The following is a 281756-nucleotide window of genomic DNA, read 5'->3' as shown; positions in this document are numbered from 1 at the left end:
TGATGCTTCAGATCCCTGGGTGTCAATGTCAACTTGAACTTTGTGTCCAACAGTTCTGAAAAAAGGTCCAGGTCGTCCTCTTTCCCCAGTGCATGACCACTAAAGTAATCACCCAAGGTCTTCCTGGGGAGGGGCTAGGGGAACCTCACTCCGCACATTTGCCAGGAGATGAGGGTCCTTCTTTGTTCAGCAGCGCCTAGGTCTTAGCTTAAGTTGGGAGCTGGACAAGGGATCATGGCTTTTTATTGGGGTGATTTAAAAAAAAATAAGGTAAACAATGTTCTTTCTGGCTATACGTCTATCTTGCCTCTAGGAATACCACGTCCTATTAACCATTTATATGGCTTTCTGAGAGTCAGGGTCTCCGGCTGCCTCTCTGACCTTGCTGCTCATTATGTGAATCACGGCCACTTCTGACAGGTAAGTACTACCGCCTGGCCTCTATTGTTCTAGATTCCTCTTATCCTCATTACTATCAGGGAGCCCCGATCTACAACAGCATCTCCCACCCTCAGCCCTGGCCTATGGAGGATACATCCAGCATGAACACAGTCAGTCGGGGAGTCTGCAGATCCCCGCAGGATAACCCTGTCAACAGGCCCTCTCCTCTGAGCCGTTTGACCCCTTGTTCTACCACCGGCCACAGCAGTTTGGGCTTTTTTACTTCACTTAGTGTGGGCCATTGCCGTTCACAGACTTCCAAGAGCTGGCTATCCTAGCACCTTCTCCTGGGGTTCTTGCCAGGGATTGAAATGCTGTATCACAGGAGACTGCTCCATATCAATAAATTCTCTCTAATCAAACTTTATATTCTGCCCCCTTGATCTTCATCCTCAGGATCCAGTCCCATATTTGCTCTCTGACTCTTGCTAGTACCTGTCGGCAAGTTCCTGTAACACTTCCCGGGCTGGATGTTGTCGTGACTTAACTCTAGTTCTTTGTGTTGTGGGCAGGAGGGGGATGTCTCCTGTCTTACAAAGCAGAGGATCCTGCATCACTTTCAAGCAAGAGGGAGCTTTAGCCCTTAACAGGGAGGAGGGGGCACTTCTGCAGGTCTAGAGGATTCAGTGGAATCTGGAGATTCAAGAATTTTGAGTGCATTGACCCAGATGTTCCCATTCCAAGTCTGAGTCCTGCTCCTTCTGTATCAGGGCATGACCTCGGCAGAGCAGACTTGTCTTGATTGAGAATTTGACCTCCTTCCCTCCATTCCTCTTATAGTTAAGAGGAATGGTCCTCATCCCAGCTTTTTCTGCCCTCCAGCTGCAGTAGATAAGAGTCTCTCTTTACATGCTGCCAAGGAGACTTTCACGCTTTGCCTTAAATTGGTGATTAAGCATCCTCAAACCTTCATTGTCTTTCTTCAAGCGTTGATAGCCCCAGCCATGTGATTCCACAGTCCTTTTTTTTTTTTTTGCAGTACGCGGACCTCTCCCTGTTGTGGCCTCTCCCGCTGCGGAGCACAGGCTCCAGACGCGCAGGCGCAGCGGCCATGGCTCACGGGCCCAGCCGCTTCGCGGCATGTGGGATCTTCCCGGACCAGGGCACGAACCCGTGTCCACTGCACCGGCAGGCGGACTCTCAACCACTGCGCCACCAGGGAAGCCCCACAGTCCTTTTATTACTGCTTCCCTTGAACCTCTCAAATACGAGTGAATTTGCTTCCACCAGTGCCTTCCCTTGCATCAGTCTCCCCATCCCAGCACGTCCCCAGTGAAAGTTTGACCAGTTGCACCACTTCAGCATGCCAGGGTCTCCTCGTGCTCCACTTCAAGCTTCAAACTCCTGTTTTTAGAATCCGCTCCCTAAAATCACTCCTAGCCCCGACCGTCTTAGGTCTGGGTCCCGGGAAATAGATTCTGTGGTGGGGACTTACACATGAGAAATTTATTGGGGCGTGGTCTCAGAAAGATGGTGGCCTCAGAAAATCGGTAAGAGGGTAAATGAAGCAGGATGGGGCAGAGGCAGGTGAACTGTGATGCAGTTACACCAGAGGCCGCAGCTTGTCCCACAGGGAGCTCAAGCTGACGTGTCCCTTCAGAGTCGTCTCTAACTTAGGCAAGAGGACTTGGCCTTTGTACCCCTGTACTAAGCAGTCACTGGGAGGCCATGTACCCTTGGGAGAGACAGAGGATAGTGTTCGGAGGGGAATAAACAGAGGCTGAGCATTTACTAATATGAGCTGATGCCTGAAGGACCCAGCTGCGAGCCATCAACAACCAATCCTCCCGACAGCTGGGGGAACGAAGTGCTTTGGTCCTGAAGAGGAGAGAAGGGTAGTGCCCTCCAGTATCCATCACCCCGAGGAAGAGGTTGATGCAGTAGAAGGCAGAGAGGAGAGGCAGAAAGATACCAGGTTTTTCGTGTTATGTTTTGAGCTGCTGGATGGAACCTTGCCTGCAGCGACATTCCTTTGTACTTTTCAGTTAAGCAAGTAGGCAGATTCTCCTTTTTGCTTAAGCCAGGTGGGTTGGGCTTTCTATCACTTGCAACATAAAGACTATCCATGATCTGTGAATCCAAGCACAAATATCAACGGTTTATTGCCTTTTTAAAAACCAGAAGCTAGGTTTAAATTTGTGAATTGGAAAATTTATTAATTAAAAAAAGGTTTCTGTATAAATTAATGATGATTCTTTTTTTTGAACTTCAATGCTACCTGAATATGGACTGGGAATTACTTACGGAAATATTTACAAGCTTATACTGCAGTTTAATTGGTGCTTGTTTGAGCACTTCATTAATATTTAATTTTGCATCATTTCTTGAACTAATTTATTGGCACATTTTCAGCTTTCCACTGAGACGCTTAACATAAATCACATTAATAATAAATGGCACGAGAGCTTTTTGTATTTCTTTTCTGAGCTATCATTTAAAGATAATTTTCTATGACAGGCATTCTAAATGTCCTATTGAAGATAAGACTTTCTAAATGTCTGCTTCAGCGACCAACAGGAAATACAATGTGATTTTAATTATATTCACGTCTTGGATTTTGACACAGTGCTTTCTGTTATTAACTCTTGTGAACGGTACCTCTTCATAGAGTGTTTTTAGTCATCTGTGAAAAAACAGGCTTGCTCAGACAAGTACTTGAAGCTAAAAAGAAACTATAGAAGCAAGGTCATCAGATGAAATGAGAAGTTTCCTTGTGGGAACCAGGCCAGGACGTGTTTGTCAGAGTGACAAGGACCTAAATTCTCCGGCTCTCTGTTGGCAGGCTGTCATGCCCCATCTACATCCTGAAAAACCACTAACTTAGCTCATTAAACAAGTCACATTTACCAATAGGTAATTCAAAAGATTTATGTGGAAGAGATAAAATATAAACCACTGAAAGCATCTATTTATTTTCATGTTTTTATTTTTTTGGCCGTACCTGGTGATGTGCAGGGTCTTATTTCCCCGACCAGGGATCGAACCCGTGCCCCCTGCATTGGGAGCGTGGAGTCTTAACCACTGGACCACCAGGGAAGTCCGAAAGCATCTCTTTAAATGCATGTCAAATTAAGAGTTAACCTGCAAAATTTCAAAACAAGTACCATCAACCGTCAGTATCTGTGGCGGGTTGGTTCCAGGACCTGTCCCCAAATGCCAAAATCCAGGGATGCTCAGGTCCCATAGTGGGCCCTGTAGCCGTGGTTCCACACCATGTGGTACTGTAGCGCATACTTATTGAAAAAAAAATCTGTGTATAAGTGGACCCACGCAGTTCAAATCCGTGTTGTTTAAGGGTCAACTTGAACAACCTTAAAATAGTTTAAAATTCTTAAAAACAGTTTTAGCAAAGCACATGGATATTAAAAATAAATGCCTTTTTCTGCAATGCTTCTATAACAGTCGGGATTCTTTTGATTGCATGTGATAGAAATCCAGCATAGAGGGCACTGCAGGATTAAAATAACCAAAAATGTTTGTTTTTGTACAAAATAAGAAGGGGAATTCTTCCCCCCTCCCCCATATCCTATTCCCACTTCCAAGGGGACCCTTGAGGGCTGGGGTAACTATTGATTTTGTGTGCCAATCGGTACCCCTTTCTTTTGGAGCAAATGTACCCTGTTCCCTGTAGTCCTGGTAGGAGTACTGTCAGTCACAGAGCCCATCCCGCTCCTGCAACGGGGTGGGCATGTGACTCAGGCTGCGCCCAACTTAACATTATATCCTCCTGGACCCAGTGATTGTTCCAAGAGGCGGATAAGTGAAAAAGACCGGCCAATCAGAGGCCTTCTTTCTGAAGGCCTAAGGGGTGGGTCCAAGGGCCAGTCTTGGTAGGTGGGGTTTCCTGAGCATTGCCATGGAAAGCAGAGGATTGTGGTCAGAAGCCCAGAGAGAAGCCAGACCATCCTACAGAAGGAAGACGAGCAATGGAGAGAGATGCAGCAAGAGTCAGGACCAAGGCAGCAGGGTCGGGGGGCTGAGCACTGCTGCGGGCTGCCTGAGGAGGCTCAGAAGAGAATCCTGGGGACCCACTGACGAGAGCCTGGGAAGAAGACATGGCAGAGGAAGAATCTGAAGAGTTTGCTATGGAGCGAGTGATGTGAAAACCTCCCGCTTGGTTTTCTCTGTGAAGTATTCAGGGAAATCCACGTTGCTCACTAATGCAAGAGAATGCAAGATTGGCATGGGGGCAACGACAGAGATCGCATAGGACAGCTGATGTGGATGCAGTAACCTCTAACAGTCACAAAATAAAGGGAATTCCCTGGCCTATCCAGTGGTTAGGACTCCATGCTCTCCCTGCCGAGGGCCCGGGTTCAATCCCTGGTTGGGGAACTAAAATCCCATAAGTGGTGTGGCCAAAAAAAAAAGAGCAGAAGGCCCCCTCCTCAATATTCTAAATCTCATCCCTTTGAAAACCTATTCAAAGGGGACATTTTCCCTGTTGTGATTTAACATGGTCCTGGAATTCCTATCCTTTGTCCTTAGGAGGGTGACACAGTTGGCAGGGTTAGAAAGCCTCATCAAGCCCCACGCCCCTCTAGGGAAGGTCTGCCTTTTCCCCCCATGCTTGTACCCACGAGGGAGACCGGTCAGAAGGTCACTGGTTGCCAAGTTATTCTGGACTTTGTTAGGCAAAATTATCACCAGCACTGGTTCCATCATCTGTGTCTTATTCTCCTTTTCTCCTTCCCTTAGGGGCTCAGAGGAGGGTATTGGAGATCAATAAAACCTGAACACTTATTAATATGAGACATTAGATGGAGCAGTCTGGTTCAGTCCAGAGGGGGTTAAAGTAGAAGGGCCTGGCCACTAAAGTTCTGCCTGCAAGTGGGGACCAGGAGGTAGATGCACTTGAGAGCCTTCCCCTCTGAGACGGGCCAGAGGCAGGAGGCGATGACACATGGCCAGCTTGGGGCAGAGCCATGGGGCAAGTGTTTATGTTCATCTCCTACTAACTGGAGCTCCAGAGGCACTTGGCTTGGGCAACATCGGTTATGTGGTGTCCCAGCATCTGGCCCAAGACTAATACAGAGAGATGCTCAGTAAATTAAGACCCATCGTATCTATCATGTATCTCCTGAGCAGACCACAAAGCCCCAGTGCCAGGCATCCATGCATAAGAAAATAGCCATGTGTGGGCTTCCCTGGTGGCACAGTGGTTAAGAATCCCCCTGCCAATGCAGGGGACACAGGTTCGAGCCCAGGTCCAGGAAGATCCCACATTCCACGGAGCAACTAAGCCCGTGCGCCACAATTACTGAGCCTGCGCTCTAGAGCCCACGAGCCACAGCTATTGAGCCCGTGTGCCACAACTACTGAAGCCTGCGCACCTAGAGCCCGTGCTCTGCAACAAGAGAAGCCACCAAATTGAGAAGCCTGTGCACTGCAACGAAGAGCGGCCCCCGCTCGCCACCGCTAGAGAAAGCCCACGCGCAGCAACAAAGACCCAATGCAGCCAAAAATAAATAAATAAATAAATAAATTTTTTAAAAAGGAAAGAAAATAGCCATGTGCTTCAACGATTTGCCTGGATGGGCCAACAATGGCTGAGCCAAAAGCTAATTCCGTCAGGAGCTGCCATACTGTGGATGTTAACTGAGCTATCCTTCAAGAAGGTCGAAGGTGAGAAGCAGAGAGACAAAAAGAGGGTGCTTGGGAAGACTATGAGGGACCCGGGAAGGGGAAGAAAAGCCGAGTTAGACCCCAGTGTCTACTTTAATATTCTGACAGTTGCCATTAACCCATCTTTCCCCAATATTACTTGAATTTGCAGTCACATCTTCTCCCTGCAGCCAGAAAGAGCGGAACCCACACATTGCCCAGTCCCTCAGCCACTCCCAAAGGAGGATGGCAGCTTAGCTTGGCAGGGCTCATCTTAGAGCCTCTGTAGCTCCGACGGCTCACCGGACTCATTTCTAAATGTGCACTCACCATCTGTTGGATGATTCACGCCCAGCTGGATGCAAAGTCTGGGCTTGGTTTGGGTCCTTGGACTTGAATTCATTCCAAAATCAAGTTTAGTGGCCTTAAAATTCTGGAATCCTTTTGGGAAATGAGGACCTTGTACATTCTTTTGACATATCTCTCATTTTCATAAAAATGTGAAGAGGATTCTGAGGAGCCCCCTGAGATGACTCCTTCCCGATCTGGGCTGGGCCCCTCTGGACCAGAGACTGGGCACTCTTGGGCAGCTCCCGCTCACACACAGCCTTGTTCCCTTCCTGGACCAGCTTTCTTCCTTCCTTGCCTCCTTCCTCCCTCCTTTGCTTTTGTTTTCCCCCGTTTTTAAACTTCAGGCGCAGAAATTTGAGTTAATCATATGCTATTGTTCATGGCACTCTATCATCATTAGTCAATGCCAGGCCCCTTTTCTGTTTTTAAGCATCTGTTTATTTCCTTTTATCCACATCCCCCTTTGCAATTTGCCACCGCCCACCCTGCCCTACCCCATTCACGCCATAGGCAAATAGTCTCATAAGTGAATTTTTATTTTGAGGTATAGCTGATTGACAATATTGTGTTAATTTCAAGTATACAGCAAAGTGATTCAGATATATTTTTAAAATTATTTTCCATTATAGGTTATTACAAGATATCGAGGGACTTCCCTGGTGGCGCAGTGGTTAAGAATCCACCTGCCAATGCAGGGGACACGGGTTTGAGCCCTGGTCCGGAAAGTTCCCACATGCCGCGGAGCAACTAAGCCCGTGCGACACAACTACTGAGCCTGCGCCCTAGAGTCTGCGAGCCACAACTACTAAACCCACGTGCCACAACTACTGAAGCCCGCGCGCCTAGAGCCCGTGCTCCGCAACAAGAGAAGCCATCGCAATGAGAAGCCTGCGCACCTCAACGAAAGAGTACCCCCTTCTCACCGCAACTAGGGAAAGCCCGCACGCAGCAACGAAGACCCGACACAGCCAAAAATAAATAAATTAAATTAAAAAAAAAAAAAAGAATCTGCCTTCCAATTCAGGGGACGCAGATTCAATCCCTGGTCGGGGAACTGAGATCCCACATGCCACGGGGCCACTAAGCCCACACACCACAACTACTGAGCATGCGAGCCACAACTAGAGAGAAGCACACACACTGAAATGAGGAACCTGCATGCCACAGCAGAGGATCCCGCGTGCCGCAACTAAGACCTAACACAGCCTAAAATAGAATTAATTTTTAAAAAGATATTGAATATAGTTCTTTGTGCTATATAGCAAATCCTTGTTGCTTTTCTAGTTTATAGTAGTTTGTATCTGTTAATCCCATACTCCTAATTTATCCCTCCCCACTCTCTTTCCCCTTTGGTAACCATAAGTTTGTTTTCTGTGTCTGTGAGTCTGTTCCTATTTTGTATACAGGTTCATTTGTATTGTCTTTTAGAGTCCACATATAAGTGATATCATATAATATTTGTCTTTCTCTGTCATCACTTAGTATGATATTCTCTAGGTCCATCCCTGTTGCTGTAAATGGTGATATTTCATTCTTTTTTATGGCTGAGTAATATTCTATCATATATATATATATATCTTAAACGAATCATCTGTTGATGGGCACTTGGGTCGTTTCCATGTCTTGGTTATTGCAAATAGCGCCACTATGAACACTGGGGTGCATGTATCTTCGAATTAGAGTTTTTGTCTTTTCCAGGTATATATCCAGGAGTGGGATTACTGGATCATATGGTAACTCTATTTCTAGTTTTTGTTTTAATTAATTAATTAATCTATTTATTTTGGCTGTGCTGGGTCTTTGTTGTGGTGCACGGGCTTCTCTAGTTCCAGTGTGCAGGCTCTCTAGTTGCGGCACGCGGGCTTCTCTAGTTGCGGTGTGTGGGCTCAGTTGCGGTATGTGGGATTTTTGTTCCCCAACCAGGGATCAAAGCCGGGCCCCCTGCGTTGGGAGCATGGAATCTTCACCACTGGACCACCAGGGAAGTCCCCTACTTATAGTTTTTTAAGGAACCTCCATACTGTTCTCCATCGTGGCTGCACCAATTTACATTCTCACCAACAGTGCAGGAGGGCTCCCTTTTCTCCACACCCTCTCCAGCATTTATTACTGAGGTGGAGTTTGGCCTACACCTGAATAAGGGAAGGGGAGGGAGCCAGAGTGGGCAGAGGGGCTGGGTGGGCGTGGTGCCTCTCAGCTGGCCCAGGGCCAGTCCTTCCAGCCCCAAGTCTACAGACATCAGGCGTGGGGGCTGCTCCTGGTGAGGCAGCGCTGGGCAGCGAGGCAAACACTGAGGGAGATGACAGGGCGCCAAGCAGCTGGGGCAGCGAGTCCTTGCTTGAAGGAGCAGAAGCCAGTGGCCCTGCTTCCCTCCTGACACAGATTTCACCCCAGCTTGGAGAGAAGTCTCATTAAAAGAAAGACTGATGTGTCCACTATTTTGTGACTTTTAGTGACTAAAGTGACAGTTTTGTGACTTGAAGGGACTGGAGAAAGGATGACAGAGTTGTCAGAGTTGGTTTTCAGCCAAGGCGGGCAGAGCTAGCCTGGGAGGATTGAGAGGCGGTGGGAAACCGCAGTAAAGCTGCTTTAGAAGGACTGTTCCTTGGGAGACCTGCTTATTCAGCTTAACAGGGACAGTTAAATGTATCTCTGTGGCAAGTATGAGGCCCTTGGGTCAAAAGCCACCACGGCTCTTGGAGATAGCATACTGAGCCAGCCCTTCCCTGCAAGACAACGCACCCGCCATTTAACAGAGATTAGGTAAGGGAACTGCACCTTCAACTAGAAAAGGTACAGAAAGAAGGAGGGACGTGAGAACCTGACTTTGCTACCTCAAGGCAAACCCGGCTAGAGAGACATGCAGCTCTCCTAGATTAAGACAAGCCCCCCAAATCATGAAAGATAAAAGGCAGCATCACCTCAGCTAGATCAAGGGGCCATTGGGAGATGGATCCCTAAGTGCCCGACACCACTGAGAGTTTACCCGGTGCAGGACCAGCTCTAAGTCCTGTCCATGACGTGGTACTTAAATTTCTTCCGCTGCTTAAGTTAGTCTGGGTTGGGTTTCTGTTGCTTTCAACCAAAAGCGACACCAGCATGTGGACGAGCTGAGTGGAGTCCGACCAGGAGCCCCCGAGCTGGGACTGTGGGTGACTATCTCCCATTACAACATCAGAGGACGACCGTGCGAATATCCTCTCAGTTCCTCAGGGGCCACCCTGTGGCCATACGGACTTAAGGGGCTGAGCATATCCTGGCCACCTCTTCTGAGGCTGTCAGTGAGAAACCAATTTGACCTGCTTCTTAGAATGGGGAGGGCATGGACATGGCGTGGGAAGGGACACAATATGACTTCTACTTTCTAGAAGAACGTGGGCGAGAAAATCACTTAAATCTAAAATCTTCCTTTAAAAATCTATGTACAGTAGGTGGAGCACAGGGGATTTTTAGGGCAGCGAAATTATTCTGTATAATACCATAATGTTGGATCCATTTGTCAAAACCCACAGAACGTACGACAAGAAGAGTGAACCCTAATGTAAATAATGTGAACCCTTCAGTGAATAATAATGCATCAAAGTTGGATCAATTGTAACAAGTACACCAGGACAATGCAAGATACAAACAACAGGGAAACTGTGGATGCAGGGGGTGAACCAGAGCATGTGAGAACTTCCAGTACTTTTCCTTGAATGTTACTATAAATCTAAAACTGCTCTAAAAAATAGTCTATTAATTAATTAAAATAAACAAATCTATTAATATGAATTCATATTTCTATTCTCTGCCAATTAAAAATTATACTGCATGACTACATCTGTGTTTGGCAAAGAAAACCATTCAACACACAGGAAAAAATGATGTGAGCCCCAATTTTATCACGTTTAAAATTAGTTATATATACACAAGCTTTAACTGACATAAGCCCCCAGACTTACACACTAGGATTCTTCCAAAGTTTACACAAGTGCTCATTTTCACAGTTTCAACAGTTCAGTTACTTATCTTAGAAAAATACCAGAGCCGTGGACAAATAAGCCATATCTAGAGCTCTGGGAAACGAATTCACCTACATGTTCCCGTCTCTGGGCAGTCTCCTTCCCGGAGACAGCATTCTTTGCCAAATAAGTCTTGATTCCAACTTGGAAGGGGGGACGTTTGTAAACACACACAAACGCTTCCGGGAATCGTTCAGTTCACCAACTCATGAATCCAGGATTCTTGTCGCAGTTCCCAGGTCTCTACCAAAGTTGCTTCACCTCACTCTTTTCCCCGTTTGTCTCCAGTCCTCATTCCAGGGCCCCCTCCTCCAGGCAGGCGGCCGGGCTCCTGCTGCAGGGGGAAGCAGCCTCTCTCCCGTCTTTGTCAGCATGCCTGTGCCTCTCACAGCCTGCCTTGGCACCTTGTCCTGTGTCCTCCTAGAAGATGGTCTCCTGCCAGCTGTCACACAGCTCAAACCCCATCAACCTTCCTCGTGTGTAACATTTTGTTCTAACAGCCCCGTTTCAGTGTTTCTCCAGCCTTGTCCATCCATGGCTTGCCGGCTCCCTGCAAGCCATTTGGGCCCCCACGGTTCTGCTGCTACTAAAATAGCCCTCTTCCAGCACTGCAACAGGGAAGAGGATGTACTTTTCTGAGAAAGGTCTGTGCAGCTGCATCCCCACGAATCTCATCCTTTTTGGAATCAAAGTCCCTGACATCAGGCTCCTCCCCCAGGTACCAGACACTGAGGTCCCAGGGCTGCCTCACGCGTGCCCACCCCTGGCCCACGGACACTCTTCCACCACCGTGGTCTGGGAGACCACAGGGCATCCCGGGTCCCCTCATGGGCTTCTGACCCTGGATCTCCTCAGGTGTAGCTGAATGACCTTGGACAAATCACAGAACCCCTCTGAGCCTCCAGTTCTTATCTGTAAGGTGAGGCTGAGTCATACCTACCACCTAAGATTGTACTTAGGGAAGCACGAGTGCGAGGCCGGGCCCCTGCCGACAACTGGGAGTCAGAGTATCATTGTTATATGCTGACTTGTCCCCTGAAGACAGTGAGAGACTCCCCTCTCAATGTCACCTTGCTGGGCTCAGGGCTGGGCAAGGCTGAGCTGTACCTGCCCCTGAACCACTGTAGTTTACAGGTGTTTTTCTAAAGGCTGCCCTTTCTCACAGCCAAGGATGGGACAGCCAGCTGGGGAGCCAAGGACCCCAGAGGACAAGGGCTTCACCTGGGACGACTGCTGTGTCGTGCGCACGGTTTTGCCCTTCATTCTCGTGGCAGATGTGGAGAAGCACTGCAGGACTAGAGTTGCCTGGTCTTGTCTTCTGTGGAAGCTGAAGTTGGGCTGAGACCTCAAGGGCATGGCCACACATCTGGGCAGTAACACCCTCTCCCTGCTCCATCGGTGGGTTGTGGATGAGGGAGCAGTGATTGCAGCCTCTTTGGAGATATAATGAAGGCCACCTCAACATATCCCACCTTGGGCTCTTCACAGATACTCTTCCCTCCGTCTGAACCCTCTTCCAGGCGCATTTATGCATACACACACACACACACACTGAGCCTGCACCTAATAAACTACTACCCCCTCCCTCAAGTCTTACCTAAAAAGTCAGTTTCCCAGGGCTTAACACAGCACCTGGCTAACTGCAGGCCTGGACATGATTTCCCTTGACCTGGGCTGGGTGTTAATACTGTCCCGACCTGTTAGGGGGGCTGTGAGCACGGAGGAAAATGGTAGGGCACAAATGCCACACCCAGGACACGCCTGACCACACCCATCCCAGCCGCCTTGTACCCGGCCCTGCCCACCTGCTTAGCTCCCTCGGTCAGGTTCCAACAACGTCATCAGTTCCTGTTTCTTCTAATCTGAATTCCTCAGACTTGGGCCCTTGCTCGGGCACCTGCTCTTCTTATAAAACTCTGGAACTTTTGTGCGTTAAACAACAGAGAAATCCCCAAAGAGAGACTGACTAATTTGACTACATCAAAACGTAAAACTTCTGAAGGTTAAAGAAACAATAAGCGAAGTTAAATGCAATCACAATCTGCAGAAAATATTTGCCACTAGTATAAGGCATAAAAGATAAGAGATACAAATGTTCAACAAATATTTATTGAGGGCCGACCATTTTCTGGGCACTGAGGAGTGGAAATGAAGGCTGGAGCAGCAGCTTAATAAGTGGCCTGTGTGTGCACTGCACTCCTGTGAGTGTGGTGGTGAATGGGCCTGGATGGAGGGCGGGTCAGAGGGAACCACATCCGGGGAGAATGCCAGGTGGGACAGAGCTTGGCACCCAGGAGGGGCTGCGAGAGGGATGGTGTGGCCGGACCACAGACAGCAAGGGCACAAGGCCAGGAGGCAAGGGTGGGGATGTCGGCAGGGCCAGACCACTTGGGCCTTATAGACCTTCCCTTGTTTAATTTTTAATACTTTATTCTAAGAGCCACGGGAAACCACGGATGGATTTTAAGTAGGGGCCACAATGTTGAATCTGCCTTTTCCAAGTTCACTCTGGCTGGTAAATGGAAGAAACGTTGAGAGGGGGGTAAGGATAGATGTGGGGAGAACTGACAAGACATGTGGCTATTATATGAGGTCAGGTGAGAGACAGTGAGGGCTTAGAATGGGAGGTGACACAGCCTTCAGGTGACCGTGCCCATCTACAGCTGGACATGATGGCGTGAGCCCAAGAGCCAGCATCACCCCTCCAAGCCACTCCCAGATCCCGGCCCTCAGAAACACCCTGACATAATCGATATTTGTTGTTTTCAACTGCTAAGCTTGGGGGTAATTTTTAATGCAGGAATAGATAACGAATACACCATGACTATTGCTTTACTCAATTTTTTCATTTAGCAAATATTCATTGAACAAGTACTCTTTCAAAAGAGAAATCATACTTAAGAATCTCAAGTAAAAAGCAAAGGCTACAAGATAGTATTTAGAATACCATCTGATTTTTGTAAAAGTGTGTGTGTATGTGCAAGTGGTAGATGTTTAGAAGGATATTTATACACCACAATGTTCATTCCTTTCCACTTTAAATAAATTTTCCTATATTGTGTGAATTTCATTACAGGAGCATGTAAAACCTTTATAAGCAGGGAAAAACAATGTGATTTCCGTTCTGGGAAATAAAAGCATCTTAATGTACCATCCTGGGAGAGTAGGAAGGCAGTGTGTTCAAAGTCAGTGTTTCACATGCTCTGACACACATACCAATTGCCTGTGGGATCTGTTAAAACGCTGAGCCTGATTCAGTAGGTTTCTGGTGGTGCCTGCGATGCTGCATTTTTGTAACAAGCTCCAGGTGATAGAGGCAGCTGGTCCAAGGACTTTAATCTGAGGAGCCAGGATCTAAACAACCCTCGATTTAGAGCTCAGCGTTCTGGGTTCGAATCCTGACTCTGCACTAAGGTGAAGTTCAGCCTTGGGACAAACACACAATTGACCTGGTCTTTGTTTCCTCTTTTGAGGAAGCAGGTGGACTAGATCTGTCATTGTTAGGACTCCCTTCCTTGACACTGAGCCCTCTCTGGGTGCTGAAATTGGTCTAGGAACCAGCTTTTCAAGCCATACCACCAGCCTCTTCATGTGAGATGCACTGCTGGCCTCTGTGGGGTATGCCCAGTCTCCTCCCCAGCAGGAAGGGTCCCTGTTAGGGCCCTCTCCATGTGTCTCTGTCCCTCTGCGTCCCTGCAGTCCCTCTTACTTCCAGGCGATGGCAGCAGAGGACAAGGAGTCCCAGAGGGCAGTGGCCGGCAACTGAGGAGTCAGGTGGGCGTCTGTCCATATCCTTTCAAACGGTCACAAGGTGAATTGTGCCAATTCTAATTCACATGCTTCATTTATTTAGGGTTTAGACTCCAGATTTTTTTTTTCCAGGAAGATTTGAAGCATTATTCTAAGTGGAAGAATTCAGGATTAAAAATAGAAGCCATGGGGCTTGCCTTGTGGGGCAGTGGTTAAGAATCCGCCTGCCAAAGCAGGGGACACAGGTTCAAGCCCTGGTCCAGGAAGATCCCGCAAGCCGCGGAGCAACTAAGCCCGTGCGCTACAACTACTGAGCCTGCGCTCTAGAGCCCACGAGCCACAACTACTGAAGCCCGTGCGCCTAGAGCCCGTGCTCCGCAACAAGAGAAGCCACTGCAATGAGAAGCCCCCGCACCGCAACGAAGAGTAGCCCCCACTCGCTGGAAAGAGAGAAAGCCCACGCACAGCAACGAAGACCCAACGCAAACAAAAATAAATAGAAGCCATGCAGAGATCTTACCTGGTACCTGAGCTACACGTGGGCATTGAGGGCCTGGGGAGGAGGGCGTGGCCCCCTGCTGAGCCAGCCTGAGCACCAGGCTCCAGCTGGGGGCCGAGGGGTTACTTTTGCATTCTGGCCTCATAATTGTGGGGGTTATCACCCCATTTTACATATGTGGAAGCAGGTTCAGTGAGGCTAGCACGGTGACTACTGTCTCTCAGCTTGAGTGGCAGAGCTGGGACCCTTCCCATACAACCCTGTGTCCCTTGGGTGACAGTTTTCATTTTATGGTCCATTTTCATTTTCTTTCCCCTTCTGCAGAGAAAAGGGTTTGTTTGTTTGTTTGTTTCCTTGAGATTAAACCCATCAGAATGTAGTAAAGTCAGCCGGGATCACAATGGGCCATGTTGTCCAGGACAGTTGTTCAGGCCCAGACTCTATGTCACAGACGGGGGTGTGCAAAACCACATCAAAGGTGAAGGTAGCAGGAAAACTTTGAATTCGCTGAGTCTGAGACACTTATTCAGTCCTGTTGTTTTCTGACACGTTCCTCCACAGCGGCCACACTGGCCACCTCAACGTTCCTCCAACACTCCAGACAAGCTCCTACCACAGGGCTTCAGCACCTGCTGTTCCCTCTGCCTACAATGTGTTTCCGTGATATCAGCTAAGCTCACTTAATTGTCTCCTTCAAGTCTTTGCTCAAATGACTCTTCAAGGGGCCACCCTGGCCTCCCTACTTGCAGCTGTATCCACTCTGCCCCACAGCCCATCCCCCTTACCTTGCCCTATTTTTTCCACGGCGCTCATCACCCTCTAGCACACTATATAATGGATTATGCAGTATGCTATTTATTTATTTATATGCCTACAACTATGCTGTCGTTGTTATATGTTGAATAATAATTTCCCATTGAATGTTGAAGGAGTTACCCTGATAGCTACATGTCAAACACATGCTGACCTATGAAGGAACTGTTACCCAATGGACAGGTGACTAACGTGGATATGCAGCTGACATATGGGGGGCATGTGACCCACCATGGGAGGCACTGGACCAAAATGTGACAGAGCCTTGAAAGGAGCGTGTAATGTACATATAGACACACGTAAACCAAGTGAGAAGATGTAAAAGACACGTGATGGGAAAGTGATGGCACAGGCTAAGTGAACTGAAGGACAGGTGAGACAGCGGGCGGTACAGGTGGCAAGCACGTGGAAGGAGAGGCTTGTCACAACCCTGTAGAAATGCCAGGGCCTGTAACTCTTGGGCCTTCCTCATTACAATGCAGAGATCTCTTTGCATAAACAGATGCTCCTCCCAAACAAACAACTTTTGCTTTCCCTACAAAAAGCAGAATTTCTCCCAGAAATATCCTTGTGCCTGGACTCTATCCCCAGAGTTCAGAGATACTTAATTTTTATTATTTATTTATTTATTTTATTTATTTTTTATTTTTTTTTAAATTTAAAAAAAAAATTTTTTTTAATTTTAATTTTTTATTTTTTGCCCTGGGCACCTTTGGCAAACCGGTGAAGTCTATGGACCCCTTCTCAGAATAATGCATAAATGCACTTTAAATGTATGAAATAAAAGACACTGGAACAAAGGAAACAAAATATCCCAAAAAACTGTGATAAAATAATACATGTACTTTTTAATAAAAATACGAAATAATGAGATAGTGAGTCTAACAACAAACCTAATTTTAAAGCACTTCTGAGTGTGAATGATGTTCCAAGATGCTTGGAAGATTACAGTCATGTTCCAATGACTGTAAGGTGATGTACAACTTCTGTGGTTTCTATGCGACGAATCCACAGGTACCGTGAATATTGCCATGGCTTGTTGCCTATCTTCATAATAAAGGAAATGCCAGATTTCAGTTAGATATTTGTGAAAATCAACTTATAATCCTTTTCCCACTTCAGTTCATAGACTCCCTGAATTCTATCCGGGAAACTACTGGGTGTCCACAGACCTCAAGTTTCAAACTTGCCTTCCAGCCACACTACAGAACTGCAGGCAGCTGATGAAAACAGTCTATCCTGGCTAAGAAATTCAGTTTTCAGACTGTTTTCCATCAAGGAGGTAAAATGTTTAAATTATAGTGAAGAAGAACAGCAGAGACCAGCAAAGATTGATTTGGGTTGATCTGGAAGGAGTAAGAAACAGGTCTCCTTCACCAGTCAGGTGTTTTACCACCTGCTCACAGGCTGTCTTGTCTGGACACTGCTCACTGGAGTACGCCAGAGCCGGGGGGGTGCCCTACCCTTCATGGCCGGGATTGGGAGGGGCCCCCAAAACGGAGACTGAGCTGGAGACCCTCCACAAGACTTGTGGGTCTATCCCAGGGGGCCTGGTGGAGCTGGCACCAAAGAGGAGCTAAAAAGGAGGAGAAGCCCTACTTTTTGGCTAAAAAGAGGAATGTGGTTGGTGGTCAGCATGCAGGTTGTGTCCAGGGCCCCTGAGGACCCTGGTGGAAATAGCTAGTTGTCACTGAGGAGTTCTGAGGGACTGCTAGGAACTCTTGAAGTTAAACCCATCTGATTCTCACAGCTTATTCTTGGGATTCTAAAGGCTCCCCAAGGCATTATTCTATGACTAAGACTCTGAGTACTCTGGGAGTCCTGACCAGATAGATTTAATTGATATTTATAGGACATTCCATCCAAAAACAGCAGATTACACTTTCTTCATAAGTGTGCACGGAACATTCTCCAGGATTGATTACACATTGGGTCACAAATGAAACCTCAGTAAATTTAAGAAAATTTAAATCATATCAAGCATCTTTTCTGACCACAACCCTATGAGATTAGAAATCAATTACAGGGAAAAAAATGTAAAAGACACAAACACATGGAGGCTAAACAATATGTTACTAAATAACAAAGAGATCACTGAAGAAATCAAAGAGGAAATCAAAAAATACCTAGAGACAAATGACACTGAAAACACAATGATCCAAAACTTATTCGATGCAGCAAAAGCAGTTCTAAGAGGGAAGCTTATAGCAATACAAGCCTACCTCAAGAAACAAGGAAAATCTCAAATAAACAATCTAACCTTACACCTAAAGGAACTAGAGAAAGAAGAACAAAAAAAACCCAAAGTTAGCAGAAGGAAAGAAATCATAAAGATCAGAGCAGATGTAAATGAAATAGAAACAAAGAAAACAATAGCAAAGATCAATAAAATTAAAAGCTGGTTCTCTGAGAAGATAAACCAAATTGATAAACCATTAACCAGACTCATCAAGAAAAAGAGGGACAGAACTCAAATCATTAAAATTACAAGTGAAAAAGGAGAAGTTACAACAGACACCGCAGAAATACAAAGCATCCTAAGAGACTGCTACAAGCAACTCTGTGCCCATAAAATGTACAACCTAGAAGAAATGGACAAATTCTTAGAAAGGTATAACCTTCCAAGACTGAACCAGGAAGAAATAGAAAACATGAACAGACCAATTACAAGTAATGAAATTGAAACTGTGATTAAAAAGCTTCCAACAAACAAAAGTCCAGCACCAGATGGCTTCACAGGTGAAGTCCATCAAACATTTAGAGAAGAGCTAACACCCATCCTTCTCAAACTCTTCCAAAAAATTGCAGAGGAGGGAACACTCCCAAACTCATTCTATGAGGCCACCATCGCCCTGATACCAAAACCAAACGAAGATACTACAAAAACCGAAAATTACAGACTAATATCACTGACGAATATAGATGCAAAAATCCTCAACAAAATACTAGCAAACAGAATCCAACAACACATTAAAAGAATCATACACCGTGATCAAGTGGGATTAATCCCAGGGATGCAAGGATTCTTCAGTATACGCAAATCAATCAGTGTGATAAACCATATTAACAAACTGAAGAAGAAAAACCATATGATCATCTCAATAGATGCAGAAAAAGCTTTTGACAAAATTCAACACCCATTTATGATAAAAAGTCTCCAGAAAGTGGGCATAGAGGGAACCTACCTCAACATAATAAAAGCCATTTATGACAAACCCACAGCAAACATTATTCTCAATGGTGAAAGACTGAAAGCATTTCCTCTAAGATCAGGAACAAAACAGCGATGTCCACTCTCACCACTACCATTCAACATAGTTTTGGAAGTCCTAGCCACGGCCATCAGAGAAGAAAAAGAAATAAAAGGAATACAAATTGGAAAAGAAGAAGTAAAACTGTCACTGTTTGCAGATGACATGATACTATACATAGAGAATCCTAAAGATGCCACCAGAAAACTACTAGAGCTAATCAATGAATTTGGTAAAGTTGCAGGATACAAAATTAATGCACAGAAATCTCTTGCTTTCCTATACACTAATGATGAAAAATCTGAAAGAGAAATTAAGGAAACGCTCCCATTTACCATTGCAACAAAAAGAATAAAATACCTAGGAATAAACCTACCTAGGGAGACAAAAGACCTGTATGCAGAAAGCTATAAGACACTGATGAAAGAAATTAAAGATGATACCAACAGATGGAGAGATATACCATGTTCTTGGATTGGAAGATTCAATATTGTGAAAATGACTATACTACCCACAGCAATCTACAGATTCAATGCAATCCCTATCAAATAACCAATGGCATTTTTCACAGAACCAGAACAAAACATCTTAAAATTTGTATGGAGACACCAAAGACCCCAAATAGCCAAAGCAGTCTTTTTTAAAATTTAATTATTTATTTTGGTTGCACTGGGTCTTTGTTGCTGCGTGCAGAATTTCTCTAGTTGTGTCGAGCGGGGGCTACTCTTTGTTGCAGTGCGTGGTCTTCTCATTGTGGTGGCTTCTCTTGTTGCAGAGCACAGGTACTAGGCATGCAGCCTTCAGTAGTTGTGGCAGGTGGGCTTGGTAGTTGTGGCGCACGGACTTAGTTGCTCCGCAGCACGTGGGATCTTCCCGGACCAGGGCTCGAACCCATGTCCCCTGCACTGGCAGGTGGATTCTTAACCACTGCACCACCAGGGAAGTCTGCCAAAGCAGTCTTGAAGGAGAAAAACAGAGCTGGAGGAATCAGGCTCCTGGACTTCAGGCTATACTACAAAGCTACAGTAATCAAGACAATATGATACTGGCACAAAAACATAAATATAGATCAATGGAATAGGATAGAAAGCCCAGAGATAAACTCACACACCTATGGTCAACTAATCTATGACAAAGGAGGCAAGGATATACAATGGTGAAAAGACCACCTCTTCAATACCATTGCTGGGAAAACTGTACAGCTACATGTAAAAGAATGAAATTAGAACACTCCTTAACACCATACACAAAAATAAACTCAAAATGGATTAGAGACCTAGATGTAAGACTGGACACTATAAAACTCTTAGAGGAAAACATAGGAAGAGCACTCTTTGACATAAATCACAGCAAGATCTTTTTTTTTTTTTTTTTTTTTTGCGGTACGCGGGCCTCTCACTGTTGTGGCCTCTCCGTTGCAGAGCACAGGCTCCGGACACGCAGGCTCTGCAGCCATGGCTCATGGGCTCAGCCGCTCCGTGGCATTTGGGATCTTCCTGGACCAGGGCACGATCCCATGTCCCCTGCATTGGCAGGTGGACTCTCAACTACTGCGCCACCAGGGAAGCCCCAGCAAAATCTTTTTTGATCCACCTCCTAGAGTAATGGAAATAAAAACAAAAGTAAACAAATGGGACCTAATGAAACTTAAAAAGCTTTTGCACAGCAAAGGAAACTGCAAACAAGACGAAAAGACAACCCTCAGAATGGGAGCAAAATTTGCAAACGAATCAACAGACGAAGGATTAAACTCCAAAATATAGAAACAGCTCATGCAGCTCAATATTAAAAAAACAAACAACCCAATCCAAAAATGTGCAGGAGACCTAAATAGACATTTCTCCAAAGAAGACATGCAGATGGCCAAGAAGCACATGGAAAGCTGCTCAACGTCACTAATTATTAGAGAAATGCAAATCAAAACTACAATGAGGTATCACCTCACACCAGTTAGAATGGGCATCATCAGAAAATCTACAATCAACAAATGCTAGAGAGGGTGTGGAGAAAAGGGAACCCTCTTGCACTGTTGGTGGGAATGTAAATTGATACAGCTACTATGGAGAACAGTACAGAGGTTCCTTAAAAAACTAAAAACAGAATTACCATATGACCCAGCAATCCCACTACTGGGCATATACGCAGAGAAAACCATAATCCAAAAAGACACATGCACCCCAATGTTCATTGCAGCACTATTTACAATAGCCAGGTCATGTAAGCAACCTAAATGCCCATCGACAGACGAATGGATAAAGAAGATGTGGTACATATATACAGTGGAATATTACTCAGCCATAAAAAGGAACGAAATTGGGTCATTTGTAGAGATGTGGATGGATCTAGAGACTGTCATACAGAGTGAAGTAAGTCAGAAAGAGAAAAACAAATATCGTATATTAACGCATAGATGTAGAACCTAGAAAAATGGTACAGATGAACCGGTTTGCAGGGCAGAAATTGAGACACAGATGCAGAGAACAAATGTATGGACACCAAGAGGGGAAAGTGGTGGCGAGGGGGGGTGGTGTGATGAACTGGGAGATTGCGATTGACATATATACACCAGTATGTATAAAGTGGATAACTAATAAGAACCTGCTGTATAAAAAAATAAATTAAATAAAATTCAAATAAAACCAACAATCCTCCCAAAAGGTTTCTGGGAAAATGATGGAGTAGGAAGCAACAGGAAGGTATCTCACCTGAACAACAGTTGCACTGGCAGAATCTGTCTGATGTACATATTTTGTAACTCTGGAATCTATTAAGGGATTGCAACTTCCAGGGGAAGGCTCAGACAGGAAATTGCAGTTAATTTCCATCAATTTCAGCTCTTAGCACAGTAGCAGGTACCCATCCCCCACCCTCAGCCAGGTTGCAGGAAGCTGTGCCCATGTTCCTGGAGCAGCTTGCAAAGAGCTTGCAGGAGCCAGAGGGGGCAAAAAGGGCCCTGTCCTCCAAATAGCAGGAATCCGTGCTCTGATTGCTGATTCCGCTTCTTATCTTAGAGGTACAAAGAGGAGGCCAGCCATTGTTGTTGCCCTCCTTCCTCCCCTCCTGGTAACACAAAACCTACAGAGACTAAATCATGAAGAAATAGAACATTTGAAACTATCTATGACTAATAAGGAGATTGAATCAGTAATCAAAAATCTTCCAAAAAAGAAAAGCCGTGGACCTGGTGGCTTCACTGGTGAATTCTACCAAATATTTAAGGAAAACTAATACCAATCCTTCTCAAACTTTTCCAAAGAATTGAAGAAGAGGGAAAACCTACTATGCTTAAATGACTATTCTATGAAGCCAGAATTGTGCTGATACCAAAGCCAGACAAAAAAACCCTACAATAAAACTACAGACCTAGAGGAAAACATAGGCAGAACACTCTATGACATAAATCACAGCAAGATCCTTTCTGACCCACCTCCTACAGTAATGGAAATAAAAACAAAAATAAACAAATGGGACCTAATGAAACTTAAAAAGCTTTTGCACAGCAAAGGAAACCATAATCAAGACCAAAAGACAACCCTCAGAATGGGAGAAAATATTTGCAGACGAAGCAACTGACAAAGGATTAATCTCCAAAATTTACAAGCAGCTCATGCAGCTCAATAACAAAAAAACAAACAACCTAATCCAAAAATGGGCAGAAGACCTAAACAGACATTTCTCCAAAGAAGATATACAGATTGCCAACAAACACATGAAAGAATGCTCAACATCACTAATCATTAGAGAAATGCAAATCAAAACTACAATGAGATATCATCTCACACCAGTCAGAATGCCATCATCAAAAAATCTAGAAACAATAAATGCTGGAGAGGGTGTGGAGAAAAGGGAACACTCTTGCACTGCTGGTGGGAATGTGAATTGGTTCAGCCACTATGGAGAACAGTATGGAGGTTCCCTAAAAAACTACAAATAGAACTACCATATGACCCAGCAATCCCACTACTGGGCATATACCCTGAGAAAACCAAAATTCAAAAAGAGTCATGTACCAAAATGTTCATTGCAGCTCTATTTACAATAGCCCGGAGATGGAAACAACCTAAGCACCAATCATCGGATGAATGGATAAAGAAGATGTGGCACATATATACAATGGGATATTACTCAGCCATAAAAAGAAACAAAATTGAGCTATTTGTAATGAGATGGATAGACCTAGAGTCTGTCATTCAGAGTGAAGTAAGTCAGAAAGAAAAAGACAAATACCGTATGTTAACACATATATATGGAATTTAAGGGAAAAAAAATGTCATGAAGAACCTAGGGGTAAGACAGGAATAAAGACGCAGACCTACTGGAGAACGGACTTGAGGATGTGGGGAGGGGGAAGGGTGAGCTTTGACAGGGTGAGAGAGAGTCATGGACATATACACACTAACGAACGTAGTAAGGTAGATAGCTAGGGGGAAGCAGCCGCAAGGCACAGGGAGATCAGCTCGGTGCTTTGTGACAGCCTGGAGGGGTGGGATAGGGAGAGTGGGAGGGAGGGAGACGCAAGAGGGAAGACATATGGGAACATATGTATATGTATAACTGATTCACTTTATTATGAAGCAGAAACTAACACACCATTGTAAAGCAATTATACCCCAATAAAGATGTTTAAAAAAAAAACAAAAAAAACTACAGACCAATATCTGGGCTTCCCTGGTGGCGCAGTGGTTGAGAGTCCGCCTGCCGATGCAGGGGACGCGAGTTCGTGCCCCGGTCCGGGACGATCCCACATGCCGCGGAGCGGCTGGGCCCGTGAGCCGTGGCCGCTGGGCCTGTGCGTCCGGAGCCTGTGCTCCGCAACGGGAGAGGCCACAACAGTGAGAGGCCCGCGTACCGGGGGAAAAAAAAAAAAAACAAAACACAGGGAACATCATATTCAATGGTTAAAGACTGAAAGCTTTTCCTCTAAGATCAGGAACAAGGCAAGGATGTCCACTTTTGCCCTTTCTGTTCAACATAGTACCGGAAGTTCTAACCAGAGCAGTTAGGCAAGAAAAAGAAATAAAATGTACCCAAACTGGAAAGGAAGAATTAAAATCATCCCTGTCCACAGATGACACGATGTTATATGTAGAAACCCCCATGATGTTATATGTAGAAAACACCAAAAAATGTTCAAATTAATAAACGAATTTGTTGTCAAACCCAAGTTCATGTGCCCAATGCACAGTGAAGCCAAAGAAATCAAAACTTCGGAGTTTGGAGTGGAGAAAGGTATTGAGAGGGCCAAGCAAGGACGCTCATGCTCTAAAGACCCAAAATCCCTGATGGTTTGGGGAAAGTTTTTACAGGCAAAATCTGGGGGGAGGTCTGCAGGGTGTGTGACCTTCCTCTGATTGGTTGGTGGTGAGGTAACAGAGTGGTGGTCCAGGAATCTTCCTTCTGTTTCCAACCAGTCTGGGGTCCATGTGCTTATGTTCAGCCTAAACCTACCATCCCCCACCTGGGTGGGGGCCTTAGTTCTGGTAGAAAAACTCAAGAGATATGTATCAGATTGTCATGCATATTCCTTGAGGGGGAACTGGGACTCTGCCCCATTGTTGTACTATTCCTTCTTTCTGCATTCCCTCATTCCTCTAATTAGTAACTGTTTGGATATGCCATTTGGAACTCAGGGAGGGTCTCGGAGGTTGAAACCTTTTTCCTACAGACAAGAATTGGGTGGGGGGTAGGGCACGGAAAGGCTTTTGTACCTGGGAGGCCCCATAGGGTCCTGCTTGGTTTCAAATTCAGCATAGTAGCAGGATACAATTCAACACACAAAAATCAGTTGCATTTCAATATATTAGCAGTGAACAATCTGAAAAGGAAATTATGAAAACAATTCCACTTACAATAGTATCAAAAAGATTAAAATTCTTAGGAATTAACTTAACGAAGGAGGGGAAAGACGTGTACAATGAAAACTACAAAACATTGCTGAGGGAAATTAAAGAGGACATGAATAAATGGAAACACAACCCTGTTTATAGATTGGAAGATTTAATAAAGTTAAGATGTCAATAGTGCCCAGAGCAATCTATAGATTCAATGTAATCCCTGTCAAAATCCCAACCGATTTTTTTTTTTTTACATCTTTATTGGAGTATAATTGCTTTACAATGGTGTGTTAGTTTCTGCCTCATAACAAACTGAATCAGTTATACATATACATATGTTCCCATATCTCTTCCCTCTTGCGTCTCCCTCCTTCCCACCCTCCCTATCCCACCCCTCTAGGTGGTCACAAAGCACCGAGCTGATCTCCCTGTGCTATGTGGCTGCTTCCCACTAGCTATTTTACGTTTGGTAGTGTATATATGTCTGTGCCACTCTCTCGCTTTGTCACAGCTTACCCTTCCCCCTCCCCATATCCTCAAGTCCATTCTCTAGTAGGTCTGTGTCTTTATTCCTGTCTTACCCCTAGTTTATTCATGCCTTTTTTTTTTTTCTTAAATTCCATATATATGTGTTAGCATACAGTATTTGTCTTTCTCTTTCTGACTTACTTCACTCTGTATGACAGACTCTAGGTCCATCCACCTCATTACAAATAGCTCAGTTTCGTTTCTTTTTATGGCTGAGTAATATTCCATTGTATATATGTGCCACATCTTCTTTATCCATTCATCCGATGATGGACACTTAGGTTGTTTCCATCTCCGGGCTATTGTAAATAGAGCTGCAATGAACATTTTTGTACATGACTCTTTTTGAATTATGGTTTTCTCAGGGTATATGCCCAGTAGTGGGATTGCTGGGTCATGTGGTAGTTCTATTTTTAAAAACTATGTAAAAACAATGTAATCCCTGTCAAAATCCCAACTTTTTTTTTTTTTCAAAAATAGAAAAACCCATCCTAAAATTCACTTGGAATCTCAAGGGACTCCAAATAGCCAAAACAATCTTGAAAAACACAAGTAAAGCTGGAGGACTGGGGCTTCCCTGGTGGCGCAGTTGTTAAGAGTCTGCCTGCCAACGCAGGGGACACAGGTTCGAGCCCTGGGCCGGGAAGATCCCACATGCCATGGAGCAACTAAGCCTGTGCACCACAACTACTGAGCGCAAGTTCTGCAACTACTGAAGCCTGCGTGCCTAGAGCCCGTGCTCCGCAACAAGAGAAGCCACCACAATGAGAAGCCCGCGCAACACAACAAAGAGTAGCCCCCACTCACTGCAACTAGAGAAAGCCCACGCACAGCAACAAAGACCCAATGCAGCCAAAAAAAAAAAAAGCTGGAGGACTCACACTTCCTGCTTTCAAAACTTACTACAAAACCACAGTAATCAAGGCAGTGTGTGATACTGGCATAAAGACAGATATATGGAATAGAATAGAGAGTCCAGAAATAAACCCTCCCATATATGATCAAATGATTTTTGACAAGGGAGCCAAGACTCTTCAGTGGAGGAAAGGACAGTCCTTTAATAAATGGTGCTGAGAAAACTGGATATTTACATACAGAAGGGTGAGAAGTTGGACCCTTAACTAACATCACGTACAAAAATGAACTCAAATGGATCAAAGACCTAAAAAATATAAAACTCTTAGAAGAAAACATAGGGCAAAAGCTTTATGACGTATTTGGTAATGATTTCTTGGATATAACACTAAAGATACAAACAATAAAAGAAAAAACAGACATATTGGACTTCATGAAACAAATATTTTGCCCATCAAAATACAATAGCAATAGAGTAACAAAGCAACCCACTGAATGGGAGAAAATATTTTAAGATCATATATCTGATAAGGGATTAATATCCAGAATGTATATTATGGAACTCCTAAAACTCAATAACAAAAGAGCAAAAAACCTGATTTTAAAATGGGCAAAGAACTTAGACATTTCTCCAAAGATGATATACAAATGGCCAATAAACTCATGAAAAGATGCTCAGCATTACTGATCATTAGGAAGATGGAAATCAAAGCTACAATGTTTTTAGCTCATTTCCATTAGGATAGCCACTATCAAAAAATCAGAAAATAAGTGTTGGTGAGGATATGGAGACATCGAAACTCTTGTGCACTGTTGATAGAAACATGAAATGGTGCAGCTGCCGTGGAAAACAGAATAGCAGTTCCTTAAAAAACTAAACATAGAATGATCCAGCAATCCAGCAGTATCTGATCCAGCAATTCCACTTGTGGGTATATACCCAAAAGGAGTAAAAGCAAGGTCTCGAAGAGCTTTGTGTACACCCATGTTCATAGCAGCATTATTCATGATAGCTAAAACATGGAAGCAATCCGTGTGTCTATAAACAGATGAATGGATAAGCAAAATGTGGTATGTACATGTGATGGATATTACTTTAAAAAGGAAGGAAAATCTGATATATGCTACAACACGAATGAACCTTGAGGATGTTATGCTAAGTAAAACAAGCCTGATCCAAAGGACAAATATTGTAGATCCCACTTGTATGAGATACTTAATCAAAATCATACAGACAGAAAGTAAAATGGTGGTTGCCAGGGGCTGGAGGGAAGGGAGAGGGAATGGAGAGTTGTTATTTAATGCCAGTTTTATAAGATGAAAGGAGTTATGGAGATGGGTGGTGGTGATGGTTGCGCGAAATCATGCATGTATTTGATACCACGGAACCGTACACTTCAAAATGGTTAAGATGGTAAATTTTATGTTGTGTATATTTTACCACGATGAAAAGACATTGGAAAAACAAACCAAGACAGCAACAAAAACAACCAACTGCACAAGCAAGCTGGGTGGAGGATAAGAGGGGAAAAATAAGACTTATTTATATGATATGTTTTAATTCAGAAGTCAGCAAACTACGGCTCATGAGACAAATCCAGCCAGTTGACTGTTTTTGTAAATAAAGTTTACATCTTTTCAATATACATATAAAATATATGCCAATATGTATATTATATACATGTGTGTATATAATATATATTTTTGCCCCAAGGAGGTATATCTAGATGGCTAAGAAATCCGGCTGACGTCTTCTTCCTCTTGTCTCTGTGTCTCTATGTAAGCAAGAGCCACACACTTGGCTGCAAGAAAGTCATGGTCAGGTGTGAAGGAGGGAGAAGATCTATACAACTTTGCATTCATCACCGCAGTGGAGTGTCTACAAATTACCCACCTCTACACCCAAATTACTGCAGTTTACATAAACTGCGAACTATAAAAAGCAGTAAAGGGACTTTCCTGGTGGTGCAGTTGTTAAGAATCTGCCTGCCAATGCAGGGGACTCGGGTTCGAGCCCTGGTCCAGGAAGATCTCACATGCTGCGGAGCAGCTAAGCCCGTGCACCACAACTACTGAGCCTGTGCTCTACAGCCCACAAGCCACAACTACTGAGCCTGTGTGCTACAACTACTGAAGCCCGCATGCCTAGAGCCTGTGCTCTGCAACAAGAGAAGCCACCACAATGAGAAGCCCACACACCGCAAGGAAGAGCAGACCCTGAAAGCCTGTGTGCAGCAACTAAGACCCAATGCAGCCAAGAAATTTATTTTTTTTAAAAAAGCAATAAAATGTGCTCTGTGTTGGGCCCTGGGTCTATAAACTGAAACTAAATTTGATCTGATAAACTTTAATAATATAAAAAGCTCTTGAACCTGGAGGTGGGAAACTGATTTTGTAAAATCTTTTTGTTTTTGAAATCATTATAGATGCATAGGAAGTTGCAAAGATAGTACAAAGAGGTCCCAAGTTTCTTTTGCCCAGTCTTCCCCAATGGTTGCAACTTATGTAATGCCCAGTGGTTACATCTTACATACAGTATCAAAATCAGGAAACTGACATTGGTACAATGTGTGTGTATAATTCTATGTCATTTCATCACCTGTGTAGATTTGTGTAACAACCACTGCAATCAAGATACAGAAGTATTCCTTCACCGCAAAGATCCCCTCCAGCTACTCCTTTATAATCACACCTACTCCCTCCCTCACATCACCCCTGACCCCTGGCCCTCAATAATTTGTCCTTCATCTCTTGAAGAGACTGAGTTTTAAATTCAGCTTCTGACCCTGCCAGCCGTGTGACCTTGGATAGGTCACTTCTCTTTTCTGGACTTTGATCATCACATAAGACAAGGTTGGGTTACATCAGCATTTCTCTCAAAATTCCACAGGGTTTATGAAAAGGAAAACAGGGTTTTATGGCGAAATAAACTAGGGACATTCTGCTTTAAATAATGATAAGGTGGCTTCTTTGTTGTCAATCCTCAGTCCTTTAATATGCTAAGGTGAATTGTGAATCATTCAGTGTGAGATGTGTTTGCAGCATTTTCCAAATTTATTTGAACACAGAATGCCACTCCCTCCTTTTAAAAATACCTTCTAGAACTACTTTTTGAGGGATTATACTTTGAGATATGTTGTTTCAGAGGATCTCTGAGGTGCCTTCCAGATGAGAATGTCTTCTATGACCTCTGTAGGGGGTTGAATTTTGCCCCCAAAAGACATCTCCACTCAGAAGCCCAGAATGTGACCTTATTTGGAATAAGGGCCTTTGCAGATGTAATTAAGGTAAGGATCTTGAAGTGAGATCACCCTGGATTAGCGTGAGCCCTAAATCCAATGAAAAATGTCTCTATGAGAGACGAGAAAGAAGGACACGCATAGACACAGAGGAAAAGGCCGTGTGAAGACAAGGGCAGAGGTCGCAGGCAGCCAGAAGCCAAGGACTGCCAAGGATCACCCGCAGCCCCCAGAAGCCACAAGAGGGCATGGAATGGATTCTTTCTCAGATCCTCCAGAAGGAACCAACCCTGTCCAAACTTTTTTTTTTGCGGGCCTCTCACTGCTGTGGCCTCTCCCGTTGCAGAGCACAGGCTCCGGATGCGCAGGCTCAGCGGCCATGGCTCATGGGCCCAGCCGCTCCGTGGCATGTGGGATCTTCCCGGACCGGGGCACGAACCCGTGTCCCCTGCATCGGCAGGCGGACTCTCAACCACTGCGCCACCAGGGAAGCCCCTGCCCAAACTTTGATTTCAGACTTTTGGCCTCCAGAACTGTGAGAGAATTAATTTTTGTTGTTTTAAGCCCTCCAGGTTGTGGTTATTTGTTCTGACAGCCCTAAGAAATGCATCTACCCATTGTTAAGAATCCTGGGGATTTTGAAGCCAAGAGGGGTCTCCTTTAAGTGTCTTGAGCCACCAAGCTCCTTCCCTACTTAGCGCCTTTGCACATGCTGGCCTCTCTGCCACGAGCACTCTTCTGCATGCTCTCTCATGTCAGTCTACCTCTCTTTCTTCTGGCATTCATTCAATGTCGTCTCCTTAGAGGGATCATGCCCAACCTCCCCATCTAAAGCAGCCCACCCCATCTTCTCTAACACTACATGCATACCTTTTCTTCCCAGCAGTTAGCCCACTGGGTAACCACAGGTTCATTTGTTGGTTTGTCTGACTAGCGTCTGTTCTCCATGAGGGCAGGAACAGTGTCTAGTTTGTGGGCCTCATTTACCCGGGCTCTGGGATCGTGCCTGACACGTGAGAGGTGCTCACTGAGTATTCAGTGAAAAAAAAGAAAGGGAGGAAGGGAGAGAGAGAAAGAACACAGCAACTCCTTGTGGATCAAGGGCCTGGCATCACACAGACAGCGCTGGGGGGGCACGTGCGAGGCCCGGCAGCTCCTCTCCTGGATGTTTCTCCTGCAGGACCTTTTGCGTGTTGCTTTGAGGCAGCTGCCGGCTGCTGGCATTGAGTCCACAGTGAGGCTGCCCCCTTGCCCGGCATTGTTCTACACTCTGGACGGGACCATGAACATGGCAGATCCCTGCTCTGAGGAGCTTTGCCCGGAGAGGTGAAAGAGACTATAAACACAGAAGCACATAAATAAGGTGATTTCCAGTATGAGGCCAAACTGTGAAGACAATAAAATAGGGTAGTGTAACAGAGTGGGCCTCGGGGGTCGGGGGGGGGGGGGGGCGCTACTTTCTGCAGGTGGTCAGGGGACGTTTCTTTAAGGAGGTGACAGCTGAACTGGAACCAGAATGATGAAAAGCTGGCAGCCTTGTGAAGTTCCCGAGAAGGACACCTCAGGCCCTGAGCCAGGCTGATCTGGGACAGTCAAAGCTGGGATGCCATGAGCAGGGAGGAGGTGGGAGGGGCCACACCTGGAAGTCCTGCAGGCCACAGCCAGGGGCTGGAGTTTATTCCAAGCACAGTGGGCAGCTGTCAGAAGCCTTTAAGCGGGGGAGTGACTTTTTTTTTTTAATATAAATTTATTTATTTATTTTTGCTGTGTTGGGTCTTCGTTTCTGTGCGTGGGCTTTCTCTGGTTGCGGCGAGCAGGGGCCACTCTTCATCGCGGTGCGCGGGCCTCTCACTGTCGCGAACTTCTCTTGTTGCGGAGCACAGGCTCCAGACGCGCAGGCTCAGTAGCTGTGGTGCACGGGCTTAGTTGCTCCGCGGCATGTGGGATCTTCCCAGACCAGGGCTCGAACCCGCGTCCCCTGCATTGGCAGGCAGATTCTCAACCACTGTGCCACCAGGGAAGCCCGGGAGTGACTTATTTATGCTTACTTATGCTTTAGAAAGATTTTGGCTGCAGTGAACAGGATGAACTGCAGGGGGTGAGATGGAGGCTAGTTAGGACATCAGTAGGACCGCCTAGGCTAGCCTTGACAGTGACTTTGTCTAGGGCTGTAGTGGTGAAATGGTGAGAAGGGGACATGGATCTGTTCTGGAGGCAAGATGAGCGGGTGAGGGAAAGAGGGAAATTAGAATAATTCAGTTCTTGGGCCTGAACAGCAGGCTGGCAGGTAGTACCATCTATTTATGATGGAACAACTTGGGGAGGACTGGATTTGGGGTGGGGTGGAGGGAAATTAGAACCTAGTTTGGACTGTGAAATGCATCCAAGTGGAGATGTTAGGTAGTTAAATATCTAAGTCTGGATCTCGGGGGAGAAGTCTCAGCCAGAGATAAAGATTTGTGATTTAGCAGACAATAGATGGTCTATGAAGCCACAGAACCGGCTAAGACCCACTACAGGAGTGAGTGAAGGTGAAGACGAGAGGCCCAAGGACACAGCCTCGAGTCAACTGTCATTCAAAGCTGGTGGAGGGGGAGGAAAGTGAAGGAGCCTGAAAAGGAACAGCAGTGCAGGACAAAAACCAGGGAAAGTGGCGTCAGAGAAGTACAGACAAGAAGCTTCTTCAAGAAGGAGGAAATGGCCAAATGTGTCAAATGCCCAGAGACCGAGTAAATGAGGCTTGAGAATTGACCTTTGACTTCAGCAAGATGTAGGTGACGTGGACAAGAGCCATTTCATGGGGACAAAGGGCTGACTGGAGCAGGGTAAAATGACAACGGGAGGGTTTCTCTAAGACAGGTCATGGGACACAGTGATGCACATGTGATAATGATAAAGGTCCAGTAATGAGGGAGAGATAGCTGATGCAGGAATAACTGCAGGAGTGAGGTCCTGAGAAGCTTGGAGAGGGGGAATCCAGCTGGAGGTGTGGAATGCAGTTTCCACTGTAGTCAGAGGTGGTGGGGGGGATGGGGGCAGAATTGGGTGGTTCTTGTGTGATGGCAACCAATTTTCCTCTGAAGTCTGTGGTGCCATCACCACCTGAAATTGAGGTTGGGAGATTAGAGTAGAATTAGTCATCTCAAGAGTGAGGAAGTAAATCTTCTAAGGCATCGAGGGTCCACTTGAGATTTTTTTTTTTTTTTTTTTTTTTGTGGTACGCGGGCCTCTCACTGTTGTGGCCTCTCCCATTGTGGAGCATAGGCTCCAGACACGCAGGCTCAGCGGCCACGGCTCATGGGCCCGGCCACTCCGCGACATGTGGGATCTTCCTGGACCGGGGCACGAACTCATGTCCCCTGCATCGGCAGGCGGACTCTCAACCACTGCGCCACCAGGGAAGCCCCGAGATTTTTTTTTTTGGAAATTTATTTATTTTATTTATTTCTTTTTGGCTGTGTTTGGTCTTCGTTGCTGCACCCGGGGCTACTCTTCATTGTGATGCGTGCTCTTCTCATTGCAGAGGCTTCTGTGGTTGTGGAGCATGGGTTCTAGGCGTGCAGGCTTCAGTAGTTGTGGCACGTGGGCTCAGTAGTTGTGGCTCGTGGGCTCTAGAGCGCAGGCTCAGTAGTTGCGGCGCTTGGGTGTAGTTGCTCTGCAGCATGTGGGATCCTCCCGGACCAGGGCTTGAACTCGTGTCCCCTGCATTGGCAGGCGGATTCTCAACCACTGCGCCACCAGGGAAGCCCCCTCGCTTGAGATTTGTAGTTTTGATTTGGAAGTGAGTCCAGTTGCACAGGTGTACTGGTTCTTGAGCAGAAGTTGGTTCCAACCAGTGTTTGGGATTTTCCCAGTCGAGTACAATGGACGCAGAAAAGGGTAAAGGAGTTGGATGCAGGGCAGTGATTATCAGGAGGGATCCAGGACTCCAAGCTGGGTAAGGGCAGTGAGGATGTAGCTGACGGCACGGCAGGAGGCAAAGGCCAATGGCTCGGAGGTTTCAGTGGGCTCAGAATCCATGGCGTGGGGCTAATAACAGTACCTGAGCTGGAGGAATGGAGGTGATGGTCAGGGGGTGGGAGGGTTGAAGTTACCAGGGATGACAAGATCAGGGGTGTCCACTTGAGGGTGCGGCCGAGGTGTGGCTGGGAAGAAGCTGTTGGAATCAAGGAGGGTCTCTGAATTCTCTGAGCTTCTCGGCCCCTCCCAACCTGCGAGTGAGAGAGCAACCTCCTACTGGGGTGGGCAGGGGTACACCTCTTCATTGTGCAAACGGGCTGAGGCCTGAGGATGCTGGATGCTGAAGCTAAAATGTCAGAGGCTGGAGTTCTGACTGAGTCCTGGGGTGAGGGAGGGTTCTTGGTGTCATCCTTCCTCCCAGCTTGCACAGCCGCAGGGCTCCTTTCTCCTCCCCCTTCCTCCCGCCTCCCGCCTGCTCCCTGCCTCACAGATTTTCCTGCACTGCCCAGTCCTCCGGAGAGCCCCTGCAGACAGAAGGGCACGTCCACAGCCACAAGGAGCGCCTTCTTGAAGGTAACCAGGCTGCATGTGGCATTGAAATGCCTGTGGCAGACTTTCACATTTGTTCCCTCACTCACTTAGGTAATCATTCATTCACTGGTTAAGTGATTTCACCTCTCGGTTGTTCTTCATTAGGTCCGAGCTGCTAAAGCAAGCTCAAGGGATGAATTCTCAGTCGCCATGAGACTGCGCATCCACCCAGTCCGCCAGCCAGACGTCCGACATGCACTGGGTGCCCGTCACTGTCCTGCATAAGTGTGACATACAGGCATCACGTGACCTCACACGTCTGGCAGGTCCCATGTCCATCGCTTATCTATTCCCTGGGTCCTATACATGTGTGTGTGCCACATCCGAATCTGAATTCTTTGAGCCTCTTCCTCATAGCAGGGCTGATACTACATGAATCGCCATCGATCAGAGTTCATGTGATGAATCTTCATTAACTTCTAAAGCCGCCTATATTTTCCATTAGAGAGATCTTTTACATATTTGTGAAAGTCATGCTGGCTCATTGTGGAAAATGTAAACAATGACAAAGCATACAAAGTAAAAAAACCACTTCCATCCCACAGTGCCAACCGCTGTTAAAAGGGTGGCAAATGTGGCTTAATTTATATCCTTCTAGATCTTTTCTATACATTTGCAAAGGGGGAAAACATATATATTATATGATGAAGTCTATGTTTACAGATTGAGATCATAGACGATTGTTCTGCAACTTGCTTTTTCTCTGCAGCAATAAATGATGGACAACGTGCCAGGTCAGTGCTTCAGATCCACTTATTCTCTTTAAGGGCTGCAGAGCATTCACTATATGGAAGGACCTGGTATATTTAACAGGCTATCAAGGACATTCAGGGTATTTTTCATTTACCGCCAGCTACAATGCTGCCATGGATATCTCTTTAAGCACTTTTTTTTTAAACATCTTTATTGGCGTATAATTGCTTTACAATGGTGTGTTAGTTTCTGCTTTACAACAGAGTCAGCTATACATATACATATATCCCCGTATCTCCTCCCTCTTGCGTGTCCCTCCCACCCTCCTTATCCCACCCCTCTAGATGGACACAAAGCACAGAGCTGATCTCCCTGTGCTATGCGACTGCTTCCCACTAGCTGTTTTACATTTGGTAGTGTATATATATATATATCCATGCCACTCTCTCACTTTGTCCCAGCTTACCCTTCCCCCTCCCAGTGTCCTCAAGTCTATTCTCTAGTAGGTCTGCATCTTTATTCCCATCCTGCCCCTAGGTTCTTCATGACTTTTTTTTTTTTTTTTTTAGATTCCATATATATGCGTTAGCATACGGTATTTGTTCTTCTCTTTCTGAGTCACTTCACTCTGTATGACAGACTCTAGGTCCATCCACCTCACTACATATAACTCAATTTCGTTTCTTTTTATGGCTGAGTAATATTCCATTGTATGTATCTTTAAGCTCTTTTGTATGAGCATTTCTGAAGGATTATTCCTAGAGATGGAATTGCTGGGTCACGTGCATTTAAAATTTTAATGGCTACCCAGGGCCAGGCATAGCGTCAGACACATAGTAGGGTCTTTGTAAGTATCTGTGGCATGAATGGATACTGCTGGATTGCCCTCCAGGAAAAACACACTATTTCCACTACCACCAACAGCAAACAGAGAGCCACAGAACTGACAATTTCTGCTACTGGGTCCCAGCCCCACTGGGCTTCACGACAACCACTTTCCTCCAAGCCACTCTGCTGCTGCTGGGAAGGATTTAAAGACCCTATGTCACCTTCGGTGAAAGGCAGGCAGCGTCCAGGCAGAGGGTGACCTCCTCTCCCAGGTCTGCAAAGGCCATGGCTTCACATCCTCCCACTGGGGTGGGTGTTTACCAGTGAGGGCAACGTCAGCTCTGGGACTTCTCCAATGGGAACTCGCCATGTTTACACAAGCACCCACATATCTTCCTTCTGCTCCCCCTTATCAACCTCTGAAACTGAAGGGAAACTTCCTATGGCTGGGCTCACTCCACTGCCAACTCTGGAACTCTATTGTCAGTAACTGCTGTTCTTCCTCTGGGGCCTCGTCTCCAGCAGGAACCCCCAGCCAGACAGCCCGTTTCTAGCATCTTTGGGGCTGGCCGTGCCATCTCCCTTCCCCTGGCCCTATCACCTGCCTGGGTCCTGAAAAATTATTGGAAGAGCCCCAGAGGCCAAGAAAATTATTGGAAGAGCCCCGGAGGAGGCCAGCACGCCGGAGCCAGTTCTACCTCTGACCCTCGTAGGAACTTTGGGCCGGCATTGCTCTGTGCCCTCTGCCTGGGGACAAAGGCTGGCATTCAGAGGCTGCCGGGAAGCAGTGCAAAGGCAAGGTCAGGTGGAGAGGCCCAGGCCTCCTGAGCCCCCAAGATACTGGCGTGGGGGTGTCTCTCCCGCTGTGTGTCCCACACCAGGCTTCCAGCTCCACGGGGCTGCAGGCCCCCGCAGGGATAACGCCCTGTGAAGACTCTGCCGTGCTGCAATGGTGAGCGCCTCTCCTCTTCGGGTGCTCAACCCCGCAGATGGGGCTGAGGCGGTGGTGCCCAGAACCACGCGGGACTGGAGAAGGGCAGACCTGCTCTCTCTCCTCCCTCCAGAGATTCCAGGGTGGGGCAGATCAAGGTTTTCCAGGCCCTGCCCCAGCTCGCCTCCCCACTGCCCCCTCCCCACCCCCGTGGTGAGAGAGTCAGAGAGCTGAGCTCTATGTGTCCCGAGGGAAAGCAGCGGGAGGGTAGGATGAGGAAGCACACAATGGTCACTCCCAGCCCATCCCCATTCCCCGTCCGGGCTCTGTGGCACCCAGAGACCTCAAGGAACCAGAGGTCAAAGCATCTGCCAAGATCCTCTCCCGGAGGGTGGCCCACAGAAGTACTGTCCTCCCAGGCTCATCAACGGTGGGATTTCAGGCACGGTGACCCCCCCGCCAGCTGTGTCCCCTAGCATTGCCTGGGCTCACCTCCCCACACAGTCAGAGGCAGACTCTCAGATTTAGTGAGAACTCATGTTGCAGGGGAGGGGAATGTACAATGGGGTCTTCTCTAGTCAGGTAGAATGGAAGGCAGAGCCCAGGTAGACCTCAGGCAGTCCTGTCTCCCAGAGTGCATCAGCGCCCTCCAAAACATCTCAGAGCTGGCTGTCCAGTCCACGCTCGTACCGCCAGAGCACAGCTCCCTCCACTCTCAGAACACCTTGTTCCACCGCTGGGCACCTCCAACTGTTCACGTTTTCCTCCAGGCAGCCTCTACCTTGCAATGGTGGGTGTGGGAGGGGTGGACATGTCACTCCAGACCAGCCCTTGGGACAAGAGAAGCAACTGGCATGGAACCGGGGTAGGAAAAGCAATAAGTTAAAGCCAAGAATGGCCAGAGGTCTGGCACGACGGGCGGGGGCGAGTCTCTGGCTTGATCCAGGAGGCCCTGGGGAGGAGGCGGCTGATGACAAGGTTCCAGGCAGGAGGTGGCTCAGAAGGTGGGGTTGTCGACGCCGCTGCGCACCCCGGCGTGTTCTTCGGGCCTGAAGCTGTAGGGAGGGGGTGGCTCCACGGGAGGCAGACCCACGACGGCCTTCAGGATAATCTGCAGGGAAAGGAGGGGACAGAGACTTCTTAGGACCTGCCACTGGCCACTGCCACCCATGTGCCGGTGGTGGCATGTTTACCAGGGAGAAGGGTGACCCGACGCTGGTTGCAGAGCCCTCCCTAGGGCCCAAAGGCTTGGCGTAAGGACACCCTCCACTGCCCCCGTTGCTCTAAAAATCTGAATGGGGAGGCACAGAGAGCCGAGGGACAGGGCAGGGGTTGGGGTGGATACCAACCTCGCTGTAGGGGGGTGGGGGCTCACAAATGGATGCTGTGACCCTCTCTGCGGGAGTAATGGGGGGCCGTTCTGGGGGCCCCTCATGATCCGTTGGGGGGTCCTGCTCCGACTTTCTGCAGTTGCGACAGAAGCGCTTAGCCAGGCCACAGAGGCACAAGAGGGGTACGATGATCAGAAACACGACGACAAAGATCCTGGGGTAAGGAACCACCAACGTCAGCCTGAGTCTCCAGCCATCCCCGCTGTACCTCCCTCCCTCCCCTGACCTACACCCACCCCTCAGCAGGAAGTCCAGTCCAGTCCTGGGTGGGCCAGAGGAACTGGCCCAAGGCTCACCTCAAGGGGCCAGAGAAGAGCTGGAACTGCTCTGGCTGGTACTCTTGGCAGCAGCTGTTACCACAGCAGTTGAACCCTTTAGGGCAGGTGCTGCGGACCGGGTCAGAGAGAGGCCATTGGTACCAAGGTGCGGAGGCCGAAGGATCCCAGCTTCCCTAAAACTCACCCATGCGCTCAGGGCACGAGCCACACCCCTAGCAGGGCGGAGGTACAGGCCCCCTGGGCTCAGTGGGAGGAACCTGGGGCTGGGATCATGACCTGGGTTTCAGGCTCAGCTCACTACTGGCCTGATGCACTCGTGCCAAGTCACAGTCCTTGCTGGGCCTCACTTTCCGCATCTATAAGATGGGTGTAACGAAGGTCCTGTCGACCTCACTGGGCGGGTGTGGGGACTGACTGTTGTAGTGGCTACAACATGGCTCTAAGGAGATGTAGACGAAGAGGGACAGTGGGGAGGGGCCGGGAGCTAATTCCAGGAAGAGTGAGCAGATGCTGGTGGCCACGGAGCAGGAGGTGGGAGGGACACGGTGTCCCTGGAACATTCAGGGCTGACTGCTGGAAACACTTGGCTGCCCAGAGGCCACCCCCCTCAGCCCCTCCTCATCGTGCTTGGGCTTCTCAGCGTTTATAGAGTGAGAGTGTTTGCCCTCGCTTCCAGGGGGACCCTCAGAGGGGAGGTGGCCTAAGGCTGGCGTCAGAAGGATGGGGATTGGCCCGCAAATGTGAAACTGCCCGTGGATAGGCTGCTGGAAGGAGTGAGGGGCGGAGTCTCCCTGTCGGGGTCGGGGTATGGCTTCTGGCTAGAAGGGGAGAGGGTGAGGATGATGAACACAGGCAGGGCAGGATCTGGGATGTCTCCTCCCCACAGTGGAAGTTACAGCCCAAATCCCAGACTTACAAGAAGAGACCACATGTGGCTGCAGCCTGTGGAAGAAAAGAGGCGGAGGTCTGGGTCATAAACTGGGGGCTGGGGTTTCCACCAGGTGCTGCCCAGGTACCTCACTGCTAGCAGGTCCCAGAGGATCAGCATCTTCCCCCACACCTGCTCTCCACCTCCCTCCACATGTTCCCCGGGTCGGTGGCTGCAGCCCCAGCGCCACCTCGTGGCCTCAGCTCTCCTTCCTCTCCTCACCACACCTCCTGCCACATTTGCTCACCCCCAGGTCTGTAAACTCACGCCTTCTGACACCCTTCCAACCCATCCCCACCACGGCCAGGACTCCAGCAACCCCCGCGCCCACCCCGTCACTCCCAACACTGCTGCAAGTTTCTATCCCACACATCTGAACACCTAAAACCTTGCTGGAAGCCTCCCTCAGTGGCTCCCTGGGGCCCAGACACCATGACCAGCCCTATCCCCCATTCCCACTCCCCCTGGCCCTCCTGCACACCCACCCACTGGGAGTTCTCTGAACACGTCTGGCTGTGTTACACATGCCTGCAGGAACAAGCTCCTCCCTCCCTCCCTCTTTTGCACTAGTTCTGTGCCACATGGAGGCTATCATTACGGAATTTAACCTGATTAATAGCAAATATGTGCGTAAGTCCTGCTTGGAAAGTTCTTTCCCCAGGTATCTGAGAGGCTGGCTCCAGCACCTTCTCTGACCATCTTACTTAAAATTACATCTACTCCCCCAAAGCACTCCCTTTCCCCTAACTGTGCTTACTTTATCTGCATAGCTCTTGTCCACATCTAACATACTATATATTTTACTTTATCTTGCTACTTGTTTGTCTCCTCAGTAGAATGTAAACCCCGCCAGGGGAGGGATTTTTGTCTATTGAAAACCAATACTCACGATTTTGGCAGACTGAATGAAAGAGCACTGACAACCTGGTTTCATTTCATCCTGGCTGCTCCCAGACCGTGGGGGAGGAATGCAGGTAGAGGAACACAGCAAACGGGAGGTTATCTGTCACCCCACCCCAGCCTCCAGGGAGATAAACAAGCATGGCTCAAGAATAAGAAGCCAACTTTGGTGAGACCACCATGTCTTTTTTTTTTTTTTTTTTTTGGCCGCGCCACCAACATGCAGGATCTTAGTTCCCTGACCAGGGATCAAACCCGTGCATCCTGCCGTGGAAGCGCGCAGTCTTAACCACTGTACTGCCAGGGAAGTCCGAAGACCACCATTTTTATATTTCAAGGTATATTTTATATTTCAAGGTATATTTTATACCTTGAAATAACAGTTCAACTGTTAACGACAATAACAGTAAAGCTAAGAATACCGATGGCAGCCAATAAGATTTGGGCTGATTCCCACAAGTCTTGGCCAGTGGGCTCAAGAGCAGGAATGAACCCCTGCAGGTTGGCCCAGAGAGGGTAAGGTGACTGCAGAGTTGGGGACAGCCCAAGGGGTCCAGGCACCCAGCGTACCCCCTTTCCCTCAGATCCCATCCCCTGTCCCTCGCCCTTCTCCTGGCCCCCAACTAAGAAAGACAAGCAATGAACGGGTTTATGGAATTAATCCTGAGCTCCTGTTTGGAGGAGTAGGGGATCCTCTTCCCCCACCCCCATTTTAAACAGGTGGTGGTCTCGACCGAGGTGGTGTCAAGCGTTGGGGTAACCTTGGGTAGTTTCAACTTACTTACATGCGGACTGGGGGCATTAACAGCCTGCCGCCTGGAGTTGCTGGGAGGAATCAACAAATGCTCAACCTAATGCTGGCACAAACCCACCGCTGATGATAGAGAAGGAGTAACAGGGCTTCTGGAGCAGAGCCGCTCAGCAGGCAGTGAATGTCGTGGGGGGCAGGCCTGGGCCTTCCCTCAGACTCTTACACAGAAGTTAAAAACCCATGTTCGAGACCTATGTCAGTTTCTAGGATAATCTCCCATCCCAAAACTGGATAGACTGCCCCCATCACTGGGGCAGGGAGGGATGAGGGGGTGTTGAAACCCTGCCTCATCCTCAGAAATCACAGGTTTCAGAGGTCACCCCAGCCTCGGGTCAGGCAGCCAGGTCAAATCCTATCACCAGCTGGAATCCTACCCCCACTCCTAGAAAGGGAAGGGGGAGCCTCCTTTCCTCTAGGGCACAAGCAGAGAAACACAGTCCCAGAGAGGGCTAGGACTTCCCCAAGGTCACCCAGCACTGTGAAGAATGGAGCTGGGGAGATAGGCTGACCAGGCATCCAGATCTCAGTCCAGACCTCAGGCCCTCCGCTAGTCCCCGCTTTCTGACGCAGCGAGAAGGAGCCAAGGCTAACGTGAGGGTCAAAGTCCCCAGTCACCAAGAGGAGCTAAGTGTCAGATGGCGGTGGGCGCGAGTAGTTCCCACGACACAGTCCCCCACGAGATGAAGGAACCCAGGCCTTCTCAGGGCCTCCCTCTGCTCTTAGCTCCCCGGCAAAAAGAGAAAGGAAGTTGCTAACTGCATGTGGTAACGCGGAAATCCTGACAGTGGAAGGTGGTGATCGGGACCCAGAAGCAGGCCCCTGACCCACAAGAGTAGGGCCCCGAAAGTTCCACAACTTTACCTCCCAAGCGCTCACCTGTTGGAGGCCGGCCAGCAGGCCGAGCAGCAAGGTGGGTACTAGGCCAGGCACCCAGGTGGCTGACATCCTGGCAGGGGGGCCACTGAGCTTCCGAGTGTAGGGGAAAGAGGGGAGAGGCGGGGCCGCGACCTCTCCCACGACTCTCCACCTATAGGGCCCCGCCTCGGGATGGGGGCGGAGCTGATGCACCGGGGTTGGGCCGGACCGGGAAGGGAGGGGGAGGGGAGGGGGGAGGGGAGGGGGAGGGGAGGGGGAGGAGGAGGGAGGGGGAGGGGAGGGGAGGGAAAGAAGTTTGGGTTGGGTTTTGGGAAATGGGAGGTAGAAGAGAGTACTGATTAAAAAATATTGTGGTGTCAGTTTAAGACTGCTGAGCTACCCCTTCCCAACCCTCAACTGCTCCACCCTCTAAGTGATCCCAAGCTTGAGAGGGACTGCTGCGCCTACCAGATGGACAGAGGATGCAGGCAGAGGGAGCTGGACCACTGGAAGTCCCTTCCCACATGGACTTCTGGGGGGCAGAGGTTGAGGGAGAGAGGAAGCGAAGGTCCTGGAGTGGATTGAGGGGATTACAACGGAGGGAGGTGTCACTTTTTCTTTTTAATTTTTTTGGCCAAGAAGGGAGGGAGGGGAGGCCTGATTGATTTCTGGGTCAGGAGAACCTAGAGTAGATCACTAGTACATTCGTACCCCGCCCCCACCCTCCCTGAAATCCTGGAAGGAGGTGTTGGTACACTTCCTCCACTTGACTACAGTGGAAATTAAGGCCACAGGATTCAGAGACTAGTGCCTGAGTCCGCAGCTGGGGCTGAGCGGCAGCCAGGCGAGCTGGGGCGCGTGCGAGCAGGTCCATCCAGATTTCTGGAGAGGCCCCGCGGACGCTGTCCCGGCCGCGTGGGGCTGGATTCAGACCAGCGGCGGCCGCGCCCCGCCCCGGAGGCGTGCTGTGCTTCCCGGATCCGGCCGGCAGGTGGCAGCATCGCTCAACGCGGGCTTCCGCCGGAGTCGGGCAGAGCTGGGCTGGGACCTGGGGCTGGGTCTCCCTGGGCTGCCTACGGGGGGACCCGGCTGGACTGTGCGGTGGGAGGCCGTCTCGGTGGGCGATACGCGAAGGGTGAGAGCCAGACGCCCAGACACAGATGAGACGTAAGGAGACCTCGTGGGAGTTGGAGAGATGGAGCCCGGACCCTTGAGGACGGGGGCGAAATGGAGATGGTGGGTGGGGTGCTGCTCCCAGACCTGGGGAAAGGGGGAGGGCTCCAGGAGAGGATCAGTTCTTTAGACGTCTCCTGCTGCGTCTCAAACCTGACTTTGCCACTGAAAGCTAGCCCCAACCTAGTAAGAAAGGACAACCGTCGTCCTTTGGCTTCTTTTTCTTTTTTCTCTCAGCGCTTTCTCCTTATCTCTGTTTCTCATCTCTCCCAGTCGTGTTTTCTCGGTCTTATGTTTAACCTCTCTTTGGTCCGCCCCATTTCTCCCAGTCTCTGTTTTCCTGTTTCAGTTCCTCCCCATCTCTATGTCCATGCATTTTCTCTTCATTTCTTCATGTTCCCTGTTTTCCCATCTCTGTTTCTCCTCTTTGTTAATCTCTGTCTGTCTCAGTGGAGGTGTCTGTTTTTCTGTCTCTGTTTCCATTTCCCTTGTCTCTGGTTTGGTCCTGTGTCTCCCTGTCTCTGTGTCTGTTTCTCACCAACTCTCCTGGTCTCTCTCTCTTTCTCTGTTTCTGTTTCTCATTATCTCTTGGCCCCTAAGGACAGAATCTTCCAGTTTCCTGGTCCAAGCTGAATTGGGGTCTGGCCCCAGAGAATGCCCTCTCTATTGGAAGTTCCTGGAGACTGATCTGAGAAAGGATGGGGGGCGGCGCACGGCATGTCTTTCCTCCTCCCCCAGCGGTTGGCTCTGGACTTAGCCCACCCCTCTGCCAAGGTGGACCTAGTCCAGAGAGTACTGGAGCTTTCTCCTAGCAGCACCCACGCTGCTGCTTCCTTAGTCTTGAATTTGTTGCTAACTTGGGCTTCCAGGGCCCTGCTACACCAACACCCAAGACCTGAGACACCCCTAACCTCCTGCCTCTCTGCCCAGGCCTGGAGCCCTGTGGAGGTGTGGCCCTTAGGGGAGAGGAAGATGGGTGAGCTTAGGGGAGGAGGGTATCCTAAGGAGTGGAATGAGGGTGCTGAGAAGGGCATGGAGGACCTTGAGGGGTAGATGTGGGAGGCTGAAGAGGTGAAGGGACGAGGCAGGTTGGTGCCCTGAGGAGGAGGGCAGGAGGATGGCCCTTCTTCCTTCAGGCATCCACCGACACAGATGTAGCATTGCCAGACAAAATACCGGATGCCCAGATAAATCTGAATTTCAGGTAAACAGTGAATAACTATTTAGTATAAATAAATATGTCCCATGCAATATTTGGGGCATACTTATACTAAAATGTATTTGTTGTTTATCTGAAATTCTAATTTAACTGGGTGTCCTGTATTTTTATTTGTTAAATCCTGCAACCCTACCCACATCCCTAAAATGTCATAAGAGAATAGCTACTCTATCCTCTGCCCCACATCTCCCCAGTGGGAAAATGAGGCTAGTGGGCAGAGTCCAGAGGGCCTCTGGAATCTGCCTCTGGATCCCCAGTTTTTTTTATGACATCAGACTTCCTTTCTGTGCTCCTTCCTGCAGATGGGAGGTGGGCAGTCCCAGCTCAGGCCAAGAACACCAAGCCCTGTTGCCAGTGTCACCATGGCTCCCAGGGCCCCAGCATTCCTGGTGGGTGAGGTCGGGTGGGGGTGAGGGCATAGTGGGGCCCCAGACTGAGCAGACCCGGGGCCTGTTCTTGTCTAGAGGCAGGAGGGTCCTGGACAAGGACAACATCCGTTCAACACTCAGTCAGGCAGTGGGTGGGCAGTGTGTGCTCACATGTACGTGTATGCTCAGACATCCAGGGACATATGGGCAGAGAGGCCCAGAGACCTCATGCAGTCAGTGGATCCTTCTAGATTCCACTCCAGATTCCATCCGGGGTTTCCCCGAAGCAGCAAACTTGAAATGTCTTCCTACTGGCTCCAGCCTCCCTGGCCCATTCCATAAAGAAGGAGCTGATTGTGTGCCCTACAAGGGCCCAGCTGCAAGGGCCTTGGAGGTCAGCTGGTCCACCCGCTCTCTTCTCAGAGAAGCCAGCTGGAGCCCAGAGGGGCAGAAAGGCCAAGTCACAGGGGACATTGGGGCTGAGTCAAAACCAAACCACGCAGGTCTTAAGACCCCACACCCAGTGGCAGCCTCAGAGGCGGCACACGTGTCGGGGCTGGGGAGCTGCTGCTTGGGATGGAGGAACTCCTCACTGGAGTGGGAGGCCTTGTGCAGCCTGGCTCAGCCCAGGCCCAGGGGCCGGGCCCTGGGGAAGGGGCAAGAGTCAGGCTGAGTTCTGTTCGTCTCAGCCCCCTCCCCGCCATACTGTGGTGGACCCTGATACCCATAAATGACTTATGGTGCTGGGCTGGGATCTTTCCTTCCAAAGTACCCAGAGTGTTCTGCCGTAAGCTGGCTGTCCGTCTGCAGGGACAGTGTTAGGGTGTGTTAGTAAGTGTGCCACTTGCTATGGTGTGCGGGGTGATCTTAGTCAAGAAAGCAAACTTCTTTGTGCCTTTCTAAACTCATCTGTGAAGGGGGTGCGGAGGTGGATAACAGTACCTCCCTTGTCACTTAGGGTCATCGTGAAGATGAAGGAAGTGGCTCAGTGTCTGGCATATAGTAAAATGGTAAATATTACCTCATTAAGAATAAGCTACAATAGCCAAGACATGGAAGTAACCTAAATGTCCACCAACAGATGAATGGATAAAGAGGTGGTGTACACACACACACACACACACACACACACACACACACACACACACAGTGGAATATTACTGAGCCATAAAAAAGAACGGACTAATGCCGTTTGCAGCAACATGGATGGACCAAATGTTATCGTATTAAGTCAGTCAGACAGAGAAATATAAATATCATATGATATCACTTATATGTGGAATCTAAAAAATTGATACAAATGAACTTATTTATAAAACAGAAATAGCCTCACAGACATAGAAAACAAATGTGGTTACCAAAGGGAATAGTGAGGGTGGGGGGGAGAGATAAATAGGAGTTTGGGATTAACACATACATGCTACTATATATAAACTAGGCAAACAACAAGGACCTACTGTACAGCACAGGGAACTACTCAATATCTGGTAATAGCCTATAATGGAAAAGAATCTGAAAAAGAATATATATGAATCACTTTGCTGTACACTTGAAACTAACACAAAATTGTAAATTAGCTGTACTTCAATAAAAGAAAAACACAGAAAATAATAATAAGCAGTAAATGTTTCAGTCCTGGCAGAGGAAAAGGGCCCAAAGCTTTTTCTCCTTATTCCACATGGAGGCTGAGGTGCCAAGGATGAACGGTCTTGCTTCCCTCTGAGAATTGTTCTCAGCCTTTCCGGATGGGCCACCCAAAGTCCAGCTCCAACTTCTCTCAGATGCCCTGCTCGCTAGACCCCTCTGCTGTCCATTAAGTGCTTTGGGCGCCACCCAAGGGCCAGGTCAGAGGCAGTGGGATGGGTGACCAACCTCAGAGGATGACCTTATGACTACTAGAGGGCCACAGGGGACCGGACATGGCAGTGGTGCTGGGTCCAGAGATTTGAGCAATTCCCTCTCTTCCTGGCTTGTCCCCCGCTTCTGCTCCACCAGCTGTCCGCTGAGCACTGCCTGGGCTGGCCTCACAGTGGCCGCCCCCGTCGCCCTCATGGGGGCGTGATGTGCTCATCACAGTTGTCCCCCTGCCACTGACTGCCCCCATCCAGTGTGGCTCCCCAGGGCCATCAGGGCTGTCCTCAAGGCCTCCAGCCTGGTCTCCTCCTTGCCTCTGTGGGGGCATGTCACCCTCTCATTCCCTAACTTCCAGAGGCTCCCCACTTCTGCCTGAATAAAGTTCCATCTCAGGGAGACCTTCACCTGAGATGGGACCTTGGGTCCTTCACCTGTCCTCATGGTGTGCTCGCTCTCCCTGTCCTATGTTCTCTCCAGCCACAGGCCCAGCCCTTGCTGCTTCCCTCCTTTCCTCTGTACCTCGCACACGTGCCCCATGCCCTCCTTGCAACCTAACAAATTCTGATCCATCCTTCAAGGCTCAGCTCAAATACCACCTCCTCCAGAAAGGCTTCCTAGACTTGGATCCTCCTGCAAGAAGTGATGGTCCCCTCCCTGCTCACCCCCACCCAAGCCTTTTCTCTGGGCCTCTCTGATGCCCTTGGCCATTCTCGCTGAAGATGTGTGTACAAGCCCTAATGTTCCCACCAGGCTGCAGGGGCCCGCCCAGTTCTGATTCAGCTTTCATTTCCCATGGTGCTTTGTTCCAAGTAAACACTGGCTGCTCAGGGGCCAGATTTCTCCCAGGGGATGAGGAATTAATTCTCAGAGTCATTGGTGGGGGGCCTTCGGTTAGGGGGGTTGTTCCAGACTTGACCGGGCTCCCCACTTCCATGGGCTGTGTGGTTTGGAGAATCCACCTCTTCTGCTTCCTGTTTCCTCCGCGAGTGTACACATACCCCCCGTGTGGGTGAGATGGCACCCCAGGGATTGAGCAACTCCTACGGGGCGGGGCGTGCTGCAAGGAATGCTTGGCTCTCTCTACACCTTCCAAGAGAGGCAGATGCATGCTAGGTCGCCAATAGGAATTCCTGGCCACGAGACCAGGGTCTGAGTCTCCTTCCCAGCATCTCTGAAAACTGAAGCCCACCGGCCTGTCACTCATTCTCGAGGTGATGGGTGTGGGTGTGGGGAGATAATGTCTTGAACTGAGCCCCGGGCTTAGCCACAAACCCGTGAGCCAGGAGGATGGAGGGGGTCATGCCACCTGAATTAACAGTGCAGGGAGCTTATTATCCTAATGAGTGGGTTGGAGGAGCTCAACTAGTGCTCACCTTCCCGGAGTCTTAGCAGAGACAAAAACGGCATTGGGGAGGCATTTTCCTTCCAAAGTGTAGGTTTCCGGGGCACAGCCAGGGGTGGGAGGGGAAACACCTCCAGCGAGTAGGTGGTGGGGAGTAGTCGGGGAAGGCTGAGCTAACGAGCTTCGGTTGTCTGGGGTGGCAGATGGAGCACAGCCACTAAGACTCAGGTGGGAGGGGCTCAACTCAGGTTAAGGGTCTTCAGAGCCCCCCAGCCCTGGTCCCCTGCTTCTGAGGCTCCTTCTCCCCAAGTCTTCCCTGCCCCTCGCCCCCTACAGCCCCTCTCCCACCCCCAACCTCGATGTTGACTCTTAAGAGATAGGACTCTGTAGTTAGAGAGAAAGGGGTTGAGGAACCCCTAGGGCCCCCACTTTGTAGCTCTGCTCTTGTTGGCCCCTTGAAAGCGGGCTCTTCTACACCCTGCTTGTGGGTGCCTCTGCTCAGATCCAAATGTTACAGGGGACCGTGGTTAGACTTCAGAAGAACTTCCCGGTCCGAAACAAGCTGGGGGTTCAGGGCTGCCATCGGAAAGGGTGGCCCCTCTGTGGGCGGGGCATATTGAGGGGAGGGCTTCTAAAGAGTCCGGGGACTGAGACTAAAATGCAGAGAAAGCACAGCTTGGGACATCCCTGAAACTGTTCACCGATTAGGGACCTGGGAGTTAGGCAAAGAGCGAGTGTGAGCAGAGGGGCGGGGAAGCGAGGTGGGCAGAGATCGCATCCTTCCGCAAATCACAGCTCCTCTAAGCAGCCACATCGTCTGGCCCCCAGCCGAGGACAGACTTGGCTGGAGTCGCGTGGATGCACGCGTGGGTGGGCGCATGCAGTGTGTGTCTGCATGTGTGTACGTACGTGTGTGCACACCACCCAGCTTTCTGTGAGGATGTGGCAGCCCTCTCACAGCACCCCCCAGCTTCCTTATCTCCAGGCCAGCCTTTAGTGGGCTGCCTCCAGGGTCCCCCTCACCCCAGTGGCCCTGTTAGCACTTCCTTCCTCCCTTGTTAGCACCTCACAGCCCCTCTTCCTCCTTGGCCCTGCTGCCCCTGGAGAGAGGCCCGTGGCTTGCAGCCCAGTTCTCCTCTTCCGACTCCGCTTCAGCTTCTATCTTCTGAAGCTTTGTTCTTCTCCCAACCGCTAAGCCCCCTGCCCTCTCCATCCTTGCTCATCTACCTGGAGAGGTCCTTTCCTGAACAAGCCAGGCTGGGGGGTGAAGTTGGTGCCCCTACAGTTCAGCACACACTCCTCCTCCAGGCTGAGGCACAGACAAAGTGAGCCCCTCCGTCAGCCTCTCCTGCCTAGAGGGTGGGAGGGGGCAAGTTGGAGAGGGAACCCTGTTCTAGGGACCAAAGCTAAGTCCCGGTGCCAGCTGTACCACCCTCACCAGGGCAAATCACCACCCTCTCTGCAGCGCTGAGGTGGGGAGGCGGGTTGGTAGCGGAGAGGGATGGGGTAGAAGGGTCCCCTTCTGCCCACCCCCTCCAGGGCTGCTGTGCGTAACCTGAGCCTGGGCTGCCGAGTGGGGCAGGGTGGTCCAGTGGGCAGAGCCAGGCTGTCGGGCTGCCAGGACTGCAGGTTTCCTCTACTGAAGGGCCCCTTCCCGGCCAGCTTTGATGTGTCTGCGAGGTTAGCGAAGGATGTTTGGCTTCAGGGCCGGGTGCCAGGATAAACTCCCTCTGCCTGTTCAGCGCTCGGTTAGCCTGCCTCCCCCAGACCAGGGCCTGGCCTCCCCCAAGGCCAGGGCTGCCCAGCCTGCTCAGGGGGTGGGCACCGAGTAGCTGTGGTTACTGCTACCGGGGAGAGGCCCCGAGGTCGTTGGACGTCCACCTCAGAGGCTGGCGCTGGTGTGCCCACCTGCCTGCTTGCTAGGTGACCAGGCACCTGGCCCAGGTGGGGTCGAGGGGCCGGAACCCAGCTGCTAGGAGGGGTGGGGATGAGTTGCAATATGGGGGAGGGGTGTCCACGTGGAGCTGCCTGCACAGGCTGTAGCTCTTCCAGATGTGCTGAGGCTCCAGATGTAGGGATGACTCAGCCTGGAACGGGGAGGGGTAGGCGATCCATTGTGGGGGGTGGTGAGCAGAGGGAAGGGAGGGCCCCCCCGAGCAGCTGCCTTCTTCTGGAGCCCCCAGCCCCCTGAAGCCTGCGGGCCGGTGGAGTGGTAGCTGCCCGGATGTGCAGCCCTCATTTCCAGAGGGGGAGAGGGGAGATGAGGCCTCAGAGCAAGGGGCCCAGCTAGGGGGTCGCCCGTCGCCTGGAGAGAGAGAAGCTGAAGGTGGGGGGCAGCAAGTGCGGAGGGGGGCTGACAGAGGGAGTCGGGGGGGGACGGAGATGCGAGCAGGGAGAAGCTCAGGACTGAAGCATTAGAACCCCTCAGTTTCGCTTGGTGTGGGTGTGTGGAGCTGGAAGGAGGGTACAGAGGATGCGTCTGTGTGCGTGTATCCTCATTTCGGGAGTGTGGGTTACACATGGGGAGGGGTATCTTGGGGTGAGCATCTTTGTGTCTGACTCCTATAAGCTGTGTTATGAGCTGGGTATTAGAAGGTTACGTGCATGCTGGGCGTGGCAGGCTGTGGGGACATGGTCCCTGTGGTCCGTCTGATAGAGAAAGAATGTGGAGACAGCATCTGTGTAGTATTGGCGGGGTGGGGGGGGTCGCGGAGCAGGGGGTTGTGATGGTACACACTTGAGTGAAGCCATGTGTGCCTTTCAGTGCTGAGGGTGGGTCCCTGGGACCTGGGGAGTCAAGAAGTGTCAGGCACACTCGACCAGGGCTCCAGAGTCCTGGGGCTTCCTTCACCTCTTCCAGCCTCCCCCACTTCCTGGGGGTGCTTTTGGGGAGTTTCCAGAACCCTCAGAGCTGCAGTTTCTCCTACTGGGCCTGGCCCGTGTGATCTCCTCTTCTCCTCTTGCAGGGCAGCTGAGAGGCCACTGGGTTTGGGATTGGGTGGGTGGGTGGGGGGAGTGGCTGGCACCTTGTGGGCTGCGGCGCGAGGACCAGGTGTGCAGCTGGGCTAGGTGCCTCTCCGCGCACCCCCTCCCTCTGCTCCACAGAGCAGCTGTCCCGGCCTCCTCTTTGGCCTCCAGGAAGGTCTGCTGGCTGGGCCTCTGGAGCTCCCTGGAGAGCCCCACCTGTGCCAGCTGCCCATGCCAGGGTAAACAGGGCACTAAGTGTCTGGGCTGGTGCCGGCGCGAGTTGGGCAATGCTTCTCCACTTAAGGCTCACTGTGGCTTGGGTTGCCTCCTCCAGCTAAATAACAGGTCTGAGCCTCAGGCCCCATAAACAGTGTTTTCTGGGCAGGTGGGGGTCATGGGGACCTGGTGCACAGACGGATAATCAAGTTTAATAGGGAGACACGTTGCCACCTCTAAGGAGGGCTGTTGGAGCCCCGGTCAGGTATGCCTGGGCACCTCTGGACCCCCTCAGGCAGCAACCCCAGCCCGCTGCTCCCGCAGGTTGTTGGCACCCACTTTCCTTGTGAATGAAAATATCCCTTCGGCGGTGACTGGGGCTCAGTCAGCTCATCGCGTGCTGTCCTGTCCCTCTTCACAACCTGTCGGTGAGCCCGGAGAGGGTGAGCCCTATCCCCTAAATCGCCCGCATGAGATGTGAACTTGGATGTGTCCATGGTCCTCCAGACAGCAAGACCACTCCGCTCTATCCCTGGGCCATCACGCTGCCTCCTCCTGAGACCCAGGCCTGAAGCCAGCTCCTTTCCGGGCTCTCCCAGCCTCTCCATTTCCTCCCCCTTCCCTCCCTCCTTGCTCTCAGCTCCTGTCCCCCCACCTCCTCTGGGGCTGAGTCCAAGTGAGAAGGGGACACTTATTTCTCTGCCCTCTCTCTGGACTCACCGCTGCCCACCTCCACAGGGCAACTGAGGCTAGAGGCGGTGGAGGGTGAGCCCCAGCTCAGCCCCAGCGATGCCTGCCCCGAGGGGCCGGTAAAGGCTGGGTCTCTGGGGGAGTGGAGCAGGCTCCCCGGGGCAGAGGAGAATCTCCGCTCCTCAGGCAGGCGGCAGGCCCTTCACCCATCCCCCTGGAGAGCAGGGAAGAGGGGCCGAGGAGCCGGGGGCAGTGGCCAGTGGGTAGACGTCCAGGCCCACGGGTGCCACGCGGTAGAGACGGGGCTCCGGAAGCTCCCCTCCCTTCCTCTGTCATTATCCATCTCGGTGTGCACGTCTCTCTCTCCTACTCTCTTCTTCTCTCTTGCCTCTTCCCTCCCCTCCCATCTCTACTGCTTGAGGGGAGCAGCCCCAGTGTCTGAAGCCAGGTTCCCAGTGAGGACGGTGGCTTTGTCCAGGGAAGTCCTTGTCCTAAGCCTGTGGTCTCCAAAGAGCCATGTCCAGCTCCCCCGTTTCTTGGCCCAGGCCCTCCCCCAGACCCCCTTTATGTCCGGGGTCCTCGGAGCCAGAACCACTCTTGCCCTTGTCAGGTGGTGTGTATGGGGGGGTGCCCTGTATTTAGAACTGCTCCCCTAGGCAACCAGGGTGTAAAGGCAGTGCTTGCTGTCTCTCTCTCTCTCTCTCTCTCTCTCTCTCTCAATCTCCCTATCTCTCTTAATCACTCTCTCGCTCTCCCTCTCTCTCTCTCTCTCTCATCCCTGGGAAGGCAGCGCTCTAAGAGGCTGGAGCCTGGGCTGCATTTCTGGGTGACCAGATGCCCGGTGTACACAGGACAGGACAGATCTATGCTGTTGCTTAGGTGTAGTTCTTAGCAGCGCCCCAAAGCACCCTGATTTGGACTACAAATTTTATCCCCATGGTCCTGTCAGGCCTGGAGAATCTCACAGCCTCCCTACTGGCTTCCACCCCCCGGGAGAGCAGTGTAGCCTGCTTGGGCCTCACCCAAGGACAAGGAGGCCAGACAGCAAAGCGGGGAGCTGTATAAATAGCCCATTGGGGGGAGGCCCCCCAGCATCGGGTAGGGCGGGTCTGCTTGCTGGAGAGGGAGGAAGGAGAGTTGTGGTTGCCCCCAGGCAGCATGTAATTTAGGATTTATTTTGGGGCACTCTTTCCAGCTCCGGGTGGGGCTGAGGTTAATTTAAGGGTTTAATGGGGTGGGGGTTGGATGGGGAGGAGGAGAGGGAAGCCCTCCCACTTGGGCCTGCCTGGTAAGAGGGTCCTTTCTGAGAATCCCCTGCCCTCTCTCCCTGGGTCCCCCGCGGAGGCCCTCACAGACCCCTCTGGACCCGCCTTGTCCAGCAGCAGGCAGTGGTCTGCCGTCTCCTCCAAGGCCTGGGGCTCCAGGTCACGGGTCCCAGCCCTCCTCACACCACCCCGCACCAGAAACAGCCGATGGTTGAGGGAAGTGATGATGGCCGGTCCCTGCTGGAGGGTCCTTGGGCTGGGGATGCAGCCATTCCTGGGAGGTTTCTGAGCCACGTCAGCTCTTGCTCCGAGATGCTCCATTCTCTGTCCTTCCCCAGGGTGCTGGGCTCCCAGTCTGCTGGCGGAGACACAGGCTCTGCCCTCGGGAGCCCTCAGTCTGAGGGGAGGCAGGACACAGGCTCTCCTTTCAGAGTGACCAGTCATTGTTTTCTTTTCAACCTTTATTTGTTTACAACTGTATAGTCTGTGTTTCTTCCTGGTACTTAAGCTCTGTGATGGCAGGGACTTTATCCTGTCCCTCAAAGTACCTTCAGTACTTGCTAAGCACAGAGTAGGAGCTCAGTAAATATTTCCCACATGAATGAATGAATGAACAGGGAAACTGTGTCTGATCGGAAAGCCCTGGATCAAGAGGCAGCAGTGGACAAAGTACGAGGTCTTTTCCCTTGGCTTTCTGGGCCCCTTCACCTTGCAGCCCCCTGCCCGCTCTGGGCCTACTGTTTGGGGCCACCAGCCACCCCGACCTATCGGCTGCCACCCGAATGTTGGGCACCCCTTACATTCCCTCCTCCTGCAATCCCTTTAGCTCCCATTGCCACTTGATCAAATCCTGCTAGACTTTCAAGGTCCTACCCAGAGTCACCTCCTCCATGAAACCCGCTTGGATCTCTCCGCTGGATTTAACGTAGCTGGTTCTCTGTACCTGTCCTGTCACTGTGTAAGTTGGCCAGGGTCATTGCTTCTCTCTGCCCTAGACCATAATAAGGCCTGCGGGTCAGGCTTGCCTGGAGCCGTTCTGGAGCCGTTCTGGAGCCTGGCACCCCATGGGGGCTCAATCAGAAGAGGCAGTGAGCTGCCCCAGCGGCCAGATGGAAGTGTGTGCTCCTCTCTGCCCCAGCTTCTAAGAGCTCTGGGTGATTCTCTGGTGAGAAGTATATGTGATGGTTGTTGTTCTTGGCGGTGGGGTGTGATTTCTGGAGCCAGGAAGGACAACAAAGACCCGAGGGGGGTTGGGGTGACACGAAGTTTCCCTTAGAAGGATGTTGGGCCTTCTTCTGGTCAGAGAGAAAGAGTGAGGTGAAGGAAGGCATGTGGGGAAGGGTTGAGGGGGCACTGAGGCTGGGGGAGGCTGGTGATCAGAGACGGGGGAGGCTGGGGGACAGAGAGAGGGGAGACAGGACAGAGATGGGTGAGGGACCAAAAGCCTCTTGGTCCCTAGACCACACGTCCCTTCTCAGGTCTCATCCCACCTCATCTCTGTGATTGCTGAAGCTGTTGGTCATGCTTCCTTTAGGAAGCCCCTTGGGGGCTTTGGCAACCCCTTACTCCCCTGATTTCCCTCCTACCTCTCTGGTTACTCCTTCTCCAGCTCCTTTGTAGGCTCTGCCTCCTGCATCTCCCCTCGGGTTTGGGCCTGCACACTTTCTCCAGGGGCCCTAGTGGGCGTTCCCCTTGGATCCCAACAGGTATTTCACGGTCACCACGTTCAACAGTAAACCACTCAGCCAGATGTGCGAACCAGCTCTCATCCTTCTGCCAGTTGGTCACCAAGTCCTGTGACTCCTGCTCTCAAATTTGGTCAATCCAGCCATCTCTTTCTGTGCCACTGCCACCGGCTACTGTCACTTCCCACCTGGACCTCTGTGGCAGCCTCTTATTCACCACCCCACCTCCAATCTGATCACTTTCCAACCAATCCTCCACACTTCGTCTGGAAATCTTCCTAAACCACAAGTTTGGTCATGTCATCCTACCCCGTCTTCACTCCAAGTACTCCGGCAGTTCCCCACCCATGACCTGACCCCTCGCAGTGTTTACACTCCTGTGGGCCCTGCACTCGACTTGCTCTCACGACTGGCCCCTTTGCAGGTGCTGTTCCCTCCGCTTGAAACTTGTAGTTACAACTTCCCTCCCATCCTGCTCATCACCGGACTCTGGGAAGTCTTCCCTGATGCCCTTCTCCTGAGCTTGGGTCAGAAATCCCCTTCCAGGGGCCGCCAGAGCCTTACTTTCCCCCGTCAAAGAACTCGTCGCATTGAATAGCGCATCTCTCTACTTCTGGAAGCTCCACTAGAGCGGAGACTGTAACTGCCCACAGGCCTTGCGCAGGCATAGTTCCATAGATGGAATATTCATTCAGGGGAGACTTACAGGCAAGAAAGAAGAAGACTGAGGGTTGCCTCCCTTCACCCGCCCCACCCCCACCCCCCACCCCCACCGGGCTGGGCCTCTGAAGGCCATGAGGTGGGAGAGGCTCCAGGACTTGGGGATGGAGCAGGAGGCCTTGGTTAAGGTTGCTGGGGTGCTGGCTCTGGGGTCAGAGTTGAGGCTGTCCCTGACCTGTGCTGCTTGCCTTGTGGAAGCTGCCCAGGAGACACACAGAATCAGCAGAGAGCTCCATCTCTGGGCCTGGAGATAGGAGAAGGCCTCTGCCTCCCAGGGTGGGCCAAGGCTGCCTACCTGCAGCCATCAGCAGCTTCAGTGGCAGCCTGGGGTCCAAACAAATGCCACTAATAGATATGACCAGCATCTCACCCCGGTTCATGGCCAGGCCCGGGGAGAAGATGCTGCTGCCTGGTGTCTACAGACAGCTTCAAGTGGAGATCTTTGAGAACTTGTTTTCTACCTTAAAAATTCATAAACATTTTACTTCTTACCCCATACTATGTCCTTGTATTTTTTTTTTAATGAATTAATGTATTTATTTTTGGCTGCATTGGGTCTTCGTTGATGCACACGGGCTTTCTGTAGTTGTGGTGAGCGGGGGCTACTCTTCGTTGTGGTGCACAGGCTTCTCACTGCGGTGGCTTCTCGTCGTGGAGCACGGGTTCTAGGCGCGCGGGCTTCAGTAGTTGTAGCACACAGGCTCAGTAGTTGTGGCTTGTGGGCTCTAGAGCGCAGGCTCAGTAGTTGTGGCACACGGGCTTAGCTGCTCTGCGGCATGTGGGATCTTCCCAGACCAGGGAATCGAGCCCATGTCCCCTGCATTGGCAGGTGGATTCTTTTTTTTTTTTAATTAATTTATTTAATTTATTGATTTTTGGCTGCGTTGGGTCCTCGCTGCTGCACGTGGGCTTTCTCCAGTTGCGGCGAGCGAGGGCCACTCTTTGTTGCAGTGCGCGGGCTTCTCATTGCTGTGGCTTCTCTTGTCGCAGAGCACGGGTTCTAGGTGCGCGGGCTTCAGTAGTTGTGGCACGTGGGCTCAGTAGTTGTGGCTCACGGGCTCTAGAGTTCAGGCTCAGTAGTGGCGTAGGAGCTTAGTTGCTCTGCGTTATGTGGGATCCTCCCGGGCCAGGGCTCGAACCCGCGTCCCCTGCACTGGCAGGCGGACCCCCAACCACTGCGCCACCAAGGAAGCCCGGCAGGCGGATTCTTAACCACTGGGCCACCAGGGAAGTCCCCCTTGTATGTTTTAATATCAAAATAATGCTTTAAATCACTTACCATTGGGGAAATTTGGACATTCTGGGAGATGAGGCAAATGATCAAGCCTGAGCTGTTCTTGCCCTTTCCCTGGGTTTGGAAAGAGTGCAGGACCAGGAGCCACCAGCCCAGGTCCTAGGCCCTGCTCTGTACACACTGAGCATGGCTGTGTGTGCTGAGCTGGTAACGCCGCAGCTTAAGACAGTGGCCACCATTAAATGGAGCAGTGGGTGTGAAGACTTAATGACTCACACATGGAACCTTAGGTGCCAGGCTGGCCGCCCCTTCAGGGACTGCAGAAGCAGGAGGGAGCAGCAAGCCTGGCCCCACCGAGCTTCCCGGGAGCAGCCTGAGGGTCCAGGCAGCAGCTGCCCCCTCTCAGGCTAGAGGAAAGGGTGAGCTCACCCTCTGGCCCAGGGAGAACAAGTGGGTAGGAGAATAATTAAAATGCCAGAGGTTAGGAGGTGAAGTTTCTATGGAAAGAATGAAGGCCCAGTGCCGTTAGCTGCTGCTTGTCCCAAGCCCGCGCTCTCTGCCAAGCCCACATTTGATTTTTATTTCGGGAGCCGCCAGCACAGCACTTGGAAGGGAGCGGAGAAACCTCACTCCTGCTCGCCCTGCCACGTCTGGAGCTGGGGCCCCGCTTGGGGGAGGGGGCTCCTGGGAGCCAGAGGAAGAGCCTAGAAGTCCAGACCCCAGGACCAGGCCCAGCCTCAAGGATCGGGTGCCATGTGGGGCAGGCGTGGGAAGGGAATGAAGACTCCAAAAGGATGAAGGGTATATCTTCCTGTTCTCATTGGCCTTTGCTCCTGTGCTTCACTCATTTGAAGCTGAGGAAGAGATAGGTCATCCAGCCTAGACCCTGCATCCTCGCTCCTACTTTTGTCCTCCACCCTGACACCGGGGACTTCTGATGTCCACTGCTGTGTGCATATATGTGGAAGTGTTCTAATTCCAATCTTTTCCCTCATGACTTGCTGTGTGACCCTGGGGAAGTCACTATCCCTCTCTGGACCTCGGTCTCATCTGTGAAATGGGAAGTGGATAAGATCAGCAGTTTCAAACTGGGCTCTACAGAGGCGTCTGGAGGCCTGGGCCCTGCCTTCCCCAGACCACCCTCTCCTGCACATCTCTTATCTGCCTCTTCCAGGGACTGGGGAGGTGGGGGCAGCCGCTGGCCCATCCCCTGAAGAGCACTGAGCCCCCTCTTCCTGCAGACAGGAGCCGCCGCTGGGGCCAACTCGCATTCTCCTGCTCTCAGCTTTCTCCACTGCCCATAATACACTCCAGATGGTTTCTCCATCTGAGAGCCGAGGCAGCAGATTCCAGAGGGAAAGTGGTTGGGCTCCTCTCTGGGCTCCCCTTTCCATCAGGCTGGAGAGAGGAGGCCGGGGCCAGGGACTAGGGCGGCAGGAAAAATGGAGTGGGGGTGGTGCTAGCTCTACAAGAGGACGGATGCGGGGAGATCCCCCCAGGCATCTCACAGCCAAATGAGGGGCGTGGGAGAGACCATGGGCTGTGTTGAGATGCAGGCATGGCCCAAAGCACCTCAGGGATGCCAGCATCCCTGAGCTCTTTCTCTGACTGGGCAGCCCACCAGGGAGCTGCTTGGGGGCTCCGGGCCCTGGGGAGGAAGGCTCTCCATTGTTCCCAGTGTTGGGGAAAAAGCGTCACCCAGTGAGCCACACACTCGGGTTCCAGTCCTGCCTTGGCTACCTCGAGACTCTGCAACTCTTGACTTCTTGGAGCCTCAGGCTCCTCGCTTGTAAAATGGGGACAGCTAATGCTGACCTTGGGGTGCTGGTGAAGGTGACATGGATAATGTACAGAAAGGCCGCCGTCACATCCTCAGGTGTTCAGGAAATGCCCTGAGCACGCAGCTTGCCTCTACCTTAGGAAAAACCCCTGTGAGGGGAGAAAGCCTGTCCCAGTCTGACTCAAATCCCTCCTGCTGCAGCTTCCCAGTGGTTCCCTCTAGAACTCCAGGGGGACTTTGAATCCCCTCTTTGGAGACCGTTCTGGGAACAGCCCTGGCAGAGAGGGTGCTCTGGGCCTGAGGCTGAGCCCAAGCCCAGAGCTTGTCTCCTCCCAGGCCCCAGCCCCCTACACCTCAGACTCAAGACTTAGCCCTGGGCCTGGAGAGCCACGTAGAAGCAGAGGGGGTTGAAGGGTGGGCAGTCTGTCCCCAGCCAGGCCCCTCCTGCCCCTCAACTTCCCTGCCAGGGCAGCCTCCCAGCCAGGCTCACCGTCTCCACCTCAGCTGTACAAAGGGGAGCGCTTCGGTTTTTCCACCAGAAGAGCCAAGAGCAAAATGAGAAACAAAGCCAGCCTGGGGCTGCCGTCCCCCTGCCTGCCCCGTGGTGCATGGAGGAAAGGGGAGAGCAAGCCCCCAGCCCCTTCCCTATGCCCACTGCCACCCTCCACCCAGGACACCGACCTGCTCTAGGACCCCAGGGGCAAAAGGTTTAGCTGGGAGGGAAAGGGAGGACCCTCGCTTCCCCACACGCACCATGAGGCAGACAGTCTGTGGTTCTCCAACCCAGCCCTGGAAAAGAAAGAGCAGAGAGGCCGCCTCGTCACTTCCCCACGCTGAAGGTGGTGATGGTGGTGGTGGCGGGGGTGGGGCAATGTCAGAAGGGAAGGGACAGAGTCCCTGCTCTCAGGTGCTCCCCGTCTAGACAAAGAAATGAGACCTCTGGGCCCCTCCTGCTTAAAAAGCCCCCCTCCCGGGGCTTCCCTGGTGGTGCAGTGGTTGAGAGTCCACCTGCCGATGCAGGGGACGCGGGTTGGTGCCCCGGGTCCCGGAAGATCCCACATGCCGGGGAGCGGCTGGGCCCGTGAGTCATGGCCGCTGAGCCTGCGCGTCCGGAGCCTGTGCTCCGCAACGGGAGAGGCCACAACAGTGAGAGGCCCGCGTACCGCAAAAAAAAAAAAAAAAAAGCCCCCCTCCCTACCCAGCCCCTTCCCTCTCATTGAGCTCCCTCCCCACTAAACTCCCTCCCCTTACTGAGTCCCAGTCTCCCCACTGTGTCCCATTCCTTCTCCACACCTCTCCCTACCACGGCTGCCCCCTCTGTAGAGACCTCATCTCCAGCTACTCCAGGAAACCGCAGCCCTGCAGAGATGCAGGTCGTGTCCCACTTGGCCTCCCGTACACCTGGCGGGCACCTGGCAGTGTCCCCTCGAGTCCAAAGCCCACCCTCCCCAAGCCAAGGGCCCACCCTCCTGCCCCTCCACCCCTTGTTCTCCTGGTGCTGCCCTCACCTGCCACTTGGCTGCCTCCTTCCCATCTGCCCGAAGATGCACCCTAGTGTCTCTCCCCCTCCTCCACTCCTGAAACTCCAGTCACCTTGACTCTCTCCTCTTCCCAGCTGCGCTTCTCGGAAGAGCTTCCGTCCCTCAGCCCGCTCAAACTGGCTTCCAGCTGAGACCCTGCAGAGGGCCACACCCAGAAATAAGGGCAAACTAGGCCAGCTTCATCGCATCGAGACGATTTACCTGTACTTTGGCTGCCAGAAGGAAGTGAAATTCTCTGAGGAAGAGACAATGGCCACGGGAACCTCTACAACCTGTCACATACAAGGTCCACCTTTCAACAAAATATTGCCAGGCAGCTCTCTTCCTCTTCCTCCCCCACCTCCCCTACTCGTTCTTTTTATTTTCTCTTCCCTTCCCTTCAAGAACAGTTCAGTGCAGAAGCCTTTAGATGGGCCAAGCAAGGTAGGCGTCCCCAGGGTCGGGGGTGGGGAGGGATGCAGTGGTCCAGCATATGGTTTGGGAGCTCAGGTGAAGTAAGGAGGGTGTCTCCAATGGAGGAGAGTCAGAGCAGACAGACAGAGAGAGACAGAGAGAGACACGAGACAGAGAGAATCAGTCAAAGCTCAGTCATATGGGCAGATAGGCTGGCCCAGTGTCCGAGCTACAGCAGAGAAACAAGAGCATCTAAGCAGGATGGCAGCCTGGTCAAGATAAGGAGGACGTCCATGTAGGGTAGAGCTCAGTAGGGCAGACTGCCCCCTGAGGGGGTGAAGACAGCATCTGACCAGGGTGGCCAGGCACCGGGAAGTAGAGTCACAGGGTGAGAAGGGCATCCCTAGAGGGGTGGGGCAGGGTGTCCACAGGGGAGCTTGGGAGGGTGTCAGAGCTTGGTGGGGTGAAAAGCGCATCCATGTGGGGGGAAGGGGTGGTGTGGGTGGCCTGAGGCAGGGTGTCAGAGCCCAGGAGGGCTGAGCGGGGGTCTGTGTGAGGTGGCGAGCGGTTGCAACAGAATATGGGTTACCCACAGTAGGACTGACCCAATAAGGGAATTTGTTGAGAGAATGGACTAGGTTTCTCACTGTTGGTGAAAACTGTTGTAAGCATGGAAAAGGAAAAACTAGAATGAACCCTGTGGATTGGAATTGGAGGTAGGCGTGAGCACTTACGATTTTCAAAATAAATAGATACAGAAATAAATGTTGCTGTGTGTGTATGTAGATGTTTATGTTGTGCATGTATGTGTCAATGCATGTACACTTATGTTTCTATTGAATACATACATATATCTCCCAGCTCCATTCACTGAGAGGGCCTGAAACAGTTACATCTTAATAATAATGAGCATAACTAGCACCCACGTCTGAATTTTAAAATATATTTATTTATTTAATTGCACCAGGTCTTAGTTGTGGCTCTCCGGCTCCTTTAGTTGTGGCATGCATGTGGGATCTAGTTCTCTGACCAGGGATTGAACCGTGGCCCCTGCGTTGGGAGCATGGAGTTTTATCCACTGTGCCACCAGGGAAGTCCCCACGTCTTAATTTCTGACTACCACTGTCCACTAAAAGGAACCGGGGCTCCTTGGAGAAATGGCTGATTACAGAATTGGAGTGGGGAACATACAAGATAAGCCTGGACCATCTTGTGCCAGAAAGTAAAGTACTCAGAAATGATTAAACCGAGTTACCATATGACCCAGCAATTCCATTAGGAAGTACACCCAAGAGAAACGAAAACATATGTCCACACAAAAACTTGTACCTGAATATTAAGAGCAATACTACTCACAAGAGCCAAAAGATGGAAACAACCCCATGCCCATCAACTGATGAACAGTTCGACAAAATGCGGTATATCCACACAATGAGGTATTAGTCAGCCATGAAAAGGAATGAAGTAATTATACATGCTACAACTCGGATGAGCCTCTAAAACATTACGCTAAGTAAAGGAAGCCAGTCGCAGAGACCACATATTGTATGATTGCATTCATATGAAAATGCAGAATACGCAAAAGTACAGAGACACAAAGTCGATTAATTAATGGTCGCCAAGGGCTGAAGTGGGGATGGGAGGATACGGGGACGATAGCTAAAGGTTATGAGGTTTACTTCTGAGATGATGAAAATGTTTTAAAATTGACTGTGGTGGTGGTGTAACATATCTGTGAATATGCTAAAACTCATTAAATTTTACACTTAAAATGAGTGAATTGTATGGTATGTAAATTATGCCTCAGTAAAGCTGTCTTTATTACTCAAAGGATGATGGAGACTTTTCAAAAGAATACAGAAGCCAGCTGGAAGGGACTTCCATTGGCTGGATATGGATAATTTGAGCATTAAAGTAAATTATATTAATGGATTATCACTGATTGAAAAAAATAGGAATCCGAGACTCCATACGGACATAAAAAAATAAATACACAGAAAGTTTGTGGAGGAATGGGATATTTACATATTTTCAAAGCATGTCACCACAAAATAATTATAAGGGGAAAAAAGAGTAACTTTACAGTGGGACAGTGGAGAAGCCTGGCAGACACCAATTTAATCAAATGATCAAAGGGAAGGTCAACAGTAATGAGACAAATTAAAATCATGTATCTCCTGATAGGATGAAATGAGAGAGACACAGCATCACTTCTGTGATATTCTTGCACAAACACATAACCTGAATCTAACCATGAGGAAACTTTGGACAAGCCCAAATTAAGATAGTCTACGAAGCAACTGGCCTATAACCTGCAAACGTGTCTTTAAAGTGCGGCTGGGCCTGTGAGCCATGGCCGCTGAGCCTGCGTGTCCGGAGCCTGTGCTCCGCAGCGGGGGAGACCACAACAGTGAGAGGCCTGCATACTGCAAAAAAAAAAAAAGACATAAAACAGACAGTGAGGTCCATTGTAATCAAATTGCTGAAAATGTGTGACAATGAGAAAATCTTTTAAAAAGCCAGATGGTAAAAGGGACATTACATACTGAGGCACAAAGATAAAATTATCATAGACTTATTGTGAGAGACTATACAAGCCAGAAGACAGTAGAATACATTGTTAAAGTTGTGGGGGTAAAGGGACTATCAACAGGTCTCTAAACTCAATGAAAATATCCTTAAAATGAAAGTGAAAATTTTCACACACCCACAAAAATGTGAGAGAATTCATCATCAGTCGACCTACACAATAAAAAATATCAAAGAGGGCTTCCCAGGTGGCGCAGTGGTGGAGAGTCCGCCTGCCGATGCAGGGGGCGCGGGTTTGTGCCCTGGTCCGGGACGATCCCACATGCCGCGGAGCGGCTGGGCTCGTGAGCCATGGCCGCTGAGCCTGCGCGTCCGGAGCCTGTGCTCCGCAACGGGAGAGGCCACAACAGTGAGAGGCCCAAGTACCGCAAAAAAAATAAAAAATAAAAATAAAAGTAAGTTTTTCAGGCAGAAGGAACATACTAGATGAAAATTTGGATCTACACAAAGGAATGAATAGAACTAGAAATGGAAAATAGATAAGTAAAAAAAATATTTTTCTCATTTAAAAATTGTTTAAACATAATTGACTAATTAAAGCAAAAAGGATAACAATGTACTGTGGGGTAGAAATAAAATGTATAACAACGACACAAAGAAGTGGAAGGGGAAATGGGACTACACTATCGGGTTGGCCAGAAAGTTCATTCAGGTTTTTCTGTAACATCTTATGGAAAAACCTGAACGAACTTTCTGGCCAACCCAATATTTTACATTTCTAACTTTTACATAAAGTGATATAATGTTACTATGTGAAGGAAAACTGATAGGTTAAAGATGCCTACTGTAAACCTTAGAGCATAGGTCAGCAAAATTTTTCTGGAAAGGGCCAGATACTAAATATTTTAGATGTTGAAGGCCACACAGTCTCTGTTGCAACTGATAACTCTGCAGTTGTAGCATGAAAGTAGCCTTGGACAATATGTAAATGAGTGAACACGACTGTGTTCCTATAAAATTTTATTTGTAGATTCTGAAATCTGAGTTTCAAACTATTTTCTTATATCCCAAAATCTTCTTTTGAAATTTTTCAAACTATAAAAAATGTAAAAACCATTCTTAACAAACCCCCCCAGGCAGAATAACCCCCAATAATTTACGTAGATACCTCTGAAGGAGGTGGACATAACTTCTTACTCCTTAAATGCAGACTGGGCATAGTGACTTCCGTCCAAGCAGTCCAGTATGGAAAGGGATGAGAAGGGTAATTTTAGAGAAACCTGACGAACACTGCCCCAGCCAGGTGGTCAAGGTCAACATCAACAGTGATAACTCATGTTGACTGTATGTACCCTTTATATGATGTGATACAAATGGCACTTTACCTCTGTGGTCTTCCTTCAGAAAACCTATAACTCTAGTCAAAGCATGAGGAAAACATCAGAAAAATCCTAATAGAGGGATATTATACAAAATATCTGACTGGTACTACTCAAAACTGTCAAGGTCCGTAAACAAAAAAAACAGTCCGAGAAAGTGTAATCACTAAGAGGAGGCTGAGAAAACATGTTGATGAAATACAGCGTGGTATCCTGGATTGGATCCTGGAACAGAAAAAGGACATTAGGTAAAATGTAGGTGACAGATGAATGGATAAACAAAAGTGTCCATTGACAGATGAATGGTTAAACAAAATGTGGTATATACATGTAATGGAATATTATTCAGCCTTAAAAAGGAAAGAAATTCTGACACATGCTGCAACATGGATGAACCTTCAGGTCATTATGCTAAGTGAAACAAACAGGTCACAAAAGGCAAATACTTTATTATTCCATTCATATGAGATGTCTAGAGTAGTCAAGTTCATTGAAACAGAAAGAAAAATGGTGGTTGACAGGGGCTGGGGGGAGGGGGAACTGGGGAATTGTTTAATGGGTAGAGCGTTTCAGTTTTGCAAGATGAAAAGAGTTCTGGAGATTGGTTGCATAATGATGTGAATATACTTAACACTACTGAACTGAACAGTTTATAATGGTTAAGATGGGGACTTCCCTGGTGGCACAGTGGTTAAGAATCTGCCTGCCAATGCAGGGGACATGGGTTCGATGCCTGGTCCGGGAAGATCCCACATGCCGCGGAACAACTAAGCCCGTGCATCACAGCTACTGAGCTGCTCTAGAACCCGTGTGCCACAACTGCTGAAGCCTGTGCACCCTAGAGCCCATGCTCCGCAACAAGAGAAGCCTCTGCAATGAGGAGCCCACGCCCCGCAACGAAGAGTAGGTCCTGCTCACCACAACGAGAGAAAGCCCACGCCCAGCAACAAAGACCCAATGCAGCCAAAAATAAATTAAAATCTAAAAAAAATTAAAAACAAAATGGTTAAGATGGTAAATTTTGTGTTATGTGTATTTTACCACAATTTTTAAAAATTAAGGAAATCTTAATAAAGCATGAACTTTAGTTAAGAAAAGTGTGTTATTAATTATTCATTAATATTAACAAATGAACCGTGTTATTAATACAAGATGCTAGTAATAGGGAAAGTTGGGCACAGGATAGATGGAAAATTGTACTCTGTACAATATTCTGTAAATCTAAAAGTATTCTAAAAAATAGCATTTGTTATTTTAAAAATTGTTACTTCAAGGGCCATAAAAAACAGGCCATGGACCATATGCTGACCCCTGCCCTAAAGCAACCACTAAAAATATGTGAAAGTAGTATAAGTATTAAGACTTTAGGGGAGATAAAAAGAATATTTTTAAACAGACAGTTAATTGAAAAGAAAGCAGGAAAAGAGGAAAAAAGAAATGAAGAATACATGGGACTAATAGAAAACAAATAGAAAAATGGTAGATTTAGACCCACCCATACTAGTAATTACATCAACTGTAAATGACCTAAATACTCCAAGACAGAGATTATCAGACTGGATTAAGAATAAACAAATGGAAGACCCAACTAGATGCTATCTTTAAGACTGACATTCTATATTTCCGCAGAAATGATGTGAACTAGAAGAGAATGAAATGACATATGTGAAGTACTGTAAAATAACTGGCAAACTGGCAAAAAAGTGAAAATATCCTTTATAAATATATTTATTTTATTTATTTTTATTTTTGGCTGCATTGGGTCTTTGTTGCTGCGCGGGGGCTTTTCTTTAGTTGCTGCGAGTGGGGGCTACTCTACGTTGCGGTGCGCGGGCTTCTCATTGGGTGGCTTCTCTTGTTGCAGAGCATGGGCTCTAGGCTTCAGTACTTGTGGCACTCGGGCTCAGTAGTTGTGGCTCACGGGCTCTAGAGCACAAGCTCAGTAGTTGTGGCGCATGGGCTTAGTTGCTCCGCGGCATGTGGGATCTTCCCAGACCAGGACTCGAACCCGTGTCCCCTGCACTGGCAGGCGGATTCCTAACCACTGTGCCACCAGGGAAGCTCTGACAGTATCCTTAAAACCTGAAGATGATTCTGGTCCAAAATCTAAGGAGCTTGGAAGTCATAACTCCATACTAATAACAATGAAAAAGCTAAACAAACCAAAAAATCAACGCTCCCCTTGGATCTATCACGGAGCAGACTACTCCCTCCCAAACTGGACAGCAGACAGGCAGGTACAGAAAATCACAACTTACCTAGCAGAAACCTCTGCAGGAACCAGTGCCAAGGTAGGACAATCTAAATTGTAGTTGATGAATTTCAAGAGACCTACTCATAGGACTATAGATATTTCCCTTCCCCCCACACCTCACCACCATACTAAAGGCCTATTTACTGCAGTTCCTTTTACCCAGCACATCACATCTGGTTATCAAGAAAAAATTTCAAGGCATAATAAAAGGCAGAAAACACAGTTTGAAGAGACAGACCAAGCATCAGACTCAGATATGGCAGAACTATTGGAATTAACAGAATAGGAATTTAAACAACTATGATTAATATGCTGTGATGGTTAATTTTATGTGTCAGTTAGATTGGGCTAAGGGATGACTACATAGTTGGTAAAACATTATTTTGGGGTGTGTCTGAGGGTATTTCTGGAAGAGATTAGCATTCGATTCAGTAGACTGAATAAAGAAGATTTGCTCTCACCAGAGTAGGCAGGCATCATCCAATCCATTGAGGGCATGAATAGGACAAGGAAGAAGGAAGGACAGATTCTGTCTCTTTCTTGTTGAGTTGGGATGTCCATCTTCTCCTGTCCTTGGACGCTGTAGGTCCTGGTTCTCAGGCCTTTGGACTCCAGGACTTTCACCTGTGGCCCCCCAGTTATCAGGCTTTCAGCCTCAGACTGGGAGTTACACCATTGGTTCCCCTGATTCTCAGGACTTTGGACTCAGACTGAATTATACCACTGGCTCTCTTGGTTCTCCAGATTACAGACAGTAGATTGTAGGACTTCTTGGCTTCCATGACCGTGTGAGCCAATTCCTATAATGTTTCCTCATATATCTGTATCTATATCTCTACCTATCTATCTATCTATTTATCTATCTATCTATCACATTGGTTCTGTTTTTTTCACAGAACTCTGACTATACTTATGCTAAGGGTTCTAATGGATAAAGTAGATAGCATGCAATAACTGATGGACAATGTAAGCAGAGGAATTCTGAGAAAGAATAAAAGAGAAATATTAGGAACCAAAAACACTGTAACAGGAATGAAGAATGCCTTTGATAGGCTCATTAGTAGACTGGACATGGCTGAGGAAAGAATCTCTAAGCTTGAAGATGTCAATAGAAACTTCCAAAATGAAAAAGCAAAGAGAAAAAAAAAACCCGGAAAAAAACCCCAGAATAGAATATCCAAGAACTATAGGACAACTACAAAGGGTATAACATACTCATAATGGGAATACTAGAAGGGTAAGAAAAGAGAAAGGAACAGAAGAAATATTTGAAGCAATAATAACTGAGAATTTCCCTAAGTTCGTGTGAGACACCAAACTGCAGATACAGGAAGCTCAGAGAAAAATAAGCAGAAGAAGTGCCAGAAAAAAAATATACCTGGGCATACTATATTCAACCTATGGAAAATCAAAGACAAAGAAAAAATCTTGAAAAAGAGCACTTTACCTATGGAGGAGCAAAGATAAGAATTACATCTGACTTCTCAGAAACCATACATGCGAGAAGAGAGTGGGGTGAGATATTTAAAGTGTTGAGAAAAAAACTCACCAGTCTAGAATTCTGTACCCTGAGAAATTATCATTCAAAAGCACAGAAGAAATACTTTCTCTAGCAAAATGAAAAATGAGGGAATTTATTGCCGGTAGATCTGCCTTGCAAGAAATGTTAAAAATTCTTCAGAGAGAATGAAAATAATATAGGTCAGAGCATTAGAGAAAGAATAAGTGATGGTAAAATAAAAACTTTTATTTTTCTTTCTTTTTTTTTTTTTTTGGCTGCACTGCACAGCATGCAGGATCTTAGTTCCCCAACCAGGGATTGAACCCGTGCCCCCTGTCTTGGGAGCACAGAGTCTTAACCACTGGACCACCAGGAAGGTCCCTTATTTTTCTTATTCTTAATTAATCTAATATATAGCAGTTTGTTAAAAACAATAATAGTAAAAATATATTTGATTATATATGCCTATGTGTATGTACATACCTTATATAAATATTTATGTGTAAGTGAAATGAATGACGCAATAATACAAGTGACATAAGGGAAGAATTAGGATTATTTTGTTTTTATAAGGTACTCACACTATTTGTGAAGCTGTATACTGTTATTTGAAAGTGGACTTGGGACTTCCCTGGTGGTCCAGTGGTTAAGAGTCTGCCTTCCAATGCAGAGGATGCAGGTTCAATCCCTGGTCAGAGAACTAAGATCCCACATGCCATGGGGCAACCAAGCCTGTATGCTCTAGAGCCCACGTGTCACAACTAGAGAATCTGTGTGCAACAACTACTGAGCCCGTGCGCTCTGGAGTCCACGTGCCACAACTATAGAGCCTGTGCACCACAACTGCTGAGCCTGCGTGCTCTGGAGCCTGTGCACCACAACTAGAGAGCCAGTGAGCCGCAACTACTGGACCCGCACGCCACAGCTAGAGAGCCCACACACTGCAACTAGAGAGAACCCCATGTGCTGCAACGAAGAAGCCCGCATGCCACAATGAAAGATCCTGTGTGCCACAACTGGGACCCAATGCAGCCAAATAAATAAAAGTACTTAGAATAATGTCTAGCACATAATAAAAAAAAAAAGAGAAAGTGGACTTGGATTAGCTATAAATGTATGTTGCAAACACTAAGGCAACCACTTTTTTAAAAAGTATTATTAGTATTCTAAGAAAGGAAAGAAAAATGGAACCATGTAAAATGTTCAGTTAAAAGTACAAAAGACTATATATAAAATAGATAACCAACAAGGACATACTGTATGGCACAGAGAACTCTACTCAATATTTTGTAATAACCCACATGGGAAAAGAAACTGAAAAAGAATGAATATATGTATAACTGAATCACTATGCTGTACACCTGCAATTAACACAACATTGGAAGTCAACTATACTCCAATAAAACTTTTTAAGTACAAAAAATTTTTTAAATCTTTTTAAATTAAAAAATGTACAGGGGGCTTCCCTGGTGGCGCAGTTGTTGAGAGTCCGCTTGCCGATGAAGGGGACACGGGTTCATGCCCCGGTGCGGGAAGATCCCACATGCCGCGGAGCGGCTGGGCCCGTGAGCCATGGCCGCTGAGCCTGCGCGTCCGGAGCCTGTGCTCCGTAACGGAAGAGGCCACAACAGTGAGAGGCCCGCGTACCGCAAAAAAAAAAAAAAAATGTACAGGGACTTCCCTGGTGGGACAGTGGTTAAGAGTCCCCCTGCCAATGCAGGGGGCACAGGTTCGATCCCTCACCTGGGAAGATCCCACATGCTGTGGAGCAACTAAGCCCATGCACCACATCTAGTGAGCCTGTGCTCTATAGCCCGCGAGCCACAACTACTGAGCCCGTGTGCTTCAACTACTGAAGCCCGTGCTCTGCAACAAGAGAAGCCACTGCAATGAGAAACCCACGCACCACAACGAAGAGTAGCCCCCGCTCGCCGCAACTAGAGAAAGCACGCATGCAGCAACAAAGACCCAGTGCACAAAAATAAAATAATAAATTAATTAATTTTAAAAAGTAAAAGAAGTACAAAAGGCAGAAAAATTGTGGAAGACAAAATTAGGAACAAAGAACAAGTGCAGTGAATATAAAACAGAAAGTACGGTAGATATTAATCCAAATATATCAATAATCATTTTAAACATCAATAATCTAAATACACCTATTAAAAGACAGAGATTATCAGAGTGGATCAAAAATCATGATCCAACTATATGTTGTCTACCAGAAGCCCACTTTAAATATAAAGACACATATAGATTAAAAGTAAATAGATGGAGGGGCTTCCCTGGTGACGCAGTGGTTGAGAGTCCACCTACCAATGCAGGGGACACGGGTTCGTGCCCCAGTCCGGGAAGATCCCACATGCCGTGGAGCGGCTGGGCCCGTGAGCCATGGCCACTGAGCCTGCGCGTCTGGAGTCTGTGCTTCACAACGGGAGAGGCCACGACAGTGAGAGGCCCGCGTACCGCAAAAAAAAAAAAAAAAGGAAATAGATGGAGAAAGATATATCATGTTAATGCTAATCAAAAGAAAGTAGGAGTAGCTATATTATTTTCAGAAAGCAGACTTCAGAACAATGAAAGTTATCAGGGATAAAGAGGGGCATTACATAATGATAACACAGTCAATTCTCCAAGAAGACATAACAATTCTTAATGTGTATGCACCTAACAACAGAGCATCAAAATTCATGTGACGAAGACTGATAGAACTGTAAGAAGAAATAGATGAACTACTATTATAGTTGGAGACTTCAACATCCCTCTATCAGAAATGGACAGATCCAGCAGGAAGAAACTCAATAAGGACATAGTTGAGCTCAACAGCACCATCAATCGACTGGATATAAGTGATATCTATTGACTACTTCACCTCATAGCAGCAGAATGCACATTCTTCTCAAGGTCACATTGAACATACATCAATACAGACCTCATTTTGGGTGATAAGACGCATCTTAACAAATTTAAAAGAAAAGAACTAATACCATATGTTCTCATTAGATCACAATGGAATTAAATTAGAAATCAGTAATAGAGAGATAGCTGGAAAATCCCAAACTAAACAACACACTTCTAAATAACACATGGGTCAAAGAAGAAATCACAAGAGATTTAAAAATATTTAAACTAAGTGACAATGAAAACACAACTTATCAAGATTTGTAGAATGAGGAGAAAGCAGTGCTTAGAGGTAAATTTATAACATTGAATTACATATATTAGAAAAGAAGAAAGATCTAAAATCAGTAACTAAGCTTTGGCCTTAAGAAACTAGAAAAAGAAGAACAAATTAATTCCAAAGTAAACAGATGAAAAGAAATAATAAAAATTAAAGCAGAAGTCAATAAAATCAAAAATAGAAGTCAGTAGGGAAATTCAACAAAACCAAAAGGCTGGTTCTTTGAAAAGATCAATAAAATCAATCAGCTTCTAGCCAGGTTAACTAAGAAAAAAGAGAGATACACAGATTACTAATATCAGAAATGAAAGAGGACATCACTACAGATTCCATGTACATTAAAATGTTAATAAAGAAATATGATGGACAACTCTATGCCAACAAATTTGATAACTTTGATGAAATGGACCAATTCCTTGAAAGACGCAATCTGCCAAAATTCACACAGGGAAAAATAGACTATTTGAATAAGTCTATATCTATTAAAGAAATTGAGTTAATAATTAATAACCTTCCCAAACAGAAAGCACCAGGGCCAGATGGGTTCACTGGGTTCTTGGTGAATTCTACCAAGAATTTAAGGCAGAAATTATATCCATTTTTTATAACCTCTTCCCAAAGATAGAAGCAGAAATACCCTCTATCTCATTCTATGAGACCAACATTACCCTAATAGCAAAACCAGACAAAAACATTACAAGAAAAATACAGATCATTATCTCTCATAAACATAGATGCAAAAATCCTCAGCGAAATAGTAGCAAATCTAATCTAACAATGTATAAAGAGAATTATACACCATGACCAAGTGGGATTTATTCCAGGTATGCAAAGCTGGTTCAATATTTGAAATCAAATTAATGTAATCCATCACATCAAAAGGCTAAAGAACAAAAATCACATGATCATATCAATATATATAGAAAAAGCATCTGACGAAATACAACACCAACCATGATAAATATTCTCAGCAAATTAGGAATAGAGGGGAACTTTCTCCTCTTGATAAAACACATCAACAAAAAACCTACAGCTAACATCATACTTAATGGTAAGAAATTTGAAGCTTTCCTGCTAAGATCAGGAACAAGGCAAGGATATCCCCTCTCACCACTCTCTTTCAGCTTGGCATTGGAAATCCGAGCCAATGCAATAAGGCAAGAAAAGGAAGTAAAATATATACTGATTGAGAAGAAAGAAATGAAATTTTGTTCACAGATGACATGATTGTCCATGTAGGAAATCTGAAAGAATCAACCAAAAAAACCTCCTGAAACTAATAAGAGATTATAGCAAGGTTGCAGGATACAATATTACTAAACAAAAGTTAATTGCTTTCCTATATACCAGCAATGAACAAGTGGAATTTGAAATTTTAAAAACACAGTGTCATTTATATTAGCACCCATAAAAATTAAATACTTATGTATAAGTCTAACAAAATATGTACAAAATCTATATGAGGAAAAAGACAAAACTCTGATGAAAGAAATCAAAGAAGAACTAAATAAATGGAGTGCTACTCCATGTTCATGTAAAGAAAGACTCAATATTGATGAGATCAGTTCTTCCCAACTTGACCTATAGATTCAAAGCAATTCCAATCAAAATCTCAGCAAGTTATTTGGGGGACATCAATGAACTAATTGTAAAGTTTAGGTGGAAAAGCAGAAGATCCAGAAATGGCAACACAATATTGAAGGAGAAGAACATAGAGGATTAACACTACCCACTCCAAGACTGACTATAAAGGTATAGTAATGAAGACAGTGTCACATCAGTGAAAGCATAGACAAATAGATCAACAAAACAGACTAGAGAGCCCAGAAATGATCCACATATATGTGGTCAACTGATCTTTAACAAAAGAATAAAGGCAACATAAGGGAGCAAAGATAATCTTTTCAACAAATGGTGCTAGGACAATTGGACATCCACATGAAATAGTGTTTCTACACACAGACCTAACACCTTTCACAAAAATTAACTAAAAGTTAATCATAGACTTAAATATAAGGTGCAAAACTCTAAAACTCCTAGAAGATAATATAACAACTTACCTTGGGTATGGTGATAAATTTTTAGGTATACCAAAGGCATGATCCATGAAAGAAAGACTTGATAAGCTGGACTTCAATAAAATTAAAATTTTCTGCTCTGCAAAAGATACTGTCAAGAGAGTGAGAAGGCAAGCAACAGACTGGGAAAAAATATTTACAAAAGACATATTTGATAAAGGACTGTTACTCAAAATATATAAAGGTTAAAACTCAACAATAAGAAAATGAACAATCTAATTTTAAGATGGACCAAAGAGCTGAACAGACATCTCACCAAAGAAGATATACAGATGGCAAAGCATACGAAAAGATGCTCAACATTATATGTCATTAAGGAATTGCAAATTAAAACAATGATGAGCTACCACTACACACCTATTAGAATGGCCAAAATCCAGAACACTGACAACACCAGTGACGACGTGGAAAACAAGAACATTTATCGTTAGTAGGAATGGAAAATGGCATAGCTAATATAAAAGACAATTTGGTGGTTTCTTCCAAATCTAAACATAGTCTTACCATATGATCCAGCAATTGTGCTCCTTGGTATTTACCTAAATGATTGAAAACTTATGTCTACACAAAAGCTTGAACATGAATATTTATAGCACCTTTATTCATAATTGCCAAAACTTGGAAGGAACCAAGATGTCCTTCAGTAGGTAAATAGAAAAACTGTGGTACATCTGAATAATGTACCACAGTTTATCTGTTATTCACTGCTAAAAAGAAGTCGAGCTATCGAGCCATGAGAGAACATGCAGGGACCTTAAATACATATTATTAAGTGAAAAACGTCAGTCTGAAAAAGCTACGTACTGATTCCAACTATATAACATCCTGGAAAAGGCAAAACTATTGAATCAGCAAAAAGATCAGTGGTTCCCAAGGGGAGAAAGGGAAATGGAACATGACATTTTTTTTTTTTGGCAGTTGAATTATTCTGTAGGATACTTTAATGGTGGATATAAGATATTTTTCATTTGCTAAAACATTAAAGAAAGATGTAATCCAAGTTTTACACAAACTCTTCCGGAGAATAAGTGAAAAAAAAAAAAACAAACTAGAAACACTTCCTAACTTTTTGGTTGAGGGCAGCATAAACTTGATATTAAGACCAAACTAGGACATGACAAGAAAGCATAGTTACAGAACAATTTCTATAAAAATATAAAAATGCTAAACAATATAATAGTGATCAAATAGTAATAATACATCATGACACATTTGAATTTATTCCAGGAATACAAGGTTGGCTTCACATTTGAAAACCAATTATATAATTCATCACATTAAAAGTATAGAAGAGTAAAGTCATATTTCAATAAACGTGAAAAAAGCATTTGATAAAAATTCAACATTTATTCATGATAAAAATTTTTTACCAAACTAGGAATAAAGGGGAATTTTCTTAATCTAATAATAGCCAACAGAAAACTCTATAGCAAATTTCACACTTAATGGTCAAGTATTGAAAAATATCTCCTTGAAATTGGAAAAAATTGAGGATATTTACCATCACCACTTCTATTTAATATTGTATGGGAAGTCCTAGCCAGTACAATAAGGCAAGAAAAAATAAAAGATGTAAGGCTGAATAAGGGAAAACAAAACAAAAAAACCCTGTGGCTAGGGGACTTCCCTGGTGGCGCAGTGGTTGAGCGTCTGCCTGCCGATACAGGGGACACGGGTTCGGGCCCTGGTCCGGGAAGATCCCATGTGCTGCTGAGCGGCTGGGCCCGTGAGCCATGGCCACTAAGCCTGCGCGTCCAGAACCTGTGCTCCGAAATCAGAGAGGCCACAACAGCGAGAGGCCCGCATACCGCAAAAAAAAAAAAAAAAAAAAAAAAAAGAATCCGCCTGCCAATGCAGGGGACACGGGTTTGAGCCCAGGTCCGGGAAGATCCCACATGCCGTGAAGCAACTAAGCCCGTGTGCCACAACTACTGAACCTGCATTCTAGAGCCCACAAGCAACAGCTACTGAGCCCACGTGCCTATGGCCCATGCTCTGCAACAAGAGAAGCCACCGCAAAGAGAAGCCCGCACACCAAAACGAAGAGTAGCCCCCACTCGCCGCGACTAGAGAAAGTGCCCAGTAACAAAGACCCAATGCAGCCAAAAATTAAACTAAATAAATTTATTTTTTAAAAAAAAACCTGTGGCTATTCACCAGTAGCATGATTATGTATGTTGGAAACTGAAAATAATCTACAGATATGCTATAAGAATAAATAAATTTAGCAAGGTTACTGGAAACAAGGTCAATATACAAAAATCAATTGTATTTCTATAAGCTGACAGTAAGCAATTAAAAATGAAAAAATTCATCAACAATGCATTTTTAAAAAATAAAAAAATAGAAATAAATCTGACAAAGTATAGTCATGACTCTACACATAAAACTACAGCACATTACTTAGAGGAAAAGAAGACAAAAAAATAGAAATACACTGTATTGATAGATCAGTTGTAACAATATTGTAAAGTGATTGGTTCTTTCCACATTTGATCTATAGATTCAATTCGCCCTCAATAAAACCTCATACACTGCTGGTGGGAATGTAAAATGGTGCAACCTCTTTGGAAAATAGTTTGGCAGTTCCTCCAAAGCATAAATATAATGTTACCATGTGACCCAGCAATTCTAATATTAGGTATATACCCAAGGGAAATGAAACCATAACCACACAAAAACTTACACCTGAATGTTCACAGTGGCATTATTCACGATAGCCCAAGTATTGAAATAACCCATAACTATCAACTCATAAATGGATAAATAAAATGGGTTCATCCATATAAAGAAATATCATTCATCCATAAAACAGAATGAAGTACTGATACATGCTACAACATGGATGAACTTTGCAAACATTATACTAAATGAAAGAAGCAAGTCACAAAAGACCACCCATTATGTGAAGTATCAGAATAGGCAAGTCTATAAAGACAGAATATAGAATTAATGATTTCCTAGGGTTGGGAGTGGGGGTTGGGGAGAGGAGTGACTGCCAATGGGCATGGGGTTTTACTTGGAGGGTGATGAAAATGTTCTAAAATTGATTGTGGCGATGGTTACACAACTCTGTGAATATACTGAAGTCCATTGAATTATACACTTATTTAAATGGGTGGTTTGTATGGTATGTGAATTAAATCTTAACTCTATTACTTTTTTAAAAAAATTTCTGAATTTTTTGGTTTTGATGGAAATTAACAAGCTGACTCTAAAATTTATATGAAAATGCAGAAGGCCAAGAATAACAAAGATAATCTTAAAGAAGTACAAGGACTTAATCTACCTTTTAAAAAAATTTATTTATTTATTTTTATTTTATTTTTGGCTGCGTTGGGCCTTCATTGCTGCACACGGACTTTCTTTAGTTGTGGTGCACGGGCTTCTCATTGCGGTGGCTTCTCTTGTCGCAGAGCACGGGCTCTAGGCATGCGGGCTTCAGTAGCTGCAACACACAGGCTCCGTAGTTGTGGCTCACAGGCTCTAGAGCGCAGGCTCAGTAGTTGTGGCGCACGGGCTTAGTTGCCCTGCAGCATGTGGGATCTTCCTGGACCAGGGCTCGAACCCAGTCCCCTGCATTGGCAGGCAGATTCTTAACCACTGCGCCACCAGGGAAGTCCCTAAACTACCTATTAATTAGACTTACTACAAAGTTACAATAATTAAAACAGTATTTTCAAACTTGTAGACAAATGGACCAATGGAACACAATGAAGATTCTAGAAACAGACCCACACCTATATGGTCCAGTGGTATGATGAGTGGAAAGAATGATCTTTTCAATAAGTGGTATCAGATAAATTTAATATCCCTGTGGGAACAAAAAGGAACTTTGACTCCTACCTCACACTATATAGAAAAATTAGTCCTAGATGGATCATTAATCCAAATATAAAGGACAGGGACTTCCCTGGTGGCGCAGTGGATAGGACTCTGTGCTCCCAGTGCAGGGGGCCCAGGTTTGGTCCCTGGTCAGGGGACTAGATCCCACATGCATGTCGCAACTAAGAAGACTTCTGCCTGCAACTAAGGGGCCCGTGTGCCACAACAAAGGAGCCCGCCTGATGCAGCTAAGACCCGGCACAACCAAATAAATAAATAAATTAAAAAAAAACACAAATATAAAGGACAATAGAAATATGCCTTTGAAATCCTAAAGGAAAACCACTTGTCACCTAGAATTCTATACCCAGCAAAATTATCAATCAGGTGTGAGAGTAAATTAAAGATATTTTCAATGTTAAAAGTTTCAGAAATTATCTCTCTTTTACATACCTTCTCAAGAACTTATTGGAGGATATGCTCCAAGAAACAAGAGAATAAAACAAGAAAGAAGACATGGGCTTTAGGAAATGAAGAAATCAGATGTAGGAAAGAGGCAAAGGGAATCCTAAGGAGGATGGTGAAAGGAGATTCCAACATGAGAGCTGTTCACTGGGGCTAGAGAGCAATTAGTCAGGTTTAGGGGGGATTAAAAGTCTGCAGAAGAGATTGCTTCATGAAGAGGGAACTGACAGAAGACCTGATGTGCCTGAATGTCTTGACAGGGAATATGGACAACTGGGGTTGAAACAGTGGTCATTACATAGAAAATTAAATGAACCTCAGCAACAACAAAACAAGATTAACTCCAGGAGAACGAAAAGAAGAGACCATAGTACATTACACAGCTCAGACACAAATAACAATTAGATAATCATAATAGGGTAAACACTGAGCCAAAATTAACATGTAACCTTACTGGGAAATGAGTGGGACTGGAAGTGTGACTGAGAATGGTAGAGGTGAGGAGTTGGAAAGCATTAAATCCTTATTTTCCACACAGGGAAGTCAAAAGAGAATGTCCAAAACTGAAAAATCAAGAATTGGTAAAAAAGTTTTTTATTTAGAGATATGGAGAATCTCTCTCAAAAATATCAGCCGACTGAGTTGAAAATCACTGGCTCTGGGGAGCAGGAAATTAAGTATGAAGAGGTACAGGACTGCTGCTTTTCTTTACATGCCCTGTAAATTCTTTGTGTCTTAAACCATGTACATAAACATATTTGTTAAGACTTAAAACTTCATCTAAAAAACTAAATGTAAACAGCAAAAGAAAAAGAAAGCTTCCAGAAGAAAACAGTGGAGAGTAACAAAAGAAAATAAGTTCACGACCTTGAAATTAGGCAAAGAATTCTTAAACAACACACACAACTAGCCATAAGGAAAATATTAATAATTGTATTTCAGTAAAATTAAAGACTTCTATTTAGCAAGAGGCACCACTGAGTGAAAAGGCAAGCCACAGAGTGAAAGATATCTTCAATATATGTACCTGACAGAGGTCTTATATCCAGACTATATTAAAATTATCCTACAAAATAAGAAAAAGGAACAGACAATCCATTTTTTAAAAAATGGATAAAGACTTCACAGGCTTTTCATAAAAGAAAATATCTAAATATTTAATAAATGCATGAAAAGATATTCAACATAGAGAAATTTAAATTAATACCACAATGAGGGACTTCCCTGGTGGTTAAAAATCTGCCTGCCAATGCAGGGGACACGGGTTTGATCCCTGGTCCAGGAAGATTCCAGATGCCGCAGAGCAACTAAGCCCATGCACCACAACTACTAAGCCCATGCTCTAGGGTCCATTGAGCCACAACTACTAAGCCCTCATGCCACGACTACTGAAGCCTGTGCACCCTAGAGCCCACACACCACAACTACTGAGCCCACGCACTGCAACTACTGAAGCCCATGCACTCTAGAGCCCGTGCTCCACAACAAGGGAAGCCACCAAAATGAGAAGACCGTGCACCACAATGAAGAGTAGCCCCCGCTCACTGCAACTCAAGAAAGCCCACGCGCAGCAACAAAGACCCAACGCAGCCAAAAATAATAAATTAAATTAAATTAAAAATACCACAGTGAGATACCACTACACATTTACCAGAATGTCTAAAATTAAAAAGACTGACAATACTAAGTGTTGCCAATGATGTGGCCACTGGAACTCTCATATTGCTGGGAGGAGTGTAAATTTGTACAATTACTTTAGAAAAAAACTGGCAATAACTACTAAAGCTAAACATATGCATCACCTGTAATACAGCTGTTCCACTCTTGAGTACATAGCGAACAGAAGTGCACATATATATGCACAAAAAGGGCATTGCCAGTTTGTTATTAGCTACATTACTAGAAACTAGAAAGAATCCAAATGACTGTCAGGAATAGAATGGGTAGCTAAATGGTGGTATATGCGTTCACTGGAATACTATACAGCAATGCCAAAGAGCAAACTATTTCTACTTGCAACAATAGGGATGGATCTCACAAACATAAATGAAGCCAGTCACAAACAAAATAGTATACTATATGTATCCAGTTACACAAACTTAAAAAATAAGCAAAGTTATTCTATAGTGACAGAAGTTGGTTTATCTTGGGGAGGACAATAAGTGGATGGGGTATGAGAGAACCTTATAAGGTACTGGTAATGTTTTGCTTTGTAAAAGTTCATTGAGGTGTGCACTTAGGATTTGTGCACCTTATATAGTAATTATGCTATATCTCAATTTTAAAAATTCCTCTTCCCCTCTCTTTCCCCTTCCCTCTTCCTTCCTTTCCCTTTCCTTTCCTTGTTTTCCTTTCCTGTCTTTTCCTTTCCTTCCATACCTGAACAATTCAGCCCTAAAGCCATTAGGTAGGCCAGAGCAAGGTAGGGGCCCATGGTGGTGATGATGGTGGGAGCCACAGTGGTCCAGAGCAAGAAATCAGAGCCAGAGTTGGGTGATGAGGGCGTTCGCCCCTGGGGGATGGGGCAGCTGGTATGGTCAGTCAGACTAATGGGGGTGAGGGCATCCATGCAGTGGAATGGCCCCATGCAGTTTATTAGAGCCTGGTTGAGGAGATTGTCCCTGCATGGAGATGACCTGGCATGGGAAGTCAGAACCACAGTGGGGTTAAGAAGGATTCCACGTATATAGGGTGGCCAGGTGTGGGGCATCAGCCTGAGAAGAGAAAGGGTGGCCCAGTGTGAGGAGTCAGGCTGAGGGGCATGGGAAGACATCCATACAGAGGGGTGGCCTGTAATGGGATCACAGAGCCCAAGCAGAAAGTGAACAGAATCTACACAAGGAGGAAGTGGTAGCAGAGATGGAGATGGGTTGTAAACAGGAGAATTGAACAAATAAATAAATTTATTAAGGATAATGGAAGTCAGGTTTCTTGCTATTGGAGAAGGACATTACAAGCAGGGAAAGGGAGAAAACTAGAATTAATCCTATCATATTGGGTTGAAATTGGAGGTATCTGTATGAACCCATAATTTTCAACATATACAGGTAAATAAAAAATAAATGTAGACGTGAATATGTGTAGGTGTATGCATTCCCTAGTTCTGTCCCTTAAGAAGTCTTGGGAGCACTGACATTGCAATAGCAATGGGCACCTAGCACCCACATTTTGGTTTGTTTATTTTTTATCTTTATTAGAGTATAATTGCTTTACAATGTGTGCTGTACAACAAAGTGAATCAGTTATAAGTATACATATGTCCCCATATCCCCTCCCTCTTGAGCCTCCCTCCCATCCTCCCTATCCCACCCCTCTAGGTCATCACAAAGCACCGAGCTGATCTCCCTGTGCTATGCAGCTGCTTCCCACTAGCCATCCATTTTACATTTGGTAGTGTATATATGTCAGTGCTACTCTCTCACTTTGTCCTAGCTTCCCCTTCCCCCTCTGTGTCCTCAAGTCCGTTCTCTATGTCTGCATCTTTATTCCTGCCCTGCCACTAGGTTCATCAGTACCGTTTTTTTAGATTCCATATATGTGTGTTAACATACGATATTTGTTTTTCTCTTTCTGACTTACTTCACTCTGTATGACAGACTCTAGGTCCATCCATCTCACTACAAATAACTCAAGTTTCGTTCCTTTTCATGGCTGAGTAATATTCCATTGTATATGTGTGCTACATCTTCTTTATCCATTCATCTGTTGATGGACATTTAGGTTGCTTCCATGTCCTGGCAACTGTAAATAGTAGCACCCACATTTTGGTTTCTAAGTACCACTTTTCACTAAAAGGAATTAGAACTCTCTGGAGAAATGACTTGCTCCAGAGCTGGGGCAGGTAAAATACAAAATGAGCCTGGAACATCTTATGCCAGAAAGTAAGGAATTGCTCAAAGAATGATAGGGACTATATTAGTTTGCTAGGGCCTCCACAACAATGTAACACAGACTGGGGAGCTTAAACTGCAGAAATTAATTTTCTCATGGCTCTGGAAGCTAGAAGTCCAAGATCAAGGTGTTGGCAGGTTTGGTTTCTCCTGAGGCCTCTTTTTTTTTGTTTTGTTTTTTTGTGGGTTTTTTTTGCGGTATGCGGGCCTCTCATTGTTGTGGCCTCTCCCGCTGCGGAGCACAGGCTCCGGACGCACAGGCTCAGTGGCCATGGCTCACAGGCCCAGCCGCTCTGCGGCATGTGGGATCTTCCTGGGCCAGGGCACGAACCCGCGTCCCCTGCATCGGCAGGCGGACTCTCAACCACTGCGCCACCAGGGAAGCCCACTCCTGAGGCCTCTTTACTTGGCTTGCACATGGCCACCTTCTGCCTGTGTCCTCGCAAGGTCTTTCCTCTGTCCACCCTGGTGCCTCTTCCTCCTCTTTTAAGAACACCAGTCATACTGGATTATGGTCCCAACTTCATGACCGCATTTAACCTTAATTACCTCTTTAAGCGCCCTATCTCCAAATGCGGTCACATTAGGGGTTAGGACTTCAAAATGAATTTGGAGGGGACATGATTCAGCCCATATCAGAGACAAATAAAAAAGATAGATGGCAGTTTGAAGAGCTCCCACTGGCAGAATATGGATGATTTGAGCATCAAAATAAATAATAATCTTAATACTGATTGTAAATAAAGAAAGAAAGATAGTTTTTCCATTGAGTAGAATGACAAAAGGAATGATGGGGGGCTTCCCTGGTGGCGCAGTGGTTGAGAGTCCGCCTGCCGATGCAGGGGATGCGGGTTCGTGCCCCGGTCTGGGAGGATCCCACATGCCGCGGAGCGGCTGGGCCTGTGACCCGTGGCCACTGGGCCTGCGCGTCTGGAGCCTGTGCTCCGCAACAGGAGAGGCCACAACAGTGAGAGGCCCGCGTACCACCAAAAAAAAAAAAAAAAAAAAGGAATGATGGAATTAGATCATCAACATTTGGCAACCATCATAATACAAAATGTTTCAACCAAGCAATATCAATGGATGCTAAAATTAATGGGTCCAAGTTGGATGAGGAATGGGACTTTATACAGTCCTTTACAAAGTACCTCCCATCAAAAAACATTAATTACAATGGGAAAAAGAAGTAACTTTAGGGCTTCCCTGGTGGCGCAGTGGTTGGGAGTCCGCCTGCCGATGCAGGGGGCGTGTGTTCGTGCCCCGGTCCGGGAAGATCCCACATGCCATGGAGCGGCTGGGCCCGTGAGCCATGGCCGCTGAGCCTGCGCGTCCGGAGCCTGTGCTCCGCAACGGGAGAGGCCACAGCAGTGAGGGGCCCGCGTACCGCAAAAAAAAAAAAAAAAAAGAAAGAAAAGAAGTAACCTTAAGTAGATAAATGTGGTAGACACTATCGACACTATCTTAATCAAAAGATCAAAATTAACACCATCAGTAATGGGACAAATTGAAATCATGCGTTACCTGATAAGATGCAGTGAGATCACAGCATCACTTCCGTGATATTTCTGCCCAAAATGCATAACTTGAATCTAATCATGACGAAACATCAGACAAACCCAAACTGAGGGATGCTCTACGAAATCACTGGCCTATAATCCTCAAAATTTACAAAGTCATGATCGTCAAGAAAAGACTACTTTTAATATGGTCTCTTTCCACACTGAAAGAAACGAAAGAGGCATGGCAACTAAATGCAATGCGTGACACTAAATTGGGTCTTTTTGCTACAATGAATTTTATTAGGACAAATGGTGAAACATGAATAACTTATAGTAATACATCTATAATTTTTATGGTTGCATTGTGGTTATTTAGTCGAATGTCATTGTTTGCAGGATTTATACTGAAGAATTCATGAATGGTGGGAAATCATGTCAGCAATTTACCCTCAAATGCTCCAGGAAAAAAAGTTGTTGGCGCTATTCTTGGAAATTTTCTGTAAGTTTGAAATGATTTGCAAGTAAGAAGAAAAAATGGTGACAAAAAGCTTATAAATATTATGTGTGTGGAAAAAGTATGTGCGTGTCTATATGCTACCAGCCAAGGGGTGGAATGTTTTGGACATCCATTGTTTCTGCCTTCCCTAGCATTCATCCCTCCTTCCTCCAAAAACAGCATTCAGATTTTATTTTGGGGAACTGCCCCTCCCCAGCTCTTGGTTTATGTGTCACTGGTGTGGGCATGTACCCAGGTCAATCAGCACATTTCATCGTTATGGCCACAGTCGTTGGTTTAGGGAAGGGCCAAGTTAGCTTAATATAGGTTAACACTGGGATAATTTTTTTCTAAAACTATCGTGCAAGAGGTTCTGTTTTTCTCCTGGGGTTGCTTAGCTTTTAGAAAATAAACCTGGAAGTGCCTGAGACCACCACATGGAACCAGACTGTCCAGAGGGAAAAAAAGCCATTTCAAAGAAAAGCAAAAGTGAGAGACAGAGAAACTGAGTCCTTCCGACATCATTTTAGCCCACAGATCCAGCTGTACTTTGACTTTTTGGTTAAATAACCCAAATGTATTTAACTTTCTGCATAAGCCACTTTGAGTTAGGCTGTTGGCACTTGCAACTGAAAGATCGATGACTAATGTTAGGAAATTCCTAATTCAGCTGGACTGGAGTCTGTGGGGATGCGGAGGGGGAAGAGAGTTGTGGCTGACAGACATGGCGGGGCCTCTGAGCGTCAGGATTCACTAGGAATCTTGGGGCCCTCAGGGGTGGGTACTTGAAGGTGCTTTTGAAAAAGTGGTGAGAACAGGTGGCAGGGACACAATGACCAAGCAGTAGTCACTAGGCTTGTCCCCAACCAACCCCACCTCGTAACAGCTTGCTCCCAACTCAGAGCCCAGTGGTCACACCCTTGGCACAGCCCTAACCAGAGGTGCCTACCGGTCTGGTTCTGATCCCCACTTCCAACGCCATGGTAACTGTGACTTGCATTGCTTCACTCTGCCTCTGTTTACAAAGCACCCTCTCTCCAGTGTGTGAAGTTGAGCACCAGGACAACTCTATGAGGGTGGCAGGTCTGGTATTAATCCCATTTCACAGGCGTGGAAAGTAAGGCTCAGAAATGTAAAGCAACCTGCCCAAAGTCACACAGCTGTTCAGTGGCAGAGCCAAGACTAGGGGACAGGGTTCTTCTCTCCAAGTTCAGAGCTCTCTGAGCTCTGAAATTTCTGAGAAGGGGCTGAGGGATGGGAGGTGTGGTAGAAGACAGAATCTCTCCCTTTGGATTTTGGGACTGCCCTTGAGTGAATGAGGAGGGGGCCAGGCTTTCAGGGGCACATGAGCCCTCAGGAGAGGGGAGTAGGATGAGAGCACTGTCAGGGGTCAAGATGTTGGTTGGGGTAGGGTAGGGGAGCTTCACAGAAGACATTCAATTCCCAGGGAGGAGCCAGGGGACAGCCTGACGCCATGCTTCGGGCAGGGCTCTGGGGAGTCAGGAAGTGAGGACTCGTCCCACACCCAAGGAGTGTGCTGTTAGTGGAAGAGACATACCTAGGAAACAGTAAACTAACAACACAAATACCGTTAATAGTAATTATATAGTACCTAATAATTACTTACTTATGCCGGTACTGCTTTAAGTTCTCACAAAATCCACGAAAAAGTTCTATTATTAGCCCCATTTTAGAACCGAGGAAACTGAAGCACATAGAAGGAAAGTAAGTTGTCCAGAGTCACACAGCTGGGAAAAGGAGGGGTTAGGATTTGAACTGGAAGTTGGAGCCCAGAGCCCAAACTCTCAAGAGCTCCACTTACTTGTAGCATTTTCACTGAGCACCCACTCTGGGCCAGACCCTGTGCTGGGAGCCAGAATGAAGATGACAGGCCAGGGCTCCGTTGCAGGGTGGGATGGGGGAGAGCAACCAGCCAGGCTGGGCTTGGGCTCTGGTAGGGGAAGTGTGGGTCCTGTGGGAGAACCCTGATGGGGGCAGGTACCCAAGGTGAGTCTGGGCAGGATGAGGCGTCCGAGACACATAAGGGAGAGTAGGAGTGAGACAGTAGGTGGAGGGGAGGATGCTCCAGGCAGAGAAGGAGTGGCCAGCACCAAGGTCTCCAAGCACCTCAGTGCCTCCGAAGCCCTGTAAGGGCATCAGAGTTAAAGGGCTCCTGCCCCCTGGGGTGGGTGCGGGCAGCTTGCCAGAGGGCCGGCCTGGAGGGCGGCGGGCGCCCGTTTCAGAACTGTACGCCAGAGAAAGGGGGCCTGGGGTCAGGCAGGAAAAGCCGGGGTTTTTAGACCCCGAGAAAAACGGGTCTGGGTAAGTGACTGAGCATAGTGACCGGCCGGGGAGGGGCGCACGTGGCGGAGGCGGGAGACGTCTACGTGGGAGAGTCACACCCTGGAAGAGTTGGCGGCGGGGGTGGGGGCTGACGGGGCTGGACTCGCGCGGAGCCCGACGCACTTAGCCCGGGGCCCAGGAAGGCGGCTCGGGGCTCGGGTCCTGCCCAGGCGAGGGTGCCACTGCGCCTGGGGCAGAGCGGGGTGGAAGGAGCCTGCACGAGTTCGGAAGGCCACTCTGGCCTTTTGGAGAAGCGGTGGACGTGGGCAGGGAGAGCAGTAGGGAGGCTGCTGCAGGGCTCCGCAGAGGTGGCGAGGCAGGCAAAGAGCCGGCGGCTCGAATCTGAGCCATGGATGGAGAGATTTTAGAGGGGGGAGAACTCCGAGCCCAGTGCGATGGCCGTTTGTGGTGGGGGTTAAAAGCCCCCTGCCTGTCGGAGGTTAGTTTGAGGCAGATGTTGCCACTCCCTAGCGATGAGACAGAGGGCAAGTTACTTAACCTCTCTGTATCTGTTTTCTCATCTGTAAAGTGGAGCTAATGATATAGCTCACATGGTATATTTCACAGGGCCGTTGTGAAGACTGAGGCAATGTGAACGCAGGGGCCTGGTATTCAGTAAGTCCCACGCAAACTGTAGCGGTTATTATTCCGTAGTTTAGGCTGTTTTGCAAACATTTAATTGTGAAAGAAAGAGCCTTTCGGAGGGGCATAAAAGATCTTGGGTTCTGGTCCTAGACGCTCCCTCACAAGCTGGGTGGCTTTGGAGAGAAGTTCCCTGGGCTTCTAGGTCCTGTGCCTATTATGGGAACGCTAATAACTCCCACACCGGACTTGGGGTCGAGCAGATGGGACAATGCGTGAGCAGGATCTGGGAGAGGCTGCGCTGGAGGGTCAGTCCAGCTGGCACATGGGCTTCCGCTGGACAGGCAGGGCTGCGAGATCTTAGTCCCTGCCCCCCACCATGGATTCCCTTTAGGGATTTCTTTATCTGCTGTGGAATGCAGCCATGTTAGGCCATAGGGAAAAATGTTTCTCACACTCTTAGTATCAGCAACCCCTTAATGGGTCTTGTGCTCACACACCAACCTCCAAGTTTAAGCAAATTTTAAAAGAACATTGTATTTCTAAAATAATACAAAATGTAACTTTGCAAAAGTAACATGAAGGATAGGACTTCCCTGGTGGCTCAGTGGTTAAGAATCCGCCTACCAATGCAGGGGACACAGGTTTGAGCCGGGAAGATCCCATGTGCCGCGAAGCAACTAAGCCCGTGAGCCACAACTACTGGGCCTGCGCTCTAGAGCCCCCTGCGTCACAACGACTGAAGCCCGCGCGCCTAGAGCCCGTGCTCCACAACAAAGAGAAGCCACCGCAATGAGAAGCCCGCGCACTGCAACGAGGTGTACCCACTGCTCACCGTTACTAGAGAAAAGCCCGTGCACAGCAGCAAAGACCCAACGCAGCCAAAATAAAATAAATAAATTAATTAATTTTTTAAAAAAAGGTAATATGAAGGATAAATGTTTCTTATCAGTGAGAGAGGATACTGTCTGAAGATTTCCACCAGTGTATCTATGCTCTGTGTGACAATAAGGTGGCATGAGTTCTCACATCCTGTCAATTTCTTTTCTAATTTAGAAATTAGAAAATCCTAAACCACAATTATAGGTCATTAAAAATGGCAGCAAATGTTTGGTGGCTGTCAGATGGTTGTGGATTCAAACCAAACAAGAATCTATAAATCACAGAGCTGTTTCTCCTTGAAGACTGTTTTCCACTCTCTTGGACACTAGGTCAACAGGTACAAAGTTTCCAAAAGTTAGAAGACAAGACTATATCACCTTGAGAAAGACAGAGGTTGACAAACGGAGCCATAATCCTCTCTTTGGTTGAATTTGACTCTGGAAAGAATTCTTTAAATTCTGATGTAATATTTGGATGTGGTTTTTAAATAATCTTAATAATATGTCACTGATTCCTTTCTCCTGCTCAGAAACAAAAATCACCAAGTGTTAAGAAAGAATCAGACTCTCATAATGGAGCAGTCACAATGCAGTTTGGTTTTCAGAAATTCTGTTAACTTGATACTCATCGGTAAATGTAATAATTTGGTGATTTCTGGGCAATACAGATGTTGAACACACTGCCATCTGAGCAGGACATATAAGATCTTAGAAGTGGTCTCGAGTGGCATTATCAATGCCATGAAAAATGGCTTTATCTCATCATTCTTTTCAAAACTCCTCGTGGGAACCCTTTCCTTCCACAGCTAGACTATCTTAGGGTGGAAAAGTGGGCTCTGGAACTTGCCGTCCTTGTCTTCGCATGGGTTGCTGAGAAGTATTCTCAGTGAATGAGATTGGATCATAGTCACAATTTTTAGTACTTCCCTCAACTCTATATTGGGTAGGACAGAGATCCAGAATAATAGTAATTTAAACAGGACAGAATTTATTTCTTTTCCATCTAAAAGTCCAGAGACAAGTAGTCCAGTGCTAGGAAGGTGGTTCTTCTGTATTAGCTTGTCCAGAAACCCAGGCTCTTTCTGTCTTGCTGTTCTGCCACCTTAAGACTTGCCCTCATCTGCATGCTCCAGGCTGGCTCACCAAGACATGAGGTTCCAGGCAGTAGCTGGAGGAAAGTGGGTGGAAAGGTATGTCCCTATAAGGACCTGAAAGTCACACTTCAGCTCACATCCCTTTGGCCAGACATTGTTGCATGACCACGTCTAGCTGAAAGAAAGGATGGGAAATGTAGTTTTTATTCTGAGGGGTCATGTATCCAGCTAAAAATTGGGAATACAATTACTGTGAGAGAGAAGTGGAAAGGGATATTGGGGGGCAATAGCTGGCATTGCCAAAATGCTGGTGAAAGTTCAGGAAACAGATAGGAATTGGCTTTCAAGAACAACTTCTTTCATCCTTGGAGGAGTGCCTTTCCTGATGCTCCCTCAGTGGTGATTGCCAAACAATCCTTTCAATGCATATCATGCTTCACAAAATGATCACTTGGACTTCCCTGGTGGCGCAGTGGTTAAGAATCCACCTGCCAATGCAGGGGACACGGGTTCGAGCCCTGGTCTGGGAAGATCCCACATGCTGCGGAGCAACTAAGTCCGTGTGCCACAGCTACTGAAGCCCGTGTGCCTAGAGTCCATGCTCCGCAACAAGAGAAGCCACCGCAATGAAAAGTCCACGCACCACAACACCACAAAGAGTAGCCCCTGCTCGCCGTGGCTAGCAAAAGCCCACGTGCAGTGACGAAGCCCCAAAGAACCAAAATTAAATAAATAAACATTTTTTTAAAAAAATGATCACTTAAGCAAGGAATCTTTTTTTCCTGAAGCACGGGCTTTAAGTGATAAAGCTAAAAGTTATCAAATGCTTTTCTCTGATATATGAACTACACATATGCTAAGAGTGTTTGGACTCTGCACATCATTGATTTTAACCAACTTCACACACATGGGTCACCTCTCTTTAGAAAAGAGAGATGAGATAAAACTATTTCTTCAAGTCATTGGTTATGCCACTTGAGACCAGTTCTAAGATCTCAAGCAGCTTGTTCAGATGCCAATACGTTCACTACCTGTGATAGTCCAAACCTCAACTTAGGAGAGCAAAAATTTATGATTTTATTGAAGAGTATAAGATAGAAGGATTGGGCTTCCCTGGTGGCACAGTGGTTAAGAATCCACCTGCTGCTGCAGGGGACACGGATTCGAGCCCTGGTCCAGGAAGATCCCACATGCCACGGAGCAACTAAGACCGTGCGCCATAACTACTGAGCCTGGGCTCTAGAGCCCGCGAGCCACAACTACTGAAGCCCACACGCCTACAGCCTGAGCTCCACAGCCAGAGAAGCCACAATGAGAAGCCCGCGCACTGCAACGAAGAGTAGCCCCTGCTCACCGCAACTAGAGAAAGCCGCGTGCAGCCGCAAAGACCCAGTGCGGCCAAAAATAAATAATAAAATAAATGAATAAATTTATTTTAAAAAATAGAGGGATTTATTAAAACCAAACTATTTTCTCATAATGCATGCCATTGATACTATGTGATGCCCAACACTGCCATTTGATGAAGGAAATTTGCCAAAAGCTAGCTCTGCATGCTCTCTGAGAAAAATGTGTGTCATTAATAACACAGCTGTTTTACAAGCTTCTCAGATAGTGTTACTTGTATCTGTGTTTTACTGAGAGGAATGCAATTTTCAATGCTGCCTACGTAGTTTTGTTTTTCTTCTTGCCTTTAGTGGGGAAAAAAATCCATCAGTTTTGTCCTGGAAAGCTTATTTTACTTCTGCTCCGGAAAAAAAAAAAAAAAAAAAAAGAAGGCTCTAATGGTTTACCAGAAAGGTCACTGTGCTTTGTTTGAAAATGATGTGAAAGGCTTCATGGCTTTATGCCACTATTTGACAAAGTTTCATAACACACAACGCGCTGGGGATTACAATGGGACGGATAGCCAGTCCGATGGAGTCCAGTGTTGGTAATTCAACATCATACTAGTTACACTTTTCTTTCTCAGTTGCTTGTGTGAAATCATCATACATGTCTGAGTTCTTAGAGATTTACATTTTTTTTGGAACCAGAATCTTCACTATTTACTTTTGTAACCCTGTTCTCAGTTGTAGTATTTGGGTTACTATTTTCATCACTTTTCTTCGGCTTTAATAAGCCACTTTTTTTTTTTACATCTTTATTGGAGTATAATTGCTTTACAATGGTGTGTTAGTTTCTGCTTTATAACAAAGTGAATCAGTTATACATATACATATGTTCCCATCTCTTCCCTCTTGCGTCTCCCTCCCTCCCACCCTCCCTATCCCACCCCTCTAGGTGGACACAAAGCACCGAGCTGATCTCCCTGTGCTATGCGGCTGAATAAGCCACTTTTGAACCGCTAACTTATTTGAGTTGAGGACACTACACATCACAAATTCGTAACCAAAAACCCATAAAGGGTATTAAAAACATATTGCCTGAGACAAACTGCCAAGATTGATCAACCGAATTCAAACCTTGTATCGTGTACAATGTTGAAGAATGTGACAGTTACTAAGAACATAATGGGACTGCAGTGAAAATCTTAATTTTGCAATTCAAATTTATGAGTAAAATAATTCCATCCTTTCTTCCTTGGAGACCTCCAACACCTATGGACCACTGATGGGGAAAACACAGGTTATATCCTCAAGGAACCCCAATCTTGTGGAGAGGCACAGTCCCTGTCCTCAGGGAGCCCTAAGTCTGAACAAGGAGACGTACTCCTACCTTTAATGGGAGGGATACTGCTTTCTCCCCCAGGGAGAAGAGGGAGGCAGGTCACATCTTAGACATGCAGACTGGTGATATCAAGACTGGTCTTCGGACAATGGACAGGAAGAGCCTAGAAGGCTTGAGCAAAAGAAGACTGTGGTCCTTTGCAGAGAGAAGACCACTAAGAAGGGTCCTGGGACAGAGCTGATGGGTGCCCTGGAAGTGGGCCCGGCTCAGACATGGATGTCCACTCTGATGATGGGTGCCCAAGTCCCTTATCTGTTGTCTCCACAGCGGCTGATAGCAGCTGACAAGCAGTGAAGGGACAGGGAAAGACAGGAGACAGAAAGATACACAAAGAGAGACGGATGTGGAGAGAATCAGCCAGAGATGTCAGGAGAAGACCTGAGCTAGAGAGATACAGAATAGATAGAAGCAGAGACATCCCTACCCTCGGCCATGCCCCCTCCCCGAGCTCCGGCGCCCCGCTGGCCTACTCCATTTCCATCTTCCTGTCTCTGAGCTCCCATCCAGACTTTGGCATCACCTCACTAGGTGTCAGATGCAAACCAGGACCAAGATTCACATGTCCTAGGTCACTGCGGGGGACGCTGTCTGGGAAGGAAGGAGAGCGAGAGTGGACATAGCCCCCATCTACCATGTGGTACTGGCAGGAGCAGGTGGGTGAGGCCGGGGGGACCTGGACTTTGTTCACCTCTGTGTGCCTAGGGCCTGGCACAGTGCTGGGCCCAACAGGTCTCTCAGTAGTGGCTGCTGACTGGCTGAATGGGTAGTACCCAGTCAGTATAGAGGATGGGCTGTAGCGTAGTGCTGAGAGCCTGGATTCAAATCTCTTCTGCAACTGCCTACCTGTGTGACCCTCAGCAAGTTACTTGACCTCTCTGAGCCTCAGGTTCCTCATGTGTAAATGAGGATGAGGATGTTAACAGAACCTACATCACAGGACTGTTGGAGGCATTCAGTGAGCTACTATCTGGCATACAGAAAATGCCAGGTAACTCTTAGCCTGTAACATGGGGGTGCATCGTGAGTAGCATTTTTCTGTGTCTGTTACATGCACGTGTGTGTGCTCGGCGGGGATGTGGTGTGTTCGGGGGGTTGCTTCTGGGCTGGGACAGTGTGGGAGGCGGGTAGTGTAGTGCGATGCGAAGAGGGCTACCTCTGTGGCCAGAGTCACAGCTTCCCCACTTCCTCACTGGGGGGGTCCCCAGCAAGGGGCTTCCCCTCACCTACAGGATGGGTATAAAACCTTCCTCGGGGGGTTGTCAGTGCCTCTTGAGACACGATTGAGGACTGTGATTCTTCCCGGTGTTGTACGTGGTCTAGTGGCTGTGTTGATTTGCAAGTAAGGGACACGGAAGGTGACGAAAAGAAGACTGCTCAGGCTGTTGGAGCACGTGGGTCCCTCTGAGCTTCAGGAAGGGAGTTTGGGGCAATGCCTTGACCCTTCTGGGTCTCAGGTCCTCCATCTTAATAGAGGCATTAAGACTGACCTCCCAGAGCTGTTATGAGGGTTAGATGGGATGATGTGTGTGGTGCTGTCAGCTCACAATAGTTCCTCGGCAGAGGGAGGGAGATGGCACCTCTAGAGTCCTTTCCAGCTGGTGCCTGTGGTCCATTTCCAGCCATGTGATGCTATGATTTTTAGCCTACATGCACACAGATGAAGCATATGTGTTTGTGCAAATAGCCACTTCTTCACACTGTGGGGAGTGCCCCTTGGCATCCATCCTGGGTCTCTAGGACCTGTCGAGAAGAGTGGTTAAGCCAGTGAGCTCTGGAGCCAGGCTGCCCGAGTCTGAATCCCAGCTCAGCCACGTCCTAGCTTTGTGACTTCAGGCAACTGACTTAGCCTCTCTGTGCCTCTCCTTCCTCTCCTGAAATTGGAGACAATAATAGCACCCACCTCAGAGGGTTTTGTGAGCAGAGCATTAGTTCAAACGTGTGCTTATGGCATAGCCTGGGACAGACGTTTGCCGTTATTGCCAAGTCGAGCTGGGCCCGAGGGCTGTGCTCTGCTACACGATTCCCACGCCTTTCCTGGCCAACAGATAGCTCATCCCCTGGAACAGTCTTTTCCAAGCTGTGACCAGTCTCCCTCAGGCAGGAGTTCCTAGAAGGGTGCAACCTGGGGCAACATGGCCAGTGCAAGCTGCGAAAATAATCATGCTTCCAGGGAGGCCCCAGGAGGGACAGACATTTTGGAAAGTGAATGTTTATGAAGCTCAGCTCCGGGGCGGGGGCGTGGCGCAGGGCGGGAGAAGAAGGAGCCTCTCTCTACTCCTCTCCCTTCTCATCCCCCCTCCCACGGAACCTCAGAACAGCCAAGGGACCTGAGGGGGTGGTGGGAGTGGTCTTTGGCAGGGTCAGAGGTCTGACATTCTGAGGTTCAAATCTCATATCTCACTGCTCCTTCCTGCCCTTGCCCTGCCAGTGACATCGGGAGGAGAGTGCAAAGGGGCAGGAAGGCTGGGGCGGTGTGATGGGAGTGAGAGAAGAAAGCAGCTGTCAGAGATGCAGGGGACTGCTGCACCCAAAGTAGGCAGGAGGCCACGTGCACGTGCAAAGGGGAGTGTATCTGAGTGTGTGAATGGGTGTGTGTGAGAGAGAGCCACGTGAGTTGGTGGGTACAGGTGAGTGCATGTGTGAGTGTCTGACTGGGAAGAGAACCGTAGACCAACCTCACCAGCAGGGACTTTTTCAGTCCAGACTCCGATTTTACAGATGAGGAAACTGAGGCTCAGCAGTGGGAAGTGAAAAAAGGCCCAAAGTCACTAGGCAAGTCCAGTCCTAGACCCTGGTCTCTAGACAATGAATCCAGGGCCGAGAGGGAGATGGTGGAAGGTGGGGGGCAGCAGACACATTCGAAAGGAAAGGATTGGAAACTTTTCTAACTCCAACCCTTCCCCTCCGGCTCCTCTCCACCCCCAGTTGTTTCTTCAGGCTGGAGAAGGAGGCAAGACAGGGCTGCCCAGGAGAATAAGGAGGGGAGGAGGGGGCCGGAGGCAGCTTTGCAGGGTGCGGGCGCACTGTGGGAAGGGTCCAGGCGCCGGCCCCCTCCTTTCCTGCAGACGCGGACTCCCCAGCTCAGCCGGGCCCTGTCGTCCTTGGGGCCCTCGGCAGCGGCAGCGGCCTCTCTCTAGCTCTCTTGCCAGACCCAGCCTCCAATGTGGGGAGGGCCTTCCAGAAAGAGCTTGGGGGGCTTCCCAGCTTGGCAAAGCGGAGCCCTAAAATGGAGGAGAGGATTAACCTAAGCCCACCAAAGTCCTGGCCTTCCCCTACCTGCCCCTCCTGTTTCCCCACCTGGGAAATGGGAGAAAGGACAAGAAATTCGATCTGTGTGTGATGTGCGAGGTGGCGTCTGGGGGAGTCCTTTAAGCCTCTCCTCCCAGCACTGGCGAAGCAGGGCCTCACTGCTGTCTTGCACAGGGCCTCCCTCCCCCTCCTCCAGAGCCCCCTGCCTGGGAGGGGCTACCTCTGCCCTTCGTTTGGGGGAGGATGGGAAAAAGGGTCCACGCCGGCGAGGAGACGCTACAGCCAGAGCAGGCACTCCCGATGACTCACAGGCCCGGAACGCCTTGGGGAGAGGCAGCCGCAGCGGGACAGCCCCCTGCTCAGCTGGGGCAGCTGGAGAGGACCCAGGACCTGGGGGGTGGGGAGGCGAGGGGAAGGCGGAAGGTCAAGAGGCAGAGCCCCCGGAGAGGCTGCAGCCAGGAGCCAGGATTGAAGGAAAGGTCACTGAGAGGTGCCTGAGGGAGGGGAGACAAGGTGCCCTCTCCACTGCCATCCTGGCCATAAATCCCACTCTCTACAAGCAGGAGCGATGAAGGCTCCATAGAACAGAAGACGCCCCCGCCTGGCCTTCAGGAAACTCCCTTTCTTGAGAACCGTCTGAGAAGAGGCGCATGTCCTGCGCCGTCCCTTCCTGGGTCTAAGAATGATGCTTCCAGTCCTGAGGAAGCAGGGGGGTGGCTTCAGTGGCCTCCCTTGCTTCTTGCCCGCTCCAACTTGCTTCACCGTCATGCTCCCCTCCATTTACGGGCCTCTTGTTTGGGAGGGGAAACTGAGGCCCAGAGTGGTCTGGGGACACAGGGAACAGCACTGCTTCCCCAGGTCTGCCTGACCTGGCAGAGTTCTGGGCTCAAGGGGCTGTGTCCTTCTGCTCTTCCTCTCCCCAGCAGAAGATGCAGCTAAAGACTTCAGTCTACGTGGCAGGCAGAGGGGGGCCTGCGAGGGAGAGGAGCTGGGAATGAGGTCAGCGGGTTGGACAGGACAGGCCGTGGCTGTGAAGGCATCTGGGCTGCAGCAGTCTGGAAGGTAGGGGCCTCTGGGCCAGGCCACTCCCAGACCCAACCCGCCGTCCACCCGCCCACCATGGCCTCTTTCCCGTCTGCTGCTCCTCCCCTCTCTGCAGCCCACACTCCGCCCAGGCCAGATGGTTCACATCAAGCATCTTCCATGTGGCAGTTCCACCCTGCCCACCATGCTCCCTTCCCCCTCTAGCCACATGGCTCAGTGTAGAGTTGGGAGCAACTCTCTTGCCCTGCGCCCCCACTCCAGGTCTGGGTGGGATCCCTGTATCATATCCCTGTATCATGTTAACCTACCCCCAAACCCCAGCTGCTTCCCTGGCCCCTCCAGCTCCTGCCCCCCATGCTTCCCCCCCCCACACCGCCTTCTTGAAGTACAGCAGAGATCTTACCTCTAATCCCTGAATCTCAGCTGTGTGACTTTAAGTAAGTCAATTCCCGTCTCTGGGCCTTGGTTTTCTCCTCTGTGCAAAGAAGGGAGGACAGGGCAGAATAAGCTCAAAGTTTCCTTCCAACTGAACATCTATTGTTCTATGATCTTCCCACCTTGGAACTATAAGGTTCTGGAACTAGTGGAAGTTGAACACCAACTTTGGAGGGGTCATCTGGTCTACCTCTTTGCCTGTGCCCAAGCCGTATTTTCTTGTTGAGCCGAGATCCACAAATCTCACTCACTTACCTTGTACCTCCTCCTCCTCCCACGGGCCCCAGCCTTCTAACTTGAGTTCGTCTGCTGTCAAGGTGTAGGTTCTCTGGACAAGTCCTTGGCAAAAGGCTCACTACCATACCTTACTCAAAAGTAGTAACTGGCTCTCTATGGCCACCAAATTGATTATGAATTTCTCTCCTTGAATTCCAAGCCTCTAGAAGTTGGCCCCAGCCTATCTCTTATAGCCTTCTCTTCCACATCTCCTCTGCCCCAGGTGCGTTCTCTCTGTCTCTGTATGTGTGTGTGTGTGTGTGTGTGTGTGTGTGTGTGTGTGTCAGCCTTCCCAGGTTTGGGGATGCCTTCCCTCCCATTCCAACCTTGCATTTCAAACCCTCCCAGGCCCAGCTCAAAAGCACACACTCCTCCAGAAAACCTCCCTTGTCTCCCATTGGCATCCTCGTCCTCCCTTGCAGCTCTCTGGAGGCTTCCATTTACCTTGCTGGATAAGGAGGTCTTATTACTACCCTATTTCACAGATTGGGAAATGAGGTTTAAAGAAATGAGGTGACTTACTCAAAATCACACAGCCAGTGCTGCCTCGGGTGAGAGGCATTTGGGGGTTTATTTTATTCCCCTTCCTGACTCTGCACCCTCTGAGGGCAGAAGTTGTCCCAGAGCTCTCCCCAAAGCAAGGCTGGCCCCAGGAGGTCTGCAGTAACCATTCACTGAATAGAATTGACTAGAGTGTCTGCAATAGGCGCCAATCTCAGAATCTTCTTCCCTAAACAGGGTCCCTGTCCAGCCTCCTCTCTTCCAGGGTACCATACCATTCAGTCTCTCTGGTCAGAAGAACAGGAGTCATCCCTGCTCTTCACCTCCACACTCCCTCATCCAATCTAATCCCAATGCCTATAAATTCTGCCTCCCAAACCCCTCTTGAATCCGCCCCCTTCTCTATCTTTATCCTCTTCCACTTGGTCCGGACTCTCATCAGCTCTCACCTGGGCACCTGCAGTAGCCACTTTCCATCACAGCCATCTTTCAGTACCTGCTCCCCTGAGTGACCATGATGACCTTTGACAAATGCAGACCTGATTGCGAGCCTCCCTGCTTCGGACCCTCTGTGGGGCCCAAAGCTGTAAGGACAAAGACTAAAACTCCTGATACGGCTTCCTTGGCCTGCCTGGCCTTTGCTTCCTGTGCTCCAGCCACACTATCCTTCTCCGGATTTTATTAGCATCTAGAACTTGCCATGCTCCCTCCTGCCTGAGATGCCTGACACTCAGAGCCCTGTGTTCCTTTCCTTCCTAACCTTTACAGTTGCAACTACATGTTTATTTACATGACTTCATTCGTGTCTGTCTCTACTAGACATAAGCTCCATGAGAACAGGCACTGAGGGCCCAGTGCCTAGCAAAGGATCCTATAAGGATGCTGAATGAATGATTCTGGATCCTTCCTGAGTCCAAGCCAGACTCTGTCCAAAGGGCTGCTCTGCCCAGAGCTGGTGCAACTGAGCAAAGTGGGATCCACCCCTGCTCACTTTCCCATCCAGGAAACTCCAGAATCCCAGGTTTGCCCAGAGGAAGAACTGGTGGCTGATGTAGACGAGGAAAGACACCAGATATCTGTGGCTGAGGATTACTTGTGGGAAGATGGGAGTGGAGGTGAAGTAAGAAGATTAGGATTTGGACAGGTGCCTCTGGCTCACACAGGCTGCCCCTTCATTCTTTTTTTTTCAAAGCCAAGCGTCAAAGAAACCTTTGCATCTAGCCCCTGAACACTTCAACCAGACAGCCGGTGGTGATGCAAGCCTTACCCCACCTTGATCCCCCCTCTCCTAGACTGCTGAAGCTCTCTCCTCTGGTGGAGTGCATGCACGCAGGAGACAGCCACCACCCCCCAGGAATGGATGGAGCACCAGAGATGCCAGAAGAGAATATGAGAGAAAAAAGAGGGAGGGAGAAGCAGTGTGTGGAAGAGGGGTGGGCCAATGGGACAGAGGCAGAGGAGAGGAAGAAAAGAACTAAGAAAAAGAAGAAACATATGTGAAGAGGAAAAAGGTTAAAAGGTGAGGGAAAATAAAGGAATAGAAAAAAGAAAAGAAGCAGGGGATGGGATAAAACAAGGGCAGAAGTGAACCAAGCCAGACAGGGGAAAATAACAATTCAATTGATTCACTCACAGCCTTTAACAAGAATTGACTCAGCCTTCAGACACTGCAAATGGGTCCGGTGATCTGATGATGACCTTGACAGGTCCCTGCCTGGGGAGCTCACACGTCAGCAGGAAAGACGGGCTTTGTGATCACAAGAGTGGACACTAGGACTGTGGCCCCCAAGCCTGACGACATCCCCATCCAGCACATTATTCTCAGTTGGGACCTGGCTGCAACCTGGTGGGGCTGGAGTGGGCCTGGGGAGTCCTAATGCCACCTAAGGACCATGCCCCATCCCTTCTCTCCCAGCTTGTCCCAGCTCCTTCCCTGGCTCCTCTGCCCCAGTTTCCCCCTCTTGGCCGGGGAGGTCCTGGAGAATGTGACGGGATCTGAAGGACTAGAAATGAAGCTTTCTCTTTAAGAGCATGGACTGAAGGTTCGCTCTAGAAGAAAATGAAATGAAGACAGGGACTGGATGTGGACATTTGAGAAGAGGAAGATCGAAAATGTCACCCTGAAAAAGAGCTGCAGAGAGAGAAGCAGAGTCCCGTGAGAAAGAAAGAGGAGGGAGGCCAGGGGCAAAACGACAGACAGGAGTGGGGTGGGGGAATGTAAGAAAAGAAAGAAAAAGAGAAGGAAGGAGGGAGGGAGGATAAGGCATCTTACAAGCTCTCCTCCCTTCAGAGCTAAACTCCTCCCCTGAGTTGTCTGCACTCTGACCCCATTTCCTGGCCTCCCACTCACTCCTCAGCTGGCTCCAGTCCAGGTTCCTCGTCCATCACTCCACCAAAGCAGCTCACACTTAGGGCACCAATCACTGCCATGTTGCTTAATCCAGGGACCATTTTACTCCCTATCATACTAAGTCTCTCTGCAACATATAACTCTCCCTCCTTCTAGATCAATCTTCCCCCCGCATACATGACACCCCCAATCCTCTCCTCCTTGCCCTCCTACTTCTCCCACTCTTGTCCTACCTCCTGTGCAGGCTCCTCCTTCCCTTCCCAACCCTTAAACCCTGAGGGTCCTGAAGGCTCAGTCCTAGCCCTTCATATCTCCTCCCTCCATACTTTCTCTGGAGATAACTCCGTCCACACCATCACCCTATGAGGCGGGGCTCCCACATTTGTCTCTCCTCTGGACTCCAGACTCAGACACCTAAGGGTTCCCTCCACGTGTCTGACTGGGTGTCTCATAGGCACCTAACACTCAACACGGACAAACTTAATTCATCATCTTCCCTCTAAACCTGGAAAGGATGAAGAGATGAAGGGAAATCTCAGGCCAAAGGACTTGGGTTGAGGCTGAGGCACTGAAAGCTGTGCCTGGAATCTAAGGACCAAAAGACCCAGAAAGTGCAATGGAAAGTGCGAATGAAAAGGAAGAAGAGAGAACCCCCCACTCCTGGGGTCTGTCCCCAGCTCTGTCTGCAGGGGTCCTCAATACAAACCGTGCAGGCTCCATGAATGGGGACACGTGGACACCAAGTTCTTTACTGCAGCCTCACTCTTACACCCCCTTCCCTTCTCTGTCCTCAACCCCTCTCCCAGGGACCCTCTCTCCATCACCAGTCTGGGGCGGAAGAGCATTCTGAAGGGTCAGATCAGGGAAGGAGGGCAACGGAACCTCAGCAGGGGGACCAGAGAGCTGGAAAGGGCTGACCAAACTGCTCACCAGGTACACCAACACCTGGGCTGCCTCTTCTCTTTTACCCCACACCGTGCAGGCCAGACCGGGACTTGAGGGGCTCCGGGGCAGGGGGAGTGGGGAGCACAGGCGCATTGAGGGAGGGCACTTGGGGAAATTTGGAGAAGGAGCGAACTCAGAGCTCAGCACTTTCTTCCTTCTGGTTTTCTGCTTGAGGAATTTTTTTTCCCTAAGTGCTGATGACTTTACCATTTCTTGGGGGTGGGGGGGAGGAGATTTTGGCTTTTGCTCCCCCCACTCCAAATGCCAGACAAAGTCTTACATTCCACAAGAAGCCAGAGCTTCAGAGTTTCCTAAAGATGAGGTGGCGTCTCCTCCCGCTCCGGCCTCAGCTCCTGCTCTCCTTCCTCCCCCCACAAGTCTCAAGCCCTCAGTTCTGGCCAAGGAGGCCCAGCCAGGCTGGGAGGAGACCCCAAGCACATTCTTCCTCTCACTGTCATGCTGCAGAAATTAAAGACACATCTTGGGGCTGGGCGCCCGCCAAGCGTTTCAAGTCGAAAAGTGGCAGAGGAGGCCCTGGGCCTCAGCTCTATGCCACGTGTAAAAGATGCTTGGAAACCTTCTGCCCACAACTCCTGGGACGGAGGTCTGAAACTGGACACGGGGGTGGTGGCTGTTGCACACCATACACACAAAGCCCACCCCCCAATCCTAGGGGTCCCTAAACATTCTTCAGGACCACAGGCCCACGATGTAGCACGTCCCAATCCACGTCTCTGAGTCTTAATCTCCTTTAAGGTGGTCAAGTGAGCACGGCCTGAACAGGGAGCATGTGGGGAGGGGGCTGTAGGTGGGAGTACTTCTGGCTGCAAAAACGCAGCAAGCAGGGAGGTGGGCAGGTCACAGCAATTCTCACCTCCAGCCTGTGACTCTCCACCCCAGACAGCCATTGCAAAGGGGTGACCGCTCTGAGGGGCAGGGCTCGTGTCCCCCATTAGGGAGGGGGCGCTCCTTGTCCCTGACCCACACTGGAGGGGGCAGGAACTGCCATCTCAGCCCCTCAGCCCCCAGTCCTGCCCTGCAGTAGCTGGCACCAGACGGGGGCAGATACTGGGCCGCAAGCTGCTGCCACATGGTGGGGATAATTGATGAAGGCCTGTCCCTCCATTGCTGTCTTCAGCCCTGCCTCTCTGGAAACTCTATATTTTCCCTTTAATTATAGCCCCTGCAGTCTCCCTCTGCTGCCCCACCCGCACGGCTCATCCTGGCTGCCCACGGCCAGCCGGCCAGCCGACGTGGCTCCCTCCCCTTCTGTTCTCTTGGTCTTTTTTTTCCTTTGCCTTCGTTGCACAAAAGCAGCTGGGGGAGGGCGTGGAGAGGGGCAGGGGGAGGCAATGGAATCTTGGATGGTTTGGGGGAGGCGGGACTCCCCACTTCCACGTTTGCAGCTCTGGAGCGGTGGGGGTGGGGATGGGGCTCTGCAAAGGGATCCTCATTGCCTTCTCTTGGGTCCACATATTTCGGCAGGATCAGCCGCCTGGATAGATTGGGGTTGGGGTCGAGCACTGTCAGGAGGCTGGGACATAGAGAAGGGAGGACACTGGCTTCTGGAGGCATCTCCTCCAAATATAGCCTGTTGTTTTTGGGGTCCCCACTGCCTTTCAGGGTGTAGATGATTCTCTCCTGGTTCCAGGGACAAAGAGCAATGCCCTGGGTTTTCAGGAAAGAGGTGAGGCAGTGGGAAACATCCTCTAAAATAAGGTCACTCACCTGCAATCCCATTTCATACTCCCAAGGCAAGTCTCCCCCAGACACCCAAATTCTCCCATATGTCCCCAACCCTGAGTCCAGGTACAGACAGAGACAGAGCTTTCTGCAGTCCCCAGAAGGAGAACCCTCTCTCTGGTCAAGTGCTCTCCAGCACAGTCCTCTCCAGTTTGGCTGTGCCGGGTAGAAGGGTCTCTAACCAGGGCCTGGCCACTGGCCATGACAGACCCTAACACAAGACCCTTTTCTAAGTTGCCAGTGACCACAGCCCTCCCCATGCAAACTCACCCCCCCCCCAGCGTGGAAGAGTTTTAGCGATTTCTCACTACCACCCTGCTGCCCCATCACTCAACACCAAAGCTTCCTTCTGGAGAGACCGCGTAGTCAAATTTCTCAGCCAGTGCCTCAGCCTTCCCACCCCATCTCTCTCAGTCACGCTGAGGTTTGGGGAGAGCGTTGTACTTCATCTTGGAGCCTCAGGCATGGCAGAAGAATTGACATCCTGAAATAAAAACCCTCTTGCTAGCACCCATCCCCACGTATTTGATCCTTAATGTCTACAAATGAGTCCTTAACTTGTTCCCCAAATATTCCTAAGTTCCATACCCCAGCCACACCAGATGACACCCCTAAACAGGCACATCTTTTTTTTTAGGTTCTCCTGCTTTAGAGGGGTGCCCAGCTGGCCTCTTCATACCCATCCCCTAGCTCTTGCCAACGATGTCAGGAGGGTGAACGAGGCATGGCCAGCAGAACTCTCTCCCAATCACCCCCACTCCTTCCATCTTTGAAAGGTTCCCTAACCAGCTCCCCAATTCCAGTTCTGCCCCCCAGGTCGGGGGTCCCAGTAAGAAAGCCGAAGAGGTGCCCCTACCCACTCTTTAGCCCACACTATATTGAGGACCTAGCCGCATCCCAGCGGCATCATCTCTGGCCCTGGCTGGGCTGGGGGGCTGGGGAGGCAGAGCTGCGAAGGGGGGAGATGTGCGGTGGACTCCCTTCCCTTCCCTTCCCTCCTCCTCCCCCTCTCCGTTCTCACTCCCAAATTGGGGGCCGGGCCAGGCAACTCTGATTGGCTGGGGGACGGGCAGCCTGCTCCTCCTTTCCCAGGGGCAGGGTTCCTCCCCGCTCTCCATCAAGATGGTATAAAAGGGGCCCGGGCCGGTGGTCGGAGCAGACGGGAGTTTCTCCTCGGGGTCGGAGCAGGAGGCACGCGGAGTGTGAGGCCACGCATGAGCGGACGCTAACCCCCACCCCAGCCGCAAAGAGTCTACATGTCTAGGGTCTAGACATGTTCAGCTTTGTGGACCTCCGGCTCCTGCTCCTCTTAGCGGCCACCGCTCTCCTGACGCACGGCCAAGAGGAGGGCCAAGAAGAAGGCCAAGAAGAAGACAGTAAGTCCCAAACTTTTGGGAGTCTAGGGCTGCTTGGTATCTTGCCCTGCGTTTGGTCCCAGGGGTCCGCGACTTAAACTGAGACTCGGGATGCTCCGGAGGCTCAGGAATGGAAGGAAGATGGTGAGGGCTTGTCCTCGGCGCCCTGGGATAGAAGGGACCGCACTCTGGGTCAGGGTGTAGATGAACGCCCCCCAGGAGTGAGAGGGGAGGATGCTGCACGGCGCGAGTTGGCACAGGAGGAGTTCTGAGCGCGCACTGCGAAGTACTGCGGGGCAAATGGGGTCTGGACGCCGGGTGGGGGGAAAGTACGTCGAAGATGGGATGGGGGCGCCGAGTTGGGAATTTGGAGCCCAAGCTATGAGTGATCAGAAAGGCTATGAGATGATTCATAAGGAAAGATTGTTTACCCTCTCTGCAGGCTAGACAATGTTCCTGGGACCGCGGAGGTGCTGGGCGGAGCGGGGGAGGGGGCGCGGAGCGTGGGCGGGTTGAAGGAAGAGATTCTTAGGCGCGGACTTGGTCAGGCAGAGTCCTTGCGCCCTCTGCTGATCTACACTGGGCAGTGCGCCTCCTTATCCAGCGCTTCCCCGCGCAGGAGCCGGAGCGGGAAGACCGGGATTGTTGCCCGGTGTAGACCCCACCTCTAGACCTGGAAAATAAAGTTGGAGATAGGGTAGCCCCGTCTCTAGAAGAAGTAGCCAGTCGAGGGAAATTGCTTAGTGTCGCCCGCCACCTAGTGGCCGTCTGGGTAGATGATCCGCGGTGGGCGTGGTTAACTAACTTCATTTACTGTTTGCGGACTTTCTGGTTCTTTGGCTAAGGAGTGACCCAGAGGCACTGGCTGGCTTTGGGAAACGGGGGTTGTCACTGTGAGAGGCCTTTTGAGATGTCTGGGCGCTGGAGGTTAGGGCATATCCTACTTTTACGGTACGCTTCAAGTCTCTGGGCGGGATCTCACGCCAATCAGCCCCTCCCCCATCCTCCTAGCCCCGCCCACTCCATCCCACCTGCCCCGGGAATGGGGCGGGATCCGGGCTAGACCTCTGGTCTCTCCTGCCGTCCCCTCCTTCTGTCTCCACCCAAACCACGCCCACAAGCCTGCCCTCTGGTTGGGGAGCTTCTCTTCCCACTCCTCCACCCCCTACTCTCCCACCGAATGGCTTTTTATTTCATTTGGCTTCAGCGCAAATGGTCTGGGGTTGGAGTTGGAAGCAACCCCGGCCTAAAACTTTGTTTAAATTCCTGAGAACTGGAAAGAGTTATAGCTTCCCTGGCCAGGCGCCTCGGCCCTGTCACTGGCGCTGATGAGGAGCAGATGAGCGTTTAAGGATTTGGGGAAAGGAAAAACAGAAAGACAAAAAAAGGAGAGGCGGGAAAGGGAAAATCTAAATGTGCGTCTAAGACCGAGGGGAAGGGACGGTGGGGTTGGGGTACCTGGAGCCCCGAGGTGGGGGACTTGCGCGCCGCTGACAGCCCCCACCTCCACCTCTTGCCCCAGTCCCACCAGTCACCTGCGTACAGAACGGCCTCAGGTACCATGACCGAGACGTGTGGAAACCCGTGCCCTGCCAGATCTGTGTCTGCGACAACGGCAACGTGTTGTGCGATGACGTGATCTGCGACGAAATCAAGAACTGTCCCAACGCCAAAGTCCCCGCGGGCGAGTGCTGCCCCGTCTGCCCGGAAGGCGAGGGTATAGCTCGGGGCCTGGGCCGGGGCGGGGGCGGGGGCTCTCCCTTGCCCAGCGCAGGGGAGGCGTCTGTTGCCGGAAGCACCTGGAGCAAACCTTGCCTCTAAGCCAAGTCTCTTCCCCCCCACCTTCCCACAGCGTCACCCACGGACCAAGAAACCACTGGAGTCGAGGTAATCCTCTGCCCTCGACTTTCGCCACCCCGCCCAAGACTCTTCGCGGTTCTCCTTCTCTAACCCGGCTTCTCTTGTTTCTTCTGCCCCAACCCCATAGGGACCCAAAGGAGACACTGGCCCCCGAGGCCCAAGGGTAAGCGGTGCCCTCTCCCGGCTGTTGGGGCTAGAGGTGGGCGTGGCTCCTGGCCTGCGCTCACCCGGCCCGCCCTCTCCCGCTGCAGGGACCCGCTGGCCCCCCTGGCCGAGATGGCATTCCTGGACAACCTGGACTTCCCGGACCCCCCGGACCCCCAGGACCTCCCGGACCCCCTGGCCTCGGAGGAGTAAGTGGAGAGTCGAGGCGTTCGTGGAAGGCCTTATGTCACCTCGCCCCCACCCCCCCCACCGCGGGGTTTTTAGTTTGTTGGGGTTGGTTTGTCTTGGCAGATGGCATACTTCATAGTATGAAATAACTTCAAACTTACGGGAAGAGAGAAAAGTTGCAAAAATAATGCAAAGAACTTTCACATATCCACGATTTGTCACATTTGCTTTATCAGTTTCTGTGTATAAATATAATTATCTGGGTTTGTTTTTTTTTTTTCTAAACCATTTGAGAGTAAGTTGCTGGTCTTATGTCCCTTGGCTCCTAGATACTTTAGCATGTATCTTCTGAGAGCAAGAACATTCTCGTAACGTGAGCGTCGCACAACACTGACACAGTACTGTTTATTATCTACTACGCAGTCCACACTCAAACTTCACCAATGTTCCCAATAATGGCCTTTAGAGCTTTTTTGCTGTTGTTCCTGTTCCAGGATCCAAGCCAGGATCATGCATTGCATTTAATTGTCATGTCTCTGGTTTCCTTTCACCTGGAACATTCCTCAGACTTTCTTTGTCTTTCATGACACTGACATTTTTTGAAGAGGCCCGTTGTTCTGCAGACTGTCCCTTAAATTGGGTTTGTTGGGTGTGTCTTCATGATTACATTCCTGTGATACGTCTCGGGCCGGGCTGTGCCCCAGGTCACGTTGTCCTGCATAGCGTGTCACGTCAGGAGGCACGTGGTATCGGTTTTTCCCGTTACTGGTGATATCTTCTGCCTTTCAACTCACTGCCCTGACCCTGCTTTCTCATGTACTCTCTCTTCTAGAACTTTGCTCCCCAGATGTCTTATGGCTACGATGAGAAATCAACAGGAATTTCTGTGCCTGGCCCCATGGTGAGTCACCAGCGAGGGATGTGGAGGACAGAAGAAGAGCAGATGAGGATCCAGACAGGATAGGCCAGGGAAGAGATAGGGGGTGGCATAGATGACTTAGGAGCTCAAGAAGACCTTTGGGACCTCAGAATCCAGAGAGGATGCCAGGCAACTGGGTGGTCTGAATGGGAACCGTGGGAGATAACCTTTCCTACAGAGGCTTCATTATGGCCTCCCTTTCTTTTTCTTCTGTAGGGTCCTTCTGGTCCTCGTGGTCTCCCTGGCCCCCCTGGCGCACCTGTGAGTATCCAGGATGTCTACACCACTTTGGGCTCTGGGCTTTTGGAAAGAGGATTGGCATGAGGGCAGGGAGGGTGCTCAGAGATCTCTTGGTGAGTTGGGGGACAGGTTGGCAGGGACCTACTCTTCTAACCCTACCCCTCTCTCCCTGTCTGCCAGGGTCCCCAAGGTTTCCAAGGCCCCCCTGGTGAGCCTGGCGAGCCTGGAGCCTCAGTAAGTGCTCCCCAACTTGTACTCTCTATGCAAATATACACTCCCTCTACAAATACATGGATTCTCCTATTGAAGGACCACCATCTGGGGTCTTTCTTACCTCCTTCTTCCAATCCTAGCCTTCCCCTTCTTTTTTCCTTATCCTGGCCATTCTAACATCCTCTCTTCCTGTCTCCTCTAGGGTCCCATGGGTCCCCGTGGTCCCCCTGGCCCCCCTGGCAAGAACGGAGATGATGTAAGTAGCCCTGGTAAAGAGATACCATCTGACCCCCACCACCTCTCCATGTGTTAGGTCCCTGTAATCTCTACCGCAGTGCCCCCACCACCTTTGGGGGTGATACCCAGAGAAAGGAGGGCATGTTCTCCTTGATTCATGGGACTGCCCTTGAACAAGGAGCCTCCTGGGATGTTTCCCCATCTTCCTAACAGAGGTGGCTCTCCCTCCCCTCACCCCAATCACCTTAAAGCAGTCCCCAACCCCATCCCCTGATGTGAATGGCTTCCCACAGGCTTAACCACCCTGGGTACCTCAGATTCTCACTCCACGTGGTGAGATTAAGATGCTGGTGACAGAAATAAACACAAATTCCTTTGGAGGGACGCAAAATTCAAGCAAGGGTTGCATGGTAGATTTAAACTGAGATAAGGTTCTGGGCCCCTAAGCCTGACCCTCAACGACCCCAGGAAGACCCAGGCCTTCCATACTTTTCCAACTCAGGGGGCACGGGCACGATGGCCTTTTCTCTTTCTCTCAGGGTGAAGCTGGAAAGCCTGGTCGTCCTGGTGAGCGCGGGCCTCCTGGACCTCAGGTGAGCAGGAGGATGGCGTGGCTGCCTCCGGGCTTTGCTGCATTTGGGCTTCATTTGGGAGCTGTGTCCACAGTGGTGTCTTCTAACAGCCCTGCCTTTGTCCTTTTCTTTTCTCTCCAGGGGGCCCGGGGATTGCCCGGAACAGCTGGCCTCCCTGGAATGAAGGGACACAGAGTGAGTCACCTTTGTGTCATCTAAGTTCCCAAAGTCCCAGCATTGCATTCCAGCCCTTTCCCCAAAGGATCCTGGTGTGCGTCGTGGTGGCTGGCAGCTGTATAAGTTCCAAGGAATAGAGAGTAGACATCAAAGAGAACTTCCCTCCATTGGGAAGGAAATCGCAATAAAGGCATGGAGTGAGATCTTGGGCCAGTTGGGGTTTAGTCTAGCTCAGACACAGGGAGATAGCTGTGATGACCTCCTGAGGTTCCTCCTGAGGTCTGGGTGGCTGTCAAGGTTGTCCACAGTCTCCACAAGGTCTCACTTTGGCCCTCTTCCTATCTTAGGGTTTCAGTGGTTTGGATGGTGCCAAGGGAGATGCTGGTCCTGCTGGTCCCAAGGTAAGAGGCTGTGTGACTGTCATGGTCCTCCACCTCCCCTGCAGTCCCACCATGAATGAATTTCTAACTCTATTCTCTGCTCTGTAGGGTGAGCCTGGTAGCCCTGGTGAAAATGGAGCTCCTGGTCAGATGGTGAGTGTGTCCAGTTGTAGAAGGAAGAGAGGGAACAGGACGTAGTGGCAAGATGGGGGCTTGGGGAGAGGGGTGTGTCTCCTGTCTCACTTGGCTTCTCTTGGTTTTGTTGTCAGGGCCCCCGTGGTCTGCCTGGTGAGAGAGGTCGCCCTGGAGCCCCTGGCCCTGCTGTAAGTACTCCTGGCCCCTTGGGGGACTCCAGGTTCTGGAAGGCGTTCCCTAGGAGCTAAAGGGACTGAGCAGTGCTCAGTGAATGTAACCGGGGCTTTCCCCTCTCTCCTGCAGGGTGCTCGTGGAAATGATGGTGCTACTGGTGCTGCTGGACCCCCTGTGAGTACAGCCCTTAGACCTCAGTGCCTGGGATTGCGGAGGGGTCTCAGTGTCAGCTCTTCGGTCTGATACCAGGGGCAGGACTGAACCCCAGGACCTTTTCTGTCCCAGAGTATGACTTGTGGCTGCCATCTTCCTTCTCACTAACATCTCCCTTTCATTCACAGGGTTCCACTGGCCCCGCTGGTCCTCCTGGTTTCCCTGGTGCTGTCGGTGCTAAGGTGAGACCCCCACCCTCCAATGAGCAGGGCTCCCACAGGCCAAGGGGTGGGCATCTCCCAGCTCCCCAAACCAGAGGGACCCAGAATCAAGAGAGAAGCCCAGTCCCCAACACCTTTGTCCTGGGGTCCCCTTCTCTGATCTTGGAGTCCTGACTCTTGGTCTCCTGTCATGGCCCTTCACCCCCTGCCATCCAGCCATGAGGCTGGACTCCCAGGGTGGCTCCTGACAGGTTCTTTCTTCCAATCCAGGGTGAAGCTGGTCCCCAAGGATCCCGAGGCTCTGAAGGTCCCCAGGGTGTGCGTGGCGAGCCCGGCCCCCCTGGCCCTGCTGGTGCCGCTGGCCCTGCTGTAAGTGTCACCTCCTCAGTACCCCCGTACCTCTCCCTAACTCAGAGTCCTTGCCTGTCACTCACCCGCCTCTCTCTGTGTCACAGGGAAACCCTGGTACTGATGGACAGCCTGGTGCTAAAGGTGCCAATGTAAGTATCCTGCAGGTTTCGGAGCCGCCCCTGGTGCCCACCTTCCGCCCACCCTGTGCCCTCCGCTCCTGGGCTTAACTTGTTCTGCCTCCCGCAGGGCGCTCCTGGTATCGCTGGTGCTCCTGGCTTCCCAGGTGCCCGAGGCCCCTCTGGACCCCAGGGTCCCAGCGGCCCCCCTGGTCCCAAGGGTAACAGCGTAAGTACTGCTCTCTCTCTTCTGCCCCATCCCATGAGCTGGCTCCCGTGGCCCTTGTCTGGGAAGCGTGAAGACCCAGACCAGCTGAGCATCCCCACTTTCCACTCATCTTCCTCTCCTCCCACTCAGGGTGAACCTGGTGCTCCTGGCAACAAAGGAGACACTGGCGCCAAGGGAGAGCCCGTGAGTCCCCCAGCAGCCCCTTGGGGGAGGTCCAAGGAGGAATGGGAGCCCCTGGTGCTGGACACCCAGCCTCAAGCCTGTTCTGGAGCTGGTACCAGGACAGTCCCTCACCACAGGCTGCCCCCTCCTCTCTGCCCTCTCCAGGGCCCCACTGGTATTCAAGGTCCCCCTGGCCCTGCTGGGGAAGAAGGAAAGCGAGGAGCCCGAGGTGAACCCGGACCTGCTGGCCTGCCTGGACCCCCTGGCGAGCGTGTAAGTGCCCCCTTCTCAGCCCCAGTGCCGGCCTGATGCCCACGTGTCTGAGCTCACTGACCTCCTCTCCTCCCACAGGGTGGACCCGGTAGCCGCGGTTTCCCTGGCGCAGATGGTCTTGCTGGTCCCAAGGTAACCTCTCTTCGTGGGTGGGAGGCTGACCCTGCCGCTCCCTGGACATTACCTTCCTCTCCCAGATGTAGTCAACCGTCTCCCACCCCCACCGCCCGGTCATTAGTGCCCATACTGGGGCTGCAGACCTCTCTTCACACTGAGCCTCACCTTGACCTTCCTACCACCACCAATGCCTCTCAAAGCACCACCCACAGCCCAGGAGGAAGAGGCCAGCCCATGATAAAGAGACCCTAATTGTTGCTGTGACTCCCCCAACCAGGGTCCCGCTGGTGAACGTGGTGCTCCTGGCCCTGCTGGCCCCAAAGGTTCTCCCGGTGAAGCTGGTCGCCCCGGTGAAGCTGGTCTGCCTGGTGCCAAGGTGAGACCCCAGCCCTCTGCCCGGCTTGGCCCATGACCCTGCCCATCCTATGAGGGTTCTGGAGCAGGACCACAGATCCACCTTCTAGAATGTCCTCCACCCCAGCCTCCACTCTCCTTCTCCCCCTCTTCCACCACCCTTATCCCCCACCCCACTCACACCTCTCTGACTCCCCCTAGGGTCTGACTGGAAGCCCTGGCAGCCCTGGTCCTGATGGCAAAACTGGCCCCCCTGTAAGTATCACTCCCCCAGGCCCACATCAGTCTCCTGACCTCTCACCCTCTGTCCTCACCTCCACTTTTGTACCTTCCATCCTCAGGGTCCTGCTGGTCAAGATGGCCGCCCCGGACCCCCAGGCCCTCCTGGTAGCCGTGGTCAGGCCGGTGTGATGGGTTTCCCTGGGCCTAAAGGTGCTGCTGTGAGTACTCAGTGAGGTGTATCACAGGGACAGACACACTTGGGGCGAGGGTGGGGGTGGGGGGAAGAGTCCTCGCTCTGAGGCCACCTCTGCCACTGACTTGCTATGTGGCCTCAAGCCACTCATTGCCCCTCTCTGGGCCTCAGTCTCCCTATTCCATAAAATGAGAGATCTCTCCTGGCTTTACTACCATTGCTCTATCCCTGGAAATAAGTATCGTTGGCCCCCAAACACACACACACACACACACACACACACACACACACACACACACACACGGGGATAGGATATCTTGGTGGGTTCTTTGAGGTTCAAAAGAAGATATCAGAAGAGATGAAAGCCCTTTGCAGCTCAGGTCACCAAAGGCTTACAATGGGGAGAAGAAAGAGAAGAGGGTGGAGAGAGGGGCCTCAGGGGCGGGTCGTCTGGGAGGAGAGGGCTCAGGGAGAGGCCAAGAGATGGAGCAGTGGAAGCCAGCAAAGGCCTTCCTCAGGGGCCAGAGCTGACTGACAGATTCAAAAGCTCCTTAAAAATTCCACTCAAAGTAAACGGGAGGGACCCAGGAGGCCCCGGTTTCCCACTTCAGCTCCCTCAACCCTAACTCTCTCTCCCCACAGGGAGAACCCGGCAAGGCTGGAGAACGAGGCGTTCCTGGACCCCCCGGCGCTGCTGTAAGTATCGCCTTTTGGTCCCTGTCCCCTCCCTGCCTCCGCCCACGTCACATCCCTACATCCTGCAGGAGGGATGCGGGAGGCTCCAGCCCATCCCCAGGGTGTCAGGACCCCCAGCCCCCAGGCCCCCTACCTGTGCTCTCTTCCTCAGCTGCCCGCCCACCTCACCACCCTGACCCCTTTTTCACTCTCTTCCCATAGGGTCCTGCTGGCAAAGACGGAGAAGCTGGAGCCCAGGGACCTCCCGGACCTGCTGTGAGTGTCCCTGACGGCGAGGCCTGGGGAGGGGGTGCTGTGGGGCAGGAAAGGGGAGATAGCTCCCGTCCCCCTTCTCCTGAGCTTTCCCATGACCGCAGTATTTCCTCCTTGCAGGGCCCTGCTGGTGAGAGAGGTGAACAAGGCCCTGCTGGCTCCCCCGGATTCCAGGTGAGGCCTCACGCCGTCAGGGTGTTGGAAGAGGGGCATGAGGAACACCTCTTCCAGATTCTAATCCCTCGCTTCCCTCCCCCATTTCCCACCTACAGGGTCTCCCTGGCCCTTCTGGTCCTCCTGGTGAAGCAGGCAAACCCGGTGAACAGGTAAGAGGTAGCAGGCAGCTGAAGAGATGGGGAGCGCAGGGAATACAGAGGGAGAGTCCAGCCCCCTAGCTAATCAGACAACCATCAACTAGAGGGATCAAGGTTAGACTCGAGGAAGGACTTCCCATCATGAAGGGTGCTACACAGAAGAGCTGCACCTCTGTGTGATAGGATCTGGAAGGAGCCGCCTGGCTGCTGGTCTGGATGACTTCTTTTTAGAGCTGCTGGAATACTCTGGCTTTCCCTCAACCCCAAGTCTGGGGAGGGTGACACATTCACGAGGAGGAGTAGAGGGATAAGCCCGGTTCAATGCTGAGAAGGGATTGGTCTCCCATCACAGACCCCAAGGGCTAGCCCCCAGGTGGACAAGAATGCTTTCTAGTTGGGAGGACCAAGGTGGGTTCTGCTCACTGTGTGTCCCCCCTCCCGCTCAGGGTGTTCCTGGAGACATTGGTGCCCCCGGCCCCTCTGGAGCAAGAGTAAGTAGAGCCCCTTGCTGCTTCTACCAACGTGCCCCGTGCTTGGCCCCGTCTCTGCAGCCACCTCGTGGGCCCTGTCCTTTCCTTCCAGGGCGAGAGAGGTTTCCCTGGCGAGCGTGGTGTGCAAGGGCCCTCCGGTCCTGCAGGTCCCCGTGGGTCCAACGGTGCCCCTGGCAATGATGGTGCTAAGGTAAGGGCAGCACAGGGACCAGGTCTCACCCTTCCTGTGATGGGGGATGCCTGGCTGTGACCAAAGCCGGCTGGATGTTGGGGAGGGATGGGGGGACAAGACTGGGGGGGGGTCCATGTGCAGCCTGAAGTTCTGGGCTGTGAGCCTTTCCTCTTAGCTAGTACCTGTCTTTGGCCTCAGAACCAAGCCCGGGAGAAATTAAGAGGGGGCTCAAAGCTGTGACCCACTTCTGAGACTCCAGTCTTCTTGGTTGTCATACAGGGCGATGCTGGTGCCCCTGGAGCCCCTGGTAACCAGGGCGCCCCTGGCCTTCAAGGAATGCCTGGTGAACGAGGTGCAGCAGGTCTCCCAGGCCCTAAGGGTGACAGAGTAAGTTGAACTCCCCCCTCCCTCGAACCCTGTGTGGTTCCCATCTCTCTCTGCTTCAGATCCCTCAGCATCTCTCTTTCTACTCCTTTGGGTCTTTCCCTGTTCTCCTTAATCCTCCTTCTTCTCTGGCCTCTTGGCTGATGAATCCTTACCTATAGTCCAGGCCCTACCCTTCCCATGTGTTACCATGGCAACAAGAGGTGGGAGGGGGGCTCCTGGACGAGGAATCCCTCTACACAAAGCAGGAGCTTCTTAATCTAAGTTCCCCGGAATCCCCACACAGACACCTTTCCCCTGAAAGATCTTGAGTCCTTGGCACACATGGGGGCAGGGCAGACACAAACTGAGGAGGGGTCCCAGACACAAGCAGGATGCCATAGGTCACCTCCTTGCCCCACACTGGAAATCTCAGACTTTCCTATGTCTTTAGGGCGATGCTGGTCCCAAAGGTGCTGATGGTGCTCCTGGCAAAGATGGCGTCCGTGGTCTGACTGGTCCCATTGGTCCTCCTGGCCCCGCTGGTGCCCCTGGTGACAAGGTGAGATGGCTGCCTCCCCACCTTCTTCCCTAACACACAGCTTCCCCAGCAAGCCTGGGCACAGCTCTGCAGGGGGAGGCAGCTCCTGCCATTCTAAGCTGGTGATCCAAAGGTGGGGGGCCAGGAGGGAGGATGACTCTCCTGGGTTATCCGCCAGGAGTATTCAGCGTGGGCCCCTGACCCTGCGCCTCTTGTCCCTCCCTCTCAGGGTGAAACTGGTCCTAGCGGCCCTGCTGGTCCCACTGGAGCTCGTGGTGCCCCCGTAAGTACAGAAGAGCCGGTTAAGGCTCCATACTCCAGCCTTCTCTCCCTTCATACTGCCCCTGGCCCTCTTTCTGGCCCTCCTCCACCTTGGCTCCCACCTGCTCTGGTCCCTGTGGAGTTCTCCTCAGGCCCTCCTTCCCCACCCTCCGGTCCATCCCATCCCACCTTCCCCCAGATCAGGGCATCTCTCCATTTGCCTCCTTTTCTTCTAGGGAGACCGTGGTGAGCCTGGTCCCCCCGGCCCTGCTGGCTTCGCTGGCCCCCCTGTGAGTACCAAGATCCCTTTCATCTTCCATCTCCAACTAGGCCCTGGGGCCTTGAGTGACTGGATGAGGAGAGAGGCATTGGCCTGATTCAGAGAAGGAGGGTGGAGAGGGAATTGTCTCCCATTCAAGCATCTTCCTGCCTGGAGTTCCTGTCCTTCCTCAGCTGACTTCCTAGGCCGGCACAGCCCTCTCCTCCACTCACCACACTCCCTCCTCCCCCAGGGTGCTGATGGCCAACCTGGTGCTAAAGGCGAACCTGGTGATGCTGGTGCTAAAGGCGATGCTGGTGCCCCTGGCGCTGCTGGACCCACTGGACCTCCTGGCCCCATTGTGAGTATCTCGCCATCTAGGCCCCGAGCTGCCGGCAGGCTGGATCCAGGACTGGCCCAGCCGTGACTCCTCTGTGCTCTCCTACAGGGTAACGTTGGTGCTCCCGGACCCAAAGGTGCTCGTGGCAGCGCTGGTCCCCCTGTGAGTACCTCACTGTGATTCTCTGCCAAGGCCCTCCCCAGCCCGCGTTTAGAGATGGGGCGGCTGGGCCAGGTGAGGGGCTGTCCTCCCTCTGATTGCTTCTTTGTCCTCTTCTCTAGGGTGCTACTGGTTTCCCTGGAGCTGCTGGCCGAGTCGGTCCCCCTGGGCCCTCTGTAAGTGTCTGTGGTGGAGACTTCACCGGTCTGGGAGGGTATGGGGCACAGGCCGTCAGGAGCCCGACTACGTAGTCGGGTGGGCCCGACTACGGCTTCCATAACGCTCCGGAATCCGATGGATTCTGACGGCCCCAATTCTCCCCAACCAGGGAAATGCTGGACCCCCTGGACCTTCTGGTCCTGCTGGCAAAGAAGGCAGCAAAGGCCCCCGCGGTGAGACTGGCCCCGCTGGGCGTGCTGGTGAAGTCGGTCCTCCCGGTCCCCCTGGCCCCGCTGGTGAGAAAGGAGCCCCTGGTGCTGATGGACCTGCTGTAAGTGCACTACGCTCCAGATGGGTCCAGAGTGGGGGCAGCGTCCCTGGCCACTGGAAGTCACCTCACCCCCACCCGTCCCCCACAGGGCGCTCCCGGCACTCCCGGACCTCAGGGCATTGCTGGACAGCGTGGCGTGGTCGGCCTGCCCGGTCAGCGAGGAGAAAGAGGCTTCCCTGGTCTTCCTGGCCCCTCTGTGAGTGCCCCCTCACCTTGCGGATCCCGACGAGAACAGTTGCAGGACTTGGAGGGCGCAGGGTGGGGGTGTTGGGGTCAGCGGGGACAGAGGTGGCGGATCCTAAGGCCCTCTCCCACCCCATCCCCGGCCTGACCCTTTCTTCTCCCTCAGGGTGAACCCGGCAAACAAGGTCCTTCTGGAGCAAGTGGTGAACGTGGCCCCCCTGGTCCCATGGGCCCCCCCGGATTGGCTGGACCCCCTGGCGAGTCTGGACGTGAGGTAAGCGGTTGCCGGCCCCACACCAGTGCCCTTGGTGTGGCCATCTCGGCCTTGGCCTGAGCCTCCCTCCCCTCGGCTGCCGTTCACCTTCCCCTGCTCTCTGCAGGGAGCCCCTGGTGCCGAAGGATCCCCTGGACGAGATGGTTCTCCGGGCCCCAAGGTAAGACGGCTGCACCCTGGGGCCACAGCCCCACCTGCCGCTCCACCTGGCCCTCTCAGCTGGGGCTGACCCGGATTCCCCTCCTCCCCCCCCTCCCCCTCTCAGGGTGACCGTGGTGAGACCGGCCCTGCTGGACCCCCTGGTGCTCCTGGTGCCCCTGGTGCCCCTGGCCCCGTCGGCCCTGCTGGCAAGAGCGGCGATCGTGGTGAGACTGTAAGTAGCTGCGCTCTGGCTTTACCGTTTCTGCTCAGGCCAGGGACTCTCCAGGCTTGCCGAGGGGTCTGCAGATGGACACCTGACTTCACCTAAGCAGGGGAGAAGAGGAGGCCTTGCAAGATGTCTGGGCCCTTGGCCTCCCTGAAAACACTGAGCCACAGCTCAGCCTTGAGACCCCTCCTCCCGACAGTCCCGTTTCCCCCGAGGAATGGGGTTTGTTCCCAGGTGCTCGCCCCAGCTTACAGGAGGCCTGAATTTACATGAAGATTCACCTGGGGTCAGGAGAGAATGGATGTGGTGGGAAAAGATGAGAGGAAAGAGGGATTTGGCCAAGGGGGGGCCTCACCTGCAGCTCAGGCCGTGCCAGCCCTCAGCTGGGCTCTCCCTGACCAGGATCTAATGCTCTCTTTGCTCTCCCCAGGGTCCTGCTGGTCCCGCTGGTCCCATTGGCCCCGTTGGTGCCCGCGGCCCCACCGTAAGTGCCCTGCTATGGCCCTTGTGTGCTCAGAACCCTTGTCCAGATGTGGACTGCACCCCCTCAGTGCTAACAGAACTTCCACCTGACAGCCTGTCCCCATCTCTCTTCTAGGGACCCCAAGGCCCCCGTGGTGACAAGGGTGAGACAGGCGAACAGGGCGACAGAGGCATTAAGGGTCACCGTGGCTTCTCTGGTCTCCAGGGTCCCCCTGGCCCTCCCGTGAGTATGCCCAGCCCCTCCCCAGCGCCCAGCTGCCATCTTACCTTCTTTTATCATCTCCCCAAGTCCTGCTGTGTGATGGGGGAGGACACTTTGCCTCGGTTTCCCTCTCTGGACCGCCCTTCTCCTCCCTAGTGGGAACTGGGGTCTGAAGACTAATGGGTATTTCCAAGTAGCCTCTGAGAGAGTGAGGGGTGCGCAACGAGGGATCGCGGGAGGGGTCTCAGCCTATGGACACCCTGGGGCTAGACTTCCAGAATAACAAGGTGGCTGGTGGGGGGCGGTTGCTGGCCACATTTGACCTACACTTGGCCTAAACTGTCTTCACATCTCTCCTTCAGGGCTCTCCTGGTGAGCAAGGTCCCTCCGGAGCTTCTGGTCCTGCTGGTCCCCGTGTGAGTTGTGTCTCCTATTTATCTGCTCTTCCTGGGTCCCTCGCCTCTCTGGAGAAGGGTCTGGGGCAGGGCATGAAAGGAGGGAAGGGGGTTCTAGACCACCTTATGCAGCCCTCGCCTCGCCCTCCCCACTGCTTCCTCCCACAAAATTTCCTGGCCCAGCTGTGGGAGTGAGCCGTAATGAGGCTGAGGAACCAGAGCCCAGGCAGAGTGGGTTGTGGGCTTCTCTGCCAGAGCTGGGGTGGGCCCGTGCTTTCTGGCAGGCTTTCTCCAACCAGCTTCCTCCCTGCAGGGTCCCCCTGGCTCCGCTGGTACTCCTGGCAAAGATGGACTCAACGGTCTCCCAGGCCCCATCGGTCCCCCTGGTCCTCGTGGTCGCACTGGTGATGCTGGTCCTGCTGTATGTGGTCCCCCACCTTGTCTGCCCATGGCCCTCCAGCCCCGAAAGCACTGAACCCCGGTAATCCCCCCTCTCCTCCCTCTCTGCGCAGGGTCCCCCCGGCCCTCCCGGACCCCCTGGTCCCCCTGGTCCTCCCAGCGGTGGTTACGACTTCAGCTTCCTGCCCCAGCCACCTCAAGAGAAGGCTCAGGATGGTGGCCGCTACTACCGGGCCGATGATGCCAATGTGGTCCGTGACCGTGACCTCGAGGTGGACACCACTCTCAAGAGCCTGAGCCAGCAGATCGAGAACATCCGGAGTCCTGAAGGCAGCCGCAAGAACCCTGCCCGCACCTGCCGTGACCTCAAGATGTGCCACTCCGACTGGAAGAGCGGTAAGGGCTGGCCCAGCTGTGCCTCCTCCCGCCGCGACGGGACTGAGCCCTGAGGTGCCCACATCCCGTACCTCCCCTGACGCCATCTCACCCTACCCCACTGCAGGAGAATACTGGATTGACCCCAACCAAGGCTGCAACCTGGATGCCATCAAGGTCTTCTGCAACATGGAGACAGGCGAGACCTGCGTGTATCCCACTCAGCCCAGCGTGGCCCAGAAGAACTGGTACATCAGCAAGAACTCCAAGGACAAGAGGCATGTCTGGTACGGCGAGAGCATGACCGGCGGATTCCAGGTGCGTGAGCTCGATCCCGTAGCCACTCTTAGGAGATGGGCCGGCCCAGGGCGCAGAAGGGCCTAAGGGTAGGTCCCGGGTGGACCAGACCTCTGCTAAGTGTGATCAGCTGGGAGGCAGGAGACCTGGGTCAGTGATACGGGGTCAAACACAGGGTGCCTGGGGGCAAGGGGTGCCGCCTCTGGACGTAGGGTTCACTAGGATGCTCTCAGGGGACTCCAGGGAGGGAAGCCAGGACCGGAGGCTCCAACACAGCCACTCACTCGTCGCTCTTCCGCTCCCACAGTTCGAGTACGGCGGCCAGGGCTCCGATCCTGCCGATGTGGCCATCCAGCTGACTTTCCTGCGGCTGATGTCCACTGAGGCCTCCCAGAACATCACCTACCACTGCAAGAACAGCGTGGCCTATATGGACCAGCAGACTGGCAACCTCAAGAAGGCCCTGCTCCTCCAGGGCTCCAACGAGATTGAGATCCGGGCCGAGGGCAACAGCCGCTTCACCTACAGCGTCACCTACGACGGCTGCACGGTGAGTCCAGCAGGGCCCCCGCTCTGGGCTTTGGCTTTCCGGGCAGGCTCAGTCCCCCCACCCCCTCACTGCCACTTGGTGACACACCCCTCTCCCATTGTCTCCCTTTCACCCCAGAGTCACACCGGAGCCTGGGGCAAGACAGTGATCGAATACAAAACCACCAAGACCTCCCGCTTGCCCATCATCGATGTGGCCCCCTTGGACGTTGGCGCCCCAGACCAGGAATTCGGCATCGACGTTGGCCCTGTCTGCTTCCTGTAAACTCCCTCCACCCCAACCTGGCTCCCTCCCACCCAACCCACTTGCCCCTGACTCTGGAAACAAAGAACCCAAACTGAACCCCCCAAAAAGCCAAAAAAATGGGAGACAATTTCACATGGACTTTGGAAAATATTTTTTCCTTTGCATTCATCTCTCAAACTTAGTTTTTATCTTTGACCAACTGAATATGACCAAAAACCAAAACTGCATTCAACCTTACCAAAAAAAAAAAAAAAGAATAAATAAATAACTTTTTAAAAAAGGAAGCTTGGTCCACTTGCTTGAAGACCCACGTGGGGGTAAGTCCTTTTCTGCCCGTTGGGCTTATGACACCCCAACGCTGCCCTTTCTGCTCCTTTCTCCATGCCTTCTTGGGGCCTCCCCTCCACTGCTCCCCGAATCTAAGTCTCCCCAAAAGACACAGGAAACGATGCATTGTCTGCCCAGCAACCAAAGGCAATGTTGAAACACCCAAGTGGCCCCCCACACTCCCAGCCTACTCCCTTCACCCAGAACCCCCGAGCCCTGGGGGAACCCGGAGTTCTCAGACTGCCAAAGAAGCCTTACCATCTGGCATCCCTGTTGCCCCGGCAACATACCCCTCTTTGTTTTTGAGGGGGAGCATGCCACGGGCACCACTGGCCCTTCACCACCGGGTTTGGAGAAAAGTCAGGAGGGGCCAAGACAGAGCAGAAACGTCGGATTTGAGAAACATGCCGATCCCCCCGTGCTCCCCAGCTGGGTGGGAGAGACTGCTCTGTTCCTTGTGTAATTGTGTCGCTGAAAGACTACCTCGTTCTCGTCTTTGTGTGTCACCGGGGCAACTGCATGGGGGGCGGGATGGGGGCAGGGTGGAAGGGGCTCCCGTTTTATATCAAAGGTGCTACATCTCTGTGATGGGGTGGGGTGGGGAGGGAATCACTGGTGCTATGGAAGTAGAAACGCACCCCCCCCTTAGGCCAGCAAATGTTCCTTTTTGTTCAAAGTCTTTTTTTATTCTTTGTTTTGTTTTTTTTTTTTCTTGTGGATGGGGACTCGTGAATTTTCTAAAGGTGCTATTTAATGTGGGGGAGAGAGTGCCGGCTCCAGACAGGGTCACTTGCTCTCCACCCTCTCTTCATCCCCCTCAGCGCCTCGCACCACCTCAGGCCTCTCTCCTCTCTCTCCCGACCTCTCCCTCCTCTGAAACCCTCTCCTCAGCTGCATCCCATCCTCACGGCCTCTCTTGTAGTCTGTTCTGCGTTCTCTCTCACTGGGTTTCAGAGCACAATTTCCCAAAGCACAAAGCAGTTTTTCCCCCTAGGGGTGGGAGGAAACAAGAGACTCTGTACCTATTTTGTATGTGTATAATAATTTGAGATGTTTTTAATTATTTTGATTGCTGGAATAAAGCATGTGGAAATGACCCAAACCTATCTGCAGTGGCCTCCTAATTTCCTTCCTTGGAGTTGGTGGAGGGGAGTCCTGGGGAGGGAGCTTTGGGAGGTGGGTGGGCTCTCCTTCAGCGTCTGCCCCTTCCCTTCCCCTCTCCCTCTAGCACCCTTGACGGACCCTCCCCCTCCCTCTTGCCTTTCTTACGCCTTTACCCTTTCTCTTAACTCTCTCCTCATCTTCCTTGCATGTCTCCCATACCCCCTTGTCCCTTACAGTGCCAGACAGGCAACCCACTTGTGCGTCAACACACACACACACACACCTCCCTGCAGATTCTGCCCTGCCCAAACCTCATGCCTATGCCTATCAATGCCATCAACTCTCGCTGCTCCCCCCTACTGCTGGGGGCACCCTGCAGGGTTGGGGGGCTGTGGTCAGGGCACTGGGAGGCCCGTGGTTGGTGGAGGGAGGTGGAGTCCCTGGGAGCCCCCCTGGGCAAATGCCTAGGGTCGTCTGGCCTCTTCTCCGTCCTAGCCCCCTCTGAGCTCCTCCAAGGGAGCAATCAGCAAGACAACATGAGACAGGGCTGCTGAGCCTGCCCTGAGGGCCAGAGGAGACCTGGAGAAAGCATTGCTTCCTCCTCCTTCTTCTGGTCTCCCCCAGGAGGGAAGGAGGGAACCACCAGCCCTCAGGAAAGCCTCCCCAGGGCCTCGGAGACCTGCAGTCCAGGTACTTACCAGCTGCTACCAGGAAGGTGACAGGCCTTCCTGACCATCTCTCTCGGCCTTCTAAGTCCCCAAAACATGACCCCTGGGTGTGTGGCGGCCTGGGGAGATCATTTTGCCCAGCCCCTGCCTCCTGCCCTTTCCTTCTCATTTTTAGAAATTCCTGCTTCCTCTTCCTACTTTCTCTCCCTCCCTTCCTTTTTCCCTCACCCTCTGCCTGCCCCTCCCTGCTGACCTGAGAGCCTGAGGCCCCCACAAGGAAGGTGACCGGTCAGCTCCCCAATCTCAGGGAAGAAGCACAGCCGTGTGCCGTCCGTGGGCACACAGAGGATCCAGGGAGTCAGAACTCCGGAGCAGACCGGGCGCCCAGAGACCTAGAGACGGGGAGAAGTTGACAGCTGTCCCATTCCTGCCCCCCTCCCAAGGTCTCAGGAACTAAACCTTCGGGCAGGAAAGGCCCTCATCCCTCCCTCAGGTCCACAGAGATGGACCAGTCCTCAGAGGCCGTTGTCTGCAATACTAATACCTTGGCTGTCATTCAGTAGTCGTGACGGTTAATTATGGCCCTTAATAATTCATCACTAGCGCTTCTACCACATCCAGGAAAGTGTAGTACTGGAATTAGCCTAAAGAGGGCAAGAAATTGTGGCTTGTAAACAAAATTTTATTCAATATGCAAATGACCCCAAGTTACCTCGTGATCCTTTGATCAATCCATTGAATGATTGCCTGCCTGACACCAGCCTAGGCAACTCCCATGCACCTGGACCTCCTGCCCCCGAGGCCCTTGGCTGTCTTGGTCCCATCCCTATCTGCCCCCACAGGGGACTCAGAAGCAAGCCAAGCCTGGTGTCCAAGCTTTACCTGCCACTAGCCCCCTGTTCGTTCTCAGTCTCTCCTCCCCTGCCCACACCTGTCGCACCGCAGGTGCACCACGCTTCTCAACTTCCAGGTCTTTTTTTTTTTTTTTTTTTTGCGGTACGCGGGCCTCCCACCGTTGTGGCCTCTCCCATTGCGGAGCACAGGCTCTGGATGCGCAGGCTCAGCGGCCATGCCTCACGGGCCCAGCTGCTCCGTGGCACGTGGGATCTTCCCAGACCGGGGCACGAACCCATGTCCCCTGCATCGGCAGGCAGACTCCCAACCACTGCGCCACCAGGGAAGCCCCAGGCCTTTCTTAGGTTTCAAATGTCTCATAGTCCCCTCATTCTCCTGGCCAACCCAGGCTGAGTTTGACTTGAGTTTCCAAAGCTCTCCACGTCTATGGAATTCATCTCAGCCTTAAGACCAGACATTGGTGCCACTGTCATGCTGTCATGTATTCACCCTGTTATTCTTTCCAAGCCAAGAGGAGCTGGCTGAGGCCGGAAGCCAGGGGCTGAGACGCAGGGCTGGGTGCAAGTCTGGGTGTAGATGCCCGGGAGACTAAAGAGAGAGACCATGAGGTCAAGAGGTGGCCTTTCTAGGTGAGCGTGTGGAGTGTGACATCGCTGTGAACAGGAGTGAGCAAGTGTGAGAGGAAGAGCACATACAGACCAGGCCCTGTGTGCGAGCAGCCAGCGGTGTGGAAGGCTCTAGGCTTGGGCTTGCTGCAATGATAAACTCGTTCTCTATCTGCTGTCCAGTACGGTAGCCACTAGCCACTGTGGCTGTAGAGCACATGACATGTGGACAGTGCCACCGAAGGACTCCATTTTAAATTTTATTGTAATTAATTTTAAAAGCTACCTGTGGCTCATGGCTCCCGTATTGGGCAGCACGGTAAAGGAGGGACTACACCTCTCACTGCACATGCACAACTCTCCACGTGGGTACGTGTGTGCACACGCACGTATGTGGGCACGCCAGGTGACGCCGAGTGTCAGGGCGGTGGTGGTGGTGGCAGAGCCCCGCTGTGCGGCCCCGCCTGTGTCATGTGGTTTGGGCCAGAATGTGGTTCAGGAGTGTGTGCAGGACAGGAGGGGAGGGGGACAAAGGGGCCATTGTGTCACATTCCCAACTTGAGCCCTCCTCCCCGCTGACATCACAGCTGCCCTAAATACAGCTGCCCAGACCCGCTGCCTGCACGGAGGCACAGCGTGGACTTCCCGCCCTGCTGCTCCGTGGGCTCACGCTTGCTCCTCTGTGAGGGAAGGGGTCATGCTCCTGCGGCTGATTTTTCAGTCAAATCCAGACCGAAAATTCTAGAAAGAGAGGAGGCTTCATTTGGATTTTTTACCTTTTTACTCTCTCTCTCTCGGAATCGTGGGTCCATTTCGGGCTCGACCCCATCTCCCGGCAGGATTCTCTATAACCGAAACGGGGCGGATTTTCCCTCTTTTTTCTCCAGCTCCTTAACTGTCAGCTCCCCAGGTGCCTCCAAGACATTCCTAGGCAGAGCTGGCTGAGGTTGAGAGGGGCTTCCCTGCTGAGCGTGGGCGCCTCAGGCCAGGGGCACACAAGGCCCGGTGGGGCTGAATGTGGGGCTCTCAAAGCCAAGACCCACAGGAGGAGGGAGAGCGAGGTGGGTTCCCCCGGCCTCCCCTGAGCGGATGAGAAGGCGCCCACCCACCTAGGAGGAAACTGCGTCGGTGTCCAAAGGGGCCCTGTACCCGTGGGGTGGGGGGACGGTGGGGGGGTCTGCGTACGTGCGGACTGCTTCCACACACAGATGGCGACCTGAGGGACGGGCCTAGGCACTTGAGACGTGTGTACATAGGCATGACAGAGGGCACGGGAGAGTCTGTGTGACGAGGATGAAAGGGGGACAGTAGAGCAGAGAGGAGTGTGGGGGAAATGAGGAGAGGCTGGAGGGGTGGGGCACCGTCCTCAAGTCCAGGGCCGCAGGGCTCTTAGTGCGGGTGAGCAGCTGTGTCTCTGTGTCTCCTCCCAGGTGTGTGCTCCAGAGGGTACCAAATAGGGCTGAGAGATGTCCATGGATCAGGAAGCAAGACCCTGGAAGAAGGATGGCTCTTGTCTCGGAGGGTAATCAGGCCCTTACACACACAGAGGTCCAGTGCTTTGCAGAGGATGTGCATGGCAAGGCCCGGAGGGAGGTGAGTTTGGTGCACATGGGTGCTGGAGAAAGTGGGGTTTTCTCTGCATAAGACAGTGGAGGAAAAGGAAAATGGGGCAGGGTGGGGACCAGAGCACATTTTAGAACAAGGAGGCCACATATTCAAGTGCTAGGTGACTTCACTGCTGTGAGGCAAAGGCCTGCCACTCCTCAAGGTTTCTGAAAACTCTGACACATGCAGAGGCCTGGTGTGAGGAGGTGTTCTGGAAAGTGCCTGAGTTCTGGGTTTGGGTCGATCTGAAGTGGAGATACAGGAAGGACCATGAAAACAGCACTGCGGTGGTGGGATGAATTGGGAGATTGGGATTGACATATATACACTAATATGTATAAAATATTAACTAATAAGAACCTGCTGTATAAAAAAATAAATTTAATTTAATTTAAAAATTAAAAAAAGAAGAAAAGCACTGCCCGATAAAAATACAAAGTGAGGCACACGCGTGATTTTTCATTTTCTAGCAGCCATATTAAAAATATAAAAAGAAACAGGGGATGTTAATTTTAATAAGATATTTTATTTAACCTAATATAACCCCAAATATTATCATTTCATCAGTACATTTGCAGCACATCTCAGTTTAGAAGCCACATTTCAAATGTTCAGTGGCCCCAGGTGGCCAGCAGCTGCCTTACCAGACAGAGCGGGATTGGACAGCAGGTCAGCAGCACCAATAAGGAGGCGAGTTTCAAGCTCCACCCTAATTCACAGGGAGAGCTTGAACTTTTCGTAGAATGGAAATTGAGTCCATTTAATCCGGATCTTAGGGGACAGGGAGATCTCACAGACCTCTGGTTTTGGGGTGACCATGTGCGTGTTTGTATGTCATAAAGTCTCCATTCTTGGGAGCTGCCAGATGACAGGCACTCACCTAGTTCTCCCAAATTCTCCCAAAAGCCTCAAGACAGTTACAATTAATATCTATGAGTAAAATGTCAGAGCTGTGATGGGAACCCTGCTCTCTCTGGCTCCAAATCCCAGCAGATACACCAACGGAGCTCTCTATAACACGGGGTTTAAGTGAAGAAGTGTGCCGGTGGGGGCTGAGGCCAGCTGTAGGGGTCCCTGTGTCCCCTGGTAGCAGAGGGCCTTCTCACCACTTTGAGAGGTGGTGAGCTACCATCTAGAGTCAGGCCATGCACGAGGGCTGTGTTTGGGATACAGGTGCAGACGCTGGGTCCTGTGGGCATCGTGGGCGTGGCACTGGAGGCGATCAAGTCTCAGGAGGGGAACACAACAGCTATTTGTCCTCGGCGGTGAGGGGCTGGGGTGTGACTGCCAGGTGGAATCTTGCCCCCTTGCCCTCCCCGCATGCCGCCAGCGTGGCCGGGAGCTGGGAGCCCAGGCACAGCTCTCTGTCCTCCGCAGTCACGCCATGCCCCCAGCCCCTGTCTGGGCCACTTCCTCCCGGCCAGCAGCCAGGCTCCCGTGTGCTCCTGGTAGCTGAGCCCGGAGGGAGGCGCTGCCAAGATCTCAAGGCAAAGTCACGCAGCAAAGGGAAGTGTGGCGCGGGCCTCGGACTCTCCCATCCTGGCCAGCACAGGAAGAGCGTATAGGCCCAGGGTGGGAGCATGAGACTCGGAGAGGGCGGTCCCCTGCTCACGGGGTGGGGGGCAGGGATCAGGGAGGAGCCACCCCAGACAGCCAGCTGACCGAGTGGAGCTTCCAATCTGAGCAGATTCTGTGCAGCTCCAGGTTTCAGCCAGATGAGGGGCCCCGGGGGAGGGAAATTGCACATAAGAAGTCGGAAAGCTCATGTGGTTGGGGGTTGTTACCCAAAGAGTTCTTCAGCCAACAAACGTTTATTGACCACATACGCTGTGCGAGCTCGGAGTCTCTTCCTGCCTCCACAGATGCTTCTGGGATTAACTAACTAATGGGTGTGGGGTGGCCAGCAGGGAAGGGGGAGGCACCCACAAGATAATGGTAGAAACTTTAGCAATGGCCTTGCTCACCTCACCCCCTTTGCCCAGAGAGGAGCAGCAACCCCCTTAAGAGCTCGGAGTGGCCCAAACCTGATGGCTTCCCTTCACATTCCTTCCGAGCAACCTTCCTGAGTGCCTACTGTGTGCGGGCGCTGCACCCCCTGGGGACACACAGAATCTTGCCCTCCTGGAGCTTACATTCTAGGGCCAAAGCGGACCCCAACAAGGCGCTCCTACAGGGCACATCCTATGGGAGAGCACGGAGGCTGGGCAGAGGGCTCTCTCTGAGCAGGGGAAAGGCCTCTGTAAAGACCTGCCATTTGGGCAGAGGTCAGAATGACTGCACTAAGGGGAAGTTGTGTGGACATGGGGGCTGGGGGTTCCCGGCAGAGGGAAGAGCGAGTCGAAGGCCCTGAAACAGGGTTGTGTTAGAAGGCAGCGCGGCTGGGGCACACAAGCAGTGGGAGGGGTGGTGATGTGGTCAGAGGGGTGGACGGGGTCTCTACGCCTGGCCAAGAGTGTGGATTTACTCTCGGTGTCACGGGAAGGTAGAGGAAAGTTGACAGCGGAGGGGTGAGACTCCCTGATTTTTCTTGTTAAAGGATGGGCCCAACTGGTGTTGGAGGCGAGACTGAAGGGGCAGGGAGGAGGCAGGGAGGCCACAGGGAGGCTGTTGTGGGGGTCCGGGGTGAGATCCTGGAGCTGGCCTGGGAAGGTCGTTGTGGAAGCCGTGAGATGTGGATGGATTCAGAACATTTTTTGAAGGTGGGGATTCTGGGAAGTGAGAGAAAGGAGAGGGGGGTCCAGGAGCAACTTGGAGTCCTCATGACCCCCTTGCCTATACATTTCTGAAGAGCGGGATGCAGTGTTCAGAAACTCGGCCCTCCTCTGGGGTCCTTGGCTCTGGGGGCACCACCATTAGACTGGGGGCTGCTCTGACTGTTTCAGCCTCCCCTCAGCCCCCAGGTTGGGCCCTTGCCTCCAGGTGAGAGAAAACTCCCATGCATCCCCCCTACCTTCCCCCTCCACACACACACACACACACACACACACACACACACACACACACACACACGGGAAAAAGGGGTGTGAGGGGCTTAGAAAGGGGTGGAGAGGCCTCAGGGTGGGCTTGTCTGTATTCTCTTGGAGCTGCCCCCGGCATCAGGGGCCGAGCCAAAAGGCCCTGCTTCTCCCTCCCCCTCCTTACCTGGGTCCCCTCCGGGGCCTAGTCCCTGGCCTGTCCTCCCCAGGGAGCATGAGATGTGAGACGGGATGTGCCCTGGATGGTAGGGGCAGGGGTGGAGCCGGCCTGCTTTGGTTGCAGCCACCTGAGAAGAGCAAGCTGCGGCTGCTTCCTGGTCAGCCAGTCTCTCCAGGGCTCACGTGGGGACCAAGCTAAGCTGGTGACACCAAGCGCAACAAGGGCTGTGCGGTGTCCTGCGGACCGCGACCCTGTCCCTGAGGAGCGCACCGGGAGGGGCCGCTGATCCGGGTCACTGATTCAGGGTCCTGCACCGCAACCCCCTCTCCATATCTAGGTTATGACTCCCAAAGGGGCCTCCCCCCAGGAGATCTGGATGGGTGAGAGCCTGGGTCTCCTGCTTCCAGAACCCCTCAACCCTCCAGAAGGCGGCGTGGAGGTGGACATGCCAGGTTTGAAACCAAGCTCTGCCACTTGCCTGCTCTGTGACCTTGGGTAAGTCACTCATTGTCTCTCGGACTCAGTGTCCTTGTCTATAAAATGGGGATGGTGATCCAGTTTTCCCTCGCCATTAGGTTCATGGGAGGATTAACATCAGGGCTGCATATGCAGGTCCTTCGCTCTTACTTTCAGAGAATTTGAGAAACGGCCAAGTGCCAAGAGTCCAGAGGGCAAGGCGGCAGCTCCTGGCTGCCTCGAAGGGCTCCCCCAAGGCAGAAAGGGAAGCAGAGGCAATGAGGGCTGGGGAGGAGGCTGCTGAGAGGAAGGTACAGCAATAGATGAGCAGAACAGCAGGTTTTATTCTGGGCGACCTGATCCCAGACACCCTCATCCCATCCCATCCCATCCTCATCTCTCTGCTTATTCCAAGCCTGGGGTCCGCTGGGACAGGAGCTGGAGTCAGAAGGAAGGATGTGGCCATGGGTCGTGGCTGCTCTGTGAGTGGGGAGAGAAGGGAGGATGAGGCCAGGGTTGGAACTGGAGCGGCAAAGAGAAGAGAGAGTGGGGGTCTGCGAGGACCAGGCCCCGGTTCTCCTGCCTTCCCCACCCTGACCCTCTGAGTCCAAGTGCTTGGCACTGGGGCCCACACACCTGGCACTGCTGAGCACCCCCCACCACTGCCTCGGAGGGGCAGACAGGTCTGTGTGCCCTTTCCCATCCGCCCCCCTCACCTGCCCCAGCCTTGAGATGGAGGCCACCTTACTCCCAGAAAAGAGACTGGCACTGCCCAGCCGGACCCACCTGTGTGGGCCCTCAGTGCTGGTCCAGGATGAGGGGCACCCGGGCGCTGTCCACTTGCGGCGGCAGCCGCTCGCCTGTGCGCGCATTGAACATGGGCAGGGTTGAGAGTGGCCGGGGCACCTCTCGGCTAGCTGCCATCTGTCGCAGCTCCTCTGTATTCCCGCGGATGGTGCAATGGTGGACCATCTGGATACTGGGGACACAGGGCCAACAGAATCATCAGCCCTGGGAGTCAGCACCCACTTTGGGGTCCAGCCTGGCATCATCTCTGAGCCACCCTGCAGTCTTCCCCACCTACAATGTGTGGGGAGACACACACGGGATAGGTGGGGGAGGACAAACAGGAAGTTCTATGGTGTCAGTTTAGTGTCCAGTGACTGAGGCATGGGGTCTGGGTGCAGACATCCTGGATTCAAAGCTCTGTGTCCTTTGCAAGTTGCTCAACCACTCTTTGCTTCAGTTTCCTCAGCTGTAAAATGGGGATAATAATAGAACCCACCTCCTAGGATCGTTATGGAGATTAAATGAGAAAATGCAGGCTGGGTGTTTAGAAAAGTGCCTGGCACATGGTAAGAGTTCCTGAGATACTAAGACATGAATAGATACCTACAGTGGTATTTATTACCAGAAGCCAGTGTTTGCTGGGCTCTATATTGTTTTTATATTCTGATGGTGATCCCCTGTGTCCCTTCTAGCAATCAGTTCCCTCTTCTAACATTCTCTCCCAGCACCGAACCTCCCTCCCCTCCCCATCATCCCCATCTTAGTCTGGCAAATCTACCTCCTCCACCTTTTCCTAGCTTTTGCCCAAGTTCTTTCCTGCTGGGCTTTGACTGCCTATACTTTGGACCCTCAGACCTGGGCTCCACTCCCTCTGTAACTTGACCCCCTCCCGCCCTGCCCCAGGCTGTCCCCGGCATTGCTTAGCTCCAGACACACACAGTCTTGCTTCCTGTGTTTCGGACCAAGGCTCCTTGAGGCTGGAGTGAGGTCCCACCCTCACCGGACTGGAAGCCCCAGCAGCGCCCAAAGGACTGACTACCACACCCTTTAGTAAGTCCTACCTGAGCTCTAACTCCAGTTTCCCCTAAGAAGGCTGAGCCTCGTTCTCATCTGACATTCTCATGGGCTTGCTTTCTGCTGTCCAGGAGCAACTTTAGTTCGTTCTGAGAAGTAGGGTAGCACAGTGGTTAAGCAGGAGAACCTGCTTTGGGTCTGAGTGTGAGTTCCACTGCTTACTGGCTGTGTTACCCTGTGTAAGTTACTTAACCTCTCTGTGTCACCATTTCCTCGACTGTAACGCAGTTGTTGTATGAATTAAGTGAGTCGAGGCAGAAAAAACATTTACATCTACTGGTCAGCATGCAGCAAAAGATAGCTATTATTGTGGGGAGACTTCCATTGCTATCATTATCACTGGTGTTGTTTTATTATAGTAGGCCCACTGATAAACGTGGCCTCCAGTGGAAGGATGTTTCCGAGCCCTTTTATATGAACCCACCCACATTTGTGGGCTCAGCCTGGAGACCTTTTCCCAGACTACCTGGTTGCTGGGTCAGACAAACAACAGGGACTTTTCAGTACGGACAATAAGAACTGGTTTTCTTAAAGGGGTGGGGGCCCCAGGCAGGGTGGAAGCAATCCTACTTACTGCTGGATTACTGATCAAATCCGGGAGGGGGAAATGATCCCTACCCATGCCCATGTCTCAAGTAGGGGACACAGACTCCAGCTAGAGCCTGAGAGATCAGACTACAGAAAAGTTTTTCTAGCTTCCTACTGACTGTGCCGGGGAGGGTCAAGATGAGCTATTGAGTCTGGAATTTGGCAAGGAGAGTTGTCCAAAACACAAGTTTCCATTAGCAGGCAAGGGGAGGCCGAGAGGGGACGGGAGCAGGAAGCGTGTGGCAACGGAGGCAGCCTGGCAGGTAATGATCCCTCCGGTGGGGGAGGCCTTAGTTGATGGGCCTCCTTCCCACTCCCAGCCCCACATCTGGGTCTCATTACTCTAGTAACACACACAGGTGGAAAAACGTTCTGCAGACAGTTTTCCAGAGCAGCAGCAGAAGTCAGACCCGCGGTGCCCTCCTCCGCAGTCCTTCCACATCAGCACTTGGGCAGAAAAACCAACTGGCAGGCATTCTCCCTCTCCACACACACACACACACACACACACACGCACGCACGCACGCACAGCCCCTTGAGCCCTGATCCTGACACACAGATCACAGGAGAGGGTCATTGGGCTGGAGGTTGGGCTAGAGGATGTTCTGACCAATAAAATCTGACGTAGGTGAAAAACAGGCAGCAGGATCACAATTTTGGATCATTTGAAAAATGAACCTGAACAGGCAGAAAGAAAAAAAATAGGATTTTGTAGAAATAAATCAACACAAAATCCAAACCAACAAGGGCTGACACCGCATGCTTGCACACACAGGGTAAAATTGGTTATTGACTCGAAATTGATGGAGGAAGCATAGTTTCCTGACACCAGCAGAACTAGAAAGTTGACCCAGGAAAGGCAGACCTGGTGGAAGTAACTGGCCAGAAGAGAATCCCTGCAGTGGCAGGAGACGACACTCATCAAATTTGGCACAGGCCCCCAAATTGAGAAATAAAATCCTCCTTGTAAAACTTACATAGAAAATCACTGATCCCAGTGGGGGAAAATTCTACCAAATAAAAATGAAAGCAGAAAAAAAAGCAAATCTTTTTCATTGCTTTGTGTAAAAAGTTGATCAAGGAACTAAATCGACTTAGATAGATCAAGGAATTACATTTATGTTCACTCGGGAACATTTATTCCCCATAAAAATTCAAAAATGTTGGTATAATTCTGATTCTAAAAATGTATCGTTTAACCCAATGGATTTATATGGTGGGGTCAAAATGGTGGGGTTAAGGCACCCTAAAATCAGCTGGCGAGAACATACACACCCCGTGGGTCCACCTGCTTGGCTCACTCGGCCACAGCCCTTCTTCCCAGGCTCCCTGGCACGTCGGATGCCCACACTACCTGGCGTCTGCCCCACCCAGGGGGGAACAGCGGGGCTACTGTGACCCTCACAAGATTCTGGTGACCTCACAATGCTCCCCTGAGGTCACCACAGGGATAACCTGACCACCCCCTGCACCTGAGGCACGAGTCTGCCAGCGTGGGTGATCGTCCTTAGCCCTCCTTCTGGCCGCCCAGGGCGGGCAAGGCTCCGGCCAGAGCCCTACAAGGAAGCCTCTGAGGGAACCAGGAACTGGGACGCACCGCCTCCACCGAGGAGTAACTCAAGGGAGACTTCTAGCCACCATCCTGGAGGCCCTCGCACCCAGTTCCCTTCACCGACCCCAGGAAGAGATGAAGAAAGACACTTCGCTGCTACCCACATCTGGGCCCTTGGCCTCAAACAGTGCCCTGGGTGCCGTCCAGCAGGCCAGCACGTCCGGACTCCCGAGCAAGAGAGGGACTGGGTGCCACGCCTCCTCCGAAACCCACCGGAAGCCCAGCATATCCAAAGTGATCCTGGAGGTCATGGCAAGCAAGGGGGCACGCAAGCGCGTGTCCCTGGCTACCCTAAGGAAGGCCGTCGCCGCCAGCGGCTACAACATGACCCGCAGCGCCTGGCGCTTCAAGCGAGCACTCAAGGGGCTGGTGGACAAGGGCATGCTCAAGCAGGTGACGGGCAAGGGGGCCACAGGCTCCATCTTCATGGCCAACAAGCATGCCTCCAAGTTCAAGCCCGAGGCAAAGAGACGGCAACAGCAGCAGCAGCGGCAGTCGGGGCAGCGCCGGCCTGGGCAGCGCCGGTTGCCCGTGGGCTCCAAGCAGGGGCACAAGAGGCTCCCCAAGGGGGTTCGCAGGGCGGCCAAATGCTGCCGCAGTTAACCAGGAAGGCTGGGCAAGCAAGGAGGGCTGCCAGCCCCGCCACAGGCTCAGTGCAGTGGGGATAAAAGGAGCCTAACACTTCACACCTGCCTCCTGGAATCTCTGGGGTTCAAGGGAGAGGGAGAGAAAGAGGTCTGGGGGCACAGAGGACAGGTAAGGCCATGGGTGGGGAAATCCTGGGCAAAATAAGAGTGAGATAGATTTGGGAAGGGCTGGAGGGATTGAAAGCACCCAGATATTAGCTGGTTCGACCGCATCATCTTGCAGGTGAAGAAACTGAGGCCAGAAAGAGTCACAGTAACTGTGTGGCAGAAAGCAGCCTAGAACCCGAGTGTCTGACTCACAGCGAATCGTGGTTGTGTGTGTGTGTGTGTGTGTGTGTGTGCGTGTGTGTGCGTGCACGCACTGGAAGCCTTTTAAGTTGCTTTCTAAAGCTGCTTCTCAAACCCTTTCTCCCAGGGTGGCATCAGATCCCTGAAGCTTGGCTAGGTCCCCTCTCCTGTCCCACTTTAGACTCCTCCATGGAGACCAGAAAATGAGAAAGCCAAGCCAGGCCAGGTTGGGCCCAGCGCCCAACCAGCCGAGGGCTGGAGCTCACAGGCCAAGGGTAGCTTCATCACCCCAGAGGAATTTGGTTTGTCTGCTGCTCATAGAGGTTGGAGGGTCCAGCCTGATAGTCTAGGAGACCTCCCACCCAGCCCCCAGATTTCCCCTACTCACTCAGAGGTGGCCAGGTCTCTCTTCAACCTGGAAAAACAAGGGAGGGGATTAGCTATTATCCACAACCCCTCCTGGTGCCAGGCCAGGCAAGGGGCCCTTCCTCCCTTCCTGGCTGAGGACTCTGCTCCCTGAGGGATCTGGGTCCCCACGTGGCACAAGTGCCACAAGGAATCCCACAACGTGAGCACCAGCCCCAGTGCCCTCCCTGCCCTCAGCCCCCACACTCACCGTCCCTCCCGCCGGCAGCACATAACGTAGGCCAGCAGCAGGGTGAGCAGCAGGGCCACCAGCAGGGGCACCAGGAGCGTGACCAGGGCGTCGGTCAGGAATTCTCGGGCTGTGGCCTCGGTGGGTGGGCAGAAGAACGGGTCGTGCTCCAGGATCCCATCACCTGGCGTGGGTACCTCGTCTGCCGGCTCTGGCACTGACTTGTCCACCTGCTCAGAGAGCCCAGGGCTGACCCAGGAGTGGATGGCCAGACACAGAGAACCTCAGGGCGCAGGGCAGGAGTTCTGGGGCCACCCTGCTCCATGCAACTGCGGGGATTCCTCCTGCCTGGCCTCCCCCAGCTCATGTGACCGAGCAGACACTGGTGTAGGTGCCAGGAAAGAAATTCTAGGAGAGGCAGGACCGCACGACGGTTAGAGCACAGCTCTCATGTCTGACTGCCTGGGGTTGAATCCTGTTTCAGACAAGTGCTATGCTGCAATGACTTACCTCTAGGCGCCTCAGTTTTCTCATCTGTAAAGTAGGGACGCTAATAGTGGTACCTGTCTCCTGGGTGGTTGTGAGGATAAAACATGTTGATTGCATGGTGCATTGCCCATGGCAAGTGCTCAAGAATGTTGATTACCAGTTCCTGCCTGTGCTGTCGGTCAAGTCACAGGAAGGGTTCCTAGCCCTGGGAATAAGATCTCTAGGGACCCTAGACCCCTCAGCTCACAGAGCAGTAGTGAGCATGTTTGGTTTATAACATGGGGGTGAGAGCTATCTGTCCCTTATTTTAGGCCAATTTGCTGTGACACCTTAGAGGAAAATAGAGCTGTCACACAGAGGCCCTAGGTGGAGAAAGGAGTTTGGAACCATCCTGTGGGAGTGATTGTTCTAGCTGTTCTGTTGGGCACAGCTGGGGCTCCAGGAGCTGGTGATCCCTTGTCTGGATTATGGGCTCTGTTGCCCTCTTGTGGGAGAAGGCAGAACACGTGCGCGCGAGTAGATAATTGAAGAAACAGGGAAATGGGATGGGATGGGGATGGAGGAGACCGTGATGGGGGTCATGCCCCGCCCCCACCCCTAGAACCAGGGTCCCTCCTCACCAACAACACGTTGCACCAGTCAACTCGGAAGTGAGGTGCCAAGGTGTCATAGCAGGACAGCAGTGGAGGCTGGCCCTGGGCACAGCGAGCTTGGCTGTCCGGGGATGCCACCATCTTCAGGCAGGTGGAGAAGGGTGAGGAAGAGCCCACCTTGATGTATACCCTGGGTCCAGACAGAAACCACTATCAGAAAATTGGGGGTATCACTGGGCACTGGAGATTTGAGGGTTATGGCCACCCTGAGATCTGGGGTTATGGTGAGAGTACACAGAGCACCCATCTTCTGGGGCCTTGGCCCCCAGGAATGTCCTTTGATGGATGGATCTATCATGTCCTTATGGGCACCAGGAAGTGCAGAGTTCAGGCTAACTAGGGTTTGGGCCCAGGAAGGGCAAGAGGGAGGAGATGAGGGGGTGGCCAGAAGGAAGTGGACAGTGATGTGATGCTGGGAAGTAAAGATGCGTACGGTGAGCGTGCAAGTGGTAAAGCCCCACTTGGAAGTTAGGGAGACCCATGTTCTATGCCCACCACCTAGACAAAAGGCAAGCTGCCCCCTCCTCCAGGAAGCCCTCCTGGGCTGCATGCCTACCCTTCCTTGCGGCCCTCGATAGGAAGGGGAACTCGGCCCCCACGGTCCAAGGCAGAGGTGATGTTGAGCAGCTGGAGTTCCCCTGGCTCCCAGAGCCCCCCCAAGGCTGTGAGGAAACGGCCGGCAGGTGTCGAGGGCAGCACCTCCTCTACATCATGGCTGCGCACCAGGAACTCAGCCTGGTATGGTAGCAGGGGGCCTGGGAGGGCCAGGTGGGCACCTTAGGCCGCACCCAGCCCCCAGCCCTGTGTGGATCCTTCCTAAGCCTCCCCCCATCCAAGCTGGTCCCCGTATCCCCTCAGCTCCCTTCTTTCCTCCCTAATACCCCCATATCACAGGCCTCAAACGCCCTTCGTCCACACCCACAGCCTCAATTACTTGCCCAAGCCTCCACCGTCTATCAGCAGAGCAGCCGAGAATACGACTCCAGAGTCTTTCCAGGGTGCCCTGCTCCCCACTACTCACTTCTACACCCGCCTTCCAGGGGAGATCCCCCAAGACTGGCATTGGTGGGGTAGGGGTGGGGCGGGGCTGGCGGTACCTTCTGGGTCTCCAATCAACAGCACCAGCCTCTGCCGGGTGGTGTCAAAGCTGTCCCGATTGTAGGCTGTGACCTGGAGGATGGGGTAGAGGGCTGAGAGGTGGGGTTAGGAGAGAACCTAACCCCTAAGCCCGGGTGGTGCGGCTGGGCCTGGCGGGAGAAGACTGAGATAGCCCACCAAATTAGAGGTATGTGAGCCATGTAAATGAGTGAACGCCGGGTCCCTGTTGCATGCGACACAGCCCACTGGGGCCCCTACTGGTACCTCGATGACCTGGCGTCCGCGATCTGCTGGGGTGGCAGTGCCATAGAGAAAGCCAGGCTGGTGGGGGCTGCGCTGGGCGTAGCGGAGCCACCTGGGCAGGTCTGGGTGTCCCTGGAGGTGGGCGTGGTAGGTGATAGGGACGGTGGCTGGGACAGCTGGTGGAAGGGAGGAGAGGGGATTGGAGACACAAGAGGAGCCTTCACCAGCCCTGGGCCAGGAGCCCGCAGCCCACCCCAGTGCCCCTCAGGCCCCTCTCACAGACGACGAGCTCAGGAAGGTGCAGGAAGTTTTCGCGATCCAGGGTGTGTACAAAGACGCGGCCCACGAGCGGGTGCAGGGTGGTCTGCGGGGCCTCGGTGTGCCCCAGCCCTGCCAGGAGACCTGTGGGGACCCACGACCCCCAGACACACGGCCCAGCCTCAGTCCTGGCCAGGGAATAAGTCCCCTTTTCCACCCAGCCCCTAGTGGCCCTGAGGGAGTGGAGAAATGTGTGCGAGGAGGCAGATGGATTTGCTGGCTCCCAGGCAGGATAGGTTGGGGCCCTGGCTGTGCCACACACTTTAATCAGTGACAAGACCCAGACCTTAGTTTGCTTTGGATTCACGGAAGCCCCTCACTCCTCATTTTAGGCCTCCATTGAGGGTCACAATGGGCAGGGACTGATGTCTGGCTGAAAGGGGTGTGGGGTGCGTGAGTGTGTGTCTGTGTGTGTGAGTGCGTGTGTGTGTTAAGAGCACTTGGAAAAGACCCCCAAGCTGACTGTGGGAGGCTGGGGGGGGGGGTAGGAGGGAGGGAGAGGTAAGGACCCCTTGGAGGAGGCAGGTAGCCATTCTGGGGCCCCCACCCGCCTCCCCTAACATACAGAGGGGAGAGGGCCCACACTAGAGGCCACTAGGAGCTGAGCAAAGGGGAGCCTGAGCCCAGAGTCCCAGGGAGAGGACCTGCCCCAGTGACCCTCACACTCTCCCAGAGCCAAATTTAGCCTGGACCCAGAAAGAAGCCAGCCCATTAAAGGGCCCATGGCGCTCTGGGCCTGTGCAGTTAGGCCCAGCCTAGCCTAGGACACCTTGCCCCTCAGAGTTCCCAGCCAGCCCCCCATATCCCAGCTCCCAGCCCCAGTTCCCTAGAGCCCCATCGGCTGTGGAATTTACACCCCAAAGTCCCTCTAGCCCTTGCCTCACCCCGACCCCCAACCCCTCCCCTGAGGAACTTCTCACCCCCCTCAACCTGGGCCTCTCCCCTGAAGAAGATCCCAACTTACCCAGAAGGAGAGAAATCCAGATTAGCACTGCTGCCATGGCTGTCCCAACCTGGCGCTGCCTGTGAGTGACAGAGACAGGAGCAGGGAGCAGGCAGGAGGGAGGAGGGAGGAGGGAGGGGGAAGGACGGGAAGATGTCCCAGAGCAGCTGGGCCCGGCTTCAGCCAGCGGGACCCTCCCCTTCCCCACCCAGAAAGGCACTAAATCTAGGGTGGACACCCTCCTCAGAGGATGAGGTCCCTCCAATAATCCCCTTCTTGGGGCCAGAGTATATTTTCTAAATCACCAACCTGACTGCCTGAGGCCCCCCTTAAAACGCTAATGGCTTCCATTGCCCTGAGCGTCGCAGCGGCTGATGGCTTTCAGACCCTGCCTGTACCTGGCCATCCTGTCCAGAATCCCCTCTCTTCCTTCTTACCCCCTCCCCGCACACACACACAACCCCAGGCTTCTACCCTGCCTCCCTCTGCTGTCCCACAACCTGATAATCTCTCCTGAGTATACACCCCTTTGCACGAGCTCTTCCCTCTGCCTGGAGCTCCCTTCCTGCCCTAATCCTACCTTTCATCCTACCTTCTACTCACCTTTCAAGACGCAGCACAGGCATCCTCTCCTCTCTGAAGGCTTTCTGTCCTCCCTCCTGTGTGGCACAGCCAACCACACAGTGTTGTGGGGTGGCCTGGGATCTTATGATCTTTGCATCCCTGGACCTAGCCCAGGGCCTGGCAACTAGTAGGTGTAGGGGGCGAGGTGACAGCTTCATGAACAGCACATGAGGGCACCCATTCACCCAGCCCTCTCCTCAGACTAGGCACCCCCAGCATGCCCCCCAGGTCCGGGAAGAGAGAGAGCCTTGGACAGAACCAACCACATAGGGACAGGGAGTAAAGGAGGCCTACAGGCCTGGACATGAATCCCACCTTGACCCATTCACTGGAGAATATGGCCTTGAAAAAGTCATCTGCCCTCTCTAGGCTCTGTTTCCACAACTACAAAGTGACAAGAACGGTGCTCTCCTCTAGGTGTCCTTGTGAGGACTCCACAAAATCATGAAATCAGCACATATTTACAGAGCACCTGCTATGTACCAGGCACTGAGGGGGCAGAGATGAGCAGCCCCTACTCAGGTGGAGCTCTCATGCCAGCAGGTGATGACAGCTACCCTCTGCCTGCTACTATGTTGAAGGTTTTACATAGATTTACATATAGTAACTCATCCCATCCCCACAGCAGTTCCATGAAGCAGGTATTATCTTTGTCCCCATTTTACAGATGAGAAAACTGAGGCATGAAGGGTGTATAACTACACCCACACTACAGACAGCTGAATGCCCTGTAAAGACCTCAGCCCGGTGCCTGACTCAGTCCAGGATGCTGCCAATGTCCTTGCCGGTGGGGTACCACTTCCCCTTCCTTCCTGAATCTGCCAAAGGATCTCAGTACAGGTGTGATGGAAGAGGTGTGCCCTTCTTTCCCTGGACTACCCATTCAGAACAAGCAGAGGGGCACTCTCCCCACATGCCCCGAGAAGGAGGCAGGGAACTGTGGGTGCCAGCGTTCCAAAATCCTCTGTACCTGTGTGAGCATTCTTCCCGGGCCTTGAGACATAAGGGGTTGCCACCACACCCCCATAGGCGAATGTCCCAGGCAAGGACATCTGGGACCTGCCCTGAGTCAGCCTGAGAGGGAGGGTGTTGGCCTGAAGATTGGGGTGACCGGTGGGCATGTTACTCAGTCCTTGTCCCTTCCTGTCTCTCCCCACATGACCATCCCACCTGTCCTTGGATAGCCAGCAAATTCCAGAATGAGTGTCCACTTAGGCTCTCAGACAGGGCAGGGTATGTCCCAGAGTCACCTTGGTACCTCTCTGCCTTCTCAGAGATGGAGGGCAAGAGGAAGAAAGGAGGCAGAGGAAAGTCAGAGGGCTCTGGGGGAGCAGGCAGAGGTGCCAGAGCCTGGCTAGCTGCCCAGGCCTCAGCCCCTCAATGGCTCCATGTGATTCCCTCCCTCCCTGGCTGCTGCCTCTCCTGCTATTTTTAGAGCCACCCAATCACACCCTCAGCTGTCTTAAGGTGGCATTGCCCGAACCCAGTGCCACCAGGCCCACTGAGGCCAGCCTTTCTTACTGATCCTTCTCTCTCTCCCCAAAATCAAGGGAACCAGGGACTGGGCCAGCTGCAAGTCCCTTGAAAGTCTCCTCTGCCCCACAGATGACCTCCCCACCTCAGAGCTGTCTGGATTGCAATCTGCTGCTATAACACTGAGTGCCTTCTGTTCCTTGAGGCTTAAGGGTGGTGGTGGGGGGGGGGGGTGTCACAGGGTCTTTAAACCTATTCTGGAAATTTTAAAATAAAACTAAAATATATAGAATAATATAATGAGCCCCCATATATCAATCAGCCAGCTTCAGCAATGATCAACTTATGGCCAATCTCATTTCATCTAGAGCCCTCCCAGTTAATTTCCTCTGTCAATATTTGTGTGAATCTTTGAAAGATAATGACTTTTTAAAAATATAATCACAATTAAGCTACCCAATGACATTATTTTACCATAAGGTTAATAATAATTCCTTAATATCAGATCTATAGTGCTCAAATTTCCAATTTCTTATAAATGTCTTGTTTTTTTTTACAATGTACTTGTTTGAATCAGGATCCAAATAAGATGCACACATTGAAACTGATTGATAAGTCTCTTTGAAATCTCTTTAAATCTTTGGAGTCCCGCTCCAACTAACTATCTCTCTCTCTCTCTCTCTCTCTCTCTGCCCTTGGGGTAACCAGGTCATTTGTCATGTAATTTCCCAGTCTGGATTTTGCTGATTGCATCTCTACTGTGTTCTTTAAAATATTCCTCTGACCTCTGTACTTCTTATAAATTGTATCTCCTGGACATTGTTTTTTCTTGTAAATTGTAGTTGGATCGAGAGTCCTGATCAGGTGTATATTCCACTTTCTTTGGCAAGACCACTCCATAGGTGGTCATAGGAGCCCATCTTGAGCTCCTGATTTTGTCCTATCCAGCTAGAGCATCCATCTAGGTGAACTGGAGGGTCAGTTCTGCATCTGGGTTTTTCTCAGTCTTGTCTCCAAAAGCCCAGCCCAGGTTCCCATGCCTCTGCTTTACTCCTGCTACTCCAGCCCTGACCTCAGCTAGCTGATTCTCTGTCCCTGCTGCTTTGCCTTCCGCACCTGTCTCCCCAGCTTTCTGCCCCATCTTGGCCCGTCAATGTCTCAGTTTAATCCCTTTGATCCTTTGTCCCTGTCTCTCCCCATCTCAATGAATGTTTGCTGAATAAATGAATGATTGAATAACATATCATCTCCCCAACTCTCTCATTCCACTTCCGTCTCTATGAACCTGTTTTTTGATCTCTGAGAGCCATATTTTCTTCATCTGCATCTAAAACGGAGGGTTAGATGTTGGCAAGAGGGACAAAGGAAAGGGATTCTCGTCATTGTGATCTGACTGTCGCATCTGCCTCCCAGACTCCACCCACATCTTTCTCCTGCATCCTCTTCGCCGCCTCCAGCACTATAACAAAGGGTGCGATCTGACGGTCTGCCACGAGAGGGCGCATTCGCCAGTTCAGGCCCGGACTTGCGCCTGCGCATTACGGGGCCCGAGCCGGGTGGCCCGTTGGAATGGCAACAGAGAGCCCCGCCCCAGGCTACGGATACGCGTCAGAGGTGCTTGCTGAGCTCGGCGGCTAGAGGGGGCGACGGAAGAGGGGACTCACGGCCTCTAGCCCTTCCTCGTCCTCCCCTTCCGGGTCCGGAGGATGTTCTTCCAAACAGGGAGGAGAACCCGCGTGGAGGCAGGGGACTGGAGACAATGCCCTGTTTCCCACTCTCCCCATCATTTATATCATTTCTCCGACTTGAAACACTTCCATTTTTCCCCACCCCCACGACGTTTGGGGGCACCAGCCTGAGGACCTAAGTGTACCCAGAATCTTACCCTCCTTTTATCGGTGAACTTCAGTCTTCAAAGGGGTTCCTTGAGCCTCGTGGCCGCCCAAAGCTATCAGTCATGGGTCTGAGAATGCCAGAGACCATCCCTGAGCCAAACTTTTTAGCTTAGAGGAGAAACACAGAAGGAGAGGGACTGTCTGAGGCTTCACAGCGCAGTATTCCGCACAGCTCGATTGCTGCACTTGGAGCTTACAGCCCTTCCGTTTCTGTAAAGTGGGGGCAATATGGATCCATGAGATAACGGAAGAAAACGTGCTTTGTGAACTGTAAAGCTCTGGAGAGAGGAAGGGGTCTTTCATTTATAACAGTGCAAGGCAGTAGCTGCCCAGGGCCAGCCCACTGGCACAGCCCAAGAGCCGGGAGAGGTCAGATTTAGCAGCTACCACACCGTGATAGAGGATTAGGAAGTAAAAGAAACAAAATCTCACTCTTTTACCAAGGACCTGCCAACATGGGCCGCGTTCACACCAAAACCGTGAAGAAGGTGGCCCGGGTCATCAATGAGAAATAATACAAGTTCCTGGGCAACGAATTCTGCACCAACAAGCGTGTGTGCGAGGAGATGGCCATTATTCCCAGCAAGAAGCTTCGCAAGGAGAGAGCAGGCTATGTCACACATCTGATGAAGCAGTTTCAGAGAGGCCCAGTGAGAAGTGTCTCCATTAAGCTGCAGGAGGAGAGAGAATTATGTGCCTGAGGTCTCAGCCCTGGATCAGGAGATCATTGAAGTAGATCCTGACACTAACGAAATGCTGAAGCTCTTGAACTTCGGCAATCTGTCCAACCTGCAGGCCACTCAGCCCGCAGTTGGGATGAATTTCAAAACACCATGGAGCCAGTTGACTCTGCTGTGCTGTAACATTTTCACCCTAAACCTTGGGACCAAAAAAAAAAAAAAAAAGGGAAAAAAGAAAGAAACAAAAGACTCAGACTTTTTTTTGCAGATGGTATGATTATATAGAAAACCCAAGAGATTCCATAGGCATGTTGTCAGAGCTATTAAGAGAGATCAGCAAGGTTGCTGGACAAAGCTTAACATCCAAATACAAATAAAATACAGAATTCAGCAGTGTTTCTATACACAAGCAATAATTTATTAGAAACTGTAATATCTTTTTAAAAAGAAATAATTCACAATAAAATTAAAATTGTACAGAACCCAGAAAAATATTAGAAAAGATATCTGAAGATATTTGTGAAGAAAAACTATAGGCTATAAAACCATAAAAACTATAGGCTAAAAAAAGAATAAATTGAGAGATCTGTTAAGTTTAGGGATGAGAAGCCTCAATGTCACTAAGACAGTTCTCTCCATAAAAATATGTCGATTCAAGGCAAGTCCGCTGAATATTCCAACAGGATTTTTCAAAGAGCTAAGCAAAATGATTCTAAAATTCATATGAGAGAGCAGAGGACCAAGAAAAGACTAGACAATTCTGAAACGAAGACGTATTTGAAAGCGATAGTAATTAAAACAATGTGGTATTGGTGCTGGGCTAGACAAAGAGATCAATAGAATAGAGTGCCCAGAAACAGATCCAAGCATATGTGGGAATGTGATTTATGATGGCAGTGGCATTGCAACTTAATGAGAGAGAATAGGCAACTCAATAAAAAGTGTTGTGACAGTTGACTTTTCATCCATAAATATTAATTCCAGATGGATTAAAGACCTAAAAGTGAGAAACAAAACTTTAAAATAATTAGAAGAAAATGTAGGAGATCTCAGAGCAGGAAAAGATTTCTTAGCTGAGAGACACAACTCACAAAAGATTGATTTCATTACATTACCAAAAAAAAAAAAAAGCTTTCTTCTATGAAAATGACTTTATAAACAAAGTTCAAAGACAAGCAACAGCCTAGGTGATAATATCGGCAGCACATAAAGCAGATAAAAAGTTAGGATCCAGGATATGTAAAGAGCTCCTACAAATCAATAAAGCAAGCACAGAACTTTTAAGTGCCACCCCAAAGGGCAGTCTTTCCCTTATTCCTCGCTAACAGAATCCTGATTCAAAAGTCAGGGGTCCAGGCTTTGGGTGAGGCTGGGCCTTCCCCATCCGCATCAGGTGAACAGTGATTGGTCTAAATAGAGCATGACGATATAGTTCCTCTGGTCAACGATTAGTTTAGGTGTGGTCATGTATGCAGTTCCGTCCACTGAGACCAGAAGGAAGAGCTCCTGTGGGCCTCTAGGAAAAAGACGCTGAGAAGAAAGCATCCACTTTCTTCTGCCTCTGCACATTGTTGTCTGCATGAGACACCAGGAGCTGAGGCAGCCATCATGGACCATGGTGGGGCCAGTCTAGGAAGCAAACCAACATGATGAGGAGGGTCTTATAGAAAGATGAAAAGAACCTCTTCCTTGATGTCATAGTTGAGTCTCTAAATGAACCAAACCTGGGACTCCTTGTTATGTGAGATAATACAATTCCCTTTTTTGCTTAAACCACTTCTAGTTGGGCTTTCTGTAACTTGTATCAACAGCTGCACTGGAGAGCAAAGGATGGGGACGTAAGCAATTTGCCTGGAGGAAACCCAGATGGCCAATAAGCATGATAAGATGCTCTACCTCAGAGGCAGGGAATGCAGATTCAAATGAGATACCACTTCACACCCATCAGATTGGCAAAAATAGAAAGTCTAAGAAGAGCAGATGTTGGCAAGGATGTGGTCAGATAGGACATCTTGTACAAATGCTGGTGGTGAAAGCATAAACTGGCTTAGAGAGCAGCTTGGCAGTACTAGTCTAGGTGACAGGGTGCCTGCAACCCTGGCTTCCTGCTCCGAGCTGTGCACTCCAGAGATGGGTTAGACAAACGCAAGGGTGTTCATCGCAGCCCTGCTTATAACAGCAAAACATAGAATCAACTAAAAGGCCCATCAGTAGATGAACTGATAAATAAGTTGTGGCTTATTCATATGATGAAATAGAAAACAGAAGTTAATATGAATGAACCAAAGCCACATGTATTAATGTGGCTGCATCGTGGAAAACACCTCAAGTGAAAAAAAGACGCAAAATGATACACACGGCATGATGGTCATTATATACATTTTAATAATACAGAAAGCATTACCATATGCTGCTTTATGAATACTTAAATATGTAGGGAAAATATGAAATTATGGGCTAGACTTAAAAGGTAAGGAAATTCTGACATATGTTACAACGTGGGTGAATCTTGAGGACATCCTGCTATTCGAAATAAGCTAGTCACAAAGGGACAAATACGGTATGATTCCATTTATATGCTGTACCTAGAGTAGTCAAATTCATAGAGACGGGAAGTAGAATGGTGGTTGCCAGGGGCTCGGGGGTGGGGCCTGGGGAGTTATTGTTTAGTGGGTAGAGAGTTTCAGTTTGGAAAGATGAAAAAGTTCTGGAGATGGATAATGGCGATGGTTGCATAACAAGGCAAGTATACTTAATGCCAATGAACTGTACACTTAAAATGGTTAAAATAGTAAGTTTTATGTATATCTGACAATTAAAAATGGTAATTTAAGAATTATGGGCTAGGGAGTTCCCTGGCGGCGCAGTGGTTAAGAATCCGCCTGCTGGGCTTCCCTGGTGGCGCGGTGGTTGGGAGTCCACCTGCCGGTGCAGGGGGACGCGGGTTCGTGCCCCGGTCCGGGAGGATCTTGCATACCGCGGAGCAGCTGGGCCCGTGAGCCATGGCCGCTGGGCCTGCGCGTCCGGAGCCTGTGCTCCGCGACGGGAGAGGCCACGGCAGTGAGAGGCCCGCATACTGCAAAAAAAATAATAATAATAAGAATCTGCCTGCCAATGCAGGGGACACGGGTTTGAGCCCTGGTCCGGGAAGATCCCACATGCCGCAGAGCAACTAAGCCCGCGTGCCACAACTACTAAAGCCCGCGCGCCTAGAGCCGGTGCCCTGCAAAAAGAGAAGCCATCGCAATGAGAAGCCCGCGCACCGCAATGGTAGCCCCTGCTCGCCACAACTAGAGAAAGCCCGCGTGCAGCAACATAGACCCAACGCAGCCAAAATATTAATTAATTAATTAGTTAATTAATTTTTAAAATTATGGGCTATAAAGGATGCATTCCAAATTTGTGAGAGTGGGTAGGGTGGGCAACAGGACTGGGGATAAAGAGAAAGGGGATTGGGGCTTGGTGTCGCAGTGGTTGAGAACCTGTGTGCCAATGCAGGGGACACGGGTTCGAGCCCTGATCTGGGAAGATCCCACATGCCGCGGAGCAACCGGGCCCGTCAGCCACAACTACTGAGCCTGTGCGTCTGGAGCCTGTGGTCTGCAACAAGAGAGGCCAAGATAGTGAGAAGCCCGCGCACTGCGATGAAGAGTGGCCCCCGCTCTCCGCAACTAGAGAAAGCCCTCGCACAGAAACGAAGACCCAACACAGCCAAAAATAAATAAATAAATTTATTTTTAAAAAGAGAAAGGGGATTGAACCTGTGCCCCCTGCATTGGGAGTGTGGAGTCTTAACCACTGGACCACCAGGGAAGTCTCTGATAGCATTTATAAATTCTGTTTGTTATGTGATTCTCTGAACTTTTCTTTATTTTTTGGCCCCTACCAGGGATCAAACCTGAGCCCATGGTAGTGATAACACCAAGTCCTAACCACTGGACTGCCATGGAATTCCCTGAACTTTTCTTATTCTTAAAGAAACTTTTCAAACTGAAAGTAAAAAAGTAAGTGTACATTCTTTTTCTTTTTCTCTCAGAAACAAGAGTTCTCTAAAGTAGAACTGCCCTGAAGTGGCAAGATTTGTCACCCAACCCTCACCCTCAAGGCCACCTGAAGTGCAAAGGATTGAGTGTGGAGCCTGAAAGCTGGCTTTGCAGACAGTACCTAGGCCAGTCGCATGCAGCCTGGCCGAGCCCGGTGGAACCAGTTGGGAGGGGAGCTGGCAGGGCCAGGATTCTCTCTCCTGTGACCTTGGGCAGGTGAGGCAAAGGCTGGTGGGAAGGTGACTCTGAGAGCCAGTATCTTCCCCAGGCATCCACTGCAGATCCAGAGAGCAGATGAAAAACAGAAACCAACATCAAAACACAGGAATGTGTAATAATAGCAGTTGGAGCAGGCAGGAGAGAGTTCTTCGAATCTGCTGATGACAAAATAATATTGCTCAATCTTTCCAGTTATTTTTTTTTCTTTGACCTCCCTGCATATCTCTGGAGCTCCGACGGCTATGGCTGTCTGCTTTGCAAAATACATATTTACAAACCCTCTAAGCCTAGCTAAATATAGGCTTTCTTTTAAAGCAACTGATGATTTGGAGAAATCTTTCCTCTGTCCTAACCCTTCCCTGCCCCCAACACACACACACACACACACACACACACACACACACACACACACACACACACCCTGACTCTTCCTTCTTAGTCTCCTTCCTGAATCTCTAAGAGGTATCTGAACTTTCCAAGTGACACTAGAATTCAGCATGGAGGGTGGATGAAAGAAAGCGGGGCAGAGCATAGGGACCCAGGCAAGCCAGTCTCCCAGCTGTGGGAGGACCCCAAGGGGCACTCTTTCTGCAGGGGCACTGGGGGACTTGAGACACTAAGAGGAAAGAATGAAAAACACTTTGGGAGGTAGAGAAGGAAGGTCACCTTCACTCCAGGGATGATCCCAAAAGCTTTGGAGGAGCTGCAGGCAAGGGGTGCTTATGTTTCAGAATTTCATATAATAGACCTCAAAAGGAAACGAGAGGTCCTATAGTCCAATGAAGACACACGTGGAGATGCAAATACCGATGCCCACTTTCAGTCATACCTCCCCACACGTGTACCGGTGTGCACACACCCATACACGTTCAGATATACATGTAATCAACAACAACCAAGCTCCTACTTTGTGCCAGGAGCTGTTCTAAATGTATTTAATTCTCACAACACTATGAGGTTGGTCTGTTATCTCCATTTTACACATGAAGAAATTTGTTGAAGTCCCTTAACTGGGCAGTGGCAGGTTGGAGAGTCTAACAAAGATGGTCTGGCTGCAAAGCCCATGTTCTGCTCTGTTCCAGAATTGGGAACAACCAGGATCACCTATGCTCAGGCGACACACTCAGACATTCAAATTTGAGCAAGTTGAGGAAATTGGGGCTTAGGGAGTAGAAACAACTAGCCCAAGGTCACTCAGCAAATGGGTGGAGTTAGGGCTCGGTTCAGACCTTGTGAACCCTGGTCTCTTTCCTCCAAAACTGCTAAGTCACTTCCTACTTCAAGTCTCAGCCTTCCTCATTCCCCCTGGAAGGGGTCAGCCACGGGCCGCTAAAGGCCCTTCAACACTGACATCCTGGATTTGAGCTCTCCTGTATATAAAACATGTGTACACATAAGGCAAGCCTTTCCAGCATCCTTGGATTAGCCCGAGTCCCTGGCAGAGGAGGGCAGATGAAGGATGGTGATTGGGGCAGGGGCCACTGGCTCACTACAAAACGACCAAAGAGCGGGGTCTAGGCCAGTCTTTGCTCAGATGACCCTAGCCACGGAAACACCACTTTCCGAGGCTGAGTCTCAAGGCCCCAGGGCTGGGAAGAGAAGGCAGCCTTGGCACCCAGCCTGGATGTGAGCCCAGGGTGCTATGAGCTTGGGATTTATCGCAAATCAGGTCTCTCCCTGCCTTCATCACCTTCATCACCTGTCTTTGCAGTTAACACCTGGTGTTTAAAACTATGAAGCCTAGGGCTTCCCTGGTGGCGCAGTGGTTGAGAGTCCGCCTGCCGATGCAGGGGACATAGGTTTGTGCCCAGATCTGGGAAGATCCCACATGTCACAGAGCGGCTGGGCCCGTGAGCCATGGCCGCTGAGCCTGCGCATCTGGGATCAGAGGGCCCCCATCAGATTTGAGGGTAGGTGGGAATACAGGGAGGGGCTTTATCTAGAGAATAAAGATTACCTCTCCCTATAGAAGCCTCCAGGCTTTTTAGCAAGAACTGGGAAAGGCACACACCCTATTTTCTGTGTTCCACACTTTCACCTCAGTTTACCCTTATCAGAGCACAGAGAGGCTAAGGGATTTGTCCAGCGTCACACAGCTAGTAAGTGGTGGAGCCAGGATTTGAACTCTGGCAGCCTGGCTCCTGCGCCAGCTTTGGGAACCACTCTATTCCACGTCAGCGGTAAGGAAGGAACTTCCATTCAAAGACCATCAGGCAGTTCCACAAAGGAAAAAGGAGAGAGAAAGAATGGCTAAATTACCCTGGGAGATAAGTAAGGATCTGAGGATCACAGCCTGAGGAATGAAAATTAGGTTCAAACCCTTCAGTTTGGGCGTAACCCTCCCCAAAGTAACCGCCCTCCTCACCCTCCCTGCAGGTGTGATTATTGCCTCAGGCAGGCAGGGACTGGGTGGAGAAGATAACAGCCATTCCCCACTCTTCTCACAGGCCAGCCGGCCTGGCGCCTGACCCCGGGGAAGGAGTGAGATGCTAAAGCACTCATTGCTCCATAAAAGCTTCTTCGGGAATACTGGCAGGGGGTGTCACCCAGGAAATAATGATCCCACTCATTAGCCTCAGTCCTCCGAGCTCTGGGCTGGCTCCAACTGTCCTGCATCCCGAAGTACTTAAAAGAGTTTCACTCTTGGAAGTCTCAGGACAAGGGGGACGCAAGCATCCCGATCCTAGTCCACTCCAAGCTGCTGCTGGAGATGTTGTTGGGGGTCGGGGTGGGGAGCGTCCACTGGGCCTGACTTGGTTCCCACCTCGTCCTCCCATCCTTTAGAAGCTGGCTTCCCCACCTGGCCAGAAGCATGGGCACAGACCCCTTGGGCTGGGACCAGTTAGAATGACTCACCAAAGGGTGTGGGAGATTCTGGGCGGAACACCCAGGGGCCTGTGCCCTCCCCCAATCCACACAAGAGCTTCCGAGGACACCGCCCAAACCCCTAACTAGGTGAGACTTCTGTCTCACCCAACTTCTATAGTGAGGTTGAGCGGGGGCGGGGCCGGGGGCGGGGGCGCTGTGGGTGGGGAGGTTCAAATCCCAGACTTGAGCTTGGAAACCCAAGTCCCAAAGCTCCTGCTCAGAACCCAAATCCTTCCTCTCCGTTACCCTCAGGATTGCCAGCCTCAAGATCCAGTCCTGTGGTTCCTGGCCCCTCCCTGTCCCAATATTCAGGGTTCCCAGGCGGCTTCCCACACCCCATCCCCCACGCTCTTTTGCACGTGCTAACCAGTTTATATCCCACAAAACCCACACATATCCCAACAGTGGAGAGGTGAGAGGATTCCTTTCGACAGCCCTTCCAGGCAAGGGCAGTGGGTAGTGGGAGATTGGGGAGAAGAGGAAGAGGATGGAAGGGAAGAGGGCGGGGGAGGAGGCAGAGGCTGCAGGAAGGCCTGAGATGCAGGAAGCAGCTGGGAGTGGGGGGAGGCTTTGTGCCTGAGTTGTTCTCTGGGTCCTAGGGTCCACAATGTTCATCATTTTCTGGGATCTGTGGAGTGAAGCCGTGCATCTGGATCTGTCATGGTCTAGGGGGTGGACCTTCACTCCCAGGCCCGGGCATCTGGGGAAGGGTAGAGGGCAACCCCAGGCCCCTTGTTGTGTATGTGGGGGTTGGGGGGAGCATCAAAACAGCTGCCAGGACAGGGAACGTATAGGTCACTGCCACCCTTCCCCCTCCCTCCCTACACACACTTGCGCACAGTGGCCAGAATCCTTTAGGGTAGAGATACAAGCTAGAGCTCTCACTGGTGAAACTCTGGCCCCAGGCCTCCAGAATTCCTCCTCCAAAACTCCTTCTTCCTGTTTGAGAGGCAGGAGTGCTCTAGTAAGGCCATGAAGACAGACATACCACCCCTTCTTTCCCAGCCTGGGTGCAGTGCAGGCAGGTGACAGGACACCCTCTTCAGAATTGCAGAGGGCAAAAGCCAGCTTCGGACTGCCACCTGGGTGATGAGGATCATCTCCTTTCACTCTTCCCCTTCCTCCTCCACCATAAGGCCAGCAACACTGGGCCAAGGTTTCACGCCTTAAAGGGTGCAAAATGTTCCCTATGGGAAATTGTTAAAATGCAGATTCCAGGGCAATCTGAATTTTTAAAATTTTCAAAGTGAACTATACTAGGAAGCTCCAAGGACCTTGAAGGAAATGATCCTTTGCCCCTCCCCACTATTCTCCCTCCACACCTCGGGTAGAGGAGGGCCACACTGAGACCACAGTGGTTGGATTGCCAACCCCCAATATTTAGTGGGAGTGCGGTTATGTGGGTTGTGAAAAGCCACAGTCAGAGGTTGGGATGGAAGGGTTGAAGTGTACAAGCCAGCGTCTGGGGTCAGTGGAAGGCTGTGGCGAGGAACGGGCAGGGGAGGGGAGTACAATCGCGTGGAGGGGAAGGGGAGGGCTCACAGGCTCCGGCCCCGGAAATCCGATCCCTTTAGGACCCAGAGGTGCCAGTCCCCAGCGGCGGCTGCGAGAAGGGCAGCCGCTTGGTCTCCGGCAGCCGCCGCTCGGGCAGAACCAGAGAAAGACCGAGGCTCGGGGCGCGGGGGGGAGGGAGGGAGGGAGGGTAGTGCAGCGGCGGAGCGGCCCGGGCCGGCCGAGCAGCCATGGGTGCCCTGGTGCCGGGCCCCCCAAGAGCCAAGGCCCCCGGCCGGGGTTGGGGGTGCCGGGGCTATCAGCCCCGCTGACACCGCCTCGGACGATGTGAGCCGGCGCCTCCGCTGCTGCTTCGCGGGCAGGGCTCGCAGTCCCACCGGCCCCGGCCGCCGCTTTTCTAATTTGGGTGGGGGCGACCGTTCCAGGCCGCTCGGTCTTTGGTAGAGGGGCTGGCTGTCTTTGGCAGCTTGACTGGGGGAGGCGACCCACACAGGGCTCTCGGAGATATTTTTTCCCTTTTTTTTTTTTTTTTTTTTAAATCGAGGTTAACTGTTTTGGGCAGCTTGGTTTTGGGGGGAGGCTAAAAAAGGCCTTTCGGGGTTCCTTTTCTCTGGGGGAGGGGGCGGTGGTCCCGACTTGGCCAGCCGCCTGTTGGAAGGGGGGAGCGGGAAGCGTGGGGATGAGAACCCGGCTCCCCCCACTATGATGAAGACGGAGCCGCGGGGGCCCGGGGGTCCCCTCCGGAGCGCTTCCCCGCACCGCAGCGCCTACGAGGCGGGCATCCAGGCTCTGAAGCCGCCCGACGCGCCCGGGCCAGACGAGGCACCCAAGGCGGCCCACCACAAGAAATATGGCTCCAACGTCCACCGCATCAAAAGTATGTTCCTGCAGATGGGCACGACGGCGGGCGAGGCGGGCGGCGGCGCGGGCCCCACTGAGGCCTTGCGGGCGCCCGAGCGCGGCGTGCGCCTGTCGCTGCCGCGGGCCAGCAGCCTAAACGAGAACGTGGACCATAGTGCCCTGCTGAAGCTGGGCACCAGCGTGTCGGAGCGCGTGAGCCGCTTCGACTCCAAGCCCGCGCCCTCCGCTCAGCCTGCGCCGCCGCCGCACCCGCCGTCCCGGCTGCAGGAGACGCGGAAGCTGTTCGAACGGAGCGTCCCGGCGGCCGCGGGCGGCGACAAGGAGGCCGCGGCGCGGCGGCTGCTGAGGCAGGAGCGCGCCGGCCTGCAGGACCGGAAGCTGGACGTCGTGGTGCGCTTCAACGGCAGCACTGAGGCGCTGGACAAGCTGGACGCCGACGCCGTGTCGCCGACGGTCAGTCAGCTCAGCGCCGTCTTTGAGAAGGCCGACTCGAGGACCGGCCTCCACCGCGCGCCGGGGCTGCCCAGGGCCGCGGCCGCCGGGGCGCCCCAGGTCAACTCGAAGCTGGTCAGCAAGCGGTCCCGGGTGTTTCAGCCGCCCCCGCCGCCGCCCGCCCCGTCGGGGGATGCCCCAGCCGAGAAAGAGCGCGGCCCCGGAGGGCAGCAGCCCCCGCAGCACCGAGTGGCCCCCGCGCGGCCGCCCCCCAAGCCTCGGGAGGTGCGCAAGATAAAGCCGGTGGAGGTGGAGGAGAGCGGGGAGTCGGAGGCCGAGGCGGCGCCCGCAGAGGTGATCCAGGCGGAGGTGACGGTCCATGCGGCCCTGGAGAATGGCAGCGCCTTGGCAACCACCGCCAGCCCCGCGCCCGAGGAGCAGAAGGCCCAGGCGGCCCCCGAGGAGGAGGCGGCGACCGTGGCGGCGCCTGAGAGAGGGGTGGGCAATGGCCGGGCCCCGGACGTGGCCCCCGAGGAGGTGGACGAGTCCAAGAAGGAGGATTTCTCGGAGGCGGACTTGGTGGACGTGAGCGCCTACAGTGGGCTGGGGGAGGACTCTGGGGGCAGTGCCCTGGAGGAGGACGACGACGAAGATGAGGAGGAGGGTGAGCCCCCCTACGAGCCCGAGTCGGGGTGTGTGGAGATCCCGGGGCTTTCGGAAGAAGAGGACCCGGCCCCGAGCCGGAAGATCCATTTCAGCACAGCGCCCATCCAAGTAAGTGAACCCCCCTCCCCGCCCCCGCGCCGCCCCTGCCACGTGCACGCAGTCGCCCCCGCCTCGCCAGCCAGCCGGGTTTGGCAGGCTGAGTCAAGCCCTGTCACCCAGCCCCCTTCCCAGAAGTTACCACCCTAAGGGGGGCCTGGGGGACTTACAGCTGTTTGTCAGAGGGGGAAGATTTTTAGGCCTGAGCCGGGGTGGCCTGCTCTGACCTGCCCTCAGGTTCCTGTGCCCGCTGCCCCGCCCAGCCCTGGGGCTCACCTGCCCTGCCCTGCGTGGGTCCTGGGACACCTGCTTTCCCTTCCTTTCCCAGACCTTCGTCCTCCAGAGGCTGCCAGAGGCGTGGGCTTGGGTGGTGGGAAGGTGTGTCTGTGTATGTGTGTGTGCGTGTGTATCTGTGTCCTCAGGAGAGCCTCCCCACTTTGGTCCTTACTCCACTCTGGGCTGGAGGGGCCTGGGGAGCTTAGAAACACCCCTGCTTTCCCCCTGCACCAGAGCTGCATAGGGGGATGGAGGAGCAGGAACGTGCAGTGGCCTGCAGCCCTTCCTCCAAAATGTCTATAGCCCTCACCCCAACTTTACAGAACCGAAAGAGGGAAGCAGGTCTGTGAGGTTGAGCTGAGCTGGGGCCATGTGACTCGGGCCCTGTTCCCTGGGGTCTGTGCTGGGCCAGCTCCCGAGGTGGGGGTACAGGGTTCCACAGGGAGCAGGCACTCTGTGGTTTTTGCGGAGGCTAGGCCTTCTGAAAGGTATGGAGAAGGGAGCGGGTGAGGCTGGGAAACCCCCAGGTGCCTGGCAGCAGCCTCCTCCTTTTGCCCTTGGCCTTGGCAGGACCCAAGAGCTCTTGCTTCATTCTCTGGGTGCCCTGAAAGAGGGATGGGAGCTGCCTCTTTTTTGGGGACTCAGCTGTGTGTACACACACACACCACACACACACACACACACACACACACACACACACACACACACACTATTGGTGATTGGTTTGTGGGTTGTGCCAGTGCCCTGAGATCCTCAGGAGAATGTCGATGGTGAGATCCCTGGGAGAATTAAGAACCACAGCCCTCCTACTACCACAGCCTTTCCTACTACCCTCCATTCTTGGCTGGCACATTCAGCCTAAAGGCTCTTTCTCACCACGCCAGGCTCAGCTGTGCCCAGCTCCAAGTCTGCTTCATGGGGGTGTCCAGGCCAAGGAGTCCAGGCCAAGGAAAGTCCAGCCTTTACCCTCATCTGTTTGACTGAAGTTTCCATAACTACTCCCGGACACTGAAGCTGCCCCAGTTTCCTCTCACCTGCCCCAGCATCTTAACCTCTGTTCCTCTCCCACCTCCACCCCAGGGGGCCTGAAAAGTGCTACTCCCCGCCTGGGCCAGCCCCTTCCCCCAGCTGTGACCTCACAAGCCCTTTCCCCTCCCCTCTCCTCTTCTGAAGGTACTGGCATCCTGGAGGGAGAGAATTGAAGATTATGGGTGTTTCTTGGGACACTGAGGACAGAGGTGGGGACCACTGAGGCGGTCAGGACCTCCCCCCCCGCCACCAGCAGTTCTCTGAGCTGTCTGACCCCCTCAGTTGGAGTTTGGTCTTTCAGCCCTGGGCCTCTGACTGTCTATATTTGACACCTTACCCTGATTTTTGGGTAGAAAATAGCACATGATTTGGAACAGTGCTCTCTGACTCCCTGGTGACTGTTGCTCGCCTGTTGTGTGGGAGCCTGTGGTGTGTGGTGCCGCCTGTGCGTGTCTGACGTTTGACCTTACTGGAATTTCCTCCCCCCACCCCCCAGTTTTTCCGTCTCTTTGCTGTGCCCCCTGCATTGATACTAAGTCCAGGTCTTGTGCCCCTTGGATGACCCAGTTGTTGCCTTTATGGAGGCTTCTGCTGAGGACAGAGAGCTCAATTCCAGATTGTCACCTGGAGAGGGGGGACTGGGTCCAGGGCCCTGAGATAGGCTGGGCACATGGTGGTGGGCAGTGGTGAGTGGTGGTCTGGGACCTCTGAGCCTGAGGCCTGGGTTTCCTGCAGGGGGCAGGATTTGACAGGCTGAGAAAAGAGGGGAGGGCAAAGCCCAGGACAGGCTGTGAGGGTGTTATGGAGGTCACTGTGTGTGTGTGTGTGTGTGTGTGTGAGAGAGAGAGAGAGAGAGAGAGAGCGCGTGCGTGTGTTTACGCAATGCGGGGGTGGTTTGTTGACCCAGGCCACCACATAGACTGAGGGATGAAGGGAGCATCTCTGCTAGAGTAGAGGGTGAGGGTCAAAGGGACTCAGATACAAAAGGGGGCCAAAGCCAGTTTGCCGGGTCTAGGCACACACCAGCCCCTGTCCCAGGGCCTGGGGCATATGTGCAAAGCGGACAGAGTCTCAGTGACCCACCCGCCAGTCTCATCCGCCCTGTCACAGGCTAACCCCCGTGACCTTGGGCAGCGGACCTGGCATCTTGCACTATGTGTAGATGAGGTAGCCCATCCCTCCCAGGAGCTTGGGGCTGCTGGCCAGATGTCAGGGGGGCGGTCCGACTACTGCACAATCCACAAGGAGCTTTTAAGGGTTTGTGTTCAACTTTCTCTGATGCTGTGAAGTTGAGGGCAGTGAGTTAAGTGACCACATGGACTCCTCCAGCTAGGAGCCCCCTCGTGGGAGTGGTGGGGCTTCGCGGGGGTGACACCAAACCAAGGCTGGGACACGAGTGCCGCTGCCGGCCTGGGTGCCCGTGGAGCCTGCTCCTGGAGGAGTGGGGCCCTGGCAGGGGCCTTGGGGGAGACGGTGCCCCACTTCAGCTGCTCAGGCCTCAGGCCCAGCCGTCTGATAGAGCTGCTGCCATCCTTCGTCGCCCCCGCTTGGCTCCAAGTGGTGCTAGCCTGTCGCTGCAGGCAGTGAAGCAGGAACACGTCATGGTACCCCAAACGGTGCTTATTAACCTCCCACCAGGGGCACCCTGCCTGGGCCCAGAATTAGGTACTCCTGCAGAGCCCTTGTCCTAACTTCTCTGTTCTTTGGAGGAGGGTCAGGCTGGGGAATTTCCCTTTCTAATGAGAGACAGCAGAGGGGTACACGGGACAGTAAGGCCGGGTTCGCTGTGGACAGTGTCAGAGGCTGCCACCTTCCTGCTTTCCTTGCTTTCTACAGGGCACTGGGCCCAGGGCCTCTGCCCAGGCCTCCTAGTGCCCTGGGGATAGGGGTGTACCTCAGAGAGCTGAGGTTCTAGAGGGAGACGGAGGCCTGGCTGTGCAGGCAAGGCCATAGGGGCTCCTCTGGCCTGCCCTCTCTCCATGGGGGTAGAGGTGGTCCTTCCTGCCTCCCTCCTCCACCCTGGCCTCCACTTCAGGTTCAGGTCAGCTGGGTCCTGGGTGCCCCTCTGCCTCTTTCTACCGCTCCCTCTCCTCCCTTCCCCCTCCCTGCGTCTCCACTCCTGTCCGCCACCCCCCAAATCTGGCATCCTCCAGCATCTCCTTCACTCTTTCTTCTCTTCCCCTCATCCTGTTCCTTCCTCTCTCCTGCCGTCTGTGTCCGTGCCCACCCTCGCCTCTGTCTGGGACAGGGGCTGTCTGTCCATCTCTCTCTGACCTGGGGCCCTGGGTTCCTGAGTGTGACAGTTTCTCCGGCATTGACCTTCCTTTCCTACTCCAGTTGGCCACGCTCATGTGGTCGGAGCTGCAGGGGAGTAACGGTGTGGATGCGGCAAGGCTGGCTCCCTTTCTCTCTCGCCCCACAGTTCCGGAACTAGAAGGGCCCCCACTCTGAGCTGGGGTCATTGCGGGCTGGGGGAGGCCTGTGGCAGGAGGGGAGCACGGCGGGTGGCGCAGCCTGCCCGGAGGGGAGCGCGGCGGGTGGCGCAGCCTGCCCGTTGGGCCCCCTCTCAGCGGTTTAGCGCTCGCCCTCCTGCGGGCTCCTCTGACAGGCGGCCTCCTCCCCAGGTGTTCAGCACCTACTCCAACGAGGACTATGATCGCCGCAACGAGGATGTGGATCCCATGGCAGCCTCTGCTGAGTACGAGCTGGAGAAGCGGGTGGAGAGGTTGGAGCTGTTCCCTGTGGAGCTGGAGAAGGGTGAGCCGGGCCTCCTGCGCCTCCTCCCCCGTGCCAGCTTCCGCCCTGGACCCTCAGGCGCTTCCACAGAGACGTTCTGCTTCTACCTCTAACTGGGCCTCTGTCAGCGCCCCACGGCCCCACAGACTCAGCCCAGCCCAAGCTCCTACCGCCACCACCCCTGTCATGTTGCACTATGTGCTCCTGAAGTCATCAGGCCCCCCGGGAGCACTGGGGGCTGGGTCCTGGGCTGTGTGGGCCAAGCCTTGATGGGAGAGCGACGGTGGAGATGGGGGGCAGGCCTGGGTGGAATGGTCACATCTAACTACATCCTTGTGTACAGTGAGGGGGCCGGGAAAAGAAGGGAGGGACCGCTATAACAGCATTTAACAGGAAACCTGACCACACTCGGGGAGATCCCCAAGGAAGTGATGCTTGAGTTGAGCCCTGAAGAGGAGATCAGGGGAGCGTGTGGGAGAGAGGAGAGACCTGGTGGGTTCAGAGGGTGGGGGGAGAAGGGTGTGCAAACAAGGCCCTGTAGACCACTTTTTGCTAAGATGGACCGGAAGTCTTGCAAGGCCTGGTAAAGGTATTCTAGAGAGACCACACCAGGCTGTGCTGTGGGGTGAAGGGTTAAAAGTGGATGGACAGGGGCCACTGTGGTGTGGACAAGATGATGGCCGTGCGGGAAGTGGATGAACAACTTGAGAGCTTCTTGGAAGGTGGGATTGGCAAGATTAGGTGGTTACTTGGCTTCCACAGAGGGTACGAGGGGGCGGGAGGAATCCACGTGGCTCCCAGGCCCCATGAAGGAGCGGCAGACAGGAAAAGCCTGTTTGTGGGGGAAGATCGTGAGTTTGGATGTCAGAAGCCCGTTAGACAGGCGGGGGCAGCAGCTGTGGAGAGAGGAGTGGGTCTAGGGGGAGACAAAAGCGGGAGGTCTTGAATTATAAAGGCTGTGAGCAGGCATGAGACTGCTTACGGAGGGGGGAGGTCATCCCCATCGTGGCTCCCTCAGTGGTCCCGTGGCCACCACACACCTGCGTCTGCATACAGACAGTACCCCTCAGCGCGCCCTGCTGCATGTCTGTTCTTTGGACGGGGCAGAGGGCAGGCAGTGGCCCAAGAGCATCCTAGTTGGCTTGGCAGAGAAGAGGTGGACAGAACCATGTCCCTTCCCCAGGTGTGGGACATCCCCACGTGGAGACTGCTTCTTGAGGTGAGGCCATACCTCAGCATGAGGGTAGGGGATGGGGAGTCTCTCACTCTGTCCCCTGCAAGCCCCAGGCTGGAGCTCCTCACCCCACCCCCCTACCTGCTTCTCATCACCCTCTGCTTCACAGATTCCGAGGGCCTGGGCATCAGCATCATTGGCATGGGGGCCGGGGCAGACATGGGCCTGGAGAAGCTGGGCATCTTTGTTAAGACTGTGACTGAAGGCGGTGCGGCCCATCGGGACGGCAGGTACCGCCTCCCCTTCCCTGATCAGCCATCATCTATGGGGCGGGCCACTGGGCGAGGGGGGGCAGGCCACTACCTGTGTGGGGCTCAGATGTTCGTGGAGCACTACTGTTCCAGGTGCCGGTCCAGGCCCTGGGGGTACAGTGAACAGAACAGACGGAGCGCTCGCCCTCATGGCACTTGCATGCTAGGAGGCTATGTGTAGGTGTCGTGTGTCCTGGTTTTGAGTGTGTGTTGGGCCATGGGGAGGAGAGCACGGGTGTGGAGGCTCTGTCCTAGCAGAGTACCTGTGAGCTTTTTTTTTCGTTTAGGAAACACTGAGCCTCTGACACTGTTGTAGGGCTGGTGCCAGGCGCTGGGGAGTCAGTGTTGAGGCCTTGCCCTCAGGAAGCATGTAGTGTAGTGAGGCAGATGGATGAATAGTGGATACACAGAAAATGGTGAAACAGAGAAAAATACAGGGTGCCACTAAACCCTAAAACAGGAGGGCTTGACCTCTCTGGGTATCAGGGAAGTCTTCCTGAAGGAAGTGATGTTGGAGTTGAGACCCGAAGCGTGAGCAGGAGTTAGCTAGGCTGAGGGAGTGGGGCATGCAAGGCATTGCAGGCAGGGCACTGAGAGCAGGCAGGTATAGCTGGAGCTAGAGACCACAAGGGATCAGGTGTGCGGTGAGGCTGGAAGAGCCAGTGGGGGCATGCCAGGGAGGAGGCTGCTTCTTGCCTGTGTGCCTGTGTTTGGCCTCTGAGGCTGGAGGGTGTGAGTTCTGTGGGTCAGAGGGCTCAGGAAGACCCCCTGGAGTTATGGGCAGCCCAGTGACCCCTCTGGAGCCTCCCTGCTGTGTGTGGATTGCAGAGGGGGAGTGGGAACAGCTGTAGGGCACCCCTGGGTTATTGTAAGTTAAAGGCTGATATCAGGGGTACCTTGTGGTACCTCTAAGCACAGACCCCTCCACGTGACAGAGGTGAGTGGGTGTCCTTGTGAGGACCGGGGTCATGATGCTGGAGGTGGGGTTGCCTCATTCAGGGAGCTTCTGTTGCTGCAGCCCAGGTGGCATGGTGGGCTGGGGTTGGGGGGTCAGAGAAAAGGAAGGAAGGCCACCCCTGCTCTTTCACTTACCCCCTCATTTGAACTTGCCAGAGCCTTTCCCATGGTCTCTCGTTGGCTGGGTGGGGAGTGTGTGTGCATGTGAGAGTGTCCCCACACGGGGCGTGTTGGTGTGAGCTGTTTACGGTAGGCTGTCTCCTCCATTTCTGTGTGGGAGCCCTGCGAGGAGGCCTGGCACTCCGCGGGGAGGTGGGAGTGGAGGAAGGAGGTGGCCGAGGGTCCCTCCCACGCTTTCATCCCCCTCGGCGGCCAGTCTGGACCACCCCCATCTCTCTCCTTGTGTGGAGAACAAGGGCTTCCAGCACCACAGCTGGAGCGTGTTGGGGGCTGTGCACCTGTATGGGGGCAGGGGGTGACCCTGTGGGACTGTGTGTGAACACAGGTCTCAGGCATTTGGAGGAAATCTGCGGACTCAGGTCTGCACGGAAATGGATGTGTAAGAAGGCTGTGTGTTACGTGTGCGCGGCAGGCCCTCGCTGGTGTGCATGGCCGTGATGAGCTCTGTGGATGTCACACTGGTCTGCCGAGTGTGGTGGAGGAGGGGAAATAGCTTGTGATTGTCATGGCGAGTGTGCTTGCCACCATTCCTGGTCCTGGATGCCTGGGTCTCACTGCCCATGGGCCTGGCTGATACCTGGCCCTCCGGCCTCATGCGTCTTACGCAGGTAGACAAAGTACCAGGTCCCTGTGGGGACTGAGCCTTGAGTTACTGTTGGGAGGGGGGCCATGTCTACCCCAGCTCCACAGTTCGCCTCGTGACCCCCCCTAACCAGTGTCACCTCCCTTAGGATCCAGGTGAATGATCTCCTGGTGGAAGTGGATGGAACAAGTCTGGTGGGAGTGACCCAGAGCTTTGCAGCCTCCGTGCTCCGGAACACCAAGGGCCGTGTGCGGTGAGGCCCGGGAGGGTGGGGGCGGTGGGCAGTGGGAGCAGACAGGAGGCTCAGCCCTCATCTGGCCACTTTGCCCAGCTGCCCACGCCTAGTTAAGACTCTGGGTGGCCCAACTTACAGAGGAGCTTTCACCACCTCCCTGCCAGAAGGAACTGCTGTGTGCCTATCCCCTGCCCTGTCTGCCTTCACATCTCTAGCCCCTGGCTGCTGCTAGCCACCAGCACGCAGGCTTCAAGGCCCATTGTCCACCATGCCTCCAAACTGGCCTCTTGGGCTTATTCTCCTTTCTCCCTGCCTGTCCTGACTCATTCATTGAAGATCCAAGACACGTAGGGAGAATGCCATCCAAATTGCAGTTTATCCCTCCCTCCCCTCTAGCCTGGTGATTCCTGTGAAGACTCTCCTCCCTGGGTCTGTCAATTAAAGGGGTTGGGTTAGAAGGTCCCTACGTTCCTCTCCGGCATAACATTCAAGGACCACTCCCTGCCCCCTCCAAGAGGGGCACTGCCCCCAGAAAAGGGTGGTAGAGAAACAGGATGTGGGTGGCCACGGAGAGGAGGGGCTGGTGCCTGGAAGTTCCACTGTTTCCTCTCCATCCTAATCTCTAGTTGCCATCATCCCGCCCCTTCCTGAAGCTCAGGGTCTTGGAGTGCACACAAGACACCCGTCTACAGCCCCAGGGTCAGCTTCGCCAATCCCCTGCCTCGTTTTCTCCCATGTGGTGGGGGAAGAGCTCCTACGCTGGCACCTCCCGAACTCCTGTCCCCTGCGGCCTAGCCTGAAGTTTCGCTGACGTCTCCCCTCCCCACAAACTGGCCAGAAGGGCTAGTGGGCCTCTGCTTCTCCTGGGAAGGAAACCCAATAAGGGCCCCTGCTACCCCATTCATTATTAACACCCTGCAGTCTCTGGACGCAGTTCTTTCATTTCACCTCCCTGGGAGGACCTGGATGTGGAGAGGGGAATACCAGCGGGGAGGATGGTGGCATCTTCCGGCCAAGGACAGAGACAAAGGGAACGATGCTGGTGCCTCTGCAGATTTATGATTGGCCGGGAGCGGCCGGGTGAGCAGAGTGAGGTGGCCCAGCTAATTCAGCAGACCCTGGAACAGGAGCGATGGCAGCGGGAGATGATGGAGCAGAGATACGCCCAGTACGGGGAGGATGACGAGGAGGTAGGGACTCCGCCTGGCTGGCAGCGTCATCGCCCCCTGGTGGCTTGATGGAGTATTATAGCCGTCCTCTGCCTCTGCCACTTTCCAGGCCTTGTGAAGAACCCCAGAGCAACGCTCCTATCCTGGGGGAGCCCCCAATCTGAGGGAGGCGATGCAGACCTTTCCCTTAAAGAACCTCTAGTCTGATGGAAGAGTCACACCCTCTGTCTTCAGAAAGCCTTCCTGGTCCTACAAGAAAAACGTAGTTCTCTCTAAGAGCCCCCACTCTGAGGGGACCTAGTCTGAGGAAGGAGACAGTTCCAGACCTCAGGGGACCTGCTGTGTGAGGGGGAAAGCAGAGGCTGTTTCTTCAGGGCCCTCAGTCTTACAGGGGAATTACCCCTGTCTTCTGGGGACTCTCCAGGCTGTTGGGGGTAGACACAAACCATGCCCCTGGGTGGCCCCCAGTCTGATGAGGGTGGCGTGAACCACACCCCTGGGTGGCCCCCAGTCTGACATGGGCAGACTGCCGCTGGCCTAGGCCCCAGTCCTCAGGGCTGAGGGAGGTTGTGGTGGGCAGGGTGCACAGCCGCCTGTCTCCCTTCGCAGACAGGAGAATACGCCACTGACGAGGATGAGGAGCTGAGCCCCACGTTTCCAGGTGGCGAGATGGCCATCGAGGTGTTCGAGCTGGCAGAGAACGAGGATGCCTTGTCCCCTGTGGACATGGAGCCTGAGAAGCTGGTGCACAAGTTCAAGGAGGTGGGCAGAGGGGTCCCTGGGCTGGTGGAAGGCAAGGGCAGGCTGGTATCCAGCCCCGCAGTACTGCCTACCCCAGCCCGAGCTGAGTGCCTGCGCCCCTGCCCCCACAGCTCCAGATCAAGCATGCCGTGACCGAGGCGGAGATCCAGCAGCTGAAAAGAAAGGTAAGAGCGGCAGGGAGTGGGGGCGGGGCGCTGGGAGAAAGACCCCTCCACCCTCACACTGCACACGCCGGCCCTTGCCCCCCACCCACAGGTGCGCGCAGAACCAGCCGCTCTGAGGTGAGGGAGGGTAGTGTTAAGAGCGCAAGCTCTGGACCCATCTCTCCACCACTCACTTGCTGCTCTGGGTCTCATTCTCCTCACCTGTAAAATGGGTTGATGACAGTGCCAACACCGTAGGATCACTGTGAGGGTAAACTAGAATAATACGCGTGAAGTCCTTAATACAGTGTCTGACACATAATAGGTGCTCAATAAAAAGTTGTGCTATTAGCCGTCAGCATTCTAACAGCTGAACGTGGATGTCTTCACGTTCACACAGTCCCACACGTGTCCTCTACATACAAGCCCAGCGGTAAACGTAAACCATCCAGGGGTCCGTGCACCAGCCGCGAACCCAGGCTCATGGTACCCACAGACTCACTCACCCAGACACCTAGAGACACCCACTCTGCTCAGACATAACACGGGGACAACGGACCCATGCTTCACGTGGCAATACCTCTGTCCGTCCGCTGTGTCCGTCCGCTGTGAGACGCAAGAAGAGTGTCACAGGACGTGTGCGTTCTCACAGAGATGCCGATGCTACCAGTTGGTGCACACACGTACATCTACAAACACACATGTGCTATGTACAGACACCCACATGAGCACACTGGGTGCCAACACCCTCACAGGCATAGATACACAGACTTCTGATACACAGTCTACGGGGTCCCTGCTGGGCCTGGACATTAGGAGCCCCAGTTCCCCTGGGGCTTCCAGTGTGGCAGGGAGAGGCAGGGGCACATAGGGACTGTGTAGACATGGTGCACCCAGGTACACACATGTGCACTCCCATATGTGGGCTTAGACCAGCACACCTGGAGAGAGGAGAGTGTGAAACAGCCCCAGGGGGAGGGCAGGGTTTAGATGACTGAGGCAGGGGAAGGGCATTCCTGGCAGGGAGACCAGCGTGAGCTTGGAGGCTGGCTTTGGAAGGAGGCCCACAGGCTGTGGCAGCTGTTCCTGTGGGGGAGAAGTGGGAGACAGCTGGACTGCCGGGGTGGGCTACGCTTGCGGTGTCCTGACACCCTGCTAAGGGCTCCAGCCTTGATTCTTTGGCCGTATGGGGCCACGAGGGGGAAGGTCACTGCCGACAAAGTGGGAGGCGTGGGGGTGAGCAGGACTTGGAGGCCGGTGAACCAGTTAGAAACCCGGGTGATGTCCCCGCGGGGGTGGGCGGGGCTGCCCAGGGCACAGGCAGAGGGAATGGATAGGAAGGGCGGATTTGAGTTGCATTTTCTAGGGTGAGGTGACAGGCCACGTTCCTGGGTAGATGCAGAGCATGAAGGGGAGGAACTGCCGGGCGCCTTCTAAGTGCTCAGCACCGTCTAGGACCTGTGATGGGCGAAAGCAGATTTGATCCTTGCCCTTGTACGGCTTAGAGTCTCTGCACCGACACTGGTATCACAGAAGCTGACACGGGCTCTAGAGGAGAGGACAGGGCCGCTGAGCTCCTAGAGCCAGCAGAGCCTGATGCAGCCGGGCTGTGTGTGGGCCGTGCTGTCAGAGGGGAATCACGGGAGACATCTCGGGAAGTGATGCACTAAGGAGAGGCCCTAAGGGTGAGCTAGTGGGAAATGACGAGGCGGTGGGAGGGTAGGTGTGGGCATTCCAGGCACAGGGAACGGGGAGGCAAAGGCCCTGCAGCAAGAGGGAATGTGGCAGGTCTGAGGATGTGCACGAAGGCCCGTGTGGCTGGGACACAGAGGGCAAGGGGTGTTGGCAGCCAACGAGGTTTGAGGGGCAGGCAGTGGGGCTTGAAGCTGAGCCCTGGGGTGGCAGTGAGATGATGGTACCTTTGGATGGAGGTGGGCTGGTCAGAAAAGGAGGAATAGGTTTGTGTGGGTGGGGGCAGGGTGCCTCTGAGGAGCTGGGAGTAAATTTGGGCTGGAGGTACGGGGCTCAGTACACAGAGGTGGTGAAGGAGGTGAGTAGAGAGAGAACAGAGTCCCCAGGACTGGGCTGTGGGCGCTGGGAGGTCTGCACTGGGGTGGCCAGGGAGCTGGGAGAGGAGCCAGGACTGTTGAGGAAGCCACAGAAGCCAGGGCTGCAGAGAGGGGATAGAGGGCAATGGTGACCCTCACCTGCCCTGCTCCTTTACCTCCACCATCTCACTGCAGCCTCTGTGAGCTTGGCAAGGAAGGAACCACTCCTGCTTTACAGATGGGAGGACTAAGGCTTAAGACAGAAGTGGCCTTGCCCCAAGTCCCCGAGCTAATCAGCGACGATCCTGGGCCTCCGGCCTTCTGGGAGTGTGGCACGTGTCAGGGCCCCCGGCTAGGAAGGCTGAGGTTGTGGTCCCACCTCCTCCCTCTCCGGCTTTCGGTTCTCAGGTCAGCCAAGGAGAGTCAGTAGCTGGGGGGCAGTGGGCTCCGTATCTGCAGGAATCATCCAACGACTCTGGCCCCCGCCAACCCAGGGGTGTTTCTTCCTCTCAGCTGCAGAGCCTGGAGCAGGAGAAGGGGAGGTGGCGGCTGGAGAAGGCCCAGCTGGAGCAGAGTGTGGAGGAGAACAAGGAGCGCATGGAAAAACTGGAGGGCTACTGGGGCGAGGCCCAGAGCTTGTGCCAGGCTGTGGACGAGCACCTGCGGGAGACCCAGGCCCAGTACCAGGCGCTGGAGCGCAAGTACAGCAAGGCCAAGCGCCTCATCAAGGACTACCAGCAGAAGTACGTGGCTGGGGGCTGGGGTTCCTGGGCCTGGGGGGGCCTGAGAGGCCTGTGGTGGCACTCCCTCCCCACCCCAGCCAAGTAGGGAGGCAAGGAGCACAGGAGTTGGAGGGCCCTGCGGTGGGGATGCCTGGGTTTGTAACGACTGGGCGCCAGAGGCTTTGGGAAGAGCTGGGACCTCCCGACCTGAGAACAAGGAGCCGGCAAAAGCTGCCCAGGTGGAGCCGAGGACGGGGCTGAGGACCCTGAGACTCTCTGGATGGAAGCTAGACCAGACACCCTTACCCACTGTCTGTCTCCCACTGGTACCCAGGGAGATTGAGTTCCTGAAAAAGGAGACGGCACAGCGCCGGGTTCTAGAGGAGTCAGAGCTGGCGAGGAAGGAAGAGATGGACAAGCTCCTGGACAAGGTAGGCCCAGGGGTGCCCTAGGGGCAGGCCGGTCAGCCCCCCTCTGGCACCCACCCTGTGGATCCTGCAGGGAGAGAGAGGAGTCATACTGCTGGCTGGGAGCTCAGGGTCATGTCTCCTTCAGGGGGGCCCAAAGGGCAGGGACCATGGCCAGCGCCCAGGCCTGACTCCCTCTCCCCTTTGTTTCTCAGATCTCGGAACTGGAAGGAAACCTGCAAACACTGAGGAATTCCAATTCTACTTAACAGGAATCATTCCTTGACCGGACAATAATTAATCCCCTCCCATTGTCCTCCTCCCTCCCCTGTCCTCAATACTTCACCCCGCCCCCTACCAGCCTGGGGACAGGTGCCCCGACTCCCCCACCCCTCCACCCCACCTCCCCCAGCTTCAGGGACCAGAGGGCCCATATTACAGGCCCCCTTAAGGTGGCCCCGGGCAGACAGGTGGCTGGAAGGATGGCCTCCTCCTAGCCTGTGGGGCTGAGGCACAGAGGCCATGGGATGCCAAGGGCTGGCCTGGGTGGTGGATGGACACGAGGACCTGCAGACCAAACTGCCAGACGTTACAGCCTCCAGCCTTTGTCTCTGGACTGGAAAGGGGCCGGGGGCTCTCCCAGCACCTCACCACCTGGAGGCTGCTCCCTGCTCACGGGGCTCCTAGGCGGCCCCTGGGCCTCTTGACTTGAGTCTACCTTCCTGTCCTGTCCCCGCTCCCCCGTCATCGTGCTGTTCTGTTGCATCCTGACCCTCCTGCTGGGAGGGGTCGCCTCTACACCTCTCCTGCCATCCCTGTCTGCCCTCCCAGGATGGGTAGAGTCTACCCAGAGCCTGGAGGCTGGGCCTGGCCCTGCACTGATTTCTCACGTATCCTTCATGAAAAGGGGAGAGTCCGGGACACCTGATGTCCAGCTCCCCCTTTTCTTGGGGCAGCAGCCCTCAGTTTCTCCTTGTGCCTCCCCTCCCCCCCAGGTGCCAAATAGCCATAACCTCTTCCTGGAACTGTTCTGCGGCCTCTTTGGGGACCAGGTTTCCTGGCCAACCCTGGGAATGAGCGGGAGGAGAGGAGGTCAGCTTAGGGGGCCTGGTTTTAGGTGAGGGGAACATTTGTCACTGGAGAGCCAGGCCCTGTCCTGCCCTACGCAGGGCCACACCTGGAAGCCTTGTACTAACATGGCAGAGATTCAGCCTCACCCCACCCACACCCACAGTTTTCCAATGTTTTGACTGGAGGGCAGAATTTTACTACTTTTCATCTTTTTGGAGACCAGGGCTGCCCTGCTGGCAGCCTGCTTTCTAAGTGAAATCAACTCCGTTTCCCCACTTTAACCCCAAATTGGGGCTTGGACCAAGGGAGGTGAGACCCTCACCCCAGGTCCCCTCCCCTTTCAGATTACATCTCTCATTTTGCCTCTTCCTCATGCCCCTGCCTCAGCCTGGGTTTTTGTTCTTTTTTAAAAAAACGACGCTTGTTCCATCCATTTTGGCTTTTCCTTGTCCCCTGTAAATAGACCATGCCATTGATCAGTATTTCTCAGCACCCACTTCCTGCCCCCAGACGTGCGCCTACCCCCGAAGGAGCTGGCTGTCTCAGTGCCTGGGCCCATGCACTTCACCTCCTCGGCCTCAGCAGATGGAGGGGGCGGGGCTGGGTGGGCGGGGCCGTGGGGGGTGCTTCTGGTTTCTCCGGCCGGGGCCACCTCTGTCCCGCCTTCCACAGGACTGCGTCTCTGTATATAATATATATATGTATGTATTGTTCCCGGTTTTGTACGGACCATGCCCTCTGTCAGGTCGTCCCCATAAAAGCAGCCCCCAGAGCCTTGCTGCCTGGTTTCTTGATTCGCAGGAGGGGGTGGGGGGCAGAGATGCCAGTCTGAGCCCAGTGGTCTCCCACTAGTGCTACCTCTGACCCTGAGGATCTTTATACTGAGAACCCTTGTTCCCGCAAATTCCGTCTGCCACCATCCCCCCACCGCCCCCCATCCCTTCCGGGCAGGGCTGAGGTTTCTAGAGCTTTCCTTAGGCTCATCGCTTTCCTCTTCTTCAAGGTCTCTGATGGAATTCAAAGGATGGGTTAGATATAGTAAGGTGAACCCTGAGTCCCTCCCCTGAGAAGTGTAACCTGATGGGGATACCCAGCCCCTAGTTTTCTGGAGGTGCAGCTGGGGGGTGGGAGATGATACGTCAGAGCAATTTTGTCGCCTGGGTTCTAGAGAATCCCTCTGGCGGTAGCCAGAGAGGCCTTAAGTAGTCCTAGACCTCTGCTCTGTGCCAGCAGGTTTGGTTGCTAACTCACCAGTTCTAATACCAATGGGTCTGGCAGTCCAGATGCCAGGGTTCCAGGGACAAACTTCAGTGAAATCCCAGACAGAGATGAGAGCAGGGGGCAGTGGGGCCTCTCCTTGCTCTGGGAGCTGTGCGCTATGTATGAGAAAAAAGCACAAGACACTTGTGTTCAGTGGCCCGGCCGCCAAGAGGATTCTCACAGTCCTCTTTGCCCTAAAGAATGGAAGTCCCAACATTAGGGCCCTTCAAAGTCACTTTGGTGGGCCCTGACAAACCCGAGACGAGTGGCCTCTACCAGAACTCCCAGTGGCAGTCAGCTCCTGGGGTGGCCACTCCCTTCTGGATGGCTCTGTCACACAAGTCTCCTTCATGTCAAGCCAAATTCTGGCTTCCCATAGCTTCATTCCAAAAATCCTAGTTCTACACCTCAGGGCCATATATAACCAGTCCAATTCTGCTACCCACCTAAGAATCAACCTGGCAACCTGGAGATGGTGGCCATGCCTCTCTAGGCATTTTCTCTTACAAGTGGATCTTCCTTGGAACACTGCTGGGAAGACAAATCCAGGTGGCTGAATCCCAGGATCAGAAACCACCAAACCACAAGATCACAGGTCATATCTCCAGAGTTACAGGTGACTTGGGCCCTTCTCAGGCAACCTGGCCAAGAAGACCCAAGGAGGACTTCCCTGGTAGCACAGTGGTTGAGAATCCGACTGCCAATGCAGGGGACGCGGGTTCGAGCCCTGGTCCGGGAAGATCCCACATGTTGCGAAGCAACTAAGCCCATGTGCCACAACTACTGAGCCTGTGCCCTAGAGCCCATGAGCCACAACTGCTGAGACCGCGTGTTACAACTACTGACGCCTGCGCACCTAGAGCCTGTGCTCCGCAACAAGAGAAGCTACTGTGATGAGAAACCCACGCACTGCAACGAAGAGTAGCCCCCACTCGCCACAACTAGAGAAAGCCCACACGCAGCAACAAAGACCCAACGCGGCCAAAAATAAATAAATTCATTAAAATAAAAAAAAGTTCCCAAGGAGTGAAGTGGCTGGATCTTCCTGGGTGGCGAGGCAGACGTGGGGGTTGTGATGAGGGCTTCTGTTGATCTGACCAGAGCAGAGCATCCAGGGTGGGGTCCTGCCCCCATCTGTCCCGTGTATTAGGTGAGGGGCTTGCACCCCGTATGTTCCAAAAGGTGGAATCCCTTTGGAGAGTAGCCCAAGTCAAAGCCTGAGTGTGGTGTGTGGCTGGGGACGGCGTGTGTGGCTTTGCGAGTTCCTCAGGCCTGAGAGGTGACTCACCTGTGAGCTATGTCCACGTTTGGGGCTATGTCAAGTAGCCATGGGCAAGCCTGTGTGAGGCGTTACCCCAGCCCTGCCCTGCCACCTCCCCAGTTCTTAGGAGCTTGCGTAGGTTTGCCACAGCCCCAACATTCGCCATAAGGGAGGGAAATCAGATGAGGGGAGTTTCCCAGCTCCCAGAAATTTAGGGGGTCCTCCTGAGTCTTATGGTCTATAGACACCCTCCCATAGAATGTGCCCCCAACATTGACATTACATACCTATAATCTCCCCACTCCCTACGGGGGCTACATAATCAATCCCTCACTCCAGCCCACCACCCAGATTTCACCAAATGCCCACAAACTGTGTTTCCCAGACACAGCCCCGAAAACACCTCCAGAGTCACCACTCCCTCCCCAGATCTCCACAGTCCAGCCAGCATCCCATGGCTGCCAGCAGATTCTAAAGACACCCAGAGATGCCAAAACTCCCACGATCTCATTGGATCTTCAGCCCCTAAAGGTTATGAATTCTGTCCTTACCCATGGTCCTAAGACCATCCGGGCACAACATGCCACCTCCCAGAGCCCCTCAGAGACCTGGGACTGCAGAGACCTTGGCCATCAGGGAACTCTATCCCTACAGACTGCACACCGCTCCCCTGGGCTCTGGACCCCCCTGCCCAATCTCACCACTTGCTCTTGAACAGACAAAGGGGGTAACAGAAACACCTACCTCACGAGTTTATCGTGAGGGTGACATTAATCATCTGAGAAAAGTGCCTAGCACAGTGTCTGGTACCCCCTGCACCATCTCGGGACCGTAGCTAGCTGTTGATTATTGTATTCTCTCCCCTGGCTGACCTGCCACCACCTCCAGCTCACCAGGTCCAAGTCTGACCTCATCCCCCCACGCCCCCTCCACCTACAGGGCCTCAAGCCAAGGCCTGCAGTCATCTAGACCCCTCCTTCTCCTTCTGTGGCCAGCCAGTCCCCAAATCCTGTCCGTTTCTTCAATTCTACATCCTTAATATTCCTCATCACCATCTTTGATCTTTGTGGCCACTGCCATCACCTCTCAACAGCCTCATGAGTGGTGCCCCAGCCTTCAGGCAGCCTTCTCCAAAGGAGCCAGGGGTTCTTCCTAAAATGCAAATCAGAGCCCCTCACTCCTCTGTTACTTTTTCCCCTATGGCTGGTAGGATAAAGTGCAAGCCCCTCCCCCCATCCTTCATCTTCCTCTCCTTTCCTCCCTACCCCCACAAGTCCCACTAGCACTTCTACCCTGGCCTGGCCTGCAGAAGTAGCCAACAGGTCACCTCCTCCAGGAATCCTCCTGGATCACTTCCACACACGGCCCCCGCCCCGATCCTCACCCGCCCCCAGGCGAGGCCTGGCTCCCTCTGATGTGCTCTCCCCGCGCTGAAGTGTCCTCTGTGAACCAAGGCTCACAGCACCCGCTCTCTTGAGGGCCTCCCCACTCGTCTGTCCCCCTGACAACGCTGCGAGAGCCACGACGGCCCGGACCAGGTCGGCTCTGTTCTCCACGGTCCCCTCGGGCCTCGCCGCATCCGACTGCTCTGTGGACTTCTGTTGAATGGATGAATCAGGAGCCCTCACAGGCCTTGCAGAGGAGGCAGAAGCCCCGTAGGTCCTAAGGTGGGGCCGCATCTCCGTCCGCTCACACCCGCCCTGACTCCCGCGGGCTGAGGAGTAGCGGTAACTAGAATCCCCTCGCCCGGCTCCGCCAGCCGGGGCCGCCTCCTCCCTCCGCCGTGCTCCCGCTGCCTCCGCCCCTCCCTCCCTCCCTCCCTCCCGTTCTTTGTCTCCCGGGCGCCCGGCCTCCCCGCCACGCGCCCCCTCATCGCCCCTTCCCTGGGGACCCCCCGCGGATCCCCGTTGACACGACGCTAAGAGTATCCGCCTGCCAGGCGGGGGACCCCGCGTCCAGCCGGGCGGGGCGGGGAGACGGTTTCTCTCTCTCTCTCTCCCTCCCTCTCTCTTCTCTCCTCTCCTCTCGTCTCCTCTCCGCTCCTCTCCTCTCCTCGCTCTCTCTCTCACACACACACACACACACACTCGCACACACGCACACACACGCACGGAGCATCCTCCCGTCAGGTCTCCTGGTCCAGCCCCTCCCGCCGTGTCTCCTGCTTCCTGCAAAGCTTCTCCTTCTCTCTCCGAACTCCCCCACCCCCACCCGCACATTCCCTCCGGCTCCAAGACCCCCCTCGCTGACCCCTACCCCTACTCCCGGGATGGAGCGGATGGAGCCAGCCCGGAGCCCCCCGAGGCCGGGGTGACTGTCCCCCGCCCCTCTCCCGCCTGGCCCCAGCCCCAAACACCATGGGCCTGAGGGGTTTCTGAGGCGCCGGACGCTGAAGATGACAGATGCTGGAGGTGAGGTATTGGGACCCCAAGAGCCCCAAGTTGGACGGGGAAGCGGAGCTGGGGGGGGGGGGTCTCCGGCTTGCGGTGGGAACCCGAGTGGGGTTGGATAGGGCGAAGAGACAAGGACCTTTCTTCCCCTGTCCCTAGGGCGGCCCGCACAGAGCTAGGGTTCTGGGCCGTTAGGAGATGGGGTGGAGATAGGATTTGTGTCCCTAATCCTCTCCCTCTGCCCGAGGTCCGGAGAGATTAATTTTTTTAAAAAACTGGTGTTGGGGGAGGGGGAAGAGCTTAACCCCTTCTTGCCTGGTGCCGAGTTGGACTAATGGATCGGACAGAACTAGCCACTTGGCACTGATTGGGCGATAGGGGCCCCGAGAGCGCAGAAGGTGCCCTGTCCTCCACCCCCACCCCATCTCCAGTGGTGCTTGCTGGATGCCCCGAGCTTGGGCCTTATGGGAGGGGGTCACCCCTTTCTCTAGCTCCACACTGCCTCCCTCTGCCCCAGCCTCCTCTCCCAACCATCCCTCCCCAGTTGCACTTCTTTCTTGGGCTCCTTCTCCTCTTCCAGGGCCCCTTTCCTCTTTCCTTCCTCACTGAGGGCCGCCTTCCTCCTGGCAGCCGATTCTGCCCTTCTGCACCCCTCCCCTGGGCCTCACTCAGGGCTGCTGGAGCCCTGTCTCTCTCTACTGCTTCTTCCCCTGGCCCCGCTGCCGCCGCTGCTCTCAGGTTCATCTCCTTCTTGCTCTTTCTTCCTCTTCTCTGCAGCTCTGTAGACTGACTCTCCACCAACTTGTCTCTGTCCTGCTCCCCATTTCCTCTCCAGGGCTTGTGCACCCTTTCTTTGTCTTTCTCCTTTCCCTGGGTCCCAGGAAACTTAAGAGTTCACCGCCTCCCTTTCTCACAGGGCAGGCTCAAAAGTTATTGGTGTTCTTCCTCCGGGAATTGGGAAGTTTTGGGAGGAAGGAGTGGCCTGGTAGAGTCAGAGCCCAGACTGCATCCAGAGCACAGGTTCATTTCCACCTTGTAGTGGTTACCTGGTTTGGATGTGCATGTATGAGTGTGGCGTGGGTGTGTGTGTGTGTGGGGGGGGGTGTGTAGGAGTGTAATGTTGTAGGAGTGTAAATGGGGGGGATGTCTAATTTTCCAAGGTTCAGTGTTAGAAGGGGGGGTGGGAAGAGCCTGGTGACATTCTGATGTCATGCTTCCCAGAGTCCCCCAAGGGACAGCGTAGGGAGGGTCCCCCCTACACACCCCAGGGAGTTAGTTGTTGAAGAAAACGGTTTGTGCTGAATCAGAATTTATTCGGCGCTGATGTGAGCTGGAGGCCCCAGCCCACCCCAGAGCGTACCTGAAAGAGGATGGCATCCACAAGAGGGTCTCCACCCTAAACTGGGACCTTGAATAAAGAGCACATGGGCTCTCCATTCTCAGGTGCTCTAAGAGACGAAGCACCCTCAGGGAACCTCCATTCTGATGGGAGAGGCAGTTCTTATCTTCAGAGATTCCCTCTTCTGATGGGGAATACTGCCCCTTCTCCTCAGGAGCTCCCATCTGATGTGGCAGAGATATGACCCAGTTAGGGAATCAATGAAGCATGAAAAATTACTCATTTCCTAGTAGTGGGGAAGAGTGGATTTAGAAATTATATAGACAAATGAGACGAGTGAGGGCTATCTAGGACAGCTTTCTGGAGGAGGTGGCAGCTAGGTCCTGGTCAGATGAGCTTTGCGATTGAAGGAGGGAATTTAGTTCATTCTTAGGGGCAGCCTCTCTTCCCATCTACCCCTTCAGGACAGGAAGAGAGGTTCTAGAACTTCTCTGTTGCTAGCACCCAGGGTTGAAGAGTGGCAGGAGGGTTCCTGGAGGGCCCACATCCCTGGCTCCTTCTCATACCTCATTTCCTGCTTGCAGCCCCAAGCATCCACAGAGCCTGGGGTGGAGGTAGCTTTGAAGCGTATCCGGTCCTAGCGAGTATGGATCAGCTCCCTTACCTCTACCCCTGTCCCTTCTCCCAGCAGTGTTCTTTCCTCGTGAGCAGGTTCCAAAACTGCAGATCACCACTCAGGATAGAGCTGAGGGGCAGGAGCCTGTGGTCACGGTCGAGTTCTGCCTCTTATCTCCTGCATCTCAGTTTTCCCATCTGTAAAGTGGGGATACTAAGAATCCCAAGCCTGGACAGTTCACAGTGAGATGAATCTATGTAATAACAGAAGAGGAGAATCGGAAAAGACCAAGCAGGCATGAGGTAGCTTTCCTACACCTGTCAAATGGGTGGTCTAATGCAGTGCTCTGCCCTTCTCATGGGGACCTGAGTGTTAGAAGTAATTGGAGATCACGTCCCAGGCATGCAGCATGGCCCTGGCCCTGAGCTTCCTCCTTCTCCCCTCATCTGGTATTCCCCTGCTTCTCTGACACCCAGGCTTTGGTTTAGGGATGCTGCAATCCTACATCTGCTAGGAAGCCTGCCCAAATTGTTCCGGCTACGTATATCCTGCTTTCCCACCTGCCCTTCCTTTCTTACTTCCCACAAACAAAACCAAACCCCCATCCATCCATATTTCTTCCCAGAACATATTTGATGCATCACAGAGATTTAGCTCTACGCTGTCCTGCTGTGGGTACTCTTTATACCCTTCTGCATCTGTGAGTCTGTCTTGAACTGTGAGAACTGTGACTCTGTCAAGAACAGTGGCCCTGTTGATGATGCCAGCTTCCTGAACAGCTCATGTTCAGGAAGACGGGTGGTGAGAGTTGGGGGAGGCAGGGCTGGGTGATGGATGGGAAGATGGATGGGTGGATGGTATACATTGACGGATGTAAAAATGGGTGGATGGTTGGACGGGGCGGATGGTGGATGGATGGGTGGCTGGAAAGATAGATGTTTGGACAGATGATGGATGGGTGAATGGGTGGACGGTGAATAGGCAAGTAGATGCATGGATAAGTAGGGACGTAAGTAGGTGGGTGGATGGAAGAACCTGGGTTCTCATTTTGATCTTGCCATTAACTTATGCGATCTTAGATCAGTCATTCTCCTGTCTCTTTCTTTATTTGTAGAATGAGAGGATTGGATTTAATAGTCTCCAAGATTTCTCCCAGATTCGATATTGGACAGCTTTTGATGATTAAAAGCTTTTAGGGAATGCTAATGACGGAAGGGCCCAAGACAGTGACGGGGAGAGAAGTTCAGTGACCCGTGTGGAGGCACTCAGCAAATCAGCTTGGACCAGGGCTGCAGGACGGCCTGTGTCGATACCCTGGACTTGCTTCTACCTCCTGCCCGCCCCAACAATCTGGGCTGTGGTTCAGATGATTTCTCTTTCAGGGGCCAGAGAAAGAGTTGTAAGGAGAGGTGAGGGCCAGAAGGCTAGGAGCAGGTAGCCATTGGCAGCTCCCTTGCCTGCACCAACCTGAACCTCTTATCCATGGTCTTTTTTTTTCCTCTTTCTCCTCGTGTCCTCCCAGCTCTCTTGAGTCATGGCTTCTTCAAAGCTCCGAGAACCTGCGGATGAGGTTTTCGGTAAGTTCTGTTTGGCTCTATCTCTAGCCAAGGCTATCGGGCCTTGGGGAAGAGGAGTCCTGGTAACTTCAGTGTCTGTGTGTGTGTGTGTGTGTGTGTGTGTGTGTGTGTGTGTATTTTGGCTCTACAGCCTGATTTTTTGTCACCATTATCTGAGTAGATATCCAATTACAACAACGATGATAATAAGGGTCCCCATTTATCAAGCGCTTGTCTCATGCCAGGTGCTAGGCTAGCACTCCCATTTCACATGCACCGCATCATTTAACCCTCACAACAAGGCTAAGGAACGTGCCCACCTGTCCTAAGCCCAGGACACGGAGCACAGAAGTGACTTGCTTTAAAGATCACACTGCAAGTTAGTGGCAGAGCTGGGACTAAAACTCCAGACTGCCTAACTCCCTGCTGGCAGCCACTGTGCTGTATGTACACCAGTATTCCCCAGCGCAGGTGACACAGGTTACCTCCGAGCTGCATAAATAAGGGACCTCATCTGCATGGATGTGCAGGGAAATCAAAAATGCATAACACACACTCAGCATCTACACCCCCAGACCGACCCCCCTGTGTTCTCACTGGGGTGCATGGACACGCCCCCACCCCATCATTTACCCCCTGCAGCCTTTCTATTGTGTGGATTAGAGAAAGACCACTGACGGGGCACAGTTCCCAGCATGCACTGGGGTGGAAAGGCTGTTTACCAGCTGGGTTCGGTGGAGGAACGTGGAGGGCGCCGTGGAGGCAGAAAGCTGGCGTATGCAGCCCTCAGGACTCTCAGCTGGGAGGGGTTCCTAGCTGTGGAATGCCACAGGGCCTCCGGTTTCTCCACCCCTGCCTCTCATCTCTACCTTCCTTGCCCTCTCCTCCTCCCACTTCCCCGCTCACCTCTCTCTCCCCTGCGGCTGCCACAGGCCCTGGCAATGCCAACGCCGCCCGCCGGAACTGCTGCCTCCTGGCTCCTGGGGAACTGCTTCCCGGCCTGGCCTCCCTGGGGCCTGTGCATGCAGGCTTTGCCTCGGGGACGCCCCCAGCCTCGAACTGTCTCTGGGCCTCAGACTCTGAGTCTCTCCATCCCCACGCAGGCCCAGCCTGACCCCTGGCCTGGCAGAGGCGAGCTCCCCGTTCCTTGGGCTTTTTGGCCTCCGCTCCCCCACCCCCCACCCTTCCTGTTTTCCTTCTCCCTGACCTGCTGAGGTAGCTGCCTGCCTGGCGGCTTTCCTGAAGAGAAAGGCGATGAAATATTCATGACTTCCCACTGCCCAGGGCCGGGCTAACTCCCAGGGAGTGAGGGAGAGGGAGAGCAAGATGGTGGGAGGGATGGACAAGGTGATGAGGGCCTGGTAGAGTAAGGGACCAGAGGAGAGGCTGGCCCCACCTTGCCTCAAAAAGCCCCAAGCCCCTTAGGAGTTCCTTTGCTCCCTAGACCCTCCACGGTAAGATGACCATGGTTTTGATGTGGCCCAGATTCAGGTGCAGAGAGCCCTTCTCCATGGCCCAGGGCGGCTGGACACCAGCTGCGCGCTGGACTGGTCGAGGAGGCTCATGAGCTCCCTTCCAGGAGCCCTGCCTACTGTCCTTAACTCCCTCTGCACCCTGGGCCAAACTTTCCTCTCCAAGGAAGGGCCTGTAAAGTGAGGGGTTGGACTCACAAGTCACTCCCATCTCTGCCTCAGAGGACATAGAGAGGGCTTGGTAGCTACACACTGAGCCGCTGGAGCCCGAAGGCCTATAACCCTGGCCTGCTCTTCACCAGCCCTATACCCTCAGGCAAATTAAGGCTGCCCTGGGGATTCTTGGAGTCGCTTCCTCCTTGGGTTGTGGGGAGGTTTAAATGAGCTAGTAACTGTAAAACACTTAGAACACTCATATACACATTCACTGTCTCACACACGTCACACACACACTATTCTATGCCTGTGTTAGTACAAATGACGTTTAGGAGCTGACGTTTTAATGGGTGGAGAGAGACAATAAACTAAATTAGTAAAATATATGGTATGCCAGAGAATGACAAATGATATAGGAAAAAATTTAGCAGTGGGGGTTTGGGGGGTTATTCTAAATTGGGTGGTCTCTCAGTGAGAGAAAGCATTTAAGCAGAGACTTGAAGGAGGTGAGAGAGAGAACTGTGCAGAGATCTGTGGCAAGAGCCTTGCAGGAAAGGGAAGAGGAAGTGCAAAGGCCCTGAGGTGCAGGATAGCTGGTGTAAGGAAGAGCCAGGAGGCCAGGGTGGCTGGAGCAGAGGGAAGAAGAGGGAGAGAGTCGCTGAGCTGCCTGCGTCTGGAGGCCGTGGTAAGAACTCGGCTTCTTACTCTGTGAGAGATGGAAGTCACTGGAGGGTTCTGAGCGGAGGGAGGCGTGACCTGGGCTGACATGTTTTATCAGGATCACTCTGGCTGCTGGGTTGAAATCAGACCGTAAATGGGAAAGGGAGGAGGAGGGAAGACCAGCCGGGATGATCTGTAATAATGGAGGCAAGAGGTAGTAGTGACCTAGACCAGGAATGCTGTGTGTTCTCCCTCTCCTTTCCTCTCCCCTCCTCCTTCTCCCCACATGTATACATGTATGTAAGTGCGTGTATATACAGACACATATACACAATATTTTACTGTGGGAAGTCAAAAGTAGAGAGACTAGCACAATGTACCCCATCATACGCTTATGTACTCATCTCTCAACCTCAACCATCATCAACTCATGGACAATCTTGTTTCATCTACATCCCCTTCCACTCTCCACTCCTAGTCTCCTGGATTATTTTGAACCTAACCCAAAACATCATGTCATTTCACCATAAATATTTCAGCATGTCTAGATATATTTCCAAAGTAGAGCTAACAGGAATTGTGGATGGATCAGTTTGCAGGCTGAGAGGGAGAGGGAGGAATCACGGGTGACTCCAGGGGTTTGGCCTGAGAAGCTGCAAGGATGGAGACGCCATTCACTGAGCTGGGCAGACCGGGCAGCTTAGGGGGTAGGGAGGTCAGGAGTCCAATTGTGACATATACGTTGAAGATGCCCATTGGACATCCAAGTGGAGGTGTCAAGTAGGCAGCTGGACACATGAATTACCAACTGGGTCTGAGAGGAGTGACTGGGTGGACAGTGGGGCCTTTCAGTGAGCCAGGGACAGAGAACCAGTTTGAGGCAAGGTGGTGGGTTCGTTTGATGGGTTGAGTTTGAGGTCCCTGGGTGATTCTGACATGGTAAGTTCCCTGGCAGGTGCTGAGGTGCCCAGACTTGGAATTCAGGGGAGGGGTCAGAGTTGGAAATAGGTATAGGTAGTAGTTCAGCCACTGGGGTGGCTTAGGGGGCGTCTGCAGACAAGGGAATGAGGAGCAGACAAGGCAGGGCCTTGAGTGATGGGAGGGGGTCCCTGAGATCATGAGGGGTGGAGTGGTGAAGAAAGGTCTTAACCCATGCCGAGGTCTGGGAAGAACCTTCTCTGCCTGGAGAAGCTCAGGGTCACTGCAGAGTGAAGGCTGCGTTCTCTGGTGGAGCAAATGGAAAGTGAAACTTGGAGCAGGAGGGTCTACGCATAATCTGTTGGGTTTGCCTACTCTTCCGCCATGTCCTCACCCAGGACCTAGCCCTGGGCCATGAACCCCAGGACGGGAGAGACAGGCTTCAGGGATCTGTAGGCTTTCCTCTCTGCCACCGCCGCTGGCTTTTGGGGGTCCCTCTGCTCCAGTTAACTGTAAGCCCTCTAGATGCTCAGCAGTGCTGTCTCTGAGTGTGACCTTGAGCATGGCACAGCAAGCCGGTGTCCCCGGCAGGGCCAATCTCTGGAGCTAGACTAGCCAGGCTCAAATCCCAGACCATTGCTAGCTGCTGGCCTCAGTCAAGAGACCTAACCTCTCTGATCCTCAGTTTGCTTAGCTGTGAAATGTCCGTAACAGCTGTCCCTAGCCTGCGGGTTGTTCTAGGTAGACAAGGTGTTGTATGTATGTTCTGGCGTGTAGTTGGCACTTCTTCAGTGGTAGCAGTTACAACCATGCTCTCTCCGGCCTCATCCTCCAGTCCTTCCCTCCACAAACCTGCCCTCCCATTGCCCTGGAGGTGCCCGCCCCCAGCTTCCCTTCCTCCCAGCATTGCATATACTAGTTTTGCCAACCTCCTCTCTTGTAAACTCCCATCCAGACCTTAAGACCCAGCTTTGGTGTTTCCTCCTCCAACCCATCCAAACAGAGCCATCCTGTCCTCTGTGCCTTTGAGAGGTTCCATCACACACTGTATGAGCTGATATGTCCAGCTCCCTGCGAGACTGTGAAAGACCCAGCTCTCCATCTCATAGGACTATCAGTGCCCTGCGCTTGGAGACGTTTGTTGAATGCCTGGGTGTGAGTACAGGTGGCCACTTGAGGTGGGCCTCCGGGATTGCTGTCCTCATGTGTCTGGTCTCTGCCCCTCTTCCCCGGTTTGCAGACCTGGACTTGGCTGTGCCAGAGACCGTCAGACTGGACAGCAGTTTACACAAGGCCCGAGCCCAACTACTGGCCAAGGGCCGGAGACACAGGCCCTCCCGCTCGAGGCTTCGGGACAGTGCCAGCTCTGCGGAGGATGGTGAAGGCTCCGATGGGCCCGCAGGCAAGGTTGGGGCAATCCACCCAATCGCACATACCCCACCCACCCTTCTTGCTCCTGGATGATCCCTCCAAACCACTCTTCCAGGGAAACCACACCCCTAGACTTCTGACATAATAAGGCTAACAGATACTAGCTGCAGTTCAATTCTGGCTCACCTCATCCTTTCAAGGAAGGTATTATCCCCATCTTCCAGACGAGGAAATTGAGGCTCTGAGAGGTTCACTAACAAAGTCACACAGTTAGTAAGTGAAGGAGGCGGGATCCAGCCCCAGCCTATGTGACCGGAAGTCCCATTTCCCACCTCTCGCTGCCCAGCCACCTCTCGGCCCAAGGCACGAGGAAACCCTCCCTCCAAGTCCCGGAAGGACCTAGGAGCCCGGGCTCCCCTCCGGGAAGAGGGGAGGAGGGTTGGCGGTGAGCGGCTGCCCCTTCCCCAGGTGACCGATGGCTGCGGGAGCCCCCTGCACCGGCTGCGCTCACCTCTGCACTCGGGCCCGGGGTCCCCAGCCGGGAGCTCCTTCTGCCTGGAGCCCCCGGGGTTGCGGCGCAGCCTGGACGAGGACGAGCCGCCGCCCTCGCCGCTCGCACGCTACAGGCCCCTGCACAACGCCGCCTCGCACGAGGGCCTGGCCGCCGCCTCCTGCTCGCCGCCGCGCTCCGCGCCCTCGTCCGACAGCTCGCCCAGCTTCGTGCGCCGCCATCCCCGAGCCGAGCCGCACAGCGAAGGTGAGCGGCGGTCGGCGCGGCGCCCCCTGCTGGCAAGAGGTCCCTTGGGCGCCGAAGTGCGTGGCGGGATCCGAGGGGCAGGGTGGCTGGGGCAGGTGGGGAATAAAGACCACGGTTCTTTCACTCATTTCCCGAGCGCCTCAATATGTGCCAGGCACTGCTGGGCACTGACACACACAGAAGAGCAAGCAGATGCAGTTCTCGTCCTCACGGGGCTTATAGGTTCGAGGAGAAGCAACCAAATCATCCATTGATTAAACGTATAGTTACAAGGTGTATTAAGTGCTATGTGAGAAAACAGTGCGCGGGGCGGGAGAGCATATATCAGCGTGAAAGCATCCTGGGAGCAGTTGGGAGCATCCTGGAAGGCTTCTCTGAGGAAGTGACATGTGAGCCAAGATTAGAAGGTTGGCTACAAGTTGGACAAGATAAAATTAACAGTAAACAGCAGTGGTCCCTACTTTTTCAGCGTGGTTTACGGTTTGTATAAGGCTTTCGTCAACATCTTATTAGGTCTCATGAAATAGGCAGTGTCATTATCCCCGTATTTGAGATGCAGGAAGCTCAGAAGGTAGCGACTTGTCCTAGGTCACACAGCTAGTGAAGGGCACCAGAGCCGGGTTGCCTGATTCTAAGTCGAGAGAATTCCTACCACCTCACTGGCAGCTGGAAGAGGCAGACAAGCCACCACACAGGCTATTTCCTTCCTTCTCTTCCACAAAAGATGACAGCCGGGATGCCAGCCCACCTGAGCCCGCCAGCCCTACCATTGGCCTGGATAAGAAGACTCGCCGAAAGTTCCTGGACCTGGGGTGAGTGGAAGCGGGGCCGAGAACGAAGGCTTGGGGATGGGGTAGCGTAGTGGGCGGCACTGTCCCACTCCCCCTTGCCCCCCCCCCACAGGGTCACCTTACGCCGAGCATCCACTAGCAAGAGCCGGAAGGAGAAGGGCAGCAACCGTCTGTCCATGGGCAGCAGGTAAGAGGTACCCACAGCCCCTCAGCCACAGCTTTTGCCCCCAGCTCCCTGTGGGCCCCAGCCCTTGCCTTGGTGCCCACACCCATGCAGGGCGCTCTCTCCACAGGGAGTCGGTGGAGGGGTCCGGCAGGTCAGGGGGCTCCCCGTTCCTGCCCTTTTCCTGGTTCACAGACAGTGGCAAGGGCTCCGCGTGTTCTGGCAGCACCACCTCCCCGGCCTGCTCCCCTAAACACGAGCGCTTCAGCCCTAAGAAGTCAGCTTCTCAGGTGAGTCTGTGGCCCTCTGGCTCCCATACTGGTCCCCAGACTCAGGTGACGTGAAGACATACTTCACCCTGGCTTGGGCTGGGATCCAGGCATTCCTGGGGTCCATCTGTCTGTCCATGGAGCCATTCAGTGATCCATTAATTCATCCAGTTTCTGAGTTCAGGCATTCACTTGTTTATATGCTGAGCGGCTCCTTCATTGATTCGTTCATTGCTGCCTCCACAGTCCCCTAGTACACACCCGGCCTGAGGGCTCCTCTATCCCTGCTAGCTCTTCTGCCTGGCTCAGTTCTGGCCCCATGTCCTGTCCTAGGAGCTGGGCTACGTGTGTGGTGTGGTGATGCTTGGGGGAAGCAGAGATGAACAGGACCCCAACCTAGCTAGTGCTCAGAAGGTACACAGCCCTGTGGGAGAAGTGAGACCGAGTAGCAGAAGCAAGGATGAGCACCTGTTTACGTTCACCAGGACTCCGCAGTCTACAAAGCTCCGAGTGCATGTTTCTGCTTTACTCCCAGAAAGGCTCAGTGAAGTAGGGAAGGCAGACACACTCACCGCCATTGTACAGATGAGCAGATGCAAGCCCAGACTGAAGGGATGTGCCTACAGACTCAGTTGGATTTAGGGGCCAGGCGCTGTGACTCCCAGCCCTGTGCCTGTTCTGTGATTCTGTTCCTTACATGCAGCCGGGTCAGAGGAGATCAGAAAACTGGAAATTCAGGGGAGAAGGGGTCCCTCCCTTTCTTCCTTCCCTCGTGCTGGGCCCTGGTGAACAGACACAGCCCAGGCCCTCACAGAGCTCACAGTCCAGCGAGGACAAAGACATCTAACCAGGTTTTTACGAGCCAGGGTGCTAGAGGCCATGCTGGGGAGGCACAAGGCAGAGACGTCCGACCCAGCGCGAGGGAATCCCAGTCAGCTGTCTAGAAAGCAACACCAGTCTGACCTCCTCCATTCCTGCTAACTACTCCGCCTGGCTCAGTTCTAGCCCCACGTCCTCCCAGAGGCCTCAGATGCGATGCCTCGCACGGGTCACCGCGCCCTGCGTGGCCGCCTAGCTCTTGGTTCACTACGAGGGCCCTGAGCGACTCCTGGTGCTCAGCCCTGGGCTTCAGCTTCCTCTGGATGGGGCTGGAGGGTCGGGGGTGACTGCCTTGCGCTTGGAGGTGAGCTCTCTCCTCAGCGGCCTGCCCCCCTCCTGTCTAGGAATCCACTCTGAGCGATGACTCCACACCCCCCAGCAGCAGCCCCAAGATTCCAAGCGGTCCCCGGCAGGCGGGCAAGTGTTCCTACCCCTACCACACACTGTCCCAGTCTTCGGATGAGGTAAGCAGGCCCTGACGTCTGACGCAGCCAGGGGTGCGGGCCACGGGCCACGCCTTCCCCCCTCACGCTCCTTGGTCTCCGCCCCAGTTTCTGGATGAACCTCTCCCCACCATCTACCACTGGACCAGTCAGCAGGTGGGCCAGTGGCTGCACAGCCTCAACCTGGAGCAGTATGCCGCGGAGTTTGCTGCGAGGCAGGTGGATGGGCCGCAGCTACTGCAGCTGGATGGAAGCAAACTGAAGGTGGGTCAGAGGAGAAGGACCACAACCCAGCCAGAGCCTGAGGCAACCTTCAAGAATTAGGATCCCCTCATCCTGACCTTTCCACTCCCTTTAAGACCACCGCCCTGGCCTCTGACCTCTAGGCAAGATCCCCGGCCCGATCGTTGCTCTCTAGTATGGGTTCCCAGTCTGACTCCAGCCCAATTCCTCAGTTTGACCTTCAAGCTCCAGCCCAAGTCTCCAGGTTGACCTCTGACCTTGAGGACTATCCTATCGGACTCTTCGCTCTAATCAGTCTCCCCTGGTCATCTCACCTGATTCTTGGAGTCTTAGTCTCCCAAGACTAAGAATCTTGGAGGCTGGTGGTTGTGGGAGGGAACGAGTGGGGGTGGGGTGGGGGGGCGGTGGCAGGGGGTGTCTCTCTGACACTGGGGGCTTCTGGCCTGTTGTGCACCCTCTGCTGAGCTGCTTGGGGAAGCGGTGGTGCGAAGAGTCCCCCAGGAAGTCTCTGGGATGGAGAGGGGACTCGGCTACTGACTAGCTGTGTGACCTTGGACATTTTGCTCCCCGTCTCTGGGCCTCAGGGGGATCAGGCAGGGTCATGCCAAGGCTGAAATCCTGAGTGGAGGAATATGGGAGCCAACCCTCTACCGTCATCTGTCCCAGTCACTCCCATTCCAAATTCTTGCCCTGAGGGTTCTGATCCATTAGCGAGTCTGGGAGGTGGAGGCTGAGGGGCTGGCAAGAGCTCCGGATAGAATACACCTGGGGCACAGAGAACCCGGGGCTTGGGTTGGCCAGGCCTGGGTGGCTCCGGGGTTCTTCCCCTCACCCTTGGATTCCTCCCCCAGAGCCTGGGGCTCAGCAACTCACATGACCGGGCGCTAGTGAAGCGGAAGTTGAAGGAGCTGGCAGCGGCCGCTGAGAAGGAGCGCAAGGCCCAGGAGAAGGCTGCGCGGCAGCGTGAGAAGCTCCGGCGCAGGGAGCAGACGGCCAAGAGGAGCTAGGGAGACGGGCGGGCAGCTGCTGGGCTCTGAGGGCACAGGCCGCCCGGGGAAGTGGGGCCTGGCCCCATGCTCTCAGGAGGAACAACCCTCTCACCCTGTCTTCTATCTGGACCCAGATTCCTCAGAAAGGGAGACCCCAGGGGGAGGACCCAGTAATAAACCCCATTTCAAGGACTCGTCTGGCACAGGGTTCCTGGGGGAAGTGGCAGATCATGGGCAGAGAAGCCGGGGCTGAAGCAAGTCTGGGAGCCCGGAAGTGCCTGAGTCATTCTGACCCTCTGCCCTCAGGCCATGGTGGTCCTGGGACCAGCAGTGAATTAGGAGGCCTGCTTACCTACCAGAAGCCCTGGGCTCAGAGAGGTGGGCCGGGCATCTCTGCAGGAGCAGGTAGATAAAGCAGCTCCTTTCCAGCCCTCCCAGGTGACTGTGTGTCAGGAGAGCCCTGTTCTGCTCCGCAGGGAGGCTGGTGGGCCGGCAGCAAGTTGCATGCAAGGTAGGCTCCCAGTCTGCACTCCTCAACAGGAGGGCAGAGAAAGCGGCATGATTACCCCACATCATCTCTGCAAGGACTTCAGAAGGAAGGGAGGAGGCAAAGCTCCTCCTTTTCCCTGTCCCTGTCCCGTGGGTCTCAGTGTTGAGATAATGCCCTTGCAGGTCTGCCCCTCCTGAGGCCCAAAGCCTGGTCTTTGACCCACTCCCCAAGCTGGGCCCACTTCTGCTGCTCCCTCAGAGGCCACCTGGGCCCTCCCTGAGGACAGAGCAAACTTGGGAGCTGGTGGCCACAGAAGACACCCCCTACCAATGCCTAGATGGTCCTGAACTGGTGAATCCTCATCCCAGCTAAGCAGAGAGGCAAAATCTGGGAGGGCCCCCGGAGGCGGCTAAATTGGAGAGGTTCATCAGCCGTCCCCCATCTGCCCTGGTCCCTAGCGAGGCCTCAGTGGGTTCCAGAACTGGCAGACGGTGCGGGCTCCGGTTCCTGGGCCACAGAGAGGGGTGGGGCCAGCTCCCTGGGTGGGGGTGGAGTCTACCCCAGCAGCCCAGAGCAAGCCATCTGTCCTTGTAGGGAGGGAGTGTGCCGCTACGGTGCTGGCCAGCGGCTAGCCCAGCTTCTGGAGCACTGGCCGGAGTTAACAGTGAGGCCAGTGGCCTCTGATTAGAGACCTCCCTCCACCTCCTCCCATCCGCTTGGAGCGGTGGACAGGACCCGACGCATGCCTACTCCCCTCGTTCCAGCCCAAGCGCTGTGGCCTGAGGGCTACCCCTATTCCTGGGTCTCAGCCCTTTCCTCCTCTCTGCTATCTGTGCCGGGAGAGGGGCTTCAGAGAGGGGACTGAGATATGGGGGCATCAGTACCATCTGGGCCCAGAGGAGGGGCCAGTGGGGAAGGTGAAAAGCTCCCAGGTCCTTGAAGCCATCAGGAGTTATCTGGGTGCCCACCTGCATGTGAAGGGGGAGGCGGTACTCAGTTTATTTCAATAAACACTTATGATGTGCCAGTGACCTTTCTGTCTGCCCCAGCTGGGGGGTTGGGCTGGGCCCCGAATGCGGGAGGCCACAGTCCTGTCCCTGGGTGCTGCACCGTCAAGTGCTCTGAATGGACAGCTGTGGCCGCTGTTACACTCGGCACGCACTGAACCATGTCCTGAGCTGGGATCAGGTGTCCCGAGCGCGTCACATGTTGGTCACAGGGGCTGCAGTCTGTATGCGTTTATACGTGAGGATCTCCCGCCCCCAGGAAAGCAGCGGGGCTGCAGTCTCATTCGATCTCCTCTTTACTGTGGATGTCACTGTCACCGTCACAGCCACTGGGAGGAGCACACAACTTTAACCCCCTGTGTGCTAAGGGAAAGGGTGGGCGCATTCAGGGCTATAAAACTAGCTATGTACACACCACATTCTAGGGAGAAAGCCACCCCAAGCACACGCGGGCACAGTGGGAATTGGGGTCTGGAGCTCAGTGGGGGACCATGTGTGGCAGGCAGGTGTGTGTGCACGTGAGGACATGCAGGGGAAGGGCTCGGGAGGTGGCAGAAGCATTGCTGGGGCCACCTGCAGGCTTCAAGCAGCTTGGTTGGGTGGCCCAGCTCTGGGTCCTCCCAGGTTCCTCGGCTTTAGGGGTGAGCCCCAGGTGAGAAACCCCTCCCTCCTAACTTTGACCTTAAACTCAGAGTGGAGGAAGAGACTGTAGGACCAGGTCCCCAGCCAAGGGTCCCCTCCCACTATGCCAGATGTGGCGGGTACCTGGCCCCTTCCTAACACTGACACCAGACCAGGGCCAGGGTACCGGCACGGGCCAAGGGAATAAGGCAAGCAGGGGTGTCCACTTGGAAGGCCAGGGCTGTGGAAGGCAGTGAGGGGGACCTAGGACCCCCAGCAGAGAAGTGGCAGCTCTGGGCTCAGAGAGAAAGAATGCCATGGAAGTGTATCTCTGGGACACCCTATCAGGGTGGAGACATCCCCCAATCCTCAGGCATTGCCCACAGAGACTGGACCCAGGGAGATCACCTAGGAGTCTCCATAGGGACTGAGATTGGCACTTAGGGGCCACCACAGACCGGTCACCGCAGCGAGTTCCACAGAGACAAGAAGCTGGTCATCAGGGAGAGCCTCCCCCAACCTGGGGTGGGGACAGGGAGGGTCACCATGGTGGCCGGATCCAGAGACAGCAGTCCATCCTCTCGGGTGCAGATGAGTGGGGTGGCCTCTAGCTGACACGGTACGTGGACGTGTTCTTAGGCTCCGTGCTGGGCACACACCAATCACCGGCCTCCTGGATGGTCTGGTAGTGGCGCCAGGCTGACTTGTTGTAGACGGGCAGGCGTTCCACCGAGTCCGTGGACAGGGCCTGAACGGCATCAGGGTCAGCCTCTCCTGCTTCCCTGCGCCTTGCCCACTCCTCGGCAGACCAGCCTTGCCCCGGTTCGCTCTGGTGGCCACTGACTGTGGCCCACATGTTAGCCCAGCCAAGTGCCAGACACTGGCTGAGATGACTGACCCGGAAAGACCCGTGAAAGGGTCTGTCCCTTCTGTGGCTTGCCCCTGCCCATTCAAGAAGGCTGTTCACTTCAAGGTCAGGGAGAGACAGGAAGGAGGCTAGGCTCTGTGACCCGGAACAAGGTCACCAGCTCTGGGCCTCAGTCTCCCCCTGAGCTGAATCAGGAGTTCTCTGTGGTACCCCCTTTCCTTCTTTTTTTTTGCCGTACGCGGGCCTCTCACTGTTGTGGCCTCTCCCGTTGCGGAGCACAGGCTCCGGACGCGCAGGCTCAGCGGCCATGGCTCACGGGCCCAGGCGCTCCGTGGCATGTGGGATCTTCCCGGACCAGGGCGCAAACCCGTGTCCCCTGCATCGGCAGGCGGACTCTCAACCACTGAGCCACCAGGGAAGCGCCCCCCCCCCCCCCACCACCGTTTCCTTCTGAGTCTAGCAAGTCAAGGGTTCCCAGAACAGGGTCTTACTCATGCAAACCACAGACTCCCTGAAACTGCCTGCCAACTTAGGAGTGCCTGGTGGCTGCGAACTATAGCTTCGCTCTGATTCTCAGTCTGGAATCAGAAAAAGACTGGAGGGATGGAAAAGAAACCTAATAACAGGCCCGACGTATCAGCAAACTCCCCGAGCCAGACTCTGCAGGCAGGGGCACTCACCTTGAGATAGATGACAGCGTCGGTCCCAAAGCCCTCCATGGAGAAGAGCTGCAGGTCCCCCTGGAAGTACTTGGCATACAGGCGGGAAATAGGGAGCCCATACCCGAAGCCAGCCTGCAAGGGGGTGAGAAGGGAGCGTGATGAGACACGGGCCCTGGGCTTCCTGGAACTGCAGGGACCCAATGTGCTGGGTGAGGAGGGCCAAGCTGGGGTCGTGCACGGGGACTCCCAGAACTGGGGTGGGGAGGGGACATGAGAAAGGGACAGCTCTGAGGCAAGGTGGGGACCGTGGGATAAAGGAAATCGGTCTGGCAGAGGGAGGAAGGCTGCGGAGCATGGGGCGGGTGGGGAGCGGTAAGCAGGGCAGGGAGAGGGGCTCGGGACTGGTAGCCAGGGGTCTGGGCAGGTCACGGGGCACCTCTCTGTCTCAATTTCCCACACCCAGCTCTGCCTACTCTGCTGGGAACGGACAGGGAGGTGTTGGTAAGCTGAACAACTCCAAGAGAGAGGTAGTTACTTGTGGAGAGAGAGAGGGGAAGGGAGAGTTGAGCAACAGTGACAGAAGACACACGCAGATAGGTAGGTAGGTACAGGCTGGGAGAGACAGGAAGAGCAGGGAGGCCCAGACTCAGACTCACACACGGCCACACAAGGACGGAGGGACCGTGGGAGGTAGGGAAGCGAGAGATGGGCAAGAATGACAATTTGATAAGAGACCCGAAGGCCAACAGGCATCCTTCAGGAGGCCAGTGGGGGGAGCCAGAGAGAAGCCATCTCACCAGTGGGGTTCCCCCGGTGCCGGGCTGAGGCGTGGGGGCCGTGGAGTACATGTAGCTGAAGAGTCGCTCAATCTTCCTCAAGGGAACACCCCCACCTCGGTCACTCATCTGGGGGACGTGGGACACGTCAGGGTCTCCAGACCTCAGTTTTCTCCACACCCCACCTGACCTTCTCAGATCTTCCTCACCCCCAGGGGCTTCCCTCAGCCCATCTCTGGCAGGAGGGAAGTCTCCACACCACCGCTCTCTGGCCCCCAAAGTCAAGGGTCACATACTTTGATGGAAAGATCTTCCTCGCCCAAGGCCACCATGACCTTGAGAGGTGGGAGAGTGAGGCTGGATTCATGGCTTTCCACAGTCGCTCGCATGGCATTCTGTGGTGGAAAAGGGGTAAGACACAGTGAGAGCAACCTAGACCTCACCACTCCCACCCCCCACAAAGGACCATCCCCCAGCCTCCTCACCTTGAAGAGTTCAAAAAGCATGTGGTAGAGGTGGGAGGGGACATAGACCATGTGAATTGGCTGTTTGGAGTTGGATGCTGCCAGGGAAGTCCAAACCACAGATCAGGAGATTGTCAAGAGGTCACCATTCAGCATTCAGTCACCAGCATCTAGCACCCAGCACTCAACCACCAACCACTGTCCATCCATCTGCTCATTTGTTCATCCATCTAGCCATTCATTCAGTGTCCATTCATCCATCTGTCTCTCTGTATAATATCCATCCGTTATACAGTGTCTGTCTGTCCGTCCAGCCAGCCATCCATTATCCACCCATTCATAGTCATATCCATTCAGTATCTATTCATTCCTCTATCTACCCATTCAATGTCCATCCAACCATCCAATTGTCCCTCGATCTATGCATCTGTTCAAACATCTCTTTCCCATCTATCCATTCATTCAAAGTACAGATCCATCCTTCCATTCATCCACTGTTTATCTACCCATCTATCCATCATTCATCCACCCAAATAATATCTGTCTATCCTAAATGTAGCCTACTAGCATTCACCTTGATACCAGAATCCCCTGTAGAGCCTTTTCACCCAGAGGAGAGGGGAGGGGGCTGCCCAGGCGATTTTGACACAAGCATCTTACTTCCCAAGAATCACTCCATCCTGGAGAGTTTTCTTGGTTCTATAGACTGAGTGTCTCTTGCTGGTGCCTGGCCCAGGGCTTTGTATGTAGCAGAAGCTCAGTAAATGCAGTGGATCAATGAAGGAAGGAAACTCGGGCCCTGTGCTGGGCAGTGGAGACATAAAGTTGAATAGAACTCAATCCTACCCTCTCAGAAATTCAAGTCTAGACAGAGAAACGCACCACTGACTTTCACATTAGGTGGTGTACCCAGAGCTGTGTGCTAGGCCCTGGGCTTGACCCCGGGGATCCTGAAGTAAGGCGGCCTGTCTCTGCCCTTTGGTTTCTGCCAAGTAATTCAAACAGTGCAATGTAGAGGTACACCTGGGGCAGGCGGTGCCTAACTCTTCCTGGGAAGTCCGGGAAGGCTTTTCAGAGGAGGTGGACTTGATCCAGGTCTTAAGGAAAGACTAGGATGTGGGCAGTGCGACTTCCAGGTACAAAGGCATGAACACCTCAGGTTTCTGGCCCACAGGCCAGGGTGGCTGAGGAGCAGGTAGGTGGAGGGGAGGGTAGAGGCCCTGATCCTCCTCACCCCTCCACCTCCAAGGTATTTATCCAGTTCGCCTCCTTCTTTTCCTCTCTGCTGCCTTCCCTTCCCCTTGCCTGAATCTGCAATGACCTCCTAACTGGTCTTCCTGTGTCCTCTCCTGCCTCCTCCAACCTCTAAATATCTTTTCTTTTTCTTTAATATTTATTTGGTTGCACTGGGTCTTCGTTTTGGCAGGTGGGCTCCTTAGTTGCGGTTCACCGGCTCCTTAGTTGCGACATGCATGTGGGATCTAGTTCCCTGACTAGGGATCGAACCTGGGCCCCTGTGTTGGGAGCACGGCGTCTTAACCATTGCGCCACCAGGGAAGTCCCCTCTAAATATCTTTAGAATGTTACTCAGATCCTGTCATCACCGTGCTTCAAACCTCCAGTGGCTTTCTGTTGCTCTCAAAATCCCAGCTCCTGTCTGTGGTCCACTGGCCCTGCATGCCTAGCCTCTCTCCCACCCATCACCCCTTTAATCTCCTAACCCCACCACACTGGTCCTTCTGGTCCTTGACTACCCCATCCAAAGTAGGACCCTTGTAGCCATCCTCTTGTATCCGTTATTCCCTTTCTTCTTTTAGTAATAGATGTCTCCCTCCCCTGAAGTTTTGACTAGCACGTGACTACCCAGCTAGAGACTAAATTCCCAGCCTCCCTTGCAGCTGGGAGACTTAGGAAAGTGCTATGTTCAGCTCTTGGGCCCTGCCTTCTACATCCTCTTTCCCCTTCTCCAGGCTGGAACATGAGGGTGGGTAGCCAGCTTTAACCATTCTACCGCAGGGGCTGGGGAGAGGGAAATCTCTCTCTCAAATTAAACCAGTTTTTGGATTTCGGGAAAACAGCCAAACTCATATCCCACCTAATACACTGCTCCTATCCATCACTGTCACATTACCCCATTGTGTTTCCTTCCTGTCACTTATCATGACCTGAAGTTATCTTGTTTGTTATTTGTTCACTGGTTAAAGGTCCCATTCCCCAACCTCCCCAGTACCGAGAATGTAAGCTCCGCGGGAACGGGGACCTTGCCTGTTGTGTTTACTCCTTAATAAATATTTACCAGATAAATTAATAATAATAATACAATAACAGCTCTGCTTCTCCCTCATCCAGGTAACAGTTCATTTCCTGAGTCCCACCTCACTTTCCTCTCCCATGTGCCCAGCCCTTAGACAGACAGACAGACAGGCAGACACACAGCCTCACTCCCTCACCATTGATCTCCTGGATCTCCAGGTCAGGTGAGGCCATGTAATACTTGTCACACAGGAGCTTGGCCATGTCGTAGGCATCTGAGAGAAGAGAGGGGTCATCAGGGAATGGGGTGACCTCTCCCCAGCAGGCAGTCCTCTTGGCACCAACACTGAACCCATGGGGACGTGGCCCCCACCCACTGGGGAATGGGTCACCGTCTGGCCAGGTAAGATTGGGGGATCACTGGGGCTCCTCTGTGGGCCAGGCACGGTGGGGACAGCTCACCTTTCACCACCTCAGAGACGCTGCAGTTGGGGTCGATGCTGCCGATGTGTTTGGGGTGGGCCGGGTTGGTGCTGCCGTCAAAGATCAAGGCTGCAGGCGGGGAGGGCGGGCGCGGTTAGCGGGGCCACACAACCCCAGTGCTCCCTCCCCCCCCCCCCCCGTTCTCCAGTGCTCCACCTCTACTTCTGACACTTCTGACCCTGATGCCGCACCCCCCACCCTCTCTCCCCTGACCCCCGGCCCCTCCAGCCCTGGCCCAGGCCAGTCTTGGACCTTTGTAGGCCTGACGCATTCTTCTCAGAAGTTTCCTCCCCATACGTTCTACATTATATTTAGCCTTCTCTTTTGCTATACATTTAAAAGTAATTTTTACCTTCTTGTGTAATTAATGACTGGCTACGATTTCTCAACAATCATAGTTAATACTCCTGGAGTAAGAAACACCAGACAACCGCCTGCGTCCTAACGTAACGAGACTTTACGAACGCCGCGTAAAGAGGCGACACGGTTTTGCCATCTGTAAACACGTGAACAGCGACCGGCCCGCGCCCGCTCACTGTGCTGGTTGATGAGCATGCGGATGGAGATGCGGCTGAGGTAGAAGCGGTCCAGGAAGTACTGGATGTTCTGGTTGGAGACGGGGTCGTCGCCGTAGGTGTCCTTGTACTCCAGCACGCCCTGCGCCATGGTGGGCACCACGTCATTGTGGCGGTTCCGGATGGTGACCAGGGCGTCGGTGAACCTGCGATGGGGGTACACGTCGGCCCTCACCCCGCCCCAGCCCTGGGACACCCTCAGACTCTCCCCGCTTCTCTGCATGGTGCCTTCACCCACTCGACTCTCCCCAGCCCACTCCTCCGGAAGCCCACCCCAAATCTCCCACTGCCTGCCTGACGGCCTGGGAGCTCCACAGGGGCGGGGCCTGGGTCCCCCCATCAGACTCAGGGCACACCAAGGATCGGGGGCTGTCTGCCCCCCTCAGACTAGACACCCCTGAGGGTGGGGGCATTTCCTTCATCTCGCTGGCATTTCTGCCCCCGGGGCCGTGGCCCACACCTGCCCTCCCGCCCCCAGCCGAGGCCTCACTCACTGGCTCAGGGTCCGATGATCCTCAGGGTCCTTGTCCAGGAACTCCATGATGTCCAGGAGACTCTGGACATACCTGTGTGCGGGAAGGGGCAGGGGAAGCCTCAGCCCCAGGCCGGGCCCCAGCACACCCGACTCTGCTGACCCTGCTTCCGTCCCGCGCCTCCAGTTGGCGCCGCCCAGAGCTGGGCCGCCTGGGTTCATAAGCTGCGTCAAAAGTTCTCTCACTCTGCTCCCTCCGTACGTGAGTCTCCCCAATGACACTGCGAGTTATGCAAGAAAGTCTCTAATTTGTTGGTACCTAGAGCGCCTCTGCTTGATATCCTAGAATAGCAGTCCTCAAAGGGGGTTTGGTGACCACCCCACCCACAGGTCTCCCGGATTAGGAGACTGAGGCCCAGACCGGAGAGGGGGCCTTGCCCGAGACCAGCAGTGAGAGCAGGCTGGGGCAAGGCACTTAGCTCCCCAGGGCCCGTCGTGGAAGCAGATCTTAGTGTTTGTCCCGCGGGGTTGTTGCTGCATCCCACGGGCACAGGTGGCAGAGTGGCCAGCCCAGAGCTGTCACAGAGCAGGGGTTCAGGGAGGAAGATGACAGCCTCATACTCCCGACTCCAGGCACCAGGAGCTGTGCAGGCTCCTAGGTAACTGGATTTTAAATGGTGGGTGGGAAGGACTTGGGGTGGGGTGGGCATGCCCAGCTCTGACACTGGGTAGGGCTGGAGCCCACGGAGAGCCTGAAGCGACCCGGGCTGCCCAGATGCTGCCAACCTGGAGCCACTGTACCCCCCGCCCCTACTGCGAGGCAGGACGCCACTGCTTCCCTGCTAACACCTCAGCCCGCGACAGCCCATTCTCCTGGGGAAGGCAGAGAGCTGAGCCTCTCTCCGGCAGAAACACTTCCAGCCGGCAGGAAGGAGGGGCCGCCGAGAGCTCTGACCTGGGGAGGGGGGGGGGCCCCCGGGGCCTAACAGTGTCTCTAGAAGAGGCCCCCACCACAGTCGGAAGCATTCCCAGGTACACAGTGCTTTGACCCTGACAGGTAAGAACGGCAGTAATTAGCCCCATTTCACAGTCTCCTCAACTGAGGCCTGAAGCAGTCCCACAGCTGGGAGGTAGTATAGTGAAGACCGGCCTCCAGCGCTCCTGCCACTATACAGGCTGGCTGCCCAAAAGGCTCAGCCCATGGGGCCTGCGGTTCCCTCTGCCTGGAATGCCCTGCCCCCTCCACCCACTAGCTGCTACTCTTAAACCAGTAGAGAAAAGGGTAAAAGAGCTAGCTTTGAAGCTGGCTCTGCCGAGTTCCAGGCTGGGTTTTTCCACTTTGAGCTGCATGGCTCTGGGTAAGTCATGGAACCTCTCTGGGCCTGAGTTTCCTCATCAGAAAAGGAAGGGTTTTGTACCTACTGCTGTCACTGCTTTTTGGTGAGAATTAAATGTGATAATTAACACAGTACCCAGCAAACAGTGAGCACTCTCTAAACGTTTGCTCTTGTTTCGAACAGTGGTTCAGACACTGTCAACAGCTGAGTGCACCCTCTGGGTCCCCAGGTGGCACACGACACACTTCTCCTGGTTGTACTGGGCAAAGACTCTGAATCACACCATGTTTGAATCTGTCATGCTCTGGATGGCCACTGATGGCAGGAATGGGGCCGTGCTCGCCCTGCTGCACCTGCCTGCCCTCCCCACCCAGGGCCCGGCACGACGCCTGGCGAGAGGTGGCGTAGTCACTGGTAGGGGGAGCCGACAGAGCAGAGGAGATCAGCTCCCCCTCAGTACCCCCGCAGCCCCGGCAGACAGTCAGAGCGGCCCTCCTTCGGCCTCACCTCGGGCTCCCTGGAGAATAAGAACAGACGACACTTACCCGGTGACCGTTAGAGCTCAGAGTCTACACAGGGTCTCTCATCTCCCAGCAGCCTTCATGAGCGTGTGGTATTTCCCCCCTTTTGCAGGCAAGGAAACCAGCTCAGAGAGGGCAGGTAATATGCCCCAGGCCACAGTGAGCACTTGCACTGGGATTCCAACCCAGGTCTGTCTGATGCCAAGTCTACACCACACGGCCAAGTGCTCACTGTCTACACCGGTCCTAACGGCGATGCTGATGGCAAAGGCGGCCCAGCATCTACTGGCGCCGGCCTTGTGCCAGGGCTCTGCTCGGTGTTCCCCTACTTTAACCTCCACAGTGACCCTGTGTGTGGGGGGGTGCTACCGCTGGACCCATTTTACAGATGAGGAAGTTAACATGCAGAGCTGGGATCCTCTCTCACAGGCCTGTGCTACTCCAAATGCCTCATTCCTTGACCACACCCAGAAGAAAGCTTCAGGCTCATGGGATTCTTGGAGAGGGGATTTGGGAGGAGAACCTGCGAGTACGCAATGGTGAGGACAGGCAGAGAGAGGAGAGGGAGGAGACCAGCTGAGGGGTGGGGGCCCTGGAACCCCTTCCGAAGACCCTGGGGGCAAGCAGAGAGAGCTAGGGGCCCCTGACCAGCTTGGCCAGGAGCGGGGTGGGGGGGGGGGCGAGGGTAGGATGAGAGCTCTCGCTGCCGGCCCCGCCCCTCTGTGGCTGCCTAATGAACCATAGAGGGCGCTGTCACGTGAAGTAGAACAAAGGGCACCAGGATGGACCGGCAATGAGCAGCGCCTGCGGCCAGGGCTCTGGGGAGAGCTGCAGCCTCGGGCCTCAGTCTCCTTACTGTGAAGCAGGGTTTAGAATCCCTGCCTGCCTTCCTCGCAGGGCCATTCCTTCAGGGGAGTGGTCCTGAGTGTGCTCTTGGAAGGAAGAGGAGAGGATGACAAAGATTCTCCCAGGGGAACCTTGACTCTGGCCTGAAGCCCCCCAAGGGCCTGGCAGACCAGACCTCACCCCGGGCCAGATCTTGCTCCTAAAAAGGGAAAGACGCTGGGGAAGGAGTGACGCTGGCTCCTGGGCTGCCCACCCCCGAGGGCCAGAGAAAGAGCTGGGCTTAGACACAGGCGGTCTGGACCACTGGTGCAATGACAGCTGCGCAACCTGCCCTGGGCCTGGCAGAGCAGGCAGCGGGGCCGATATGACGCCCTAGGGAAGGCCTGGCCTGCCGACCTCAACAGGAAGCAAGGCCCAGGACTTCCTGGGTGAGATCTAGAGCTTCCTTCCCCTCCCCTCCACCGAGGTAATGTGGAAGCCCCAAACCCTGCCTCTGGGGCTTTCCAGCCACTCCAGAGCCCTGGATTTAGGAGCTGGGAGGAGTGGAAAACGGGGAGAGGAGGGAGCGAGACAGCGTGTGTGTGTGTGCACGCGTGCGTGCGTGTGTGCGCGTGGGTGTCGGAATGAGTGCCCGGCAGCTGGGGAGGAGGCGTGTGCAGTCTCGCGTGGGGGCAGAGGAGTGGTAAGCGTGTGTGTGTCTGGGCGCCTGTGGGTGTGTGTGCACCACGTACTGGTGTCCACAGCCGCTGGGGACCAGGGGTGTGAACAAGGCAAAGGCCCTGTGAGGAGGGGAGAGGGGGCAGACGTGTCCCCCATCTATCTGGAAGCTGCTTGCGGAGGGGTGATGGGCACGGCCCTGAGCCAGGCCGACCTGGGTCCCATTGCTGGCGGTGCCACTCAGGTTCCCGTGTGTGAAGTGGGCTTCGTAGCAGCAGGTGCGGATTGGAGGAGACGATGCTGGTGCCCGGTCTCCACTCTGATTACGTAAGTGGTGGCTGAGGGATTCAATGGCAGGGTTTGGCCCTGGGTGCCCGGAACCTGTGAGGTGGTCATTCTTTTCAAGGACAAGGACTGGGTTTGGGGTCTACATACCTTGCTGACGCAAGGGAAGTTCATAGAAGGTGCTGGTGATACCCCCTGCCACCCCCTTCCCTACAGCCCTGCAAAGGCTCTACTGGTGACAGGAGTGACTCGCTGTCGTTTGATTCTACTCTGCAATAATCCCTCAACCCTCCATTTTCTCGAAGTGCATCCCCACCGACTCCACGCCCTTCCTCAGGCTGTCTTTCTCTCCTGAGAGGAGGCAAGGTTACCCCTCTGTGCCCCCACAATACTAGCCATCAAACCATCTCTGTAAAGAAAATCTACTTTCCCACTGACTTGCTCTGTGAGCTTAGAAATCTCTGACTCCCGGTCACTGTCCCAGAATGCGGTTCTCTCCTTTCCCTTCAAGAACGCAGCCTCCAGATCACACAGCCTGGGCTGGAATCCTGGCTCTACCAATTATTACCTGAATGAGCTCAGACAAGTTTCTTACTCTCTCTGAACCTCAGTTTCCTCATCTACAAAATGGGGATAAGAACAAGGCCTACTTCGTCAGGCTGTCGTGAAGTTAAATGAGTTAATACGTGGACACGCTTAGAACAGCTCCAGGCATGTCTGCTTCTGCCATCGTCATCATTATTATTACTACGCTGTGAAGAGAACCTCTGCCACAGCACATCATCTTTGTCCCGGAGGTGCTGTTGCCAGAAGCTCGCAGACATCACTCATGCTTAGAGAGTTCCGTGTACTTTCACATCCAGCCGTGGCATCTGACCCTTAGCAACCGAATGGATCCCCATTTTACAGATGAGGAAGCCGAGGCTCAGAGGGGCCACGTGGCTGACCAAACATTAAGTGTCTAGCAAGCAGCAAAGCCAAGCCTCAGAGTCAGGCATGCCGGCGCCACACCCAGGGCTCTCCTCTACCTTCCAGTCACTTCCAAAACAAGTTCCCACAACACCAAGTCTGTCCGGTTGAAATAATACATCAGGTTTGTTTAGAGCCAGGAATTCTCCACTTGCCCACAGTGATTCCTGCCTGGAACCTTTCCCCAGCTGAATAGAAACTCCATTAGCTCTTGCCACAGATGAACTATTACCTCTGCTCCTCCAGAGAGCAGGTGCTCAGGGCTTGTCCATTTCCAAAGGGGAGGTTTTGCTCCTCACTCAGGCTCTGAGGCTGGCGGGCCTCTTGCCAGGCTCTCTGATAGGTCGTCCCCCTCCTCTCCCGCAAACTCTACCCACCTCCACCGCCTCCATCATCCAAGCTGGCAAGGGGGTTCCCCTGGATAGGGAGGTCTGCCCTCTCTCACAGGCAGCCGCCTCGGAGAGTCCTTCCTTCCCTCAGACCACAGTCTCTCTTGCTGCAGCTGATGTCCATTCTCCGGAAACAATCTCAGCAGGCCGTCTCTTCAGTGTGTCAGCACACTCTAGCAATACCTTGGCCTGCTCCCCTCTAAGCGAGTCAGGCACTGGGAAGTCTTCCCTTTTGTCTAACTTCACTCCCTCCTGCTGCTGCTGGACATTACTTCCCAGCTCTGAGGGAAGAATAACGTCAGGCCAAGCCCCCCACGCGTGTAACCGAGTTTCAGGAAGGGACTCTGGGGGCCTCGGGGGCATCGCGGGCAGTTCAGCAGCTCCCTGCCCTCCCTCCCCACATCCCCTGACTCTTCTAGGAACACGGTGTCCAGGGAGGGGGCCTGAGAAGCCTGGACCTGGAGTCAGGGACCAGCTGGAGAGGCAGCCAGGTCACTCAGCCGGAGGAGGGCTGGGGAGAACAGATGGCACCTTCTGTCCCTCCCCATGCCTTCCACACTGCCCGATGGCAGGAAATGCCAGTTGGCTCAGAGGTCTTGGACCTCTAAGGGACAGGGCCCAGCGAGGGGTGACCTTGTTGGGCCGCATGCAAATCAGGCTCTGCCCTCTGTCCCCCCGTCCGCCTTCACCGCTTGCAGTAACAGCAGTATATCCACGAGGTGAGCGCTCAGATGCCCCAGCCGGGCCCTCTCCGGCCTCTGCGCCTTTGCACAAGCAGTTCCTTTGGCCCGGAATGCCCTTCCCTCCCTTCTAGGTCAGGGTTCCGTTAGGCACCCTGTAAGGCCCAGTGACACGTCACCTCCTCTCTGCGTCCATTTCAACTGCCCCGCAACTTTCTGATTCAACTGAAATTCACTGTGCACACATCACCGACCTGGTCCTTCCTTACCTTCTCCTCATTCAATTAGAGTAAGTCACGCATATGCATATTCACGCATAGAAAAAAGCTGGAAGGGCACCAACAAAGGGCACTTACAAAACCTTAACAGCGTTTGGCTAAGGGGAGGGTAGTGGTTGGCATTCCCTTTTATCTACTTTTCTGTGTTCTCCAGGTGTCAACGTGAACACGTCATACTTCCGCAACGAGGGGAAAAAACCCAATCAATGTTATTTTAAAATAAGACTTCGCTTTTAATTTAAACAGAGCTAACTTTTCAGCGGCTTCCTGCTCCTGCCACCTTGTAGCTCTTAGTTTGCCCTCTTCTACTCCCCCCGTGCGATCACAGGCTCCCCGAGGGCAGCTGCTGCCTGTTTAACCTAACACGGCACTGGGCTCGAAGTAGGTGTGGATGCCGCGAGTCCGAAAGGAAACCACAGTCATACCACACCTGCCACCGCCAGAAGCAAGGGCAAAAGATTTCTGCACACACGCCACTGAAGATGAACCGTGATGACGCATTTACATACCCAGTTACACAGCAAATTCTTGCTCCTCCTTCATGTGACTGGCCTCTGGCTAATGGCATTCAGTTACTTATCCCTGGACAGAGTTTCTGAGTAAACTTTACTGAGGATTTCTCTCTGCCGCTGCTGCTCTGTGTAATAAACCTTTGGTCTTTGCCCATCCAAAGCTCTCTGGAGTTGGTACTGTGCCATCCTTGCACCTATTCGAGGGTTTTCCAACATCCAAAACACGCTCACGTGTTTGGATTATATAATTTGAAGATTAGCTTCTTCCGGTGTCTGCTTCCCACAAAGTTGCCTCAGGTAAATACTACCCAACAGGTGCTAGATTTGCAGGACCAGGGCTGGTGGCAAATGCGGACATTGACCTGATTTGGGTTTTTGGCTGTGAAAATGATGATTTCTAGGCGGATCCTGTGTTTCCAGAGAACGGAGGGTGGTGAGTATAGGGCTGTGTCCCCTAGACATGGAGGCTACGAGCTTGATCTGAGTCCCTGCTCTGGCCTAACATTCCCACTTGACCGTAGGAACACCTCTACCTCTCGGAGTCCCTGTGCCTCTCCTCTTTCCCCGCCTCCCTCAAGGTTCCTGGGAGCAGGGGGCATCTGACAATGGGGAGGGAGGTGCGGGGACCTATTCAGGGGTCTCACCAGCTCTGTACCAGCTGCACCGAGGGTGTGCTCAGCACCCGGTCGGGAAGCAGGTTGATTTCTTTCATGATGTTGGCCAGGCGCACGGGTAACTCCTGCCTGAGGAAGGTGAATGAGGTTTTCTCACAGGCATTGCTGGACCCTGGTGGGAGAGGGAAGGGTGAGCTCACAGAGTTACAAAGCACTGGAGCCAGAGGACATCTTGGGGGGGGGGGGCGGGGTCAGGTCACTAAATCCTTTATTTCCTTGAGGGTTCAGAAGAGAAGAGATGGAGCCATGGGACAAGGAGCCTTTCCTGACCCCCCCTGCACTGACCACCACACCACCGAGCCTAACCCTTAGAGAGGCTGCATCCTCTCCCCACCCCCAGCCGAACCCTGCTTGCCTTCAACCACAGGGAAAAGGGCCATCCTGGGCCCACTGGGAGCTGCCTCCAGCCCAAGTTATCTCACTTCTCTTTCTTTCCCTCCTAGTAGATACTCACTTCGGGAGGGTTGATCCAGGTGGGCAGAAGGGCCTGGGAAATCCATCCCTACCTTGGGATGAGCTCCCCCTGGCTGAGGGGAGCTATGCTCGGACCACCGCAGCTGCAGGGTCCCGGTGTCATCTCTGGCCCAGCTGGTCTTTATGCCCATTGTAGAGCTGCCCTATGTTAATGCCCGCCCACCTGTGAGGTAGACAGGGCCTGAGAACTGGGGCCCAAATACTTTGATCCTTGGTCTGGCTTGAAAATAAAGAGGGAGTAGAGGACTGAATGAGGCCATGGCCTAGAGTCAGGAAACCTGGGTTCTAAGTCCAGGTTCTGCTTTTAACTGTCATCCAGTGCATGTCACCATCCTTCTGAAGGTCTGTTTCCCTCACTGAACTCCAAGTGGGGGACCAAACTCTACTGTGAGCCCCTCCCTGCTGTGACAGTTCTGTTAACGGGGGTCCAGTCTGGACTGGACAGATGCTGGGGGCTGGGAGTGGGCTCAGGAGGCTTTCCTACATGGGGGGAGCTCAAACAGGGAGGGGGGTAGGCGGACAAGTCTTGGGGAACAGATGCCCTGTATCATGGCTGCCACCTCCCCGCCCCGTCCCACCAGTGACACAGCTGTAACCTAAGCCAGGCTCTGTCTCCTCAACTCTTGAGAGACCTGGGCAACCCCTCCTAATCTCCAGCTGGCACCATGGAAATTCCGTGTGAACAGACAGGGTCCACACAATGCCTGTTTCAGTCCCCACAATGGCACCGCCTTGCCACCCCCAGAACACTGATGGTAGAGGACCCTGGTCCAGGAACCCAGGGGGGCAGCCAAGGATGGGTAAGTACAAGCTACCTGACTCCATCTCATGGTTCCCCGGACCCCTGCCCAGCTGGGGTAAGGCGACCAGGCCACAGCAGATTTGATCTGCAAATGTCCTTGCCCTCTAGGACAGCTGGGAGCCAGCTCCTTCAGCGGGTGGAGGTGTACCGTCCAGGGCCTCACTCCTGTTGACTCACCTGAAAGAGCCCCCTCCTCCAAACGACCCCTCCGCGCCCACCCCTGCGCAGATCTCCTTCCAGATGGCTGCACCTCCCAGTGCTGCCTTGTTACCCCCACCAGCATCCCCCCCATTTCCTCTCTGACCTTCACTTTTAGAGTCGCCAGGACAACCCCCAGTAACCCTTTAGTGCCTGGTCACACCCTCCTGCTCCAACATCACCGCCTCACTGCCCCTTCCTCTCCAAGACCCCTCACAAAGCCCAGGAAGACATCTTGGACCCTTCCTTCTCAGTGTCCCCCCCTTCCTGCTAACAGTTCAGTCTCTTCAGTAACGGTGCCCTTAACCCTTTCAAGCCCAGCGGCCGGCCCCTTCCTCCCCGTTAACCGTTTCCTGTCTGGATCCCTGCAAGCAAACCTTCCCTGTCACTCGGCCTCCCTTACCCTCCTCGTTAATCCTTCATGGCCAGGACTCCTTCACTCCACCTCCACCCCCCCGCGGGCCCTCGCTGCCAGCCGCCTCCCGCCCACTTGTACCGAAGTCCAGAAACTGCTTCATGGAGAGCGGGGACGGGGAGAACTTGCTGAAGTGCTCGATGTACTTGGGCGCCCCTGCCAGGGACGCATTCTTCAGCAGCGCGCGGACCCAGCGCATGGCGGCGGCGGCCTCGCCTCGGGCTCGGGCTCCGGTCCCCGCGCAAGTAGCGTTGGCGCTCCGTTCGGCCCAGGTGGGCCCAGCGCCGCAACAGCCGCCTACACCCCACCCCGGCCCTGGCGGGGCTCCGAATCCCGGCCAATCGGCTCGTCGCGGCGCCCCGACGTTGCCAATGGCGGCTCACAAACAACTCCGGGAGAGCCAGTAGCCTCTCGCCCCGGCACGTGGCTGCCCCCGGGCCCACCCCCTTAACACGTTGTTTACCCGGAGCGGCCTGGTGTTTTCAAGAGGCCTCGCCGAGAGCCCGCCTCCCGGGCGTCACCACGCGCTTTCCTCCTCTGCGCCTAGCCCGGGTTAACCCCTCCCTCCCCAGAGGCCCGTTATTCCCGTTCCTCTTACACTCCTTCCTTTCCCCGCTCCCTCCCTGAATCTCCTTCACTTGCCTTCCCTGAGATTGTCCGGGTAGCTTTCAACGCATTCCTTTCCTCCCAAAGGGGTCTGATTCACCTGTCCTGAATTCCACACACCTGCTTTCCCTCAGGGGGTCTGGTGGGTTTCCAGTCCTGATGAGTGACTCAGACTGTGAATGTTTGCTAACTTCGGGTTCGGGATGCAAGCCCACGCTAATCCCTCATATAGATGTGCAACCCACCCACTTCCACAAATATCCAAGCGCTCAGGAAAAGGCGGCATTTTGCTTTTCCAGTTAAAAAACACCCAACCCCCTAACTAACGCCTAGCGGCGGCTACAATAAACTTTTCAAAACACTTTTATTTTATTACTCCCTACTCAGTTGACCCGAGAAAGCAACCTTTTCTGCACTGGGCTTCCTTAGAGAAAGGTCCTTTAAGGTGATTTCTGCTGGAGGCCGAGAGCACACCCTTGCCCAGCAGCCCGGCTCTCTCGTGGGAACATAGCGCGCCCTCTTGTGGTCGGACGCCGTAAGTCCTGTTCCCTCCACCCCTCCCGCTTTCCCCTTTGAGGTGTTTTTCACCCTTTAGTCCTTGTCTGGCACTCACCAAGTGCCTAATAGGTGCTAGGCTTATATGCTGGGAACGGGAAACATAGACAGGATTGGGACATGGTCTTTTCCCTTGATTATTTCAGTTCTCAGTTTGAGAGAGAGCTGCATAAGTAAATAATAGTTATAACAGAATGCAATTACAGCCAATGCAGAGCTATGTGCAAGGCTTCACAAAGGAAGGGACTCTCTTAGCTGAATGAATAATAACCTATGTGCCAGGCACTGTTTGCATGCATCATCTCATTTAATTCTCCAGACAGCTCTACTGTGCTACTATTATCCCCATTTTATAGATGAGGAAAGACGTTCAGGGATCATTTTCAACTGCAAATCTGAAGGTGTTACTTCTCTCGCTCACAGCCTTTTGATGGCCCTCCACTTCTTACTGGAGCCTTTCTAGCTCTCACATGATCTGATTTGGCTTAACTCTCCAGTCTCATCTCTCCACATTCCCTGCTCAACTCCTAGCCATACTTAACTCTCCAGCCTCATCTCTCCACATTCCCTGCTCAACTCCTAGCCATACTTATCTACCGCCTTGAACCAGCCTCCAATCTTCCCGCTGTTGCTAATACTGTCTCTTACCCATGGATCATTCTTTCTTCTCACTTTCACCTACCCATTCTTCAGGCCCCTGACCCCCCAGGCTGGGTTATGGGCTCCCTCCAAAAGTTCCTTAGGCCTCCTGATCTAGCACTGTTTTAGCTCTTATCACACCAAGTGGTAACCATCTGCCGACTCATTTGTCTCCCCGACTAGACTTTAAGCTCCACGAGGGCAGGGCTGTATTGGTCTTATTCACCACTCTGTCTCCAGCACCAGGCACAGCACCCAGCATATTGAACGGAAAAGAAGGAGAAAAAAGAAGTTGGGGTCACTGGGAAGACAGGCCTCAGAGGAATCAGGAAGGACCACTGAACATCCCTCAGGCTAGCAATTAGGTCATTGACAACGTTGGTAAGTGCAGTCTTCAAGTTGCCCAGGAGAGTGTATGAAATACAATATGTAAAAAGCCAAGCCCTATGCCTGGCACACAGTAAATAATTAATAAATAGCAGCTATTACTATTATTATCAAAATTAAAGTAACAAGGAAAAGGCCATGACCTCTGAGGTTACATGTAAGCGACAGAAAGAGATTTCCCATGATCGTCCCCTTAGAGCTGGACTTCCGTAATGGGGCTCTGAGCTTGGATTGAATTCCTCCTGCAGAGATGGCTGAAGGGTGGTAATGGGAGTGGTGTGGTGTGGTGTATCAGTCAAGCTAGGTTAGGTGATGGGAGGTAACAAAAACCCCCCAAATTCCCAAATTTCCCACTAAATGTACAACGTGGGTTGGTGGGGGGCTGTCAAGGACTGACAAAGCTTTATCTCAACACAGGCTTCCACAGCAGCAGAGTTAGGAGAAGCAGAACTGGGAGAGTCTCCCCCAGCAATTAACTGTCTCAGCCCAGAACTGATCCCCTTCCCTCTGGCTGACAACTCGTCGGCCGGAATGGCCTCACGTGGCCTCATCCAACCAGGAGGGCCCAGGAAATGCAATCCAGCCCTGTGACCAGAGAAGAGAATTACCTTATGGATTCTTTTAGTGATATAAAAGCCAAGACCCTCTTCTGAAACTGTTCGGAGGTGCTGCAGCTCCAAGGAGCTCAAGAAGCTTGGCATTAGAAAGGGTCCTTTTCTACAAAGTGGACATTGCTGCATCTCTGCCAGTATGTTTCTTTCATGAAAGGGTAGCTGCACCGGTCCTGAAAAATGACTACTTATTCTCACAACTGTGTGTGTGAGACAGACGGTGTGTTCTTATCCAAACAGGTGCTCACGGGAGGTGGGGGGCTGGGCCTGTGAAGCTGGCCAGAGGGATGTGGAGATCCCACTTCTTTCTTCAACAGGAAGTGGTTGCAAAGGACTGGACCGAACCGCACGGAACTCTGCTCAACCTGAGCTGGGCTTTGGCAGCCCACACGTGTGTTATTCCTGGCCCAGTGAATAACCCAGATTCTGGAAAACAAACTGAGGTCTCCGGTTACTGGTTCTGAGAGCTCTGGGTAGGGGCTGGGGTTTTCCTGGAGGAATTGGACATTTCACTGTCAATCAGTGACAAATCCCAGCACAGAAAGTGAGGGGGAGGGCTCTGGTAGAGGGTGGGGAGGGCAGACAGCTGGCACAGGAAGGCAGACACGTCAGAAGGAGCCCGAGACAGCGGCTGGGTCTGAGGGCTCTGAGTAGCTGAATTGAAGAGCTGCCCCTAGGCTTCTCTGGGTGGTAATTTCCGGCCTTCTTTCTTGCCAGAGGTCACCGCCTTAGGGACAATTAACAGAAGGACTTGTGCCATGATTTAGGACAACCTTAGCGCAGTGGAGAGCTGTGGACTGTGGCTGTGGACTCAGGACAGCAGCACGTCTGGAGGAGCTGCCGCAGACTAGGTACTCCTGCCCAGAGGCTAGGACATGGATACTATGACCTTTCAGTTTTTCCGGGCTTGGGTCACTGGTCCACCTTTTGCTCGACTCGTCATGGGGCCTAGGGCTGGTTGTGGGAGAACTGAGGCAGTAAAGCAGGTTCTTGTCTGAATTTAGCCACCAGACGAGGGCTCTCGGCTCTCCACCTGTGCACCCAGCCTCACTCCACCATTCCCCGGGACTACCTGCTTCTACAGCACAGTAGCTTCCTGCTTCTTCCAGACCCTGCACTCCACCGCCTCTTCCCCAGGCCTGGCGCACTCACCACCATGAAGCCATTTTGGGTTCCATCCAGTCTACTCAGGTCTTTTCGTTCATCTCGTGTTCTGGATCTCAGTTATGTGACCATGACCATCCCTTAGACTGGGACACCCCTGAGAACAGGAGCAGGTATCTCCGCCATAGAGCTTCACCCTCCCAACCTCTATGAGCCCTGCGCCTGGCTTTGTCCACCTGGGGGTCAGCTAGGTAGCATGATCCGTCAGACCGAATGGCGTTGGTGAGGCGTGGGGGTGGATGGAGGCAGCTGCAGTGTGTACAAACTGGGAGCTCTTTACTGGCTGCCGTGAGAAGCCTATATACAAAGAAGGCACGAGGAGGGGGAGGGAGCTCCCCTGCTACAGTACCATGGAAGTGGGCAGGGGTTGGGGAGGGGGCCTGCCAATAGGCAGGGGTCAGGAGAGGTTTTCTGGAACCAGCCTCAACTTCTAGAATGGGCCACAGGGGAGAAGGTAGAGCTAACCTGGCTCTGAAAGCCAAGGACAGCCAAGGACTTCACTTCTAGGTCTCCAGCCTATGGTCGGGGGTGGGGCGGGGGGGGTCTGGCTTATGTGGCGTCACGGGGCTCCCTCCCTGTTCTACATTCAAGTGTCGCTCCCTCTGTGACCTTGTGGGGGTCCCTCCAGGCCAGGATGGTAATGTCGCTGAAAAGTGGTATCTGCTCTGTATCCTTCCAACATCTCCTTGGCCCAGGACCAGTCCCCTCTTCTGTTGAGGATTCCATTGTGCTCCCAGGGCAGTCCCAGCACAGTGTGTCCCGGCTGCCTGGCACTGTGTCCATCTTTGTTTCTTAGGGCTGAATTTCCTGCTAGTGCATGGAATGGTCATGGCGGAGGACAGAGGTTTCGCAACGATTCCTGAAAGAAAGCCATCCTGGGGACCTTCCTTCTAGTTCCTTCTGCTCTTGGGTCTGAGCGTGCCAGGTCCTGTGAACACCCCCTTGGACAACCTGAGGCAGGCTCCGACTCTCTGGCATGGGTATTGGGAGCTGCACCGGGGGCCTGTCAGTAGTTTTCATCTTGAGGACAGAGTCAGTCCAGTGACCGTGGCTCACGATGGGTCCAGTGTGACAGAGGAGGTGTCACCACATTGGAGGCCTCTTCCTCCTGGCTCTGGTGGAGGCCCTTTGGCTTGGTTATGGCACAGGCAGAGGCTGGGACACGCATGTCCATGCACCATCTGGGGTGCACAAGCAGTAGGACCCATATGTGCTCATATGTGTCCAGGGCACAGGGCTGCAGTGCTCAGCAATGCAAGTTCCACGGCCCCGGCCCTCCTTCGGGGAGAAGGCCATGGCTGGAGGGCACGTGCATACACTTGAAGAGGTGTGTGTGCCCGAGCCTGCTGGTGCCAGCCAAAGGCAGTAGCCCCTGTGGACCGTCAGGGCATAACTTATGATAAATAGAAGAAGGGGACACTAGGGGAGCAGGGGTGGGATCAGGGAGGATGTCAGTAGTATCGGTCGCGAGTCTGCCAGCTGGTCACCCAGTGCTTCTTGGTGGGCAGGGTGCTCCCTGGAGGTGGGTAGCGCTCCTCCTCCCGGATCCGCACCCCGTGGTACTTGGGCATGATCCGGTAATAGCGGGTCCGCTTAAAGAAGTCACACTGGAGAAGGGGAGAAGAGAAAGGCCCTTAGCATCCAGCTTTTGCGCCAGTGGGAAGATGTGCCCAGCCCCTTCCTTCCCCACCCGGAGGTCCTCAAAGCCAGGACCCCTACCCAAACACAATGCCATCTCCCTGCGCTGAGACGGGGAGGACAAGGTTCCCCATCCCAGGCCCCAGAGGAAGGAGGAGTTGAGGAAGGCAGAGAGGAGAGGGAGAGGCAGATGGAGACAGAGGGGCAGTCGCTGAGACTGCTGACGGAATGGCTGGGAGAGGTGGTGATCTACCCTGACCACAGTGTCGGGAGAGGTCAGTTTGTCACCCCAGGGGACTCCCAAGAGGAAGAGGGCTGGTTCCCAGAAGAAGGACTCTACTAGTGCCCTCCTTCTCTAGAGGTGGGGATGGGGGTGTGGAATCGCTCTGAAGTTTGTCTTGTGGCCTACAAAGATGGGGCCTGGCCTTGGCCTTGACCCTTTTCCGATCCCCAGAAAGCAGAGGGGGCACAGGGAGGGTTTTATGGTTCCCTCTGGGGGTCCCAAGTCCTTGAGGGGCTCAGTGGGGAGGCTGGTGAGAGCAGACACCCCGAGCTCTCCCAGGGTGTGGAGGAGGAGGCCGACAGAGTGGCCTGTTCTTTGTGGTGGTGCTGGGGACACAGTGACGTGCAGAGAGGGCCCATAAAGGAAGAGGAGCAGACAGAACAGAGTCAGAGGTCCCAGCCAGCTGGGGGCTTGGGGGAAGGGGCCCGGAGGCCGTGTTACCCAGTGGACCAGGGGTGGGGGGCTGCCCCCCTCAGTAGTCGTCCGTCAGCCTCTCTGTCTCTGATGGCTGGCTCTTCATCTCCGCCTTCTGCCTCTTAGCTTCATACAGGGCCCGAGTGCGGGCTCGCTTGAAGAAGCCGCACTGCGGAGGGGAGGAGGTGGGGAGGGGCCATCAGGGGGGGTTGGGGGGTCCTTGCCAGCAGCACTCATGAACGGGGGCCCGGGTGCCTGGGTCCCAGCCCCAGCTTGGTGATGTAGCAGGAGCCAGAGCTCCTGGTTCCCCTTTCTGGCTTGCAGGTCCCCCCATTAACCCAGGCAGGAGCATCCTGGGTGAGATGAGGATGGGGCAGGGGGTGCGACTGGGAGCTGCGAAGAGGTAGGGGGGACTTGGGGGACGGGGGGTGAGATGGAAGTGAGGACTGCGATGAAGGGAGAGTTGGTGAGGGTCTGCTGGCAGGAGGTCCCAGAGTGGGCGTCCCAGTGGCGGGCTGGGTGTCCTAACCTTCCACAGCAAGAGGATAACCAGCCCCAGCAGCAGCAGCCCGGCACTCACAGCCACAAGCACCAGCCACAGCTCGATCTCGGCTGGCAGCTCCTCCACCAGCTCAGAGTCAATGTCCACGGAGAACTGCAGGGGGTGAGAAGGGGCTCAGCCTTGTATCCATGCCCTTAGGCCCAGAGCTCATCCCTCCTATTCCAGCTGGACCCAGGACCCTGCTTTTTTTTTTTTTTTTTTTTTTTCAGTTGCACATATTTATTTATTTATTTAAAAATTTTTATTTATGTATTTATTTTAAACATCTTTATTGGACTATAATTGCTTTACAATGGTGTGTTAGTTTCTGCTTTATAACAAAGTGAATCAGGTATACATATACATATGTCCCCATATCTCTTCCCTCTTGCGTCTCCCTCCCTCCCACCCTCCCTATCCCACCCCACTAGGTGGCCACAAAGCACGGAGCTGATCTCCCTGTGCTATGCGGCTGCTCCCCACTAGCTATCTGTTTTACATTTGGTAGTGTACATATGTCCATGCCACTCTCTCACTTTGTCACAGCTTATCCTTCCCCCTCCCAGCGTCCTCTAGTACATCTGCGCAGGTCCCTGCTTTTTGATCTACTGCCAGTAGGGGGCACTCAGGGACTGGAAAAGCCCCTGCCCGTACACTGACAGCCACAGATTCCTCCATCCTCCCCTTTCTCCACAGGAGCAGCCTCAGATCTGGGAGGCAGCCTGTAGTCTGGGTTTGTGACCCACACATCTGGGCTTGGGTACCAGCTCCATCCTTCACAAGCTGTGGAACCTTGGACAAGTAATTTCACCTCTCTGAATCTCCAGTTCATGCTCTCTGAGGGGATCATAATGCCTACCTCATAATCCAGTAGAGAACCAAAAGTAAAACCAAAAGCATGGGTTCTGGAGCCTGGGTTCAAGCCCTAGCTGTGTTATTCACCAGTTGTGTGACCTTGGGCAAGTCACTTAACCTCTCTGTTGTTCATCTATAAAATGGGGATTATGCTAATAATACCTACATCATCATAGGTTGCTGGAGAGGATTAAATGTGTTTAATATGAGTAAACTGCTTTGAGCAATAGCTGGTACACAGCAACACTCCATAAATATTTACAAAAAAAACAAAGAGTGCATAGCACACAGTACAATTTTTTCTTCCCCTACAATGAAGATATATATATATTATATATATATAATTATATATGTTTTATAATATGAAGTTATTTCATATATTTTAAATATACATTTATATATAGAAAAATATTTTTTCTGATGCTACATTATTATTTCTTAAAAAGTTATTTTGGGGTCTTCCCTGGTGGCGCAGTGGTTGAGAGTCCGCCTGCCAATACAGGGGACACGGGTTCGTGTCCCGGTCTGGGAAGATCCCACATGCCGCGGAGCGGCTGGGCCTGTGAGCCATGGCTGCTAAGCCTGCGCGTCTGGAGCCTGTGCTCCACAACGGGAGAGGCCACAACAGTGAGAGGCCCGCGTACCGCAAAAAAAAACAAAAACAAACAAACAACAACAACAAAAAGTTATTTTGATTATTTTTTTTTAAAGATGACATGAAGAAAATTAAAGGTTCCCAGTAATTTTACTCCATAGAAAAAGCTATCTTCAACATATTGTTGAATCTCTTTCCATATATATATGTATAATTTTTTTTTTTTTTTTTGGCCGTGCTGTGCAACATTTGGGATCTTAGTTCCCTGACCAGGGATTGAACCTGCACCCCCTGCATTGGAAGGGTGGAGTCTTAACCACTGGACCGCCAGGGAAGTCCTCTTTCCATATTTCTAAATGTATGTGTTAAACATATATATTTTTTCTTCCACATAAATGGGATCTGTGTGTGTGTACTCTATGCACTCTTCTGCGAACTTTTTCATTATCTTTCGATGTCAATTAATAAAGATCAACCTAGTCTCTTCTGATGACTGCATAGTCATTGTAGGAAATGTACCATAATTAATTGAACCAATCTCCTACTGAAAGACATTTAGATTGTTTCCAATCTTATGCCATTATAAACAATGCTTTAAAAATATCCCCATATATTTATGTTTGCAAACGTGTCCTATTAGCTCCTTAAGATATATTACCATGTGCAGGATCAAAGGAAATGTGCAAATAAAATTTAATAGATATTGATAAATTCATCCCCCAAAAGAATCCATCAATTTATATGCCAATCAACAGCATTTCCTTCTACCTCATCAGCACCGGACAGCATTATTCTTTTTAATATTTTCTAATATGATAGGAAAAAAATCTTATTGCTATGATTTTTGTTTCTTTACTATTGAATTGAACATTGGTATTTCACTCTATGTACACTGCCTGTTTATCTCTATGCCACCCTTTATCTTTACATATAAAAAATATGTCGGGAGGCTTCCCTGGTGGCGCAGTGGTTGAGAGTCCGCCTGCCGAAGCAGGGGACACGGGTTCGTGCCCCGGTCCGGGAAGATCCCACATGCCGCGGAGCGGCTGGGCCCGTGAGCCATGGCCGCTGAGCCTGTGCTCCGCAACGGGAGGGGCCACGACAGTGAGAGGCCCACGTACCGGAAAAATAAATAAAAAAATAAAATATGTCGGGCTTCCCTGGTGGCGCAGTGGTTGGGAGTCCGCCTGCCGATGCAGGGGACACGGGTTCGTGCCCCGGTCCGGGAATATCCCACGTGCCGCGGAGCGGCTGGGCCCGTGAGCCATGGCCGCTGAGCCTGCGCGTCCGGAGCCCGTGCTCCGCAACGGGAGAGGCCACAACAGTGAGAGGCCCGCGTACCGCAAAAAAAAAAAAAAAAAAAAAAAATATATATATATGTATGTCTATCAATACTTTGTCATGTATGCTATAAACTTTTTAAAAAAGCAATGTATCATTTGCCTTTTTAGTTTCCTTACCATCTCTTTTGCTGTACACAGATTTAAAATTTCATACAGTCTCTTATAACTGATTCATTTTGCTGTACACCTGAAACTAATACAACATTGTAAATCAACCATACTCCAATAAAAATTTAAAAAATAACATAAAATAAAATTTCATATAGTCTAATTTGTCAGATATTTCCTTTGTGACTTCTGGGTTTAATAAAATAACTCCCTTTGTCTATAATTAAAGATTATTAAATTATTTCCTGAATTTTCTTCTGGTATAATAGATTTTATTTCCGATATTTAAATATTTAATCTAACTCAAATGTGTTTTTGTTTACGGTGTGAGGCAGGGGTTTGCCTTTACTTTCCAAATGTGTTCTCCCAATACTACTTGTTTACCTTTTTCGCCTGATTAAAAATGCCATCTGTATAATAAAGTAAATTTCTATCCTGTTCCATTGATCTTTCTGGCCCTTCCTATACTACCTTAATTTATTTTAGGAAATGTACCATAATGTATTTAACCAAAACGTCATTCACCTCCTATACCTACCCCCTTCATATCTCCACTTATATCCCTTTCATAACAAATTATTAGCCATTTTGTCATATTTATTCTTCCATATGTAACTCAGAATCAAGTTTGGGAACTTTCTTTTCAAGTTTCCACGGAGATGGAACATCTTCACAGAGATGTCGTGCAGATCAAATGAGCTCACGCAGAGGTTCTCAACCCTGGCTGCACAGTAGAATCACTGGGGGGTACTTTTTAACATACCAACACTGGGGTCCCACCTCCACAGACTCAGATTTCATTGATCAGGGGTGTAGTCCAGACACCAGGAGTCCTCCAGAGGATTCCAATGTGCTGCCGAGATTGAGACCACATAGCTAAAGCGTGTGGACATGCTCTGAAAAGATGCCCTGTTCTCCCATGCCCTGGCCAGGCACTGCTGTCTCCTAGCACAATCACTCACCCGCACCGTCTTGTTCTCCATGTTGATGGTGGGGACGCTGGTTCGGAGGAACAGGGTGGCCCAGCTGGCTACCCTGACTCGGTCAAAGTCTTTGTAATCCTGGAGGGGGGGAAGGATGGGTCAAAAGAAGCAGCTGAAGCCCTTCTGAGCCTCTCTCCTGACCCTCCCTCAGGGTCAACAACAACCCCCAGGACACCATCCCCCGCATCCTTAAGCAGCACCCAAAAGGACCTGACACCAGGCCTCTCCTCCACACACGAACACACGTCATTCATTCATCTGTGCGTCAGGTCCTGTGCTGGATGCTGGGGACAGCAGAGACAATGAAGGTCACAGTCTAGGTCCGGCCTGTGGGCTAAATCTGGCCCATGACCTGCTTTTGTAAATAAAGTATTTCTGGCACATAGACACGCCCGCTCATCTGTTATTGTCTGTGACAGCTTTGTGCTACTGGGCAGAATCGAGTAGCCGCAACAGAAAGCACGTGGCCCACAGAGCTGCAAAGACGTTTCATCTAGTCATTTACAGAACAAGTTTGGCACCGCAACCCAGAGCAGAGCACGGTGAGCGGCATGTGTGGTTTCTGAGAAAGTTCTGTGCGTGTCCAGAGGGGAGAGGTCATTTTCAGCTGGAAAAGTCAGAGAAGACCTCGCTGGTGGTCTCTTGGGGGAGACTGTGAAGCGTGAACAGAAGTTTGCATGCAGAGATAAGAGAGGCGAGCCGGCGTCCGGGGGAAGGAACAGCACGGACTGAAGCGGGGAGGTGGGAAGGCAATGGACACGTGACAGAATAATGAACATGTGAGAGAAGGTCATCTTGGCCAGAGACAAACTTATGTCATATCCCCCACACAGATGCCCGGACTAACACTGACACAGTAACAGGTGCACAACCCAGCATGTATCGATCTCCATGCAGTCCCTGACACACACTTGGGCACACACATGCACTCCAGCCTCATCCTCTTCCTGTTGCTCTCCCTGCCCGGATGGGTGGCAGTGGAGACCTCCAGACCCCAGCACTGACCTCGATGAAGGTGCTGTTCCACACTCGTGCCTGCACTGTCACGTTGGTGATGACGGGGGCATCAGGAATCCGGCACTCCAGCCACACACAGCGGGTGTGGTCACCGCCACAGCTCTGAGGCGGGCAGGGCACACAGAACACGAGCCAGTCTGGGTCTCTAGATTCCTCAGACTTCGCCCCTGGCTCCGTCCCACCCATGGCTGACCTGCCCTAACCCCTTCACTCACGCACACTGCACTTGCGTGTTTAAGGCACGTTCTTTGGGCCAGGCATACATAGACGCCAGCGACAGGGGGAACGGGAAATCTGATCCTTGTTCGTGTAAATGGGGTCCAATCCCAAACGCCACCTTTCCAATGCCTTCCCACGCTGAGCCTTTGTTCCTGCCGGCTCCCTCTACTTGGAAGGCCACTTCTCCCTCTCCACCCAGCTAGACCTCAACTTGCTGCCCAGGCCTGCTCCCCTCTCCCTTCTGACAGAGGGCGCCCCGCACCCTGTCTTCATCTTGCCTCTCCCCATTCCCAGCCCTAATGATCAAAGCTTTGAGCAGCTATGTCACCCCCAACAGGTTGGGGCTCCTGGGAACAGAATCAGTATTTCTCCCTTCAGTCCACTGTACTGGCTGCTCCCCAACACAAGGCAAGGGCAGCGGGGTCCCTCTGAGGGCAGGAGATGAGTCCCTCCCCCTGACTGGAGGCTCCTGAAGGCAGGGGCCACATCACCTCATCAGACTGGGTTCTCCTGGGGCGTAGCACCTATCTCCCTTGCTTCGTGTGCACCCTATGATGGGTGGGCGCAATCCCCTCCAACCTTGCCCCGGTCACTCACCAGCTGGATCTCAGACTTGGCTTTCTTGGCAGCAGCCAGAGTGACCGGCAGGGGGCCCTGGCCTCCCCCGGGGTCCAGTTGTCGCCGCCTGCGTTGTGGAGATGGCGGCCTGTCCCCAGGAACCTGAAGGGGGAAGAGGTGATTTGTTGGAGGGAGGATCAAAGGTGAGGAGAGGAGGAAAGGGCAGGTGGAGGGGCAGGCCCCAGAGGTGTAGGAGGGGAGGGAGAGGAAGACGCTGGCCTTTCTGCCCTGCAGCTTGCAAAGGAAATGAGATGCAAGTGAACGCTTCCCCTGGTGTCCTTACAGAGAGAGTGAGGTTGAGAGGATTGACAAGGTCTCCAGGTGGCCGGCAGTGCCAGGACCCATTGCCGTGGACCGTGATCTCCGTGGGGTATAGCAGCCACTTGCCATTGCTGACTTCATAGGGCCACTCCAGCCCCAGGATCAGGGTACCAAGGGCTGCCAGCCCTTCCCCCACTGGGCCCACCTGCGGGTACAAGGGGTGTCATGGCTACTGTCTCCTGGAAAACCACCTCCATCTCACCAACCCCCACCCTCACACCCTCAGACCCTGGACCCAGAGGTCCCCTTACCTGGAACTCATACTTGAGAGGGCTTCCCACATCCTCCACAGTTTTCATGCCAGACTCACCCATCACTGTCCCCCCAAAGAAGCTTTGTAGCCGGTGACTCACCCTAGGGGTAAGAAAGATGCTGGAGTCACAGGGGATGGGAGGGGCCCTTGCGGGGGCGGGGGCACCAAGGTTAACTACAACTCCTCTGATATCAGGCAGACCTGAGATAAACCCCAGCTCTAGCATTTACTAGCTGTATGGCCTCAAACAAGTTGTTTATCCTCTCTGAGCCTCAGTTTCTTCATCTGTAAAGTGGGGTTAATCTGTTAAGCAGGGTCACTATATAATGGGGCTGTTGTGAGAAGACAATGAGATGATGTATATAAAATTCTTAGCATTGTATATACATGCCACATCTTCTTTATCCATTCATCTGTTGATGGACACTTAGGTTGCTTCCCCTAGAGTCTGTCATACAGAGGGAAGTAAGTCAGAAAGACAAAAACAAATACCGTATGCTAACACATATATATGGAATTTAAAATTTTTTAAAAAATGGTCATGAAGAACCTAGGGGCAAGACTGGAATAAAGACACAGACCTACTAGAGAATGGACCTGAGGACACGGGGAGGGGGAAGGGTAAGCTGTGACAAAGTGAGAGAGTAGCATGGACATATATACACTACCAAATGTAAAATAGATAGCTAGTGGGAAGCAGCTGCATAGCACAGGGAGATCAGCTCGGGCTCGGTGCTTTGTGGCCACCTAGAACGGTGGGATAGGGAGGGTGGGAGGGAGACGCAAGAGGGAAAAGATATGGAGATATATGTATATGTATAACTGATTCACTTTGTTATAAAGCAGAAACTAACACACCATTGTAAAGCAATTATACTCCAATAAAGATGTGGGGTTTTTTTTCGTTTTTTGTGTGTGTGTGTGTGTGGTACGCGGGCCTCTCACTGTTGTGGCCTCTCCCGTTGCGGAGCACAGGCTCCGGACGCGCAGGCTCAGTGGCCACGGCTCACGGGCCCAGCCGCTCCACGGCATGTGGGATCCTCCCGGACCGGGGCACGAACCCGTGTCCCCTGCATCGGCAGGCGGACTCTCAACCACTGCGCCACCAGGGAAGCCCTCCAATAAAGATGTTTTAAAAATATATATACCCTTAGCACAACAAGCTCTCATGAAATGGCAGGGCCACACCAACACCTTAGCCCCAGAGTTTCTGATTCCTCCACTGCTACCTGCTTTGCAAGGAGAATAATAGTAACAATAGTGATGTTGTTATGTCTTGGCCTAAGGATACCAAGCCAGGAGAGGTGTCTCAGAGGAGCTTGAGAGACACCTTAGGCAGGGGAGACCCTAGCTCAGGCCCAGCAGGCTGGGGTTGGGGGGAGTGGTACCCACATGCTGAGCGAGGCCTGGAGTGTGTAGTCCACCAGCAGAGTAAGGGTTATGGGCCACAGGTCATCCTGGTGACTTGACCTGGGGAAAGAATGGGGAGGGCAGGGGAGGAATGTGTCAGCTGAGGCTGGGGTGGGGGGGCCCAGGACATCTCAAGCCCGACATAGCCTGGCTTCTCGAGGTCACTCACGTGGAGAGCTGCAGCTGTGCCTGGAGTTCCCTTGTGTGCAGGGTCACCCCAATGACCTCGAAGGCAATGAGCAGCTCCATCTGCCATGAGGGTGAGGGAGGCAGAGAGGGGCGTTTGGGGCCAGGCAGGGGTGAGGCCATGGGGAAGCGAGAGGCTGAATGCCACGCTAAGGAGTTGGTTCTCTGGCCTCCTCCTCCCATTCGGGGTGCGGTCTCCCACTGCCACCTGTCTCCATTTTTCCACCTTCCTAGCCCCTTCTCTTTCCCTTTTCCCATTCTCTTCTGTTAGTAATATCTCTGCTACTTTTGAGCCACATGACCTTGAGCAATCACTGAAACTATATAAGTCCATGTTTCCTTTCTGTAAATCAGCATCTACCTCCTCAGAAGGTTGTGAGAATTATATCATATAAAAGAAGCACAGCCTTGGGGTCAGGGCCTGGCACATAGTAGGTTCTCAGCAAAGTCGGTTTCCTCACCTCCACCTGCTCTAGCTTTGTGCATAGCTCCCTAGTGGCCCCATTTTTCTGTCTCTGGGTCTCTCCCCACCCCCTACTGTATCCCCCCCGCTCCTCCACTCTGGCTCTTTGCTTCAAGGAGGCCTGGGAAGCAGGCAGGCAGAGTGAAGATAAGGAACTCATCAGAGGAGTAGCCTGGGACCCACGGGGTTGGGAGGGTGTGGTCGGCACTCACCCTCTGGTTCCGTTTGAAGGGGTTCCCCAGCTCGCAAACGATGGTCATGGTCTCGTTGGCTTGGCAAGCTCCAGGCTGAAGAAAGAAGACAAATCACGTCTGGGTGGTCAGACTAGGGCTTGTCCCGCCCCTCTCCTGTGGTACAGGGCCTGAAGCCCTAGAGGCCTGAGAACCCATGTGTTCCCCTAGCAGCAGAGACGCTGCAGGCACCTGAGGAAGCCCAGCCTAGAGGAGTTGGGGGGGGGGGGGGCGGGGAACACATGGCAAATGACAACACATGTACATGACATGTATGAAGGATGCCTATACGTGGTGGAGCCGTGATTGGGCTCCGAGGGGGCGGAAGGCACTCACGGGGCGCACTGAGGACAGCAGCAGGGCGGGAGGCACCGCCAGGGTGAGCAGCGCCTCGTGGGCGTCTTCCCCAGCCCGCTCCCGGCTTGGGGTGTTGGTCAAGTTGAGGCTCAGCAGCAGTTTTCGGAAGTCTCTACTGTACGGGAGCCTGAGAGGGGAGGAGCCCCGGGCTGAGCCCAAAGCCCCGCCCCCGGGCCCGCCCCAGACGTGTTAGGCCCCGCCCCCCAGAAGAAAGCCCCTTTTCTGGCCAGGGAAGGCCAGTCTTAACAGCTCCCACCCCGCTAATTAAGGTCCCTCCTCTCCGATTCGCCTCTCTCTGAGACGCCTCCCCTCAGATCTTACCAGTTCTCTCCCCTCTTCCAGACCAATAGGGCCCCGCCCCTCAACTCCCCAAAGCCGGTGAAGTCCGCCCCACCCTTGGCCAATCCCCGCGGTCCAGAGCGCACCTGCTCAGTCGCTGCCCCAGCTCAGACACGAAGGCCGCCTGCATCTGCAAGTTGCTGTCGCACTTGTTGTCCGGCCCGCACTCCTTCTGGAACTGGACCTGGGGGTGGTCGGAGGCGTGGAGGGCCCACCACTCACAGCGCCCTCTGGCCCCACAGCTCTCCGGGTCCCTGTCCTTCGGCCCCACCCACCTCCGTGTGGTTCTCCAGAGCCTGCGCCGGGTTGAGGACCGGGTAGGCGTCCAGGGACCGAAGCCCCAGTCGGGGGCGCTCAGGCATCCGCAAAGGTAAAGAGTAGTTCATGGAGATGATGATGGGTCGGAGTTTGTCACGGACGTTGTCCTGGGAAAGGAAGGTACGCTGAACCCAGCTCTGCACTGCCCTCCAAACCAAGTTGAATCCTCACACCATCCTAAACCCCTAGGGAGGAGCTGAAGGCCCCCACCCCGCCTCAACCCTGAAAACCCCCTGTAAGGCTGAACCCCCTCCCGTCTGATCACCAAATTGACCCCACTGGTACCACCTTGACCCACAAGTGAGAAGGTGGGGCTCCTCCTCTCCAGGGATCCCTCTGGGGGGAGGGTTGAGCTTCCCTTCATCCCTGGGGTTCCCAGGTTGTGTTCTTCCTTCTCACCCTGATGTCCCAGAGAGAGCCTGAGCCTGCCCCTACTAACGGATGCCTTTTCCCCAGAGGTGAGCTGAGGCAAGAATTTCACACCCCTCACTGTGGCCCCCATCCGCACTCCAAGGGTCTCCCCTCTCCTCTACCATGGGCTGGGTGCTGTGCACTGCGCCCTCTACTTACCTATGGCCTTCCAGGCCGACCTGCCACCTCTGTCTCTGGGGAGACCTCATTCCCTCACCCTTGACCTTGGGGACTCTGGCTACCTCTTCCTGGGGCCATGGAGCCCATGTGCCACCCCTCGCCCCTCCCTCACCATCAGGAGCAGCTCCAGCGTCTGGCAGCGCATCTCGGGCATGGAGAAGAAGCCATGGAAGATAGCTGACTGACTGCGTGCAAAGCGGAGCCGGGGTGGGCGGCGGTCCCGGTCGGCCTCCAGAGTGTAGGCCAGGGCTGCAGGTACACAGTGTGGTCAGCAAGTGACCAGGTGAGCACGCCCTCCCCCTCGCCCTGCAGCCCAGCACTCACTGATGTTCCGCCTGTAGTTGGGGTCCCCGGCACTCTGGTTGTAAGCAAAGCACAGCTCCACCTGCACGCTGTTGAGGGTGGGGGACATGGAGGAGGGTCCGGTCACAGCGGGACCCAGATATCCAGGCCCTGGCTTTCACCCCCTTTCCTGGGCAAGGCGGAACACGGCCCTTCAGGGAAAAGGCAGGGACAAAACTGGGGAGTCCACAGGGCTGGGCTGGGGTGTCCCTGGCCCCTTCCCTCCCCACTCTCATCAGAGCCATAGAAAACAGGGTTAGAGGGCACCAATGGGGAAACGGAGGCCCTGAGAGCAGGAGTTGCCTGAAGTCGTTAGTCAGTTGTTGGCCCAGCCCAGTCTTGGGCAGGATCCCCAGTCCAGATCTCCCTCCCCACCCCGCCCCCCACTTCCCTGCCCTGTCTCCCCCTGCCTTCTGATCCAGTACCCTCATTCACACACAGACCTTGGGGTCATCACCATCATTATTGTAACCATGTTAGCAACTAACATTTTTTGAGCATTTAGGGTTTACAGAGAGCCATGCTAAGGGCTATTTGTATATTATCTCATTTGATTATCATAGCAGCCCTGTGAATTGGTTATTAACTTTGTTTTATAGGCAAGGAATCTGAGATTCGGAGAGATTAATTTGCTCAAGGTGGCTCTCTCTCCTTCCCCACATCCCATCACCTAAGTGTCTTTCTCTTCCCTCCCCTTCCAGGATCTCACCCCCCAGAGCCCATCCCCACCACTGCAATGGCCATAGCTGGAATTTGAACCAGGCAGTCAGAGCTCCCACTCTCAACCACCGTGCCCTATTGCCCCCACCCCCAATTCACCCATTACCTCCTGCAAGGAATTTTGCTTTTTAATGAGGTTGGGTAGGGAGGGCCATGCTTACCCAAGAATCAACCCTTTAATGGTGGGATATCAGGAGTTGCCAGGGGAGGGTTTTGGGAGAGTCTTCCCATACATCAGGAGGAATGGGTGGGCAGAGTGGGGCCTGAGGGTCTCACCAGGAGGTGGTTGTGCAGAGTGCAGGGTCCAGTACAGATGGCCTGGCCACCAAGGTCCTGTGGAGAATGTTGATGACAGGCCGGGCCCTGCACGGAAAACCCACAGACATCAATGCCTCTGGCCTGTCCCAGGTCAGGCTGGGGTCGGGGCTCAGGTTTGCACGGACACGATGCTGAAGGTGGACAGGGCTGGGGCTCCATGCAGACAGGGACGGAGGAGAGAAAGGCCCCCATCCACTGCTGCCCTGGCTCACCGCAGCAGCACGATATGGTCTGACAGGCTCCCCACCAGCAGGTCTGGGTAGAGGTTCTCATCCACATCCATCTGCCCACTCAGGGAGTAGCCGAAGGTGGCCAAGCCAGGCAGTCCCAGCTTCTCTCCGTGTATTACCTGGAGGCAGAGGGAAGTGGTGGGGACAGGCTCTGGGGTAGGCTCCGGGGAGTGGGGCCCAGGGGGAATAGGGAGGGCTGGATGAGGGAAAGGAGGAAGGGCCCCTCCGTCCCTGTCCATCCATACCTGCTGGGGCTGTCTGAGGAGCCCCCTGGAGCTGCCGTGGTAGATGTACACTTTGCCCAAGCCCTCGAAAGGGGCTCCCACAGCAACGTCTGGGGAAGAGATACAGTACAGGGTCACCCCGTGTACTATGGGCCCCACAGTTCCCCAACCCTGTGCTCCAGGCCGCAGAGCCCAGCATGGCATTGACCTCCCTGTCAGACAGTGCTCAGAGCATCAGGGAACAGAGCTCTGTGGCTCAGGATTAAAACTGGGACCAGGGGCTTCCCTGGTGGCGCAGTGGTTGAGAGTCCGCCTGCCGATGCAGGGGACAAGGGTTCGTGCCCCGGTCCGGGAAGATCCCACATGCCGCGGAGCGGCTGGGCCCGTGAGCCATGGCCGCTGAGCCTGCGCATCTGGAGCCTGTGCTCCGCAACGGGAGAGGCCACAACAGTGAGAGGCCCGCGTACGGCACCAAAAAAAAAAAAAAAAAAAACTGGGACCACTGGGCACCCAATTGCCTCTTTTATATGAGGGAAATTAGGCCCAGAAGAGGGAAGTGACTTACCCAAAGTCACAAAGCAAGTTAATGTGTCCAGCAGGCCTAAACCCCAGATTTCTGACCACTGGCTGTTGTTTGTTTTCCCTTATTGCAGTGCCTTCCTTCTCCCCCACCAACCGCCCCTCCAGACACCTGGTTCTTCTAATGACATTTACCAGCAGGGTCCCAAAAGCAGGTGTTATCCGTTGGTGACTTTGCCAGGTAGTTATCAAGCACTCATCTCATCCAGTCCTCACAAGAGTACTGGCAGTAGGTACTACTTTTGTTTTTTCTCTTGGCAGTAGGTACTACCGTCCCCACTTCATAGATGAGAAAAAAGGCTCAGGAAACCCAAAGTCACACAGCTAAGGAGTAGAGAAGAGGCTCTAAGCCCATGTCTGTCTCTGTGTGGGGGCTGGGATTTTAATCACAACAGTCTAGTGAGCTTTACTTGTTAAAATGGCCAGGCTTTTAAATTCTAACCGTTATTTGCACAAATAAATCCAAAACGTTTTGTCTTCTTAAACTTTCTAGTTTTCTGCTTTTGATCTGATAAGGTCTAAGTAACCAGAAAGCCAAGCTTGTTAGAAAAGGAGAAGGAAGTAGGTCCTGAGTGACAACTGGGCAACTCTTGTATCAGTAAGTGCTTGGGCTTCATTAACTAGACTTTCTAGCACCTGTTTTGTCTCTTTAGTGGCGCCTCTGCCTTCCTTTTGGTTTCCAGGTATGTTCTGGGAAGTTGAGGTTGTCAGAGAAATGACTTACACATACGCCAGGTGCTCCCGTGGCAACCAGGCTCAACCCCTTGACTTGTCCCTCTCCTTGATACACCAGGTCTGATTGGTCCCCAAGTCCTGCAGAGCACTAACGACATCCCCTATATCTGGGACGTCTATCTTGTCCCAGCGCTTAACGTCCCACACCTGATATACTATATTCTTGATCTTAACACCCCCAGCCTCGCTCCCTGCATCCATCCATCCCACATCTCCCTCCAGAATCATCTTGCAAGGTGCCAAGCTATCATATCAAATCCCTGCCCCCAAATCTTTTTGGACACCGCTCTGCCATAACCCAAATATAAAGCCCTAGTTTTTCTGCCTGGCTTTCAAAGCGGCCACCCCACCCCTACACTACCTCTCCAGCCTCATCTCTGATGTGAACAATCCACACCTACTAGATGTGAGCACATCAGGCAAGTGTACCACACTCATGTTGTGCCCCTTCTCTTCCCTCCACTGTGTACACTCAGCCCAGCCTTTGATGCCCAGTGGTACGTCCACTCCACCAGGAGGTCTACCAAGCTCGCCTCTGTGGGGGCTCCCTTTGCACGCTGTCTCTCCAGCACTGCTGTGAGCTCCCCAGACCTGGGCCCTAGCCTGTCATCTCTTCGGACCCTGTCAAGCCTGGTATGCAGCTGGCTCTCAGTCAGTGGATGCTGGGGCAGGAGTGCTGGCTCATACCCTGGAATCCATCCTGGTTGATGTCACCGATGCTTGCCACGGAGAAGCCAAAGGCAGAGCGACTGGGGCCGTGAAGAAGGAGGGAGGGGTGGGCCGGGAAGGAGGTGCCTGCCTGGTTCATGAAGACATAAATGGCACCCCCTACCTCCTCTTTCCGCTCAAAGTAATAGGGGGCACCCACCAGGAGGTCCTGCCACCTGCACAGGAGAGAAGAAGGTGGAGATGGGACATGCAGCATAACTCTTATTTAGCAGACATAACTGTGCCAGGCAGGGCACGTGACTCTACAAATGGCGCCTCTGGCCATAGGTCGTGGGAAGGACAAGGAAGCGTCACTGTGACCCGTCTAATAGAAAACACACGTTGTGGAGAAGCTATGTAGACACAGGTCACACCCAAACAGCCCACATCCACTAGAGCCATACAGATGACAGGCATAGACGAGGAGATGCAAGCCTCGTGAAATTGACATGCAAATACCCAGAATCCCATAAAGTCTGATTGCAGATCAACATGCAAAATTGACTAGCAAATCCCTGCAAACAGCATGCAAAGAAATGCACAATTGCAAACCTCCATCTCTCTGCCCTGCTTTGGGCAAGCCCGCCCCCCTCACCATTCTCCCGGCCCCAGAGAAACATCCCTGGATTCTCACCCATCATTGTTCAGGTCTGCCAGGGCAATGGCACTGCCAAAATAGGCGCCCACCTGCCTGCCCTCCAGCACCTGCCTCCTCCGCAGGTCTCCACCCGCCTCCTGGCTCAGCAAAAAGACAGCGCCCACATGTTGGTGCCGAGGGGCACCCGTCACAATGGTGGTGCTCGTAGGGTGCAGGACGGCACTGCCCACCTGCATCGTGTAGCCTGGGAAGCGGGGAAGGTGGTCAATCAAGGCTCCAGTAAGTTTTGTCCCCTTCTACTCCGGACCCACCTCCCAATATCCCCCCATTATCTTCTGTTCCTCTATTCTAAGTTGGGCAAGAAGGTGGACCTTGGATGCCCAGCCCCCAGTCCTGCCTGCACACTGGACCGTGAGCTCCATGAGGGTCATGACTCTGCATCTTGGGGGCATACAGGTGGTGCTCAATAACTGTGTGCTAGCTGAATTAAATGCCACTAGTCGCACTGCACCCTGGCCTCACTCTTCCACCAGACACCGAAGGTGAGAGGGCCACTGAGCCCCTTTCCTCCTCTCCACCCAAAGGGCCACCACAACTGGACTCACCAATGTAGAGGTTGCCTTGGTCCGCTGGGTCCTTGTAACTATATTCGGATAAATCCCAGTCCTTCCGCTGAATCATGTAGCTGTTTCCTTCACGAGGGTTTGAGGAGAGGGAGTATAAATCACCACTCCTTTCCTCTACTATGTCCAGGCCCCCCACTTCCAGATAAGGATAATAATAACCCCTTTTATTTGTGAGTACTTTGCCATTTGCAAATCACTTCCTCTTTATTTTAACAATTCTGTGAGGTAGAATGATGACCCCCATTTTGCAGATGAGAAAAGTGAGGCTCAGGGATGGAGAGCTGGAATCCAGTCATCCAGGCACCCAGATACTAGATGACATTTCCCTCACCCTGGACACCGAAGCCAGACTCCACACCATTATATCCTCCTAATCCCGCCCCAAACGCGGGCTGCCTACCCCTACCCTGCTCCCCAGGGCTGCTGCTGGAGAGTACCTGTGGCCCTGCCAAGATTCTAAAGGACCAAGGGGTGGGAGGTAAGACTAGCAGAGTGAGCAGAGGCCTCGGCCTCAGGCAAGCCCAGAGCGGTGACTACGCCCTGCGCTGCCTGTCAGTAAAGAGGACAAAATAAATAAATCATTGGGATGTAACACAGAGCATAAGAAATACAGTCAATAATAATGGAATCACTTTGTATGGGGACAGATTGTTTCTTCACTTATAGGGGTGATCATTTTATAATGTATTTAAATGTTGAATCACTAAGCTGTACACCTGAAACTAACAAAATATTGTATGTCAACTGTACTGCAATGAAAAAAAGCAAAACCAGATTCTGGGCTCCCTCTGCCTGTTGGTTCTGCCATAGCAGGTGCAGTAAGGGAAAAGGGGCCACTGTTGCTACAGCCTATGTGGTGGAGAGAGGCAGGTGGAAGGGGTGTGAGCCGTCAGACTCCTGAGAGGCAGTATGTGGTGTGGCAGATACAAGCATGACTTTGGATACAAGGAGATCTCTGCAGCCCTCCCAAAAGATTGCCCTGTATGTACTGACATGAAAAGATGCCCACGGTTTATCGATATGTGAAAAGGAAGTAGCAGAACAGTAGGTTTAATGTGATTTTGTGTGTGTGTGTGTGTGTGTGTGTGTGAAGATACCTATACATTCTAAAATAAGTCTGGAAGGATCCACAAGACACTTAGCAGTATACACTGGGAAATGGGACAAGGAAGATGGGGGAGAAGAAGGGCACTTTTCCTCTTTATTTTACTGTACCATTTAGTAGTTGTACCAGGAACGTGCTTTATTTTTTAAGTTTTTAAATGGTGGACCTGCATTCCAGTACAGGTTTCAGAACTTACTGTTGGCCTTGGGTGATTTACTTCACCTCCCTGAGGCTCAGTTTTCTGTAAAATGAGTATAATAATACTCGTATTTTAAGATTAATTCAGATAATAGGTGTAAAGCCTCTGGTACCTAGTAAGCACTTTAAAATAGCAGAGGTCGAGGTAGTTGCTGGTGTTGGCAAACGAATGCTCTCCTCTGCCCTCTCGTGTGGAGGCTCTGGCAGGCTGCCCTCGGGCCTAACAGGGGTGGTGGCCTCTGCCCTCTCCCCTTCCCCCACGGTCCCCACCTTTCCAGTTGTAGGCACCAGGAGCGCCAAAGTACACAGTGTTTTGGGTGAAGCCGCCGCTGGCGCCCAGCTGACACATGCCGGTCTCCAGGTAGTCCGTGTTACTGTTGCACATCTCGTTGTGGTAGGTCTGCCAGTCATCGCTGGGGTCCAGCTCCAGGTCGTTGCCCCTCACATAGCACTTGCCCACCATGCGCCGCTGGTCCTCCGACCCCGACCACAACACCTGGGTGTAGCGGTGGGCACAGACCTGGGGACCCCAGCCCCCACCAACGCACACAGCTGAGCCCGCGGCAGGGACTCAGGAGCAGCGTCTCCACAGCCCTGTGCGCCTCTGGCTTTGCAGGAGGGGAGTGCAAAGAAGTCTCCCAGCTTTTCTTTCTTCCCACAGTGGTGCTTGGACCTGCATTGCCTTTCCAGAATTCAAAAATCTGCTCTGAAGGCTGAGAACACTTTTGGAAGACCAGAAGGTACTGGATTTGAGAGTGGCTTAGGGATCTTGGCAAAACGAAAAGGGAAAAGGATGAGAGAATGTGAGGTTCAGGCCCTTGGGTCTAAAAGGAGCTAGACACAGAGCAGGTTAGGAATTTGCTTCTCTGCTGTCCCCTGATGGCCTCGCCCTCTTAATGAAAGGTCAATATTAGAATAACAACAACCACAGCAGCAGCGGCTAACACGTACTGAGTGCTGACTATATGCCAGACACAAGTCTGAGCTCTTCACATATTAATTCTTTTAAGCCTCCTACCAGCCCTATGGAGTAGGGATAATTATCTTCCCCATTTTAGATAAGGAAACTGAGGCACAGAGAACTAAGAAACCTGCTTAAGATCTCACATCTAGAGAGAGGCAGGGGATATTCAAACGAAGGCTGTCGGGCTCCGGGGTCTGAGCTCCTAAGTGTCAGGCTGTGCTTCCTCTCTTGAAGCTTCTCCCTGCACATGGGAGGTGCTCCATAAAGAGTTATTGGGCAGATCAGTCAGAATAGGGTATTTGTAAAAACAGCCAGGGGCCAGGGGAAACCCAGAACCAGGCCTAGTTCTTGTTTGCTTGCCGTCTGTGTCCCCGTCCAGCCGTGAGCCAAACCCATGCTCGTGCTGGCCTGAGCCTGTCCCGGGTAACTACAAAGTTTGTAGTGCGGGCTCAGGGCAGGGCTCGCCAAAAACGGACTGAATGAATGGATGGGTGAGCAGAAAACTGCTGAAGGACCCAGGATCTAGAACTGACTTAAGTGGAAACCTGGACCCACACCATCCTTAACAAAAGACTAGAAAGGGTGTTTCAGTGAACGGGTCAAACCCAGAGCTTATGACAGTGTTCAGAGGTGACAGAAATCACAGCGTGATCCAAAGGTGACGGCTATGGGGGTGACGGTTGACTGGAAAGGAGTGGGCTTTCTGGAATGATGTAAATATGCTATTTCTTTAGTGGGTGTTGGTTACACAGTTGTATAAACGCAGTTCAGTTGTCAAAACGCAACTGAAACAAAATCTGTACATTCACTGTATGTAAATGTTACATGAATTTAAAGATGAAAAATAAATTGTCTATCTGGGGCTCAGAAATTGAGGAGGTGACAGCTGACAGCAGGGAGGGGGCCCCCAAACCCCAGCCGGGTGAGCTGGGGCAGCAGGGCTGTGCCTCTTCCACCAGCCGGCCTCCCCGGAAGGAGCGCGCCCAGGCCGCACTGCCCGAGGCCCTCTCTGCCCTTTCCATCTCACAGTTCCCTCAGCTCATTCCTACCAAGAGTGAACACCACCCCCCTGGGGGGGTGGGCAGTGGGTGCTTCAGACAGGACCCAGGCTGGCCCTTGGAGAGCGCCAGACACCCCCCCCCCCCCCCGCTACAAGTGCAGGATGAAGGGACACACATGCCGTGGAGACATACAGCCACAGAAATGGACGTTTGCAAGGCTCCAGCTCATGCACAACGGACCCTTCTCCTGCCCTCCGCCTCCCTCTGAAGCTCCTGGGAGACGAAGGAGAGGGCTGGAGGGGGGGAGTGACGGCGAGCGCCCACTTACCAGGACTCTGCCCGCAGGGCCCTGGCTGGCCACCGTCACCCCGAGCCACATGTCCTCTATAATGTGATGGTCAGGGTCACCTGTGGGCGTGGGAGGGGTCATGAGCCAGGGCACCTCATCCCACCCTCCCAGCATCAAGAGCACCCAGGGGGCAGGGGTTGGTCCCTCCCGGATCTTCCACTCCAGCAGGGCAGCCCTCCCTCCCCGCTTTCTCCAGCCCATCATAGTCCGAGCTCTACAAATCCCATCTGGTCCCACTCTAGGACTCCCTCTTCCCAGCCGGACAAGAAGGGACTAGAAGCTACCCAGGTGAGCCTTCTGTCTCTTCCAGTCATTCTCTCTGTGCTACGCCCTCCACCAGGCTCCTGACCCAGCGCCCATTCCCAGGCCCTCTGCTCACTTTTCTCTGCAATGTCCATCCGTTCACAGTCGTTCTTGTGGGCAGTGAGTGGGCACAGGTACACAGCACCGGTCTGGTTGGTATAGCCATCAGGCACAGCAAGGTCCCGGGGGGCACCAGCCAGGAGCCTGGGGGCAAGAAGGTAGGTAGACCCGGGCCCATAGTCCCCAAAGCCCGCTTCAAACAACTCACTGCTCAACGTGCACGGGCCGGGCATCCGCTCTGTGCCAGGCTCTGCCGTCTGGAGATGAATGGCTCCCCGCCCCTGCCCTCGAGGAGTGCCCAGGGTAGGGGAAGGCAGGCAAGGAGACAGACACCTGCGGTCAGTGCCTCATGAGAGGAAAGCAGGGAGCAAACCAGCCCAGACTCTGCGCGGGGGGCAATCAGGGAGGCCCACAGAAGAGGGGACCCTGGCCTGAGTCCGATGACCAGGGCTTACCAGGTGAAGAAGGGGAGGAGGGGCTCTGTAGGCCGAGGTCTGGCCTGTGCAAGAGCCGGGAAGCATAAGCAAGAGTGACTCAGGGATCTGCAAGGCCCTCTGTGCAGCTGGAGGCCAGAAACACGCAGAGGGACAAGAGGCAGGGTGGGAAGGGCAGCCACGGAGGGATTTCAAGCAAGGGAGCGACATGGCCAGATCTGGGTTTGGGAAGGAATGCTTGGCCTCTCAGATGAAGCCAGAGGGGAAGAGAGCAAGGCTGGAGGAGTCCTGGTCCTACCTCTTTGAGCCACATCTGAGGACTTAGATACGGGGGCGGGCACTGAAGAATGTGGGCAGGAAAGGACAACTGACCCTAAACCAGAGCTGGGTGAGCTGAGGTCAGCAGGGCCCTTATGTGACCTGGGCGATGTCTACTCTCCCCCTCCCCACCCTGTTGAGACAGACATATGAGGTATAGGGGTGGTGGCAGGGGAGCTGGGTACCTGACACTTTGGACAGTGTGGCCCTGGGGCAGAGTTCTTGGCTGGTGGGCATGAGAATAGGGATGGGTGAGGACTATAAATCACCTTGTCCCCAGCCTGCCTGGAACCCCTCTTTAGGGACACGAACTGCAAGTCTCTGCAAGGGTTCTTAGGGCTCTAGCAGCCCTTCCCATACCGGAGAGGTGACTAGAGGAGAGGAAGGCGGGTGATCAGCTTTGAAATATTATCTCAAAAGACAGTTCTTGGACCGCCAGAATCAAAAATCCCTGTGATATTTGTTAAAAAGGCAAATTCCTCAGCCCACCACAGACAACCTGGATTGAATCTGGGGGTGGAGCCCTGGAACCTGCTTATTTAACACGCACCCCAAAAATTCACACCACAGTTTGAGAACCCGGCTCTACCACCCCTTGCTCTCCCAGCATCATCTGTCTGCAGCCTCTGGACGTTCTGCCAAGACCACCTCCTCAGTCCTGCTGGACCCAGCCTCCTGGGTGGCAGGCACCTCCTAGGTAGGTACCCCTCCATCCGGCCCCAGCAATGCTGTCACCTGAGGCGCCCAGCTCAGAACTTGGGCGCCAGGCCCCCTGCCAGAGTCTGGACGTGCAGAGCAACGGCCCTGCCTGCAGCTCCTGCCTGGGACCTGAGAGTGAGGGCTGCAGGGAGTGGGCAGGGCAGGGCCTGGGCATGCCAGGGCCTGGGTGCCTCGGCCCACTGGGTGTCAGGAATGCGCTGCCTGGGGGTGCCTGGAAGGGGACTCTGCCTGCACCTCACACCTCAGCTCAGACCTCACCCTGGGGAAGGGTTCCTGGGGGCAGGGGTATAGCTTCTCTAAGCAGAGCAGGGCTGGGAGTTCCGGCAGGAAGGCTGGCAGGGGGCCAGCGTGGCAGCCAGGCCCTGTTAGTCACCCTCTGTCTGGGCTGGGTAGGGTGCCTAGCGAGTCCGCTACCTGACCACCCATGGGCGTCTGCCCCCAGCCTGACAGGTGCGAGAGGGGAGCTGCTGCCTGTGGGAAAGGAATATCTCAGCCTTGGAGCTGAAGGGCCTGGTTCTAGGTTTGTTCTGCCTCAAGGGACAATTTCTTTTCCCTCTCTGAGCTGTGAGTGCCTCATCTGTAAAATGGGACAGCAGCTGTCCCAGCACCCTCCAGGGTTGTTGGGGGAAAAAGTGGGTTCATTCTTTGAAAGGGCCTCCTGACTATGAAGCCAAGGCCAACGTGAGCACCGTCGTTCTGCTTTCTTGTGGCACCAGGACTGGCCCTAGCACACCCCCAGGCCTTGCTCCGGGGACCCAGGAATTTCTGCCCCACTGGGTTAGGGGACCTGAAGCACAGGCACAGAGCAGACTAGTTCAGGTGTTCAGATGGGGCAGAGGATCCGCGGCCTAAGGCAATCAGTCAGGTGGGGGTGGGGCACTGGCAGCTAGTCTTTCGAGGGTGGGAGCCCAGATTTGGCTGGAGGTGGCAGCTGGGGGTTGGCTACAATGACCTTGAAGGGGTGGATCCAGGCCTCAGTGGGCAAGGGGTCCCTGGAGAGCCCAGGTTGCATTCCAGGGCGTGCAATGCAAGGGAAGTGTTGCCGTGCCTGTGCTCTGGGCCCAAGTTGTCAGGGTGGGAGGTGGCTGAGGAACAGGGTGGCCACGCCCTCCCAGCTCCCTCATCTTAGAGGGAGTGGCCTGAGGGTCCCCGCCTCTTTGCCTCCTGTGGTACAGAGCAGGCAGAGCTGGGCATGAATAGCAATCGGATTGACACAAATCCCCTTACCACCTATACCCTCCCCACTCTCACCCTGCGACAGCCTTGTGCCCATGGATGGGCGGTGGGGCAGGGTCCTAATCCCAGCCCCCGCATCCCAGGCCCCTCCCTCCTCAGAGATTCCACAGGGAGCACCTCCCACCTCCCTGGGGTATTTTTAGCTCCTACTTGGCCTGCTTAGAGGCCCTTTAAGGCCCTCTGGCTCCCAGCCCAGGATCCAATGGGTCTACGGCCAGAGGACTGGGAGTAGATGGGGGAAGGAGGGTGCACGGAGGGCCGGGTCCAGCTTCCTCCAGCCACAGTCAGGTGTGGGAAAATCCAGAGGGTGGGAAAGATCTTACTGGTATGTAAATGAATGTAAGTTACTATGCAAATGAGCACATTGCTCCTGCTGTTGGATCTGGTCCAGATCAAAGAGTGGAGAAGCTGATCCCTCTCAAACCACCACTGAGGTCACCCTCCCAGCAGCAGCCAGAAGTGGGATGCTGTGCCCAGCTCTTGGAGCGAGGAGGAAAGGAGACTGTACTGCCTCCTTCCTGGAGTCAGGCTGGGCTGGGTGGGAGTAGGTGTCTTTCCAGGAGGTAGGGAGATGAATAAAATGACCTCACAAGGGCTTTCAAACAGCTGCCTCTTCACCCTATCCTCAGGCTCCGGCCAGACAGCCCCTCCTGGCCTTTGTGGAGGCCCCTGAGCTCCAAGTTCTGGAGAAGCACTTTCTCACTCCTGCCCCATCACTCTTCCTGGGGCAGTTCAAAGCTAATGGAACAGCCAGGTAGAAAGCAGTGGAATCAGAGGAGGCAGGGGAATGGGGCCCAGGGGTGTCAGGGCACCAGGCTGGCTCACCCCAAAGAAGGCCCCCTGAGGGACACTGGGGTGGGGTGATGCTCAGAGAAACAGCCTGTAGGATTCAACTTCCCAGACTCCTCACCTCAGGGAGGCACTGGGGTAGCCCTAGTGGAAAGACTTCAGTTAACATTGAGGGTCCAGCGGGCCCCCATGCCTTACTCCTTAGGCCAGGAAGCCAGTTGGGGAGGGCGCCCACTCCAGCTCTGAGCCCTGGGGTGGGTTGGGGGCAGCTCTCAGATGCCTGGATCCCAGCTCTGTGCCAATCCTCCTGACTGAGTTAGCCATGTCCCCAGAGGCTTCTCCTGCGGTCGCTGAAACTGCAGTCCTCTCAATCCCCGCCTTACTTCTCCTTACCCTGCCCCCCAGCTCCCTTTCCCCTCTGGAGACTCAGCCCTAGAATCAGAGCAACAAGCCGGAGAAAGTGAGAGAATGAGAGAGGACAGGAGAAAGAGGCCTTGCTCAAGCCTCCAATAATAAAGAACAAGGCTGTTTTTCTCATTTCTTCTCCCTTTCCCTGGCTCCTTAGTATTTTTCCACATTTGATCCCTTAGGGCATTCTTCATGTCATTTAACCTCAATCTCCCTTGCTGTTACCGCCATCCTCTCCCTTCTTTGTTTAGTTCTGACCAAGCCCCTTTCACTTCATTTTCTACAAGATCAGGCTTCCCTTACCTCCTGCCCAGTTTTAAGCTCTCTGGCTTGGCCTGGTCACTGGAGAGAGCCAGAGAAAAAGGACACTATGCATCCACGCCTTGTGATTGCAGCCACAGCTGCTATGCCCATTTCCTCTGGCACGAGCCTTGGAGGCTGCCAGGTGCCAACCCTGCCCAGGGAAACATGTTTTAGGAGAGCAAGTAAGCCTAGTTCCTGCCTACCTCAGGTATGACCTCATCTTCCAGGAGCTGCAGCCACCCCCGCCCCAGGCATCCCAGACACCCTCATTTCCAGGCAAGAGCCCCAGAGGTATCTCCCATAACCCACAAGGTCAGGCCGGACCAGGACACCTGGAATCCCAGGAGGGAAGGACAGAACAGGTGCTGGGGGAAGGGGGGGAGGTCAGTGACCACCTCCCCGAGGAATAGTCCCTCTGCTCACCCAGGGGTCCTCATGTATCTCACCAAGAAGCCCAAAGAACCTTGGTTCCCTGTCCTGCTCCTGACCCCTCACTCCAGAGGCTGCGAAATTGGGGCTGGGGTTGCAGTAAGCCTCCGATGTTGTGGGCATGGAACCTCAGTCTAGAGATGAAGGTGATGGGGAACAAAGACACACCTGGGTTTTTAACCATTTCTGGAATAAGGCCAGCTTTGAGAATATAACGAAAGCTATGCTCTCCCCTCCTCCAGGCCCCAGAACAATGCACAAACACGCAAGATTTTGCATACACTTTCCAGGATCCCTGCATCTCCTGAAAACCTTCAGTGAACTTCAGGCTAAGACTTTGTTCAGGATCACGAACCCTCCCCCTTTTCCAAAGGGACTTGGAAGCTAACAAAACTGCCACTTGACTTGCTGGATGCCCTGAGCTGTGCACTCAGAAAGCTGTTTACATCTGGCTATACAGCTGGCTATAGCTAAGCCCAGCTGGCCCAGCTGATTCTCCCAAAGGGTCATGGGGCAGAATTCAGTGAGATGAGGAGATGACCCAAGATGTAGAACCACCCCTGGAAGAGTCTGAGGATACCCAAGTGAGTCACCCAGAACGCTATCTAGACTACTTGCCTCTCTGAGATTCATTAGTTTTAGAAACTTCTGGGCTCCTGGCAGGCCTAATGCCATCTCTAGTTGCCCAGGAAGAAAAGTGGGACCCCTCTGCTCAGCCCTCTTGGGTGAGGTCCTTGGTTAGTGAGGGCGCATCCAGGTCCCCGCTTCAGCACAAGAGCCCTCAGCTGCCGCTGGGAGAAGAAGGCAGATGCAGAGCATTTTACACAGATTATCTCATTAAAAGCCCACTATCACCCCATGAAGAAGGCATGTGGCTCCCCTCCCCCTGACGTGTAAGATAATTAAGACTCAGGTATTAGTGACAGATTCAAGACAGGAAACTGGCAATGGGACTTGGGAGCCTCTTCTTTCTCCACAGTGCCAAGTTGCCAACAGAGGCAGGAAGGAGTACATAGATCCAGACCCAACCTCTCCCTGGGGAAAACTGGCCCAGAGAAGAGAAATATCCTGCTTAAGGTCACACAGCGAAAAAAAAAGGGGGGAGGGTGTGATTACAGAATCTATTATTTACTCCAGCTTTCCATTATTTACCCTTGCTTTTCTGATATTCTCTTTACACTCCATTGCCTCATATCATGCAGATTCAGCTGAAAATCTGAAAATCTTTTTCTGGGCTGGGGCAGAAACAGCACCAGTGCTGATGATCACTTAGGGTCTCCAAAAGATGGAAGAGTGGCTAAGGCCAGACCGCAGCTGCTGGGGCCAGGCTGGGAAGGGTGTGGTGGTCCTAGCCTCTGCAGAAGCTAGATGGAATTGAGGCCAAGTAGGTAGGTGGCCTGGGCAGGGGCTGGGCCAGGAGGGCGGGGAACAAGGCTGGGGCAGTCTGAACTTTGGACACTGCAACTTCCTCAAGTTTCTGCAGGTTCCAGCCAGAGTTGAGAAAGGCTTCAACACACCCTTTATCTGACCATGTCCTCTTGCTCAGCAGGGTTTGACATCTCGGTAGGTCAACCAGAAGGGCTACTGCCCAAAGAGGGCCTGCCTGTCCCGTCCTAACAACCTTCCCTCCTGGGGCAGCCTCACCTTCCCCAGCGGCCTCTTCCCCTAACTGCCAACCTCAGCACGCTGAGCCCATGCAGAGAAACTTCTCAAACTTGGACATGCCCCACTGGGCATGACTAAGGGGGGCGGGGGTGGCAACACAAGCAGCTGGATGCGCTCCTTCCCCTCTCTCCCCTCTGCCTAGCTCTTTCTCCTCCTTCTTGCAGCTGTTGGGGACGGAGAACAGAAGAAAGAGAAAAACACTATTTCCCTCCTGAGACCAAAACAAACACACTCAGGGTTGAAGATTCAACATGAATCCATGGAATGCGAGGAGGACGTCTGGTGGGAGGGCATCACTGCTGGGGGTGGGGGTAGGTTGCAGAAGACCAAGCAGGAGTCGGGACAGCAGCTCCTCTCACTTCTACTTCTGCATCCTCAAGGGGTCAGAAGGAGCGCCTGGACAGCTCCAAACGCCCAGACTCGCCCATCACTTCACTCTCCAACTGCCAAGCAGTTGAGAAGGCCCTTCAGTGTGGTTCTGCCGAGGGTGTGGCTGGCGGGCCGCAGACTACGTGCGAGGTGGGGGCGGGCTTAAATGCATGTCCCCCGTAGGTTCTTCCCAGAAAAGGGGAAAGGTGTTTATCTTGCAGTTTTCCCCAGTTCCCAGCCCTGGAGAGAAGAGGCATTCGGTATACTAAGCACCCAGTTCACTGAATGGGAGGGGGGTCAGGAAACGGGGACCCCACTTCTACTCTCAAGAGAGGTTTAAAGGCCTGAGGGGCTGAGTCTAGACAGGTTCTGGCCGGGTCAGCACTTGCCAATAACTACTGCCCCCCATCCCACACCCAATCCCTTTACTTCCCGCCAAGCCTCGGCAGCAGAAGGGCTGCCTAGGTCCCCGCTCCCTTAATCGTCGCTCCCCAGAGCTGGAGGCCTGTGAGCCTGGAAGCCAGCTGGCCCAGGGCTTGGACTCCACTCGGGATCCGCACCCTGTTCACACACTCTCCCACCCCACCCTGGCCAGTTTCACTTACAGGTAACGCTGCTGCCGCTCCGTCTGCCGATGGAGGGCGACCGAGTAGCCGAAGAGGCTGCCCGGGTTCCCGGCCTCCTTCACCACCAGGAATCGGGTGTCCAGGTTGAAGGCGGAGGCGACGCGGTCGCTGGCGGCCACCATCAAGGCGAGCGCGCAGAACATCGGGCGTAGGACGCGGGCGGCGCGGCTGGGGCCGGGGCCCATGGCTGCGGACGGGAGCCGGGGCCCGGGCGAGAGCGCGTGAGGGCGTGGGGCTGAGAGTGAGGACCTGTTCACCTGCTCCCCCGCGCCACCGGAGAACACTCTGGCGTCCGCTTAGTTGAGCCCCGAAGCGCTGATCAGTTTCTGGCCCCCAGCCCTGGCCAGTTTCACGTCCGTTCACGGTCTGAGCTCTCAGATTCCCCTCTGAGGTCCGCGGGTCTGTTCTCCCGCCTGCACTGTCCCGGGTCACCGCCCCCCTGCCCCGGGCACCCTGCCCCCCAACTCGTGCCGGCCGCGCCCACTTGGCCGCACTGTCGCCTCCGATCCAGGCTCGGCAGCGGATCTGGGCAGGCAGACCTGTCGACCGCTAGGAGGACGGGAAGGACGGGTCCCACCGCGCGCGCCCCGCCTCTCCACGCCCAGCCCCGCACCTCCCCACCTTGCGCGCCCAGCCGGGGCTAGGCTTTCCTTCCGGGGAAAGAGAAAAGGTCCCGGCTCGGCCGCCTCCTCTTAAAGGGGCAGCACCGCCCCTCCCTCTCCATCCTCCCTAAACCGGCTCCGCCCTCTCCCCCAAACACCTGTCCGGAGCCCCCAAAGGCTTGGATTGCCCCTCCCCGCCCCTTGTTTCTCCCGAGAAGCGTCGCCTCCCGAGCAAGATGGATTGGACGGGCGGGGCCGGGGGGTGGGATTTGTCCCGCTGCTTTGCTGCGGAGGCTACAGCTGCTGGAAAGGCCGTTCCGGACGCGGCCACCTCTGTGGGTCCCGCTGGAGAGCCCCGGCGTTGGCGCATCTGGGAGCCGACATCCGCAAGCCACTGGCTGGAATGCCCTCGCCTCCGCCGCGCTGTGAGCCCCTGAGAGAAGGTTAGCGGTCTCTGGGCGTTCTTCCTCGTACCCAGCCCTTCACCGTCCTTGTCAAGATTTCTTTCTTTTGCCCACTCGCTCCCACCCACCCTGATCCGAGCTGGGAATGGTCTCTCAACAAAATCAGACAGTTATTTAGCATTGGTGATAACCAAGCATCGCTAACTGTAATTACCAACAAGACAGTGTTTTCCCCAAAGGGCTGCGCCTTCTGATATCTATTTTGTATCATGGATGTCCGGTAGATGTGGAAAGAAGTCCCTTCTCTTTAGTGTCTGCGTGGCCAGGGAGCTGGGCCCAGACTGGACCCATTTCTCATCCACCCTTGCCTTCAGGGCCCAGCCCACCAGAATTCCAAAGGCCCCCTCCAACCACGCAGGCTCCAACCGAGCGTTTGGAGACAGCGGGGGGCGGGGGGGGGGGAACTCCAGCCCCCACTGGTGTGTAGTGGGTGGCGCCAAGGTGGAGGAGTTAGGTGGGGCGAGGCCCAAAGGCCTGGTTACCCGCAGAAGACTCGAACGGAAAGGGAACTTAAAGAGATCGCTCTGTATTTTCTTGAGTCTGGCTAAGATTTCCCTTATTGCAGCACAAAGACCCATTTTCCCCCTGACCATTCTTTTTTCTAGGCTAAAGGAGCTTTCTTATTTTGGTCCAGGAGTTCAGTTCTCAGCTCTTACTTCCTTGAAATTCATTTTAGAGCCCCTATCTCTGAGAGTTTATGATAATAAGAAAACCACCACATAGCAGCAGAAACTATGCTAAGTGCTTTACAAATTTTTTTTTTTTTTTTTTTTTTTTGCGGTACGCTGGCCTCTCACTGCTGTGGCCTCTCCCGTCGCGGAGCACAGGCTCCGGACGCGCAGGCTCAGCGGCCATGGCTCATGGACCCAGCCGCTCCGCGGCATGTGGGATCTTCCCGGACCGGGGCACGAACCCGTGTCCCCTGCATCGGCAGGCGGACTCTCAACCGCTGCGCCACCAGGGAAGCCCACAAATGTTATTAAATTCTCACGGCAATCGTTGAGGTGTTACCTCTGTTTTAAGATGAGAAAACTGAGGCTCGGGAGGTTAAGCAACTTGAAGGCTAGCAACTCGGATTTTAATCCTGTGTTATCTGAGCCCAGGGCCTTTCTTGACCACTTATGCTAATAATTAACATATTTGTACCATACTCAGGGCAGATCTAGGTTTTGTGGGGCCTTGAAGCTACAATTTGGAGCCCTCTTTAAGGAAAAAGATGAAGAATTAGGAGTACAAAATTAGATTCAGAGAATTAGGAGTACAGAATTAGATTCAGAGCCTGGGAAGGAACTCGAGATGAACTTGTGCTTATGAATCCTTTCACCTGCAGACTCTCATATTCTCCTGGCCTCATTTGACTCCTCATTTGACTTAAGGAGGAACATGGATGTCCAAGGTCACGCAGCTCATGGGAGGTAGAGCTAGGACTGGAGGCCACTGGCCACAGCTGTGTCTTTAAGAGACAAACTCCAGATGTTGGTCAGAAAGCCAGACTTGCCTAGACAAAAGCAGCTGTAATAGCAGCGTTCTCTGCGGTGTTTGGGGAGAGGACACTCATCCCTGTCTGCCCTTGGAGCAGCATTTGTTCCCAAGCTTTGACTCTCAGAGCTGCCCAGCCTCTCTCCATGGTCTGCTTTGTGGCCCAGAGTCTCCAGGGGTTAGGACATGTGGGGCCAAGGAACAGGAAGCTGACCTGGATGGAAGTTGAACAGTTACCTTGCTCTCCTTCCAGCTGGCTGCTGGGTCCTCTACCTCATTCTTAGAGAAGGAGGAAACAGACAGGGCCAGGAGCCCAGGGGCCAGGGTGGACACTCAGTGTGGACAGGGGCCCCACCTGAAACAGCTTTAAGAGTTCTGTGATGACAGATGGGCTCCATGCCAGGTGTTATCTCTTTGGCCATCCCAAACAGGAATGACCAGCATATCCGATCCCAGGGCTGGGAGCAGGAAAGGGATGAGGAATGGTTTTTCCACTCTGGGGGAGTGTCCAGAGGGAATGTGGGAGTGGGAGCACGGGTGCCTGGTAGGGGGAGGGCCCAAGCTAAGGAATGTGGGGGAGTGTCAGACAGACCTGGGGGAGATGGAATGGGAATGGAGGGATGAAGGGACTGGAGGGGTCTCTGGGCTGGAGAGATGCAGAAAGAGAAATCCCCAGTTCATGCCAAAGGTCCAGAATCCTCTGATGTAAGTGACATTATCATCCACAGCCTCATCTCATCCCTCAGTTGACCCATGCCAACCCTTCCCTGTAGAGAAGGGACCCACCTAGAAATGTAAACAAGGAGAATAACATGTGTAATGAGGAGTCTGAGCCCAGTTTTTGATGTTTGCCTGCTGACATCTTTTAAGCCGTCCCCTCTCCCTCTTCCCCTTGTGCCTCCCATCTGGACAAGCTCATAGCTTGGTAATAAAAAAAAAAAAAGAAAGCCTGGGTGCTGTGCTGCCTCCTTTGGCGTCCATGGGAGATTCGAACCATGCAAGCCACTTTCCTCACAAATGCTCACCTGGCCTCACTCCCTCACCACAGTAAAAACCCAGGCCAATCTCCTTTCCTCGCTCTCTCAAGCCATCTTGGACCTGTTTGAGAAGCCAGCCCTGCTCCTCCAGAGACCTCAGTTATGTAAATAATAAACCTTTTCATTCCCTCTTAGCGTGCGTGTGGCATCATCAGTCTTGACATTGAACCAAATCTTGGATGGGGTCCATCTGCCTCTGTGGGCAAACATGACAACATACAAACTGTGGGTTCTGCTGTAGAGTCAGGGAGGCTTCCTGGAGGAGGAGTATCTGGACAAGTGAGAAGGAAAGGATTATTAGCAAGAGGGAGGTAGAGCTTGGGTTCTGTGGGTTCTGCTGTAGAGTCAGGGAGGCTTCCTGGAGGAGGAGTATCTGGACAAGTGAGAAGGAAAGGATTATTAGCAAGAGGGAGCCTCAAGAGAAGAACGCAGAAGAGTTGGGGCCTAACTTGGGGTGCAGTTTTCCCAGTTGTAACATGACAGCCTCATATTCTGTAAAGGCACCTTCCATTTATTCAGTGCCTGCTGTGTTCATACCAGCCTTCCTCTGCTGCTCCCCCCGCCCACACACAACACTTCCCCCCCTCCCCTTCTCCCTCTCCCAGAGCCCCAGAGCATACCACTTGTTCACTCACTTCTCATAGGAAGGTCAGTGCAGAGATGGAGAGATATGGATGGAGTGGAACTGTGGTTCCTCGAGGGCTGGATGCAGGCTGTCTTCTGCCCTCTCACCTTGCGCAAGTTCCTTTCCTCCTCCAGGCCTCGGTTTCCCCATCTATGAAACGAAAGGCTGGAAGGAATCCCTTATTATTCCTCACCTGGCATCCCTTGTGTCCCAAGGCTCCTAATATTCCTTGAACTAAATGGACCAAATCTCGGCTATGGAACTAAGACTCAGGTCTCTATCTCTGACTTGAATTGAAAATGCAAATTACTGGGGAGGGAGCGAGGAGCAGCGAAGCATGAATGGGTTTATCAGATTTCCTTTCTCCTGTGCCCCAGATGTGCCAGGCAACTTCTCTGGCTCAGAATCTGTCAGTTTCAAGCATTCCTTGACAACCTGCTATGTACTGGCACAGAGCTGAGAACCCTCAGGGGTTCAAAGATGAACGAGGGCTTCTTCAGGAGGCCAGGGTTTCATCCTGGCCTCACGTTCTGAAAGCTCTCAAATTTAAACATTGCATTACGTTTCAGGGCTGGTGATTATGGAACAATGGGGGTGTGAGAAAGAACATCTTGGCTACAGCGTGAAGCTGGCATTGCCAAGACGAACTGGGCTGGGGAGCAGGAAGGGGCTGCTGTAATAATTTAGGCAATGGGTGAAGTGGGCTGAGCAGGGGCAGGGGCAGAGGGAGGGAGGGAGAGAGTGAGTGAGAAGGACCCAGGGCGCCGATTTGACTTGGACTTCAGGTACATGTGTGGTGGGGTACGCAGCGGGTGGGGGAGGGAAAGAGCAGAGGGGTTCCAGGGATAAATGGGCAGTGACCCCCACAGGGGCCTGGCCAGCAGGCTGCAGACATCAGGAAACTTCCCTGCTGGCCAACCCCTTTGTCTTTCTAGTTCCTTCAACCCTCTCCATGGTCCCCTTGCTGCCCGCCACGGCCTGGCCTTGCTGCACAAGCCCTGCCCTCCTGGCTGGGAGATTAGGACTCTATAGCATTCTCTACCTCATGCCAAGGTGGCTTCTTCAAGTTTGGGAGGCCACGGGGACCCACTTGGTAGCCCCAGGTGAACTGAGTCACTAGCCCCCTAGGGCCTTGCCATTTCTTGGGGAGATGCCTTCTTATTGGCAGGGTTCTTATTGGCCAGGTGGCAAATCTGGACAGGTGGGGGGATTCATCTACCTCCTCCACACACTCCTACTAACTTCCTAGAGATACTGCTAAGGATGGAGGGCCATGTGTGGTTGTCTGTGGAGCACTCCTGTACACATGTTGATTGGAACATGTATCTGTGCACATGGTCCCTTGCACATTCACACCTGTTTGCCTATGTGACTATGCGTCTCTGAATGTTTTATGAACATTTGAATTCAGAAGGGAAGCTTACGTTTATTGAGCACCTACTGTGTGTCCCACCCTTTATGTATGTTATCTTCTAATAACCTTATGAGGTGGAGATGTCTCCCACTTTACAGCTGAAAATACTGAGATGCCCAAGGTGCAAGAGGTGTGAATATCTCCTCCAGGCACTCTGCTTCCCCCATCCCCCAGTCATCTTGGCTGCCTTCTGTTCTTCCAGGACACACACAGCTTAGAAGTCACATCCTTGAGATCAGTCACCTGTCTGCTCTCCCTGGAGTAGGGATTCTGCCCTTGGGTTGTCTTGGTCCCTTCTACCTCCCCAACCTGGTTTCAGCCCCCTCATCTCACTGAAACCTTACCCACTTGGGAACCAGCCTCCTCTGGAGGGCACGCCCGGTAGTGGTCTTTGGTCCTTTGCCCCTGACCTCTCTGGGGTGGCAGCAGTGACCCTGTTGACTGCCCTCTGCACCTTCTCTTGGCCCTCCTCCCGCACTATCTCTGCCCAGCACCCTCACCCCCTTGCGAGATTCCTCAGCCCACCCTGGGCTGCTGTCTGTCTCATCCCTCTGCCTCCCCAGATCACCCTTTGTGCATTACCATCCCCCTCCATGCTGATGACCCCCACCCAAGCACCTCCAGGCTCCAGCCTTGATGTTCAACCCTTGCCAGTCACCTCCAGCTGGCCACCCACAGGCTTCCCAGATTCTGAGCGTCCAGAACGGGCTCAGCACCTCCCCCTTGTCCCCACAGCCTGCTCCCCTGTAACAGCCTCTGTCGCAGTGCCTTGCCCCTGGCAGGATTCCACAGACACGCCAGGGCTGGTCCGTGCCACCTGATTTTTGTACATGCTGATACCTCTGCCTCCCTACACCCCCTTGTTCACTTGGAAAATATCCACTTGTTCTTTGAAATCTTTCATGAGTTTTCACTTCCTTCCCTCACCCCTGCCCCCTGCACCCCTGTGCGCACACACACACACACACACACACACACACACAGATGTAATCACTCGTGCATCTTCCAGGCCTTGCGCTGACTTGTAGGCTGGGCTTATGGTATGATTATAGACTGATAGGGCCGTGACCTTGGACAAGCCCCTTCACCTCTTAGTCTCAGTTTCCTCACTATAAATTGGACACAGATACCAGGCTCACAGGTTTGTTGAAAAACAGCAGAACTGGGACCCAGAAGTCGCTCACTAAGTACTAGCTGTGCTCACCGTCAATTACACCTGTATTTCCAGCACCCATGACAGTCCCTCACACACAGTAGGTCTTCAACCACTGCATGTCTGGCTGAATTCAGTTGGCCACATACTGTTTATGGCCCTAAAAAAGTGAACCTGGTAGAGGTGAGTGAGAGGCCAGCTCTGTCTCATAAATATCCTCTTGCTCTCCTCCCCTCCCCTCCCCCACCGCAGGATCCTGTTAGGACAAACGTCTTGGCTCAGTGGGTTGAAAAGGAAAGTCAGAATTCTGAGGCATGAATTGCTGTGCCCACTGACTCACTTCCTCCTCCCCGCCTGCTCCGGACGGGCCAGGGCCCTGAGTAACGCAGGTTGTAGCCTCCTCCCAGCTCTCGCCCCTCATCCCAGCACCGCCCCGTCCCCAACCAGCCCCTCACTTGGGACCTCACCCCTGAGCGGCCAGCAGCGGCAAGAAGGGCAGTGGGGCGAGTTGCCGCTGATTTGAAATCTGCTTGCAAGTTTCAGTGAGTTAAAGAGTAGATTACAAGGCAGACGGAGCGGGGAGGTGCGAGCCTGCTCTAGGGACCCAGAGTCTGATGTGCAAGGCAGGGCACCCTTCTGGACTCTGACCTGGGAGACAGCAGACGTTCCTCCTCCTCGTGGCCCTCTCCTTTCCTGCCAGGATCACAGAAATTCTCACCACTGGGCAACCTTTTTGTGGCTTAGGGCCTGTTTCCTGAAGGTTGCTATTAAAAGGCGGGGAGCCCTACCTGGCAGGGATGGGGCAGGATGTTACAGCATCACACATAGAAACCAGGGCCCTGGGGTATAAAATGACTCAGGCAGCCATGAAGGTGGGGGTGGTGGTGGCAGGGAGGAAATGGTGCTGAGGGAAGAGCTGGGACAAAGAATGATTTAGTGGGGAGTGGGCGGGGCAGGCAGGGGTTCCAGACAGGCCCTGGCACTGCCCTCTTCGCTTAACTGTTAGCATGATGAGGGCAATGATGGAGATTTCACTTTCCTGTAAAACAATCCCCCAGGGGCTTGGCCTTTTCTCTCTGGGGGATTGTCCAGGGCATCAGGGACTCATCTGAGGTAAAGAGTCAGATGGGGCTTGGAGGATGTGAAGGCCACTCCCAAAGTGGCTGAACTGCTCTGGACCACGCCCCCGACAGGTATAGCTCTGCGATGAGAGCACAGTCCACCACGGCTGCTGAGAAGGGAACTTACGAGTGGAGTGTGGAGAGGTGGGGGGCACTGAGATGCAGTAGGTAGGACACTGGGCAGTAATCACAAGTACAGCTGGCTGTAAGGGACACGCTCAGGAAAGCACTAGAGCCTGGAGTTTGGGCTTCAGCTTGCTGGCCTTGGAACTGAAGGGAAGTGATGGGTTCATGCCTTGGAGTAAGCTGACAGCCTTTGTGGATTCAAAAGCTTCCTCTGGTTGGGAGTCAGGGAGACCCATCTCGGGGCTGATGTGGAGAGAGAAGTGAGAAGGGGTGAGGGGCTGCCTTACTGTAGAGATGTAGGTGGACTGTCGAGATATTTGGACGAGGAGTGTGGGCAGGAGTTGGTGGCTATGGGACGCAGGGCACACGGGAGAAGTCAACAATAAGGACAGCCAGCGAGTCGGGGACCTCTAGGGCCTCCCAGGTGGAGGTGCAGGTCTGGCTGGCAATCTGCCCGAGGCCCCGGGGCAGGGCTAGAGATAGACATGGAGGCCAGAGTCCAGAAGGGACCCCAAGGTTTGTACCCCAAACCCAGGCCTTTCCCCAAGAGCAGCAGCCTGAGCTCTGCTGTTGATCAGGCCAGCGGTCAGCCAGGCCCACCACAAACTCACTGAAGACAACCCCTGCGGTCCCAACCCCCGCAGGCCTCTCACCACCTGCACCCTGGGCTCCGGCCCCTCAGCTCTGCCCTTCCTTCCTTTGACCCCCTGTTGTTCTAGCTCTCTTGGTGACCCCATTTGTAACCCCAGAAGCCCCACCTCATTCATTCCATGCCCACCCTCCTCTCTGCACCCACAGACACCCTGAGAAGACCTCAGAGTACTGCACACCCACCCTCGCCGCCAGTGGGCAAACACGGTCTGGGACCTGGCCTCACCTTAGGGAACAGGGGCCCCCACCCCAATGCCATTAGCCTCTAACCCACCTCTGGTCAGCTCTGAGCCTCAGTTTATTTACAAAGAGGTGATGACCATGGCCACCTCTAGGGACTGTTGGGAGGCTGAGATCATACACAGGGAGCACTGGCATCGGGCTACCCACCATATCTTTCCCTTCTCTCCCCTTAGACAATTGTCACCTGGCCCCAGGAGGCCCTCCTCCTCTCCTCTGATCTCTCCACTTAAAACACTACCTTGGGTGCCTTGCAGAACCAAACCTGAAGCCCAGGTCCTCAGCCGGGGGCTTGAGGTCCTCCATGACCGTCCTGCTCACCTTCTGCCCTTGCCCTCTGCACTCCCGTCCTCCCCACACAGCCCCAACTGCCAGGCAGATCTTCATCCCCCAAATGCCTGCTCGCCCCCTTCTTTTTTTTTTTTTTTGCGGTACACGGGCCTCTCACTGTTGTGGCCCCTCCCATTGCGGAACACAGGCTCCGGAGGCACAGGCTCAGCGGCCATGGCTCACGGGCCCAGCCGCTCCGCGGCATGTGGGATCTTCCCGGACCGGAGCACGAACCCGTGTCCCCTGCATCGGCAGGCGGACTCTCAACCACTGCGCCACCAGGGAAGCCCTCGCCCCCTTCTTGAGGCCTTTGCCTGCAAGCAGTGCTCCTACTTCTTCCTGCCCATGAACAACTCCTCTTCCTTCAAGGCCAGCTGAAACCCATCATCTTCCCAGGCTCCCTGGATCTCAGTGGATGTTTTCTGCTCCAGCATTTCTCCCTCTGATAGAGCATTTGTCACATTTGGCCAGATGTCACTTATTCACTTGAGCAAAGTTGCTTAAGTTCCTTGTGCCTCAGTTTCTATGTAAAATTGAGTTTAAAATTGCACCCTAAGCATAGAGTCATTGTGGAGAGTAAAAGAATTTGCACAATGTCTATCACATAGTAATAGCTCAATAAAAGTTATTTTTCATTGCAATGGGTGTGGGGGTGGCAGTGGCTATCTCTCCCCCTATAGCTCAATACTCCAGGAAAAGTAAGCTCGGACCCCCCTCTCTCTCCACCCTGCCAATAGCTCCTACCACAGTGCTCTGCTTGGAGTCGAGGTCAATGATGTACATTGAATTGAACTGGTCCATTGAAAAACTCATGAAGCTCCCTGTGGGTCCCCTTCAGCCCCATTCCCTATGAGACATGGATACGTCTATGTGAGAGAAATGGACACTTGAGAGCTCATGGAGATATCAGCACCTGGAGAGCCCCATCATAGCACCTCCATCACGCAGGAGCCCAACTGGCCTTCCCCGGGGCTCAGACTGGGATCCCAACATAGGGATGGGGAGACAGGGGAAAGAGGGTATCCTGGAAGACTTCCTGGAGGAGGAAAGTGGGAAGAGCTAGGCTGAGAAAAGAGATAACATTTTGTATTGGGAGTCTCATTGTGCCAGGCGCCTTATGTATATTATGTCTTTTATTCTTCATGACAAACCTGTGATGTCAGTCCCATTGTCCCCTTTTCCAGAAGAGGAAACAAAGACTTAGACTGGCAAAGTGACAGGCCCAAGGTCATGCAGCTGGTGGAGGGAGCAAGATTCTCATCCAGGTCTGTTGGGCTTTGAGGGACTGCCTATCCGAGAGATGGCTGAAATTGAGGATGGTGGGAGAATTCCAGTCCCAGGCCAGCTGCCCACTCAGCCAGGGAGGTTATGGGTGGGGCGGAAACAACCACCGGAAGTCAGGGACACGCAGCAAACAAGGGTGCCAGGAAAAGAACTGGAGCTGGGGCCCTTCCTCCCCGCCAGCTCTGTGCCCCTGACTGCCTGCCATCTCCCATTCTCAGCGCTTCCTCCAAGGGAACAGGGAAAGCTGGGTCGGAGCCCAGGGAATGGCCCTTGAAACCCTGGAGGAACCCTGCCAGGCCTAAGCCCCATTGTCCCCGGGGAGAGAGACAGGGCAGGGTCCCAGGGGTCTTGTTCTGTTTGTCTCAGATGGGGCTCGGACTGGGGCCTGGCACAGGCAGGGAACTCAATAAACGTATGTTGAATGGAGACACAGCAGGCATGGCATCAAAACTACCTGCAGGAGGTAGAGACCTCGTCCTGACATGGTTTCTGCCCCACCTTGTGACCCTGGGTGAGTCACAGAGCCTGTTATCCTGGAGTGTACCCCACATTCCAGGAAGCTTGAGGCCCTTCCAGCTCTGACAATGCAGTTCTATTCATTCTTTTACTCATTTGCTAGCTTGGTATTTTAGCAAAATACATAGTAGAGTTCAGTAAATATATTTTGGTACCAGTGAAGTAGTGGGCAGAGTGGGGGTGATAAACGAAGGTTGATTGGAGGGCAGTGATTTGTGAGAGCAGGGCCTCTGGAGGCAGACGGTCTGGGTTTAAATTCTCCCTCCATCACTTGCTAACTGTGCAACCTTGGGCAGTTTACTTACCCATGTTGAACTTCGATTCCCTCACCTATAAAATGAGGATAATAGGCGTATATACGTCATAGGGTTAGTGTAAGCATTAAATGAGATAATACTACAAATAAAGCGCTTAGGAAAGTGGTACACAGCAAGTGCTCAGTAAATGTTAGCTATTATTATCCCTTAGAGGATGAGTGAATTTCAGTAGGAAAAGGTGGATGGTGTGTGTAAATGTGATAGTGGTTGGGTGCAGTGTTAGAACAGTATATACGAAGGCCGGGAGGCAGAAAAACCCAGTGCAAGTCTAAGGAACAGCAAGAGGCCAGTTGGGGGCAGATGGTGAGAGGCCTTGGCTAGGCTAAGAAACTCGGACCTGATCATATAGGTTGGCAATTCCCAATTGGTGTTCCCTGAAGCACCAGGGTTCCATGAGATGCTACTGGAGGTTTTGTAAATATACAAGGTGGGCTGCAGGGGAGAACTGGGATATTCACATGCAGAAGGATGAAGTTGAATCACTACGTCAGATCATATGCAAAAATTAACTCAAAATGGATCAAAGACCTAAATATAAGAGGTAAACCTGTACAACTCTTAGAAGAAAGCATAGGCGTTAGTCTTTGTGGTCTTGTATTTGGCAATGGATTCTTAGTTATAACACCAAAAGCACAAACAACAAAAGAAAAAATAGATAAACTGAATGCTGTGGTCCGGATGTTTGTGTCCCCACCCCCCCACCCGTATTCATATGTTGAAATCCTAATTCCCAAGGCAATGATTTTAGGAGGTGGGACCTCTGGGAGGTTATAAGGTCATGAGGGCAAAGCCCTCGTGACTGGGATTAGTATCCTTATAAAAGAGGCCCACAGAGCTCCCTAGCCCCTTTTGTCACGTGAGGCTAAAACAAGAAGTCTGCAACCCAGAAGAGGGCCCTCACCTGACCATGCATTGGGGAAATGCTACATCCTCACCATCCACACCATCAGGTGTCACCCTGATCTTGGACTTCCAGCCTCTAGAACTGTGAGACACAAATTTCTGTTGTTTAGAAGCTACCTAGTCTGAGGTATTTCACTATAGCAGCCAGAATGGATTGAGACACTGAACTTAATCAAAGTTGTGCTTCAAAGGACACCTTTAAGGACTTCCCTGGTGGTCCAGTGGTTAAGAATCTGTGCTTCCACGGCAGGGGGCATGGGTGAGATCCTGCATGCTATGTGGCACGGCCTAAATAAATAAAAAATAAAAATAAAAAGACACCTTTAAGAAAGCAAAAAGATAACCCATAGAATGAAATAAAATATTGATCAATCATATATCTGATAAGGGATTTGTATCTGGAATATATAAATAACATTTACAATTCAATAATAAAAAGACAAGTAACCCAGTTTAAAAATGGGCAAAGGATCTGAATAGACACTTCTCCAAAGAAGATATACAAATGGTCAACAAGCACATGAAAAATGCTCAACATCTCTAATAATTAGGGAAATGCAAATCAAACCACAATGAGATACCACTTCACACCCACAAGGATGGCTAGAACCAAAAAGTCAGATAAGTGTTGGCAAAGATGTGGAGAAATCGGAGCCCTCATACACTGCTGGTGGGAATGCAAAATGATGTAATTGCTTCAAAATAGCCTGGAATCTCCTCAAATAGTTAAACATAGAGTTACCATTTGACCCAGCAATTCCACTCCCAAGTATATACCCCAAGAGAAATGAAAACACACGTTCCCACAGAAACTTGTACATGAATGTTCAAGCAGCATTATTCAAAATAGCTCCGAAGTAAAAACAACACAAATGTCCATCAACTGATGAATCAAAGTGTAGCTTATCCAGACTATGGACAATTATTTGGCCATGAAAATGAATGAAGTACTGATACACATTACAATATGGATGAACCATGAAAACATTTTGCCGAGTGAAAGAAGACAGTCGCAAAAGGCTGCATCTAGTATGATTCCATTTCTATGAAATGTCCAGAACAGGCAAATATAGAGATAGAAAGTAGATTAGTAGCTGCCCAGAGATGAGAGGGAGGGATAAGGGGGGCAGGTTGGGGTATGGGGTTTCTTTTGAGGGTGATGAAGATGTTCCCAATTTGATACTAGTGATGTCTGCACATCTCTATACTAAAAACCATTCAATTGCATGCTTTAAATGAGTCAGTTGTATGATTTGTGAGTTATATCTCAATAAAGCTGTGAAAAAGAAAATACAAGGTGAGGAGAGTGTGAATTTATCATCAAATTCGTTTGGGAAATGCTGAGTTAAGGAGGGGAATGTTTGCCTTGGGACTTCCTTGGGCCAACACGTGTTGGCAAACTCCTGGCATGGGTGAGAGGATGTAGCATTTCCCCAAATTGTGACCATAATTTGACCATGGAACCATCTTCAAAGGAACCTCTCCTGACCTCTCCCAAAACACTTTTCACAGGACACAGTTTGGCAAGTTCAGCTGTAAGCAGTGGGGAGCCATTAAAGGTTTAAGCAGGGAAGAGCCTGGCTAGAGCCTCACTTAGCAAAGGACAGGCTGCTACGGGGAGAATGGATGCAGGCAGGACAGGCTAGTGGCTTGGTGCCAGCAAGGTGTTTAAAAAGCATTTGAATAGACATTTCACCAAAGAAGATATACAAATGGCCAATAAGCGCTTTAAAAAAAGATGCTCAAAAAAAAAAAAAGGATGCTCAACATCATTAGTCATCTGGGAAATGCAAATCAAAACCAAAAGGAGAGGGCTTCCCTGGTGGTGCAGTGGTTGAGAGTCCGCCTGCCGATGCAGGGGACACAGGTTCGTGCCCCGGTCCAGGAAGATCCCACATGCCGCGGAGTGGCTGGGCCCGTGAGCCATGGCCTCTGAGCCTGTGCGTCTGGAGCCTGTGCTCCGCGACGGGAGAGGCCACAACAGTGAGAGGCCCGCGTACCGCAAAAAAAACCCCAAAAAACCCACAAGGAGATACCACTTCACACCCATTAGGTATGCAGGCAGAGGTGGTAGGGGTCTAAATGCCACCTTTGGGTGGGACCACCCTGCTCCCTCTCTCCTTAGCTCCTGGAATGGGTGCTTCCCCACTCCCTGGGCTCCCTAACCCAAGCCCTAGGAATTCCCAGACCTCCCTGACCCAGACAGGAACCCCAACTATCCTGGTGCTTCCGGAGAGGATGCTGGGGGCCCTAATCTATCTCAGCAGTGTTTATGTCCTTCTTCCTGGAAGTGGGATGGGCACCAGGCTGGCAAGGCTGGAGGACTATGGAGGAAGACCCTAGATCTGGGGTCCCATGAGAACCCGGTGGGGAGGGCAACAGTGGCTGGGAGCAGGTCGGCCTGCTCAGGGCAGGCAGGTTGGGGCAGGGGTTTGTCCAGTCCCAAAGTATATTATTTCCTACACAGCCTTCCTTCCCCCAGGCAATGAGAAGCACACCTGGAACTCAGGGCTGAGGGAACGTGGAGAACTTGGTCTTTGAGTCTTAAAAGTCTTAGGAATAATGGTTAACATTTATTGACTACTTACTGTATACTCTATCCCATGCATATTACATGACAAGACAGTGGGCCAGGGGAGTATTATGAAGTGAGGGCAGACCCACAGAGCAAAATTGGAAGAGCACACACGAGCACCTTCTTGCCTGCCCTGACTCCAGCTCTCCTGCTCCATAGCCTGTCCCAAGGCTCTAGGAGTGCGGGCAGGGGGCACCCTGAGACTACTTCAGCCATCCCCCTGCAGCCGGCGGCCACTGGTTCCCTCCAATTCCCAGCTGCCTGGCATGGGAACTGTCCAGAGACTTCCTTCAAAAGACATCCTTGTTGTCTTGATCTGAGGCCACGGGAGAAGGGGAGTTGAAGGCTGCTGTTCCCCTCCAGGCTCCCGGTAGGGCAGGAAAGGGGACTCCCAAGGAGTTTTGGGGTGCCCACCCAGGGCTGAGCCCTTCCAGACAGGGTGACAGCGGGCAGACAACTCTCCAGGAGGGGGCACAGTGGAGCGGGATGAGGACCATGGTTAACTTTCCAAAGGCCAGACCAGTTCATTTCGGTCCCAATACCAAGTAAAGGGGCCCCTGAAGGACAGAGGCTAGATTTTAGAAAGAACATCCATCAGCAAGGCTGATGAAGACGGACACCAAGGCTTCCTTCTCTTGCAAGCCTTCTGTGGCTATATGAGTCGGCTGTGTGGGGAGGGGCGGGCACCATTCACTCCCCAAATATTTACGGACTGTGTTCCTGGCGCTGGGCCCAGAGCCAAGGAACTTGGGTCAGGCCCTGGCTGCATCCATTACTCTTGTCTCACTCAGGCAAGCAGGCCCTGGAGACGGGGAGGGGAAGCCGGAGGAGGCAGGAGCCTGGCTCACCCTCTGAGGGGGATGGGAGATGCAGAGAACAGTAGCCAGCCTACTGATCCTCCCACAGCCCACCAGCCCAGCAGTAATCTGGTTGCATCCCAGAGGCTCCGGGCCTGCTCTCAGGGGAGAGGTTGGAGAGCTGGGGGCAGGGAGGGGGCCCTCCCTGACTCCTGGGATGGCGGTGGGAAGAGTCTCTCTTGTCACACTGGCTTAGGTTATTCAGCCCCCTAGGAGGGGGGCTCCCCCAGGGCCAGGCTGGGTCAGACAAGCTGCTGCCTGCCTTACATCCTGGGCGGGAGGCCGTCCCTGAAGGCAGAGCTGACAGGAAAAAACAATCAAGGAGCTTGACAGGGCTGGGGGTGCCGTCCCAGGCCTGTCGGCCTCACAAGCGGCCCCCCGCCAGGGCACACCGCCCCATCATGCGTGGCAGTCTCAGACACACCCTCAGAACTGCCCTGGGGCGCCAGAGGCAGGGGCCGGCCCCCAGAAAGTTACGATACTCTTCCTGGGCAGTGTACAGGGGCCAGACCTGTGTAGCTCCCTCCCTCTGGGCCAGGAAACTGGGCAGCCCTGCTCCACTCCCAGGGCCTCTGCCCGAGAGCCTTCTCGAGCCTTCTCCCTTGTCCCCTCCTCTGCCCCCATCACCCACCTCTGCCTTCCAGTCCTGTCTTCCTCTGCCTCTCTGTCCCCTCTCTCCTCATCTCTCATCTCTGCACAGACAGGCTGGGACAAGAATCCAGGTGCCACCCACCCAAGAGAGGTCTGGTGGAAGGAGGGGCCAGGCCCGGAGAAGTGGTTGTGCATCCCCATAGCGTGTTGAGGACCCAGACACTCAGCTTTCTCGGTCCTGTCCGGCCCCACCCGTGCCCTGGGAGGTTTGAGGCAGCAACATAGGAGCAAACAACACCTCTTTCCCCCTTGGCATGTTTAAGTAGCTAAACTTGAACTTCAGCCAAGCCTCTCCCAACCAGGCAAACACCTGCTCCCCTTCCCTGAAGGCCACCCTTTCCCTGATAACACCCCTGGGGACAGAAGGGGAAGCAGCACCGCCTGCCTCCTGGGGAGCCCCATTCAGCTCTGGCCAGTGCGGGGAGGGGCTGTGGGCCTGAGAGGCTCCAGGTCCTGTGGGTCCAAGGGCTCCAGGGAAGGACGGGCCCTCTGCCCAGTCACGGCCTCTCCTCCCCAGACCTGGGCTTGCCTGGCTGGGACTAGTTATGGGGATGGGCTGGTCCCCAGCCAGGGCAGCAAGGGCAGGTCTGCCCTAGAATCAGGGTTCGGTAGGCATGTGGCTGTCACAGGAGATCCGAGCACCCCCTCTTCTCCCCTAAATTCTGGAAGGTCCTCCTGCCTCTCCTGGACTCCCTCCCACAGGAAGTCTTCCAGGTGGCGTGGACCCCTCTCTGGTTGACTCAGAAAGTGCTGGTGAGCACCTGCCCTGTGCAGAGCGCACCTTGGCAGCCTGGGGGAGACCCAGAGGAGCCCTTGGCCCCGCTCTTCAGAGGTTAGTCAGTGCTCAGTGGGGAGACAGGCAGAGCAGGCCCTCCACTCAGGTGGGGGGCTGGTGTGCCTGTGTTCTCGGAGCGCGGGTTGGGGATGAGGATGGGGACAGCCTCTTTAATGAGGGCATCTGGGAAGGCCTGCTGGAGGAGGTGACATTTGGAGATGGGCCTCCATGAGGAGGGTCCTATCTCTCTTGGGGGCTGTGTCCACCACTGCTGCCCCCGCACTCCCACACCGACCTGGAGCCTCCTTAACCACCAGGAGCAAAGCACGTTCCTTGCCCTCCTGCCACCTCACCCAGGGCCGGCCTCTCCTGCACCCCCATGACTTCCCAGCTGTGTCTGGGCTGGAGCCTCTCAGAGCCTCGTCAGTGCGAAAGAAATGGTCTAGCACTGCCTCCTGCAGTCTTCCTGCTGATCGACTGGGGTCCTGGGAGTGACAGGTCTGAGAGAAGAGAGGTCCTGCACCTCTGCGCCAACAAACTAGACCTACTGCAGGTGACTGGGGCTTCTAAATTGTGAGAGGCAAAGGAGATACTGTGGTAAGCGTCCTCCCACTTGCCCTGGGGGGAGCTGAAGGCACCCCCCACCCCCGCCTTCAGTCTCAGCTCCTCAGGGTTGCTGACTCTTCCCTTGGGGCCTTGAACCCCTGTTTCTTTGAGTGTCAGAGTCCTTCCACCCAGAGATAGGCCTGGACAGGGCAGGGGTGGGGGTGGGTCGGGGAGGGGGGCTCCTTCAAGCTCCCAGATGTCAGCAAGGTGAACCTCCATGGCCTCCTCCAGCCATCTTGGCCTTTGGTCACTGACATGCTCCACGGTGTTTGTGTGTCTGTGTAACATCTGGCTGAAAGGTCTGACCTTCTACAGCCTGCACCAGTGCAGGAAAGGGCTTGGGGAAGTTAGCTGAGTGCAATGGGCCCTAAACCACATCCAAGCTCCCCTGCCTAGTTCACATGAAACCCAAGGGTCAGTCACCCAGGGAACTCGAGTGCTCCAGATTTCTAGGCTCACCCTTCCCCTTCTCACAATAAAAATCATACTGGGTGCCTACCTGGTGGCGCAGTGGTTGAGAGTCCGCCTGCCGATGCACGGGACGCGGGTTCGTGCCCTGGTCCGGGAAGATCCCACATGCCGCGGAGCGGCTGGGCCCGTGAGCCATGGCCGCTGAGCCTGCGCGCATACTGGAACAGCATGAGCCCCCCACCCCAAGGGTCTGGCTTTTGCTGAATTGTCTTCTCTGCCTCTCACCTGTGGGCTGTTGGCCCTGCACTTTGTCAGCCCAGGTGTGGAATGCACCCCCTCCTTCCTTAATTCCTCCTTGAATACTAGTCACCCAAGGCAGTGAAGGTGGAGGATCATTCCTGCGGGGTGGGGGTGCTGGAGGAGGGAGGGGAGTGATGAATATCAGATACCACTCGTCTTCAAGCCCCACGGCTGCCCTCTCCTCTCACGGCCAGCCGCCATGTTTTCATCTCGCCCTGGTCACCCACCGTCTTGTTGGTTCTCAGCCTCTCTCTCCCCCGCCCCTCCCACCCCGCCCACATCTCTCTTCAAGAACTCTCCCCTGAAACCCCGAGTGCTCCAGGCTATTAGCTGGGGCCATGCTGCTCTTCCTTTCATGCCCAGAGAGAGCCCAGCAAGTTATTTCCCAAGCATAGCCTCCTCTCAGGGGAATTCTGCGGTCAGCTTTTATAACAGCAACTGTGGTTTTGTTTTCTTCCCACTCCACATAGATGTGGGGGAACAAAGCAGGAGTAAGAACCTAGGACTTTAACTGCCGGTCTAAGAGCTGTGTGACCCTGAGCAAGTTCACAGGTCTCTCTGGGCCACCATTTAATTTTGTTGTAATGTGAATGTTTTATTGAAGTGTAACATACAGACAGAAAAGTGCACGGGTTTTCACAAAATGAACACAATATGTGGGACTTCCCTGGTGGGCCAGTGGTTAAGACTCTGAGCTCCCAATGCAGGCGGCCCGGGTTCGATCCCTGGTCAGGGAACTAGATCCTACATGCATGCCACAGCTGAGTCCGCATGCCACAACTAAAGACCCCGCATGCCACAACAAAGATGCCGCGTGCTGCAACTAAGACCCGGTGCGGCCAAATAAATAAATAAATAAATAAAAGATCCCACACAACATATGGCACGGCCAACATCAACAAAAAATCAAACTTCTAAAGCAAAAAATGAACACAATATGTAACCAGAATGCAGCTCAAAAAAATAGATTAATTCCAGCATCCCCCAAAGCCCCTCTTGCCTCCCCCTAATCTCTGCTTTCCCTAAAGGTAATCACCACCCTGACTTCTACCGCCACAGAGCAGTTTTGCCTGGTTTTGAACTTTCTATCAACAGCATCGTACAGTATGTGTTCTTCTGTGTCTGGCTTTTTTTGTTGTTGTTCGGCGTTAAGCTTGTGAGATCCTCCATGTCATTTCTTGTAGTTGCAGTTTGTTCCTTTGAGTTGCTGTATAATACACCATCATGTGAACGTATCACCCTTTATCTGTCTATCCTACTGCTGATGGACATCCAGCTTTTAAAATTTGTGGCTGCTGACCATAGTGCCATGGTGAACACTCTTGCCCCCTGTCTTTTGGGGCATAATGTATGCCTTTCTGTTGGATACATGCCCAGATGGGAAATTGTTAGGCCATAGGGGTTGGATAAGTTCAGCTTTAGTTGATGCTGCCATAAAGGTTTCTAAAGTGGCTGTGCCAACTTACTCCCACCGGCTGGGTCCAAGAGTGCTACGTGCTTCACATCCTGCCAATACTTGATAGTGTCGGTCTTTTCCCTTTTAGCTCCTTATGGTGTCTGCATCTCCCTGGTGACTGATGATATGGAGCATCTTCCCAGATGTTTACAGGCCATTTGCAAAGCCTTATTTGTGAAGTGCCTATTCAAGCCTCTTGCTGATTTTCTGTTGGGTTGTCCATCTTATTCCTATTGATCTGCAAGACAAGCCCTGGACACAAGCCCTTTGCATTGCAAATATCTTCTCCAACTCTGTAGTTTGCCTTTTCACTTTCTTCATGGTGACTTGTGATAAATAGAAGTTCTTAATTTTAGTGGAGAATAATTTATCAAGTTTTTTTTCCATTATGGTTAGTACTTTGTGTGTCCTGTTTAAGAAATCTTTGCCCACCCCAAAGGCATGAAGATATTCTATGCTTTCTTCTAGTTTCCTTACCTTTTATATTTAGAACTAAACTTATCCTGAATTTATTTTTGGTGTGGTGTGAAATAGGGATCAAGATATGTTTTTTCCAGATAATAACTAGACTTATTGTGGTGATCATTTTGCAATGTATACAAATGTAGAATCATTATGTTGTACACCTGAAACTAATATAATGTTGTATGTCCATTATACTTCAATTTTTAAAAGATACTTTTTTTCCAAATGAATATCCAATTGACCCAGCACCATTTTGAAAAGACCATTCTTTCCCAAGTATAGCATAGCAGTATCATCTGTGTCAAAAATCAAGTGGCGGGGCTTCCCTGGTGGCGCAGTGGTTGAGAGTCCGCCTGCCAATGCAGGGGACACGGGTTCGTGCCCCGGTCCAGGAAGATCCCACATGCCGCCAAGCGGCTAGGCCTGTGAGCCATGGCCACTGAGCCTGCGCATCCAGAGCCTGTGCTCTGCAACGGGAGAGGCCACAACAGTGAGAGGCCCGCGTACCGCAAAAAAAAAAAAAAAAAAAAAATCACGTGGCCATATTTGTGTGGATCTGTTTTGGGGCTCTGTATTTTGTTCTATCTGGTCTATTCCTGCACTAATACCACACTGTCTTAATATCTGGTGCTGGAGTTCTTTTGCCTTGCTCTTCTTCAAGAGTGTCTTGGCGTTTCTTGGTCTTTTGCATTTCTGTATAAATTTTATTTTATTTTTTTATAGAAGCAAATTTAGAATCAACTGGCCAAGTTACACACACAAACTCACACACATACACATTCTCACTAGGAGTTTGATCGGGGCTGCATTGAATCTATAGATTGATTTGTGGAGGATGAACACCTTTACAATATCTAGTCTTCCAATCCATGAACATGGTATACCCCTCTGTTAATTTAGGTATTTTAAAGTATTTCTCAGTAATGTTTTGTGGTTTTCTGTGTATTGACTATTCTTGCACTATTTTGGTTAGATTTATTTCTAGGTAGGTATTTGCTAATCTTAAGGTGTATAAATGGTGTTAAAAAAAAAAAATTCCTTTCCCTAATTGTACATTGATAGTATATTGAAGAACATTTGATTTGTTATACCGATCTTGTATCCAGTGACCTTGTTAAATTCACTTGTTTAGTCTAATATTTTGTATATTTTATGGATTTTGTCTGTGTATCATATGTCATCTAAATATTAGTAGTTTTCCCAATGTTCATAGCAGCATTATTTACAATTACCAAAGTATGGAAGCAACCTAAATGTCCATCAACAGATGAATGGATAAAGAAGATGTGATACACACAAACACACACATATACACACAATGGAATACTCAGTCATAAAAAAGAATGAAATTTTGTTATTTGCAGCAAAGGTTGGCCTTGGAGGGCATTATGCTAAATGAAATAAGTCAGACAGAGAAAGACAAATACTGTATGATATCACTTATATGTGGAATCTAAAAGATACAACAAACTAGTGAATAAAACAAAGAAGAAACAGACCCACAGATATAGAGAACAAACTAGTGGTTACCAGTGGGGAGAGGGAAGGGGAGAGGGGCAATATAAGGGTAGGGAGAAAAAGGATTATTATGGGATTACATGAATTATGTGTGTGAAACTTTTGAAAATTGTAAAGCACTATAGAATTTAAAGAATCTTGCATTCAATAAAAAAAAAATAAGATAGATGGTTCAACACCCCTCCTCACCCCAAAATACTGGTAGTTTTATTTCTTCCTTTACAATTCTTATAACTTTTATTTTTTGCCTCATTGCCCTGTCTGGGACTTCCAAGTGTAGTGCTAGTCAGAAGTGGTGATAGTGAAATCCTGGTCTCATTCCTGATCTCGTAGAAAAGTTTACAGTAATTCACCATGAAGCTTGATGTTGGCTCTGTGTTCGTGGTACTTCTTTTTTTTTTTTTTTTTTTTGCACAGGCTCCGGACGCGCAGGCTCAGCGGCCATGGCTCACGGGCCCAGCCGCTCCGCAGCACGTGGGATCTTCCCGGACCGGGGCACGAACCTGTGTCCCCTATATCGGCAGGCGGACTCTCAACCACTGCGCCACCAGGGAAGCCCCATGGTACTTCTTTTTTGGACACATTTTTCTGATAAGAGAAGGAGGACCTGGGGTGGGGAACACTTGGGGGAGGAGCACCCCTGGGAATGGCCTGCTCCTCACTCAAAAACCAAAACGGAGCTGTCTCCAAAGGGGGAGCACCTCCCTGATAACTTTCCTTCACGTCCTCCACCAAGCTTCAGTCTAGTTTAAGGGGTCACTAGGTGTTCCCCTTAGGCTCAGAAACAGACCACCAGTCCATTCCTGTCATTCCTCAGGGAAACTGAGGCTCAGAACAGGGTGGTGACAAGCTTCAGGTCAGTAAGTTAGTGGCAGAAGCCAGAATTAGAACTTGGGGTTCCTGGATCCCAGCCCCCCTTCAGCCACTGCTCTCTGGCCAGGAGTTGGGAGGTGGCCAGAGGGCAGAGGGAGGTGTATGTGTTTTAGGTAAAGGACAACTTTGTCCGAATATCCACAGATGCTGTGTAAAGAAGGTGGGTAGGCAGCCCCTCCTCTGGCAAGAGAGGGAGGGGGGCTGGGGCTGGTAGAGGTGGGAGGTGGGTGGAGAAGCTGACCCTCACTTCTGGTCCTGCGTAGTTTGGAAGGGGGCTTTGGGGGAACTCTCAGAAGAGACTAGAAAAGGATGAGGAACTAGACATGCGGTCTAAGATTCGAGGGCCTGGGAGGCACATGGAGGGGCCCTGGGCCCCGGGCCCCGGGCTGGGGGTGGTGGTGGGTGGGGGAGAAACTGGAGCAAACAGAAACGCAGGATGTTGAAGTCAAGCAGCATTCTCCTCTCTGTCCTCCCCTCCTCCCCTGCCCATGGGGAATGTTAGGAATGTGATGAGCTGATAAGATCGGGACTCCCACTCTACCTGGCACTGAGTACTGGGGCTGGGGTGCTTTGCCACCTCCACCTACAGAGGGGATTTTCTTGAGAGTTGGGGAGTTTCCAATAGATATAATTCTAATGGAGGAGCTGCACGGAAGGTGTGAGGGAGGGGTGCTCCTCATGTAGGGCAACGGGCCAGATGCCAGGGCCGTGGGCATGGCCAGATGCTTTCTAGCTGAGCTGAACCATGTGTCAGAAGGCAGGGGGCTGGGTTGAGCGAGGGGGTTCCCAGTTGCCAGGGAAGCTGGAGCAGGAAGAGAAGGGAGTGGGAAGCAAGGCCAAACAGTGGCTGGCACTCTTCCAGAGGACAGGGCTCCGTGGCTGCTGGCCAAGGAAGCCATCTGGGGACCCTGTCCAAAAAGTGACCCCAGTGGGTGCTACCACACCCCTGCTGGGTCTGGAGTTCCGGTGTGTAAGGAGCAGACTGGGGCTCCTGCGGTCCTCATTGAGGTTGGTCCAGGGGGTCCTCCGATTCAACTCAAGGCAGTTACTTGGACACATGGACACTCTCGGGTGTGTTTTTTTTGTGTGTGTGTGTGGTTTTTTTTTGCGGTATGTGGGCCTCTCACTGTTGTGGCCTCTCCCGTTGCGGAGCACAGGCTCCGGACGCGCAGGCTCAGCGGCCATGGCTCACGGGCCCAGCTGCTCCGCGGCATGTGGGATCTTCCCGGACCGGGGCACGAACCCGTGTCCCCTGCATCGGCAGGCGGACTCTCAACCACTGCGCCACCATGGACAAGACTCAATGCTTCCAGCACACAGGAGACCAGTGCTCTGGAGGTAAACACTGGCCCTGGTTACCCAGAGCAGGGGTGGGGTAGGAGCCAGGTTTCAGGAAGGCAGAAGGCGCACAGTGACCCCCAGGGCACCCAGGACCTGGGTCTGCTCCAGGGACCCACTTTCTGCTCTCTGGATGCACATTTTTGAGGAAAGCTGCCAGAACAGAGCCGTGCGAGGGAGGACGAGGGGAGGGGAGGGGCTGGTGGTTGGAGGTTGGGCCGGGTTGGAGGAGGAACAGAGATAGAGAAAACCGCAGCCCCCGGGGACCTCTGTGCGGCTACACCTGAGACCCGCTGTGAGCGGCCCGACGCAGGGATGGGGGGCCATCCAAACCTCGCTCAGGGCCCACTGCCCGTTGGTTCTTGCTGCAGAACAGAGGCAAGGGGCACCATCCCACGTGGCTGCAGTAGGAAGCGACCGAGGCAGCAGGCCTGACCCACAGACACCTAGCTGCCCTTACTGACCCTCGTCTGCGCATGGGACGGGCGGCTGAGTAGAGAGGAGCTGTGCGAGATGCCTAGAACAGAGCCCTTGTCTCGGCCACTTTTGTTTCTTCCTTACACCTAGCACAATGCCTGCTGGCACATACGAGGAGTCCAAAGTGCTTGGGGAATAAAAACCACGAATGAATAAATGATGGATGAATAAACAAATGCGGTAACCCATCTGAGTTCCCAGCAGCCGGAGTCCTCATCCGTTAGAAGTGGACAGACCTGCCACCTGGTGGTGATTGCGCTAACTGCAGCACGCGGTCAGGGCCCAGCATCGCCCGTCTCCAAACCGCAGAAGCCTGGATTGCAACCGTTCAGACCCATCCAAGGGCCACCTTGACCCTTCTCCTGCCTCCAGACCACACCCCCTTCTTTTCCGGCACACTTAGGCAGTTTTCTCTTATTTTTAAAAATCTCCAAGGGGGAAAAAAAAAAAAAAATCTCCAAGGAAAGAGATTTCTCCTTCACCTTTGCCCCTTGGAAAATCCTACCTATGATCTGACCTCTTATCCTCAAGACAGAGAAAGACTGAGAGGATGAGAGGGCTCCTGTCCCCTCATCCAGACAGGATGGTCAGCCTGAGGAGGGGCCAAGCCCTGGACTGGCAGGAATTCTGTCTGTCTGCCGGTTTCTCCTTAGACTTCTAAATATATTAAGTTGGCTGGTTTGTGCCAGGATGGGTTGTTGGCTCCTGCCTCTCTCCATTTGTATGAGAAAACTTGGCCTCTTCCTCCTCAGAGAAAAGAAGGCAGATTTCAGGCTGCTCTGCAGGGTCTGGGCAGCCCCAGTGGGCACCCGGGGCCCAGAGACACACTGCCATTCACCTCACAAGGCAGATAACTGTGGGGACCCACCAGGGCCTGTGATGAACTTGGTGGCTCTAACATGGGGAAATGCCCGTCCTGGGGATGGGAGACGTTGCTGTGTGACTGTGGGCAGGTCACCTGCCCTTTCTGGGCCTCAGCGACCCCACCTGTATAATTGGGGGTGCCTCTGCCTCTTCATACCTGGCTGACGTCTATGGCGTGTCTCCCCTCCTTCCACTGGCCCAGTTTCCATAGCTGTCTCCATCCTCTCCATTCCTCGTCTTGCTCTTCACCCCCAGGGCCAGCTGCAGAACAAATGGTGACTTCTCAGATGTCCCTGTAAGGAAACATCCCAGTGTGGTGAAATCATTGGTTGCCCACCCCTGACAACCACTCTTCCCTTCCCCCTTGGTCACAGACCTCACTTTTACTGAGGACAGCAGGATCTCTGGAGGGGAAGCCCAGGAATAAGCGTAAACATTTCCCCGAGCAGTGGGTGCCCGGCTGCACCCACGCCGTTCCCCCTCCCCCATTCCATCCCTCCAGCTGAGCTCCTTTGCCCACAAAACCACACCAGAGGGACTTGATGGTGCCCTGGGGAGAACACCAGTGTCCTTCCCAGGGTGCTGTCTTCCAGTGTTCCTCAAACTGTCAGCCCCTGGGTGCCAGAGTGGCGCTCAGCTCCAATGCATGGGCCCCACAGCAGCTGTGCTGGGGCTCAGAGGCTCGAAGTCTCTCACATAAATGCTCCTGCCGCCTGCCGGAGCTCAGCGTAGGCCGTGGGGTTGGGCAAGGACGGATGCCTTGGCTAACATCTTCTCTCCACTCCCCCAGCCTATCATAAAACAAAACCCCCCATGCTTTTTCTATACCTGTTCCTCCCCGGTTTTCTGGAGAAGCAACTAACCCTCTCCAAACGCTCATCTTCCTGGAGACCAACGCTGCTGATTGGCACGCCATGCCTCTGCCAGGGCAGGGACCAGGACGGCCAAGCCTTTAGGGGAAAGACCTCAGGGAACCCAGCTAAAGGTTAAGAGAGGCAGGGGCTGACAAAAGAGTGGAATACTGCAGGTAAACTGCTTTGCAGAGGAAAGAGCTTCTGATCAGCTAAGGAAATGCTATTCATGGTAAATATCTGCTTGTCATTCCTTTGTCCAAAGGGGTAGTCATTGTGTCAAGGTGGGAATGATGGGGAGTCCCAGTGTCTGGGCAGGAGGAGCCCCAGGGAAAGAAGGCTGCATTCTGAGTCACAGGTAGCTTCGAGCCTGAAGGAGGTGACAAGGCACAGAGAGTGGAATGGGTTGGGAGGGTGAGAGCGGAAGGTGGAGGAAGGGCCTTGGGAGCTGGACTGAGAAGGGATGCTGGTCAGAACAGCAAGTAGGCATGGGTCTCACTGGGCACGAAAGTTGTCCCCAAGCACTGGGAGAGCTCATCCCTGTATTTCAGGGGCTGGCAAACTATAATCCACAGACTAAATCCAGCCTCCTGCCTGATTTTGCAAACACATGTTATTTATTATTGTCTGCAGCTGTTTTCTTGTTGTAACAGAAACCATAAGACCTGCAAAGACTAAAATATTTCCTATCTGGCCTTTTACAAAGTTTGCCAATCTCTGCCGTCCCTGGTCCGCCGATCATCCATGTAACAATTGATGAGCACCTACTATGTGCCAATCCTGTGATAAACTCTGACTAGAGTGCCAGCGATAAGGGGTATCATCCTGCCCTCTTGGCACTCACAGTCTAGAGGGAGAGACTGGTAAGTAGAGAGACTGACTGTCTAACCAAGAGGTTTTACCACAGGAAGCCAAATTGCTGTCGAATACAACAGCAGGCACACAGTAGGGAAGAGAAAAGCACAGAGAACCTAGGAAGCCAGAGGCAAGGCTCTCAGCTAGGGGACCAGGCTGTGTATCATGGAAGGCTTCTTGGAGGTGAGCTTGGTCTCCAAGGACAAGAGGGGTTTAGCACCTGACGAAGGAGGAAAGACACCGAGAGGGGCACGTGTTCCCAGCTGGCCCCTAGGGAATGCAAGGATCTTGGCAGGGCTGGAGGTTGCGGGGTTGAAGTGCTGCTGGTGTGGGCTTGAAGGTGAAGGTGATACACCGGAGGGCTTTGAGCTGGAGTATGGTTACAGAGGAGGGGCAGGCTGAGGGAGACCTGGTGCAGGACATCTGCGGAGGGATGCTGAGGCCTGGGTATGGTGGGGGGCAGGGCAGTGAGATGGGGATGTTGGGAAAATTGACAGGTATTTGGGAGGCAGGACTGATCCTACACTCAGGGAATGACTGATCGTGGCAGATGGGAGCGTAGTACATTGAGTGACATGGTGCCGTTGCTGAGAAGAGGAGCAGTGAAGGAGAATGTTTAGGATGAAGACGGCAAGTTCAATTTCCAACAGATGGAGTTTGAGCTGCCTTTGGGACACCCAAGTCAGGGGGAAGGTCTGTGCTGGAGCTACAGATTGAACGCCATAGGAGTGGAAGAGATTGTGCGAGGCACATGTGATGTGAGAGCTGAGAACAGAGGCAAGAGCAGGATCCCAGGGACATTACTGAGCATGTACGATGTGCCTGGCTGAGTGCAAGGCGCTGGTGACAGAGCAGGAATCAGACGTAGTCCCTGACCTTGAGAAACTCACTGCCAAATCGGTAAGAGAGACACATCGATAGATCATCTCAATATAATATGGTAAGTGATAAAATGGATGCGTGTTTGTTTGGCTCCAGGGAGCACTTTGGCTCGCAGCTGACCGGGCAATGGACAGTTGAGGACGCTTTTGCCTGCGCATCATCTATTCCCCCTTCTGGTAAGAGCCCCTCAGTTTCCCTTTAGGGAAGCACGTCTCCACTCCCATAACCAGTGTTTGAGGGAGCTGGCTCCCTCCAGCCTCCCTCCCACTCGGGTGAGCACATCCAGACTTGGCAACTCCCTTTGAACACCACCATGCAAGCGGTCCAGGGCATCTGCTGAAGCCCAGTCCCAGTACTTTCCTGGTTAGGACTGCTGGGTGAGGATAATGTAAGCACAGGCTGCAGGAGGAACCAGAGAAAGCAGACAGAGAAAGAGAGTGGACCTGGCAACATCATCTGAGCTCTGTGAAATGAATTCTACCCGGGCCCTGGCTTTCAGAAGGCAGGGAATCACCTCATGTGTGGGTGACCAATTTTTTAAAGTCAACCTGGGACACAGTCAGACCAGACGAAATGTATAAGGGCATAATAAAATCATATATAGTATATACATGTTTTATGACTTAAACATTAATATATGAAAATAGTTATTTGAAATTATATGTTATTCTCTGTTATTTACTTTTCTGGTCCATAAATGCTGTTATGTAAACAAAACAACAATAGGACTAGTTAAAAGAGGAGATTAGTACTAATTGATAGTGAGACCAATTAAACAAATAATATGTGCGAGAAAAACATAACAATATTTTTATAACATCTCTTTTTGTCCTCATATAATTTTATAAATTTATTTTAAGTCTTGAAAAGTTTTCATTGGATATTAAACTTCTGTGGGCTATATTACTGTGTATTCTTTTTTTTAAAATTTTATTTATTTATTTTTGTTTGCGTTGGGTTTTTTTTTTATATACAGCAGGTTCTTATTAGTTACCTATTTTATACATATTAGTGTATACATGTCAATCCCAATCTCCCAGTTCATCCCACCACCACCCTCAGCCCCCGCCACTTTCCCCCCTTGGTGTCCATATGTTAGTTCTCTGCATCTGGGTCTCAATTTCTGCCCTGCAAACCAGTTCATCTGTACCATTTTTCTAGGTTCCACATATATATGTTAATATACGATATTTCTTTTTCTCTTTCTGACTTATTTCACTCTGTATGATAGTCTCTGGATCCATCCACGTCTCTACAAATGACCCAATGTCGTTCCTTTTTATGGCTGAGTAATATTCCATTGTATATATGTACCATATCTTCTTTATCCATTCGTCTGTCGATGGGCATTTAGGTTGCTTCCATGTCCTGGCTATTGTAAATAGCGCTGCAATGAACATTGGGGTGCATGTGTCTTTTTGCATTATGGTTTTCTCTGGGTATATGCCCAGTAGTGGATGGCTGGGTCATATGGTAATTCTAATTTTAGTTTTTTTTTTTTTTTTTTTAATTTTAGTTTTTTAAGGAACCTCCATACTGTTCTCCATAGTGGCTGTACCAATTTACATTCCCACCAACAGTGCAAGAGAGTTCCCTTTTCTCCACACCCCTTCCAGCATTTGTTGTTTGTAGATTTTCTGATGATGCCCATTCTAACTGGTGTGAAGTGATACCTTATTGTAGTTTTGATTTGCATTTCTCTAATAATTAGTGATGTTGAGCAGCTTTTCATGTGCTTCTTGGCCATCTGTATGTCTTCTTTGGAGAAATGTCTATTTAGGTCTCCTGCCTATTTTTGGATTGGGTTGTTTGTTTTTTTAATATTGAGCTGCATGAGCTGTTTATGTATTTTGGAGATTAATCCTTTGTCCATTGATTCATTTGCAAATATTTTGTCCCATTCTGAGTGTTGTCTTTTCATCTTGTTTGTAGTTTCCTTTGCTGTGCAAAAACTTTTGCTTCATTAGGTCCCATTTGTTTATTTTTGTTTTTATTTCCATTACTCTAGGAGGTGGGTTAAAAAAGATCTTGCTGTGATTTATGTCAAAGAGTGTTCTTCCTATGTTTTCCTCTAAGAGTTTTATAGTGTCTGGTCTTACTTTTAGGTCTCTAATCCATTTTGAGTTTATTTTTGTGTATGGTGTTAGGGAGTGTTCTAATTTCATTCTTTTACATGTAGCAATCCAGTTCTCCCAGCACCACTTATTGAAGAGACTGTCTTTTCTCCATTGTATATCCTTGCCTCCTTTGTCATAGATTAGTTGACCATAGGTGTGTGGGTTTATCTCTGGGCTTTCTGTCCTGTTCCATTGATCTATATTTCTGTTTTTGTGCCAGTACCATACTGTCTTGATTACTGTAGCTTTGTAGTATAGTCTGAAGTCAGGGAGTCTGATTCCTCCAGCTCTGTTTTTTTCCCTCAAGACCGCTTTGGCTATTTGGGATCTTTTCTGTCTCCATAAAAATTTTAAGATTTTTTTGTTCTAGTTCTGTAAAAAATGCCATTGGTAATTTGATAGGGATTGCATTGAATCTGTAGATTGCCTTAGGTAGTATAGTCATTTTCACAATATTGATTCTTCCAATCCAAGAACATGGTATATCTCTCCATCTGTTGGTATCATCTTTAATTTCTCTCATCAGTATCTTATAGTTTTCTGCATACAGGTCTTTTGTCTCCCTAGGTAGGTTTATTCCTAGGTATTTTATTCTTTATTTTTACAATGGTAAATGGGAGTGTTTCCTTAATTTCTCTTTCAGATTTTTCATCATTAGTGTATAGGAATGCAAGAGATTTCTGTGCACTATTTTGTATCCTGCAACTTTACCAAATTCATTGATTAGCTCTAGTAGTTTTCTGGTGGCATCTTTAGGATTCTCTATGTATAGTATCATGTCATCTGCAAACAGTAACAGTTTTACTTCTTCTTTTCCAATTTGTATTCCTTTTATTTCTTTTTCTTCTCTGATTGCCATGGCTAGGACTCCAAAACTACGTTGAATGATAGTGGTGAGAGTGGACATCCTTGTCTTGTTCCTGATCTTAGAGGAAGTGCTTTCAGTTTTTCACCATTGAGAATGATGTTTGCTGTGGGTTTGTCCCATATGGCCTTTATTAGGTTGAGGTAGTTCCCTCTATGCCCACTTTCTGGAGAGTTTTTATCATAAATGGGTGTTGAATTTTGTCAAAAGCTTTTTCTGCATCTATTGAGATGATCATATGGTTTTTCTTCTTCAACTAGTTAATATGGTGTATCACACTGATTGATTTGTGTATATTGAAGCATCCTTGCATCCCTGGGATAAGTCCCACTTGATCATGGTGTATGATCCTTTTAATGTGTTGTTGGATTCTGTTTGCTAGTATTTTGTTGAGGATTTTAGCATCTATATTCATCAGTGATATTGGTCTGTAATTTTCTTTTTTTGTAGTATCTTTGTCTGGTTTTGGTATCAGGGTGATGGTGGCCTCATAGAATGAGTTTGGGAGTGTTCCTCCCTCTGCATGTTTTTGGAAGAGCTTGAGAAGGATGGGTGTTAGCTCTTCTCTAAATGTTTGATAGAATTCACCTGTGAAGCCATCTGGTCCTGGACTTTTGTTTGTTGGAAGCTTTTTAATCACAGTTTCAATTTCATTACTTGTGATTGGTCTGTTCATATTTTCTTTTTCTTTTTGGTGCAGTCTTGGAAGGTTATACCTTTCTAATAATTTGTCCATTTCTTCCAGGTTGTCCACTTTATTGGCATAGAGTTGCTTGTAGTAGTCTCTTAGGATGCTTTGTATTTCTGCAGTGTCTGTTGTAACTTCTCCTTTTTCATTTCTAATTTTAATGATTTGAGTCCTCTCCCTCTTTGTCTTGAGTCTGGTTAATGGTTTATCAATTTGGTTTATCTTCTCAAAGAACCAGCTTTTAGTTTTATTGATCTTTGCTATTGTTTTCTTTGTTTCTATTTCATTTATTTCTGCTCTGATCTTTATGATTTCTTTCCGTCTACTAACTTTGGGTTTTGTTTGTTCTTCTTTCTCTAGTTCTTTTAGGTGTAAGATTAGATTGTTTATTTGAGATGTTTGTTGTTTCTTGAGGTAGGATTGTATTGCTATAAACTTCTCTCTTAAAACTGCTTTTGCTGCATCCCATAGGTTTTGGATCGTCGTGTTTTCATTGTCATTTGTTTCTAGGTATTTTTTTATTTCCTCTTTGATTTCTTCAGTGATCTCTTGATTATTTAGTAACATATTGTTTAGCCTCCATGTGTTTGTGTTTTTTACGTTTTCTTCTTTGTAATTGATTTCTAATCTCATAGCCTTGTGGTCAGAAAAGAAGCTTGATATGATTTCAGTTTTCTTAAATTTACTGAGGCTTGATTTGTGACCCAAGATGTGATCATTCCTGCAGAATGTTCCATGTGCACTTGAGAAGAAAGTGTAATCTGCTGTTTATGGATGGAATGTCCTATAAGTATCAATTAAATCTCTCTGTTCTATTGTGTCATTTAAAGCTTGTGTTTCCTTATTAATTTTCTGTCTGTATGATCTGTCCATTGGTGTAAGTGAGGTGTTAAAGTCCCCCGCTATTATTGTGTTACTGTTGATTTCCTCTTTTATAGCTGTTAGCAGTTGCCTTATATATTGAGGTGCTCCTATGTTGGGTGCATATATATTTATAATTGTTATATATTCTTCTTGGATTGATCCCTTGATCATTATGTAGTGTCCTTCCTTGTGTCTTGTAACATTCTTTATTTTAAAGTCTATTTTATCTGATATGAGTATTGTTACTCCAGCTTTCTTTTTATTTCCATTTGCATGGAATATCTTTTTTCATCCCCTCACTTTCAGTCTGTATGTGTCCCTAGGTCTGAAGTGGGTCTCTTGTAGACAGTATATATATGGGTCTTGTATTTGTATCTATTCAGTGAGCCTGTGTCTTTTGGTTGGAGCATTTAATCCATTCACATTTAAGGTAATTATTGATATGTATGTTCCTATTACCATTTTCTTAATTGTTTTGGGTTTGTTTTTATAGGTCCTTTTCTTCTCTTGTGTTTCCCACTTAGAGAAGTTCCTTTAGCATTTGATGTAGAGCTGGTTTGGTGGTGCTGAATTCTCTTAGCTTTTGTTTGTCTGTAAAGCTTTTGATTTCTCCATAGAATCTGAATGAGATCCTTGCTGGGTAGAGTACTCTTAGTTTTAGGTTCTTCCCTTTTATCACTTTAAATATGTCATGCCACTCCCTTCTGGCTTGTAGAGTTTCTGCTGAAAAATCAGCTGTTAACCTTATGGGAGTTCCCTTGTATGTTATTTATCGTTTTTCCCTTGCTGCTTTCAATAATTTTTCTTTGTCTTTAATTTTTACCAATTTGATTACTATGTGTCTTGGCATGTTTCTCCTTGGGTTTATCCTTTATGGGACTCTCTATGCTTCCCGGACTTGGGTGGCTATTTCCTTTCCCATGTTAGGGAAGTTTTTGACTATAATCTCTTCAAATATTTTCTCGGGTCCTTTCTCTCTCTCTTCTCCTTCTGGGGCCTCTGTAATGCGAATGTTGTTGTGTTTAATATTGTCCCAGAGGTCTCTCAGGCTGTCTTCACTTCTTTTTATTCTTTATTTTGTTCTGCAGTAGTGAATTCCACCATTCTGTCTTCCACGTCACTTATCCGTTCTTCTGCCTCAGTTATTCTGCTATTGATTCCTTCTAGTGTATTTTTCATTTCAGTTATAGTGTTGTTCATCTTTGTTTGTTTATTCTTTAATTCTTCTAAATCTTTGTTAAACATTTCTTGCGTCTTCTCGATCTTTGCCTCCATTCTTTTTCCAAGGTCCTGGATCATCTTCACTATCATTATTCTGAATTATTTTTCTGGAAAGTTGCCTATTTCCACTTCATTTAGTTGTTTTTCTGGGGTTTTATCTTGTTCCTTCATCTGGTACATAGCCCTCTGCCTTTTCATCTTGTCTTTCTGTGAATGTGGTTTTTGTTCCACAGCCTGCAGGATTGTAGTCTTTTTGCTTCTGCTGTCTGCCCTCTGGTGGATTAGGCTATCTAAGAGGCTTGTACAAGTCTGAGTTGGGTTTTCCTTGCTGCGTGCAGGCTTTCTCTAGTTGCGGTGAGTGGGGGCTGCTCTTCATTGCAGTGCTGTACTCATTGGGTGGCTTCTCTTGTTGTGGAGCAAGGGCTCTAGGTGCGCGGGCTTCAGTAGTTGTGGCACGCAGGTTTAGTTGCTCCACAGTATGTGGGATCTTCCTGGACCAGGGGTTGAACCCATGCCCCTGCGTTGGCAGGTGGATTCTTAACCACTGCACCACCAGGGATGTCCCTATTACTGTGTATTCTTTTGTTTTTTTTGGGGTACACGGGCCTCTCACTGTTGTGGCCTCTCCCGTTGCGGAGCACAGGCTCCAGATGCACAGGCTCAGTGGCCATGGCTCACGGGCCCAGCCGCTCCACGGCATGTGGGATCTTCCCGGACCGGGGCACGAACCTGTGTCCCCTGCACTGGCAGGTGGACTCTCAACCGCTGCGCCACCAGGGGAGCCCTGTGTATTCTTAAGATACATAAAGGTGAGGCTTTTAAAAAGGAAAACAGAAATATAATAGGACAAATTAAACAGATATTACCCATATTTAATTTAAAAAAGAGCAATGACATGTTTCTTCCTGTCCCATGGTATGGTAAGGTAATTTGACTCTTTCTCTTTTCTCTTCCAGTAACTGAACAGCCTGAGGTCTTTATTTAGGATGGCCTTCTCTTCTTTTATGTAATAGTGCAATTCCAGACAGGCAAATGTAAAATTCACTTGGACCTACAGCTTTGCTCTTATCAATCTTACATTATACCAATTCCTTGGTGTCAGTCCAGTACGATGACATGAAACTAAAAATCCTCTCAACATAAATATTTGGGAGTAGAATACTTAGGATTTTACTTACTGACAACAGCAGGTTTTTTAGACTTGTAGGAATCAGTTTATAGCTCTTGAGAAATGTCCTACTTTTATCTACAGACTTTTGGTCGACCAGCTTTTATCAATCCAGTCTTTTGCATCTATGAGTTCATCATATAGACTATCTGTATCCAAAACGTCCATCATTTTTAAGGACTCAGATGTCACCAGAAGTTTAACTTCTTTCTCAGGGAAAATAAAGCACAGAGGTAATTTGAAGTTGTGAAATCAAAGTTGAAATTATGCGATGGTTAATTTTATGTGTCAGCTGGATTGTGTCCTTGGGGTGCCCAGATATTTGGTTAAACATTATTCTGGATGTGTCTGTCAAGGTGTTTCCGAATGAGATTAGCCTTTGAATTAGTAGACTGAGTACACTGACTCTATAGATTCCTCTCTCCAACGTGGGGGGCCTCATCCGGTCCTTTGAAAGCCTGAGTATCAGACTGAGACTGGAACTTACACCATTGGTTCTCCTGGGTCTCAGGTCTTGGGATGCAGACTGGAACCATACCTCATCTCCCTTGGGTCTTCAGCTTGCTGACTACAGATACAGAAGTCTTCTCAACTACCATAACCACCTGAGCCAATTCCTTATCATGAATAAGTATATATCTATAGATAGATAGATAGATATAGATAGATATGGATGCCCATATCTATCTATCTACCTATCATCTATCTATCTATCTATCTGGTCTGTCTATATATCTATCTAATGTTCTATTGGTTCTGTTTCTCTGGAGAACCCAGACTAACACAGTTTTCAAATAAGTTAAAGTTTTAGTAGAGAAATTAAGAAATTCTTGAAGCAGTCTTATTTCCAAAGTATGAGGATTTTTTTTCTGTATATGAGTTTTTGTCACAACGTACACATGACATTGAACAACTCAGATGCCATTGGTTCATCCTTTTCTAGGCTCCCCATGGCCTCTCCAAAGATCATCAAGCAGTTCTGGAGACACAGCATAAACATCTGTTTTACTGTAATCCCTTTCTCTGTGCTCATCTTTTTTTTTTTTTTTTTTTTGAGGTACGTGGGCCTCTCACTGTTGTGGCCTCTCCCTTTGTGGAGCACAGGCTCCGGACGCGCAGGCTCAACGGCCATGGCTCACGGGCCCAGCCGCTCCGCGGCATGTGGGATCTTCCCAGACCGGGGCACGAACCCATGTCCCCTGCATCGGCAGGCGGACTCTCAACCACTGAGCCACCAGGGAAGCCCCATGCTCATCTTTAATGTACTTCCAAATTAGAGACATTCTTTTTATCTCACCCTTTAAAAATACGATTTTACAGCAGGTCAACATTCTAATATCTCTGCCATGGACAGCAATTGAGCTGTTTTGTAGGCACATGCCTGAGGAAGCGATCTCATTAACCGCTTCTGCACATTTTGAGAAAACTGAAAAGTGACTGAAAAAAATTCATTATGAAAACCTCAATATCACAGAAAAGTAAATCACACTCCTTTCAACAGCACTGTGCACAGGAGATACGGTCCATTTAGCAGGTAAGATCTTTTCTATTTTTTGGTAAGAAGTTTCCAGATGGAATGGAATTTGCCAAAGTTTACATTTGCCCTGTCTGCTGAATATCCAAGATAGATGAGCAAGATTAGTTTGTATGTGGATAAGATATCAACAACCTTTCGTTTTGTGCTTTCTGTGGATTTTTAAAAACCTTCATAGAAATCAAGATGACCATTTGAAACTCTGTTTTTCAAATCAAGGTACCTAAGAGCTGGGGTGGAACATCTTTTTGTTGCCATGATTCAGACTTGAAATACATGGCATGACTGTTGGTGAGATCTGACAAAATCAGCTCTCTACTGTTGGAGGTCATGACGTAGGTTATCGAAAAGTCCCCTTTTGCTCTCCCAGGGGACATTTTAGTTGCACCCTCTGAATCAGGTAATGTAACTTCACTCAGTTTCACAGAGCTGTCAAGGAAACTATATGATGATACCTGCTCATTCGTGTAGGATGCCTGAGCCACTATTTGTGAGTGAGGATTGTGTCTTTTGGGAGATGAAAAACTTTTGATTGATTTATAATTACTTGCCTGATTCATCCCAAATTTGTTGAGATTCCATATATATGAGTCTCTGTGTTTGCTTCACGGCCCCTTCTTCAAGCCCAAATTCTTTTCTGCATACTGTGCAGTGCTCTGTTTTGATTATTTACCTCCCCATTCCAGTTCTATATGTCTTTCTGTCATTAAAACAACACAGTCATTCAGAGAAAGACAAATATTATACGATATCACTTATATGTGGAATCTAAAAAATAGTACAAATGAATAAAACAGAAACAGACTCACAGACATAGAAAACAAACTTATGGAATTAATATTGTTAAAATGGCCATACTACCCAAAGCAAACTAGAGATTTAATGTGATCTCTATCAAATTACCTATGACCTTTTTCACAGAACTAGAACAAATAATCCTAAAATTCGTATGGAACCACAAAAGCCCCAGAATTGCCAAAGCAACCCTGAAAAAAAAAGAACTAAGCAAGAGGCATAACCATCCCAGACTTTAGACAATACTACAAAGCTTCAGTAATCAAAACAGCATGGTGTTGGCACAAAAACAGACATATGGATCAATGGAGCAGAATAGAGAATGCAGAAATAAACCCACATGCCTATGCTCAATTAATCTTCAACAAAGGAAACAAGAATATACAATGGGAAAAAGACAGTCACTTCAGCAAGTGGTGCTGAGACAGTTGGACAGCCGCATGTATATCAATGAAGTTAGAACACACTCTCTCACCATTCACAAAAATAAACTCAAAATTGCTTAAAGACTTAGACATAAGACATGACACCATAATAGTCTTAGAAGAGAGCATAAGCAAAACATTCTCTGACAAATTGTACCAATGTTTTCTTAGGCCAGTATCCCAAGGCAATAGAAATAAAATGAAAATAGACAAATGGGGCCTAACCAAACTCACAAGCTTTTGCACAGCAAAGGAAACCATAAACCAAATGAAAAGACAACCTACAGAATGGGAGAAAATATTTGCAAATGATGCGACTGACAAGGGTTAATTTCCAAAATATACAAACAGCTCATACAACTCGACAACAAAAAAACAAACAACCCAATCAAAAAATGGGCAGAAGACCTAAAGAGACATTTCTCCAAAGAAGAAATACAGGTGGCCAATAGGCACATGAAAAGTTGCTCAACATCACTAATTATTAGAGAAATGCAAATCAAAACTACAATGAGGTATCACCTCATGCTGGTCAGAATGGCCATCATTAAAAAGTCTACAAATAACTAATGCTAGAGAGGGTGTGGAGAAATGGGAACCCTCCTACACTGTTGGTGGGAATGTAAGTTGGTGGAAAACAGTATGGAGGTTCCTCAGGAAACTAAAAATAGGATTACCATATGATCCAGCAATCCCACTCCTGGGCATATATCCAAACAAAACTATAATTCAAAAAGACACATGCATCCTTATGTTCATAGCAGCACTATTCACAATAACCAAGACATGGAAACAGCCTAAATGTCCATCGACAGATGAATGGTTAAAGATGTGGTACATATATATAATGGAATACTATTCAGCCATAAAAAAGAATGAAATACTGCCATTTGCAGCAACATGGATGCAGCTAGAGATTATCATACTAAGTGAAGTAAGTCAGAAAGAGAAAAGACAAACACCTTATGATATCACTTCTATGTGGAATCTAAAATATGACACAAATGAACCTATCTGTGAAACAGAAACAGAATCAGGGACAGAGAGCAGACAGATGGTTGCCAAGTGGGGAGCGGGTAGGAGAGGGTTGAATTGGTAGTTTGGGATTAGTAGATGCAAACTGGCGTATATAGAAGGGATAAACAACAAGGTCCTACTGTATAGCACAGGGAACTATATTCAATATCTTGTGATAACCTATAATGAAAAAGAATTTAAAAAAAAGAATATAGATATATGCACATATATATGTATAACCGAATCACTTTGCTGTACACCTGAAACTAATACAATATTGTAAATTAAGTAGACTTCAAAATAAATAATTTAAAAAAACCCCACAGTCCTAACACAGTCCTTTAGCCTTTTTCACCTGGTGGTGTCATTGGTATTGTAATTATTCTCATCTTCATTATCTGAACTCTTAAAATACATGGTCACAGTATTCACATTGTTAAAAATTAGACTATCACCATCTCAATCCACAGGCCAAGTCAAAGGTAGACTGCTAAAGTCTCTTAAGTTACTCACTTCAGTGCCGTCACTCAGAGTGATGCAACGATGATGATCCATTAGAGTGAACCATAAATCACAGTTGACAACACAACGTTAGCTAAATTTATGTCTACTTTTTTGGGGTTAGATTTACTCCTATGTATTTCTTTTTTTTAGCAATTGTAAATGGTATTGTATTTTTACTTTCAGTTTTCATTCCTATTATATAGAAGTATGATTGATTTTTATATATTCATCTTATATCCTGTGACCTTGCTGAACTCACTAGTTCTAGGAGGGTTTTTTGTTTTAATATATTCCTTGCATTTTCTTTGTAACACATCATGTCACCTGCAAATAGGAACAGCTTTATTTCTTCCTTTCTGATCTGTATGTATTTAGTTAATTGAAGTATAGTTGATTTATAATAGTGAGTTTCAGGTACCCAGCAAAGCGATTCAGATACATACATAAATATATATATATATATACACATACACACACATATATATTTCAGATGCTTTTCTTTTTTAAAAAAAATTTATTTTTAAAATTATTTTAATTTTTTTGGCTGCTTTGGGTGTTCGTTGCTGTGTGCAGGCTTTCTCTAGTTGCGGTGAGTGGGGGCTACTCTCTTCATTGCGGTGCACAGGCTTCTCATTGCAGTGGCTTCTCTTGTTGTGGAGCACAGGCTCTAGGCACGTGGGCTTCAGTAGTTGCAGCGCAGGCTCAGTAGTTGTGGCACGTGGGCCCCAGAGCACATGGGCTTCAGTAGTTGTGGCGCGCGAGCTCAGTAGTTGTGGCTCGTGGGCTCCAGAGTGCAGGCTTGGTAATTGTGGCGCACGGGCTTAGTTGCCCTGTAGCATGTGGGATCTTCCTGGACCAGGGATCGAACCTGCATACCCTGCATTGGCAGGCAGATTCTTAACCACTGGACCACCTGGGAAGTCCCTCATATTATTTTCCATTATAGATTATTATAAGATATTGAATATAGTTCCCCATATTATACAATAAATCTTTGTTGCTTATCTATTTTTTATATAGTAATGTGTATCTATTAATCCCATACTCCTAATTTATCCCTCCCACCCCTCCCTTTCCCCTTTGGTAATCATAAGCTTATTTTCTATGCCTGTGAGTCTCTTTCTGTTTTGTAAATAGATTCATTTGCACTATTTTTTAGATTCCACATATAAATGATGTCATATAATATTTGTCTTCCTCTGTCTGATTTAATTCACTTAGTATGATAATCTCTAGGCCCATCCATGTTGCTGCAAATGGCAATATTTCATTCTTTTTATGGCTGAGTAATATTCCATTGTATTTACTTTCTTTATCCATTCATCTTCCTTATCCATTCATCTGTTGATGGACTCTTAGATTGCTTCCATGTCTTGGCTATTGTAAATAGTGCTGCTATGAGCATTGGAGAGCATGTATCTTTTAGAATTAGAGTTTTTGTCTTTTCTGGATATATGCCCAGGGATGGGGTTGCTGGACCATATAGTAGTTCTATTTTTAGTTTTTTAAGGAACCTCCATACTGTTTTCCATAGTGGCTGCAGGAAGGTACATTCCCACCAACAATGTAGGAGAGTTCCCTTTTCTCCACACCCTCTCCAGCATTTATAATTTGTAGACTTTTTGATGATAGCCACTCTGACCAGTGTGAGGTGATATCTCATTTTGGTTTTGATTTGCATCAAATCAAATCAAGTGAGGTTGAGCATCTATTCATGTGCCTGTTGGCCATTTGTGTGTTTTCTTTGGAGAAATGTCTACTTAGGTATTGTGGCCATTTTTTTAGTGGGTTTTTTTAATATATATATATTGAGCTCTATGAGCTGTTTGCACAGTTTGGAAATTAACCCCTTGTCTGTTGCATTGTTTGCAAATATTTTCTCCCATTCCGTAGGTTGTCTTTTCATTTTGTTTATGGTTTCCTTTGCTGTGCAAAAGCTTTTAAGTTTGATTAGGTCCTATTTGTTTATCTTTACCTTTATTTCTTTTACCTTAGGGAGCAGAGGCTGATCTAAGAAATACTGCTATGGTTTATGCCAGAGAATATTTTGCCTATGTTCTCTTCTAAAAGTTTTATGGCATCATGTCTTATATTTAGGTCTTTAAACCATTTTGAGTTTATTTTTGTATATGGTGTGAGGGAGTGTTCTAATTTCATTGGTTTACATGAGGCTGTCCGGCTTTCCCAACACCACTTGCTGAAGAGACTGTCTTTTCTCCTTTGTATATTCTTGCCTCCTTTGTTGAAAATAGTTGACCATAGGTGTATGCGTTTTATTTCTGGGTTCTTTATTCTGTTCCATTGATTTATATGTCTGTTTTTGTGCCAGTACCATGCTGTTTTGATTACTGTAGCCTTGTAGTACTGTCTGAAGTCTGGGAGGGTTATGCCTCCAGCTTTTTTCTTTTTCCTCAAAATTGCTTTGGCAGTTCTGGGTCTTTTTTGGTTCCATATAAATTTTTAGGATTGTTGTTCTAGTTCTGTGAAAAATGTCATGGGTAATTTGATAGGGACTGCATTAAATCTGTAGCTTGCTTTGGATAGTATGGCCATTTTGACAATATTAATTCTTCCAATCCAAGAGCATGGGATATCCTTCCATTTCTTTGAATCATCTTCAGTTTCTTCTATCAATGTTTTATAATTCTCAGCATATAGATCTTTCACCTCCTTGATTAGGTTTATTCTTAGTTTTGGGGGTCTTTTTTTTTTGACACTTTTTCTTTTGGCTGCACCATGTGGCTTGTAGGATCTTAGTTCCCTGACAAGCGTGGAGTCCTAACCACCAGGGAATTTCCTTTGACACAATTTTAAATGAATTTTTTTTTTACTTTCTCTTTCTGATATTTCATTGTTAGTGTAAGGAAATGCAACTGATTTCTGTATATTAATATTGTATCCTGCAACCTTGCTGAGTTCATTTACTAGTTTTACAAGTTTTTGTGTGGAGTCTTTAGGGTTTTCTATATAGAGTATCATGTCAACTGCATATAATGACAATTTTACCTCTTCCCTTCCAATTTGGATACCTTTATTTCTTTTTCTTGTCTGTTGTTGCCAGGACTTCCAATACCATGTTGAATAGAGGTGGTGAGAGTGGGCATCCTTGTCTTGTTCTAGAGTTTAGTGGGAAGGCTTTCGACTTCTCACCATTGAGTATTATGTTGACTGTGGGTTTGTCATAAATGGCTTTTATTACGTTGAGATATAATCCCTCTATACACACTTTGGTGAGAGGTGTTTTTTTTTTTATCATGAATGGATGTTGAATGTTATCAAATGCTTTTTCTGCATCTGTTGAGATGATCTTGTGGTTTTCGTCTTTTGTTATTGTGGTATATCACATTGATTGATTTGCATATGTTGAACCATCTTTGTGACCACAGAATGAATCCAACTTGATCATGGTGTATGATCCTTTTAATATATTGTTGGATTCTGATCTGTATTTATTTTTAATTCCTTTTCTTGCCTTACTGAGGTGACTAAAACTTCCAGCATTATGTTGAATAGCAGTGACAGAGTGCATATCCTTACTTTGTCCTTTATCTTAGGGATAAGGCATTCAGTCTTTCATCATTAAATATGATGTTAGCTACAGATTTTTTTTGGATGTTCTTTAGCAAGTTTAGGAAATTCCTTTACTCCTAGTTTGCTTAGAATTTTCATCATGAATGGGTGTTGAATTTTGTCAAATGCTTTTTTCTGCTTTAATTGATAGGATCATGTGATTTTTCTTCTTTAACCTGTAAATATGGTAGATTGCATTGATTGATTTTTAAATATTGGATTATCTTTACTTCCCTGGAATAAGTCCCATCTGGACATGGTGTATAATTCTTTTATGTAATGCTGAATTCTATCTGCTAATATTTTGATAAAGATTTTTGTATCTATATTCAATAAGGAGTCACTTAAAAACTATCCTTTTTTTAAACATCTTTATTGGAGTATGATTGCTTTACAATGTTGTTAGTTTCTGCTATATAACAAAGTGAATCAGCTATAGGCATACATATATCCCCATATCCCTTCCCTCTTGTGTCTCCCTCCTATCTTCCCTATCCCACCCCTCCAGGTGGTCACAAAGCACCAAACTGATCTCCCTGTGCCAAGCAGCTGCTTCCCACTAGCCATCCATTTTACATTTGGTAGTGTATATATATATCAATGCTACTCTCTCACTTGGTCCTAGCTTACCCTTCCCCCTCCCCACGTCTTCAAGTCCATTCTCCACATCTGTGTCTTTATTCCTCTCCTGCTCCTAGATTCATCAGAACCATTTTTTTTTTTAGATTCCATATATATGTGTTAGCATAAGGTATTTGTTTTTCTCTTTCTGACTTACTTCACTCTGTATGACAGACTCTAGTTCCCTCCACCTCACTACAAACAACTCAATTCATCTCTTTTAATGGCTGAATAATATTCCATTGTATATATGTGCCACATCTTCTTTATCCATTCATCTGTTGACGGACACTTAGGTTGCTTCCATGTCCTGGCTATTGTAAATAGAGCTGCAGTGAACATTGTGGCACATGACTCTTTTTGAATTATGGTTTTCTCAGGGTACATGCCCAGGAGTGGGATTGCTGGGTCATATGGTAGCTCTATTTTTAAAAACTATTCTTTTTTTAATCTTACGGTTTATCCTTTCACTGTTTATAAGCAAATATACCCCCCCCCTTTTTTTAGGTAACTGGTAACATACTATACACATTTCTCTCCATCTTTATTTTTTTACTTTATTTTTTACTTAACAATATATCTTGGAGAGAGTAAGCTTCAAAAACAAATCAGGGATGACATCAAGGCAAATGGTACCGTTGGATGCTCCAAAAATCAGCCCTTCCACTGAAGCAACCAGTGACAATTGACAGAATCAACTTTTTTGGAACTCTGAAATCTAGTAAATACTTACAGCTCTCAGAGGAGTGTGTAAAAAAGAAAGGGGATGCTAAATGTTGACATTTAAGATCAAGTCACTGGGACTTCCCTGAAGGTCCAGTGGTTAAGACTCCATGCTCACGATGCAGGGGGCACAGGTTTCACCCATGGTCGGGGAACTAAGATCCCAAATGCCACACCATGTGGCCAATAAATAAATAAAGTTAGTATTAAAAACATAGTTTAAAAAAAAACGATCAAGTCACTGACTGATCACTGAGGTATTAGAACAGAAACGTCAGTGACCACACACGATAAGGCACATAGTCTTTGCAAAAATAGTTGGATGACTATATCCCTCAACAAGCAACAACAGCAAACTCGGGTGGAGAAAAGAATCTGATTTCCAGAGTTACCACATTATAAAATTCAAAACGTCTACTGTTCAACAACCACAAAAAAATTACACAGCATACAAAGAAACAGAAAATATGGCCCATTCACAGGAAAAGAAATTGACAGAAACCATCCCTAAGGAAGCAGACATTGGACTTACTAGACAAAGACTTGAAATCAACTGTTTTAAAAATACACCCAAAGAGCTAAAGAAAAGCATGGATAAAGAACTAAAGAAAACCAAGAGAATGGTGTACGAACAAATAGAGAATATCAGTAAAGAGACAGAAATTATAAAATGGAACCAAAATCCAAACAAAATGCAAACAAAATTCTATATTGTTATGCACCTAGAGATTATCATACTAAGTGAAGTAAGTCAGACAGAGAAAGACAAATATTATATGATATCACTTATATGTGGAATCTAAAAAATAGTGCAAATGAATCCATTTCCAAAACAGAAACAGACTCACAGACATAGAAAACAAACTTATGGTTACCAAAGGGGAAAGGGAGGGGGAAGGGATAAATTAGGAGTATGGAATTAGCAGATACAAACTGCTATACATAAAGTAGGTAAGCAACAAGGATTTACTGTATAGCACAGGGAACTATATTCGATATCTTGTAATAACCTATAGTGGAAAAGAATCTGGAAAAAAGTATATATCTGAACCACTTTGCTCTACACCTGAAACTAACATGATATTTTAAATCAACACTACTTAATTAAAGAAAAAACTCTATGTTGTTACTGTTTTTCCTTTCCACACTTGAAAAAAGATTTCACCCCACTCTGATTTTGCTCCCACGGTTTCTGAGAAGTGTGGTGTAACTCTTATATTTGTACCCTCCCTCCCCAGCTTCATTCAAGATTTTCTCCCCACCGCCCCCTCCCCCACAGTTTGAATAGACTCCAATCTCTGGCTCTCTGACCACAAGAGCGTCCCCTCTGTGATCTCCTTGCTGCCTCCCTCTGACCTCGTGGGAACCCCAGCCTGGACTCTCCTCCACCTTCCACCAATCACTCTACCCTCCACTTCTTTCCTTGCCCAACTTAAGAGTCCCCTGGAAACCACTTGAGCAACCCTCGCTAAGGTCCGCTCCTCCCTTGCCTGCTAAGCAACCTCTACCTGGTCAACTCAACAATCTGCCCACAGCTGGTGCTGAGCCCAGCTGGAGAGCAGCCCACCACCTGGGACCCCCACCATGCCTCCTGGGGGTCACTGCAACCCCATGACCTCTCACAAGCAAGAGGACTCTAGGGGCCCTGGGTATTCTTCCATTTCCCCTGGCCAGTCCTCTCCCCGGTCCCCATGGCAGCAGCTACAGTTGGGACCTACCTTTCTCCACTGTCCTTAAACCTCTGGGACCAGCCACCATCTCCCCTCTCCTCAGCTACTAACTTCACACCTACTTTGCATACACACCTACTATACAGGAACCCCCAGATGTCTTGAACAGCTCTGTTTCCTCTGAAATGTTTCAAGCATGCAGAAAAGTACAGAGAACGGAGTAGCTACCACAGAGGTGAAAAGTCAGACTGCCTGGGCTCAAACTGTGAATCCAGCATTTACTTAGCTTCTCTGTGCCTCAGTTTCCCCCTCTGTCAACTCTGTGCCTCAGTTTCCCCCTCACAGGGCGGTGGGCGGAGTGAACGAACTCATATGCGTAGAACGTTCAGTGAAAGCTAGCTCTTATCGGGTCATCTTTCCTCTTGACTCAACTGAAGAGAGAACTTGCTGTAAGGCTAACCCCTTGGGTGGGCTTCCAGATCCTTTCCCAAGTCCCCTCTACTGGCTGCTGTAATTGACTTCTAAACAGACTTCCTCCCATTTAAAGCACACAGACACCCCTCCCCATGTGCCAAATGCCCTCTAGCAACCACCCTCTCCATTCCTCTTCCTTTCAGCATCAAACTTCACTTGTTCTCTGCACACCCTCCCTCCCACTTACCCTTCAGCCGGCCATAAACTTCCCTTCCCCTGAACCCACTCTTCCTTGAAATCACCAAATGCCTTCTTGAGATGTCATCCAGTGGGCACATCTCAGTCCCCATCTGGCCGTTCACAGCAGGATTTGACTTTGCTGACCACTCCATCCTCCTTGAAACACTCTCCCAGCCCCCCACAAACTCAGGGCCACTTCCCTCCGCATTGCCTCACACTCTCTGGTCACTCTCTCACAGGTGCTGCCCTGAGACCCTCGACCCTCTGTTCTCTCTCCACGGCCCCGTCCTGGACCATCAGACCCATGCCATCGAACTTCACTTACCACAAGTTGTTCCAAGCCCCCAATTTACATCTCCAATCCCAGCTTCTTTACTGATTGTTTAGATCCATGTAGCCAACTGCCTGCTGGACAGCTCCTCCTAGATGTCTCAGAAACACTCAGACTCAGCATAATCAAAATGCAGCTGATGGGGCTCCCCTGGTGGCGCAGTGGTTGAGAGTCCGCCTGCTGATGCAGGGGACGCAGGTTCGTGCCCCGGTCCGGGAAGATCCCACATGCCGCGGAGCGGCTGGGCCCGTGAGCCATGGCCGCTGAGCCTGCACGTCCGGAGCCTGTGCTCCGCAACGGGAGAGGCCGCAACAGTGAGAGGCCCGCGTACCGCAAAAAAAAAAAAAAAAAAAATGGAGCTGATGGCACAAGCACTTTGGAGAACTACTTGGCAGCATCTTCTAAAGGAGAATGCATGCCCACGGCGCGGCTCACAATCCCATTCCTCGTGTCCAACAACAGTGTATACATATGTGCACCAAAGCACATGTACAAGAACGCTCAGGGGAGCACTGCTCATGAGGACACCAAATTGGAAACTATTCAAATGCCCATCAGCAGTAGAACAGATAAATAAATGTTGGCACATTCCTATGCTAGAATACCCGCCTACAGTACCGAAAATGAATGATTTATCCAACAATATGGATAAATCTCACAAACGTTATGTTGAACAAAAGACGCCAGACATGAAGGAGTACACACTTACACTTCCAATCATATGCCAAGCTGAGCTGTGGTGCTAGGCGTTAAGACCCTGGGGAGCAGTAGCTGAAGGGAACAGGAGGAGGCATCCGAGTGCCATGCCGGTGATGTTTCCCAACCTGGTACTCGCCCTGGGTGCTAGTTACACAGCCATGTTTGGTTTGTGCAAATCACTGATTGTGGTTTGTGCACTTTTCTGCATAAATTTTATACTTCGATGA

At 51.8% G+C, this 281756-nt stretch overlaps 8 protein-coding genes and 1 pseudogene across 9 annotated transcripts; 5 read left to right on the top strand and 4 right to left on the bottom strand.

The window, feature by feature from the left end:
* Nucleotides 1–37166: 37166 nt before the first annotated feature.
* TMEM92 (transmembrane protein 92) lies at nucleotides 37167–41422 on the bottom strand. The gene is made up of 5 exons (XM_065897870.1): nucleotides 41354–41422; nucleotides 38755–38780; nucleotides 37857–37946; nucleotides 37519–37714; nucleotides 37167–37280 (listed from the first exon to the last, which is right to left on the bottom strand). The coding sequence occupies exons 1-5, from the start codon at nucleotides 41420–41422 to the stop codon at nucleotides 37167–37169; spliced, it is 495 nt and encodes a 164-aa protein (XP_065753942.1).
* A 60779-nt stretch (nucleotides 41423–102201) lies between these two features.
* On the top strand, nucleotides 102202–118395 carry COL1A1 (collagen type I alpha 1 chain). Its single transcript, XM_065897471.1, has 51 exons — nucleotides 102202–102422; nucleotides 103924–104118; nucleotides 104254–104288; nucleotides 104389–104424; nucleotides 104513–104614; nucleotides 105427–105495; nucleotides 105730–105774; nucleotides 105934–105987; nucleotides 106169–106222; nucleotides 106743–106796; nucleotides 106917–106970; nucleotides 107300–107353; nucleotides 107441–107485; nucleotides 107602–107655; nucleotides 107771–107815; nucleotides 107983–108036; nucleotides 108286–108384; nucleotides 108471–108515; nucleotides 108613–108711; nucleotides 108841–108894; nucleotides 109039–109146; nucleotides 109225–109278; nucleotides 109541–109639; nucleotides 109819–109872; nucleotides 109959–110057; nucleotides 110675–110728; nucleotides 110930–110983; nucleotides 111101–111154; nucleotides 111253–111306; nucleotides 111741–111785; nucleotides 111877–111975; nucleotides 112237–112344; nucleotides 112775–112882; nucleotides 113091–113144; nucleotides 113359–113412; nucleotides 113635–113742; nucleotides 113830–113883; nucleotides 114003–114056; nucleotides 114209–114370; nucleotides 114459–114566; nucleotides 114720–114827; nucleotides 114934–114987; nucleotides 115093–115200; nucleotides 115625–115678; nucleotides 115793–115900; nucleotides 116242–116295; nucleotides 116588–116695; nucleotides 116787–117069; nucleotides 117176–117366; nucleotides 117653–117895; nucleotides 118013–118395. Exons 1-51 carry the CDS (start codon nucleotides 102320–102322, stop codon nucleotides 118157–118159), a joined length of 4392 nt encoding a protein of 1463 aa, XP_065753543.1. The 5' UTR covers nucleotides 102202–102319; the 3' UTR covers nucleotides 118160–118395.
* Nucleotides 118396–127694: 9299 nt separating this feature from the next.
* On the bottom strand, nucleotides 127695–136291 carry SGCA (sarcoglycan alpha). The gene is made up of 9 exons (XM_065897287.1): nucleotides 136255–136291; nucleotides 135252–135374; nucleotides 134994–135148; nucleotides 134729–134801; nucleotides 134188–134386; nucleotides 133599–133761; nucleotides 132511–132719; nucleotides 132283–132309; nucleotides 127695–127875 (listed from the first exon to the last, which is right to left on the bottom strand). Exons 1-9 carry the CDS (start codon nucleotides 136289–136291, stop codon nucleotides 127695–127697), a joined length of 1167 nt encoding a protein of 388 aa, XP_065753359.1.
* On the top strand, nucleotides 131035–131562 carry LOC136139219 (histone H1.9-like). The gene has a single exon (XM_065898108.1). It carries the CDS (start codon nucleotides 131035–131037, stop codon nucleotides 131560–131562), a length of 528 nt encoding a protein of 175 aa, XP_065754180.1.
* Nucleotides 136292–140680: 4389 nt separating the features above from the next.
* On the top strand, nucleotides 140681–149991 carry LOC136139073 (uncharacterized; annotated as a pseudogene).
* A 258-nt stretch (nucleotides 149992–150249) lies between these two features.
* Nucleotides 150250–164603, top strand: PPP1R9B (protein phosphatase 1 regulatory subunit 9B). Its single transcript, XM_065898161.1, has 10 exons — nucleotides 150250–151614; nucleotides 155532–155664; nucleotides 156987–157107; nucleotides 158997–159101; nucleotides 160138–160273; nucleotides 160862–161014; nucleotides 161125–161178; nucleotides 163719–163948; nucleotides 164262–164358; nucleotides 164550–164603. Exons 1-10 carry the CDS (start codon nucleotides 150250–150252, stop codon nucleotides 164601–164603), a joined length of 2448 nt encoding a protein of 815 aa, XP_065754233.1.
* Nucleotides 164604–173805: 9202 nt separating this feature from the next.
* On the top strand, nucleotides 173806–182956 carry SAMD14 (sterile alpha motif domain containing 14). The gene is made up of 9 exons (XM_065898162.1): nucleotides 173806–173848; nucleotides 178274–178440; nucleotides 178873–179161; nucleotides 179886–179973; nucleotides 180065–180139; nucleotides 180246–180405; nucleotides 181608–181727; nucleotides 181815–181970; nucleotides 182801–182956. Exons 1-9 carry the CDS (start codon nucleotides 173806–173808, stop codon nucleotides 182954–182956), a joined length of 1254 nt encoding a protein of 417 aa, XP_065754234.1.
* Nucleotides 182957–184713: 1757 nt separating this feature from the next.
* Nucleotides 184714–200939, bottom strand: PDK2 (pyruvate dehydrogenase kinase 2). Of its 2 annotated transcripts, XM_065898121.1 has the most exons (12): nucleotides 200338–200508; nucleotides 199395–199494; nucleotides 198728–198826; nucleotides 191632–191703; nucleotides 191099–191283; nucleotides 190542–190631; nucleotides 190277–190354; nucleotides 187848–187924; nucleotides 187659–187757; nucleotides 187384–187491; nucleotides 186605–186718; nucleotides 184714–185804 (listed from the first exon to the last, which is right to left on the bottom strand). In XM_065898121.1, the coding sequence occupies exons 3-12, from the start codon at nucleotides 198793–198795 to the stop codon at nucleotides 185664–185666; spliced, it is 1032 nt and encodes a 343-aa protein (XP_065754193.1). In that variant the 5' UTR covers nucleotides 198796–198826; nucleotides 199395–199494; nucleotides 200338–200508; the 3' UTR covers nucleotides 184714–185663. The 2 variants fall into 2 exon arrangements, with proteins under 2 accessions (XP_065754193.1, XP_065754192.1); XM_065898120.1 differs by lacking the exons at nucleotides 199395–199494; nucleotides 200338–200508 and adding an exon at nucleotides 200728–200939 and having other exon boundaries at nucleotides 198728–198869.
* Nucleotides 200940–204867: 3928 nt separating this feature from the next.
* Nucleotides 204868–234563, bottom strand: ITGA3 (integrin subunit alpha 3). The gene is made up of 26 exons (XM_065896725.1): nucleotides 234027–234563; nucleotides 226767–226894; nucleotides 226367–226446; nucleotides 224344–224593; nucleotides 222750–222836; nucleotides 222181–222388; nucleotides 221526–221722; nucleotides 219546–219634; nucleotides 219283–219419; nucleotides 219029–219115; nucleotides 218015–218082; nucleotides 217803–217939; nucleotides 217057–217206; nucleotides 216868–216965; nucleotides 216422–216569; nucleotides 216068–216142; nucleotides 215376–215455; nucleotides 215189–215266; nucleotides 213795–213897; nucleotides 213506–213688; nucleotides 213202–213324; nucleotides 212374–212487; nucleotides 211348–211446; nucleotides 207473–207598; nucleotides 206971–207112; nucleotides 204868–206215 (listed from the first exon to the last, which is right to left on the bottom strand). The coding sequence occupies exons 1-25, from the start codon at nucleotides 234230–234232 to the stop codon at nucleotides 207002–207004; spliced, it is 3162 nt and encodes a 1053-aa protein (XP_065752797.1). The 5' UTR covers nucleotides 234233–234563; the 3' UTR covers nucleotides 204868–206215; nucleotides 206971–207001.
* Between the last annotated feature and the right edge of the window lie 47193 nt (nucleotides 234564–281756).

Source organism: Phocoena phocoena, chromosome 19 (genome assembly GCF_963924675.1).
Source record: "Phocoena phocoena chromosome 19, mPhoPho1.1, whole genome shotgun sequence".
Lineage (NCBI taxonomy): Eukaryota > Metazoa > Chordata > Mammalia > Artiodactyla > Phocoenidae > Phocoena > Phocoena phocoena.
Note: the sequence above shows the minus strand (reverse complement) of the source record. Positions and strands in the feature narration are given on the sequence as shown.

Coding starts and splice junctions, on each gene's coding strand:
- TMEM92 (XM_065897870.1), bottom strand. CDS start 41,422: ATGTCAGCCACCTGGGTGCCTGGCCTAGTACCCACCTTGCTGCTCGGC. Junction 37,947..38,754: donor GCCACATGTGGTCTCTTCTT/GTAAGTCTGGGA, acceptor CCCGGTCCGCAG/CACCTGCCCTAAAGGGTTCA. Junction 37,281..37,518: donor CCCCACCCCCCTACAGCGAG/GTTGGTATCCAC, acceptor CTTTCCCTGCAG/ATTATCCTGAAGGCCGTCGT.
- COL1A1 (XM_065897471.1), top strand. CDS start 102,320: ATGTTCAGCTTTGTGGACCTCCGGCTCCTGCTCCTCTTAGCGGCCACC. Junction 109,147..109,224: donor CTGGACCCCCTGGCGAGCGT/GTAAGTGCCCCC, acceptor CTCCTCCCACAG/GGTGGACCCGGTAGCCGCGG. Junction 111,786..111,876: donor CCGGCCCCTCTGGAGCAAGA/GTAAGTAGAGCC, acceptor CTTTCCTTCCAG/GGCGAGAGAGGTTTCCCTGG.
- LOC136139219 (XM_065898108.1), top strand. CDS start 131,035: ATGAAGAAAGACACTTCGCTGCTACCCACATCTGGGCCCTTGGCCTCA.
- SGCA (XM_065897287.1), bottom strand. CDS start 136,291: ATGGCAGCAGTGCTAATCTGGATTTCTCTCCTTCTGG. Junction 135,149..135,251: donor CCTTCCTGAGCTCGTCGTCT/GTGAGAGGGGCC, acceptor CCCTTCCACCAG/CTGTCCCAGCCACCGTCCCT. Junction 132,310..132,510: donor TGCTGCCGGCGGGAGGGACG/GTGAGTGTGGGG, acceptor TTGTTTTTCCAG/GTTGAAGAGAGACCTGGCCA.
- PPP1R9B (XM_065898161.1), top strand. CDS start 150,250: ATGATGAAGACGGAGCCGCGGGGGCCCGGGGGTCCCCTCCGGAGCGCT. Junction 151,615..155,531: donor TCAGCACAGCGCCCATCCAA/GTAAGTGAACCC, acceptor CCTCCTCCCCAG/GTGTTCAGCACCTACTCCAA. Junction 161,179..163,718: donor TCCAGCAGCTGAAAAGAAAG/GTAAGAGCGGCA, acceptor TCTTCCTCTCAG/CTGCAGAGCCTGGAGCAGGA.
- SAMD14 (XM_065898162.1), top strand. CDS start 173,806: ATGGCTTCTTCAAAGCTCCGAGAACCTGCGGATGAGGTTTTCG. Junction 173,849..178,273: donor ACCTGCGGATGAGGTTTTCG/GTAAGTTCTGTT, acceptor CCCGGTTTGCAG/ACCTGGACTTGGCTGTGCCA. Junction 180,140..180,245: donor CGTCTGTCCATGGGCAGCAG/GTAAGAGGTACC, acceptor CTCTCTCCACAG/GGAGTCGGTGGAGGGGTCCG.
- PDK2 (XM_065898120.1), bottom strand. CDS start 200,845: ATGCGCTGGGTCCGCGCGCTGCTGAAGAATGCGTCCCTGGCAGGGGCG. Junction 190,632..191,098: donor CATGCTCATCAACCAGCACA/GTGAGCGGGCGC, acceptor CCCCGCCTGCAG/CCTTGATCTTTGACGGCAGC. Junction 187,758..187,847: donor TGCTTTTTGAACTCTTCAAG/GTGAGGAGGCTG, acceptor TTTCCACCACAG/AATGCCATGCGAGCGACTGT.
- ITGA3 (XM_065896725.1), bottom strand. CDS start 234,232: ATGGGCCCCGGCCCCAGCCGCGCCGCCCGCGTCCTACGCCCGATGTTC. Junction 222,389..222,749: donor CCAAGGCAACCTCTACATTG/GTGAGTCCAGTT, acceptor CCCGCTTCCCAG/GCTACACGATGCAGGTGGGC. Junction 207,113..207,472: donor TTATCCTCTTGCTGTGGAAG/GTTAGGACACCC, acceptor TCCCCTCCGCAG/TGCGGCTTCTTCAAGCGAGC.